This window comes from Erpetoichthys calabaricus, chromosome 14, assembly GCF_900747795.2.
Source record: "Erpetoichthys calabaricus chromosome 14, fErpCal1.3, whole genome shotgun sequence".
NCBI lineage: Eukaryota > Metazoa > Chordata > Cladistia > Polypteriformes > Polypteridae > Erpetoichthys > Erpetoichthys calabaricus.
Genome location: NC_041407.2, coordinates 1,555,943 through 1,827,604, shown reverse-complemented (window position 1 = coordinate 1,827,604; position 271,662 = coordinate 1,555,943). Strand labels below are relative to the sequence as shown.

General features: G+C 43.3%; 6 protein-coding genes across 9 annotated transcripts; 1 reads left to right on the top strand and 5 right to left on the bottom strand.

The window, feature by feature from the left end:
- Positions 1–3,124: 3,124 nt before the first annotated feature.
- On the bottom strand, positions 3,125–22,390 carry bsk146 (brain specific kinase 146). 2 transcript variants are annotated; one of them, XM_051918818.1, is made up of 4 exons: positions 22,285–22,390; positions 11,906–12,133; positions 9,421–9,623; positions 3,125–8,229 (listed from the first exon to the last, which is right to left on the bottom strand). In XM_051918818.1, exons 2-4 carry the CDS (start codon positions 12,075–12,077, stop codon positions 7,444–7,446), a joined length of 1,161 nt encoding a protein of 386 aa, XP_051774778.1. In that variant the 5' UTR covers positions 12,078–12,133; positions 22,285–22,390; the 3' UTR covers positions 3,125–7,443. The 2 variants fall into 2 exon arrangements, with proteins under 2 accessions (XP_051774778.1, XP_028675599.1); XM_028819766.2 differs by lacking the exon at positions 22,285–22,390 and adding an exon at positions 18,429–18,672.
- An 8,191-nt stretch (positions 22,391–30,581) lies between these two features.
- wu:fj29h11 (uncharacterized) lies at positions 30,582–101,333 on the bottom strand. Its single transcript, XM_051918781.1, has 31 exons — positions 101,112–101,333; positions 99,979–100,123; positions 99,008–99,158; positions 98,683–98,830; positions 97,506–97,683; positions 92,420–92,597; positions 91,844–91,970; positions 90,665–90,784; positions 89,523–89,673; positions 85,570–85,682; positions 84,523–84,676; positions 83,447–83,695; positions 82,561–82,755; positions 80,068–80,246; positions 76,417–76,603; positions 75,378–75,520; positions 70,046–70,230; positions 62,024–62,295; positions 58,761–58,980; positions 58,367–58,547; positions 55,404–55,530; positions 54,930–55,004; positions 53,497–53,685; positions 50,023–50,288; positions 44,423–44,568; positions 42,444–42,531; positions 40,344–40,455; positions 38,135–38,272; positions 36,954–37,139; positions 33,331–33,478; positions 30,582–31,767 (listed from the first exon to the last, which is right to left on the bottom strand). Exons 1-31 carry the CDS (start codon positions 101,205–101,207, stop codon positions 31,179–31,181), a joined length of 5,436 nt encoding a protein of 1,811 aa, XP_051774741.1. The 5' UTR covers positions 101,208–101,333; the 3' UTR covers positions 30,582–31,178.
- A 3,341-nt stretch (positions 101,334–104,674) lies between these two features.
- LOC114665152 (uncharacterized) lies at positions 104,675–149,649 on the bottom strand. 2 transcript variants are annotated; one of them, XM_028819565.2, is made up of 18 exons: positions 149,464–149,648; positions 145,617–145,664; positions 144,336–144,644; positions 143,561–143,884; positions 133,448–133,792; positions 132,441–132,689; positions 127,627–128,021; positions 125,879–126,007; positions 119,202–119,399; positions 116,748–116,894; positions 115,298–115,558; positions 114,269–114,434; positions 113,984–114,150; positions 112,700–112,828; positions 106,120–106,302; positions 105,645–105,853; positions 104,938–105,178; positions 104,675–104,768 (listed from the first exon to the last, which is right to left on the bottom strand). In XM_028819565.2, exons 1-16 carry the CDS (start codon positions 149,474–149,476, stop codon positions 105,830–105,832), a joined length of 3,087 nt encoding a protein of 1,028 aa, XP_028675398.2. In that variant the 5' UTR covers positions 149,477–149,648; the 3' UTR covers positions 104,675–104,768; positions 104,938–105,178; positions 105,645–105,829. The 2 variants fall into 2 exon arrangements, with proteins under 2 accessions (XP_028675398.2, XP_051774757.1); XM_051918797.1 differs by lacking the exon at positions 132,441–132,689 and having other exon boundaries at positions 149,464–149,649.
- Positions 149,650–155,504: 5,855 nt separating this feature from the next.
- On the bottom strand, positions 155,505–180,438 carry sult2st2 (sulfotransferase family 2, cytosolic sulfotransferase 2). Of its 2 annotated transcripts, none has more exons than XM_028819548.2 (6): positions 180,151–180,438; positions 167,863–168,074; positions 165,889–166,015; positions 160,225–160,313; positions 157,160–157,340; positions 155,505–155,855 (listed from the first exon to the last, which is right to left on the bottom strand). In XM_028819548.2, the coding sequence occupies exons 1-6, from the start codon at positions 180,287–180,289 to the stop codon at positions 155,740–155,742; spliced, it is 864 nt and encodes a 287-aa protein (XP_028675381.1). In that variant the 5' UTR covers positions 180,290–180,438; the 3' UTR covers positions 155,505–155,739. The 2 variants fall into 2 exon arrangements, with proteins under 2 accessions (XP_028675381.1, XP_028675382.1); XM_028819549.2 differs by lacking the exon at positions 180,151–180,438 and adding an exon at positions 174,657–174,901.
- Positions 180,439–182,386: 1,948 nt separating this feature from the next.
- On the top strand, positions 182,387–194,324 carry LOC114664812 (uncharacterized). Its single transcript, XM_028819091.2, has 6 exons — positions 182,387–182,546; positions 186,494–186,653; positions 190,353–190,524; positions 192,105–192,228; positions 192,539–192,685; positions 193,810–194,324. Exons 1-6 carry the CDS (start codon positions 182,515–182,517, stop codon positions 194,147–194,149), a joined length of 975 nt encoding a protein of 324 aa, XP_028674924.2. The 5' UTR covers positions 182,387–182,514; the 3' UTR covers positions 194,150–194,324.
- A 1,831-nt stretch (positions 194,325–196,155) lies between these two features.
- Positions 196,156–266,073, bottom strand: radil2a (Ras association and DIL domains 2a). Its single transcript, XM_028818430.2, has 16 exons — positions 265,572–266,073; positions 257,838–258,161; positions 256,362–256,597; positions 251,233–251,531; positions 243,289–243,993; positions 239,378–239,415; positions 238,109–238,305; positions 235,557–235,669; positions 226,551–226,770; positions 224,483–224,655; positions 211,245–211,389; positions 209,539–209,720; positions 208,748–209,081; positions 204,056–204,171; positions 201,127–201,266; positions 196,156–199,804 (listed from the first exon to the last, which is right to left on the bottom strand). The coding sequence occupies exons 1-16, from the start codon at positions 265,697–265,699 to the stop codon at positions 199,705–199,707; spliced, it is 3,450 nt and encodes a 1,149-aa protein (XP_028674263.1). The 5' UTR covers positions 265,700–266,073; the 3' UTR covers positions 196,156–199,704.
- Positions 266,074–271,662: the final 5,589 nt, after the last annotated feature.

The window sequence follows — 271,662 nt, the reverse complement described above, 5'->3', positions numbered from 1 at the left end:
TGGCACCCGAGCATCTGATTGTCATCTCATCACTTTGATCCAAACCAACTAAACTGAGCGTCTGGCTGGCTGGCTGGGTGCCCCCCTTGTGGGTCTCCTGTCCCATGTGGTCACCCTGCTCTGGGTAGGTGGGCTTAGAGACGGACAGATGGATTTAAAGTCCGGTGAAGGCTACACCTGCCTGTCCTCAAGTAGGGTGAGCGCAGATACCTGAAAGTGAGGGGGCCGAGGGGGCCGCAGTCTACCAGCAACGCCTGAGGGGGCCGCAGTGACCGCTAGCACCTTCTCCGTGGACGTTGGCAGCCTGCGCTCAAGTGGGCCCGTTTTTAATGCACGTTGTGTTCCTCGGAATTCCTGAATATTTGGAGATCTCGTCTGTTTAGCGTGTCTGGCGACTCCTGACTGGCCAATATGAGAAAAGCCCCCCATGTGGCGTCACGCTGGACTCGTCTTCATGTCAAGTTGTTTTGGGGTTCCCTGCTGTTTCCTGGCCCTCTAATTTTGGACTATAAGTGACGCCCTGCCCTCGGGGGTCTTCAGCAGGACTTGAAGTTAAGCAGGCCACGTCATCGGACCCCAGGATGAGATACCAGGGGTCACAGAACATCGAGCTCATGGGGATCGCTAATGGCGGCACTTGGAGGGTCTGTTTTGAGGTTGCAGATTGCGTTTTTGAGGTTTCATTTTTTTTTTCTTTTAGCGGTGGTCTGAGCCCCTTAAGAGCGTCTCCCTGAAGGTCAACCATGAGCCTGTGGGGTCTCGTTTTCTGCTGATTATGAAGATGTTTTGATTTTTGATCCTTTCCTAATACAAACCCCCACCACCCCCATGGACCTCCATCAGAGGGTGACAAACGACACATCACTAGGACAATGGAGAATACGGTCATATGAAAAAGTTTGGGACCCCCTCTGAATTCTTTGGATTTTTGTTTCTCATTGGCTGAACTTCCTTCTAATATCTGACCTGCCTTATGGACACAGTAGGATTTCAGCAGTGACATTAAGTTTATTGGATTAACAGAAAATACGTAATATGCATCATAATAAAATTAGACAGGTGCATAAATGTGGGCCCCCCAACAGAGAGATGACATCAATACTTAGTTGAGCCTCCTTTTGTCCTCTAGACGCTGTCCTCCTATAGCCTCTGATGAGTGTCTGATTCTGGATGGAGGTCTTGTTCACCATTCTTCATACCAAATCTCTCCAGTTCAGTTCAATTTGGTGGACAGCCTGCTTCAAATCATCCCATAGATTGTCAATGATATTCAAGTCAGGGGACTGTGACGGCCATTCCAGAACATTCTACTTCTCCTCTGCATGAATGCCTTTGTAGATTTCCAACTGTGTTTTGGGTCATTGTCTTGTTGGAATATCCAACCCCTGCGTAACTTCAACTTTGTGACTGATGCTTGAACATTATCCTGAAGAATTTGTTGATATTGGGTTGAATTCATCGGACCCTCGACTTTAACAAGGGCCCCAGTCCCTGAACTAGCCACACAGCCCCACAGCATGATGGAACCTCCACCAAATTTGACAGGAGGTAGCAGGTGTTTGTGTTGGAATGCGGTGTTCTTCTTCCACCATGCAAAGCGCTTTTTGTTCTGACCAAATAACTCCATTTGTGTCTCATCAGTCCAAAGCACTTTGTTCCAAAATGAATCTGGCTTGTCTAAATGAGCATTGGCATCCAACAAGAGACTCTGTTTGTGGCGTGAGTGCAGAAAGGGCTTCTCTCTCATCACCCTGCCATACAGATATTTGAATTGTAGAACGATGTACAGATACACCATCTGCAGCCAGATGTTCTTGCAGGTCTTTGGAGGCGATCTGTGGTTGTCTGTCACCATTCTCACAATCCTGCCCATATGCTGCTCCTGTATTTTTCTTGGCCTGCCAGACCTGCTGGTTTAACAGTAACTGTGCCTGTGGCCTTCCATTTCCTGATTCCATTCCTTACAGTTACAGAAACTGACAGTTTAAACCTCTAAGATGGCTTTTTGTAGCCTTCCCCTAAACCAGGAGACTCAACAATCTTTGTTTTCAGATCTTTGGAGAGTTGCTTTGAGGATCCCATGCTGTCACTCTTCAGAGGAGAGTCAAAGGGAAGGAAGCCTAGCTTGCAACTGACCACCTTAACCCTAACCCTTTATATCTCCTGATTACTATATGGTTATGAGACATGGACACTATCCAGTGACCTGAGACGAAGACTGGACTCCTTCATGTGTCTCTCCAGAAAATCCTTGGGTGCTGCTGGTTTGACTTTGTGTTGCTCATGGAGTTCCGATTGAGGCACATGGCCTTCACTGTGAGGGAGCGTCAGTTACAGCTCTGCTGCCATGTGGCGCGTTTCCCCATCGGTGATCCGGCTCATAAGATCTTCATTGTTGGGGACCCGAGTGTCTGGACCAGGCCAAGGGGTCACCCACATAACACCTGGCTGTGGCAGATAGAGGGTAGGACTGGACCGCGTGGTTGCCAACTGGGAGCCCGAGGTGTTTCGACGTGTGGTGGGTGCTGTACCAGTGCATGCTCCCCAATTGGACACACCGGTCTATGAAGCTCATCACACCAACCAATCAGCATTGAGCAGTGACAGGCATTCAGATCAGCACAATGACTTGGGGACCCACATTTGTGCACAGCCAGTTTTTCACGTTTGATTTCATTTCATACGACTAAATACGGCGTCACTAAAAGTCTTTGTTCTGAAAACAGATGACCGACATCCCGCTGTTATCTTTATTGTTGATGCAGGATGAGAGGGGGTCCCAAACTTTTTCACATGACGGTATTTAGACTTGAAAGGTTTCAGTTGAATTTCAGCTCTTCCACCTCACGAAGCCACCGCAGGGCTGTCCCGTTGGATTTGCTTAACAGGTGCTGCTAATTTGATGACATGTTCTTGTCACCTCCTCGTCCCCGTGACCCCCGCCTGCGTGTCTTGTACGTTGTGTGCTTCTCGTTAATCGGCGCACTAAACACACAAATGAGTCCGATGACAAATCGAGGAGTCGCACTTAAAGGACTCACTGATTCCGACTTTTCCTTCAAACCACACGTCAGAGTGCCCCCCCGTCGCCCCCTCTGGACACAATGAGACACAGCAGGGACGGTTTCCTTTTTTTTTTTTTTTTTTTAATTCTTTTTCTTTGAGATTTGAGGAATTACAGGAAGACAATCGTATTGCGATGACGGAATCAGACACGAGTTCTAGCGTTAAATACCCCACAGCTAAAACTCCACGTTGGGGCGTTTGGATACATCACTTCACAAAAAGACAAAGGGAGTCCAACACAACACTGGCCACACACTCGCCGTCCTCGTCTACGCTTTGCCAACGGGCCGCTCGTCCTCTCCGCTTCTCCTCCTTGACTTCTTTGATTTGATTTTTCTCCGGTCGGTGTTCACACACTTGTCAGTCGATGAAGGGTCCCCGTCCCGTTTTGTTCTCTTCTGCTTACGAGGAAAGAAAATGAGACGATGGCGCCTCGTGTGGCCGGGAGGGGCGCCCAGCTGATGACACAGAGTGGCAGACGACCCGCCGATGGCGCGCCAAGCAGAACGGGCATGAAGCCACCCGCACAAGTAAGGACCTTTTTCTTTTGTTTTTGTTTGTTTAAATCTCATTGAATTCTTCTATATTTTCAGAAGTATAATCTTAAATTCATGCAAATGTGCCTAGAAATAAAAAAAAAACAAACCACCACACAAATAGTCAACCGAAAACGTCGTCGAGTTGAAGAAGGCAAAGCGCGGAGCTGGAAATCCGGAGCCGTTCTGAAGTCCGCCGTGTGCGGCTTTTAGGGTTTTCCTTTTTGAGTCCCGTTCTTGCAGCACTTTAAAAGATACTGAGATTAGTCTTTAAGCCTCTTGGCCCTCCGTTATTACAAATAAATAAATAAAATAAATAAATAAATAAATAAAATACAATCAATCAAAAGAAAACAAAACCAACACAGGAGAGGAAAGAGAAGGCGGAGACACTGAGCCTCCAATCAGACGGGCCCATCTCCGCAGGGAGCTCCTCCCCCTGTTGATTAGTCTCACATGTACACAAATACAAACAGCTGAATATACAAACACAGCACAAAGGGGGGGGGAGAGAGAGAGAGAGGGGGGGGGGAATGAGAGAGAGAGGGAGAGAGAGGGGGGGGGGAATGAGAGAGAGAGAGTGTGAGAGAGAGAGAGAGGGAGAGAGAGAGAGAGAGAGTGTGTGTGAGAGAGAGAGGGAGAGAGAGAGAGAGAGAGTGTGTGTGAGAGAGAGAGAGAGCGAGAGTGTGTGTGAGAGAGAGAGAGAGAGAGAGTGTGTGAGAGAGAGTGAGAGAGAGAGAGAGTGTGTGTGAGAGAGAGAGAGAGAGAGGGAGAGAGAGAGAGAGGGAGAGAGAGAGAGAGAGAGAGAGAGTGTGAGAGAGAGAGAGAGTGAGAGTGAGAGAGAGAGAGAGAGAGAGAGAGAGAGAGAGAGAGAGAGAGAGTAGCCCTAGTTGAGTTGTAAAGTCTGTCAACGCTCAGTCGCACTAACAGCTTGTGCTACAGCAGAGTCCTCGACACTCGAACGTCGCCTTCTGCTTTGCTTCTTCAGATATGTGTAAGCCCCGCCCATCGAGCAGACCCACCCCAAAGCCGTCAGAATGAAGCGAGCAAATCAAATTCTAACAATGACCTCCTAACGGAGCAACAGCTGACGTCTGCCGGCCTGCGCAAAGCCGAACTCGAAGGACCTGCCGAGAAACGCAAACTCAAAATGATATAGCGCCTTTCACCAGGAGGGTCTACCGGTCACACGGCCCTGGACGGAGAGCTGAAAGCGGATTCTAAATCTTTCTTTGATTTTTTTTTTTCCCCTAAATGTTTTATTATTTTTTTTCATGAACGAGTGTTTTAAATTACTGAACGTGCACAGAGGACGCCAGACACGCAGACCCAGCCGGGGGACAGTAAAGTGGACCAATGGTAATGCTGAACCCTGATGTGCTCTCTCAACTGGGTACCCCCCAGGATCAAGACCTCCATCAGGGTCAGGGAGCCCTTCTTTGTACAAATGGACGAGGTGAGACTCTGAGCGTGAGTGGGATCAGTGAGGGGCCTGCTGGCGCCTGCCTTGTGTTCAGTACGGTCTGGCTGGACTCACGTGGGGGGCCTAAACTGGATTGAGGTTGGGGGGGGGGGGTCATCCCAAACTGGATTGAGGTGGTCTGAGCACATGCTTTTGTAACTTTTGTCGAGTTTCCTTTGTAAGGACATGTCCCATCTAGACGACCTTCCCAGCGGTTTTCAGTTGTAGCCCTCATTTACATCATCTTAGCAAGGTGGGGGCACTTGGGGACACGTAGTGTGACATGTCCATCAACTCGTCCCTGAGGCAGGATTGGTTTTGTCTTTAGTCAGAGGGCTGCCCTCCGTGTGTGTGTGTGACAGATGCCAAGCAGAAGTACAACTCCCTGACGACAGGGATGAGGACCCCTCAAACAAAAGAGAAGCCCCTCTGTTTGGTGCCTCGTGTTTTATGTACTGTGATGGAATGGGGGTGGGCGTAGAGAGAGAGCGCGGCCCCCGTGATTGCATCTGAACTCACTGTCAACGTGAACCCTTCGTACAACCCCGGCTCTGTCACACAGCTCGCCATTGGCTGTCAGAAAAACGAGAGAAAACAACTGTGCTGGAAAGTCGGCATGGTGGGCGATTGTCAGTTGTTTCAATCAAATCGGGCCGGTGATGAGATCAGCGATGGCAGTAGGCAAGTCACGTAACATGACATCGATTTACGATTTAGCGTGAAGTCTGCATACTAGTCATGTGACCAGGGCCTTCTGCCCATGGTTTCCCCCTCCCCCCGCTTACCATTATGGGTAGCAGGTGGTCTTCTGTACTCCTTTTACCACACTGCCCCTCATTTGCCAAGGCCAGGAGACACAGCCAGGCTCAAATGGCCTCCTGTCGTTGTAATGGGCAGAGATCAGCTCAGCAGCAACTTGTCACAGTCAAATAACCGAATAAAAAGGGTGACAGAAGGCCGCTGTGCCCCACTTGCACGCCATCTCACATGAGCTAACGACATGGAAGCCTGCAGGCACAGCTACCACTAAATTAAAAAAATGCTTCATGCGCCGCCCGAGAATCGAGTGCTGTGCAGATGTGTGTGACGGCGGCCTAAGTGCTTAGGAAATGAGAAGCTGAACACTTCAACACGTAAAAACGCGACAGCAGCAGAGCAGGCGAGTCGTGTTCCGTAAGCTCAAGAGCGCCCTCGCCGGTGGCACCAGTGACTGCAGCCTTCAGCACAATTGAACGAAGCAGAGTGGAGCGCCATTGATGCTTTGTGGAAAGCGGCAGGCATAGAAAAGTGAAAACCTTCTAGTCAATCTTAAAGAGACGTATCGGCCTCCCTGTGCACTTGGCTTGGCTCTCATGAAAATTCATTTCAAATCAGTGTCCCCTTGGGGGGCTAAAAATAAATAAAAGCAAACTGAGGCATTAGCCCCAAACAATGGAAATGGCGGTAGGCCGAAATTTGAAAATACAGATGAGAGAGACGAGTGACTTGACAAGACACAAAAAGCCACCAAGCCAAAATGCAGAGAGGCGTGGGGGGGGGTGAAAGGCGCTATATTATCGATGCAGCATCCTCCGTTTAAAAAGTGCTGCCGTCGTCATTTGAAATCCGACTTTGTCCGCAACGCCACAACGTGAACTTCCTGCCCGCTGGAGTTCTGATGCCAGGCTGACGTGAGCCCAGCAAAGAAAGAGGTGAATGAAAAAGTCCTGTGCATGGCCACCCCTGCCAGGCACAAACCCAAATATCAAAAAGCACAGCCAGTCCACAGCTTAGCAATACCTTACAAAATTAAATAGCAAAAATAGACTTTGAAGAATTGAAAATTCAATGAAAGAAATGAAAAGAATGAAATAAAAAAATGCTTGGCGTCGTCGTTGTCTTTTTTTTTTTTTTGCAGTATCTAAAACCTGTGAGCTTCATACGTACAAAAGTTCAAAGCCACACGCACTCGGTTCTGCCCACCGCCGCTCACGTCGCCCTTTTTTTTTTTTTGCTCTATTCCTGGTGCGTCCAAATCACGTTTTTTTTTTTTTTTGCAGGAAAATCTTTTTTTTAACGTATTGCTTTAAGAAATAAAGTTTTGGTCAACTGTAACAATTCAGACGCAGAGTCGCTGGAAAGATCACTGGAGCAGTGAGGGGGTCCTGAACGCCATTTCAGGTCCACATCGTCATAAGAGATCCACAACGTCAGAAATCTTCAGATTTGCCCTTTTAAAGAGAAAGAAAGTAAAAGTTTTGTTGTGTGCCGTTTACCGGTTTAGTCCTGGAGAGATGAATGCCACGTGAAGGCCAGACCCCCCAACTGGGGAGGGGGGGGGGTCACGGCGCTGGAGGTGATGTTTATGAGAATGCAGTTGGCGCCGAGCCCCCCCCCCCCCTACACGCAGATCTCAATGGGGGTGGCCACCAGGATGCGGCTGCCGGTGGTCTCGCGGGTCACGCGCTCGTAGCTGCTGGTGGACGACAGGGAGCTGGCGGTGGACACGGAGGAGAAGTGGGGCGACGTCTCCATGATGATGCTGCTCTTTGCGATGCCGCAGACCGGCGACAGGGTCTGCTGCTTCATGCGGTCAACCAGGTCTTCCTCCGAGGAAGAGGAGCTGATGTCGGTCAGGTGGCCCCCACTTTCGTTGTCCAGCATCCAGCAGTGGTTGAAGTAGCTGAAGACCTCCTTCACCGTGCAGCGCCTCTCGGGCTCCAGGAAGAGCAGCTTGCGGAACATGCGCAAGGCCTCGTCCGTGAAGCGGCGCCACTGCGAGGGCAGCGTGCCCGTGCGGCGCCTCTGCCACCGCACAAACTCCTCGTAGAAGGTGTCCGAGGGCAGGGCCTTTTCCCAGGGGAAGTTGCCAGTCAGCATGCAGAAGAGGAGCACCCCGAAGGCCCACACGTCTGTACTGTAATCCACACAGAAGCCGTCGTGCTTGGAGGCGTCGCAGAGTTCGGGGGCCGTGTACGGGATGGTGCCACTCACCCTTTTGACGGGCGAGCCCGCCCGCCGGGTCATGCCGAAATCGGACAGTTTTACTTTGCGGCACTCCTTGTCAAAGATGAGGATGTTTTCGGGCTTGATGTCGCGGTGCACCAGCTTCTTACAGTGCAGATAGTCCAGCGCGATGGCGACCTGGTGAACGCACCGCTTGGCCACCGTTTCTGGAAGACCCACCTACAGTTGAGAGAAGGGGCGTCATTTTCAATTCGGACTGGCAAACGGGTACACTGACTGCTGTGACCTGAAGGTTTCTAAATGACAAAAAATGGCAACCCATGGTAGAAATTCAAAAAAAAGAACTGGGCATGGAGCTGGCAGCCCTGGCACCTGCGCCTCAGGAGAGCTCATCAGGCCCAGCCAGCGCTTGGATGGGAGACCAGCTAGGAAAAGGGGGGGGGGGCACTTACCTCATGGTCTGTGTGAGGACCCCAATGCCCCCAGGGCAGTGATAGGGGCACAGTGCTGTAACAATGGTGCCACCTTTTGGATGAGACGTAACACCAAAGTCCTGACTCTCTGTGGGCATTAAAGACCCTTTTGTAAAGAGCTGGGTGGACCTCGATGTCCTGGCTAAACTGCCCACCACAGCCCAGTCCTTCCGGCCCCCCAGTCATCCCCTCGTCTCTAATTGGCTCCCTTCAAACCCCCCTAGCTAATGTGTGGCTAGTGTGCTGGCGCCGTCACAACATTCAGGTGGGCAGTTGAAGAGGCTCCCCACTCACTCTGTAAGGCGCTATATAAACGTCTAGAAGTGGTTTACTATTATTAGAGTATTGTTATCGTACTCCGCCAGTAAAAGGGGGCATCGTGCAGGACTTGGTAATATCTAACTAAGCAATGGTGACTTTTGATTGGTTTCAACTGGTTTGGTAGCTGGCAGCCATGGCACCCGCGCCTCAGAAGAGCTCAACCACCTGCCGCTGAGAGTGTTCAGGCCCGGCCAGCTCTTGGATGGGAGACCAGCTAGGAATGGCAGGTGGGGCTCAGGCCAGTGGGGGGTCTGAGTGTGGACCCCAATGCCAACAGGGCACTGACAGGGACAGAGTGCTGTAAAAATGGTGCCACCTTTTGGATGAGATGTAAAACTGAGGTCCTGACTCTCTGGCCCTTCATAACGTGCCAGCCTACATCGTCCACCTCAGCCTTTGTCATTCTGACCCCCTAATTGTCTCTCACCCCTTTACCTCCTCATAGCTAATGTGTGGGGAGCATACTGGCACAAAATGGCTGCCACCCGCATTGGGGTTCTGCCAGTGGTTGAAGTGCCCTCCCAACGTGAGGCCAGCGTGACACACTGTACATAAAGGTCACTTCTTCACCCCCTGCCACCCGCTTGACGCTTTGTAAGAGGAAACGCCAGCCCACCTGGGGGGGGATGATGTCAAACAGGTCGCCGGCCAGCGCGTACTCCTGGGCAAACACGTAGTACTCGTCGGTCTCGAAGGCGATGCCAAACATGTTGATGATGAAGGGGCAGGGCGACAGGTACAGCGAGATGCTGTATTCACGGAGGAAGCTCTTCAGCTTTGTGGTTTTCTTTCTCAGGAACTTGAGGGCCATTTTTGTGCCTGAAATAAAAAATAAAAGTCGACATTAGTTTACCTTCTCAAGAGGAGAAAAAAGACGTCTGCCATTCAACCGGAGTGGCACGGGGACCAGCGACAGACATTCTGTACACCCCGTTGGGGGGAGACGCGTCCCGCCATCCATACAAGGGGGGATTCACTGCACCGTAGACAGAAATGCCACCTCAACCACTGAGACTGGCGGCCTGGTCATCGATGGCAGCCTGTGACACAGAAAGGTAACTTCTGAAAGAAAAGCCCACCTTAGTGCTGTCAGCGTACTGGTAAAACAATGGGGGGGGGGGGTATGGGGGGGAATCAATCAATCAATCAATCAGTTTATCAAACACAACACAAGCAGTTCAGCTTCTCGCCTCACCACGGGGACCTGCTGGCACTGGCACGGGCACAACAGCAAACAGTGGTACCTGCCACCCTCATCACGTTGAACATGTGCATCCTGTGCCACTCTCTCAGTTCACGGCTGAAATCAAAGCCACGAGCAGCCGGGGGGCTCACAGGAAGTGGAAATACGTGGAGAGGCTGACAAACCTGACAGAGCGGAGAGCAGCGCCAACGATACGACAAACGCATGGCAGACGCCACAAGGACGGAGTTTCAGGGCTGGGCCTTTGGGACTGCGCGTGGGTGGGCCGCACTCATTCACACACCGCGGACCCCCGGCCTTCAGCTCCTACGGTACGTGTGTGACGCGCCGGGGGTGCCACTGACACTTTGGTTTTCCTCTCACACACTCGGGCACCATGTGAAGTCCTCACTCGGTCAGACCGTCCAACACACACATCATTGGGATGGTAAAGGGACACAAACAAGTGACTGTGACCAGGAGCCCCTGGAGATTGGGTTTGGTTTGATTTCTGTTGTGCCCTCCATGAAGCCCCTGTTGTTGCGAACCTCAGACCACCTGGCAGATTTGTGGGGCGCCCCAAATGGGACCGTGAGTGAGAGCGACGATGAGCGGGCACAGGACGGATGCCCAGCACCCAATAGTTTACTAGAGGACACCCAAATCAAACGGACAAGATGGGGGGGGCGGGAGGTTAAGCCAAGTTCATACCTCCGAGGGTGGGCACACAGCATGCAGGCAGCCATCCTCAATCGGTGGTCACTTCATCGCGGTGGTCCGTGTCCCCCACTCATTCACACGGGTTAAGGTGGTGGTCACCAATGACAACCCGACATTGACTTTGCCCAAAGCTTTTCAATTTCATTAAAGCCTGCAGACGGTTGACGTGCCACGAAGACGTGTCAGGTGCCCCCCTTAGTGACGTCGTGTTCAACAAACCCGTAAACGCTGAGCGATGTGAAGACGCCACCTCATAAAGGACCAGAACTGCGACGGCTCGAGATCAACGAGGCGGGCAGACGCCAACAGTGCCCACCACTGACCCAAGTTACTCCTGTGCATTTCAGCTGTCAAATGGGGTTTTTTAGATAGTTTTTCTTTTTAAACCCACTGGGCACCAAGTAGTAGAGCCAACATCGATGACAGGCCGTGTGCCAATGTGGCCTGGCATGGGTGCTGCAGCAGTTGGTTGAAGCAGGGAGCTCACGTGGCTGCCTTGTCTCCTAAGACGAGCACCAGTTTCACTGAATTGGAGCGAGGGTCTCACCCATCACCCCCTGCTTCCCTGACCCAACGCGTGCCAACAGAGACCCCCAAATGGTCCTTGCCTAGGGGTGATGTGGGCCAAGGTCCTCTGTTGGGGGTCCCTGCATCACACACAAAGGGGCCAGGACTGCGTTCAGCTCTCCTGTGACCTCGTGACTGGAAAACTGGAGGAAAGGAAGGACCGAGGAACGTCAAGCCACCCCAAGAACACACAACTGGCGCCCGACGCCACGGGACGCTGAACCAAAACATACGCCCGGGTGGTCTTCAGTGCACCTCAATGCGTCCATCATTAGTCCCTCCTGGCCAACCAGGCAGCACCGTCAGTGAGGCCACTCGGCTCGCTTGTCACCTGTTGGGGTCACCAAGAAACTACTGCTGCGTCTGTCTGTCAGAAACCTCAAAAGTCACTCTGCTTACTGGAATGAGGGGCACGAGCCCCCCGAGGTCTGACATCACCCCACCGATTTGCCAAGCGCACAAGTCGGCCCGTGCCAGCGTCAGAATCTTGTGTGGCGAGTTCAGCAGCGCGGTGACGTCACGCAGACACATTTGTGTACCCAACAGTCCGGTGCCATTTGTGATTGGCCTGCCTGAACTGAGACCCCCAGAGAGTCGCATACCCCGGACAGACAGACAGACAGGCCCGTACCTCTGATCTTGTGAATGACCAGGTCCACCTTGCCATAGGTGCCCTTGCCCAGCTCCCTCATCACCTCGTAGTACTTGCTGACCTCCACCTTCTCCAGATTTTGGGCCGCGATGAGCTGCAGCTCCTCCAGGATGTCGATGGGCGCGCGGGACACCAAAGGTGACGAGCTCATTTTGCTTCTCCAAGTGGAGTGACGTGTGACTGAAGATTATCCGCCTCGTCGTCTTCCTACAATTTAAAGTAAATAAATAAATAAACATTTTGATTTTGGTTTTTAATTTCATTTTTGACTCCAGAATGAATGGCGAAGCCTCTCCAGTGCCCCTGCGCTGCCTGGCACCCCCTTTATACACTCCGTTACAAGCCCACCATACCAGTTCTGCCACATTTCTTCTACTCGGCCGACACGAAACCCGCCATTCTGGGGTCCTCGGGGGGCCTGCGAGACGTCCTGCTGCTTCTTGGGGGTTGGTTGGCAGCAGTGGTAATGAGAGGCACGTTAGAGACACGCCAACACGCCAAGCTCTTGGTCTCGTTATGGCGCATCGAGGCAGCCTTTCTATAAATCGAGTAAAACAGAAGACAGGAACAAACCTGCAGCCTTCGGCACGTAATGGCACACCTTTCAAAAACACCCAAAGCCATCATACCTGCTGCTGCCAGTCTGTGGTGGGCATCTCCCTGTGACTTGAACTTAGCAAGTGTCTGAACTTGAATGGCGACGCCGCCCCGTGCCGTTATTGGAGCGCCTGACACTTTTTACTCTCGACGGACGGCAATCCGTGCTGCGCCACTCCACTCAGCACTGTGGGGCACAGTTGTCACCGCGGGCAGCATGTAGCGCCTCAGCCCTCAGTCCCTGGCGGACCCCTGCTGGTACCCAAACACGCCATCCGCTGGCTGACCGGCGCTTTTCTCCTTACGGCATCTTGACGTATGATTGGCTCCACTTCTTTTGTGGTGTGTCACCTTATTTGGGGCACAGGCAGGTGAAGTGGCCCCCAAGTGGTCACACTGAGCCTCAGGGTCTGAAGTCCAAAGCCCCCCCTTTTCTCTGCTACAACGTGAAGCCGCGTGGACTCGCATGTCAATTTGGTCCCACGACCTTCCCAATCACCCTCGGCTCGTTTGTCACCTTCTGGTGTCCCCACCGCTGCGTCGGTCAGAAAACCCCCCGAAATTCCTCAAGACGCCAGCTGCCACATGCATTGGTTACTGGAATTAGGAACACGAGCCCCTCGCAGCCCAACGTCACCACACATGCCCAGGCCACCAGCTGCTCATTGCTTCTGCCCAGTGCACTGGTGGCAGTGGACCCCCTGACGTCTGCAGAGTAAACCGGGAGCTCTGGTCCTGCTGCAGGTCCCACCTGCCCACTCAGCAGTGACAAACTGCGAAGGCCCAGAAGCTGCGGCGGTGGCCCACCTATCGTGTGTGGCTTTACACAGCGACCCACCGAGAGCGACGACTTGATCAGATGAGAGGACAGGCCACCCCGCCATGGGGGACACTTGTGTCCCCTGCACCTCTTCTGTCCATCCCTCCCTCCTAAAACCACCAAGACGCGGCTGCGTAAAGGGAGTGACACGGTGACAGCGAGCAGCTCCGCCTCACCCCTCTCTGGCGTGCCACATGTAGAGCTTTGGTGTTGAAGACAAAGGGACAACATCAGCCGTTTAGGGCAGGGGGTCAGTGAAACCCACCCTGGGGAGGAATTCACAGACAATGGGGAAGAGAAAGAAGTGGCCTAATGTGGAGAAGTAAGGAGGCGAGGACTAAAGAGAGAACAAGAGAAGGGAGACGGCCGGACCCCCATACTGGACTGCGGACCCCCATACTGGACTGCACCTGCTGAACAAGATAGCCAATATCGAACGAGTAGCGCTGATGACTGAGCCCCTCGCTAGCATTCTACATGAAGAGAGTAATCGGGGGGGGGGGGGGGGCCTGAACCACAGCACCGCACTCCATAAGACCCCCTAACACAGCACTGAGACCACTTGCTGTGGCACCCGCACTTCAGAAGAGCTCATCTACCTAACGCTAAGCACATTCAGGCCCGGCCAGCACTTGGATGGGAGACCCTCTAGCGACCCCCTAGGGTGGCTGTCAGAAAGGGTGCAGGTGATGCCAGTGGGGGGGGCTCACCCAGTGACCCATCTGTGGACCCCAATGCCCCGGTGCAGCGACAGGGACACCGTGCTTACCCCTCGGATAAGACAGAAAACTGAGCTTCATTAGACCCCTGGGCATCCTTGGTAAAAAGCAGGGCGTACCCCGAGGTCCTGGCCCCCCTAACTGGCCGCTGTCCCTAATTGGTTCTTTGTCTCTTACCTCATCACCACCTAACAGCTAATGTGTGCCGACTGTATGGGCACAAAATGGCTGCCCAGGTGGGTGCTGCACATTGGTGGTGGTTGATGTGACCCCCCCCACTACGTAAAGCGCTTCGAGTCATGAGAACGGCGTTCTAGAAATATGAATTATTATTAGAATTACTGGCCACCCCAACTGGCTGCAAACCAGTGAGTCATGTGACCTCAGCCACTGGTGGGATGCGCGTTGCTCCAGTTTATATTGGCAGTGGGTCTCGGTGGGATACACGCTGGGTCACTCTGACGATGGCACTCGTGGGTCACTTAAATGGCACCATAAAGGTCGAGAAACACCAACAACCCACCGCAAGGCACTTCACACCAACAGGTGAAGGGGCACGGGGACGAGCGCCAGGATGAGCACAGGGGGCTGACAGGATCTCCGAGGACTGAAGCTCCACTGCCCACTTGCAGAGGATTTGCCAATGCTGCCCACTCAATGCCAGCTCATCCAGTATGAGAGACCTGAGCGGGGGGGTTGGTGGTGGTGTCTCCCCAAGGGTCCTCAGTGGATACAAAATACAAAGCCCGGGCCTTTAAACTCTCCAGCAGGTGGCACTCCTCCAAAGATGGTTTGCCGTTTACAACTGAAGGTGGGCACCTGCTGTTATTGTACTGAAAATTCCAATTCAACGCCAACACTCCCAATGAACTCCACACATCAGCACAGGTCGTCACCGAGGGACCTGGGCACGTGGATATGAAAAGAGCCACCTGGAGGACTGTTGTCAAGGACGCCCCGGGATACGCGGCAGGGGACACCAGGGGACACCTGCGAGAGGTAGACGCGTCTCCTGGGAAGCCAATCTGGAGATGAAGAGAGAGACGCAAAGCAAAGCTGGGCACCGGATCAGCTGTTCATTCTGCAGTTCACCTAAACGTCACATCTATGTGCAGGCATAAGAGTGTGCCACACCTACGTGGGCAGGGGGTCAATGAGAGCCAACCCAGCAGACACGCTCCAGGGTACCCCCCACGTACAACAGGCCAGGTCTGAACCCGCCAGTGCCCGTGTTCTCCCAGTTCACCTAACTTTCTCCCCATTGACTGCTTTACTGGTGGACTGGCCCAGCGTGAGCAGGTCTGGCTACATTTACGAGTGGCACGGCAACCCAGCTCATGTCATGTGCCCAAAGACCTGGCATAAAGTTAATCTCTCCGAGACACTGAACTGGAATAAGAGGTGGATGAATGGGCAGGTGCAGCCCCCCCCATCGAGTGACGACGCCTGTCAAGGACTTCTGTGCTCCACGATGCTCTGATGCCCTCCAAAGTCAGACCACACACACTGGTGCCCCTCAGACCACACACATTGTTGCCCCAGGTGCCTCTCATTGCTGGCCTGTGTTTAACAAAGCTAAGCTGGCACCCACTGTGGGTTGATAGGGGGCCATCTTCACAGTGCACTCCACATCTTGGTCCTTCTTCTAGGGTATGAACAGGAGAAAATGAAGCGGGGGGCTCCACGGCTTGAAAGCCAACATGAAGACCAGAAAGGCCGCAGGGTCAACTCCTCACAGCTGCTGCCCCACGTGATGCACGTCCAGCACTTTACATACTGAAGGTGCCCGACTGGTAAGATTGGGACAAATGAAGTATAATTGAACCTAGAAGGGTACAAGACCCCCTCTCCAGTCACCACACTCAGTGTCCCCGAGCGACCCTTTCAGTCTTTGCACACGTTTTGATTTTCATCGACTTTTTTAAAGGCCGGTGGCCCCCCCTGTTCTTCTTCCTGGACCACCCTGTTGGTGGGTTGGCTTCCTGGTACCAAAAACCTACAAACAGCAGCAGACATGAATGTTGTGACTGGGCATCGAGACCCTCATAAAGAAAACGAAAGGTGCTGAATCAGGCGACTGGCACCAATTGCACCTTCCTGGCTCATTGATATGCAGGAGCCACAAACCCGCTGTGTTTCATCGTGCAGAACGGCACTCGGGTGGCACGGCCTCTTTCACAATAAAGCCGACGTCAAAGCGCCCACAAGTGAGGCCAGCACAGGTGGCAAGGCTACGGGAAGACAACTGGGCACATCTCCTGGCACACACATGGGCTCTCTTAGCGGCTTCCAGTGCGTGTGTCTGCTTCACCCGAGAACTGCTGCCAGTGTCATGCCAGTCTGTCTGCCCGCACGCGTGTCAGAGGCATCGCGTCACTTGTGTGTTATTTATTTACTTCCACAAGAGTGGCAGACGACAACACAGAACGTCAATGACCTGCACGCTTGTTACACCAGGATGAACAAAGCGCCCTCTTCATTCAGGTCAGGGTCCCAGCAGCTGGCGCAAGGCAGCGACCAACCAGAACCCAAACAGGGCACCGTTACCGGGGTGACAAGTTAGGCTCACTTAGCGACCCAACCTTTAAGGACCCTCAGAGTTCAGGCAACGGGACGGCCTGCCCAGTCTGTCTGGGTCTTCTCCGAGCTCTCTTGGGCTTCACTGACTGGCAGTGTGAGGGTGATGGAGTGCCAGCCATGGGGCCCGGAGCCCGTTACTGCCGAGGGCCTGCAGAGTTCAAAATGGAAGGACAAAAGGCCCTGGCGTGGACTGCAGTCCAAGAGTCAGACAACATGGACTGCACATCAGTCTGCACATCTGTCTGCGTGTCTGTCAATCCGCCCTGCCTGCCTGCACATCTGCCTGCACATCTGTCTGCCGGCCCCCCAACGTCACTCAGTGGTCTGCGTTACCAGGCCCTTGGTTTATCTTTTTTTTTTTCATACGTTTATCGATCAGGTAGTAGACAGATCGTGTCACACTTGTCCCAATTGCGTAACCCTGTCCTGTCACACTTGTCCCCAGGCAGCGCCCCCCACACTGATGCCAACCTCTTTTGGAAGCTGCTTTGGATAGAAGCCTCTGCTAAGCAAATAAATGCAAAACGCCATTGTGTGCTGCTGCTGCTGCTCTTTGGGTTTCTTCGTCTGCCTCCATGCACTTCACACTCTCACGTCTGTCTATTGTCGTGTGTGTGTGCCCGTGTGTGTGCCCGTGTGTGTGCCAGCCTGTTCCTCCATCGCCGTATCCCACCACACAAACACCAAGAATGAGCTCACAGTGAAGCAGGGCAACCAACCCGGGTGGCACCTCTCAGTGGCCCACTACCCGGCGTCTCCACCGTCTGTGCCACTTCACCCGTCACGTTTATGCGGTGACCTGCGGCTTAGTGCCCCCATGGCTCTGTCACATTGTCATTTGAATGCCACTTCACAATAATAAACGGGCCAGCAAACAATGCGATTTGTGTCTGCACACCCAAGGTGAGGCCTCCCCCCTCCGTCCCACCCCATTTCCTTCAGACCCTCCTCTGCCTCACATACCCCACCGGGCCACAGCGTTGCCACCAGATGACAATACAATACCAGCGTGTAAAGCAACCGCCACCCCCACCCCAGACAGTGGCGACCACACACCTGATGGTGTCGCAGGACCCACACGGCACACAGGATCTGCTGCGCCCCCCTCCCCGTGCCATCCTCCTGGGCAGGTAGCCCTCACAGTCTGCTCGCTGATCTCCCTAATCCACCGAACACAATGGCAGGATTAGAAACAGCAGGAGAAAGTGCCCTCCTGTCTGCTCCCCTCCTTTGTCTTGGAACGAGGGAGCGCAGGGCGAGCGCAGAGCCTTTAAAAATGGCCAACACGTCACGCGAGTCCACTCGTGCTGCCGTGCAGAGCGCGTGTCACGCACGAACACCCAGGGCGTGAAGCGCAAATCGCTGCCCATTCTAGCCAGCCAAGCGGCCGGGCACGCGACGTGCGTGTCACACACGAGCCCTGCACGGGATCGCCGGCGCGCTGCGAGTCAACGCGTTCTGTCCGCTCCGGCGGGCGCGGGTCGTGCGTGTCACGGTTTCGCGTACTCCTCTGCGCAACGCCGCCTGTCAAAACGCCATTCAAGACACCGTGAGCACCGGACACGAGAAACAAACAAATAAACAAGCAAACGGAAAAAAAACACACACGCCAGTTGCGTACCCGCGGCGAGCCTCGCCGCTCCAGCGAAAAGCACCAACACCAAAAGCACGGGGACAGCGGACTCCCGAAGCCGTCGGCTGCTGGCCAGGTCACGAAAAAAGGTGCGTACGGGCATCAGTCGCAATCGGCAAAGGCGACGTCTTGCACCCGCGGCGGGGAGCTTACCTTCGTGAATATGCATGCAGGGGCGCTGTCCCGGTGCGCGCACTCCCGATATCTGACTGCAGCCGAATGACGGTCCGTCGTCCAGCCGCCACTTTCGCCGCTCGGCTGTAACGCTGCTGCTGCCCTATTGTCTCCGCATCCCTCTCCGCCCGCCGAGGTGCCGCGCAAGCCCCGCCCCTCCGTGCACGAGCGACCCAATCGGCGCGGGCCTGCTGTCTCCGTACAGATTAGCCGCGCTCGGCTCCCGGAGCGAGCGGTCGGTCTGTCGGTTTTCTGCGCTGCACGCGCGCTCCTTCTTCTTTCCCTTTCCTGCTATTTGGAAACACGCACGGCACAGCTGAGCTGACACGCGTTATCTGCAGCCCGATCGCCCTGAAAGGGTTAAAAAAAATGCAGCACGCCCCGCCCGCCTCGCAATTCACGGCTGACTGAAATGATTGGTGAGTGACAGCGGGGCTCGCCCCGCCCCCTTGCTGGAGCCCCTGATTCATGGATTTGCGTCAAACGTCAACACAGAGAGCGCGCGTGCCGGGCATCGCACACTCGGGGCGGAGCCGCCGTCTGCTAGGCGATCAGGGCCGGAATGACATCAGAAGGACAACATCTGGACGGCGGAATGCGCCTGCCACCCGGGCAGAAGTCAGTGGATAGGACACAGCGGTGTCCAGGGGACAGCAGTGGCCTCAGTCACTATGGGACACTTTTATTATGTATGTAGAGAAGTACTGCACTGTACCTGTATGGCGGAGTGTAAAAATGAGGAGCATCTAGCATATCAATTGATGAGTTTGCCTTTGGTTGTAAATATTTAAAGAGAAGAAAGCTGTGTAACCAGTTGTGGCGTTGGCACATTTATGACCCTTCCAGATCAGGTGACATTTCTGTTGAGCCATCTGGGTGGGGAGGGGAGAGTTAACCAAATAATAATAATAATAATTAATGACATTTTTACCGCACTTTCTTCACTACTCCAAGCCACCACCAATGTGCAGCATCCACCTGGTGATGTGAAGCCAGCCATTCTTGGGGCAGGGCGCTCACCACACATGAGCTATTAGGTGGTGAAGGGGCAAGAGAGACCATCGATAACTGATTAGGGGGCCGGAATGCCTAGGCTGCGGTGGGCAATTTAGCCAGGACATCGGGGTACACCCCCTACTCTTTCTGAAGGATGCCCAGGGATCTTTTATGACCACAGAGATTCAGGACTTCGGTTTTATGCTCAGTGTCCCCGTCACTGCACTGGGGCATTAGGATCCACGTTCAGACCTTAGGGTAAGCACCCCCTGCGGGTCTCACCAGCACCTCTTCCAGCAGCATCCCAAGCTTTTCCTTAATGGTCTCCCATCCAAGTACTGGCTGGGTCCAAACATGCTTAGCTGCAGGTGGGTGAGGTGTTCTGAAGTGCGGGTGGCATGGCTGTTGGTATCAGCTTGCAAGCCCGCATGGCCCTTTGAAGAAAGCCTGGACTGGAGGACAAGTGTAGATCAAAGGAGTTGCCTCGCACCCTTTAGTCCAAGGTGTGGAGAAACAGGCCTGGATGAACCCACTGGTCCAGTGGCATACCAAGAACGTTGGACCAGCATAACGCCAAGCCCCCCCAAAGTCTGTCTGTCTTCTGTCTCCCTTCTCAGTGTCACCACCACTCCACGCAGAGGCTACGCCACATCTGGACTGAACTAAATAAAGACAGCCTGCCACCGGGTACCATGTCACCAAGTCATATTAATGTTATTTTGCTGACATTCACTTTAAGTCTGCTTTTTATTTTTGGGCATATTATCTAAAATACCGAAATTAACGTGTAGCGTAACCTTAACCTTACCCCCCCCCCCCCCCACTGCAGCCAATCACAGCTCCCACCTCCACCCCCATGGAATCCATTCATTGCAGCTGATCACGCCAACCAAACACCAACAACTACAATGGATCCCCCCACCGTCCCCATTCCCTGGAAACCATCTTCTTCAATTGATCGGCACCCCCAGCAAAATTCAGCCTCTGGTACCCCAACACATTAACTGGGGGCCCTAACGAGTTCTCACAGTTCAAAGCCCTTACCCCACCACTGTTCTGCACAACCCTTGAACCCTTGTCCCACTGCTGATCCCAATACTGTCCCTCACTGTAACTTGATCCGATTTGAATGAAGATCTTTGTAACCCAACTCGGCAGACGCCGTTTTTTAAACTGCTTCATTTGAAATGGTTATTTATATTATTTTATATTTCAATGGGCAACAAAAGTCAAACACGGCTGCCGTTAAGCCTCGCGTTTCAGCCCAGTCACTACTCTTGGAATCACTGCGATGCCCCATTGCCTTCCTCGGGCTTCACACCGCCATTACTGGGAGAGCCGTCAGTCTGCGCAGATCTGCCCTGCAGATGTTCACAGACTCGCCTGCCCGTTCAAAGATCACACCGACTCTGCGCCTTTACACAAATCGGTCGGTTTGACGGACATTTTTCACGTGAGGTATCTATCAGTGACAGAGCCCGTCCTCTCTAGTATGCACGGTACGATGTGCTGATTCCTGTAGACTGGGAGCCGAAGTGATCAAATTCTCCAGCACTCGGCCGCCCAGCACCTTGACAGTCTTTTGGTTCGCGGTCTTTGCTGCGCATGTCTGAATTTCTGGAACGCTTTGCCTGAAAAAGAACCCGAGCGTCTGCTTGTCCTGCCTTCTACACTCCGCTCCCGATGCGCAGAACTGCGCAGTCCGCTGACACTGAAGACGCACGCGCTGCTGAACGTTTCCTTTGCTTAGTAGACAGGGGTGGCAGGACCGACAGACTGCTCCAAAAATTATAAACGTAACCTGACAGCTTCTATGACGTCGTTTCTTAAAAGCTGCGACAACGACCCGCAGGACTAATAAGAGCACCTTCTGGTAAGACCCACTTCACTTCCACACACACCACACAGGAGGACACACGTCCTACAAAAACAAAAGGATGAGCCAACTGCTGCGAAGGGACACACATCTGTCGTGCTGCTGCCACAGGAACCACAACAGGAGTGACGAAGTTAAGAGGATTCAACGTTCTGTTTACTTAAAGTTGCCGTTTAAAAGACCTAATCAGTTACCCCCCGACCATCATCACCCACCCCCCCGGAAGTTTCATTAGCGCATTCGTCCTTAACTGTCCCCGAGTTATCTCGGGCACGCGCGCTGGCACTTTACTTGGCGCCCTCCTTTCACGTGCACGCGCGTTTGCCTTTTGACCAGTCTCCCCTTTTCCGTGCCCGCGCACTAACCTTTCCAACGTCCATCTTCTGGCACATGAGCACGCGCCTATGTCTTTTCTTTGCCACCGCCTCCTGTCGCGTGCACGCGCCTATGCACCAGCACATTCATATTTTTCGCCTCATCGCACGTGAAAAACCGGAGGAACTTACAAATCCTGGACAGAAGGTGCGCGCCGGTAAAGGTGCCACGAGTTGCTTAACTCACGTGCGTGTGTGTGTGCGTACGCGGAGAGGCACACATGGACTGTGCCAATCCGTTCAGCCGTTTTGAAATTTTTTTTAACAACGCCGCCCTCCACCCCCCACCACCCCGGCATCCAGAACGGAGTCGCCTGCATCTGCAACCTAGCCTGGCAGCGAGGGGCACATTGACGGGTACGAACCTGCTCCCCCGACGGGATGCCGCGCCGCATCACTTCTAGTTATTTACCAGCCCACGGAGCCCGAGCAATGCACAGTTAAAACTTCTGATCTTGTTCATCAGGTGCATTTTGGTGGGCGGCCTGCATGCACAAGAGTCGACCTCTTAACACCCCCGCCGCCATACACCAGAGAGGTGCGCAGCGCAGCATGCGGTGCCCACTGAACGTGGCGTCTGCTCGCTTACCGGTCACTTGGGTGACACCCTGCCTGTCATCGGCGCTGCCGGCTCCGGCTGATGCCACTTGATCCGATTTTCTTTTCTTTTCTTTTTCCACTTGCGATTTCTTATTAATCTCACCGACTGACTGGAGCTGCAGACGCAGGATTTGCGTCACCGGCCTGCTTTGGTATTCAGGTGGTGGCACGCGGGTTTCAGGCCAGATTAGGCTTTCGGCTTGGAGTGTGCAATGATAAAGAGAAATAGGAAATGTGCAGGGGGGGGGGGGGGGGGGGGGGCGCACTTCCAAGGAAGCACCTCGGTCCGGGGGTTATTGGGGTGCGTGGAGGAGGAGGTGGTTTGGCTGGTGGGCCAGCAGGGGCGGAATGTGCAGCGAGGGAGAGAGCCGAGCCGAGCCGAGCCAAGCCGTGCCGTCTGGGCCGCTCACCCCGGTTGAACCTGCGCGATTCTTCACCGCTGAAAGACGCACGTGTGCCATCTGCGCTCTAGAACTTTCTGTCACTGCCACTAAGGGAGCTCCGCTCATGGACTCGGCTTTCTCCCGTCACCTTTCCTGTCTTCGTTCGTTTCTTTTTATGTTACTGTATGAAGCGTTAAAACACGGCAGGACGGCAAGGACAATGGACTCCTGGATAAAGAGAGGAGCCGAGGGCGCCATGGCAGATTCATCTGAGCCAGCAGCTTTACAATTTAGAAGAAGAAGGAGACCCCCTTCCGTTACTCTCTGAAGACCACTGAGGCGCCTCTCTTTTCATATTAACCGTTGACACCTGTCATACACACCTATACACAGTATGTCCATCCATTTTCCAACCCGCTGAATCCGAACACAGGGTCACGGGGGTCTGCTGGAGCCAATCCCAGCCAACACAGGGCACAAGGCAGGAAACAATCCTGGGCAGGGTGCCAACCCACCGCAGGACTATACACAGTATGTCTGTCTGAATATTGCCTTCAGCATCTATTAGTCTGTAATGTCCATGTCTTATTATATAGTGCCTCAGTGTTTACTGTATATCTAGAAGTGCCTTTAATGTTTTTATAGCTCTATATGTATTATATATTACTTGTCTACTATATAGTGCCTTTCACATCTAATATGTATGCATTATATAGTGCCTTTCACATTTATTTTCTATCATATTGCACCTTTCATTTCAATGAAGTCTTTAATGTCTGAAGTATCTACGTACGCTTATCTACATATTAGACATTGCCTTTCATATTCATTAGTTTTTTAATATCTATCATATAGTGCTTTTCACATAAATATACACCCGTCCAGGGCCGGATTTTCCTATAGGCTAACTAGGCTTCAGTATAGGGCCTCAAGATCAAGAGGGGCCTACATTCAAATTGTTAGCAAAATCTTATTATCTCTCATGTAATTTACAAACTTAAAAATGGAAGGTGAAAGGGCCTCATAAGTGGAATAGCCTAGGACCTCTTTTCATATAAATCCGGCCCTGCACCCGTCTACATATTATATTGTGCCGTCCACATCTATTACGGTGTCTCTGTCATGTCCATGTTATCTATCACGTGCAGTGGTCTTTAGGCCTTTGTTAATGGCACCTTCCTCGTCTGTTATAGCGTCTTTCCTCACTTGTCACATTTCTTTCCAGTCGGTAATTTCAGGTGACAGCTGGTGTTCTCGGCGCCGTTAATGTCGCTCTCTTTTTACATTTTCTTTACATTAAATGCCACACTGGCTCAGGTGTTTCCAGGTGCCGATGGCCTTTTGGGGGGGGGGGGGGGGGACGCCATTCATCTTCAGTTACCACAGCTGACAGATCATTTGGAAAAACCTGCAGCCAAAAAGTGCAGCCGTGTCATTTGTAATTACCACGGAGCGGAAAGTCAAAGTGATCGAGCAGCGAAGACGACGGGCTGCGCCCAGAGATGTGGCCGTCGCGTCCTTTGCCTCGAGTTTAGCATTTCATGTTTTCTTCTTTCTAGGACAGATTTCGGTCAGATATTAAGAATTTCCACTCGTTTCACGACATGCACTGAAGTTGCTATCCCTATCGCTTTGATTGTGTAATATTTGGTAATTTATTAGAATATCAATGTCAAAATGAAAGAGCAGAAAATCAAAGTACATTTTAAAGGTCACTTTTATTAGCGACTTTGTCACACTTGACGTCTTGTGTGTGCTCCTCAGGTAATTCTTCGATAGGCCGATCGCGTGGGCACCGGTAGGTCACGCAGGTAGCACAGACTTTGAGGGCACGGATAACAATGATGCCAATCCTGGTAACTGGTGGCAGCCCTGGCTACAGCCCAATGCAAAAAAAGAAAGAAGACACAGCGGGCACAGCTAAAGCAGGCATGTGAAGTCTGGAAGGTGTGGAATTGGCAGGTGGACAACATCCTGGAATACGTGGGGGGACAGACAATGAGGGCACCTGAAGGTGGTGGGCCACCAGCAAGGTGAAGCTAAGAAAAGCTGAATTCCAAATGTCAGACATGGTAGAGCTCTGGGGGAGGACATGATGGAGCTAACTAAGAAGAAACAGGACTTCTGGTTCAGGTGCCCATGTGAAGCTCTTTGTCTACCTTTTTTAGATGGTCGTCATCACTGGTTGACATACCGTATGGCAGAGGGCCACAGTGGTGTAGAGCTGCCCCCAGACTGGTTGGGAGCCTCAGCCCAGTTACTTCTAAAGTGTGTGATCTAGTGATGGGGCCACAAGAGAAGACATTTAATAATTAATAATAATAATTCTTTGCATTTCTATAGCGCTTTTCTCACTACTCAAAGTGCTCAGCAATTGCAGGTCAAGGGTCCCAACAGAGCAGAGTCCCTACTGGCATTTTTGGGATTCGAAACCAGCAACCTTCCGACTTCCAGTGCAGACCGTCCGCATTTAAAGGGCAGGCCAGAGTTAAGTGACTCACTCGGGGTCACACCGTAAGGAAGGCTCAGCCTTCTCCCCCAGTTCAGTCCCACTTTCATTCCAGTGTCACAAGTAAAAGGCCCAGCCTTTCTTCTGATGTTCTAATGGTTTCGCTAGTTGTTCTCGTCTCTTAATTGGACTTCAGACCCGAGTGCCGACATGTATACACAACATTCAGAAATTGGCATTTGTTTTGCTGGATCATTAAATGTCCACTGCTGACTCCCCTCAGTGTGTTTTAAGAAGCTCTGTGTGGGTTCAAACTACCCATAAGACACCACGCCCGTGTGGTACGGTGCCAGCTTCTACCACGGAACAAGGGGGAGGAAACAGGAGCATTCAGACAGCACCATGTGACAGTGGCTGTGTCAATGCTGGCTCTCAATGGCGATGCCAACCACTGTACCTGCGTGTCGCTTGGTTTATTATCATCGTGCATTTGTATAATCAGCACAGCAATACTCCAGCTGAGATGCAGAGAAATAACAATCTGGGGACAATCAGAATGTCACCCAAAGGTACAATCTGTCTGAAGTGTGCGTTCATCATTACTATCTACTGCACACCTCCAGCACAGCAGCACAGGTCAGTTTATCAACGTCTTCTCTTCATCACAGTACAGGTTGCTGGGATTGTTCACCAGACACGCGTCGTCAAAGAGCGGATCCACCGAGTGATAAAACACGCACGCTTAACAGGCCTCCAGATGATTAAACCTTGGCGATCACACACACCCACGGTCAGTAGAAACCCGGGTTTCATTCATAGATTTCATGGCCTCAGCTGCCATACTTCCCTGGCTGGCTGCCTGCCTGCCTGCCATGCGGCTAAACACAAAGATGACAGACAGAATGGAGTTCATTAAGGTATTGGCAGTGCTGACTGTGCGCCGTAAATCTTTGTTATTCAGGAGGACCGAGTGAATTACAGGACTGCAGGACAGCCCGGAGCTGCCATTTTATAGAACATAAATACAGAGTGAGGCCACACACCATATATCCCTTTGTAACACATGCACACAGCCAAGCCCCCTACTCAGTTTCACTCCAGGGTCTTGTGCTGTCCTTTCTGTACTGCTCTGTCCATACAGATGAGCCCATGATGTTTCTCCATCGCCAGTCTCAACATCATGCTGGACACCTCCCTGCCAATTCTGTTAATGGGCCTCTTTATGCCATCCAAACAAAACTCAATTAACATTAAAAAAAGCATTGAGTGCAAGGCAGGGACCAGAAAACAGACCTGCAGAGGGCGCCAGTCCGTCACAGGCAACGCACACACTGATAGCGGGCCAATGCAGAATCACAATGGAGGACAAGAACATAACATCCTCTAACTTTGCTGTTTAAATGTATAATTACACTTACATTTGTGACATTTCTTTGATCTATCTATCTAATACCACCCTAACCCACTCTCACCTCGGAGTACTGCACCCTCCACCCATCCTTCTGCTGATACCAGCATAGGAAAGACATCCCCACCCATAATAACAGCGCAAGTGAGCAGAGAGCTGAGGAGACTTCGTGCCAGCAAAGCAGCGGGTCCAGATGGAGTATCGCCACGACTGCTGAAGGTTCTGTGCATCGGAGCTGGGGGGTCCTCTACAGCGCATCTTCAACCTGAGCCTGGAACAGGGGAGAGTCCCCAGGCTTTGGAAAACATCTTGCATCACCCCCAGTCCCAAAGGTATCACGACCTAGTGAGCTGAATGACTTCCGGCCTGTTGCTCTGACATCACATGTGATGAAGACCATGGAGAGGCTGCTGCTTCACCACCTGAGGCCACAGGTCCGTCACGCCCTCGACCCTCTGCAGTTTGCATATCAGGAGAAGGTGGGAGCGGAGGATGCCATCATCTACATGCTACCTCGATCCCTCTCCCACTTGGACAGAGGCAGTGGTGCTGTAAGAATTATGTTTCTAGACTTCTCTAGCACCTTCAACACCATCCAACCTCTACTCCTTAGGGACAAGCTGACAGAGATGGGAGTAGATTCATACCTGGTGGCATGGATCGTGGACTATCTTAAAGACAGACCTCAGTATGTGCGTCTTGGGAACTGCAGATCTGACATTGTGGTCAGCAACACAGGAGCGCCACAGGGGACTGGACTTTCTCCGGTCCTGTTCAGCCATCGGACTTCCAATACAACTCGGAGTCCTGCCACGTGCAAAAGTTCGCTGACGACACTGCTATGGTGGGCTGCATCAGGAATGGGCTGGAGGAGGAGTATAGGGACCTAATCAATGACTTTGTTAAATGGTGCGACTCAAACCACCTACACCTGAACACCAGCAAAACCAAGGAGCTGTTGGTGGATTTTAGGAGGCCCAGGCCCCTCATGGACCCCGTGATCATCAGAGGTGACTGTGTGCAGATGGTGCAGACCTATAAATACCTGGGAGTGCAGCTGGATGATAAAATGGACTGGACTACCAATACTGACGCTCTGTGTAAGAAAGGACAGAGCCGACTATACTTCATTAGAAGACTGGCATCCTTCAACATCTGCAATAAGATGCTGCAGATGTTCTATCAGACGGTTGTGGCGAGCGCCCTCTTCTACACGGTGGTGTGCTGGGGAGGCAGCATTAAGAAGAAAGACGCCTCACGCCTGGACAAACTGGTGAGGAAAGCAGGCTCTATTGTAGGCACGGAGCTGGACAGTTTGACATCTGTGGCAGAGCGACAGGCGCTGAGCAGACTCCTATCAATTATAGAGTATCCACGGCATCCACTGAACAGGATCATCTCCAGACAGAGGAGCAGCTTCAGCGACAGACTGCTGTCACCGTCCTGCTCCACTGACAGACTGAGGAGATCGTTCCTCCGCCACACTGTGTGATTCTTCAATTCCACCCGGGGGGGGGGGGGGGGGGTAAACGTTAACATTATACAAAGTTATTGTCTCTTATACCTGCATTGTTATCAATCTTTAATTTAATATTGTCTTTTGTATCAGTAAGGTGCTGGTGGAGTAAGTGAATTTCCCCTTGGGATTAATAAAGTATCTATCTATCTAATCCACATAATGGACATGGCACCAGTCCATCACAAGGACCACTCACCCATGTGCCCCTAGACAATCTGGCATCACCAATTAACACACGTCATCAGACACAGACAGAATGTGCAAACTTCATAAAGGTCGTGGCTGGACACAGGACTTGAACCCAGGAGCTACTGAAGGTGGCAGCAGTGCTAACAAAAACGCCACCATGTGGCCCAGGACTCTTAAACCCAACATTATGAAACACAGGATGCTTTTAATTGGAAAGTTTCATGGTAAAGTCGAACAGTTACAACTCTAAGGGTTCTCTAACTATGGCCCTTTACACCTTCTCTCCATATCCAAGCACGTCTACATCGGCCACTCCGGTGTCTTCCCACATCTCAAATCTGCACAAGTTACTGCACTGTCACATTACACAACTTCTACATTTACAGATTCTCAGCAAGTCATAGGCAGTTGTGATGTGCTTCTGTGACCCCCCCGTCGTGCAGACTGACATCCCCAGTGGCAGGTTTGATTTTGTCTTAAGTTGTAGGGGTGGGGCTTGTGTGTATGCAAGAGCTGACAACCAATGAGAGCTCAAGCACAAGTACAATGCAGAGAATGAGCTACCAAGAATAAGGAAACAAGGGGGTTTTGGACTTTGCAAAAGAGATGTCTGTTAGTATAGTAACATTATTTGTAATGCCATTTTGAGAGTCTGGTGTCAACCATTGCCCTGATAACTCTCCCATCATGCACTAGGAGTACGAGTTGATGACAATATCAAAATGTAACGGAACAAAGTTTGCTCCTCATCAGCCCCAAACTATCCAAGACTGGATACACTTACTGGCGATTACGTGTGATTCTCCCTGTGATTTTGGTATCTGATCCCTCCTTGAACAAGACACTTCATTTTGGTTTTGCATTATGGGTTTTGTCAATCGATTAACTTCCAATTTTGTTTTTTTTATAACCTTGTTCTCATGGTCACTCCTTTCAAGTATCCTGCTCTTTCCTTTGAGATGGTGCAATGAGAGGCTCATCTGTCTGATGTTGTGTTTTATGTTCCATGACAGAATGAAAAAAAGGGGCAGAGACTGCAGCTGAACTCGCTTTGGAGATTCTGAAACTGTGCTGGAAAGTTCTTACGGAATTGCCTAATTGTGACTCCTGGTTCTATAATCTGATATCCACAGATAACGAGATCAGAAACTGCAGCCATCAAGAGTGACATCTCCTCCCACCCGAAGCCGTGTAATGTGCCACTGGCTTTAGATTTACTTGGTAACTCTAAACTGGCTTAGCATTGCGTGAGTGTGCCCTATGCTGTACTAACATCCCAATTTTGCCAAAGTAGAAGGCAGCTCCAAAGACTTGTTAATGAGGTTCAAAAGCCGGAAAAGTGGACAAAAATATAAAAGTATAAAGATCTCTTTGGAGGTTATCAGTCCATACTATGAACCCAGTAATCCTGTACAGTGAGACTGAGGTGGCTAGAGTGGGCAGATATTAGGGACGAAAGGCTGAAAGCTATTAAAGCTTAAAAGTTGACCTGAAAGGTCTACAGTTTTATAACGTACATTGCTATCTTTATTCAAAGGCTCTAAAATTTTACTTTAGTTCACAAAAATCAAATCTGTATATTAATTTAATGGATTTTGTATCACCTGTGTTCACAGATTGTAAGAGCCGTTAAAACTAAACTAGCTGGATTAAATAAACGTGCTGCTGCTCAGTTCCACCATATTTATTTTCTGTCTTACACCAGCTACTATCACATGCGTGGCTTATCTCAAGCTGCTATATTGGGAAAATGAGTAACACTACCTGAAGCACTTATTGTGTGATAATTATATTAAAAAAGGCAAACAATACTAAGGCATTTAATACATTTGGATGATAATCACAATGATCAAAGTGCCTACTGATCTGGCTTTTTACTGCTACAGGGAAATGCTGGTGCCCATTAAGATCTTGTCTGATGTGCTTAAGCTCAGGCTCGGCTACTCAAACTTGGAATTTATCTACACCTGGTTGAATTATAAATCATTATTCAATAAAACTCATAGAAGGAAAAAAAATGAAAGAGATGAAAAGGAGAGCTGTGAGTGAAATTGAAAATTGATTTTAAGAAACAAATTGTAAAGAGGGGATTAGTGTTGATGAAAGGGAAGGAACCTCTGCTTTCCTTAACAGAACTGATTTTGCTCCTTGCCGGCTACAGCTGAATCCTCAGTTTGTTAACATTTCATTTAGTCTTCAATTTCCGTCTTCTTTTATACGCCATCTCATTCACTCACAAGCAATGTAATGAGTTCAATTCAACAATCAAATCACCGCGCCAGTAGAGGTGGCTCAGTGAAGACCGTCGACTCTGGTAAATGAGATGGAGTCACATGAGTTGTAAAGATGGCTGTGGCAGAGGCAAAAAGCCCATGCTCTCCAGCAGCCTTTAATTTGCAAAATGCCATCCAGTTAATACAAAAACGTATGCCCTTGAAACAAGAGTTTTCTTAAAAATTGTAAAAAGACAAGTGAGTGATCCATCATTGTGCTCAGTTGCTTTCAATAACAGTATAACATGATGTACCTTCCAAGCTAAGATCCAGCCTAAGGCCGACTCACAATAGCCCCTGCCAAATTAAGCTTTTATTATAATGGATAGATGGAAGGACCGTTGTGACATCACATTGTTAGAGCACATTTGTATAAAATGAGGCATGCAAACAAATGACAAAGGAAATATCCTCCGTGCTTATCATGTAATGTAAAAAAAAACATTTAATCTGTCCTACTCAGCTTTGTCTAGATATACACTAAAATTGAATTGCATAGAGACCTCTAGCCTGCATTTTTGTTACAAAATACATCCTACTGTCTGATTAAAATATGACACATAAAATTGTTCCTAAAAATGGTAAATTATTAAAACCAAAATGTACAAATATTTTCAAAAGCTTTTCCTGCATGTAACACAGGTTGCTGATGGCGGACTATTTTATACAAAGAGAAAGAGCTCCAGCTGTTTCGAATGTAGACACTGAGCAAGGTTCCTGATACGACAGAGTCTGACGTTGTGCGAGTCGCCAGCATTATATACTCTGTATATGTGGTAATTTTCCTTCTGTTTTAGTGCCAGATCCAATTCATTTGCTGAGATGTGTATAAAATGTTTCTCCGACTTCATTGTGGCCTTGACTTCAATAAAAACCTCAGTAAGACCTTGGCCGGATTTAGGGGTGAAAGTGACTTTGAAATCATAGGGTTGTCCACTTTCACTAGTCATGTTGTTCCACACAATCTCCAGTGGCTTGTAGTTAGTTCCATTTTCTTTCCAGTTTGTTAAGAAGGCGTAAACTAGTGTCTCACCCCATCGGCCAATAGCATGGCTACTTTCGGTATCCTCGGAAAAGATGGCTGCTTTTGGCAAACAGACACTAGAATCAATGGGAAGGTCTTCCAAAACAGCTTCAGGGGGCTGCCTTTGTGCCCAAATAGGTTTATCCAGAGGAATGGGTGGTCGCTGGATATCTGCCCCCCCTTGGAACAGACAGGGGTAAAGGTCTGACGAGGCAGGCTTGAAGTTGCTAAATAAAAGCAGAAGCAAAGATCTGTTAATGGAAATCTTGTAAACCTGGCAACATCATAACCAAGAAAGATGGCCATAGCTCCAAATTTGTCTGATGAATCTTCAAGTCTGAATCAAAGTTTTCAAGAAAATGATTTTGGTGTGATGGAGAGCCCACTTGAGACTGGACATGCAAATATTTTTAAAGGATGCAGGGCAGAAGTCAGGGGTTAGGTGCTCTAGTTGTTTATGCACCGGCTGTGGCAACGTTTGTGGCATTTCTGGAGATACTCCTCTGCTGCCAGGGTACTATGCATCAGAATAGTCAGATGAGTGATAGCAGGAAAACCCACTGTAATAGATATTGCTAAATGGTCCTTTAACTAGGAGACAGCAGGGACACGCTAGGCTTCCAGAGATGGGTGCTAATCCCAGAAATAAATCTGGAATGTGCTCAGACATTGGCTATCTCCTAAAAGTCACTAGACACCACAGATCATGGAGTTGGGTGGACTGGTCTTGGCAAGAAATAAACAGTCATGGTAGTTGGTTGTCAAGCTTGAGTGATTAGGCCACCTAATCCGTGGCAACCTTTTTCAGTTTATCCAGTGCAATTTCCAGACACTCGTAGTCAAGGTGAGAGATATAATCCCTCCACCATTTATTGGGAATTATCTGCTTGCCCCTGGTTTAACCCTGTAAGAGATGTCCAGAGACATCCTAATACATGCTTAACACACCTTGAGTGGTTCTTCTTAATCTGGAGAAGCTGCGGTTGTGCCACAATATTCACTCGTATTACTGAGCAAGATGAGGCATTAGGGCCAGAAACAATGCCAGTCAGTTCTATGTTTCAAAATGTCCTAATTTTGTAATGTTTTGTGAATATGGATTACTTATAAGGGCTTGTATAGCATGCTGGGTTTGTAGATAGAAGTAAACATTGTAAGAATTAATTACATTCATTGCAAATAAAAGTGAAATCCAAATTAACCTCACAAAAAGATGCTTTTTTCTGATTCTAATCTTATTTTCTTAGAAAGGGGGAACAAGCCCACCATTCCCAGCAGTTAGAACAAGAAACACAACCACTTACAGTACTGTACATGTTGATAAATAAAAATTCTAGGAAACAGGTTTGGACACAGTGCCTGTTTGGCAGCAAAGAGAGATTGGACAGTGCTGATAGGCACATGATAACTTTGCTCTGTTTGTACTGGGACAGTGTGTGCTAACAATGGGAATAATGAGTTTGTTTTGTTCTAAAATGCACAATGCAGAAGCATTCAGTGGAACATCATGTGGCCCAGATATGCCTATTAAAATGCAGCCTTTCCTGGAGACGGTCCAATCTTTTCGCACATACTCAGGCTTGGCATCTGGTGTAGATGGGATCCCAAATTAGAAAGGAGCTCATCAAGTAATATCCTGTAATCCTGCATCATGCAGCACACTGTCAGGTGTTTGGCAGATTTAGGCTTCTATAGCTCACCTGTACCATTAGTATTGTTTGCCTCATGTTGTAAAAAACACCAAGATGCATTAAAGCAGATATGCTTGTTTGTAGTTGTGGAATACTTACACTTTGGAAGCTTCTGATGTCAAGGTGATACTGTTATCTGGTAAGGTTTGTATATGCCTCTGACCTTCTGGGAGTGGATCAGTGGGATTATCCTTCAGATTGGGATTATCTGGCTTTGAAAGTGAAGACAGGCTGCCGGAGTTTTCGCCTAGATATAAAAGGATCAGATCTTTGTAAGAATGTACCTTAAACAAAAAAATAAAATTTAGAAACACAAACACAATTAATTAACCATATATAAATATATGAAACTTGAATTTCAAGAACAATGCTGGACTTTTCATTTCACATCTTTGCTTAATACCTTAAAATCACGGGGTACAAATAATGGACAATAAAAGGATATTGGGTTTGTGAAAAGAACAGAAAAATCATTATGAGAGAAAACAAAAGACAAAACAGAGCTTGTCATGGTCATTATTGTGCCTGCATTATAGTGTATAACCTCAGCTTGTACTTGAGAGGGAGTCTTTACTTCTTCTGCAGTTAATAATAAGGCAGCTTTTTAGAAGTTTAAAGTGTGATATTATTTGCATAATGTGACCTGATTACTGATTCTGATGTAAAAGATAGTTTCAAACGGTAAATATAGGACTCAAAAGGGGAACTGAACAATCGTTCAACTGCTGAGAAGAAGAGAAACTAGAGAGAATGACAGAGATAAAGAGATGGGGCGAGGGTTTGAGGGGGTGAGGAAGGAATGCTTAATTTTGTTAATCTGGTGAGAAGAGGCCCTGCCACCCCACGGATTACACAGGGGGATCAGTCTAGTGTCTGCGAGGGTGGACAGAAACATAAAATATGTCAAAGAAATCAACTACTTTAATGTGTCGTTCATTCCTTCTGTGTATAGCCTCCATTGGCTATTTTTGTAATCTTGACTGCCTGAAAGTATCACAAATAAAAAAAACGTTAATGTAAATTCCCAGAGCTCTGTGGGCAGGCTAGGTTGCTAAAAGCTCTCATTCTAGTATTAACAGTCTGGCACTGATGGTTAGAAAGGTGAAGACTGTATTCTTTTTCCATGAAGGCTGGTCAAATAGGCTCACCTGCTCAGGTTCGGGCCTGCATTCTTGATGTGGTGCCAGGATTTTTTTCCAATTCCAGCTATCACACGTACTGTAAGTCCACAGGTTAATAACAGTAGGTAAACCTAAAAACTACACACACTAATAGTGGTTGTTCAGGATCCTTTAAGGCAGGGGTTCTTAACCTTTTGATGACTCCAGACCCCCCAGTGGATTGTCCAATATGGTCCCATACCCCCTTTACTTGACTGTCGAAATAATCATCACTATTTCTTATATTAGTTGCCAGAATGAATGGCGGCACGCAGTCGCCACCTTTATATACAATGCAAAATGCGCTTCTAGAGTCTTCGAGATACGTACATTGCCAATAAATGAGTAAATACACACTTGTTCAGTAAATAAACATTTATTAAATTTAAATATTAAAATTAAAACATTAAATTTAAATTTAAAATTAAAGTTGTAGTAAATACACACGTGTAAAATTAAATACAAGAATTTGCAGGAAATGCTGAATGTTCTTGAAGATTCTATCACGTTCCATTCACGTACTACCCAAGTATAAATGAATACATTAAATAAAATAAATACCAGTACCCAGAGATCGAGTCCCATACCCCCAGCATTTGGTTCCCATACCGATACCCCCGGTTAAGAACCTCTGCTTTAAGGCAACACAAAAACACCACGTATCTGTTCCATTTATCAAGCTGTTTTAGTGGTATGAAACTGTCGTTACAAATGGGCAGTATGGGGCGGCACTAGAAGCTCTTTAATACACATCCTTCAAGTCTACTGTCTATAATATTCTGGTGTGTTTTGCAATTGTCCTAAAAGTGACATTACAAGAAAATTTCTGACTGGTTGCCTTGTCAAGTTTAGGTTTATGTCTTATGCCAGATGCTACCCTCCATGACCCTCAAATGGATAAAATGGTCTGAAAATGCTACGTTATTGTTTTCCATCCGATTATAAAAGGACTGGGATGTGTCTTTGTAGGGCACATGATATTAAAAGCACATCTGATTGTTCTGTCAGAGATGGAACAAGGCAAAGACCGAAAGAAACGTGGAGCAGAACAGCAATCCAAAAACCAGAGTTTTAGTATAAGCAGGGGTTGTTACCAAAATCTATAATATCAAAGGCGACAAGGCCAATACATTAATCAAAAGAACAGTCATGAACACCAAGCTAATGATTATATACAACCAAAAATTCACTTCTAACGCACAAGACAGTTTTATATTTATCCAGAATCCTGGACACTGAAAGGTCTACAACACCTCCAGGACCATCACCCTTTAGCAATGGATCAACCACATCATGGCAAAAAAAAACCTACAAAATGGCAGGACCCTAAGAAAAACAAAATGGCGTCAAGTCATGACAAATCCAAAATATGATTACTTACTTATGCTCAGAAACACTGGAATGGCACAAAAAACTAAGAACATTAGTTGAAAAACACTAGAGAAAAATATAAAATGCACAAAATCATAAAACTAAGGGCACGGTTTCATATTATAATTTTGCCTATTCAATCACAATCTTGGGTGGAGAATGAAAGGGCACCATTCATGGCAAGATCTTGTGCAGGATAGGAATCAACATTGGATGGGACAGCAGTCCATGCACATATTCACATTTATTCAAACATGGCCAATTTCGTCACCAATTAACCAAGCATAGAGATTTCTGGGATGCAGGAGAAAACCAGATCCTAGATAAAACCTATGGAGTTGGGAGATAACTAAAACTAGACACTGATGAGGCCAGGACTTGAACCCAAGACTCTAAAGTGGACGAGATTATTACCTAACCACTGTTGTTTGTGTACTGCCAGGCTCAAAAGAACTAGTATCTGCTTTTTTAAAGGACATGAAAAGGTCTGAAAGGCAGGGATAAAAAACTCGGGTGTTTAAGGACAAGCCAAAATAAGTTGTTCAGCAAACAGGGGTCTGTTACACGTAAATCACAAATCCTTTCACCAAACCCAAAGTGCTGTTCCACATTCCTAAGTCTAAAGATATGAACCACGCCATAACTCATTCAGTCAATCCAGTTTTTCTTTTTTACCACAGCCAAAATTTTTACCAGAATTCCTAACCAATCATCAAAAGGAGTTAATGCCAAATAAAACCTCTCTTATGCTTTTCTCTAAGTTATTTAAGCTCAACTCTATTTTACAGGTTGAAGACTCATTGTTCCAAAGTGCAGACACAACTTTGTGCACACTGTCATCTTTAGCTGTGTGCCAACATCACACAGAGTACTGTTACCAGCTGTCATGGCCAGCAACAGGTGCAGCTGATGTCAACAACACTGCAGTGCCAACAACAATTAAAAATGTATACCAACCAAAATAACAACGGTAACAGTTCCAAAAATAAACTAAAATAAATCTAGACATTCCTCAGTTCTTAAAATTAACAGGAGCCAAACTCGCATTAAACATGAAGAACAAAAAATCAGAACATCCCTTACCTCGATGATTCTATGTGGTAGTACCTTTGTACACCATACCTGCCATTTTATAACTTATATAAAGTACCCAAATATTACACCCATCTATCATTCTAAACATCTCTGTACCTGAATGCTGTCGAAGGAGAGGCAGTCCACTGTGAGTTGCAGCAAACAATGGGGGACTTGGTGGTCTTGTCTCATCAAAAGTAGTTCTGCTGCCTTCATGCGCGGGGTGGTGAAGTTTTGATACACTGACAGAAGAAGGTTCAGCAGGGGGAGGCCACATCTTCAACACAGAGTTGACCGATTCTCCTATAGGAAGACACCAATTACTGTGTGCTGGATCAGTAAGCATAGCGTATACTCCACACAATCCAGTTAAGTGAAAAAAACAAAGCATTTGAATTTGGATGCACAAAAAGGTCAGCAATTTAGTTTTATATGTGACTTGAAATGGGCTTTGCCCACAGATAGGTCATGGGAGATGCTCTACTCTAAACAAAGGAGTGTACTTAAAATAAAAAAAAGAAAAAGAAACGCTGACAACTGAAGAACCTCTCCAAGTACCAGGACAGGTAAATAGTTCTGAGCTCCGGGAGAAGTATGAATTATTTGTTTATAGTATATGGTTCTCGGGAGTTACTCTGTGAGGAGCAAGGTGAGATAAGAGATGTAGGAGAACGCCAGGAGAATCCCCTTGAACAGCCTGGCACCATGAATGGATTCCAATGGGAAACAAGTAGGACTTTATTAGCTGAGAGCCATCAACGGTTTTTAACTCTTTAAAGTGAAGTATAGGCTCGTGAGTGTCAGTACACCCATGGCTGTCAAATGAAGCTCTTGTGGGATACTCCAGGACATTTCAAAATGTTTCTAAACCCGGAAGTGACTGGGATTAAAGGATTATTATGGAGTGAGAATCAGGGTGAATGAATAGGAGGGCCAGGATATTAAGGGCCTGTGGGGTAGCTGGGCCTATCTTTTTATGTTGATTTTATATTTTGTATTCTCACTTCAGTCAATCATCCCTTATATCATTTTAGTTTATTAAAACATATTTTCTGGCCTCCCTTTTCTAGGCGACAGTGGTGCACATACAGATAAGTACACTTGTCCCAAAATTAAAAACAAATATGCATATTAAATTCTAGACGTGTCTGCTCGATTACAGTCAAATACAGATACACAATCATCATTTTGATCTAAACAGCAAAAATATTGTTAAGTCTTCACAATATGCAGGAAACTTGTAAAATATTCCTACCAAGATTATGACTGCTTCCCTACAGGTTCTTTATTTTCTTTACCTGATGCCACAGCACTTGGTACACCATGAAATGACGACTTGGGTGGCCAGGACGTGAGACCCTTCTCCCCTGCTTCAGTGTTATCCATCACATTCTCCGTAGCAAAACAGTGAAGCATTTGTTCATCATGGTGATGCACTTCAAAAAAATAAAAACAAAAAAGGCAATGCCTACGCGTAACAGAATAGCAGACTTCAAGCACAACTGTTAAAAATTAAAAGAAGAGAAACCTCTCTTCCGGGCATATAACTTTTAGGTAAAGGAAAAGGTAGAAAGAAAACAGGGAGGGCATCACATATGCTCCTGCTTATTACATTCAACCATTCTGAAACCCTTCAATTCAGAGTCATGGTGGTCTGAAGACTACCCAAGCACCATCTGATAGAAGAGAAGACCCAACCGTGAAATGAGTGCCCATTGACAGACACACACATATAGACAGACATGTCCACACTCACTCCTCCTGAGACAATCAGAATTGTGAAGCAGCTTAACATAACACAAATGTGATGGGAACACCAGAATACCTATAGAAGAACCCAAAAAGGAACATGTCAACATCACACAGACAGTGACCAGGCTAGTAATCAAACACAGGAACCTGGACTAATAAACAGAAGCATTAGCCACTGGGCCACTATGGAAACCCGATTGTAATGAATCTGAGATATTCTGTTTGTCTTAGTTTTGGACTTTTAAAAAGCTATTTTTTTGTTCTTCTGATCAGTGGCTGAAATGGAACAAAAAGAACTGATGGTACTCCCTGTTGTTTCAGCTTCTTCATCCTCCTTCTACATATTTAATGTTATAGACACAGTGCCGATTTCTTCAAACACCTTCCTCCTTGGAGGTTCAAAAGTGCACTGAAGTACAGAAACTATTTCTGAGAGCAGGCTGAGGTGGGGTGGTCTCTTTTCCCTTGGAAGGATGAACACTCATTTAAAGAACAGATTTTATTATTTTTTTTTACAGGTTTTTAGTGCTGTGCATTATTTGCCAGTACTCCTAACTGCAGGACAGGGAAGTGAATACCAGCTGACTTCAAGCACTGATTCAGATGATGCCATTTCGCTTCTTGTTTTGGTACAGTATCCGCCGTTTTGTGTTGAACTTTGCACTGCGGCTGTCGTGTTGTTTCATTAAACAATGTAAAATGACAATAACTTCAAATTCCAGGGATTTTTATTATAAGCTAACTGCTAATTGGATGGAAAATGACTGGGAACTGGATCAAACCCCAGGAGACCAATCTGTGAGATAGTACCCATAGCCAGAGTGCTGCCATGCTGCCAACCCATACCCAATCTTCTATAATTTAAGATCATTATATTTACGATATTAATTTACACTTTTTATTTCTCATATGATCAGCAGATAAGACAAACATCTGATGCAGCTTTGTTGACTAGTATAATTCTTATTTTGTTTCTTAAAACGTTCCTCTTAAGGTTAACATCAAAAGCCTTTTCACTTTCTTTTAATCCACCAAAAGAAAAGAAAATAACAATGTTAGCATAATGATCTTCCATTCTGCTTTTACAAACAAAGCCTGCTTTCTGCCAGTAATGAATTTGCTTGGCTCTCATCTGGGCTGCAGCTCAGCCTTCTTTCATGTTAAAATGTAGCTTTACTAATAAAGCAGCATTAGCATGCAGCACTTCCCTTGGGTGCATATGAGCTGCAAATTCACTAATTAGGAGGAAAAGAGAGGAAACAGTGACTCTGCTTAACAGGAATAAGGGGCACTCAAAACTTAAGAGTGAACAGTTTTAATATTTACCAATACTACCTTACCTAAAGGAATAAATAATGATTATAAACTATGGAAAATAAACCGGTACACACAATCTGAAAATCCAAGTTAAATAAACAAAGCAGAACCCCGATCATCTAACTTAAAGAAGACTGAAGAACAGAAATGTGGGAGGAAGCTGAGATACCCAGGGGAAACCCACACAAATACAGGTAGAACATGTCAACTCTTTATGGACACTGATTCCAACCCATGATCCTTGTGTTGTGAGGATAATAAGTCAGTGATACTACACCATTGTGAGTTCACTTTACGACATTCCACAACACGGTTTTCGTTAAAGACAACATGCGCTAAGAAAGTCTTGATGATACCTCCAAGAATAAGGGCATAGCTGTTTCATAATGGAACTGTACTCATTTAATCTCTGAAAGCAAACCAAGATTAGAGGCCTACCTTTGGGCTCAGGCATCATCTCTTTGGGCTCTGGCACCTCCCATTTTTCTACAGTCTCTGGAAGCTCCTTAATGTCCTCTTTGCACAAAAAACGCTTCAAAGCAGCTTGGTCCTGAAAAAGGAAATTCCAGTTTGAAACACACAAAGAACAATAATAATAATAATATATTTTATTCATAGAGCACCTTTCCCATGCAACATAGAGTGTATATTCACAGAAAGATTCACAAAAAGAAAACACATAAACCTACGAGAAAAAAATAGAGCAAGTCGATCTAATCTGACAAACTGGAGACCTGAAGCCACCTAAACGTAGACCACCTTAATCCAGTTACACTCTGTGGTCACTTTACTAGGTTCACATACTAGTAAGAGGTACAACATCCTTCTGATTACTGGACAGCATGAATTTTTTCCCTTCAATACATTCAGAGAACATTCCTTGCTTTTTGGTTCATGCTGACTCCATAGCAGCACTCAATTCCTGTAGATTTTTTTTGGCCGTGAACCTCCCATTTCTCCTCATCATAGGAAAGGCACTCAGACTGCTGGGTCTCTGGAACTGTGCAGGCCACCGAAGTGACATCATTATCATGCATGTGGAACCTGCTTGATGTGAACAGTGCTTTGTAACATGATGCATTATTCGTTTAAAAAAAGGGCAGACGGGAGGCCATGAAGGGTTGGATTACTCTGGTCAGCAACAATGGTTAGGTATGTTGTTGCATTTAAATGAAATTTAAGTAGTATTAAGAAGCTTAATGTGAGCCACGAAAACACTTCTTACATCATTTAAACACCAGAAGCAGCAGTTTATACACTTGACACACCATTTGAATGTTGCAACAGAAATCAAAATTTGTATTCAGAGATGCCCTTCTTTACACCACCTTTTCAAAAAGCTGTTACTGGTGTATTTATGGCTGGCCTATTTGCTCAAATAGCTGCTCTCCTCTGATCTTTTCACTAACAAAACTGCTGCTCACCAGAAGCTTTTTGCTCATCCCCACCACCATTTTTTGTAAAGACTTGAGATTATAATGCCTGAAAATCTCAGGAGGGCAGCATGATCCTCCAAGTCTGGCACATACAACTACACCAAAGACAAATGTACTTACTGTAAATCATGCACCTTGGTCATTAGAATGTTTAGTCAAACAACAAATAAACCTCCTAACCCGTCAGCATGCTATAAAGTTATGGCCACATGACTGGCTGTTTGAAGGAGCAGTGGTCACTGAATGTATAGGCATCTTTTTAATTATAGTCTCCGATATTATACACTAAGTGCAGCTTTTCTTGAGAAAGCCTTCATTTTGCAGACTGATCTGTTTCTAATGTGAAGCCTGATATGTAATTGCATCTGTAATGAAAGGTCAATCAGCGCTTAACTTCCTCATAGCCAGTGCCTAGAACCCTACCTCACTGTTAATGATCACCATGCAAATATTTTCCTGCCAGCGAACTGGGTAGTGAAGATTTGGCAAATGGACCAGGAGATGAACATTGTCAAAGACAGAACCAAGACAAAAACTGGGAAGTACTAAATATTTAGTCAAGGCCAAAATGCTAAACAAGACTCGTTGTCAAGGGGGAATGCTACTAATTTCAGAAGCTCTTAGTTTTTTCCAAACCTTGGATAAAAATCTGCCACCCTGATATTTCAAGTGTAGTACCAATGACATCAAGCACCATTACCATTACCTCTGAAAATGTGCCCCTGGCAACCAGCAGTTGTGTCTTGATGTAAGGATGCCCGAACTATGGGTGCCCACAAACAAAACAACATTATGTTGCGGTAGCACTAAATAATAATGATAATAACTAAAATATATACTTAATTCCAGACACAATAAATGACCAAAACAGCCAGTTCCCAATGTTAAACAGCCTTTACAGAAGTGAAGAACCTTCTGACTAGTGATGATGAACTGCTAACCACTGCGATGGCAAATGCAAACTTTTGACACAGCACTGGCAAGAAATACACATGGTGTAAAGTCATCTCCTTCCTGCAGCAGTAATAAACTCCACACTGCTTTTATCTTGTGCATGGGCCATCTGGGTTTTTATGAAAGACACAATCAAATTATAACTCACATCCAGGTAAGACATCAGCATCTGTAGGAATGATTCCAGCTCCTTTTCACAATCTTTATCTTCTGAGCTAAACATCTTCACCAGTTCCCTGGAATAACAAGAGAAAGAATTTATAAAAATGAAAACCATGAAATCGGCATGGTGGCAGTCAGAACTATCAAGTTGTTCTGTGTCCTTGAGTAGTTCAGAGATTGGGCCAAGGATTGGGGTGAGAATGTGGCTCTAGGATAAATGGAGAGTTCAACGAAGTCCTAAGATTATGCTATGCTCACCATCATTTAGCAAGTGTAAAGGGAAGCAGGATTGCAGTGGGAGCTGCGAGATGGTATTCATTCTAGACAAGATGCAGCCACATAGCCGAGATGCCAAATTAATTGATCCTTGGCAGGAGAATGTAATGTAAAAGTCCAATAAACCTCCATGCTGCTAATTAGTAGCAGTCCTCTGTTGCAGTGGGCCAGGCAGCCACTAAGATTAGATGGGATGGAAATCATTGAGTTGTGCAAGATAGTTTAGAGTGCTAGCAACGTTGTTCATGAAACAGTGGGATAGGGAAGCAACTTCAGCTTAAAGTAAGTAAATCTTCACTCTTATTATAATACATACAAATGGCTTTGAAAGTGATCTCATTATATCTTCTCTCTCAGACTTTGCCAGGGCAAGAATTCACTCAGCTTATTCTGTGTAAGGTGCACATGAAAAAACAAGGAGAAAAACACTCCTGGAGAGTGACATAACATCCCGCATCTACACCAATGGATTGCAATGACTGTGTGTATTTTGAACAGTTACCAGCATACTTCATTTTTTTAATTATTTTTTTCGACTACATTTAATGGCAGTGCAAATGATATAATTGTGTTGAAGTCAACACGCGCTACTTAGAAGAGTGCATTAATGAAGAGGATAAGTACATATTTTATGAATAAAAAATCATTTAAAAAAAGAAAATAATACTCATATAAATAAACTTAAGGCATGTATGTCTATTTAGATATTCATGGTATGGACATATAGACACTATTGATTAGCAATACCATTACTAAAACCCTAAGAGGACATTACTTTCCTATTGAATTTTAAATTCATTAGTGCATGTGTGCAGAGCACAGTGAAATTCCGACTTGCATGTACCAATCAACATGCAACTTGCCGCAACTCCCTGGCACCAGGATCAGTGACTATTACTAAGTTAACTTAAAACTTCTGTCTTTCGTGTAACTCCATCCATCCATCCATTGTCCAACCCGCTGAATCCGAACACAGGGTCACGGGGGTCTGCTGGAGCCAATCCCAGCCAACACAGGGCACAAGGCAGGAACCAATCCCGGGCAGGGTGCCAACTCTGTATGGGTAAAAGCAGGTTCCAAAAATAAAACAAATATACCAGTCTCTGCTGAAACTTTCTAGCTGTGTAAGTTAACTTGGCATGCTAGCAATGTTGTTCATAAAACAGGGTGACAGAGGTCCCAGTAGGGACTTCATTTATTTAGGGTTTCCCATAATGCAGGGCAGAATTTTGGCTGTAAAACGCTGTAGTGAACTGTGCACAATGCCACAGTGACTGGACCACCATTCTCCAGTATAATGGATGGAGCCCCAGAGATACTTACTGAGGTGCTGCTAGAGTAAGTTCTTAATGAAAGAATGGCCTCAGGAGTTTGCAAAAGCATTTCTGACCCAAGAGATGATGTTTAGGGTTCTCCTAGTTAGTGTTTTTGTTAAGACCAGGAGGCCCTTTCTGGTCCTATGGCCAATGCAATGGCTCAAGGTGTGGGTCTCCAATTCCCCTAACTCTTTGGAGTTTACCATTTTGGTATAAATAATGCTTTTTCAAAAATAGTTTGGCTTTCTTTTGGGTTGAAGGGTCAGCTTGAAAGAATTCCCTACAGGCCACAGCAGTAATGTCAAATAGCGTGTTCCCCCAGAAGAGCTGTCAGAGAATGTGGGATTATTATGAATTAATGACTGTTATTTACCTGCAGATCTGTAAGCGTGCATTAAGATGATCTTTCTGAATATACAGCTCCTTGTTATCTTTCAAAAGGCAGATCACATCTTCCTTCTCAATCAAAGGTTCCATATTGGATAGCCTCAGCTCATACAAGATGTAAAGTTTGCCAACCTGAAAGAACAAATTTGAGGAGAAATTAGTCGTGGCCTCGAAGCTTTTGTAATTCTTTTTTCAGACCACACTTTTTTTGTTTTTACCGAATTCCTGTGATAGTCATACATAAGCATACTAATTTAATTAATTATATGTGTGTATATTGTAGTATCCTTCACAAAAGTTTGGTTCCGAGCATTAAAATAATGTAAGTGTAAACTTTAATAACCCTGTATTGGACTAAGTGAATTACAAAACAGATAGATGAACTGGTAAATTAACACAGTCCTAGGGGAGGCTAAAGGACACTTTTTAGACGCTGAACTTCATACTGAAACACCTGTTCACACAGGCCATGCATATTCCTTGATCTCAGTCCAAGGAGTAAAAATCCATGAGATGCAAATGGCAAAAACCAACTTACAGGAATATTGAAATGAAGAAACCTGTTAGCGCCAATGTTATTCCTTTTACAAATTTATTAGCTTTTGATTTAATGATCGACCTGCCACTATTCGAAAGATCTCATTACACTCACAATTTCAATCATGGCTGATTAAAAAGATTTAAAACATTGAATATATCTTTTCAGCTGCTGGTGGCTTTGTTTGTATTTCACTGGACATCATCCTGATTGTTTGTCACTAATTGTTTCTCATTTTCTCTCTGCTGGTACTTGCCCTCACTGCCATTGCCATCAAGTCTTTACTACAGATATCAATTAAACAAAAAAAAAAAAATAAACAAAAGAATGTAAACCTTTTTATAATTAATAGAAAAAATGCTAATGCACCCTCAATGCAACACCACCACCCCCTTCCAGTCCACCAACAGCCCTGCGACATTCAAAGTTCAAGACATGTTACAACTTACAAAGTAACGCCCAAAGCGACTGAAGAGAGGACAGCAGCACCCGACTCTACCCAATGAGAAGAAACATTTGAGTGATTTTAAAGTAAAGTTTAAAAATGTGGCGACTGGCAATAGGCAACAGAGCCCAGACCAGCTGTATCATTTGTGTACACTTGTCAACATATGGGCCACATGATCCTCACCATGGAAAGCCCTAGAAGGGACACCCTGAAAAACGAAGGACTTCCAAACAGGAATAAAACCAGAACTTTCCTAGTGAGAGGCTACAGCAAATTGAGAAGTGACTATCCCTAACACAAAAAATTTCTGCTGGAAAATAGAAAGATAAAAGGATCTTAAGTTTTTAACCACTCTTGACCTCAGAGTCAATTTAGCTCATGTGAAATTCCAAAAATGTGTCCTCAGGAGCACTTTAAGAATGTTAAAGACTGCCATTGCTGTTTAATACTAACAACAAACAACAAACTCTTTTTGGGTTTATGAAAATTGCTCCCAGCCTTGTGATAAACCCCGTCGGTACCAGCAGCTGTTCACTTGCTTTTTTCCGGCTGCTTTTGTATCTCATGGCTCAAGCTTTAGTTTGTTTAAAGCTCTGGCTAATTTATGTGTGCCTCCTGCTTTTCACAGCAAAGCACTCCTCTTTTTTAATACGTTTTCAAGTCAATTGGGACCGAGTGGATTTAGACAACAGGTCACAGCTTCCTTTGCAAATCTGATTTGTTCAGCTCTAACATTGTCTGGGATGCTCAGTGCGGATCTTATAAAATGATATTTCTCTCATGGTTAAATAAATCAAAATAAACATGCTCAAACCAATGTCAATCCATTAAATGTGCTGAAACATACGATGTGGAGCTGAATTCTGTGTTTATTAGTGTGTCATAAAATGAACTTATGACTAAGCTCTGAGCCTCAGTAACACTGGACATGCTGGATGGATGAAACAGGGTCACAGTTTACTCAGCCTGCTTCAGCTAGAGTTGTAGATGACATTCGACTTGAAGAGGGGCCACCAGAGGTCTAGGAACCAATCAAGAAGAGCAAGGAAGTCTAGTGAACCCTTTACTATTATTATTAATCAAAGACTTACAGAAAGCTTCACTCAGCGTTACTTATCATCTTACAAATCCAGGGCCCACTTAACACGATTCACAATAAAACAGTACCATGTCAAGTATGCTTGCTCCCCACGATTTAGAAAAAATCAATCCCAACATCACATTTCAAAGGCAGTAAATTATACATTACAAACACCAGAAAATGGCCACAAACGACAGAAACACAAATTAACAACAAATAAATGACAAATGCTTCTGTGTTTTTGACAGTTTCTTATGGAAAATGATATCTTGGTTGGCATAACTGTCAAAGTAAACGCAACACAGTACTGATACTGGGAAAACAGCACTGTTACATAAAAAATACAGACCAGTATTCCCTACCTAGCTTAATAGCTACAAGACTAAGATAACATACGCTGTGGCTGCACATCCCACCTTTTTCTAAGTGAGTCTTAAGCTACCTGCGCTCTTCAATAAACCTGAGTTCAACTATCTTTATTAATCCTATGAGAAATACGTCTTTTAATTACCATGACAGATCAAACATCCAGCGTTCAATCCTCATCTTTCTGTTACACCAAGTAACCCACCTCTTCTTAGTAATCCCACTGGCTTTTAAACTATGACGGGTCATCTCTGTACCACAGAGTCCTCACTAGTACAAAAAGCCACAAACAACCTACATCTCATAGCTGCTCTTTTATTACTCATCCATTACAATTACTCAAATGTATTGCTATATTTAAATCACACAATGAAAATAAGCAGAAGTAAAACGTACAACAGAAAATGGCACAGCCCTTGGAGACTCGAGCCTTCTGGTTAAATGTCCAATAGGCCTTACTCCGAGAGCAGAGTAAATATCGATGTACAACAGCGGAAAGAAAGCCTGTTAGAATCTTTGAGGAAGAGTACAGAATGCTTTGATTGTGCCATAAATATACTATACATGTCATATACCATAACCTTTGATTTTAGACTACTGTTTTTTAGGACTCCTTAGTTTTCAATGAAGTTATACGTCAGTTTGTTAAGTTCCTGAATCTAATTCAGAGAGCAAATCCAAGCAGATGTCGATGAACAACAGAAACCAAAGCACACTGAGATGTCAGTTTACCACGACACCATCACATACACACCCTTGCTCATTCACGCATGACCAATTTAGAGTCACCAGCAAAGTTTACTTGTTTGACTTTAAAATATGGAAAAAAAATCTGTAGTACTGGAGTGTGAGAAAGACCCAGACAGACAGAGAAGCAAACTGCACACAGGCAATGATTGGGCTGAGAGTCAAACCCTGGAGCAGAGAGGCGACAGCTAAGTGTTGTGTCACACTGCTGCCAGATATATAAAACTACAAAAGGAAAACAAAGGAATTCATCCATTAACAAATAGAAGTGCACTTGCTCATTCTCCAAACATCCCAAGGGTGTGAATAATCATAATGCACTTGATAATAGAGTAACAGGCAAATACTCAATAAGGTCAGTTAGAGCAGGCCAGGCCTGAAATGAATAGCCAGTCACCTCCATTTTGGCTCAGCATTTTTAACAGCTATCTGTGTTTAAATAATCAATCTGTCTAACTTAGCTGCAGTACCATCTTAAATTCAATATTGTTGGCTTCCAGCTATCAGCCAAATGTTATTGAGTGAAGTATCCCTGTGGAATTTTAAACAATCTTATTTAAAGCATCAATAACTAACAAACATCTGAGAACACAACTCTTGGGCAGCGTGCCAGGGTGTGTTTCATGAAGAGTTTCTTTTTAAAATCAAAGCTTAATTAAAACAGTGGAATTTTTTGGGGCTTTTTTTTTTTTTTGCAAATCAGAAACCTACAGGCAACAAACAATCTCCAAACTAAATGCTACAAACAGACATCTGGTGGTCCACAAAAGGTCAGGATGCAGCATTTCTGCCCGTTGGCACACAATGAATACAATGTAACTGAAGCCTCTCCAAACTCCAACTCTACAGGATATTTAACTATTAGCAGACTTTAACAAATTAGGAATAGAATCATTAGATTAACACCAGGACACAGAAAACAGAGAGTATTTAGTGCATCACAGGCGGGTGACTCGCTGTACAGCACTTTCTTTCAGTTTTTATCACAGTGCTTGTACAAGGGTGACCCAGAAAGATTTTATATTGCAGTTTTTTGCTGTCAATAATTCATTATAAAATCATACTAGAATACTCATATTAAAACTTAATAGATCTGCTATACTCCTCAAATCATAGTTAATTTCCATTCGTAACTAAGCTAGTTTCTATCAACTCTAACAGCCTTACAGCAGCGACAAACAGCAGCACGTATCCTCTTCTTACAGCAGTCTGACTTCAGTCGCTTTGTTTTCATTCTTCAACATTTTCCTACAGATGGCAGCCCTCAAAGAGAATTGGGCTGTGGGGAGGACGGGAAGAAAAGTTCACCTGAGTTTTGGGACCGATTCCTGTGTTTTCAGACTTGTGTGCGGTTGTGTGCTATTGCAATAAATGAGACTTTCAGCCATATTGATGTAAGGTAGAACTCTTCTTAAATGCTTCTGTAATTAGAGCTTGAATGTACAGATATGACTTAAAAGTTACATAATGACTACAGAAATCACTCCCTCTGCACGCCAAAAACAGTGGCTATGACATTTCTCAGGAGGATTAATCTTAAACAACTTCATCCTGAGGATGTGCGATTCCATTGACTATCTTTTGGTTCTCCTGTTCAAACTACTGGATGCAGACTTTATCCCAGTGACAATCTGTGAAAATAAATTTTGGCTCTCATCCTCAGCCTGAACACACTAATACCAACACAAGATGAAAGATTTACTTTGTGGAATCCAAAGTATAAACTGTTCAATAAAATAAGGCATCCATGATGTAGCTTCCAGTTTCTCCTTCGGATGCTGACAGCTCATGCCGTTCATTAGCACAATAAAGAAACACTGGAGGGACTGCTGTTGTTGGCTGGACAGTGCGAGATGTGTCAATGGCTTCCACTTGGTGTTTCTCACAGCTTGCAATTTGTGAAGCCCAATGACTAACAGCGCTTTAATCAGTTGCACTGCCTGAGTATACTGAGCAAACCACTGAATCTGCCTGCCTCCAACTGCAAAAGACACACGTGATTAGTTGTAATGCACCGATATTGTTTGACAGCATGGATTAGTATTATATAAAGATAACAGTAATGAGAGACAGAGACAGAAATTCAGACAAATCAGTATGAAATTACAATCCATCTCCACTATGTTTCACTGGTGGTAAAGGCAGGTGGTGTTAAGTGGATAGAAGAAACCACAATAATGGAAATCTGGACCATTTAATAACAAAACAGAACTCAGAATCGCTCTGCCAGTAAGGTATTATCAGAAGAACTGAATCATTTTACTAGTTAGTAGGAAGCTTATCAAGTTGTGTGCAGACTCAGGTAAAATGACAAACTGAAGACAAAATCCCAGCTAAAACAGAGCAAAGGAACTGACAGGAAGAAACATGTGTCCACATTTTTAGGGGGCAGAAGCACTTTCATACCTGTCCAAAAGAAAGTGACTTGATGGCTTCTGAGATGTTTCTCTCTTCTAATTCTTGGTAGACAGCTGCATGATTGTATAAAAATTTTTGGATGTATGGAACAAGTTGGCGGACAAGGTGTTGCATCGCAGGGCACGGCCTGTAGTTTTCTGTCTGGGCTTGCATTATGATGCATTGGGAAAGCTTTTTCACGTCACAAATGTCCAAGAAAAGGGCTCTGTCCTTCTCCTCAAAAGTGAATTGATTTTCCTTCAACACCTGCTTCCCTGTAGAATGAAATGGGTGGAAAATGTTGAACTTGTCCAAAAAAAATAGACTGTTATAAATAGTTTTGTTTAAGATTATAATACATTTCACATACAAGAGGAGAGTATCCTGACTTTCAAATTTATTTAGTTGGCTAATATCTAAGTTGTTCCAATAGCTCACACTGTCTATATCTGAAAGCTGTCTGGGTCTCCGCATCAACTACATGCCCCAGTGGTTTAAGATTACCTTTCCCACTGTGCTTCATGGTTTAAATTCTTAATGGAATTCTCCTTAGCTTCCACTAAGTGGTGTCCCACATTTACATAACCTTCTCAAACCCAATTAATTAAATTATGGATTATGGGGGGCAGTGGCAAATGGGACCAAAGCTTATCCTGCCAGAAGTTGGAGGAAGACAGGAAACAGACTTGGAATACGTGCTAATTCATCACAGTCCCTACTCAAGCACCAAATCACATGGAAGCAATTTAAAATCAATCTCTAGTCAATCGAACACACATAGCTTTGCAGTCTCACTTGCTTTTTGTGACAAGAGATTGTCGTATGAGAAAAATGACAAAAGTGTAGAGCAGCAATCAGTGGCATAAAGTGTTACAGAGCAACAAGTCCAAATGTACAATATTTGATTCAAAGTCATCAGGATGATAAAAGAATTGGGAAGAAGTACATGGATGCCTGGCTGCAGCGCTTTGTGAAGCACAGTGGTGGATCAGGGATGGTCTGGGATGCATTTCAGAGACCAGTGTAGGTAATCTGAGCAAAATCAGTGGAATGGCCAATCTTTAGAAATGTAAACAGATTTTGAGTTACCATGTTGTAATTATGGCTAAAAAAGACTTAACAGTAAGCACGATAACAACCCCAAACTATCCCTGAGCATATTTGATAAGGATTGGATGAATGTACTAAAAAGCAAGCTTCCCAACTCTCTAGCAATTTTTTGATTCCATTTTTAAATCATGTTTTAAGATTTATATGTACAAACTTGATTTTAGTACTACTTTTATTTAATGTTTATTTTAAGCATTGTTTCATTGATTTTAAATATGCTTTATCTGCTGCTGTGACTTTTCTTAATTGTGAAGTTCTTTGTGAATCCCTCTTAAAACATGCTACATAAAAAAAGTTTATTATTAGCATTATTATCAAATGTGCTTTTGTAATTAGAATGCGAATGTACAACAAACAGCTGACACGTAACTAATGCATGAAATTAAAAAGCTGGAAAAGATAATAATTTAGTTTAAATTATAAAATGTGTACTCTTTCTAACACACCAAAAAAACAATCTGGGTGTGATGGCCTTCATCCCATATGTTTTACTCGCTCTGACTTACAGCTCTCTTCAATCATGCTGAGGAGCGCTACAAAATAAGGTGAATGTGGACTGAAAAAAATAGAAATATCCATCAATCAGCTGAGAGTGGGTGCATGCTGATGGCATAAAGGTGGGCAGAGGAACAAACAAACAAACAAGAGCACAACACATGCACTTTAAAGCTGATGGACACAGACGTGGAAATCCTGAGATATCCATGCAACATGGCGCTCTTTTCACAATAATACAATAAGTGTTTGAAATTAACACACTGCCTTTTACCAGAAAGCAGCAGAATTTTAAATGGCACATTGACAAATTAAAATGGACTTTCAGACAAAACAAAGAAGATAAATATTGCAAGGAAGTAAGAAAAAGATAAAGCTGCTGACAGACTTAAGTTATTTTTTTCTACTAAATTATGCTACTAATGCTGTTGAAAGCTTGTGGAATTAAGAATATTATGACATCAAAAGGGATCTGGGACATTGTGCATGGTCCTCAACTCATACATTAATGCATTGTCTCTGTCAGCACCCAACCTCCATACTTGTGCACGTGTTGAGTTCTTACTGATATTATGTATCTAATGTACCTTTCTCTAATTTTTGATTGGTTTAAATGTGATTTTAATACCATTCTGCCTCATCAACTTGAGAAAAAGTTCAAGGTTTGAATCTTGATGCTCCTGCAGTCTCCTGGATAACGGACTACCTGACTAACAGACAGCGATCTGTGAGGCTGAGGGACTTTGTGTCAGCAAGACAAAAGAAATGGTGATGGACTTCTGACATACAAAGAAGCCTTTGAGACCGGTCACCATTCAGGGGGAGGACGTGAAAGTGGTGCAGAGCTGCCTGGGGGTTCAAATAAACAAGAAACTGGACTGGTCTGATAACACGGTGGCACTGTATAAGAAAGGCAAGAGCAGACTGTACTTGCTAAGGAGACTCAGGTACTTTACATGTGTGCAGCAAGCTGCTCGAAATGTTCTAGCTGTCCAAAGTAGCCAGTGTGGTGTTTGACACTGCAGTCACCTGGGGGAGCAACTGGAACAAATAAAAAGTCCAATGCCTGAACAAACTTATCAAGAAAGCCTGCACCATCATGGCGCCAATCCTGGACACACCAGAAGCTGTTGTGGAAAAGAGAATAATGGCAAAACTGGATGTCATCATGAAAAATCCCCTCCATCCCATCCAAGAGGCGCTCTCTTGGAGCAGTTTTGGACCCAGGCTCATTCTACCACAGTGTGCTAAGAAGCGTCTCCGGAGGTCTTTTCTCCCCACTGCTATCAATCAATTCAATGCTTCTACCTGATGTACTCATTAAGTTTAGTTTTAATTTATTTATGTATTGATTGATTGGATTAATTATCTGTCCTGTGGGTCGGTATTCTTGTTTTTTTATGTTTCTACAGCTGTATGCATTTGAATTATCCCATGTGATTAATAAAGTTTATCCAATCTAATTGATCAATGAAATGGAAATGTTGAGCCCAATATTAAAAATATTTTAATATGCATGAGAAACTAACTTGCATACAGGAAGCCTAATTGAAAAAAAGCTTTCAGATTAACAGTGCAGCTTACTAAATTTAAACTGTACATTGGGGATTAAAAGACAAAGAAGTGCAGTTTTCAAACACACACAGAGATGCAATGTTAAAAGGCTGGTGTAATAAGAAAGTGTCCTATTTAACACAAAGTTATTGAGTATGTGAGAGTAAACACTGTAGCTAACACACTTCTGATGAGCTACTCCTGATGTTTCAACAAATATTGCAATTCAAAGTTATTCATAAAACTGATCTTTATTACTTAAAATTGCCTCAAGTCTTCATCAAGTACAAATCAAGCAGACTGCCAGGCAGTTCTATTTTGTACCTTGTTTCAAGGCGCTCTTGGCTTTGACGGAATACTTCAAATCAGCGGGTGGCAGATTAAGCAGGCACACTTGGCCGCTCTGTTTAAAAATCCATTCCAGGTCCTTCTTGTCAGGAATCAAAGGCTGTCGTGCTAGTGAAACCCAGCAATTTCCTTTGGTGGGGAAAACATTCTTATCTTTCAGCATTTCTGAATAGCAGAATAAAAGAAAGGCAAAAAATCATAAAGGCAAATGTAAAAGAGCAAAAAATTAGAATTAGATTAATGAAGACAAAGTAGGTACAGTAGTAGGTTTAAAAAAAAAATCCAAAATGGGGGAGACTCGAGACACTACTCATAAATGGCTACTGTGGCTAGTGGGCTTAACTCCAAACAATTTCTTAATTCCTTCCATTGACTGATCTTTATCTCTAATTAGCTGGCATGTTTCGCCCCTCTGCACACTGAATATTTCCACAGATATGGGGCTTTTGTTTTTATACATTTCAGACATTCATTTTTTCCATTATGGCACAGAAGTCCATTTCATGTACACTTTTTTGGTAATTCATAGTTTAACTACTTGTTAAAATTAATTAAATTCTTCTTTTTACCCATCAGCCAATTAACAATGAAGTAAAGATATGTAAATAAGCAACAGTGGAGCAGCAAATAAATAAATATTACTTATGTGTCAACAATTTAATAAAGTAATGGTTTTATTGATGTATTTTGAAGGATGTCAGAGATAAAAATAAACCTGGGTGGGCACAGTAGAGTTAGTTGGATTAGTGTAGGAGACTAATGTGATATTTTCTGTTGCAAATTATCACTGATAAATAAATTTTTACAGGTATCAAGATCTATGCTGCAGTACTAAGGCATGTGGTGCAACATCTGTTGAAATGTAAAAGTAAAGCATTTTATTGGTACTAGCATAGTAGAATGTAAGCCAGTTTCAAGAGATGCCACACCGTAAACACTGGCACTGCTGCTAAGATTCCTATACCAAGTGCTCAGTTAAAATTTAAGTCAAGCACCTGGATTAATTTTGATGCTTAACATGAAACATGTAATTCTGAAACATTGTCAATAAAATCAAGTGCTTTGGCCCACTACACACTAAAGCTATCTCTCCATCTCAAGGTGATGGGCGCAGTTGAAAGCTGACCTATTGTGGAATTAAAAAATTCAGTGAAACATATTTTTTATAATTTATATCAAAACAAATCTTTTATTATACTGTATCTATGACTGTTCAAAGTGAATATCAAGGTGCTAGAAAACTATAGGCAGGTGACATGACTTGTTCAGGGTCACACAGTAAGCTAGAGAAAGGGACTGAATCAGTAATCTTGTGGTTTACAGTTAAATAATTAAGAAGCTGCTAGATTTACTGGAGATAGCAGACTCTTAAAATTAATGAATAAGCAAAAGAAAAAAAAAAGACCAACCTCTTAGAGACTGACGATAGTTTACGTCAACCTGAGTCTCACCATCATTATCAACATGGATTTTGCACTTTTTGGCTGGAAATATAAAGTAAACATAGTTCCTATTAAACTTTGAACTTTTCTTAATCAATCAAAATCAAATGTAATTATATCTTCTTTTGCACTTTTCTAACCACAACTGCAATTTGTCTGACACAGGCAAGCCTGCTGAGCTGGCAGACATATGCATGTGTACAGCACAACCAATCAACACCAGCTTTGGTGGAAAAGCCAAGTTACGGGACACTGCATGCACACATACTGTACAAACATACTAAATGCATTACTCCATAAGCAAAATGCTTCTACGCTATAAGATAAAGTACTGAAATACTTGAGATTTTATAGTAATATTCACATTGTGAAATCCTTTTGCATTTGTATCAATTCTGTGCTCAAACACGTAGATGAAACCTCTGATGCACCTAAACTCACCCAAAATTGCGTAGATGGCGGAAACATCCTGAAGGAGTTCTTTGGGGGGCAAAGGCCATTCAGCACAAATGACTTCAAGGAGATCAACATATTGCTTCATAGAAGGGATTTTATCAATATTTAGTGCCTGAACAAAATAAAAATTTGATCTTAATGTTAGAGAAATCACTGAACAAACTGTTCCATTTCTAGTAATTCAAGCACACAACAATTTACAAAATTTAACACAATAAACTCCTTACTTTTTAAAGGAAACATGAGCTAATTTTATTAATGACCAAGCACTTAATACATTTTTAAAAGATCAGGCAAACTAAATGCATTATTTCTCAAAACATTTTCGTTAATTCACCTCTCAATCAACATATCCATCTTATTTATATTTTGGATTTGTACCTCCATTTTAAAGATATATGTGTTGAAAGTCAAAAGTTAAGACTTTGAGAACAATAGATGAACTAATGGATCCCAACTTTATATATTTGGCTAGTGACTGTCTCAAGAATGGAAAGTAATTTAAGTACTTTGATCACAATAATTGACTACAATTGCATTTGAAACAAGGAACAACTATTCACCTGCACCTCCAAATTCATGTGAAAAGTAGGGAATCAATGACCAGTCCTGCCCTTAACCCTGGCTTGAGTACAGAGTGACGTGTGAGGAAATGCAATCCTTTTGCGAAAAGTACAAAGGTTAGAGATAAATGATTACTAGATAGCCAGCCAGCTACCCTGATAGAAAGCGCATCCTCCAACAACATTCTCCCTTTTGCTTTGTAACTTTTAGAATATTAACGATTGCTAATTTCAGCTGTTCATATTGCGGTTTATATATTTACTTTAAATGTCAGGACACTCTGTAGCATTTGAAGCACTGTTTCTTTTTAATTTTCACTTAACTTTAAAAAAAAAAAAAATGAATGAAGAATAAATATTTTTTCCTGAAACTCCAGTATTTGCATCCTATGCTTACTAACACAGAAACACAATTACAAAAGTCAATTTACACCATGGCACTCGCCCACCATCTGCACTCGCCCTCCTTACTCTGTGGCAATCCCATGCCAGTCTTCTTGAGACTTCTACCCCAATCCAGAAACAGAAGCATTATTTCTACAAATAAAAATTCACTTCTCATTTTTATGGGTAATCCAAGTATAGCCAAGTGAACAGAGTATAAAGAGAGCTGAGTCTATATAATGATTTTGAGAACGTGTCAGCCGATTGCCAGGAAGAGAGTGTGTGTGTTGTGTTGCTTGCCCATTTTAGGTGAGTCAAGCAGGGTGATTACATTATGAGAATCTATATGTAATGCTGATGTGAGAAAAGTATTAAACATTCTTAAAAAAAAAATACACTGGTGGTATATACTTCGTATCTACTGAGTGTCAGCACTATTAGATAAGTGCTGTAGATATCAAAGGTGCACAAGAATGGTAACTATTTACTCTAGCAAATAGTATATACAGATGCTATTAAAGGCATCAATAACAATTTCTTATGTGAACTGAATTCATAATTGTTACAACTGCAAGGTTATCTCTGCAACCCTAACTTGGAAACGCGGGTTTGAAAATGGATAGATGATTATAATCAATATACAGTAATTTATGTACTTATGTATGCCAAGCGGGAGCTGGGCTGTCTCATGGCCTTGGAACCCCTGCAGATTTTGTTTGGAGTTTTTTTTTGTTTTTTTCTGTCCTCCCTGGCCATCAGACTTTATTCTTTGTAAATTAGTATTCCCTAATTTTTATATTTTTTCTTTCTTCATTTTGTAAAGCACTTTAAGCTACACCATTTGTATGAAAATGAGTGTTATACAAATAAATGATGTTGTTACTTGCATACAGACACATATGAAATTAGTACGTATGCTTTTTGAAAGAAAAATTACCTTCGACATGTGGTGACAAAATCTTCCATAGTCAGGAACACAAGAAGAGTCTAAGGTTTCCAGAAATACTGGAAATACTGGCAATGTCTTAATACTAGGTGTTAAGCAGCAGGTGTACACAACTCAGACTACAATGCGGAGTGAAGAACAGTGCAAGAATCTCAAACAGGCATACAAAAGAATGAGTGTTCATCTTTACGTAATGTAAACAAGACATACATCTGAAAACTAATTCAAACTGAGAAATGGTGAATAATGCAACTTGCAGAGGCTCTGCACAAGGCTGTATTGGTGGAATTAAGACAGCATGTGGCACCCTGTATGAGAAATTTTCACAATCGGTAAATTAAATTTACTTCTACTATAACCTACAGAAATAGTAATTAACAAACCCAGTGAGAATACAATATAAAGTATTTAATACACATATAATTCACCAGTGGTTTGCAGTTTCTAGAGGTACTGATAACAGATGCCATGAGGTGACACAAAGTTGTTTTAATTTATTGCAGTAACTGCCCAATATGTCAGAGATTTTCATATTTAATGTTGGGGAAAATATGAGAAATAAAGGCTCCAGCAGTTTTAAGTAAGATCTACATTTGACTAGTAATACTTACTGATCATGCTGTCCATGAGTGGAGACATTATGCAAGTTGGCGAGACCAGAAAGTAAAAATTTTACTGAACTTAATACAGCTGACAGTATACTCGAACAACTCTACCTCTGCTTGTAAAATAAATGAATGTGGGAAGTTTTCTGATTGTTTTGTTCATATGTGCCATGGGCATTGCGTGAACTCCTAAAAATCTTCTATAGCTGACCACAAATTCTGTACTTCAGATAATATTAAAATGATCTTCACTGTGCATTATTATTTTGCTTTGTTTTGTGACAGTATACTCAAATTGTTGCTATCAAAAGAAGACAATTAATGAAACTTGTCATCTTTACTAAAGAATATCTTCCAGTCTTCTGACTGTCTTCCTTTTTTGTGTCCAAGTGATCTTCATACGCTTGTTTTTCTTTACCCATGCGACTGGGATAAAGGATAAAAACGTACCTTAAGAAATAAATCTTTTAAATCACTGTTCTGATTATAAAATGGAGCCAAAACACGCGGCTCTTGCACTGCTCCTTCAGATCCTCTGATCAGATCTCTGTATTTCTGAAACATTCCTGTCGGATCAGACCAGCACACTTCCTTCATATAGTAAAATTTTCCAGAGCAGGAGTCTTCTCTCCTGTGAGGAAGGAAAAAATATATTTGAGATTACTGTGAGGCACTAGTAAATAAAGTCAAATTATTATGTGTCTTTTTCTCAAAAATGTTAAAGGGTTAAAGCAATTACCTTACCTGTCGTTTCATTTACGGATTTGGCAAACTGAATAAAATAAATGTATGTAGGTCCACAACATTAAAAACAAACTGTGATAAGGAATAGTTGATTGATTACCTTTCATATTCAACAAACACTGCTGGAGTTTGATGAAAAAGCTCTTTCAGTTGAAAGTGGTTACAGTTCTGATAAAGATACTTGTAGATGAAATGAATGTGCTCAGTGGTAGTAGTGAAATACCCGCCTTCTGACTCCCGGGAGCTGGCTGCCACTGAACTGGTGCACCATGACTTAAAAAGTATGAGCATTTCTTCAACAGTAACATTAATCTTGATACCTGAGAGAAGGAAATAAATGACAGAAAAATCACATGCAAGATGTTGAAAAAGTCAAGAATTAGAGTAAATCAAGCATTGCACAAGCATCCTAGGTCAACTGTGGTCACTAAACTGAGTCAAAGTGTGAACACAAGACAGCACAATTGCTTTACACCCGATAATGCCAGGTGAGCGTATCCCCTGACCCTAAAACTGATCAAGCAAGTTTGATAAGGGATGGTTGGATACTCAGTCTCTTAATACATTACACTTTAGAGTTACTACTTATTAATCGACTTTCAATAATCAATATTTTTTATATAATGTACTGTAGTCTTGTGTTTGTTAATCTCTTATATTGCACATTGGAAAATAAACAATTTAACTTGAATTGCTGCCATGAACTGTTTACAATTATTATTTTTTTGCCAAGCTCACCCTTTTCCTAAATACCCTCTTGTGAGTGCAAGCTTTGCATCAGACAGTGATATCCTTGTTGTTCTCAGCTGTAGAGAGGAAAATGGCAGTACAGAAACTGTATGAAGACTTCACTTGACAAGAATGCTATCACTTTATCTCTCTCATATGCTCTGAATATTTAGTTCTTTTTATTGACTGTGTGAAAAATATGTGCGTCCTCTGTGTTTATTAAACCAAATACTTTTTTAAAACTTACACGTGAGTATATTGTGGCTGTCAATGGATTATCAGTTTTGATTTTCAAAGGGAAGAATATTTTTCTCGCTACAACACTGGATCACAGAAAGGAAAGCTTGGAGTTTAACATTTAATAAAAATGTATTTTTGAGACTATGAGCCACAATTTTTGTTTTGGTATATGTAAATGAAAGATGATCAACTTGTTTGATTAGCTAATTTATGTATTTTTGTAAAGTTATGTGTGTTCCCTTTTATATATACAGTATAGAAAGACTGTATATATACATATACCTATATACGTTTGTGTGTACATATATATATGTGTATATATACTAGACATTAAGCCCGTTACAATAACGGGCGCTAGAACAGTAGTCCATAAACATTAGTAGGAACAGTCTATATTGAATGGCAAGGGACCTTTTACCTCATTAATTTTTTTCCGTAAAATGCCTGCAATTTTCTCTGACAGTAATACTGGCTTTGCCGTCCGTAATATGCGTTTAATTTTCTGTCACAAATGGGCAATCAGCAGATTCTCCCCAGCAACTGATGTAATGTGTGCGAAAATAAATCTACTTTTAAAAGTCATCGTATTGTAATATCATGAAAATTCGTATATTTAGGAAAAACCCTTCAATGACTGACACTTTACAGGGCCAAGCTTCTTAATTGCAAATCTGACATCCTCAGAGTGAACACTTGCATAACAATGGGGAAGCTGGTCTCCGCGTCTCAGTACCGATTGGATTTTTCGTGTTTTCTGCTTTAGGTCTTACCTCATTTACTGAAATCTGGTTGGATCAGCCGCGCGATATTTTATAGGTCCCGCCCTCTCTGTCTTGTGTGACGCGTCAGGCGGCCTTTAAAGCATCTGCTTTGAAAGCATTGCACCTTGCCCCGCGCATGCGCACCTCACCAGGAGACACACACACGGACACTGGACGCACACAGGGGTTTTATTAAAGAGGATATATATATATATATATATATATATATATGTTTTCAACATATTTAAATGTTTAAGACATTCCTGATTTACAATGTTATGCATATATGACCCAGTTATTAACATCAGTCTGAAAATACACAGGAAAACCCGTTTCTTATACTGCTCTATATGTTAAAAAATAAATAAATAACTAAATAAAGCCACAAGTACAGCATTAGGAAAATACGCAATCACTTAATCAGAACCCATTCATATTTAAAGAGGCATTTAACACTCCTCATCAAGAATATGGAAAGAGCTGCTGAGCATTTGTTATTCACATTGGAGTCAAGCTGCAATAAACCACTGCATTCATAATGATTTTAAATGTATGGCACTTTCTCATGTTCTGCTGTTCGAGTGTAATATTTTCTGTTGTTCTGCCTTAATTCTTGACTTGCATTTTTTAACTCAGTCAAGAATCTGCCTTCACATTAACAAAAACAAATTAAAAAAAAAAAAAAAAAACACACACACATGCACACAGATAATATGAAGGCAGTGGGAGGACACCCAGCAACAGTGAAGCCTACAAAGATGGATGCCCAAAGACATTAGGATGCTTTCCAGACTTATTCTAAATTGACATGAAGACATCTGTAAGTGAGATACTGACACATTTATGTATCTGTGTCCTCTATCATGCACTCAAAACCCTGACATCATGAAGGATTTGAAACATTTGACATTTCAGAATCCCTCTGCTATACGAGTCTCTTTCAGTAGCACTATAACATGACACTGAAGCCAAAAGTCATTGCAGCCATCCATCCTCTTCCGCTTATCCGAGGTCGGGTCGTGGGGGCAGCAGCTTGAGCAGAGATGCCCAGACTTCCCTCTCCCCGGCCACTTCTTCTAGCTCTTCCGGGAGAATCCCAAGGCGTTCCCAGGCCAGCCGAGAGACATAGTCCCTCCAGCATGTCCTGGGTCTTCACCGGGGGCTTCTCCCAGTTAGACGTGCCCGGAACACCTCACCAGGGAGGCGTCCAGGAGGCATCCTGATCAGATGCCCAAGCCACCTCATCTGACTCCTCTCGATGCGGAGGAGCAGCGGCTCATTGCAGCCAGAAAAATGAAATGCATCCAAATTTTGTGGCTCATTGCTGATCAGCTAGGTGGTCAGTGTTCAGCAATGTTCAGATCTTTTCATCTTTCAGCCATTTTATTTTCTGGCCCAATGGGATGTACAGGGTGGTCCTGATCTAACTATGCAATTACTGCATTGCATTGCATTAAAAGTTGCATAGTTAGATCTGGACCACCCTGATAGAAGGAGGCAGAATAGTTCTTTATCCTTTTTAGTTTAGCACCAGATGTTACATGATTTGTTGCATTTGTTGAAATCAATAAAAATGTAATGACAAAAAAGAAATTGTGACAAAAAAACACATAAGTAGTTGTAATTTCCATACCTATAGAAACCGCAAAGTCACTTGGATTCAGGTAAATAGGAATGTATTTAACATGTGCTCCCAAAAGTTTATAAAGCTCTTCCGATTGCAAGTACACTTTATTAGGATTCAAAAACTCCACTTTGTCTGCATGTGAACTGCCATGAGCTGTGGTACGAACTGGAATCCATGGCATTGTCATCAAGTGAAAAACAAATGATGATCTGGTCTCATTTATCTTCTGTCCTTGGGAATCCAACACATGGGCTTTAAGGTACTGGGAAAACCTGGCCCTTAAAGTAAAAAAGACACAAAATTCAGAAAATGATGAAGAAAAAAAAATGTGCACAGTAGTTAGCAGTTGACATGAATACGTACCACAAAGAATCAGCTTTTGAAACATGATGTCAATATTATTGAGAATGGTTCTCATACATCAAGGCATGATGTATTGCTGTCGTTTGTATATTTTTTACAGCACTGTCTAATTTATTTATGAAGATCCTGTTCTCTGATTTTTACTGCTGATTTTACCTTGTACAGTTTGACACTTAAAAGGCTTTCTGCCCTGAGAACAGCCCTGCTGCACTCTACATAATGGGTACATTGATTAGAATGGCTCGTAATGTGCTGCCTATCTGCTATGCACAGGGTGTGCAGACATCCATATGCTAGCCTCAATTTAGAAGTCTTGGCAGAGGAATTTGTTCAGGGTGATGCCCCTCTCTCAACCACTTTCCCTCCGGAGATGGCAGTAGTAGGACTTGAACTTGGCACTTCTGGATTACAGAACAACCCTTTCAGCCAATGGAACTAAATAAGGACCCCTTGTCCCAAGAGCCAATCGTACTTCTGTTTGTAAATGTGCCACACTCTGCTCACCACTTACTGCTACACTCCAGACATAATTTTCCAAACTCTTTATCTCATATTGTATGGATAATAATATTTCAAATTCCTTATTGCAGACATTAAATTACCATATTTATGCAGCTCCTTGCTATCAGTAGATTAGTATGCTACTTTAAATTCCCAATTAAATCTATTCTATTAAAAAAAACAGGATCTGACCAATTACATGTCTTGTGACTGTGCCTACTGTATGTCTGTATGATGTCAATGGCTGTGCAGGCCAATTTTGTATCTCTGTTGGGTTAACGTATGTGCAAATTGTGTTAAAGTGTGTAGGAAATGCTGGCATTGTAGCAGAGAACTGAAACATATGAACACCGTGCAATTACACATATAAGTGGTTACCATTTTTTCACTCATTCAGTGTAATCATCTTTTAGGATAAAAGGGCAAAAGTTTTGTTTATGTTGATTTTCAGCCTTGTGGCTTTTTGGGTGATTGATTGATTGATTGATTGATAGATTGATAGATTGATAGATAGATAGATAGATAGATAGATAGATAGATAGATAGATAGATACTTTATTAATCCCAATGGGAAATTCACAAAAGCAGGAGGCAACAGTTAAGAAAGGGATACATGACTAATGGCAGCCAAGGTTTTACAGAGACAGCACCTTTGGAGTGGCTGCTCTCATTACTGTGAAACTCAGTTCATAAAACACTGGATTCGTCACCCACCGGTAGGCAATATGAACTGGGATAATCATGGCACCAGATACATTATACACTGAAGATGTGTTTTTTCGTATTACAAGTTCTGTTGAATATTAGTGGAACTAAAGATTCGTAACAAAAACCCAACTTAGCACCACTTCTTTATTTCCCCAAACCCTTTTCCATCCCATATTAGGACCAGCAGAACCAGGTTGCCTTAATAATGCAGCAGGAAAAATCATCATATGAGGAAAAATAATCTTTTATATTCTGTTCAAATGTCAGTTTTTTCCCTTAGAAGAAACTCTAAAAATAACATTTCCAAACGTGTTTTTTTGAGTCTCCTCAGAACCACTCTTTAAGGTCATGTAGCCATTATCAAGTCAGAGGTCGTTTCTTATTTATCAATTCATTGTGTTGTGTAATTTTACTGTCTGTATCTAAAATTTACTTTTTTAAAATCACATACTGTAGTCTTAAATTCTCCGTAAATGCTTGTAATAAAGCCTACAAAATAAAAAAAATGATGGAGGTGCAGTGGTTTTTGCAGCCAACTCAAAGATCAGGTATCCTAGGTTTGAATCTCATGTCTATGTGAAATCTGCACTTTCTCCCCACATTGCATTGCTTTTCCTTCAGCATCACTAAAGACACGCTGGTTAGGTTGACTTGAGATTCCAAACAGACTCTGTGTGATTGCTAATGTGGGTGTGTGCACAGGGCCGGATTAAGACGAAATTGGGCCTGATGCTGCAGCACAAAAAACGCCTATTTTTTCTCGGCATGGGTGCATGTGCATTCGAGACTCACCGTACATCCGCACTCAATCTGACCAAGAAGCCTTAATAATAATGACGTAGTATCGTAATAACTCGAGATTAACATCAAACTATGTAACATCAACATTCAATAGCAATTGTCTGAAAAGTGCACTTAATGCAGAAAACTTAACAATGAAATACACAAAATTTCGCAATTCTTTTACGAAACAGAGTAAGAAAAAATGAATTTGCAGAGACATTGGGTCAAAGTGACTAAAATGTAAAAATGTGTCCATGATTTAAATTTCATAATAGACCAGAATCCTGTCGAAGATTATAAAAATTCTAAACATCCATGCCGGGCCTGCGGGCCAGCTTTTAGTTTTACCTTTACAGATAACCATTTAAATAGCCATCGATTTTTACTGTAGAACTAATTTTCAAGGTGAAAAATTTACTACGTGGCACATACCAAACAATAATAAAGTGGCAAGAATCCCCAAGATATTGCAAAAAAACGCAGCTAAATTACTAAGTAAACTGTTTAACATAAAATTGATAGCATTAACTTGAAATCTTTGGTTAACAATAAACACGACGACGTTATACAGTAGTTACGTCACAGCGCAAAGAACAATAGTAATTGTATAATAAGTAACGCTGTGTCTAGGCATCCAAAAGTCTGACTCCAAATTTCATTCTAAGAATTATTTTGAGGTTAATACAGCAAAGGGAAACTGTTCAGCTTCCGGAAAATTCTTGTCTGTTTTCATCTGGGCCTATTTCAGTAATGGGCCTAATGCTGCAGCATCAATAGCACCCACCTTAATCCGGCCATGTGTGTGCATGTGGACACCCTGCCTAGAACTGCCATGTGGGAAACAATGTCAGGACAAGCTCCTGCTCTCCACAAGCCTGAACTGGGTTAACCAAGTTTGAGATGTTAATTGATTGAATGTCCTTTAAATGACTAAAGTCTGCAAATACCTGCTGAGACTGCTACAGTGTATTCTGATAGAAAGCTTCTATTGCAGAATTTTGAGAATAAAAAAAAAAACATCTCTTGACCCAGACTCTCTGTGCTTAAGATTTAGATTCCTAAACTTTATTAACATGTTTCACTACTGGGTTCCATGATACATTATACACAGCTGATCATGGAAATAAACTCTTAATTGCACCGGATACCAAAAGGCTCAATGCTTAGAGGTTAAAGTGTTATGTTTCATACCATTTTTTGTAAGTTGTTATGATTAAGATGCAAAGCCAGCTTGGTGTCTGTGGTTGGTCATAAAAGAAAACGTGGACAGTAAAATCATGTGGAATGCAATGCTGACACTGTCTTACACAAGGGAAAGATCACTGCTACTACCGTGTTTCCACGAAAATAAGACAGGGTCTTATATTAATTTTTGCTCCAAAAGATGAACCATGGGTTATTTCCAGGGATGTCTTATACAGTGCATCTGGAAAGTATTCAGAGTGCATCACTTCTTACACATTTTGTTATGTTACAGCCTTATTCCAAAATGGATTAAATTCATTTTTTTCCTCAGATTTCTACACACAACACCCCATAATGACAACGCGAAAAAAGTTTACTTGAGGTTTTTGTAAATTTATTAAAAATAAAAAAAACTGAAAAATCCCATGTACATAAGTATTCACAGCCTTTGCTCAATACTTTGTCGATGCCCCTTTGGCAGCAATTCCAGCCTCAAGTCTTCTTGAATATGATGCCACAAGCTTGGCACACCTATCCTTGGCCAGTTTCGCCCATTCCTCTTTGCAGCGCCTCTCAAGCTCCATCAGGTTGGATGGGAAGCGTCGGTGCACAGCCATTTTAAGATCTCTCCAGAGATGTTCAATCAGATTCAAGTCTGGGCTCTGGCTGGGCCACTCAAGGACATTCACAGAGTTGTCCTGAAGCCACTCCTTTGGTATCTTGTATGTGTGCTTAGGGTCGTTGTCCTGCTGAAAGATGAACCGTCGCCCCAGTCTGAGGTCAAGAGCGCTCTGGAGCAGGTTTTCATCCAGGATGTCTCTGTACATTGCTGCTGTCATCTTTCCCTTTATCCTGACTAGTCTCCCATCCCCACAGCATGATGCTGTCACCACGATGCTTCACTGTAGGGATGGTATTGGCCTGGTGATGAGCGGTGCCTGGTTTCCTCCAAACGTGACGCCTGACATTCACACCAAAGAGTTCAATCTTTGTCTCATCAGACCAGAGAATTTTCTTTCTCATGGTCTGAGAGTCCTTCAGGTGCCTTTTGGCAAACTCCAGGCGGGCTGCCATGTGCCTTTTACTAAGGAGTGGCTTCCGTCTGGCCACTCTACCATACAGGCCTGATTGGTGGATTGCTGCAGAGATGGTTGTCCTTCTGGAAGGTTCTCCTCTCTCCACAGAGGACCTCTGGAGCTCTGACAGAGTGACCATTGGGTTCTTGGTCACCTTCCTGACTAAGGCCCTTCTCCCCCGATCGCTCAGTTTAGATGGCCGGCCAGCTCTAGGAAGAGTCCTGGTGGTTTCGAACTTCTTCCACTTACGGATGATGGAGGCCACTGTGCTCATTGGGACCTTCAAAGCAGCAGAAATATTTCTGTAACCTTCCCCAGATTTGTGCCTCGAGACAATCCTGTCTCAGAGGTCTACAGACAATTCCTTTGACTTCATGCTTGGTTTGTGCTCTAACATGAACTGTCAACTGTGGGACCTTCTATAGACAGGTGTGTGCCTTTCCAAATCATGTCCAGTCAACTGAATTGACCACAGGTGGACTCCAATGAAGCTGCAGAAACATCCCAAGGATGATCAGGGGAAACAGGAGGCACCTGAGCTCAATTTTGAGCTTCATGACAAAGGCTGTGAATACTTATGTACATGTGCTTTCTCAATTTTTTTATTTTGAATAAATTTGCAAAAACCTCAAGTAAACTTTTTTCACGTTGTCATTATGGGGTGTTGTGTGTAGAATTCTGAGGAAAAAAATGAATTTAATCCATTTTGGAATAAGGCTGTAACATAACAAAATGTGGAAAAAGTGATGCGCTGTGAATACTTTCCGGATGCACTGTATTTATTCATGTACAACAATATACATTTATCCAAATACAGTCATGTCATCTTCTTCTGGAATATCGTCACAACTCTCCACATTCAAACCCTGAATTTCTTGCTATTCCAGCCGCTTTTAGGATCCTCCAGTATTGTTGTGCGTTTGATGAATGGTTCGATGTGGTGAAGCAAAATGCAGACATACAAATGCATTTCGTGGTGCTTTTATATTCAAGGGTCGCATATTCCCCAAAGTAATGACACAAGATATTTTAAAAGTCTCACATTACCATCTTCTTTTTTTTTTTTTTTTTGCACCTTTACAATACCATCAGAATGTATGGTGGCGTATTTGAGCCACAGAGAAAAAAAATAAGGACATAATGAAAATGTCTATTTTGTGATCAAAGTAAACATTTCGGCTTTAACCTCGAAATGTCCTCTTTTACCTCGTAGTTTACTTTATCATTAAAGCAGACTGTCGTAAACGTCATCTTAAAATCGACCCAGTTGTTAAATCGCTACGCGCTTCTGGGGCATACTCCTGAACTGACAGCAGCAATCGCCCCACAGAACACATTACATTTATGATATTCCAGCTCTCTAAACATTTTAGAATTCTTAGATTTATACTTGATATCACTTTCATGATGAAATGCATTAAAATATGTATGCTACGTTTTATGGATAAATTGTTAACTTTGTTTAAATAATGAATACTGTTACTAGTTACACATATGGGGTGGCACGGTTGCAGAGCGGTAGCACTGCTGTCTCACAGGGAGTCACGTCCCATGTGTTCCCTGTCTGGAGTTTGCATGTTTTTCCTGGTGGGTTTCCACAGTGGGCTCAGTTTTCCATCCAAAGACATGAAGGTTTGGGGATTTGGTGAAGCTATGACGCCAGTGCATGTGTGTATGCTTGTGTTTACCTTGTGATGAGCTGATGCCCCGTCTAGAGTTTTTGTTTCTGTCTTACGCCGATGCTGCTGGTATCGGCGCATTCCTGTATTGATGGATGTCATCATTAAACATCCTTGTCAGAGATATTGTGGCAAGGTGTCCCCGGAATTTAATGGATGTTTTGGGCACACACGTCACATCGCGTGAAATATAAACCTGGCCTTAGGCGCGTTACTTTTCAGCTGACGATCTTGACTAGGGCTTATTTTTGGGGTACGGCTTATATTACAGAGCACCCTGAAAATCATGCTAGGGCTTATTTTCGGAGTAGGTCTTATTTTCGGGGAAACACGTTAGTGCAGATGTGTATATAATAAAGTTTATGTAATAAAGTTCCATTTAAAGACTTTCCTGCAGTATTATTGTTTTCTTCAGCTACAAGACACAACAAAACATGCAGACAGCTTTATGACTAAATTTCATTAATTCTACTAGGCTAAATTCTACAAAATGCTTAATTTAACTGAAGTTACTGAAAAATCAATGTCACAGCCTGCTGTAAATCACCCAAAAGTAATACAAAAAGGTGTCAATTTAGCAGGCAATTTACACAATATTTCTTTATTGGTATGGCCCTATTACAATTACAGAAGCATTGCAGATGCAGATCCTGGTGTATTTCAGCATATTCTGCTCTGTAAGCTATATTCAAAAGGATAGGAGGCTGATCCTGTATCCTTAAATGGAGCAACATAACAAGAAGGAACTTGTGACCCTTATGAATCACAACTGATATGCGGTCAATCTAATTTAACACAGCTCTAGTGGCTACATGTCACAAGACTTGATTCCAGCACATCATGACAAGTCCCCTAGGGGTAAATGCTTCATGAGATCTGATTTCACTAAATATCTGTTCAGAGTTAATTCCTTTTGCCTGCATTTTGCCCCTAGTTCCTCGTGTCAGTATCTTTTGCTATGCCACATTAATCAAGCTGCAGTCATGTGATGGGAGGTGCACTGGCAATACCAGTGGGAGTCCTGACTAGACATCTCTGGAGCAGTATTAGTGCTCTAAGTTTTACGATTTAACTTTTTTTTCCCCTACATTTTCTTTATTTCTTAATTTCATATTTTAAAAAGATCACCTTCCTTCTTTCTTGATTACGGAGTGGTGGCTCTGAGGCTAGGGATCTGCACAGGCAATCGGAAGGTTGCCGGTTCCAATCCTGTAAATGCCAACAGGCATTTATGCTCTGTTGGGCCTTTGACCTGCAATTGCTGAGCGCTTTGAGTAGTGAGAAAAGCGCTATATAAATGCACAGAATTATTACTGTTTGTGGCTTGCAGACTTATACAATAAACCAGCACTTATTTGTCATTTCATCACTCCTGTCTTATAGCTTGATTACCCTGGTCTTGATTCCAGTCTCGTGAATGCAGCAACTTTACAGGACAACACGTTGTTGTATCGCCAGGCAGCTCAGCCTTTCTCCAGTACTTGGAAACAGAGCTACAGGGGCTGCCACATCTCTGACCTCTAATTTGGTGAAGCCTCATATGTTAGCAAAAGACAGAAAATATGTATGAACTTAGTGTATTCTGAATGAAAAGACAACCTTAATAAAAATACAACACAATTGAACACAGTTTGCTTAATATCTCGGATGCCTGCAGAGAACAAACTTTTAACCTAAATGGTTTGAATTCTTACAACAGTGGAGTTGCTTTAGCCTTCAGCACATTGCCTTACCCTGTGTTCCAGTTATCATTGAGCAATCTCAAAAGTTCACATCTCTGGTCAAACTTCACTTCCTCTGAGAGATGGTCAACTGTCATGAGGGTTTTAAATTCAACACATTCATAATCTTCAACAGTGTAGGTACCTTCAAGTGTTGCTGACCAAAGTTTATGTTCGGAGGCCCATGAGCTAGATTCCTATAAAAATGTAAAAAAAAAATTGATTAGACCTGTAAAACTGTAATATCAATGAGACTTCTCCTGGAACATTTGCTCAATATATTAAAATGGTTTCTTTGACCACAGCTGGCATTACTTCCTTGAACAAGGGGCATCGATAGTCACAAACTGAGACATTGCAACAAGAGGTAGGTGCAAAAGTGTATTGTTCAAAGTGATTTTATTCCAGTAAAATAAAGTGTGGTGCAGAGATCTTTAAATAAATAAACAAATAATCCACAATAAAAAGAATATTCCAGAAAACAGGAGTGAAGCACAGGAGAAAGAGCAGAGTCAAGCAAAGTGAGGGTCAAAACCGAAAGTCAATAGAAGAGAACGTCACAGCCAAATTGTAAACAAAAAATCAATTTCTTACAATGACAGATAATCAAAAAAAATCAAGTAAAGTGAGTCACTAAGTTTGGTCCAATTTCAGATAGAAGTGATGGTTTTAGGGGAATCCCAGCGCATCATGGGAGAATTCCCATGGAAATAGATGACAGAAATGGCACAAAATGATGGTGCCTATTCTCAAACCAAAATGGTGTAGGAACAAAACAGTAACAAGTAATCAACTTCAAAATGGAAGTTCTAAATCATATTCTGAATGCAGATTTGGATTCCATAAATTTTAAAACTCCCAAAACAAAACCAAAATGAATTTTCAAGCCTCAAGAAATCTTTATAACATACTCAAATGATAACAGAAATTGGCTGATCACGTTTCCTCATTAGCACTCTGGGGGTGGTAATGAAGGCAACCTACACCCACTAAATGGTAAAAGTCGGCCAGAGTGAGGAGGCAGGAAAAGAAGGAAAAAACATTCAAGAAGGTGTAAGGAGCAGAGATTGGGTGGAGGACAGGAGGCATGGTGGTCAAGAGTTGACCCCACATGCAGCCAACAGATGGAGTTCCTGCTGAGTGTCCTAGAATTAGAAGTGACCAAGGAGCTCAAAAGATCATCCATCCATCAGATACCTTAGAGAGAAGGTTGTTGGGATGGCGGAGCTGTGCTTGAAACAACCCAATGGTGACCAGCTGAAGTGACCTGGGTACAAGCTGTTCTAAAAGGCTATGCGCTAATGCCTGTGTATCAGCTCCTGGCTGAGCTGGGGCTGAGAGGATGAAGATAGGCACGGAGGCTCACAAGGAAAAAGGAGGACCTGATTTTAACTTCCTAATTTGAACCTGTGTGAAAAATATTTATTCATCTATTTATTTATGGTTTTGACTCTCACTCAGCAGAGCACTGTTTTTTTTATTGAGGAACATTTATTACTGGAAAACTGCACTCACAATTTACACTGATTGAATGGAACAAAAAGCACAAGTCACTTTGCACCTACTCCTGTTGTTCTGTGCCCTGATTGCCAAGTTTATTCTTGATCTATGACTAACAATGACCTCAGTACAAAGAGGTTATGCTAGCTGAGGACAACCTGGGCGTCACATTTATACTCAGGTGGAAGAGGTCTGAGTACAGACAAGAACTGTAATCTCTGAACAGGAGGGGATGAATGATTGTCCGAACTATCATATCTGGGCAAAAATAGAAATAGTAGCCAGGGGAGGTGTATTTTGAAATTGTAATTCCTACCCAAAGATGCACCAATTATTTCTTTTTGCAAATAGTCTTTCTATTAGCTTTTAAGTAAAGTTTCAACAAGGCATTAGGGTAACCCTTTGTTCCTAAATAACAGAATTCCAGACACATCATTAACTGAGGCATATGCAGCAACACCACACGAACAAGAAAGCGTCTGTAAGCACAAAGTGAGATGCAATGCAATTTGATCATTATTAAGGTAACAAAAAAAAAAGAACAAAAACAAAAATAAATTTAAAAAAAAATCAGAAAAAGTAAAAATACTAAATAATTCAAGAAAACAATACAACATTACTAGAAATGAAATCATGATACTGGAGAGTTAGGAAAAATGTTTAAGACCACAAAGGGTGTTTTCAGTGTGAACTGAACAGCAATCTTTCTAGAAGAGAAAGACATGAACACACACACAACCCTAGCTCGGTGAAGGTCAACATGCACTGAGGCATTAAGCTATCTCTGTACCAATCTGTCTATCTATAGAGCTTGTTTACTTCAAATTAAATATTACTGATTTTGCTCAGTTGATTCAATTTCATGCTCATTTGACACTACATTCCTTTGTGTACATAATAAATATTATATAAGTTAATGGACCCAATTCTCTATTATTTTACGGTATAATCGGTTGTACACAATGGAAAATGGCAGGCCAAGGCTGCGGCTGAACTCCTCATTCATATGCACTCTGGCACTGTCAGGCAACACATTAATTGGCTGTCAAAATCTGGCATGCTGGCGACACTTTGGAAATTTGAAACTGAGCTTAAAAAGTCACTAGTGAGTCATGAAATCTTTCATCCCCCTGCAATTCCTCATCTATTTCTCTTGTAATCTGATTCTCAAGGCAATGAGATCCAGCAGCTGTAATCATTATGGAAGACTTTTCCAAAGATTGTCAGTCTTTATTCACATAATCTTAACATGTTGGAGACAGCTAGCAGCGCACTCCTGTGAAGACCAGTCATCCAGTCTGACATACCCAGCGACGCACTCCAATAGTTCATAACTTACCTTGAGAAAATCAAACCAGAAACAAACACTATTGAAGCACATCTGTATGATGTCTCATGTTTTACATACCACGACAAATTGGAAAAAAAGAAAAAGGGCGAAGATTGTGGCCAAACTCAACATAACTGTTATCCCCTTCATACAGCATGGTGCAGTCAGGCAGAATGCTATTGGCTGTCAGAAAAAGGAACACACATGACTGACTATTCTGGAAAATAGTCATATAGAGTCGCTACATTTGACATGCCCAGCTATTTTCAGCCATATAAACTGATATGGTCCGGCAACGAGATCAGCAAGTCTGACATACACAACAACTAGATGTAGGATAATAATAATAATAAAATAAATATGCCACTGGAAAATTTTCAGTAAAAAATAAAATTTAGTTGGTTTTAAAAAGGGCAGGCCAGAATGGTGCATTTTTGCATACTAATCTCATTCCTGCTCTGTGTATTTCATCATTGTTGGTTGGCACCGAGCATGAAAGCTGTGCCATGAACTGCAGTTGGGATTATCAGACTCCATGCTGAGAGAGAAATTAAAGGCACTTTTTATCTTGTCCTGATCATTCATTGATTCAGTGCTGAAAGGCACTGGCATCCATTTTTGGCAAGCTAATTCACATTATCATTTGCCATTGGGGGTGGGGGGTTATGTTAAGACGAAAATCTACTTTTATTTTGAGGGAAACAACAGCAACCTACAAAATAACAATTTGTGACTCTGTGTTGCTACCATTACCAGATAACTGGCTCGCTGCAGCACATCTCTCAATTTGTCATTTCTAAATGCAAAAAAAAAAAAAAAAAGGAAGAAGAAACGTACCGAGATAAAATCTCTTTGATCCAGAATCTAAAGGCTTGCCGCTCTGATTAAATCAAAAACCTGAGGCAGGCAAATTTCAACAAAGAGAATAAGAACTTCATTGCAAGCCTCCTTACGCAGCTTGAAAGGTGCAAAAGCTTGCATAAATCACTCTGAACGTGTACGCTTTAAAAGCGAACAAGAGGGCAACCAATCCAAATATTCATTTTTTGCATGTGCCAACAGAAATTACAGGACTCCACAGAACACAAAACAACTTCAAAACTTCTCACAAAATCTTTTTATTCAGGATGGAGGCAAGGAAAGGTTCCCTCACATTAATTGATAACAAGATGTCAGAAAAGAAATAAATAATCCATCGAGCGATGCAGCCTCATTAGTTTTTTTTTGCCTCCAGTGTTGATGTTGTTATAACACTGCAATGCATCACTCACTGCTTGACCAGCAGGCCATAAGGAAAAAGACAGAATAAACGGCCGTCTCTTAATGGATTTTCAACGGAGTTCATTGAGTAGCAAATCAGCCAGACAACCGAGCTTCATTATTTGTACTAACCACAGTGGCGACCAGAGACTGAACACCAAGGCAGTCTTTCTCGCTAAGAAACGTGTGACTTCCAAAATAATATAAAATTAGAAGCTGCATTGTGTCTCATTAACTTCAGCTCCACGCCACTTGTTGATTACATTTGTTAAAATAATATAAATTAAATCATGGAAACAAACGTACATTTAAGCCTTGTGCTACTATAAGTTATGGTTAAGCCAGGGTTGCTGCCCTGGCTTATGTTTAATTTCTTTGTATTTAATAATTTTGCTGCCACTTAAGTTTCCTTGTCTTTTTGTTTCTGTTTTTTGTTTTCCGTCATGTAAGATGTTTTGATCTTGATTTCTTCAAATAATTGATTTATAAATATTATGTTTCTATGTGTAAACTGATGTTCTCCTGTTTGAGGATGGGACACCCAGATGTCACCACTCCTAAGCTTACCCTACCACTGTTTCCGATAGGGAATAGGAGAGCTCCGCAGCGGCACATTGAAGTTCTTCTAGAGTACGATCTTTACACAGGTTTTCCTCAACCTTCGCGACTGTCTCTTCGGAAATTGACGGTCTCCCGCTCCTTTGTTCGTCGTAAATTTCAGTATGACCGGCTGTAAACTCTCTGCACCACTTGCGAATGTTTTTGACATCCATGCACGACTGTCCATACACTTCTGTCAATTGCCGATGAATTTCAACCGGTTTAACGCCTTTTGCGTCCAAAAATCGAATAACTGTGCAAACTTCGCACTTGGCGGTAGCGTTCAACGGGCGCTCCATTTTCAAGGGCTGCCAAGCCAATATTGAGCATCCCAGCGAAACCGCGTATGCTTGTTTGAGAGTGGAGGAAGCACCAATCACAACAGTGTGGCCAACAGCCGTACGAACAGTTTCTCTACGTCCCCACCGCTTTGGAGACCTTACTTTTGGGATTGCCCTCGTATTATGCCTCTTATTTATTTACCTTCATTCAGCAAACAATATGGCAATGCACAAACTGGCAGTGCTCCCTGTTCATCTTGCATTCTCAGTTATAATTTTAGGCAGAAGAATAAATAGAGGTGTCTACATAATCAATCAAACTGCTTTTAATGCAGACCTTCTGTCAAGTACAAATTGACACAGAGAAACTTACCAGTTCCTTTTTGCTGAAACACTGCTTCACCTTCCTGAAGATAAATAGGTCCTGTACCCCCAATGCATTAAAAAAGTCTCTCCAGCTTTGAACATCTGAGTCAGTCTCCAAATAGCAAGAGTGTAACAGCACCCATTCTACTCCTGGAGAAAAATGACAAACGCAGATAAAACAACCTTTTAAAAAAAGGTTGCTTTTCAAGATTACCTAAATAATTTGTTGGGATTGTTTTAGTTTGATTAGCCACTGCCTACTGAAGAAAAATGAAGATTCACAAGCTCCATTGCTTGATGTTTATCTACAGTTCTTGTTTTTGTGTCCCCTCTCTGAAATCAGTGCGACTTAATGGATAAGGACTAAACCACAAGGGTGCTGGTTTAGTTCCCAGAGGTCACTAACCTCACAAAGTCACTTTTTAAGCCTGTACTTCAACTGCAAGAATATATGCAAACCATTTTACTGAACAGCAACTTGAGATGGTGTTCATTAGATAAAAGCACCATATAGTCAATACATATTTTTTTTTATATAGTACCTTTCAGCATAGTGGTGGCACTGACCAGAAAGCAGGAGACACACCTGGAGGTGGCAGAGTTAAAGATGCTAAGATTTGCATTGGGTGTGACGAGGATGGACAGGATTAGAAACGAGGACATTAGAGGGTCAGCTCAGGTTGGACGGTTGGGAAACAAAGTCAGAGAGGTGAGATGGCATTGGCTTGGACATGTGCAGAGGAGAGATGAGGGGTATATTGGGAGAAGGGTGCTAAGGATAGAGCTGACAGGGAAGAGGAGAAGAGGAAGGCCTAAGAGAAGGTTTATGGATGTGGTGAGAGAGGACATGCAAGTGATGGGTGTGACAGAGCAAGATGACGAGGACAGAAAGATATGGAAGAAGATGATCCGCTGTGGCAACCCCTAACAGGAGCAAGCCGAAAGAAGAAGACCACCTTTCAGCAAAGCATGCCATACTCAAGCCCATATAACTTCATTCATGGTAGTGAGGATTACTAAATAACACATTTAAAAAATAAAAATACCTGGGAGCTTTGATGGTAAATCAAAATTTCCATATTCTTGTGAAAACTGAACATTCGTCTCATATGGACGTACAAAGCCTTTGTTGGTATTGACTGGTATATATGCCTTCCATTTTACCAGGTCCTGGATGTCAGCATGCTCCTTTATAAAACGTACATAACTGATTACAGTGTCTTCAGGTTTCATCTACAAAAAGCCAAAGTGCAGTACAATGATCAGGTTGCAGTTGAATAGCCATCATTAAAAGAAATAAAGCTGCTAGCTTTAAATGAAGTGAAACACATACTCGAGCAATGATATTGGGATGAGGTGTTAATAATCACAACTGGAAAAGCAAATGATCAATTAAAAATCTGAAATGTTTCAGCGGTGAAAAACACCAGGAAATGGAAGGAACAAAAACGAAAAAAAAATTAAATGAAAAATATTGGGACTGTCAGAAGTCAGTATGGGGTCAGAAACCCAAACAACCATCAAGCAAAGTCAAAAAACCAGAACCTAAGCCAGAAAAGCCGCAGTGAAAAAGGTCCTCTGCATCACATGACCATAGCAACGAGAACAACATGTGTCCTCTGAAACTGCACCACAAAATGGCTGAGCTCACACAAGGAAATACTGAGAAGATGACAAGAGTGCAGACATCAACATCATGATGGTAAAAAGAAACAGTAAGAATAATATGTATAGGATTTCCAGAAATTATGGTTAATTCATGACATGAGGAGGAGGAAGAGGAGAGAAGACCTCTGTTTTCTGTCAGAATAAAATACAATCGATCTACCAATGCCCTAGTTTTTGAATTATCCCTTAATGGTGAAAACAGGACAATGAATTATTTGAGATATAATATACAACACTAAAAAAATTCAAGCAAGTTTGACTAAGGACCATGAAGTTCCAATAACCTCTGAAGCAAGGATGCACGTCAAACCATAATACATTAAAGAAAATGTCATGCCATTTGCAAATAAAAAAAAAGTAATTTGTTTTGAAGAATTGCTGCCAATGATCTGTCAAATGCTAGTTAAGACTCTGATCTACTTGTGTGCTGCACTAAAAAACAACTTGGACAAATAAAGCAACAGGATCATGAAGACCAATACATTTTAACGTTTAATCAGATCGTGTAGAGTTGAAGGCTCCCTTTGTCTACATATACTAGAGCAGAAGATTTAATTCTTTATCACTGTGATCTTAAACCAAACTGTAAAACTTTATATCTAAAACCCTCCAGAAAATAATCTGATTTGCAATTGTCTATGAAAGTCAAGCATCAAAGCTTTCTAGATAGTTAAGACTGTATTTCTTTTTGGAATAGCAATATAAATATAATAATTTTGAGGTATGATCCACACAAAACCATCCAAAAAAGAGACCAGCCAGATTTAAATGTAAAAAAAAAAATCAAACTATAAAACTATACTTATAAGAAAATGATGGATTCCCAGATATCAACTGATATGTACTTTGTTGAGAGATCATCACTTTCAGTAAGGTGATTGAAATATGACCAGAAATAAAAATATGCAAATGATTTAAAGCACTACACAAAATTGCATTTGTTTTCTGAAACAATGCTTTGTTAATGTTTGGCTGTTGTGTTACTTTGCTATTCATTTGCAAAGTCTAGCATTATGATAATTGTATATTATGACGTCATTTAAGGAATTAATTGATGACTTGAAGGAAGAAGCGCCTTCTGATAGTAAGCTATTATAATTGTCTCTCCTCAGAGTTTTGGAAACTTGATCATTGATAAGAAGAGCACCATCTGTGAAGAGAGATGGGGTTCTGGTGGATTGATCAGAGAGGTACAGTGTTTTATGATTTAATTACCTATAAACCCTTTCTTTCTTGTCTTTCTGAAACTACGTTTGTGCTTTCTTTGAAACTGGAGAAAACGCTGACAGCAACAAAGCACAGGATATTCTGAGTCAGGCACTACAGAGCCACAGTAGGAGGGAGCTGGCATACAGCAGGCTCAGCCATTGCTTACTCTGTCCAGAGGCCACGCAGGAGCAAAGACCAAGCCAGACCAGAACACAAAATAGTCAGCCACTAGTAGCAAGCACCTACTTAGACTGGAATGGTATTTTGTTGCACTCATTTTACTTTGCTTATTGTTTTGGGCATATTATTTATTATACATGAAGAAGTTTTTTAGTGCTCTCTATCTTATTGCCTGAGGCCACAGATCTAAAAAGGTAATGTAACATATGAGGGCTATTTGGGCCATTTTGTTCAGGTGTATGTAATAAAGAGTATTAAGGCAGGGGCACAGGGTTATCCTAGGACCCTACCATGATAAAACACATAGTAAAGTACACTATCATGTAATCAGCTTACCTTTCTATGCCTACATACAGTATACTAATAAAAACCATGAAGAGTCATGTCATTCATACATTTTTTGAGTTAGTTCTTGACAAATTCAACTCAATCCAATTCAATTTATTTTAAAGTTCTCATTCAATTTTCAGCCCAATTCATCATACAGCATTTACAAATACAATGTGTAAAAAATAAGATATGACATTAAACACAAAAGATAACATTGAAACATAAAAAGAGAGGTTCTGTTAAATATATACTGTAGAAAAAACAATAATATGTTACGGAGCTTTCTCCTTCTTTTGTATTGTTTACCAACAGACTAGGAATTCAGAAGTTGTATAGATTTATACAACAGATAATTAAGTAATATTTTCCACATTTTGCTTTCTTAAAAATTTATTTTATCATATTATTCTTTTCATTCTTTTCAGCTCGTTGTAGATGACATCATTTTGTTTTCACCTCACTTTTTGTATCCGTGACCATTTAGCTATCGGGGTGTGGTCACTGCACATTTCTCAATTAATAACATTTAAAAGCAAAGTGATTTAAGAACAAAGTGTTGTTGGAACTAGGTCATCTGTACTTTACAGAAATATAAAGAAAAGACTTAATCAAACTAAAAATATTTTAATAAAAATATATACATTTTGTTATAAATTCTTTGCTTTTTTGATTACAATTTTTGGTTTTGCCCAATATAAAAAGGTTTTTCCAACTGACCAATCAACCCTTAAATGTCCTAGAATTTCAATTTCAGTTTCTTATGTTCTTATTTTTTCCACCTACAGTGCATCCGGAAAGTATTCCGAGCGCTTCATCACTTTTTCCACATTTTGTTATGTTACAGCCTTATTCCAAAATGGATTAAATACTTATGTACATGGGATTTCTCAGTTTTTTTATTTTTAATAAATTTGCAAAAACCTCAAGTAAACTTTTTTCACGTTGTCATTATGGGGTGTTGTGTGTAGAATTCTGAGGAAAAAATGAATTGAATCCATTTTGGAATAATAAGGCTGTAACATAACAAAATGTGGAAAAAGTGATGAAGCGCTGGGAATACTTTCTGGATGCACTGTATGAAATAAAACGTGTAAAACCACAAGCAATAGACCCTTTTTTCATGGAAGGATGTTTTTAACAGTCATCATGTAGACAACGGTGGGGGGGCAGGGGAGAATTTATTACAGATAAAAGCTATTCACAAGTAAACTGTGTCTTTCTGTACAGCACTCATAACATAAACACCAGAATAAGCAACTTGTCTAGTTTTTAAATCACACAAATCTAATTAAGCAAAATGTCCAACCCACCTTCCAAAGTCCAGTCTTTAAATTAGGAATAATGTGTTCTAGAAGGACCTTGTCTGGTTCCAGGTCATGAACTTCTAACCTCTTCAGAAGCTCCTTCACCTGGGAGTTACTCAGAGAGTCAAGACATGTAAGAAGTTTAGGATTGACAATATTAAGGTCTTTGAAAAGTCCTTTCAGGCCTATAATGAGAAGGAAAAACAAAAAAACGGGAAAAGCAAGATACAAGTTTTTAACTATTCTCCAAAATACTTCTTAAATAACTTCCACTAAAATATGTTTTGAACTCAATGTGATTTAGGCAGGACAACAGGAATATGATGCACATAAAAGGAGCAGTAAAAAGGGGAAGCTCCTCTGTGTCACTTTGGGACACCATTAAGACGTTTAAATAAACAAGCTTGTCTTGATAAATTATGTAAACTCTCCCCTCACTAGGCTAAAAATACAATGCAGTATATGTTATCATTTATTTTTTATATGTCTGCCACTTAAAAATCAAAGTTAAATGTTTTTTATGGCTGCTAAAATCTTGAAAGTGCTCACTTTTTACAATCCATCGAGCTATATATTCCCCACTGCTAAAAAGGCATATCAGTTCCAAAAATGAATAAATATTTGACAATGACATTAAGGTCAGGAACAAAATGCTACAGATTAAAAAAAAACAACCTCACAAACGTTCAAAGTTTTAATGGAAATATTGAGAGAAAAGTAAAAAGCCATATGCAAAGATGTAGCACATTGTGAAAGCATACAGAACCTGAGAGCAGAAAAATAATCCTTGTGTGAATCCCTCTATGAATGCTCATTTTTAAGATAGGTCAGAAATACAACAAAGCACTGCAGCAAAAGCCTAATTTGCATGCTTCAGCGCACATAATCCCATAAAGAATATTTTAACACAATGGAAAATCCTAAGAAGTTTCTCATTTTATTACTGTTTACTGGAGCTACTCCATGCTGACAACATGATTAACCATTTGTGTGACACAATGTTATAAAGGAACTGCAGTCTTTACACAAATGTTCAGACTGGAAACTGAAGAAGACCAAAGGAAAATCAGGGCTCAGAGTTTGCAATCAAATTTGTTTACACTGATGGTTATATTAAGAAGGATTCTTCCCACAATTGTGGTTACTTTCTTTGTTATCTTCAAAGAAGGTAGGAAATAAAATTAAAACATTAAACCAAAAATTACTTTCTTATTTACAAAAAACAATCTTACTGACTACACTAGTGTGTGTGTGTTCTGCAAAAGACCAGCAGCCCCTCAGTTTAATGCCTGCTTGTAATCAGTGCTGTGAGAATAAGCACCAAATGCCTGTGACCATGAATCAGATTAACTTCCATAACATAACATCCATCCATTTAGCCATTAATTGTCTAATCTATTTATTAGAATAATCATCTATAAACCTTTCTTGGCACATTCAGGGACAAAAAGGAAAGGCACCAATCCTGCATGAGATCCCAGTTCACTGCGTGGCACTGCCACGTTGGCCAATTTAGAAGCACCAATCAACATTACCTACCACCTTTTAAAACATGAAGTAAATTGGAGTATCCAACAAACTCTGCATGGACACAGGCAGAGCATGGACACTCCACAGTGATATTTATTGGGTCAGGATTCAAGGTCATGAGGCAGCAACAATAACTACTATATCACAGGCTGGAACAGATTTCATCAAGAACAGTTACAATCTGACCTACCAATCACACTGTATGTATATATGATTCCCGCATTATTTAACTGGAAAATGTTAAGTTACTGTTGATCCTGGTGGTGGAGAGGGAGCCCTTAGTGTAGAAGTTCAAGTATCTCTGGATCTTGTTTATGACTGATGGAAAAAGAGAACATGAGATCTACAAGTGGATTGGAGCAGTGGCTGCTGTTCTAAGGGCCCTATACCAGTCTGTGGTGATGAAGCTGGAGCTGAGTCTAAAGACAAAATTATCGTGGTGGTGAAGAAACACTTCATGACACGGTGAGAAGCTCAGTGATTCGGCTTAGCCTCAGAGTAGTGTTCTTGAACATACTGTAAGGATGTAATAGGTGCAGCTCACTCTAGAGCTGCTCTAGGTAAGTCACACTGGACAGAGAGGCTTGGGCAGACCCAGGACACCCTAGAAGATTATATCACTTGTTAATGCCTGAGAATTCCCAAGAAAGAGGTGGAACCTGCATCTCAGGACAGAAAGTCCTGGGTGATCCTCAGCAGGGAAAGTGCGTTCCGAAAATGAAATGGGATGAAATATATATCAACAGTATATATGTTTACATATACAAACACATATGTATTGTTTATTTATAATTCAAAGTTATATATTTTTTGCATTTCCTTTTTACTTCAATACTTAGAACTACTGTATAGTGTGTTGGGCTCTGAAGTGGAAATATACTTTATAGGAATAAATTTAAAAAGGAAAAACTTTCAAAAATATGGTCAAGTACAATTTAGCCAAGAACTGCAGAACAAAAAGTACCGTACCTGTATGCTCCTTCTGTGAATTTCCAAGAGGAAAGAACACTCCCTGCTCATTTAGTGCCACCATGCACCCATTCACTAGAGGGATCATGGGAATAGACCGTAACTCTTGAAGTATGCCATCTGCTGCACTATAATCATGCTCCAGTGTGCGGAAGTTACAGACCATCAGTTTAGCAATTTTTACCAAACACTCCTCTAAAGTGAAAAATTGCAACAAAAAAAAAAAAAAAAAAAAGACTGATGAACAACCTTCCATGAGTGTAACTTTAACCAAATAACTCAGAACAGGCCAAGTCTACTCTATTGAGATAATATAGTGTTAAATAAACATAAATTCCTATTTACACCTGATAAACTGATAGAATTTTTAATAGTATTCTGAATATCTGTAAAATACCTCACAGCATTTCCATTGGTAATACCGAGTTCTCCTGGTTTATTTAAACATTTAATTGAAGAGTAGTTGTTAAAATCAGAAAACACAGACAATGATTCCTGTATCACACTTTATAATGAAGCAGAAGTGCTGTGACAGTTTAAAAGATTAACTGTCTGAAGGGAGGCCTGAACTCTTCCCTCATTCATTAAGGACTAAGTGTCAAAGACTCACAATTGAGTAGCCCATTAAAAACTTTTAGTAGTTTCCTGGAATCTGTATTCTATACATGTATATCTTTAATCTTTTATTTCTCTGGAAATCTGAAGAAAAACATATTAGCTGCCCATTTGTACCTTAATATACTGTATAAGACAATGTCTTCTGCCACATTAGATTTGCTGCCATGTCTCAATAGTAAGTAACTTAAATCGATTAAAACATGCAAGTATGAATTTCACTGTACTCTGTACATGTGACACTACCGACACTCTAAATCTATGAACTTACCACTGTACTTGTCACCATCTTTGATTAACTCCTTGGATACAGCAGCCGTGACAGCAGCAATATCAGAACCTGTAAGTCTGTGCACTCCAAGTACTGACATGAGAGCTGCAGGTAAGCTCGCCTGTACAGCAGGATTCAGATATGAAAGATTAAGGTGTTTGTGAAGAATCTCTGAGCTAATAACTTCCTGAATTAGAAAGTCTGACGACACAGCAATTTGGGAGGGCAATTTGTATTCAATTTGGCCATCTAAAAGACACAGACAGAGAGACAATCAAATCCATATTTCAACTTTCTAATAAACAAGTTCAACTGGAATATATGAACAGAATACATAAGTGGGATTAATAATTATGTGCAAAGGAAACTGGGAAGAAAAATCAAAAAGTCTATGCTAAATAATCTGACTGTTAGGTAAAAGCATCTGAACTTGAAAGAATGTGGTCCATGTTACACCAAGCATATTTGTTTATTCACCAAGTTATTTTATTCCAAAGCCAGAGCAATCCTGGAAGTATCAGGCACAAGTACGAGACTAGCTCCGGATGAAATACCTGAGGCTCTGAGGCTAGAGATCTGCACTGGCAATCAGAAGGTTGCCGGTTCGAATCCCGTAAATGCCAATAGGGACTCTGCTCTGTTGGGCCCTTGAGCAAGGCCCTTAACCTGCAATTGCTTAGCGCTTTGAGTAGTGAGAAAAGCGCTATATAAATGCAAATAATTAATAATTATTATTATTATCACTTACACTTTGGGGCCAATCTAGCATCACTTAATCAACCAACCTTGTAAGTCTCTGAGATGTGGTAGGACACTGAAAAACCCAGGTAAAACCAATATGAACCCCAACCCCTAATTTTAAAACTCTGTACTGTACATACTATACTTTGCCTGGGATTATTTTTACATCATTAAAGAGGTTTATTTTCACATTGAGGCTCTGATGTCCCTTGGAAGAAGAATATGGGATTGAAGTACATCATGAATTTAAAAACAAATAATCCAAATATCCCAATCTAAACAATATGTTTTGAACTCTAGCAATTCACTTGTGTCAGAAATGCAATCTTACTGACCATCATCTTCTTTTGTGGGTAAAAAGGGTTTTCCTTTGAGAAGTTGAATGATTTGACCTGCAACTGGCTTGAAGAAATCAAAAATTTCATCAGGAAGTGGAATAAATTTCAAAAATTCACAAAGTCCTTGGAGGTCTTTGAATGCTGGATGGTTCTACAAATAAAAGTCAACATTTTAGAAAAATCTTAGCCTTCTCACTGAGGGCTTTGTTAAATGAACAGCAATTTAATCGCCCTGTTGCATGCTATATTTATTACAGCTTAGCACAGTTAGATCAGTGCCATGATAATCATTCTTATATTTCTTAAATGGGAATTTTAAACTAACAATTGAAAGAATCCTGTGAAAAGTTTAAAGCATTAATTGTTACAGGTTTAGACAGACAGACATAAAGAAGGAACCAATTCTCAAGCACTGACAAGTTAAAGTAGGGGCCAACTTCAAAAACACAAAAAAGAAAATACTTATTTTCGTTTCCTAGCCTGTATAACCTAAAGCCAAAATGTCAGAATGAATTCATAACCACTTTTTCAAGTTAGAAAATCTAACCTTTCAGGATATACATTCAAATTTCAAAAACAATTCCCTACAAAACATCTTGTTCTTTGGTTTTCTATTAATATTGTTATTAATGTGACATATTGATAGAAATGAAAGGAACTTAAAGGAATACTCCACCCAAAAATGTTTTATAGGTTATTTAAGATATGTGTTTTGTAGTGATGACCAACAAAAATGTTTTTATCATGTTTTTAAAGAAAAATGGAGATTAAAAAAAAAAGTTTATGAAATAACACACAAGCCAATGCTGTACAAAACAATGTGAATTCTGGAAAAGTCAATGCATTTCATAAGCAAGAAATGAAATTCACATCAGAGTGAATAAATATTCATCCCTGCCTGTCTTGTGTCTGAGTGTGTATGTAAGTGTTCTCCCTCCAGCGCTATCTCCTGTCTAGCATGATGCTGATGGGATACGCTCCCACACACTGGATCATGTGAGGTGATTATGTAATACAACTGCAGAAATATCACATATTACTTACTACAAAGACATCCATTGCATGAAGAAATAGCTGTGGTATTTCAGAGCGGAGCCACTGGTTCCAGGAGCTGTCACGATCAACATCTTCACGAGATGATGGAATGTCAAAATCACCTGAATTATCAAAGGCAAAAGATCATCTTGTAGAAAGGTTAAATTAGGATGACAAATTTGTGAATTACTCATTTGACAAGCATACACATCTGGGGACCACCTTCTTGGCTCTGGTTGAGGTAAGCAGTTCCACGTCAGGACGAGAGGGTGCGCTGATGCTAACATTATCTTCTTCCTCTTCCACATCCAAGAAAAATGGCTGACACCACCTCACCTCCCAGAGAAAGCTCCATCCCCTGGTCTCAGCCCTATAAAGCTGGCCTGTTCCACAGAAGGTGGCGTCACATACCCAACTGACAGCCATGAGTGACAGAGTTCCTCAACGCTTGTCTTTGTGAAATTAAGCCTGGCACTGTTTTTATTTTTGTCAGTGGCCTTTTATGTTTATATTAAAAGGGGTTTCCAGGGTGGTACTCTAAACTTTCCTTGGCATCTGATACATTCTGATTTCCTGGCTACCATTACACACCGTTAAGCAGAAGCAGAGTGTACTGATGTGCAAAGCAACCAGAAACTCACTTCAAAAATGTTAGGTAATGCACTATATAAATAAAATTTAGTATTTTTATCATTAATATCATTACTCTTCTATTAATATTTCAGCAGAATCGAGCACAGCTGTACCATTCTTTTACCAACCTCGTATGCCATGCTCCTTATTCATGGTGAAATTTACCAATCCTTTATCTAACATGACTACAAAATAAAGATAAAGCAGTTTTGACAGGCAATTTTAATATGTACAAACATGCAGAGACAGGCATCTTTACCAAATGTTTTTTGTACCTGCTAAACTCAGCTAGGCTTGCCCAAACTGTAAAACATCTCACACAATCCCATAATAACTATTACAATAACTACCACTTAGCTCTGCTCTAAATGAAAGTGTCTCAGATCACCACTTAATTACGTTTGATCTGCTCCTGCCCTTGCCATTTTAAAAACCAAACAGTGTGTCATCCAGATTACAACACTCCATGGAATTTTCCTATCATACGGATTTAGTTAAAATGTGAAAGAGGGGCAAAATTGATCAATTAGTCTTCGTTTTTGTTTGTGGGGGTGTTAAATTACTGAAGTAATTTTCAATGATCACCAAAGTCTAAAGACTAAACCAAAGTCAAAATTGGAAAAAAAAACAAAAATCAACAGAATTCTTTATGTAATTATGTTTTTATTTTCTTGAATGCTAATCTTTCCTTCATGTGCATCACTACGTTTTACATTATGACTGCCATAATGTCACTGGATGCATGACAAGTGCATCATCTCTTGAGAAGACATACAGCATCATAGCAACCCAAAGCCCAGAGATGGGGGCCCCAATTAAAAAAGACATCAGAAAATGATAAAAATATAAACAATTGAAAATACAAATTAAACAACCAAAAATAAAAAGAATAGCTAAAACCAAAAGGAGAAGTTATAAACAAATTAAACAACTTATTTCTAACAATAAAGAACAAATTTAGGGCCCATCTAAAATGCACATCTTTTATGTGTGACAGGAAACCGGCAAATGCACGGAGAATGTAGAGCAGGTGGCAGCGTTAACCAATATGCAGCTTTTTAGTTAATCCATTTTGAGTTCAATAAACAGCAACACTTCCACCTCCGTTCTTGGTGTGATCCACTATTTCAGGGGTCCTCAATCACAGTCCTGGAGGGCCGCAGGTTTTTGCTCCAACCCAATTGCTTAATAAGAAGCACTTATTGCTCAAGTAACACTTCTGCTTCACTTTAGTGGTCTCGCTCATTAAGATTTTGAACCCTTATTGCTTATTTTAGTCTTAAACAGAAGTATTCTTGGTTTTTAATTGCTCCTAATTAGCAATAACATGCAAATGACAAAAGAGACCAGCAGTTCTCCATTTAGCTTGTTACCATTTACACCTGTGTGTATTTATCATGCACTATTGAGTTTAATTAAATACTTGGAAGGAAAGTGAAGGACTGAGAATTACTCCTCCATTTTAGCCTTCAAATCATTTGGATGATATCCTTAGAAAAGGGAAGAAAATCTAGGATATGAGAATTACCTGACATAGCAGAGTTAAAGCACCAACAAGCCGTGAAATTAAAATATTGGCAAGAATTGCTTTCTAATTAAGCAACCGGGTTGGAACAAAAACCTGCAGCCAATGCGGCCCTCCAGGACTGTGATTGAGGACCCCTGCACTATTTCATAATTTCAAATTTAGAAAAAAGCCTCACATAAACCATTGCTTCTAAGGAAAAACTGCATTCATTGGTAAAAAACGTTAATAAATTTTAAAAATTATGCAATATCACATCACAAAGTGACGACAAAAATGTTTGTTGTTTAAAAAATAAAAACTTTCAACAGATTAGTGAACCCATGTTGCCTGTTTTTTTTTGTTTTTTTTTATTTACCAGTACAGTAACAGATATAATTAAAGAGCCTGGTGCTGGATTTTTAAGCTGTCCTCTTTAATTACTTCCATTATTGTACTAACCACACACACTTAGCTAAATGCCCCACAGCTCAAAAACTCCCTATAAATGATTGTTTTGCCTCCTGAATAGGGAAACTTTTCCAAGTTGTACCTGGAGAACCACAAAGTTGCAACTTTAGCCAGAAGAAGAAAAACTCCTAAAAGTTTGCAGTGTCACTGATGTTTTTATGTAAAGAAAGTGTAGAACTGCCCCAAAATTATCAAGTAACCATTTGTTTCTAATTTTATTTGTGTTACAGATATATTATTTTAATTTGTAAATAACATATGGAAACTGACAAAAAAAGACAGTGTCAACACAATAAATCAGCGTTTTGTGTTCTTTTGTGTCATGGCCACTGTAGTTTGCACGGAGGTTGTTTTAAAAACAGGCTATTAAGACTCTAGGCAGAGAGACCTGAGACATAAGGCAATGTAAGAGCAGGCCCTACTTGTTTGTCAGAGGTTCTGACTGCAGCAGATCTTGCCTTTGCCATTCTGAAAATGACCTTTCCCTCCATGGATTACGACACAAGGAGGCTGAAGCCAGACAAAAAACAGACAATGAGACTGTTCCTTCAGGAAGAACCAGATACCCACCTGTTGTTAGACTGATCTCCCCAGTGAGAGAAATGGTAAACGTTTCTCTCTCTCTCTCTGTCAGTCACTTTATGATGTTTATGATTAGGTGCATGAAATTTTATTATCTTCAGTTAGCTGATTCTGCATTATTTACTCAGAATAATTTTTGTTATTCATTTGGGGGCACTTTTCGATACAGACCAGGTAGGGGACTGAGTATTTCAACCATCGCTGAAATAAGTTATCGGGTGTAGTATCATACATCTGTGTTTTCTATAAGAGTTAGGCAAGGGTGTCCAAAAGTAATAATCAAAGTAGGCACCTATTTTCAGAAGTATACATTTACTAGAAATGTTTCTTGATTATAAGATCTAAAATGAAAAAATTGGAAGAAACTGAAAAAAGCTCAACTCTGTCTATTGAAAACTTGGTGTTTTCATAAAATTGAAAATAAAAATAAATTAAAAAACTCAAAGCAGGGTGTGTAATCTAAAGAGGCTATTAGGGGCAGTGCTGAATATCCTCTCAACCATTAGTTTTCTAAAACCACTTAATCCAAATTCAGCGTGACAGGCCGCAGCATTCAAGTCAGTCACTCCTACTCTCTTGACCAATGTAGAGATGCCTGTTAACCTAACATGCTCATCTTTGGGATGGGAGAGGACACCAGAGTACTCTAAAATGAGCCAAGAATATTACAAAGAACTACCCTATGCATAAGCGTGAATAAGAATATGTTGAAATTATTCCATCTAAAGGAAAAACCCATTATTTTAGTGTCAAAAAGATAACAAATTCTCACCTTGAATAATGAAGCGGAAGCCAAAGTTTCTCAGAGGTAGAAAAGCAAATACTGGTTGTTTCTCTGGCTGTACCCTCAGCCCATAAGCTTCATCTGTGTTGTTCATTTTAAAGGCAAGAGCAACTTCTGTACAATCCACGTTGCTTTTTATCTGGAGGGGAAAAAGGAAACAATACAGATAACATAACATAAGAGATGTAAGGAAATATTTTCAGAGTAACAGGTGTGCTGGTCTTGAACAACAAAATCCCAGATTGTCGCAATGATTCAGAGGCAGACTTTCAACATGATTGGCCATAATGAATTATAATTGAAAGCCAAGGCCTCTATAACAGAAGACTATACTGCAGACGATTCCTTAAAGCTAACCTTCTCAGACATTTCCTGCATCATATAATTGGACTTTGCAGCATAGTAAATTAGAACAAAATTGGATGTTTCTTATGGAGTCATTTAAACAGTCATCCACAGCCAAGTGTATGTGTGTACATATTTCATGTTCCCACAATATATTTTGTGCTTATATTTCATTTGCTATTTTATTTTAGATCTGTAGTTACTGTACGCAGTGCTGGACTCAAGTAGAAATAAATATACTTACTCAAGGAAAATTGAAAAGGAGAAAAGGAAGAGGGGATCATGCCTACTTTTCAGCAATTATTATTTTCATATGAAATTGACCATCAGTTAAGGTGTATATGCACATAGAATTGACAAAGCCCAGCTAATTTGAACCTTCACAAGTTTGAGATTTTATTTCCCCTGAGCTTTTAGCTATGCTCTACTGAAGAACGGGCACTCAAGGAAAACACTAACCAAAATCTCTACTCAGCCACATATAAAGTCACTACTACCTGAGCTAAAGTGGGAGAGAAACAAAGCTAAGGGCTAATGTTGGGATACTGCCTCATAGACCCAGGTGTCTGGGATTCTGACGTCTTTCCCCATTTGGGACCTTAAACTGGCCTGGTCTGAATGACTGTGAACATGTCAGTAAGTGTGCTCTGCACCTGACTGATGTCCAGCGCTGCCAGGATAAGCTCTGTGTCACCATGATCTTTACACTGGAATAAACATGTTCAGTAAATATAAGATGGGATTAATGGAAAAGAGAAGAAAAATGTGAAAAGGTTCAAACTTGCCTTATTTGCAGACAGCATTCTTTTCACTACCAGCCAACGTTCATAGCCATCACTGTGCTGAATCTCAAGCACGTTGTGGTCCAAATCCTTCCGTGTGATTGACATAATTCGATTCTCAATCTAAAACAGTTTGTAAAACTTTTGATTATCTTGTAATTGAAGAAGGTTATCTGCATCACAAGACTGACACTGGACTAACTGGAGACTATCATATACAAGAGGCCATCTTTTCCAGACTGTTTTGTTCTGGAGCACCTCTAGTTATCAACTCATTCTACTTCAATGGTCACCTAGTGACCCCATTGAGTTTGAATATTCAATATTTAATTTCTCCATGAAAAATGAACATTAAAATTTTTTTCTCAGCCACCACTAAAAATACTCAGGGTAACATTACAAATATATATCATATTTGGGGGTAGTACTCCTTTTATTTTGAAAATTAAACCCTAAAGATCAACAGGGAGAACTTATAATCCAAATACCAAAGAAAAATCCTACCTGGCTGCATGGGACTAGCTACCCCAGGTTTTAAACACTTGTCCCTCAGGTGGGATGACATTCACACTTGTCTACCTCTCTAGGAGCACCAAACCCGTCTCTGTTCTCATCTTGTCTCTCTGTCACTTTCCCTTTGGCATCTTTATCCTACCACTTAGTCCCTCTTCCCACCACTCTCCTCCCAAGATCAGATTCTATTCAGCTTCTTGCATGAGGCTGTTTTAAATTACCTGCAAAAGTCACATCTGATCAAGCCCTGAGAGTCACTTTATGGGGTCAGGGTACATCCCTGGGTTTGCTTTAGTGACACCATATATGAATTCTATAAGCAGTATCTGGTGTTCCTACACTCCTGGGTAAGCAGGTGTCCTTAAAAAGTGGGGTTTGTTCGGCCATGTGTCTATTGTATATTCTCAATTAAAATAAAAATAGTTTAATGTCTCTATGCAGTGGATCACATGCTGCACTTTAGCAGCTAGGTAGGAGAGTTATGCTTCCCTGATCCTGCCAGTATTCTGTGACCTTGCCATTGTTGCTAGCAAACACTTCATACAATATGCAAGCTGTAACTTCCTGTTGTTTTTGTCTTTTATTTACATTTTGTGTGATGCTTTTTATTAAAATGTTATTTTATGTTTTAAATACTGATGTTTCCAAGCTCCTTGTGCTATGTCTTACCTGATTGACAATTGAAAGAGAGCGCAAACGATGTAGAAACAGAAGCAAGGATGGGTGAACATCATGAAACAAATTCTGCATATTCTGGTTTTCCAAGCGCAGTGGCAGAACTATTTTTGTCGTCCAGCTGTTACGTGAAAACACAAAGTGAAACTGGTCTTAGGAAGAATGTGGTAAACTGAAGCCTACAAGACACTCAAATAGGAACAGTGCAAACCATACCAAGGAAGCAAAGAAGGAGTAAGTGCTATGTAGTGTTACTGATGCTATACACAGCTAAAGAAGTCGAGAAGTTTTATTTTTCATATTTGTTTGCAACATTTTTTTCTATAGGAGATTTATTATACATAGGATGTAGCTCAAAGTGATTTACAAGATGTCAAAGAAACAGTTACAAGAAAAACAAATTGGATAAGAATAATAATGAAAAAATTCCATTCCATTTTCCAAAATGACATACAAAAAACAAATCAATACACACTTAGATAAAATAGATATATAATCAGAAGAAACGTAGAGTCCTTGTATCGTTTTTAATGGAGTGTATCTAATTTTCTTTCATACTATAATGCATACCTGTTCAACTGTAGCTCAGGTATCTCCATTGTAAGGGATTTGTCATTCACAAGCCAGTGGGGCAGAATATAACCCATTGGACCACTTGTCTTGTCGAAGCAGATGTGGAAACCATTAGAGTGAATTTCAGGGCAGTCAGTCACTTTAAAAACAGACTTAAAGCCAATTCCTTTCTGACCTTCAGGAAAAGAACAAAAGCAATTCAAAATAACAGATAAATGTAGCAGAATGCAGTTACACTGAAAAAAACAAAACAAAAACAAATACCCCCCCCCCCCTGTAAATTGCTGATTAAAGAGAAACAAAGGAAGGCATCCTTAAGATCTGGGGAGTTACATGAAATCACATACTATGACTGAGGAAAGTGAGATCCAGCTGGTGGCCTTGATGTAGCAAGGAGGTTTAACATCACTAACACAAACTTTGAGACTAACACTCAGCAGTGTAAATGAGTCCCCCAAAGCCTCGTGGGTAAAGTCTTAAATTAGGAATAGCTTTGGAGAAGGAAAACTTTGAATTTAAATCACCTGCTGCCTTATGGATTAAGTGTTTATCAGGTTAAGGCTAAGTGTAGGCTCTTTGAAGAAAAAACCACCTGCTATCTTGTAAGTTCTGTCTTCTTGGGCAAAGCCCGCTGTTTAAAAATGTGGTTAGTGGCAGAAAAGAGTGTGTTGAGTATATGCAATAGTGACCCTATCTTGCTATCCCCACTCGAACCTCACGAAATGTGAGCAAAGCACTACCAGTGACACTGAACGTTGCAAATCTGATGGAAAGCAACTAAGAAAAAGAAGACTTGGAGAGATCAGATGTTGGAAACTAAAAGAGCAGAGAATCAGAATAGAAACTTGGAGAGATATAGAAGATAGTTTAGCAAAAGGAAGGAAAAGAAGCCTGATGGAGGAATCAAAAGACAGAAAAAGCTGTAAAATAAATAAGATATATTTGAGGAGATCTGAGGAAATATTACATAAGGACAAATATAAACAGGCAGGGACAACTGCAGAAAAAGTGGTAGTAAGACAAATGTAAAAGCATGAAGAACTACATGTTAAAGAGAGAATGAAAAAGATCGGCAGAATTGCAGCAAAAAGATGACAGAAGATAAAAGATATTGAAAATTGAAGATAAACATGGAATAGTTCAAAGAAAGAAAGAAAAGATATATTAAAGATGGGCTGAGAATTTTAAAAATTACTGAATGAGAAAAATACCAAAATCTTGACACAAGAGTGCAGGGCCATAAAAGGTCTTGTAGCACAAGTCACATCTAAAGAAGTCACAGCCATACAAAGCATGAAAAATAAGAAAAGTAACTGGAGAAGATGAAGTACCAGTGGAAAGGTGGATGTTGTAGGGCAACAGAGAGATACAGGTGCCAACTAGGATGCCAAATGTCATTTTGAAAATGGAGAAGATGGTCACAGAATGGAAAAACACCTACATAATACCAGCTTAAAAGAAAATGGGATATCTGACACTGGCTGACATAAATTTAATTTATCTAAAGAGAGCAAACAGTATACAGTATTCAAAAGAAAATCAACTCCATGCGTTAATGCTTGGAAAGGAGGATGTTTCACAGTGTACCAGAATACAGATACCATAGGACTTGAGCACTATGGACACTATATAGTATTTGTATAACAGTTTTTTGATGAAGATACAGTATGTGATGAATTTGGTACCAATGTATATTGTTGAGGTGAGATTCTGATATCAGTAAATGGGTCTATGTATCGAAAATATACTGTAGGTATTAATAATTGTATTAGTGTTTTCCTGTTTTAATCTAACCATATTACCTAGACCTTCTGAAATATTACAGATGTTACACTTCTCTCTTAGTGTTAAGTTTTTTTTCTGAGTATGTGTATATTTTAATACTTCTGAAGGTTATAGTGACTATAGTGGATTGTTTTTTATCACAGTGGTAGAGATGGGAGCTTGTAGTCCCAAAAGCCAGAGTTCCCATCCCACCTCTGCCCTGTCACGAACAACAATTTAAGACAGACTGGCAGTGTCATCCTAAGTGATTCCTTGTTTGTGTTAAGCACCTATAGCAAAGACGGTAAAAAATGGAAAACTGAAGCAGAGTGCATATGAGTTAGAAGAGGAGTCCTTTGAGGATATGCGATCAATGATTCAAAAGACAGATAAAGGAACTCATTAGAAGCGAAATCGGAGTAGGATGGAAAAACTGGAGAAAGTGTAATGGAATAATCTGTAACTAAAGGATAACTGCCATAATAAAAAGTAAAATATATGTAAAGTTACTGAGACTCGCAATGTTGTAGAGTGCAGAAAGCTGGGGAACAACTGGAAAGGAGACTAAAAGAATGGAATATCAAGTGATTAAACGGTGTGAAGCGCACAAAATGTATCAAGTACAAAACATCTGCATTAGTGAATGTTAAAAGTGAAAGGAATACACAGTGAGAGATGACAGACAGAGGGACTTTCAGATTGGAGACCAGAGGAAAAGAGTGAGAGACATCAAAACAAGACGGAAAGATGTGGTAGTTAAGGACGTGCAGGAGGACTGATAAACACTATCAACTCAGAGAGGGAGAGGCAAGTTCAATATACCACGTGAACGTGACTGAAGAATAAAACTGAATTAAAAAAACAAACTTTTACAAGTAGCGAAAATTTACACCAGATGTTTCAGACTCAAATCAAATGTATGTTTTTATTATATAATAGTAATAATAATAGCAGTTCACTATTCAAAACGGTAACTGTGGGGCGGACCCGGGATCGAACCTGCAATCTTGTGATCATGAGGTAGCAGTTCTTACCTCTGCACCAGCCAGGCAGAAATGTCTACTTTGTGTTGATTTATAGTTCGGCTTCGGTTTTTACACATTGACAGCTAAATGTAAGTTGAATAATTCCTTTTTCTTCAGGTATATTCTTGAGTAAAAGCACACTTGTTTTGTTATAGCTTTTAAGAAAATGTTTATTTGATATTTGGACATTAGTCTTCACACATTACACACTTCACGTCAGAATTTTGTCATATATTACCATAACATGAAAAGAGTTTCTGTTTTAGTTGTGTTCAACATTTCTTGCCTCACATTTTCTGTCATCCAACATTTACCCATATCGTTGTAGACACAGAACACACATGAAATGCATGTATTCCAGATAACGATATATTATTTACCCTATACAATTCCAGACACCTCACTCCCAGATAAAGAGACTTCAGCTCTGAGATTTTTGCATCTGACTTGACTTCAGCTGCCTCGGTCTTGGATGGGATATCAGGCTCCTTGCTGCTTGTGCTGATTGACACATTCGCAAAACAAAAACGCTGATGAGGAGGTGCGAGGGAATTTAAGGTGACCTGGCAATACGGGATTCTAGCATTAACTCTTTTAGGGCGGATGTCGACTTTTGTCAACAGGAGGGGTTGAAGGCGAATGTCGACAGAAGTCGACATCCAGGGATAGGGGGCGACAATCAGCTGTTAATGGCGACAAATCTCACTGTCACGTCACAGGCATTCCCTCTGTGCTTGGAGGAATGCTAGACTCGTTGACTCGGCAACTAAACCTTGCGTGTGCGTGAGTTGCGAAATGTAAACAATGGCAAGATGGCATGGACATGTGAAAAGGGAGCGAAGCAAGTGCAGAAAAGAAAACACTCGGCAGACGATGTTTTGCGCATTATCGCGGAGTCAGACTCTTGATTTTTCAGAATTGGACTTTATTGGCAGTGATCAGGAGATCGAGCAAGAGAGTGAGAAGCCGGCATCAGCTGATCAGACACCAGCCGATGCCGCGCCAGCGGATCTGCTGCCAGTTGAGTGCCTTCACGCAGCCGATGCATCTACGCCAAGGTTCACATGGGATAAATACACAGACATTGATCCGCTGAGAGCCGATCTGGCTACCGGAGTTTACAAGACGGCATGGCTTGCTGTTGGACACGACAGATCACCAGCTGCTGTACTTCAGGCTGCTCTCTCCTGATGCTGCTTTTCAGCTACTGTCAGACGAAACAAACAGGTAGGCAGAGATTTTTTTTGAATCGCGGGCTGCGTTTGCATTGCATTCTTGTTTTTCAAAGTGTAAACCCACAACGAAAGACGAGATGAAGCGCGTTGTGGCATTACAAATAGAGATGGGACAGAACTGGTGATATAACTTCAGGGAGCATTGGTCCAAACGTGTTTTGTTCCCTGGTGGCTTAGGTACGTGCTGCTGCAAAGTTTTATTCACTTCTGTAATAAACAGAAGCAAATCCCATGGGGTGAGCCAGGCTATAATGCCATACATAAAGTTCATAAAGTTTCAGAAGATGAAAAGAGGTGACAATACGGTTTTCATGCAGGCAGAAAACTTGGTGGCAGTGGCATGGCACGATGGCAAATGGTTGACTTGTCTCTCTACAGTACACACTAACAATATATGTGAGAAAGTGCAGCAACAGACAATTGAAAAAATAGGCACCAAAGCAACACGTATTGTAAGGAGTGCAATGTGGCAATGACTGAAATTGGCTGCTTTGAGCGAGATCAGACTTTGCTGTGTAAAATGTATATGATATGTATGTGAAATCAAAGAGTATGCAGGCTCATACAACATGCAAGACAGTAACATTTGTCAAAAGTAAATATTTTTTGTTGATTTGATATGTTAAACAATTGCTTTGTGTTCTTTTTTAAATAATGTTAGTTTTTGGAAAAATATTCAGCCCTGGGAGAAAAGAAACAAAAAAAAATTAGCCCTAAAAGAGTTAAAGTGAATTGTTGATTGAATTGTGTTAGGCAGAAACACAAAAAGAAAACATTAACATTTTAGATCACCAAATATTGTATAAGAAATCCAAATGGAGTTGACCGAAAGTTTTTGCCTTTTCTATTCAGCACAGTTGCATTCTGCTATCTTGATGCTGTAGTTCTACATTATTAAGGAAGTAACGCACAGTGAAATTTCAAACATGGAAAGACTGACCCAGAAACCTTGAGTGTAATTCTAGTAGAGTTCACTGAGAATACTGTTGAAAGATTTGATGGTTTGTTTAACACAGTGTTAATAAGAAGTAGCATCTTAACAGTTTGTCAGGTTCTTACCTATGTAGCCATATTTGTGCTTTCCCTTGGTACTTCGTCCAACATCACAGATAGCACGGATGTTATTCTCTTCAAACCCACACTCATTGTTCAAAACAGAGATACAGCCTTTTTCAACCACAAACAGCAAACTTGGATGCACACTGCTGTCCTCAGGGTACATATTGTCATCAGCATTCTAAAAAAAGACAGAATATCACCATACTTCAATGGACACAAATGCTTCAAGATAAGAGAGACAATCCAGAAAAAAAAATAAATCTAAAGATGTCCTATATGAGGATCAAGGCCTGCTAAGCAATTCACAGAAGGGTGAACTTTGGCTGGTCTGCAGGAAGCTAAACACACGCTGCTCCTACAACTGAGAAATGCTCATTACTCATGCACTGTGGTGTCCAGTTCTGTAAAGGGCGTTACACATTAGATGTAGCAATCTGCAATGCAACACTGTCCATTACAATATGATTTATTTCATTCAAATAAACAGGGTTACGTTCTGGTTTCCCATAACCCTTAAACTGGAGTAGTTTGCCCCGACGATGGACAGACGCACATACAGGTGTTTGATCTGTTTATTTAACAAAATTAAAGCATGTGTTAAAAATGTACATTTTGAAATTTGCAAAGGATATAATTGTCAAAGTTTCTTAATTCAAATTAGGGTTGCATTGATCTGGAGCCTATCAAGAGTAGCTTCAGACACAATGCAGTAACCTGCCATCAGATAATCACAGGGCTCACTCACACATACGCCCCTGCTCACACTCATACAGGGGCCAATTAAGAACCACCAGTAAAGCGCAGGAAAACACATGCAGGCACAGGGAGAGTATATAAACCATACACCAGGATTAAGACATAAGACCCTACACAACCATATCGCCCTTGATATCTTTGGTTTTATGAATCTAAAATCTTAAGTCTTACAAATCCAACAATGCAGGTTTTCTCTGGAATGTAACTGATTAAGTGATGGTGTTACGCTTAGGAAAAAAAAGAAAAATGGAGCTCAGAAAAGATCAACACAAGCTGTAACTTCACTATAATAAAATCTACGACAGTAATTAGTAAGAGGCGATAATAAATGCAGGAGAGAAAATGATAAAGACATAAAAAACAAAAGTTCACTGTCAGCATAAAGGCTCTGTGAAACTTAATTTGGCTTAAATTAACCCACCTGAATAAGCTCCAACACAAAGTGGGTGTCCTTGCTATACAGCTCCTTTGACAACCTCTCCAGACTTCGGCCAAGTCGATTTTGACTCACTTCCATCAGCTTTTTACCTTCATCATTCAATTCAACTCCTATACCAAACTCATTTTTTCTGGAAGGGACAAAAACTGTTTTTTAATATCCAGTCTTCCTTGTGATCGATTTAAAAATAATTTATACACAAAGTGCGATACTATGCAAAAGCCAGAAAACAACACAAAGGACATACAGGAGGTCAGGCTGCTAGCTGAATAGTTTTATTCATGGTTCAACCTAAACTGAAACCAACCTGATGTCAGCAATGACTGCTCTGCATGCCATCTCTTTTTCATCAGCAAGACACTTTTTGGCATCACTGCTGTCCAGGTGAGATCCATCATCTTCGTTAGAGGAAGTTTCTTTATCTATTTCATCTACCAATGTGAATTTTATCTCTTCATCTACAAGAAAAGGCAAAAGAAATGACAAAGTGATGAAAAATGATAGCTTTTGTTGCAGTCAGGATTTATTTTGAAAGCACATCTGATAATTACTTTACTACTGCTTTCCATTTATCTGAACCAGTTTCTTCCAGTATACTGTTGTGGAAGATGAAGCCTAAAGGTGCTATATAAATAAAATGCATTATTATTATTAATCAAGCATCATTTGATATAAGATGGTATTCAGTTCCATCATGGAGGTACACACATGTACATCAGCTTACAGGTGCTGGTTATAAAATTAGAATATCATGACAAAGTTGATTTATTTCAGTAATTCCATTCAAAAAGTGAAACTTGTATATTAGATTCATTCATTACACACAGACTGATGTATTTCAAATGTTTATTTCTTTTAATGTTGATGATTATAACTGACAACTAATGAAAGTCCCAAATTCAGTATCTCGGAAAATTAGAATATCAATTAAGACCAATGCAAAAAAAGGATTTTTTTTATGACCAGCACCTGTACCTTCGACCAACTTTGAGAATCCAGTCAACTGGCTCCAAAACAGTAGTTCTAAACACTGTGTTACTGTCGATGCACTCTTAACAACCACAAATAATTTTAAATTATATTTATTTACAGTACTTACCACAGTCCTGAATTAGACAGGTCTGAGCACATCCAGTACTATCTTAGTTGGATCACATGCTGCTATATCAGACTAATTCAGATCAGTACTACTTTGCGATATTTAGTATTTCATCTGGATTGAATTTGTAGCAAAAAGGGTTAATTAAAGTTAGCACCATCACGTGTTAAATTCATTACCTGAGCTTTCATCAGAAGATACATTCTCCGATTCTGACTCAAAGTCTGCTTCCCCGAATTCTTCAGAGTCGGGTTCATCTTCATCTTCCTCTAGGTCACCAGTGTAAGACAAACTGCTCACGGAAGCAGTGTCATTGACTTTGGGCTGAAGAGAAAACAAAGACACGATAATCAAATATCAGTCAATTAAAAATCGTGTAGTGGCACAAATCACTAAAGAGGTTGAACATACATGAGACAACAATGGAACGTAAAAAATCTGCACAGGAACGACTAGTTATTTGGTTTTTTTTCTGCTGAACTGTCTCTCATTTTCATCTTTAAACTGAAACGCAAGCTGCTTTCTAATTCAGCAAAGATTGGAGGTTTCTGCCATACATCCTTAATATTAATGGAGGGCCCTAAAACATAATTTTGCAGTGAAGTTCACCCATTTATTCATGTTCAAACCTACTTGGAAAGTCTGGGTTATGAAGGGTTAGAGCTCATCACCACAGCATGAGGTGTACAAGAATCTATTTTGTTATTATTCTGGAGTTCCTATACAACAATAATACATTGTCTGTAGCTTATACATCTGATAATAAACGAATCAGGTGCTAGTCTACTAAGTCATTTTGCAATGAATTTTATTATTTGTTCTTAGACGTAGCCAGCATGTCATCTCTCATCATTCTCCTTCCTGCTCCAAGCTCAATCAGCATTGGCAGGAGGCTGTCATTTACATCAGAGCTCCACAGCTGGTGTGCCATGAAGTGGTTGATATTATGCTGCAAAGCTGCATGAAAATAAATAAAAATTGGCAATTAAAAAAACTCTTCCATTGATGCTGTGCAAGTGACATCTTTGCTTCTATTAATAAGATGTGATGAATAGATGAATAAAGATTCAAACTGGCATGGACCATGAATCAGTTCTGCTTAGAATAAGTAAATTGAAAAAGAAAATGCAGAATAAGCTTGTTTTTCTTTTGTTTTTGCCAGTGGTTTCGAAATGGGGAATATGAACAAACTGATCCACTGGAGTCAAACAAACTGGTTTTTATAAAAAGACACTGAAAGTAAAACAATATTAATTTCAAATAACTTGTTGCAACATTAAGAAATCAATAACAATGCCAATGCAGAGCAGACCTTCAATATCTGGAAATTCATAAATGGAGCCTTTGGTGGGCTCAGCTTCATGTTGAAATCCTTCACCCAGTCAGTTATGCCCATCAGAATCCCCATTTGGTGAAGTCGGTTTTGAAAGTGAAAGCGTGACTTGGCAGCCTGCAGGAGAACAGCCTTGGAATTTGTTTGCCCAGCTACTCTGGAAAAAGGGTCAAGGAACACCTGAAAAGCAGGAAATGAATAGGTAGCACATGTCTTGACAAGAACAATTAAAACACCTCACCTGAATGAGAACAGATAGTGTTTTCTAAAAGTGAAAGCTATACTGTATGTATATGCCTCACTGTTTTAATATTTAAAAAAGAATAGACGGAATGATGAAAAACAAAAGAGATAAGCATTGCACTGCATTAAAAACCTGGGGTTACACAAATAAAACCATGGCCTATATTTTAAATAAGGAAAAGACATATTAGAGGCAGCAACTGCCCCACTTTATTTAACATATGAGCTAGGAAGGTTAAAGATTAACCGATGCTCACTTTGCTGATGGAAATAGTTTACACGGAATCATGTTATTGTTTATATGTTTTCATTTTAATCTGCACCGGGAAATTTTGATTTCCTGCAGCATGTTTACATCCGGAAACAGAGCACCCGGTGACAATGAAGCAAATTAAACACTTTATTTTGAGCAAAATTGTGAAGCTACTGCAAACTGTACTAGTTTCTATAAACTGAGTAATACTGTGATGAAATCCTAAAACAGAACATCTACAATGTTGTACTCCATACAAAATGAGCATGCCCCCTTGGTAGCTGGACTGCAGCACCTCTCATATCAGTAGGACTAGCAGGAAACAACGTAAGACTGGCAGTCAGAGGAGATCATACAGAGGCTGTGTATACTAAGAGATACATTGCCAATCAATGTAGTTAATTAACGGCAACGGCTTTTGGCAGCTAACAAGTTAGATTGTGCTACCCCAGATCAAAATATCTACAGACATTTTCATCACCTGCACAAAAACATTTACCAATAAGTCACCGGAGCTGAAAACCCAGCAGGCCACAGCCAATAAGCTTGCTCATTCGATGATAGCAGACAATGCTAATAACCAAAAAGTAACGTGCCACTACATAAATGCTGAACACTGATGAAATTTAGTGGTACTACAGACATAAAATTTCCTAGTCAGACACATATTTGACAACCTTGATGAGAAGCTAACTCCTGCTCTTTAAATATAAGGACAAGCAAGCAAAGTTTGCACATGTTCATGATAACACACAAAAAAACTTAGGTCACTAATTTATCAATCCCCAAGAATCAGACAGCAGTAGCATGTTACACTCATGAAGCTGCACACAGCCCAGTAATAAATGTAACTTCTGTTTTAATTGTGGAGAGAGATTGCATAACCCAGAAGAGCAGTGCTACCAAGAGCAGCTGTTCTCAGCTTCCGACCTGACAGTTAACAGGCTGGCACACTACTGACTTCTAATCGTATTGATGTGCTCCTGTTCTTAAACAAAAATTAATAAAACACATTTCAGTACTGTAAACAGACAATTTGTAACATACATACATTTAATAATTTAAATAAATTCTTACAAGTTTAATGCATAAATGAATTTAAGCCCAGTTCTTAAATCCTTATACTGGCTCCCAGTTAAGTTTAGGGCAGTTTTCAAAATCCTCCTTTTAACATATAAAGCATTAAATGGCCAAGGTCTGGCTTACTTGTCTGAACTTATCATGACTTACAAACCTGAGCACACATTAAAATCTCAAGATGCTGGTCTGCTTATGGTCCAAGGATTAATAAAATAACAGTGGGAGGTCGAGCTTTTAGTTACAGGGCCCCTAAACTGTGGAATGGTCTGCCTGCTACTATAAGGGATGCCCCTTCGGTCTCAGCTTTTAAATCCCGGCTGAAGACTCACTACTTCAGTTTAGCACACCCTGACTAGAGCTGCTGATTAACTGTGCAGACGACATCTCTGTTGTTAGTCATTAGCACTAAAACATAAGTAACATGATAGTTAGAATTTGTTACTAACCCTCACCTACTCTGTTTCTCTTCTCGGTACTCAAATGTGGCACTTTGTGCCATGGCCCACCTGCCAAGTTGTTTTGCCTGCCTAAGGTAAAGTCAACCCTGATGGAGGATCGCAGGAATCGTGGGAAAGAGGGGTTCTTTCATTGGATTGGCTGGCCCAGCACTGTTTCAGCCGTTGGAATGGCCAAATGGGGGGAGGCAGCTTGATGGATGAGGTCTCCAGGACTCTAAAAATATCCAAATCTTATTATGTGATATCATTTACTGTTAAATTCTACTCCGTACTTCTAAAATTTGTATTTTTTTTTTTTACTTCTAAATTTTTTTTTATTTTATACTATATTGAGGATTTGTTCTGTTCTGTGTATTGTATGGTATTGACCTCCTTCTTTTTGACACCCACTACACACCCAACCTACCAGGAAGGGGGTCTCTTTTTGAACTGCCTTTCCCAGGTTTCTTCCATTTTTTCCCTACAAGGGTTTTTTTTGGGAGTTTTCCTTGTCTTCTTAGAGAGTCAAGGCTGGGGGGCTGTCAAGAGGCAGGGCCTGTTAAAGCCCATTGTGGCACTTCCTGTGTGATTTTGGGCTATACAAAAATAAACTGTATTGTATTATAAACCTTTTCCAGGAAACTTACCCATGTGGTATTTCTATGTGACTAAGCAGGGTGTCTCTTTTTTAATAATTAATGATTTTTAATTGATCAAGCAGCATCAGCTAACAATTACGAAATGTAAGCAAAATTTGCATCCCTAATGAGAACACTTTGGTTATGATTTAAAACATTCAGCTTCTGATATGCCTTTTGGGATACAAGAAATGTTTCCATTGTAACACTCACGGTGTTAACTGATTTGGTTCAAGAAGTATTTCTTTTGAACATCAATGTCTATCTTAAAATTGTTTCTGTCATATTCTTATCCACCAGCCATTTTAGAACATCTTCTGATAGTAAGCTGACACACAGAACACTTGAATGTACTTCACCTGAAGTCTGAATTGTTTTTAAAACATGTGCATATAAATTTCAAGAGCCTAACTACAAGGGAGACTACATAAGGTGAAAGCAAAAAATCAACTGCATTAGTAGCCAAACATAAAATGTTAAAATAGTGTACAACTAACACTAAGAGTGAACTGTGCATCTTAAGGTATGCAGTATTTCTAACTCCCAGTAACATGAAATTAAACAAAAAAAGTAAGAGATTGATGCCAGTGTTTGAACACCAGTCCAGTAGCAGGTCTATCTCCCTTGATTTAACTGCTTATATGACAAATTTAAATTTCCCTGTCACTTGTTATTGTGGAGGTCTGCAACCCCTTTAATGAAATAAGATGTCAAGTGTCAGCCACTGTTCCAAGTGTCCTCTGCGCAAGACTTCAAGGCAGCTGATTCGGGTTAAAACCCACCTTCTAACAGCTGATAGTCCAAACTATATTCAGTAATCTGGCCTTTCCATTGTTTGAAGACAGACTGTTAGGATTTCCTTACAAATTGTAAAGAAGGTGCATACCTTGCTGTATGAGAAATCTGCACAGTCTTGCTGGTATTCTAATGAGGCAATCCAGTATAAAACTTCCTAACAAGGTGTCTTGGTCTTCGATTTGAAACTCTGTGAGCAGAAAACCATTAACAAGGAATCAAAGATACATTGTACCTTCTTTTCAAAAGTACAGGTTTAAAATGTTATATTGTTATATTAACAGCAATGTGCTATTGTTCTGAGTTGAATATCTACCCACAAGTGCCAGCTGGAGTGAACTGAAGAAAAACATCCCTACCTCTTTGACTACCTCTATTTGCTGCTGACAGTGACGCTTCCATATGGTTACCCCAGGAGGGCTAAGGGTGCATTGGCAATGCCATATGTAATTACAATAGAAACCAAATGTCCTGCTGCACTGACTGGATCTAGGGCCATCACAGCTTCAGCAAAGAGATCAATGCTAGTATTAGCACAAACTCTGAGCAACACACCAGGCCGTACTTCCAGAGCGACAAGATCAGCAATGATAGCATCACCTTTGGAAAGAAAAATAAGATTTGAATTTTTATAAATGTAAAAAAAAAAAAAAATAATAAAAAACAAAACAATGAACACTGCTTTGAATTCCATTTTGCATGGTGATAAAATTACATTTATTACCACTGGGGGAATATGAGGTGGCTGTAATATATGTAAGCAGATACTTCCTAACACTTAATCATACTTATAAAATTTGTTGAATTGTTCCATTAGTAAGCAATGGCTTTAATGCATTATGTACATATTCTTATACCAATAAGCTGTAATTACACACAATGGCCAGTGTTGCCTTGGTTTTTGAAGATTTTTTGTTTACACCAAAAATCTCAGAATGAGTTACAACTGCTACTATCAGTCTTCGCTTTTCCTTACTGTACCAAAGAAACACAGTTACAACCCCCAATCATTTGTTTCTTGTCCTCCACAAAGCTAAAAGGCCAGCACACTCAACCTCACTCTTACCTCTGTCACCAAGGCTTGTCACTTTCTTTCCAAAGTTCCGCTCTATGAAGTCCTTCAGATTTCCGTGCTGGGGTTCAAACACCAGCTCCCATTGGCTCCACTCAGACAGATCTTCCAAGAGGGGGGCATTTAGCAAACATGCCATGGCTGCATCTTTGCTCATATCTCCAAGAAGCCCCACTGAATCAGTGCTTCCAATTAAACTTTGCCTGAATAGGTGCAAAATAGTCATATACAATGGACACCTATGATCAGATATTGTTTGTTATCCCTGTGTGCACTCATCATAACTGTCTTTCATGACTACAAACGCATATAGCTGCATGCAACTGATATGGGAAAAAAAAGCCATTTAAGGCAGGCCACTTTTAACTCTCATTATGACATCCAAAGAAAGAAAGAAAGAAGAAAGAAAGAAGAAGAAAGAAAGAAAGAAAGAAGAAGAAAGAAAGAAAGAAAGAAAGAAGCCTCTCACCGAGAATCTTTGACAAATAGTGCTGCTTCGTAATGAACTAAATTTTTTTCTATTGCCATGATCTTCGTAGTAAGTTTTCTGTTTCTGGACAATGTTGAATAACTGAGCTACTGTTCCATATCCCAGTTCCCTGGTGTCCTTTACCTTGAAATGACTCTTTATTGCTGCTTCAATATCAGGAATCTATTGGAAGAACAGCATTAAAAAAACATTATGAGAAAAATTTAAATATACAGCATAATTAGTAATCTGTGTTATTACAAAATTCAGGCTCTGTGGACAATGCAACATAACCATAAGCTAATCTGTTAGATCATCCTATTAAGTTATTTAATACGGAAAATAAATTTTCCATATGTGTACGTGGCATTACACAATATAATGCAATTGTATAATGTTTTAAATACTGTTGATTGAGATGGAAGCATACGTGATGCGTTGTAAACATTTTAGCAGCTGTTTCATTTCACTGTAGTTAAGTCTCTTCTGTTCCATTTCTTTCATTGGTATGCTGCACCGGCACATTGTATCCTGCAGTTTTGATCAAATGGTGTCTTCTGGTCTTAAAGTGAATGTCTCACCGTCAATGGCTTTTTAATCAGGCCTGTATCTTAAAAATCAGAGTAGATGTACTGGAGCATACACGCTGTAGAGGGTCTTAGAAATTTACAAGTTTATAAGTCAAACGCAGGATTTTAAGACCAGCCATCCATCCATTCTCTTCCGCTTATCCGAGGTCGGGTCGCGGGGGGCAGCAGCTTGAGCAGAGATGCCCAGACTTCCTCTCCCCGGCCACTTCTTCTAGCTCTTCCGGGAGAATCCCGAGGCGTTCCCAGGCCAGCCGGGAGACATAGTCCCCTCCAGCGTGTCCTGGGTCTTCCCCGGGGCCTCCTCCCGGTTGGACGTGCCCGGAACACCTCCCCAGGGAGGTGTCCAGGAGGCATCCTGATCAGATGCCCGAGCCACCTCATCTGACTCCTCTCGATGCGGAGGAGCAGCGGCTCTACTCTGAGCCCCTCGCCGGATGACTGAGCTTCTCACCCTATCTTAAGGGAGAGCCCAGACACCCTGCGGAGGAAACTCATTTTCAGCCGCTTGTATTCGCGATCTCGTTCTTTCGGTCACTACCCATAGCTCATGACCATAGGTGAGGGTAGGAACATAGATCGACCGGTAAATTGACAGCTTTGCCTTATGGCTCAGCTCCTTTTTCACCACGACAGACCGATGCAGAGCCCGCATCACTGCGGACGCCGCACCGATCCGCCTGTCGCTCTCACGCTCCATTCTTCCCTCACTCGTGAACAAGACCCCGAGATACTTGAACTCCTCCACTTGGGGCAGGATCTCGCTCCCAACCCTGAGAGGGCACTCCACCCTTCTCCGGCTGAGGACCATGGTCTCGGATTTGGAGGTGCTGATTCCCATCCCAGCCGCTTCACACTCAGCTGCGAACCGATCCAGAGAGAGCTGAAGATCACGGCCTGATGAAGCAAACAGGACAACATCATCTGCAAAAAGCAGTGACCAATCCTGAGTCCACCAAACCGGACCCCCTCAACACCCTGGCTGCGCCTAGAAATTCTGTCCATAAAAGTTCTGAACAGAATCGGTGACAAAGGGGCAGCCCTGGCGGAGTCCAACTCTCACTGGAAACGGGTTCGACTTACTGCCGGCAATGCGGACCAAGCTCTGACACCGGTTTGTACAGGGACCGAACCGCCCTTATCAGGGGGTCCGGTACTCCATACTCCGGAGCACCCCCCACAGGATCCCCCGAGGGACACGGGCTCGGACTCTGCTAAGGGTGTAGAGCTGGTCCACTGTTCCGCGACCAGGACGAAAACCACACTGTTCCTCCTGAATCCGAGGTTCGACTATCCGACGGACCCTCCTCTCCAGAACCCCCGAATAGACTTTTTCCAGGGAGGCTGAGGAGTGTGATCCCTCTGTAGTTGGAACACAACCCTCCGGTCCCCCTTCTTAAAGAGGGGGACCACCACCCCGGTCTGCCAATCCAGAGGCACTGTCCCTGATGTCCATGCGATGTTGTAGAGACGTGTCAACCAAGACAGTCCTACAACATCCAGAGCCTTGAGGAACTCCGGGCGTATCTCATCCACCCCCGGGGCCCTGCCACCAAGGAGTTTTTTGACCACCTCGTGACCTCAGTCCCAGAGATGGGGAAGCCCACCTCCGAGTCCCCAGGCTCTGCTTCCTCATTGGAAGGCATGTTATTGGGATTGAGGAGGTCTTCGAGTACTCCCCCCACCGACCCACAACGTCCTGAGTCGAGGTCAGCAGCGCACCATCACCACCATATACAGTGTTGACACTGCACTGCTTTCCCCCTCCTGAGACGCCGGACCATGAATCTCCTCGAAGCCGTCCGAAAAGTCGTTCTCCATGGCCTCCCCAAACTCCTCCCATGCCCGAGTTTTTGCCTCAGCAACCACCGAAGCTGCATTCCGCTTGGCCTGCCGGTACCTATTAGCTGCCTCCAGAGTTCCACAGGACAAAAGGGACCGGTAGGACTCCTTCTTCAGCTTGACGGCATCCCTCACCGCCGGTGTCCACCAACGGGTTCGGGATTGCCGCCACGACAGGCATCCGACCACCTTACGGCCACAGCTCCGGTCAGCCGCCTCAACAATAGAGGCACGGAACATGGCCCATTTGGACTCAATGTCCCCCACCTCCCTCCGGGACATGGTCGAAGTTCTGCCGGAGGTGGGAGTTGAAGCTACTTCTGACAGGGGGCTCTGCCAGACGTTCCCAGCAGACCCTCACAACACGTTTGGGCCTACCAGGCCTGACCGGCATCCTCCCCCACCATTGAAGCCAACTCACCACCAGGTGGTGATCGGTTGATAGCTCCGCCCCTCTCTTCACCCGAGTGTCCAAGACATGTGGCCGCAAGTCCGACGACACGACCACAAAGTCGATCATTGAACTGAGGCCTAGGGTGTCCTGGTGCCAAGTGCACATATGAACACCCCTATGCTTGAACTTGGTGTTTGTTATGGACAGTCCGTGACGAGCACAGAAGTCCAATAACAAAACACCACTCGGGTTTCTGATCGGGGGGGGGCCATTCCTCCCAATCACGCCCTTCCAGGTCTCACTGTCATTGCCCACGTGAGCATTGAAGTCCCCCAGCAGTACGAGGGAGTCCCCAGAAGGTATGCCCTCTAGCACACCCTCTAGGGACTCCAAAAAGGGTGGGTACTCTGAACTGTTGTTCGGTGCATACGCACAAACAACAGTTAGGACCCGTCCCCCCACCCGAAGGCGGAGGGAGGCTACCCTCTCGTCTACCGGGGGTAAAACCCCAATGTACAGGCTCCAAGTCGGGGGGGCAATAAGTATACCCACACCCGCTCGGCACCTCTCACCGGGGGCAACTCCAGAGTGGTAGAGAGTCCAGCCCCTCTCAAGGAATTGGTTCCAGAGTCCAAGCTGTGCGTCAAGGTGAGCCCGACTATATCTAGCCGGAACCTCTCAACCTCATGCACAAGCTCAGGCTCCTTCCCCTTCAGACAGGTGACATTCCACGTCCCAAGAGCCAGCTTCTGTAGCCGAGGATCGGACCGCCAAGGTCCCCGCCTTCGGCCACCACCCAACTCACACTGCACCCGACCTCCTTGGCCCCTCCCATAGGTGGTGAGCCCATGGGAAGGTTTTTTTTTTTTTTTTTTTAAGGCAAGCTCAGAACTTAAATCAGTACAGCATCTCTCTATTAAGAAGTACAGTTGTGCTTCTCAGATCCTGTTATGACCCTTACTTCAGTGCTTAAAATTCACTGTGCAACAATTAGCAAACAATGTAAAAAGCCTAGAAATAAAGCATTACATTGTGAATTCTTCTTGATAGAAACAAATCAAATAGCTTTTCAAGGTTCTCCATGTAAGAGACTAACTTTAATATTCCCTTCATTTAAAGAAAGAATTTGCAATCTACTTTCAAATCTCATCCAAGACTGAGAACGTGGCAAAAGATGACAGGTTAATCCATTGGAAGATATCTGAAATGCAAATAACAACTAAAAATGTTAATGAAGAGGCCCCTTTATCATGGGTCAGACTACAAATGCTTCCGTTTGACAAATGAGACTATTGACAAGCTATTCATGTTTGAAATTATTACCCCATATACTTAACATAATAACTGGAGTTCAAACTGTCTAGACAGCAAGCAGTAGCTACATATGCAAGAAAAATCAAAATAATCAGAGGAAAAACCATTATTGGATCAAACAATAACACACATTTTTTTGAATTGTCTCCTAATATGATAACATTTTTTCTGAGGTGACTGTGTCATTGATATTCCACTAATATGACATTGTTTTTTAAAATAAAAAACAGTGTGCCTCAGGTAAGTGTGTGCAGGTGCATGCTGCTGTGAAACCATGTGGCCACGGGGTGATCAATGAAGAGGCGAGCCAATTGCTTGTTAACGTGATGATGCCATCGGCACAGTTGCCCTCATCAGCGCTCTGCATGTTAAGGCAAAGTACCTGCAACAATAAGAGTATATAGGGAATCTGAATAGGTTTGAGAGGGGATTCAAAAAAGAATGATGTTCTCAAAACCTGGCAGGATCTAATCAATATTATTTTAGAATAAGAGAAATAACTATTACCACATTTAATTCCCTTCTCTATTTCTTATTTACCTATATATATTTCTCCCTTTCTTTTGTTTATTGTTGCCTCATTAAAAAGCCCTAAGCAATTCTCCTTTGGCTAAGCTCTCCTTCTCAGGGGTGGGGTTTGATTTGTCTTCAATTTTGTTTGGTTATAAATTGATCTATTTGTATGGAATGATTACAATAAAAATTAATAAATAAAGCAAAAAAAAAAAACAGAATGATGTTCAAGAAAGGACCAAAAAAAAAAAACCAAAGTAAAAAGGGAGTAAATCAAGGATGAAAGTTATAATTAGAAGAGAGAGTACAATCGGGTGAGAAAGCTTGTGCAAGGAACAGAAGGCTTAGCAGTCAAACATTGGTTCTTTCAGTGAGTAAGAAGGATGGCACTGCTCATGCCGAATATCTAGGGAGGAGGAGCAACCAAAGGGTTTCGAAAGATCGTCCAACAGACACCTAAGAGAGATGGCTGAAGGATGACAGAGCTTGGGCTGGGGGGTGGGGGGAGGCGGTCCCATCAGTGAGTGGCTATTGTGACAGAAGTCAGTTTTAAAGATTAATGGCACATGCTGACGGCTCTGCCCCACTGCGGTGACCTAAACAGTTAGTGGGACAAAGACAGAAAAAGAAAGGGACTGAGGAGGCTTAGGGCTCATTTATACTTCACGCTCAGAACGCGTACGCGCCTGCATCATGGCTGCCACACGTTCCCAGCGTTCATTTGATGCGTCCTCTGAGCAGGTCCTCAGAAATTAACGAGACGCGTGCGCGAGTTGCAGTACCAGCAAAAAGTCGGGGGGTCTCTGGTTACTATCTACATGTGACAGAAAGCCGCCTTGAGGATCCTATGAGATCGGTGTGCGCGCTTCGATGTTTGATGAATGGTTCGAAGTGGTGAAGCAAAATGCCGACATACAAATGCAGTCGTGGTGCTTTTATATTCAAGCGTTGCATATTCCCGATCGTGATGACACGATACATTTTAAAAGTCTCACATACCGTCTTCTGTGCCGTCTTTTTTTCTACAGCTTCCTCTGGTACTGACAGCAGTGGTAAACAGCAATAGATCGCCACACTGAGCACATTAAATGTATGATATTCCAACTCTCTGCACATTTAGAATCCTTAGATTTATACTTGATATCACTTTCCTGATGAAATGCATTGAAGTACAGTATGTATGTTACATTTTACAGATAAATCATTAATTTTGTTTAAATAATGAATACTGTTAATAATTACACACAAGGGTGTGACACAGTGGCGGAGCGTTAGCGCTGCTGTCTTGCAGGGAGTCATGTTGCCGATATTACCTGCCTAGAGTTTACATGTTTTCCTGCTGGGTTTCCACAGTGTGCGCCGGTTTCCATCCAAAGATATGCAGATTTGGTAATACTAAAATGATGCCAGCGTGTATGTGTGTGCTTGTATTCACCTTGCGATGAGCTGATGCCTCATCCAGGGATTGGTTCAGCCTCGTGCCCAATGCTAGCTGAAATGGACAAATCCCTGGACTGATGGATTTAATCATTAAACATCCTTTTCGGAGATATCGCGGTAAGGTGTCATCAGAGTTTAATGGGTGTTCCAGGCAATTCACAACACCGAAGCCGAACCTGTTCTCCCCGTGATAATATCTCGCACTGCCACCTGGTGGATTCCTCCAGATTTACAGTACATAAAGTACGTGCGCAAGTATAAACAGTACAACGCTTGCGTAGCAGGAGCGTCCGCTGCAGCATGCATCGCATGAAGTACAAATCCGGCCTTAGAGAACTGACCGAAGCACCCAAGTTTATTTGTCCGATTTTATTCCTGTTTAAACATTTATTTGGATTACTTTAGTTGATTTTACTCCCACTACCGGCACTTGTTTTTATTGTGGAATATTTATGTATTTATTGCAGAAATTTGAAAGACACGGACTTACTTTTGTTTGGTCAGTCACACCACATTGCCTGATTAGCTCATACACATCTTGCTGACTGGGTCTTAAGCTGCAGTTCTTAACATCTTGGTTGCTGATCATTAAGGCACCGCCACCTGCTTCTTGCAAAATCTAAAAAAAAAAAAAAAAAAAAAAAAAAAAAAAAAAATCACAAAACAAATCATTTTTCAAATGTAAACACAGAAGACAAATAATATTTAATTGACTTTCTTAGTAGAAACCATTCCTCATGACTACGTGCACGACAACAACAGAAGCCAATACAACTGTAATACAACTACAATACAACTGGTAGTGTGCACGCTACAGTGCCTTAGCATTGACATTCTCACAGGAAAAAAGTCTACTGAATTGCACCACAGCACACCAGTCTGTAAAGTGAAACTGTCAGCCCAAACTTAGGTTGGGGTGTAGACTTGAACAAGCAAGCAAAATGGAAAGCAGCTGAAATGCTGTTATGATATGTCCAACATCAAAACACAGGCCATAACTGTGCAGACAGAAGCCACATTCTGATGAGATGCTATTCAGGCTTCTCTGTCTTTGTTATTTAGTTGGTTTTAATAAGCGAAGGCTGAACTGAAAAAGTGACAAAACTGAATGAGGTCCCAGACCAATGATGCATGCATCACATTACGAAAAAGGTGAAATTACATGGCAATGCTGTAACCTAAGCTCTACCAGTGTCCAACATTGCCTCATATTCCAAATGGACAAAAAGAAAATTAAGCGGCACAAAGAAGGGTACTATAACACCTGGGACTGTAAGTAAAGCCTGTCAAAAACACTCTCCATTTGTCAGAGTAAATTATGTAAATTGAATGGTTCATTAAATAATTTCAAACAAAATGCATATTTTCCATCCCATTCCTGTTCTGAATCTTAGGCAGACAGACTATAATCCTGGCTATATCAGACAGATCCAGGAAGAAGGCAAACACCAAACAAGTAGCTAGGGCTACACAGCAGCAAACATGTAGCCCACTCTAATGTGTACAGAGTCCACTCAAGAGTTTACAGTCAACCTTTTATGGCACGACCTAAGAGTATCCTTAGAAAGCCCACTTAGTCATGGAAAGAAAGTGTAAACTCTCCAGAGACAGTAACTGGAGTGAGCTTTGAACTCAGGACTCTGGAGCTGCAAAGCTTTGCGCCATATCCAAGACTGTTTTTTGCACGTCAAATAAAAATGTTGGGTGCAGGAATTCTCAACCATGCAAGTAAAAAATACTGCTTAATAACGAATTTGGATATTACGTATCCTACCTGAGAATGTTTCACAAGAAACTGAAGGAATGTCCCATGTTCCATGCTAGAAAAGTCTTTAAATTTAAAATGCTCCACCATCTTCTTCTCAATTTTTGATAGATAAGCTAAATTGAGCTGGCCATTGAAGCTGGAAATATGAGTGTGCAAAACCTGCTTTAGCTCAGCTAAAATCAAGGCAAAAACATCAGAGAGGTTAGCAAAATATGGAGAGAAGTAATTTATTGAAATTCACCAGGTGGGGGCCAGCTGCTTCCATTAACTAAAGTTACAAGTGCAACTTACCATCACAGGGTGGCAGGACTGTCTTATTTTCCTCCATCGGCTTGGTGGGTTTTGTTTTTTCAATTAAATTTACTGGTGCTTCCAGTGATCCAGAGCAGATAGCCATTTGGAACATTGCAGCTGCTAATCGGTCCCCAGAAATGTATGACAAGAATCCTTCCACATGCTTGAAGGTTGAAAAACAGAATTTAAATATTTATATCTACAATTAACACAATGAAAATGACAAAAAAAAACAATAAACGGCAGAATAAACTGATAAAATTTATTATCATACAACACGTTATCTTTTTTGAGTTGTGCAAATAAAACTTCAGTGCCCAGAAAATAACTCAAGCAGGCAAACTTCACAGAGATGTTCAACAGACCAGGATTTGAACCTAGTCTTCCAATGAGCCTAACCCTTGGCAACAAGCTGCTGCTATCTGAATAGCACTATTATGAATTCTTTGTTGCACAACTCAGTTTAGAAATAACGTAGGACACAAGTCTTTCAGGATGCGAGAGGAAAAACAGATGTACTTGGAGGAAAGTCTACAAGACAAGGGGAGAAAGTGAGCACAGCACAGAGGCAATGACTAGATTTGGGGTTCAGATCAGGATGCTGAATTTGTAAGACCAGTGGGCCATAACAATTCAAGCAATATCCATCCACTCATCGTTAGGACAATTTTTTCCATTATACGTTCATATGTTCATGGAGCAATCAAAACTTATACTTGCAGCATTTTCAGGAATAAACCCTGCAGAGAATGTATGTGTAATAAATCAAAAAATAGCTAATCTAAAACATGCTTAACCACCTAAAATAGTCATTAAAATAACTGACAATAGAAAGCAATAAACACCATTAAAAAAGATATGTATTATAAGTAAAAGGAACCCATGGTTTGTCCAAAGTTTGTGCTCTATGCTGGCCACCACCCTTTACTGGTTCGGTTAATGAATGGACGGTTTATTATACCGTTTGGATTTTCTACAAAAAGTTCAATTCAGTTACATGGCAAAAAACTGTGAGTACTTCAGTACCTTGGCCATTTTCTTGCTGAATATGTCCTGTGCCTTGATAAACACCTCCATCACTGCATCAGAAGCACTCATGTGGGCATATTTCAACCGCATTTCGCTGGAACCACTAGAGGAGTAAAGAGGCGCTCCAGATGCAGGTTCCATCAGGCTTTTTTTGACCTTTCTCAGTTTGGCCTCAATCTCTTCCTCAATTTCTTTCTGAATAACTTTCTTGGTCTTGTCCATTGAATCATATTCACAGTTCACTGCTTTCCGCAATGTCTGTTAAGAAAAAAACAACAGGAAATACTCAAATTACCTTTTCTTTGGCACCTAAATCGCTCATCTGCAGTAACAATTAGTTTAGAATGAAAGATGTCTAAATGTAGAGATGATATAAATCCCTCGAGTCATTTAAAATGTTTAATGTGAATAACAAATTTCAGTTGTACTTCAATAACATGGAAGAATAATAATCATCATCATCATAATAATACATTTTATTTATATTGCACCTTTCATAGGGCATATTCATGCACATGCCCATGCACACGCTCATTATCGGTGGAACAATTTAGAGTTACCAATTAGTCTACCCTCCATATTGTTGGGATGATGGCCAATAGAGACAAATTCTGCGCACAGATTGACAGGGCTAGAATTTGAATGTAGTCTCTTAGAGATGTGACTCTGCAGCGCTAACCTTTGTGCCACCTTGCTACACTTACATCCAGTATATTTAACAAAATACAACATTCTCAAACCCAACTAACCAAAGTCATGGGGAGTAGCTGAGCCTATCACAGAGTAGTACTGATCGCGAGGCAGAAGCTAGCCCTAGACAGGGTGCCAGTCTACTGTGGGGCCCACTCACAAAGGGTCAGTCTGGAATCAAGAGTTACTGTATATTAAGAGACATATTTTGGAGGATGTGGTATGAGAAGCCATGTAGACACAGGTAGAAGAGGACAAACTCCGCACACGATGGGGCAAGTCTGATACCCTAGAAACTGGATCAATGTTAACTTCTGTGCCACTATATTCTCACAGAGCATAAAAATTAAAAACAAAAATGGTAAGTTAAAAAGTAAGTCCATTTCAGCCTCTTGACTTTGATTATTTCAGGAGGCACCACAATTGAAATAATATAGCAGACAGACCTATTTTCAGACATCTCCCAACTAAATCGAAATCTTGTCTTTTGAGTTAGGATGGTTGGAATTCAGATTTCAAACCACACTGTATATGTTTATATGTATATTTTTATGTATATTGCAATGTTTCTTTATTTTTAAGCTACATTATTTGTAATTATCATAGCGTACACTGAAATCATAAGGGAAAAAAGTGTGCTTAATAGGAATAAACTGAATTTAACCAAACTGAGATATCAGTCACAGACATAATAAGAAATGTAAAATAAGTTGGAACAGCACACACTGTATATGTCATAATTAAACTGATACTGTACCGAAATTGAGAGAGCAATGCTCTGAATTCTGATCCCCAAATCATATGGAGAATCGCATTTGTACTGATCAGATATAAACTTCATGAACTCTGGAAGATCCACTTTGCATTTGTAGCCTTTTTGCTTCCTCATAAATGCACGCAGATTCTGAAACACCCAAAAGAGAACAGTGGTAAAACAATGTCCTCAAATTACACTTTACTGCAAAGATAAAGTTATTCAAGCAAGGAAAACCCTATTAGTTATATTAAAATAACAAAGAAAGAAAGGCACAATTTCATAGAAATCTCTCCATCAACTTACAACAACAAAAATATTATTATAGCTTTAATATAAAAATGCACCAAGTATAGATGTTCATTCTTATATGCTGGCATATACAAAAGACAGGAATGCTGATGTGACTGTCCTAAACACATACTGTTATGAATAAAACTGTCAGATGTGGCCAGGTTTTCAAATGCAATGCAAAAGAAATGTTTTTTGTTGAACAAGTACCTACATTGTTGAAAGTTTATTTGGTCTTTAATGCAAGTTACTTTGATCTCACTGCAACACATTTTAAACCAAACAGGGAAAACCTGCATATAACAATTACTTCTTGTGTCCTGCACAATAATGAGAATGAGGGAATTTCTTTTGTATGAGTAAATGGAACCAGCTTAACAAAAAGCAACCTTCACACGTGCATTATAACATTTTTTGCAAAACACACAGCAGAAGAGCTTACACCTCCAATACTACACAATTCAAATCCAGTTCCAAACTTGGCACACAACACTACAAATCAATTCAAACAATCAGTTTTGCAAATTGTGATGAGGCCTTCTGTCCTAACACATGTAAAATAAGTGCCAGTTCTGCGACTGAAAAGCACTGCCATAACATGATACCATCACCATACTTTATAACAGAGATGACCGCGACGCTGCTGCTGTGCAGTGTTTCATTTGATCCACACCTACCATTCATCATTCTTTGTTAAACCAGATCTTAAGGTTTGTCCCTTTCCCCACACTTGTGCATCACTACACAGACAATTGATTTACTTAGAGTGCTCTTTTGTCTTTACTTTGAAATGCTCTTGTGAAAGTTTCTACTTTATGCAGAAAATGAGATTAATCCACAAAACATTACATAAAGCAGGTGATCCACACGTCACAGATTATATGTAGGAAAATGTAGATGTGCTGCTTCAAAGTAACTAAATACTGTTTCACCTTGATGATTTCCATTTTAATTTTGTAAAACTGTTTCTGACATTTTTTTTTTCCCCAGAGGATATGCAAATATTTGTATATCACAAAGGTGATAAATCCATCCATCCATTTTCCAACCCGTTGAATCCAAACACAGGGTCACGGGGGTCTGCTGGAGCCAATCCCAGCCAACACAGGGCACAAGGCAGGAACAAATCCTGGGCAGGGTGCCAACCCACCGCAGGACACACACAAACACACCCACACACCAAGCACACACTAGGGCCAATTTAGAATCGCCAATCCACCTAACCATCTTTTATTCAATCTTCCTGAGATTCAAAATGTGACAAAGTAAGCATCCGGTCAAATATTCAAGGTCCCCAAAGTACTATTTTCTATCACACTACCTGGTTATTTATGCCTTGTGTCTATAATAAGTGAATTTATGCAGAATTTTATTTACCAGTTTCAGTTACCAGAAATCTTTACCAGTTTCATTTTCTGGCCCCGTGTTGCTAGTAAAGAACTCATTTTAGAGCAACAGCTTTAATCCACTGTACTAATTGCCTTGCCAATTGTGAACATTCCTGCCATGCATGATCTAAGTTTTCTTTTGCATAAACTGTAATGAACCAACTACTTCAGTGTTTGCTCACAGATTATATCCTGCAGTCTAGTCTAGTTGCTCTTCCTTAAGACTTTCTCTAGCGTAATTATATCTTTTTTTTTTTTTTGGCAACACAAAAAACAAAGCTACACATACTGTTAACAAAATGTGGAAAAAGTGATGCGCTGTGAATACTTTCCGGATGCACTGTAATATTCTAGACGAGGCCTCACTAGTACATTATGTAGCTTATGAATAACCTCTCCTGATTTGCACTTGACACACATCACATATGCGTTCTTAACACCGGTCACATGCGGTCATCATATAACTCCTACGTCCTTCCCATAAAGCGTACTTTCAAGTTTCACATCCCCATTGTGTATTCAAGTCTGACATTTGTATGTACTTCAGGCAATACTTCACATTTATTTACATTAAGTGTTATCTGTCACATATCGGTCCAAATCCAAATTCTGCCCAGAACCATCTGTAATATGTGTTATCAGTAAAAGTAACCAGACCTGGCGGGTAGAGTTCCCACAAGCTCACTCCTGCAGACAGTAAAGATTGTAACTGCAAAAGGCCTCTGGACACCACCCTGCATTAATGCATAAGCTTTTTAAAGCATAAAAGTCACATTACCTTGATGATGTCCACTGTCTCTATTTCAACAATATCCTCATCCTTCAAGGTACTGGGTACTTTGAACATTTTGTGTATTAATGGAATCTTGCACAGTGGGCCCACATTCAGCTCTTTGAAGTGTTTCTTGGCTTTTAGGGCTGCTATGCATTCACCCACTTCATACAAAGTGCACACTGTGCGAACTGCTTCTATAGACTGAAAATAAAAAAAAAAAGAATTATTTAAAGTAAGTCACCTTAAATAAAATACTGGGCTCCCTTTCCTAAAGCATTGCAAATTTCCTTAACCCAAATGGCTAAAATCTTTTTTTAATAGTTGTTTTGTGCCAGTTGAAGAATTCAAGAACTTGGGGTCTTAAATTCAACATCTAGTAGCATCACTTGACTAGCACTGTTTGCATGTAATTGTCATGGGATGTACTCTCTCTTGGAAGAGAGTAGTGGTTTGTTATCTGCATGTAAGTGCGAGCAGGAGTATTAAGTGGAGAAGTTCAAGTAGCTGAGGAACTAAGGGAATTATTGTGTACATGTAATAAATGACACTGACCAATGAATCAATATAGCAGCCACTGCCTGTAGATATTTATCTGGACAGTAAATCCTTAAATTAACTATAGCATAAAGTAATTGTGTTTGCATTTAGAGATGAACAAACATGTCAAGAGGAAGACTACTATGTGCAATGGTGTGCATATTCTAGGCTTCAGCACTACCACAGGCTATCTCACTGTCTGGCACAGCGTGAGCAGCAAGAAAGTGAGTGAAGGTGGTGATGACAGGGTGCAAACTCTTTGAAGTGAGCAGACAACAAGTACAAGTTATGAACATTTCTATTTGTATTTACATAAATTCAATATACAGTGGGACAAAAACGTATTTAGTCAGCCACCAATTGTGCAAGTTCTCCCACTTAGAGATGAGAGAGGCCTGTAATTTTCATCATAGGTATACCTCAACTATGAGAGACAAAATGAGAAAAAAAATCCAGAAAATCACATTGTCTGATTTTTAAAGAATTTATTTGCAAATTATGGTGGAAAAATAAGTATTTGGTCACCTACAAACAAGCATGATTTCTGGCTCTCACAGACCTGTAACTTCTTCTGTAAGAGGCTCCTCTGTCCTCCACTCGTTACCTGTATTAATGGCACCTGTTTGAACTCGTTATCAATATAAAAGACACCTGTCCACAACCTCAAACAGTCACACTCCAAACTCCACTATGGCCAAGACCAAAGAGCTGTCAAAGGACACCAGAAACAAAATTGTAGACCTGTACCAGGCTGGGAAGACTGAATCTGCAATAGGTAAGCAGCTTGGTGTGAAAAAATCAACTGTGGGAGCAATTATTAGAAAATGGAAGACATACAAGACCACTGATAATCTCCCTCGATCTGGGGCTCCACGCAAGATCTCACCCCGTGGGGTCAAAATGATCACAAGAACGGTGAGCAAAAATCCCAGAACCACACGGGGGGGACCTAGTGAATGACCTGCAGAGAGCTGGGACCAAAGTAACAAAGGCTACCATCAGTAACACACTACGCTGCCAGGGACTCAAATCCTGCAGTGCCAGACGTGTCCCCCTGCTTAAGCCAGTACGTGTGCAGGCCCGTCTGAAGTTTGCTAGAGAGCATTTGGATGATCCAGAAGAGGATTGGGAGAATGTCATATGGTCAGATGAAAAAAACTACTCGTCGTGTTTGGAAGAGAAAGAATGCTGAGTTGCATCCAAAGAACACCATACCTACTGTAAAGCATGGGGGTGGAAACATCATGCTTTGGGGCTGTTTTTCTGCAAAGGGACCAGGTCAACTGATCCATGTAAAGGAAAGAATGAATAGGGCCATGTATCGTCAGATTTTGAGTGAAAACCTCCTTCCATCAGCAAGGGCATTGAAGATGAAACGTGGCTGGGTCTTTCCGCATGACAATGATCCCAAACACACCGCCCGGGTAACGAAGGAGTAGCTTCGGAAGAAGCATTTCAAGGTCCTGGAGTGGCCTAGCCAGTCTCCAGATCTCAACCCCATAGAAAATCTTTGGAGGGAGTTGAAAGTCCGTGCTGCCCAGCGACAAACCCAAAACATCACTGCTCTAGAGGAGATCTGCATGGAGGATTGGGGCAAAATACCAGCAACAGTGTGTGAAAACCTTGTGAAGACTTACAGAAAACGTTTGACCTCGGTCATTGCCAACAAAGGGTATATAACAAAGCATTGAGATAAACTTTTGTTATTGACCAAATATTTTTTTCCACCATAATTTGCAAATAAATTCTTCAAAAATCAGATAATGTGATTTTCTAGATTTTTTTTTCTCATTTTGTCTCTCATAGTTGAGGTATACCTATGATGAAAAGTACAGGCCTCTCTCATCTTTTTAAGTGGGAGAACTTGCACAATTGGTGGCTGACTAAATACTTTTTTGCCCCACTATAAAGTGTGGGGAAAAAAATAAGAGTTGGCATTATTTAATAATGCCTGACAGATGTCAAGGCGCAGTGCATTATACGTTTGTTTATACGCCACTTGCTTAAGCATTTTTGAAGTTCATGATGGAGATATAAGAGTAGACATCCTGGTTCCTCTTTTCCTAAGTGCAGATTATTACCGAATTATATAATGTAAGAGAAGTAAATGTTTAAGAATTTGCTATGATGTAAGGTCTTATTTTACCTTTTTTTATAAGCATAGCAAACAGGTACAGTAATTGCTGTATTTAGATGTTTTTCTGTGTAGAGCTAGAGGTGCTCACTGTCTGTGAAGTCTGCCTCTCTTCAACTCTGAGATGTTGCTCTGTTTTGAACAAAGCTGTCATGCAGGTCAATACAAACCCAGTTCCAGTTATTTGCTTCCACAACAGGTTATACAATATGCAAATATAAAACAAACAAATATGAAAGTAAAATTAAAAAGTTCAAACTGAAAGTAGAAACACCTCTCCTGAAAAATATCTTTGTGAAAATTTATCAAAAATCTTCATCATTGGTTTATTTAACTGAGGAATAGAAGACTGCTTCTTCTTAAGCTTAACTCTGTATAAAAGGCAGAAAAATAACTATGAAGGTGGGAAACAATGGTTACAATATACTGCACAGCATTCAAAACTGAACCTCAGGGAGTGCCAAAGTAACTACCTGTAAAATGTTATTCAGATACACTGTGGCCTATGTCTCCAAAACCAAAACAAACAAGTTTAAGTCCATCTAATCTCTGGGAAAAAAATATATTCTTCAGCATATTTGGAATTGGTAGCCAGGACATGGCTAGTACAACATGCAGTACAAACAGGACTATCCTCAAGGTAGAAAGGCTTAGATGGCTGGGCATCTTAAGAGGAAAGGAAGGGGAAAAGGAACATACTGGAGGGTCAATTACAAGAAAGAAGTAGTCGAAAAAGGTCAAAGACTAAGAGATGTGATGAATTTGACATTGGTGTGGGAAGACTGGAAGAAACAAGGTGCTTGTAACAATGGAGAGGCCATAGACTTGGATCTAGCCACTAGAAGGAAATATTGCCTTGCAGCAGCACTACCTGAGAAGGACTTCAATTCCCAGCATGCTGTGGGGTCACTGCACCACTAGACTGCCTCGGCCTACTGCATAGGGGCTGCTGGGAGGAAGCCTGTTACGGCGCAATCTTTAAAAGGACTGCAGTCTTGAATAGTGGATATTACTGCTGCAACAGACCGTTTTCTCTCACTTTTATGGATTACAATTTCATCAGTATACTAAAGATTACAATTACAATTGGATTTGTCTGTTTGGAGTCAATCTCACATGGTGCATGGTCCTTTCACCACAGATTTACAGCGAACATTCAAGGAATATGGTAGGTCATGGTTACCATTTTTCCAAAGTGCTGTTTACTTGGGCATTTTTCCACATCTTGCCATTAACTTCATCTATTAAACTGGACTTTGTTTTAGGCTGTGTTTGTGTTGATTAGTAAATTGTTGTTGTGTTGTGGTTGTGAGTTATTGGGAAGGCTTTATTTAAATAGTGGTTTATTTGTTATATTTACAGTATTTGTGTTGTAAATAGTCTTCCTAATACAGTTCTTTGGGCTATTTTACTTCAATGTATGGTGCCTCTGTGGGAGTTGCATGTGAGTTGGACCAGGCCAGGTGAAATCCTGGCTTCCCTATAAAATAAATAAATACCTAAATCACTATAATTTAGTGTACATTCTAGTGCCGCTATATTGGCACTATAATATTTTATGTATTCCATGACACAATGAGTGCATTTACATGTGCTCTAACAACTTGGTTATTCACAGAAACCCGGTTCAAAAATGTCATGTACACCCTCATTCTGGTTAGAGAAACTGAGTTAAAACACATAGATTTCTTCACAAGTAACCTGATTATGTGGCCATGTAAAAGTTTCAACAGGTTGCAATTAAGGATTTTGCAATCTGCGCGTGTCCATTGCAATGTTAGTCTGCATGTGTTTTTGCTTCAAACACACATCAGTAGAAAATGGTGGAAGTATCCTCAAAGATAAATTTCCTGAGGTTAATGTTTGGGCAATCCCATTATTCCTTCTTGTGGCTGAAACAATCCGTCTTAATATGTCTGAAATCGCTAAATTTATGTGGCTGAGCTAAAGATACAATTCTAAATTCAGCAGCATAATATTCAGAGATACAGTACAAGCTTGTTTTGTAATTCACTAGCAGATACTGATAATGTTTAAACTTTTGTTTAGCAACTTTTTATGACAACAGAGTGTTTCACCTAAGGAGATCTCCATAAGTGGAACTGCACATGTAAATGGTTGTTTTTAAGAAACCAGTTTTCTGCCTTAACCGGGTTACACACCTTGTCCCAGTTTTCTGTGTGCATGTGAATTTGCTAATAAAAATCTGATGTATTCCGCATGACTGTCTGTACACACTGTAAAATATTAGCTACAATGTTTTACTACTAAATCATAGCTATGTATAATGAAATAGTTATGGCACCCCATGTTCAAATCCCAGTCCAGACACTGTCTACGCAGGGCACGTCCCATGAATTTTTGCTGGGTGGTAACATTTCCTCCCACATCCCAGATGTCCTAATTAGGTTAAATATAGCCAACTGAAGACAATTAGAATTTACACTTAAAATCGCTTATCTATATCTACCATATATTTCTATTTTAATATTTCAGCATATCTTGCATGATATTTCTCCGTTTACGTTTTGTCATTACATTTTGTGTTGCAGTTCACTTTTCAAAATTAAATCTGATTTTTGTAGAATAAACTGGGCTCAAAGGTGAAAGTGTGCTTAATAAGAATAAACTGAAAATTGCACTAAATTGAGGTTAACTGGTGATGCTTGACTGAGGCATGTAACGGAGTTTTCCTGTAGTGTTGCCTGGATATGCTCTAGTTATATGTTTTGGAATGGACGGTTATTTTTTTTAAAGGAGGTGAATGATCTATACGTCTATACTAGGGTTGTTTTGCCAATGGTAAAACGACCATAGACATGTAAGGTAGTGACAAGTAATGTTGTAATACTCTGCCTGAAACCCAAACATAAAGTTGTTAATTTAATACTTGCCTGATATATTGTGTCTAAACTGACCTTGTGCGAGTCATGCAATGGAATGCTGCAGTCCACAGTTGGTTTCTGCCTTTTGCCAGCGTGTATGGGATTACCTTTAGTTCTCCATGAAAATTAATTGGTTTAACTTAGCTTGAGAATGTTACTTCTTATTCTATAAGGTCATTTTAAATATGTAATGTATGTGTAGCAATATTTATATAAACAAAACATACAATCATGTTTGCTGATGACACCATTTTTGTGGGTAACTCCATATATACCAATGTGAAAACAGTGCTGGTCAAAAGGTGCAGTCAAAACACCTGGAATTTACTGTCAAAATTATGGGTGGTAAATTTTAACTAAGAGAATTCCAATCTTCTGGCCAGGTCACAAAAGAATTGAAAAATGTCACGTTCCTAAAAAGCACCACTTTCAGTTCTCTAACAAATCTGTTCTAGTTAGGAAATCTCACAAGACCCTGTTCTTTCTGAGGCAGTTAAAGAAATTAGAAGTGTCACAGGAAGCAAAGCTCATTATCTATTGGTCCAATATTGAAAGTGTTTTAATAATATAACGATGATAATAATGCATTTTATTTATAGAGTGCCATTCCCATGCTCAAGGCGCTTTTGACCTTCACCATCACAGTTTGGTAACTAGAGGGAGTGCTATGCACTGCTTCTGAAGTTACTTGTTCTCTCATCTCAATTGAAGATCCATTGTGGATTTTAGTGGCTTTACAATTCACTCTTAAATGGTTTCCTAACCTGCCACACCCTAACCATACTCTTTGCGTAAATCGAGATAAGGACTACCTGACAAATTTAATCATACATTTGACATCTTGTGATTATGTACTATTAGCTTCAAATCTTGGACCTTAAGTACTTTCTATAATAATGTGAAGAATTTGTCAAGTGTGTTTTTGTAAAATTGATTGCTTGAGGGATGTTGGAGAATGATGATTACTGTTGGCCCCGTGTATGCTTGCATTGAGGTACAGTATTACTTGTGTGAGCTTCACCCAACTTCACATATCTAATCTTATTATGTCAATATTTACTTGCAGTGCAGTACAGAGTATTGAGCATATATACCTTTGATGAATAAATTAAATGAAAGAATACCTCAATGAAAATATTGATTTCCCTGAGGGTCCGGCAGAGCTCCTTAATTGCTGGAATATCACGGTGAGCGTCTATTTTAACACTCTGAAGTGCTGGGACTCTTAAATGTCTACAGAGCCGCAATATAACCTGAAATACACAAAAAACAAAATACATGAGTGGACTTCTGCTAAGTAGAAAGATATGTTTGCTTCAAACAAAATCTCCCGATAGCAAGATGTCAAGAGGTGATTTAAAGGATCTCTCCTTGAACTATAAAGAACTGTTAACCCCAACTCCAAAAGACCACATCCTGTTTATAAGAAAACCCAGTCAGTCTGTCACATTTAATATAAGCTCCCAGACCTTGATGTACAATTGTCTTAACCTGGAAGCTATATTTCAAGCTAAACATCTGGCTGTCCTGTGCCAACCTTATGATGCACTTTTGATTATCAAGATTTCACCAGCTGAGCACCTCTTCACAATAACCATATAGTTAAACTTACAAAAAATGTATTATGAACTCTGTTCTGCTTTGGCACACCTGTAAATGGACCCACTATCTTCACACCAAGTGAAAATATATGCGGATTCCCTGTTCTGTTCTGTGTGATTAGCTTTCCACAACAGTTGAGGCTACCTTATGTCCACTAACATTCAACTGCCTCTTGAAAGCACACTACTTTACAAAGCAAATAAGGACTGCTTAAGTGTTATAATCCTTTCTGTTGTGACCATATCCACTTTTAACTAACTGTGCATTTCTTATGCAACTTGAATAACCATTTAAATATTTGAATGCATATGGATCTTTAAGTTGCCTTAGGTGTACTAATAAAAAGGTGGCATGCTAGCATAAGGACTAGCATTGCTATGCAGCGCCTTCAGGGACTGAGTGTTTGAATCCTGGATCAGTCACTCTGAATGTAGACTTTATATGATCTTCAACCGTCTGAACAGATTTTTCTAGTTTTACTTTGAAATCTCAAACATCTGTGCATTCGGTTAGTTGATGAGCCTCTAATTTGGGCTGTTATATATGAGGGAGTAAGTGAATGATACAGATGATAGACAATGACTATATGTACAGTAGCTGGCTGTGATCCTAAAAAATGAAAACAGTTCAGTAATTAAAGGAATGGAAAATAATGAAAACAACAATAATAAAAATAAGGGTAGTGCTGAGTTTAGTGCTGCTGCTTTACAAATCCAGAATCTTTGGCTTGAACTCAACACCTTGCCCTTGGCTTTGTGTAGTTTGTCTATTTTTCTGGTTTCTTTGTCGATGGAGGTTTCTCTAGAAACTCCAGTTTCCCTTTTACATCATGAAGGATATGAAGGTTAAGATAACTGGCAGCACTAAATTGTCCATAGCATGGATGAGTGTGTGCTTTCCTCCAGGTTCAACAATTTTTTTCAAACATTTTTAAAGATAGATTAGTTTAACTGGCAATTCCAAATTGACCCTGTGTAATGTTGGTGTGCATATATGAAGGCCATACAATGGATGGCCACTCTATACCAGCATATCAGGCGGTGTACCTGATATTGCCAGGATAAGCTCAAGCTCTGTATAATCCCTAACAGAAATAAGTGGGTTTAAAAACATATGCATGTATGTATACATAACAAAAATAATTTTAAGAGTTTTGGTTCAAAGAAACAACTTTACTGAACATCTCATCCATAATATTTATAATTTTAAATCTAAATTCTTAATGTTACTTTTGGGTCTTGGAAGTAAAACCCATCATTTATTTACCAACCTTCTCTACTGTAACATGCTCTCCCTCTGATGAAATGGCTCTGATAAACTCCTCTGCCAAGTTGTTAACATCCTGCACTGAAATTTTCCTCCTTGCTCCATACATCAGATCGTCCTGCTCGAGGACCTGCTGGGCTTGCATAGTAGAATTATGCACTTCTCTGATCTGAGAATGATAAGCATCTACTCTAGTAGCATCCTCCCTCAGTTTCTTCTGCTGCATTTTGGACAGATTTCCTCCTAGAGCAGGGAATTCTTCTGGTGTGGCCATGAAAGAAAAACCAAAGGAGGGAATATATGGAGAAATTGGTATTTTAGGCATGGTGACGGGCGGAGTAGATTTGGTAGGTGTTAACAGGTTTGAGCCAACATTCTGCTTCTGTTGTGGAATCAACCCTAAAAATAAAAGGAATGCAACAAAGGGTGAGACAACCATGTTAATTATGCACGCAAGATCCACAGATTTCTTTTTTTTTTTTTATTTATGCAGCCATGAAATGATGTCATCCTTACACAGGCCAAAAATTTTAAAGAAAATTATTTTAATATAAAATCTAGAAATGTACATGCATCTTTGATGGAGGACCAATCTCTGTGATTAAACATCACAGTACATCACACAAGGGTGCTAAGCACAAAATATATAAGGAATGAAAACAACAAAGAGGCAAGAAAGAAAAGTGCTGTAATCCTTACAACCATAATTTGACACCCCTGTCCCCACACAGCCAATAAAACTGCAATTAACTTTCAATGCAGCTGTACTGGTTTGCTCTTTAAAATGTCTTCCCCTGTTGAGCATACAAAAAGAATATAGTAATAATAATAATAATAAATTTTATTTATATGGCACCTTTCCCGTGCTCAAGGAAATGAAACATGCTTTTAAAACAGGGATGCAAATTTTGATCAAACAGTATTTCATATTCAGATGTCAACTGTAATTTATTCAATTAGTAATTAAAGAGAGACACCCTGCTTAAAAATCATCCTGAACAGGTATGATTTGAAGGATAACACTTGTTAACCCATTACACTCAGGTAACACACAATTGTTTGTAAATCGCCTACAAATTGCCATTTTCAAAGCGTGTGCTTTCCATGGGATTAGAATCAGAAGGTGCCTGGTCTGGACTGTGGGCTGTGTGATCAAAAGCAATTCATGTCATTTTTTTACAGCAGGTTAATAGTGTGAGGGCACACGCTATCATGCAACAAAAGTACACCATTTGCCAGGGAAACAGCTGTCTCCATGATGTTCTTTGGTGCAAACTGATACATATGCCCTCATGGCTCAGTAGCAACATGCACACTGACATCAAGATCAAAGTAGAGCCACAATGGTGTAAAGTCTTAGCAAGCTACCTCACAGAAAACAGCTTGGAAACAAAAATGTGCAGAAACATTATTAACAACCCTTGCATATTACTGGAAAAGCATAGCCTGCAATAGCCACTGATTTAGTTATTTATCCACAATGTACCTGTGATCTTGTTTGGGAATATGGGGGCTGCAAAAACGAATGGATGAAACAATCGATCATTACAGTTTTTTTTAGGTGTGTTTGCATATAAAGTGAGATATTGCAATAGCCATGTCTGTCTCTCTGTCTGTCTGTCCATCAACATGAAACAACTTGGACCCTGTCCAGACCAATTTTGTTGACATATGACATGCTTATTCTTCAAAGAAATTTGTGAAAACACTTCAGTTTTTATTAAGATGCCTCAAACAGACTGCACTGTTTTACCTCGATGGTTGTTACATCTACTTGTATATTTTGTATATTTCTGTCTTTTACTCATTTGGCAGACACCATATCTTTCTCCTGCTGCTTTAGGTACATTAAGCATAAAACTACACAAAAAAGCAGCTTGTCCTGAAATGAACAAAAGAGGAGAAAGAAATTATGTAAGCATATATAAGGCTGAATGGACTGAACTAATATTATCTGCACCTTATCATTGTAAAGAACTGATGTTATCAACCCGCAGCTAAATGCTGTTTGAACTCATTAATGACTTGAGAAAGGTATAGCTCCCTAAGTGATATAAACTCAGCATGGCTTTGGACAAGGAACTGCAATTGATATGTTGGCTGAAGATCGACATGCAACCAGGGCTGTGCAGTGCGCTATAGTATCTAAAGCAAAGGGAGAGGCTGATTCCACCCCAAATACCAAGGACCGGGCACAACTACATTTAACACATGCTGAAAGCGTTATTAGCAGTATAATGTTCAACAGACTAAGCATGGACTATGATTTATCTTTTGATTCCTTATGTCTTCAGGCTGGAATTAGTATCTTTAAGATGATTGTCACCTTTGGTATTTCCTGTTATAAAATAATTTAGCTCCTTTCCAAGTATTTAGTTATTCATAACATTTTAGGAATTGCTGGGTTTTAACTTGTATTAACAGCTAGACTGGTAACTTACTGTATTTCACTTGCTCTTCTCCTTTCATACAATAGTATTTACAGCGATTTTTAGTCACAGACCATCCACTACTAACACACATCAATCATTGCCATTTTTATATCACTTAAATTGGATTCTCCTGTGTATGAAAGTTCCTGAGCCACAATAAGCCTGTTTAGGCTTCATGTTTAACTACATGACATTGTAAAGTGCTTTAAAAAGCATGTATTAATGTAGTCTGCTAACACATGTAACTGCATTCTGTTATCACCGTTATTTTTGAATATAACTCATTGTTACAAAATACTTCATTAACAAAAATATAACTGACTCTTAGATGAAGCAACTAAAGAAATGTGAAATGCTCCAATTTTCATATCAGTCCCCAAACACACATGACTGTTATGCCATGCGTGCATTTTCTAATTTGTTTAGGAACATTTCCTTTAGCAAAGATGTGACTTGCTCATTTTTTACTGACAGAAAGCTGGCAAGAAAATAAGAAGCTTTATGTGCTTTTAATCCATTGTATTTATGCCTATAATAAATTTAAGATGTCAGGATCTTATTGTATTTTGTTTGTTTTGTGCAGCTATTGAGAAATTAATTTTAGTTTTATACAACTGTATGTCAATTACATGACTAAGTCCAGGGCTGGCACAGTTGGTGCTAGACCAGGATGCACTGTAATCTTCTACAATGACAGGGGCATCATGAAGTTCTTGTCCAAACTTTAAACAAGCAACTTAAGTTATGCATTTTAAAACATTCTTGTTGGTCGTACCACCATAGAGTGGTCATGTGATGCATGTTGGTTGGACATGCAAGTAAGAATTACACTGTACTTTATACCAATGCCAATACTACTACTTCTACAACTTGCACCATTATACTACTACAGAACATTCTAGAGCTCTAACTTCTAAGACTTTCAGGTTGTGTAACTTCATGACTTAATCAATGTGGAACCTATATCTCTGGCACACAAACTTCGTAATAGTGTTTTTAAATATCTTTGACATTTATGGGTAAATATTTCTAACAAACTACAAGTTGTGTCCGTTTTTGCTACCCTGAATAAACTGAACCCACCTGACTATTCCATCAGTGACACTTAGCTTCTGTCAAGGAGGCGGCCCTCCTGAAAATGTCTAATATTTAGTTGCAAGGCATATGTGTATTAAGCACTATCGGTCTTCTATGAGATTAAACTGTAATTCTGTAATTACAGTACATGATAAATAACACTATCCAGTTCCATTACAAGACTGCTACGTGTCAGAATAGCACCCTGTTGGCAAAACTGACTTGGATGAAGGCAGCAGAATCTTGTGCAGATACAGGAAACTCACCAAAGAGACATATGTTGTGAAATGGTAAATCACATTATTTATTTAAGAAAGACCAATTCAAAATGCAGAGGAGAGGTCTTAGACAAGGCGGCACGGTGGCGCAGTGGTAGCGCTGCTGCCTCGCAGTTAGGAGACCCGGGTTCACTTCCTGGGTCCTCCCTGCGTGGAGTTTGCATGTTCTCCCCGTGTCTGCGTGGGTTTCCTCCGGGCGCTCCGGTTTCCTCCCACCGTCCAAAGACATGCAGATTAGGTGGATTGGCGATTCTAAATTGGCCCTAGTGTGTGCTTGGTGCGTGGGTGTGTTTGTGTGTGTCCTGCGGTGGGTTGGCACACTGCCTGGGATTGGTTCCTGCCTTGTGCCCGGTGTTGGCTGGGATTGGCTCCAGCGGACCCCCGTGACCCTGTGTTCAGATTCAGCGGGTTGGAAAATGGATGGATGGAGGTCTTAGACAAAACTGCAATAGAATATAAGGGACACATCTAAATTGGGCAAAATTAAACAAAGTGAAGAAAATGGGCAAAAACTTCAAAAATATGAAATCCAAACAAGAATATAAATTCTAAATACTAGAAAACGATACTAAAATCTGCTAAGCAGTAGTTGCAGAAGTAAATAAATAAATAAAATATTCAAGTAAGTTGCCATCCAAGCTTCCCCGACTTTTATATCCTGATCCTCCAACATGTGACTGCCACTCCATAATTGTTGGAGGCAGCAGAGGCTGAAGAAAGGCTACAACATGGACTGGAAAAGAGCAACAGCTCATTTGTGACACTTGGCAGATTTGGCTATCTGATTATAGAAGCTAAAGGAATGATGAAAAGAACTTGAAATCTAACTTTTTTATATGTGCATTTTTTTTCTTAAAAGACCACGTAATATCTAAATAACTGATCTCACTACAAAGCATGAATTCTGAAATATTCTCTTTAAACAAGTTTAACAAGTGTTTGGATGGACTACAATGGCTGTGCAACATAAATGAACAAGCAATGGGGGAAGGAAAGGATGGAAGGAGGTTATACAGCAAGCATATCCTTACCTGCTGGTTGCTCTGAAATAGGTTTAGAGGTGCCCCCACTACCAGCAGCAGCTAAAGCCCCATTTGGACATGCAAGATGGTCATAAAGAGAAATATATTCCTGTATAGGCAATGGGGTTTTGTAACAGAGAAAATAACTGGCCTGCAGCTCCAACATAGAGAAGGCAGCAGTTGGATTGGCCTTCAGGACCTTTGAAATATTCTCGAACAGCTGCTCTTTGGTGATTTTACTTGCTGATAATTCAGAAGCTGAAAAGTTAAAGGAGATCATTGAGACTAAACCGGCAAAGGGCATTGCGGAACAACTTTCACCCAGTAGCTCACTCACAGATGATACAGAACAGAATGGCTGCAGCTAAATATTGAGTGAAGATGACATTTTAGGAGCCGAAATGTTCAATGATTCTCAGGGTGAGTGTTGGGGAGTGTGAGAGTGGGCTCTGAGACAGACAGGTGTTCTTTCAAGGGAGGATGTCTGCCTTGCACTCAGTACCGCCATAATAGACTCTGGGTCCTAGCAACCCTAAAGTGTACGAAGGGGGCAGACAGTGTTATGTTACAAAGAAGTATTTCAAACTAAAGTATTAAATAGTCTTATAATCTCACTTAAATAAATGTATTTGGCTTAAATGTACCTATATACCATGTCTCAAATTTACATAGGATGAAAAAAAAAAACATGATCTAAAATAACAGAAAAGATAAAGGTTCAGTTTAACAGAACAAAGAAAAACTATTCAGTTTCATCTGTCAACGGACAAGTGTGCTCCAAACATGCAACAAAGGACAACGAAACACAAAACTACAAAAGTCATCTTTCACATAGCAACTCTATACGACAGATCAGTTATGTCCTTTTTATTCACCGACACACAACGAGCAGACAGACAGACTGAAAGAAAGCAAGTCCTGAATAAGCATGCATCCATGAAATTAAAAGGTAGTAAAGATTAAGCTTCTCTCCTTTTTATATATGGAATCAAGATGTAGGTGGGAATCTTCCTTACCTGTTCTGACAGATGCATTTGGAACAACAGTTTGTGATTCTACTGGAGGAGCAGCCCTGGGAGGCTCAGGGGTGCTTGTAGCTGGAAGATGTTGTTGTTTCACTGGTTCAGAAGCATTTTCTTGGTGCTCACCGTCCATTTTAAGCAGTGCAAGATCCCCCTGGATCTGAAGACCTTCAACTGACTGTACAAAACTGCGGATGGATCGGAAACCAAATGCAGCAAGCGTCAGGTTCCGCTTGTATTTTTTGTTGTAGAACTCTGCAATTTTCTGCAAGGGAATGCCTTCTGGGTACACTTCAAATAGATCACGAATTTCTTGTTGAACACGGTCCATACATTTAGCTGTGGAAGGAAAAGCATTACGAAAACAGCCATAAGAAGACACTGTCGATCAGACAAGTCATGCAGAGAACTTTAGCAAAATACTCTAGCTAATAATCACCACTGCCCTACTGTATATTTTAAAATTTTAATTTGACTTTATTTAATGCTTAGGAAGTCACTCAAAAGTTTTAAGACTGGCTTACTGAAATATAAAAGTACACTGGATGATGCTACAGCTTGATTGGGGACAGAATAATTAAAACAAATATTTCCACCAGACATTGTACATTTAATAATTAGTGAATTTACTATTAGAAAAGGACCAAAAATAAAGTATAGCTTTCATTCAGTGGGGGCCAGCATAAAGCACATTTTTCTAGAAATTAAATTTCAGCACAGTTTAGAATTTGAACATAGTGTCTGAACATCTACATGAAACATAAAACTTCAGAAATCAGAGACTTTGAATGCACAAGACTAAAGTACAGTATTTTATGTTTGGCAACTTTTTTTGTCTCCTCATTGTAAAAATTACAATTTTGTTTTCTCAACCAGTTATTCATCTCCTGGTTCTTTTGCTCTTACAGGAAAAACCATGCAGAGTGTAGCTCCTTGGATGACAGGGATACACTTTTTGTGCCATATAGATGACATGGCATTTAAGAATTTGGTTGCTAGGGCACTACATGCCACCATCATCATGGTTGTATGAATGTATTCAAGCGTGTGAAGTCATGGGTGAAGGTCACATGCTTTGGACAGCTATCTTATTGAAGTCAAATTCATTATTCATTGTCTGAGCTTTCTTTACAAAGAAAAAAAAAAATTGTAGCACTAGGAAAAATGACTTCTCTGGCAATTTCTTTTCAGGTTTTTTGACTTTTAGTTTTGACCCATTTTTATGTTTAGTCCTTCTGTTTTTGGACATTTGACCCCAACTCTACCTCAATTGCTTCCAAAATAAGACCTCCACCTCTGTCATGCTAATATCCTGACCTCTTTAGCAATAGACCGAACTGACCACAACAGACTTAACATGCAACTACCTGCTTCACCTTTGAGGATTGTAGCTATTTTAAAAAAACAGGAACACGTTTCCTTCGTAGACTTTACTTTGAGTAAATCATCACAAAGCTAAAATATGCAGTGTACAGAGGTGCGTTAAACATGAACACATCTTCATTTTCTGAATGTGCTAAACTGGCCTGACGTTTCTCTGTGGTGTACTAGGGGGACTATGAAAACTGTGTCCAATGCAGCAAATGCACATTCATGACAAATCTAATGTCACCAAAAGACCTGCTATTATGTTCCATTTACAAACGTCTGGGAATTAAATAACTGAAGACAAATCTGGGGATGTCTGGGCATGGGTTACCTGGAAGATGGTTGACTGACAGGCTTGTTCAGTCTGTCTGTGTTATATTTGAAATTCATGAACAGAAACCAGTTTTGACAAATTACATCCTAGGACAAATCCCAAATTTATTATTTTATCACCTGGTCTGTTTGCTTAAAGTGGAGACTATTGTTGAAGTGCATGTATCATTTAACTATATTGTATACCTCCGATTTCAATTTAGCACAAAAACAAATGAGGGGTAGCCAGATATGTTTTTAACTAAAAAGCAAAAATATGATTATTTAATTTTAACTGCACTCTCTTTGATTTTTTTTAGCCTGCATGTTCTTCATGCTCTAGTAGTCCGGAAAGAAAACTAATCAATGGGCTGAAGAACTAGCATAAGCAAATACAATAAACCTGAACAGATGCATTCACACGTTGCAGTGCAGGTGATATATTTTCAAGTGAGTGTAAGAAACCGTGAAAATCTTTAATACTGCAATGTTTAGTAACCAAAGTAACAGGAAAAAAAAAAACCACACGACATTTTAGTAAGAAGTAAATACAGCAACACCTATTGACAAGTAGTGGGACTACAAAAGGTCTAATTACATGTCATGGCATCATAACTGTCACATGTACTGTACAGATATAACCTCTGCATACTGTATACAAAATAAAAACCAATGCCTTCTTCAACTGATGGCCTAAAATTTCTTTTCTTATTCTATCATTTTTGAGCCTCCATATCATTTTATCGCAACAGTTAGAATATAAAGACCGCATAAGAATAAACAGTGTGTGACTGAAATCAATACAGGCTATGTCTATAATTTATGACATCAAAACATTCCCAAACCAAACACTGCTAAGGATCAAAACTCGCACAACTCACAAACTTTGCAGCCTACTATAGATAAACAAGAGTGAGACTGACAGTGAAACTTATGATAATATAATCACTGACACAACATATTTAAAATGAGGAGAACTAAAGTGAGTTGGAGCAGAGCCAGCCCCCTCACTATCAGACGAATCAGCTGTGCTACTGCATAAGGCGACAACAAAAAAAAAAAAACAAAAACAAACAAACCTACCGGGATTTGTGTTTTCTTTCAGGCTGATCTGTTGTGTTTTTGTCTTTTCACAGGATGAGATAATTAATCCCCAACTACTTGATTTGCTTAGTGGCAGTCAAGATGGAGATGAATGCCTGTTCACGCTCCTGCCCTCAATAATCCTTACTTATCTGTCCTGGCATATAAAAAGGGAGCAACCTATGACAAGTCAGTGATGAACAGAAACAGAAACTATGGAGCTTTAAAAGAAAAAAAAAAAAAAGCAGACTCTGTTCTTGATCCTTCCGGTATGTGTTAATCACTGATGTAACTTAAATAACAAATTTACAAGGAACTGGACTTCAAAAAAAAAAGTCTTGGAAATTTTCTTTAATACAGTACATGTGAAAATGAATGTAAGTTCTGTGGGGATAGAAAAAGAAACATTTAACTTGCACTGCTCAAATGTGTCAAGCTGATATATCATGATTTGAAGCACCTAAGGAATGAATCTGTGTGTGACTAGAGGTAATGAATCAATGGATGTTCCTATTGCTCAAATTGCAAGCAATGTGGTACGTGCACCAGAGTCCTTTGATTGAAACCCTGCAGTCCTCACTATCTATGCAGAGTTTACAATGGTCTCCCTGTGTTCTCATGGGCTTGTTAATGTTAGGTTCACTGAAAAACAAAACTGGCTCCATGATTATGAATGTGTGGGCCCTGCAGTGGACTTGGATCCCGTCTTAAGATGGTTCCTATCTTGCATTCAGTGGTGCTGGGACAGACACCAAGTCTTAAACTGATAAAGTAGATTTAATATTGTTATGATATGTAAACTTCCTTGCTTGATTATCTTGAGCTTTATTAATTTTTGTAAGTTGATCATTTCTTTCATTATTTTCTCTCAAATATATTTTTATTTTAAACTCTGAGAAACTGTTAAAGCATTGGGTACTGTAATCACACTCGACTGAAAATAAACACTTAACCACAAGCCTTTGCCCTAATAACCTCACCTTGATTTAAAACCTTAAAAACAACTATGGTATTCTGCCTCTCCTGTATTCATCAATAAACAATATCACACAAAGTCAACCAAAAATACATCAGAGAAAAACAAATTAAGAGTAATCTGAAAATTTGTAATACTACGTAAAATGGTTTGGCATGACATGAGGTCCCATAATGAACAACATTTTCCTTAGATTTTGAGGTGTCCCTTTCTTTATGGGGCATTTTTTAAGATTTTATATATTGTAATTTAGATCACTTTTGGTCCTAGGTATTTGAGAAAGTAATTATATTATACATATCCATGAGATACTTTTCTAAGCCAGCTTGCACTTTAGGGTCTGGTAAGCAAGTCTCTCTCTCTCTCTAGGTGCCATGTCTAGTGTGGTCAGTCTTTTTTCCTTGCCATTCTAAAAATCTCATTGCAACTCATGTTGTTCCCATACCATCTGACAGTATTTCCACAGATCGTGTTTCTCTACCTTCTTGCTCTTTCCATTGATTTTACCCAGCAATATGATACGTCCAAGATATTTTAGCTGTCTGCTCTTAACCTCACTTAGTAACTGTCTTTTCACTTGTGCTCTCTTTAATACTCCTTCCTTCTGTTACTTTATCTGTTCACAGAAACACTGGCATTTTTTAAAAAGGCACATATCTCAGCTCTCTAGTCTTTTACTGTTTTGATCACAGTCCATGTTTTACAACTGTACATTATGATAGAACTTAATACCTTAGAATGTTCATCTTTGTTTTCATTGTGATGTGTTAGAACACATACTTATAAACTAACTGCATAAATGCCATTTTTGCTATAGCAATATAATAATAATAATAATAATACATTTATACAAGGCGCCTTTCAGAGAACTCAAGAACACCGAACAGACAATAAATAAATAAATAAAGACACAATTATAAACAACTTAAAACATCAGAAAATCTAAAAATTAAAACCAAACAAAACCACTATAATCAGGAGGAAAAAGAAAAGCCATTTTAAACAGATGTGTTTTAAGTTTCATTTGAAGGATGAATATGATTTGATATTTCGGAGATCCGCAGGTAATGAATTCAAGAGTTTGGGAGCAGAACGGCTGAAAGCTCTGCTCCCCATGGTGGTTAGACGGGCGGGAGGGACGGTCAGATGGGTGGAGGAAGAGGATCTAAGGTTACGGGATTGAATATGTCTCTTAATTTCCAAATCACTTCTTCCATCTTGTTAACAACAGTGATCCACTTGCTTGCTTGGCATTTAAAGATTTTACCTTTAACAGGCATTTTGACACTACTTTGTCTTTGGTAAACAACATGCTAACTTTCTTCTTGTAATTCAATGTTAGTCCCTTCTCCTCACTGTCTTCTACTCCAACATTCAATGTTACCTGTAGTTCTTCAGCAACAAATACAGCATCTTCAGCAAATTGATAAGCAAGCAGTGAAACTGTGATGATGAGAAGAAAAAAATGCTCATTTCTGCCCATGTAAAGTTTTACTTTCTCTGTCAGTTTGTGGAAAATATGTAATTTTATTTTTTCTTCGGAATTATGTAGACTTTACTTGCTTTCTATTAAAAGTACAACACACTCTAAGACATGTTAGTGCAGTTTTCTAGTGTAATAAAGTAAGATCACTTGCTCTGACATTAGCCACATTTACTGAACACATTTTTTTCTGGGGTGTTTGGATCTGCTGCCTCATGTATTTTATGTCCCGAAGAAAATCCCTTTCCCAGGCAGCAAGAGTAAAGAGATTGTATGTTCTCTCTAAGTGAAAGTGGGTTTACAGGTACCCGAATTTTCCTACCAAGTCCCAAAAGTATATATGTTACATCTGTTTACTCCTAATAGATAGATAGAACTTCATCCCCCGCCCCCCTTTGTGATGACCGAGTATGGGAGTGTATGTGGTCCATGGACTGAGTCCTGCCTATTGTTCAGTGCTGCATGGATAGGCAAAATCTCCCTGTTACCCTGAAGCAGTGAAGAAAATTGATGCACAGATGAATAACTAAACAAAGCCAAGTATTACATTACAATAAGCTGATTTTAATAATGCTTATATTTTTAAAGATCATGGTGCAACTGTTTTGCTATTTATACCAATGATTCAGAGAGTTGCAATGCAGGGTGTGGAGCTCGGGTTTAGTATTAAAGCTTATGGCGGTTCCGCAGGTAGAAGTGCAAAACCTGAAGATGCAATTTTGAAATACTTCCGTGTTATCAAGTTACAAAATTAGACAACTTACTAATAACTTCAAAGAAACTTGAAATGAGAAGATTGACTAACGTCTGTGAATGTTTTAATACGATTTATACAGTGCACTTTTCCATTATTATAAATGAAATTGTCTACCGTCTACTGCACTTTGAACGACTTTCTGCTGATAAATACGTGTATCAGTGTCTGTATTCCTACAATGTTTAATGAAATGACAAAACGACTGCCATTGGGCGCCCTAAAGCATTTAAACGTTTCGTTTTCCTCTAGCCGGTCTGCGACTACTGCTGCGCGAGTTTCATTTCCAAGAAAGTCCTTCTGATGCGTCGAAAGTGCGACGAGCAATAACACGAGAAGGGTCCAACTGCAGACCTCCGAAGCCCCCGTCTCCTTCTTCATATAAGATCCTGAGACCGAAGGGACCAAAGTCTGCATGTGCAGCGAGTTAGAACGTAAACGAGATTGAGGACGCGACTGATGTGACGTCACAAGATTGGGAAGCGAAGGCTGTCAGTCCCGTCTATCTAACCAACGCGCTGGTATCAAATCACTCGAGCCCGTTACGACAAATGTATTGTTGTCTACTATGACCTCGATTCAGTTTATCTATCCAAATACTTTGTTTGCTCATTGCAGTAGCATCCGCTGGACACACTAACGCGGAGCCGGCTAGATTTACGCATCCCAGTTCGTTTTTGATGCATGCGCGCTACTATGATACATAGAGAAAAAAAAAACAGCGCCCAAGGGAGCTAAATGTTGATCCCCGGGGCTGCAGCTGTGCGCACTTTGCTCGTCTGAAATTGCCACGCGACCCGAACACTTGACCGGCAAATATCAACACTGGAAGGCAGCCAGTATCGTTGACCGTGAAGACCCGTGCACTTCACTGGAAACGAAACTGCAACAAGCCTCGTCATTCCCGCGTGTCATGTGCATGGCCACTCTTCATCCTGACTCCTTCGCTGACCTCTAGGAAATATCGACTAACTGGGCTGAGCTGTTCAAAAGCTGTGTGGTTAAGTGTCTAGTCCCGGGTTTAAACAAGACATGCAGGTTGGACTGATGCACCCCAGTCGTGTCCTGTGAAAGACTGGCGTCCCAGCCAGACTTGGCTTTCACCTTGCATGTCATTCTGCCGGGATGAGCTCCTCATCCGTGCAGAACAGAAGCTGGTCAAGTCCGTTTGAGAAAAATATATTAGTGGAGGAGTTTTCAACTCAAACCTGGGATGCAACTGTGGCTACAAGTTTTTGTTCCCACTAAGGTCACAATCAGTGATAATAACTGATCTCACTTAATTAGCTGGTCTGTTTTTTCCTTCTCTTATTTTGTGCCCAGAAATGCACATCAGAATAATTTGTACATTTCTAAAACATTTAAAAATATTTCTGTTTTTGCTATAGCTTTAAATTCTTATTCTTTTATTCTTTTCCTGTTATTTTGCTTGTTTTATGTGTAGTTTGCGTCCTTCATTGTAACCCAATAATGACAAAAACCCAGCAGAGCAGACTCCTAAGTAAACAACGCTGAATGATTTAAGGCAGCAGCTACTTCAGCGTTGGACCTTCTAACAAGCAAACCATGGACTAAAAAACCAGAACACCTGGAAAATTAGAATGAAAGTCAGGATGAAAATACAGTTTAAAAAAAAAAAAAAAAAAAAATCCCCATATAACTTCTTAGTATATTTTAATTAAAATAATTACTAAACTTAATTTTGTAATTTCTACATTGACCCCAAGGCATAGAAATTAGTACATAAAATCTCACTTAACTATGCTAAGAGTCCAATTAAAAACCGAAGTCGGCTGGAACAAAGGCCTGAATCCATAGGGTGTCCACAGAACTGAGTTTAGGAAACACTGTATTAGAGCAAGGGCTCCCAAGTTTATTCCTGGGACACCACTGTGGCTGCGGGTTTTCATTCCAACCAGTTTCATGGATGGATGGATGGATGGATGGATAGATAGATGGATAGATAGATACTTTATTAATCCCAGGGGGAAATTCACATACTCCAGCAGCAAAAAATATTAAATAGTAATATTAAATTAAAGAGTAATGTATTTTCTTCTCTATTTTTTTGCATTCAGAAATATGTGCTAGTATATTTACATGTCAATAAAAATAAAATTCAGAAATGTACATTTTCACCATATCTTTAAAATGTCAACTTTCTTTTACCACATTATTTTCAATTCACTTTTTCCTGTGGAGATAACTCCTTTAAATTGTATCCAAATAATGGCGATTAGTGATAAGCAGTGCAGACACAGGTGCAATTTATGTTTGTTACCAGCCACAGTGGACCCTCATGACTGAACTTCAAAACTCCTGTATTAAAGAGTATTTTATCATGGAGAAAAACATTCCATATCCATCACTTTGTCTGTCTTTGTCATCCCAAAGGATGGCACATCACAAACATTTGTAGGAATAAAATGCATTGCACTTGTCTTTTCAACAGATAACACATCACAAACATCAACACTGCTTTTACACATCTCATACCAAACGGCATATAAGAGAGATATATGTATTGCATGATACACCGTAAATGTTTATGCTGAGGTCTATGCTTATTACTTATATTTCAACCTGTCTTGGACGGGTAGCACAGCTAGTTCATTTTATAAATCAACATATGGTGCTTTTTGAAACATCACCAATACCATCCTGTATCACAATCAAGAAACACCAGCTTCAAAGAATTCTCAAGGAAATTCCAAACAGAATACGTATAAATAAGGACAGCCACCATGCTGCGCTTATTTATTTTAACATAATGTGTAAGGAGAAATTACTGGACTTTGTTAAAAATGTCACTACATATACACCAGGTACGTTTATCTAGTGTATTCTGAAAGGACATATTTGACTTCTGCTTAGAAAAATGAATGTATTATGCTCTTTTCTACATTGATACCTTGTCTCCAAACTGTATTTAAACATGTAATATGGTTGTAGAGTGTGTGTATTTTATATATATACACACACACACACACACACACACTGTATACAGATAGATGAATATAAAATGCCTACAAACACTGTATATACTGCAAGGCTGCACATAATGTATACTTTCTTTTTAATTAAAATAATTTTGCTTTGTATTATTCTGAACTGCTCTGATGTGACATGAATACACACTTGCATACTGCGTTGTACAATATACACAATATAATAAAACTTGAATAACTTCTGTCGTACATGGCTGGGGGTCAGACCCGGCCAGGACACCTGGAGGGGCCGAGAAGTGGCATATTTGTCCTCTGGGCCACGAGGGGGCAACCGCCCTGGAGCAGAAGAGGGCCACGGAAGGGGAGCAGGGAGGCTCAAGTCCGTGGAAGCCTGTATGCACCGCCAGGGGGCACCCCGAGCCTCATGGAGCCCAGGACTTATTTACTTCCGCTACACCCATGGGGGACGATCCTTCCAGGGTCACCCAGAGTGCTTCCGGGTGCTCTCCTGACGCTTCCGCCACACCAGGACGTGACGTCAGGTAGAGCACCTGGAGCTCATCCGGGTGAGGATAAGAGGGGCCGCCTCCCTCCAATCACCGAGCTGGAGTCGGGAGCAGGAGCAGGACGAAGCTCCTGGAGAGAGAGAGGACAGGTGGCCCAGGGACGAGGAGAGAGAAGGCCCAGGAGAAGGGTGACTGGGGCTAGAGGCACTGTGTTGTTGTGCGGGACTGTGAGTTGTGTTGTGGAGAAGAAAATAAAGAAGAGATTTGTATAAAGATGTAGTCTCTGACTGGTGGTGTCCGGGCAAATATGACACTTCATACTAATTATTGTTCCAACTTTCACTAAGATGACAAACTCATTTTTCAATTATCATACCAACAACCTTGAATCCTGACACAGACTCACATATAACAATATCACTTTGAAAGTAGCCAAATTGTGATCAGACATGCCCTAAAGTTTGAAAATCCATTGATAACTCAGTAGTCACAATTTTCACCCTGCGAAAATTAAACAATCTCACCTCTACAGTATATTTATGAAAAGTAAAAGGAAAAATCATGCTCCCAGCACAAGAGTTTGCCCTAAATGATGCTGTGATTTTTGAAATTTTCACCCTATCACAACATTTTCTCTGTGTACTTATGGTATCGGTAAGGAAAATAAAAAAACATACCTGAATGTAACTTGCCAGATGCAAAAATACTTTCTGGTAGATTTGCAGATGCAGTAAAAGGCTTCCTACACATTTCTTGGTTCTCTCCAAAGTCCTCCTTGGTCACAATTTTAATAATATTTTTCTGGTCTCGACGTTCAATGCTCACAGTGTTTCCAAGAAGGACACATAGCTCCTGCATTGTTTCAATACCAGATTTGGCTAAAATCAGCTTCTTCCGGTACATCTCTTTGTAGCTTGTTCTAAGTTGGCACAGGTCAATGCCATCAGGGAAACATCTGAGTAAGGCAAGAATTTCCTGGCAAAGTCGTACTTGTGGCATGCCTGAACAATAAAACAAAATGTCAGATTACTGAAAAAGAAAAATAACGATACTATTAAATATATCTGTTTCATTGCAATTGGGGAAACATTGAGGCCCGACAAGCATATACCAGTAGCAGTATTATCACAGGTACATTGAAATTCTTATTCGCATGTCTAACCAACATGTAATACATCGACAGTCTGCAGCACCATAATACACAAAAATATATATTTTTTTGTGCCTGAGAACATACCATATTGGATGCCAGGCACATGGTGGGAGAAAATTCAAAGTAATTTGTAAAATAGGAACATGCACTATCCATGTTTAGCATTTACTAAATTTGTTAGTTTCCAGCACCCCCTCCAACAATGGAATGTGTTTGATATTCTTACCACTGCTGGCACTGTAACTCAACAGAAGCATACTCCCACAAACCTTTGAGATCACAAGTATACCTCACATTACCTTTGAATTTGGGCAGTGGAAACAGTGCTGTTGTTTGTCCAGTATGGTGTAAAGGAGAAGCAGAAGGGCCATCTATTTGTCCAGAAGCACTGCTCGTCTTTTCTTTGACAACAAAGCCATTCTGATCTGACACAATATCCAACACATCGTCCACTGATTCCAGGAAAGATATGACTGAGGTAAAGCCACATTTCTTCACATTAAGACATTTATGGTATGTTTGCAAGTAAATTGCGCTGATACAGCTCAATGGGATACCATCTGGATTTTGCCTGCACAGATCAGTTATCTGTTTTTGTAGTCTCTTTGCTGAAGGAAAAAATAGTATTCATTATTGAAAAATAAATTATTGGTAAGCTTTAATTTAGTTAATCCACTCTCTGCAACAATTTTTGTATAAATACCCTGAATGTTATCAACACCATGTTGGTTTGTCTCAGGCAATCATAAGCACAAGTAGAACTGCACTGAAATATTGTTTTGACAATTTTCACTGTCGGTTATTTCTTAGGTCATACAATCTATGTGAATGAATGTGCCAGTACAGTGCCATGTTGTGCACCACTCACAACTATGAAGACAGTGTGGCCCTGTGGCTAAGGTACTGACTGTAAAAATAAGGCTGCTGTTTAACTGCACATCACAGACACAGTTTGTGACCCTGACTGTGTCACTTAGTCTGCCAATGTTGCCATAATACAAATATGTATGAAATTTTAAAAATGTAATTTGTAAATGTCCTTGCATCAACTTGTAAAAAAAAAGTTGCACACAATGGCCAAAGCTACATGCTTTCTACCCACATGCCAAATTAACATGGACAAAGGAGTAAAGGAGTAAATTACAACAACTATAGACAAGGTGCTACTGTAGTCTTTTAAAGGAAAACATCAGTACACACACCACCTGCAGTCACTCATACTGTAACAACTTAGAAATCCAGCTAAGCTAAAGAGCATGTCTTTAGGGTTGAAGACATGGGGATAATGTACACACTCCGCACTGTCAATGGCACCTATAAAGTAATAAGCATCAGTTCAAACTACTATGTTAATGTGTGATCCCTGTAAAGCAAATGATTATGTTTGTTATCGAGCAATCCATTAAATGAATATCTACAGTAAACTCTGACGATCAGTGGACTGAACTAGTGCATTGGTTTATAAAACTGTCAGCTTATCACTTTAATAATTCAATCAATGCTGCTTTGAGGATATTGTTTCATCCAAATAGCCTCATACTTTTTGGCTGAATATGAAAGTAAATAAAATAAGAGAATACCTTTATTTTCCTGCTTCTTTTGTATCTTTAGCTTCTCTGGGGAATGTCCTAATTCAAGAAGAAAAAAAGGAATATTATTTTAAAGGAGCATGTAAACACACAAGTTTATTAAGCATGACATGACAAGCTGGATGAAACTGCTGTCTCCCGATATAAACTGCCCAAAAGTGCTGTGTGTTTTAAGAGCCCACTGTTGGCATGACACTCACAACACTATTCAGGCCCAGAAATAATATGTACACACCTTCCCATGGATCATTGAATATTTTATTTGATAATCCAAATCTTGCTAACAGACAGTAGCAGTGACCAAGATTTCTTACCTGCACATATATGTGGCACGCACTGGGGAAGTGATGGGGCTACAGAGTGAAAGTCTCACTTCTGCTCTTCTACTTCAGTTTTGGAGATCATGAACTATAATATACATATAGATATCATGTCTATTTTGTTAGAGTGGAGTAAGTTTGTGACAGAAGTAACAAGTGGATTGTTCTTCATCTGTTTACTAACTTTCCTACACAATACATTATTAGCACATGCTCATTTATTCTCTTGTAAGTACAAGTTAGTACTGTACATTGAAAGTGAAAGCAGCAAATCGCCTTGAGTTAAAAGTCTGACTGCAATGAAAATTTGGAGCCACTATATACTAAAACTCCCATCTCCCATTCAACATTTAGGAAAATACATTGAGTTGCGCCCTGCCCACAGTTTTGTTTCTGCCTTGTGCCCTATGCTAGAAACCCCCCCCCCAAACCCTGTTCAGGATTAAATGGGTTAGAAAATGACTGACACAACATTCCCAAAATGCACTTAATCCATAAACAGATCTGCAGGGGGCCCCCCACCCGAGTCTATTCCAACAGCCACCAGGCTCACACTCACAGAGGTCCAATTTGGAATCGGCAATTAAAATCACACTTCTTTGGAGGGTGTGGAGACACAAGGACAACAGCTTTGTGGAGTCAACACAATGATCAGGTGTGGGATCTTTGAGGGGACAGCACTAATCACTGCACCACCATGCCGCCCAAAACTTAAGGTGTAAGATGAATTTATAATTTGTAGTTTGTTAAAACATAATTAAGGAAAACCATTGAGAAGAAGCTTATAGCAATCCAGATAAGAGATTACACAGGTCAGCTATGTTTCACAGCCAGTTTCACTTGACCCAATTCCAGTTATGTCAGACTGGAAATATTCATGATCTCCAATATTTTTTTCTGATGTATGAATATTAAAAGGCATATGGAATCTAATTCTACCCCATACTCATACATGTGACTAATCTGTGGGCTGAGATTGGACTGCTGAACCCAAACTACTCTTCCTCCATTACACTCTGTGTGTGGAAAAGCAGAAGTGAGTGATAGTTACCTAAGTTACAAAGAAGCAATGTGTTTAATTATACTTTGAGTGAGATAGGCAAAACAGGAAGGATGTTAGAAAAATTAATTTGCTAAGATGACCAAAAATTGCACCAATTTCCTAGCCATCCCTATTCTTCATTAACTACATTAATGTAGTTAATGTACACAAACAGTCAGACAAAATATCATCATCCAAACAGAAAAATCAGAATGGTATTTTACAGCCATCAATGTAGATGTAGCAAAAAAAGCGCCTCAACACTGCAACAGTTTGTTGTTTTAAATGTCAAACATAAATATTTTATACTAATGACAATAACATTGGTTTATAATTTAAACCTGTATTACTTCATAAATTGTTTGGTTTGGACATGTGCAGAGGAGAGATGCTGGGTATACTGGGAAAAGAATGTTAAGGATAGAGCTGCCAGGGAAGAGGAAAAGAGGAAGGCCTAAAAGAAGGTTTATGGATGTGCTGAGAGAGGACAAGCAGGTGATGGGGGTGACAGAACAAGATGGAGAGGACAGAAAGATATGGAAGATGATGATGCACTGTGGCAACTACTAACGGGAGCAGCTGAAAGAAGAAGAACAATTACTTTTTAAATTGTATAACTGGCAGATCTTGGACCATATTTAGTTATTTAGTCTTTATACTCTATTTTCTCAATCACTGCAAATCACAGTAGCTTGATATCAAAATGGAACTTTAAGACAACTGTCCTCAACAAAGAAAGGTTTTATATGACTTCATTAGCCCCATAAAAACAAACTTCTTTTAACAGTCTTGTCTGACACCTTAAATAGGTATGAGCTTGTGTCAATGCTATCTTCATGTGGTATTTGAAGAATTTACTTACAAAAACATGATACAAACCATATTCAAATTTTTAGAACTGCTGCTGCAGAAATATAATTGATTTAGAATCCTATGCCAAGCTGAAATTATTTTTAAAAAATGATGCATATTTAGATGTATGCTTTCATTTCAGAATGTGATAAACATCACTTCCCTTTTATTACAAACTGCTAATTAGGCCTTTAGCCAGAATGTGCCTTCAAAATATCCGACATGACTGAGTGACATTTTTACAGTTGGCAGCATTCATTGACTGCTTCTTTCACTTTTATTTATTTACTGTTAATCAACAGCCCGCACAAAAACCCCTTGAGTTGTCATCTTTTATTAAGTGCTGCTTCAGTCATCATTTTTAGCAGTACACACACACACAAACGCTTACATTATTGAGTGAAACATGCTATATTTTGAAACATATACACTGCATACACATACTTTTAATAGTGAACTTTTGATGAATTACATGGTGCTGCCAATTAAGTAACAGCTGAAAAATTAAGGATGTTAGAAATTTATGTATTGTGCTGTTGTTTTGTGTGTGTTTTTTTTTTTTTTAAATCTTAGTCACCAGGGTGCAAACTGTTATTGACACTACTTCTGTCCAAAATGATGCCTCATAAGCTTTTTCCTGATCTTTTTTTAAGACCTGTTTGAAGTGATCTTGGTGGAGTTTTTGTCATTACATTTGGTCACAACAAAAAACGGCATTTTTGTCAATTTCACTAAAATGAGCATTCTAGTATGAAACTTTGCCTTTTTTGTCAGTTTCGCTAAAATGAATATATAGTATTGTCGCATGAAACCTTACCTGCATTTCCTAGAGGTGCATGACGTTTCAGTGCCGGCTTTTCATTAACTTGTATTACAGGCCTTAACACACTTCCTTGTGAGTATTTGTTTATTTCATTTATTTATTTTTCATTAAATTTTACAGAAACAAATGTTCATTTGACTAGAATAACAAATCCACATTTGGACATTGACTGGTGATTAATCGGTTAACTTCTAATGTGTAGAAGAAGTGTTTATAAAGTTAAGTAGTTAAGGATTTGGTGAAGAGATGTGAGAGGCTGCAGGATGGGTTAGTTTCGCTTTGTCACGTGATAAGCAGCTGGCGAGATCTTTTCCATACCGTCTTGTTACTCATAAATCGGATTCCATTCACTTTAGAAGAGAACGCTTTACATACACAAAATGTAAGTTAATATTACACACGTTCATTCTATTTGGTTTATACAATTAATTAAATGACCGGAAAGGTTTCCTCGTTTGAAGGAAAAAACAAAAACTTCGTCTTCTCTCTAAAACCGTATGACAACCCCGCGTTCGCTGACAGAATCCTTCATAATAAACTGTGTGGTATTCGCAGCTTTAACAAGTCAAGCACACGGAGACGTTAGTCATCCTCTTTCTTGATCACAGATACACAACTCGCCTTCGCACGACACCGGTGCTTTTAATGTGGCGATGCCGACTGTATTGCTGGGTGCCAAACACCTTGGCAGGCACACACATGTGGTTTTACAGAACACCATACTCAAGTACTTTATTTAAAGCAATGTCCCTTCAAAACAATGAAGGTGTGCAAAAGACGCACCACACACAATCCACTCACCGGTCGCCTCCATCACAACTGGTGGATTGTTTCCATCATAAAGAAACTCGGCGCCGCAGTGGCCGATGGGACGCACAGCACGCTAAACCCCGCCCACCACCTTCGCGGCGCATTGCTGGGACCGCCCCAGAAGTGTCCGATTGGACGAATTCACTGCCATTTAGATATGTTGAGCCTTTAAGTCGAAGAAATGCAAAAATGATAAACACGCCCGCCCCTTACGGGTTTCGCATATCCAGTCTTTGGATGTTTAAAAGCGACTTTTACTGAGAAGAACGGATTACTTCAATAACACGTATAAGGGTTCATATACGTACTTTAAGAAATTACAAACATGAATATTTTAAAGCTTTAAATTATCTTAAACTGAAACTGATTTAACATGCTTTTTGGCTTTATTTTCAGAAAGAGTATAGTAAAGGTTTCTCATTGATAACTTAGAGTTTAAAATGTGAATTTTGCCAGAATCATGAGGTTAACGAAATCTTTTTACTCATCTAATTTTGTAGAAACCAAAGATAGTAGAAAACCCTCAACATCGTTTACAAATCAGGAAACACCTTTCCAAAAGGCCTTGAGCGTGAGTGCAGGTCCAAGACATCATAGAGAAACCCCTCTTCATATTGATAAGTCTCCATCTAGCTCAAACAAACACTTTAGAATTTATTAAATTCTAAGCAGTGGTAGTGCTGTTGCCTTGCAGCAAGGTGACCGGGGTTCACCTCCCTGTGTGGAGTCTATATGGTCTCCCTGTGGGTTTCTTCCAGGTGCTCAGATTTCCTCCCACTGCCCAAAAACATGGTGGATTGGTGACGCTAAATTGGCTTGTGTGTGTGTGTGTTCAAGCTGTTATGGACTGGCACCAAGTCCGTCCAGGGATTGTTCCTGTCTTGTGCCCAGTGATGGCTGAGATAGGCTCCAGCAACCCTGCCTTGGATAAGGGAGTTTAGAAAATGGGTGAATAATAATGGCTACATTTTATATACATAAGATAAAGTTTTCCAAAAGGTCACCTCATATTTATCTATCAAGTATTAAATTACACAACTACACTGGCTAGTCTACAATCTCAACAAAACAAAAGCTTAAATAAGCTTTTTGTTCCATTGAGATTTTCAAGCTTATTGAATTGCGATTATTGGTGTCATATTTATCTTTGATTTATTAAATTACACAACTACATATAGACCGATATGTACAGTAAGTACTTCAAAAACATTACAAAAATAAAAAAAAAGTTAAAGTTTTACAGTTATTAGAAAACTGAAATCTGGTAAACTAATTTTCTAAGTTTCTGATGGATAACATTGAAATGAATAAATGGGAACTTTTGCCTGAATTATTAGATTCATTAATTTTTTTTATCTTAAACTTGTAGAAACTAATCAGAAGTTCATTGAAGGTAATAGAAAAATCCTCACAAATCCCTTCTTTTTCAAATCAGGAAACATGAGTGGGTGTGCAGGTTCAAGAACTGGGAGAGAAATCCCTCGTGAAAGTTACACTTTATTCCAAATTTAGCCCAAATACATACTTTACAATTAATTAAACCATAATAATAGTTACATTTTATATACATAAGATAAAGATTTCTGGAAATATATTCATTTTTAATGTATTAAATTATGCATCCACATTGACTAGCCTACAATATAATCCAAAAAAACAAAAACTTAAGTAAATGTATTGTTCCATTAAGACTTTTCAGGTTTATTTCATTTAATTATTTTTGGTATTTAAGGCTTTTGTTTACTTTACTACCTTCTATAGTTAAGAATTTCACTGTTCTCTGGACATGCGACAATACCACTACTACCATCACCACCGCCTATCCAACTTAAAATAAGTATCTGAATTTCTGTCGGTGTCTCCCTTATTCCAACAGATGGTGCATCACAAACGTGTTGTAATAAAATGCGTTGCATTTGTCATTCTAACAGATCACAAACATTAACACTGCTTTTAGAGACATATGCATGGCATGGCGCACTGCAAATATTAATGCTGTGCTCTACATTGATTACTCAGATTTCAACCCAGCTTAGACGACTAGCACAGCTAGTTCACTTGTAAATGAGCAAGAACTTCAAGTCAAGTCCAGCCGGGGCGCTTTCTCTGGTACAGCACATTGCCGCACTCACCACACGACAAAACAGCTAGGGATCCTGGTTGGCAGCCCTCAAGGCAGACACGCGGTCCAGTCCCACCCTCCAGAAATGACCCTCTATCTGCCGCAGCCAGGTGTTGCAGCCAGGTGTTACGTAGGTGTCCCCTTGGCCTGGTCCAGCCACTCGGGTCCCCAACAATGAGAATCGTATGAGCTGGATCACCGTTGGGGACTCGCACCACACGGCAGCAGTGCCGTAACTGACGCTCCCTCACAATGCAGGTCACGTGCCTCATGCGGGACTCCGTGAGCAACACAAAGTCAAACCAGTGGCACCCAAGGATTTTCCGGAGAGACACACATGAAGGAGTCCAGTATTTGTCAAGAACTTCCAGACTAGTAAAATATACAGTACAGTATTGTAATTAAATTGGTGAGTGGTCCTCGACACAGATTAAATAAATGCAAAATTAAACCTTAAATTCAGAGGAGAAAAATCAATTACCCACCATTATCAAATTCATTTAACACTACGTAACAACTTTTAAAATATGTCAGCTCCTTTAAATGCATTGGGAATTGACGGAGACACCAAAAACAAAACTTCATTTACCTGTTCCTAGGCTCAGCTTCAGTCTGGGCGCCGATAAATCAGATGGGGCAGCAGTGCTGCATATCCCGGCAGGATCAGGAGCAGAGCAGGACTCTGACTCGCTGTAACGGGGTCACTCCAGTGTTGTGGTGCTCCTCAGACTCCGACTCCTTTGGATATTCAACGTATATAAGGAGCATGCCCCTTCTGTACTATTATCGGGACTCAGGACTCGGTTTGGTTCTCGTTTTATTTACGTTTTGTTTCGGCGGGAATCAACCGTGAAACGTTCTCCCTCTAGAACTTCCCTGCGCCCGATTGCACCCGCGCTAAAACAGGAACGAGGTAACGGTGACGTTTTGGTCGCTGATTGGTTTAGCGCTTGTGTCGTCAAAACGCTGACACCACTCAAGAGGCGTCTCTTTCGCAGCCCGCCATGTTTAAACGTTTGCTTCCGGCCCGTATTTCTTGAACTAAGTTTTCGTGGACAGCAAAAACTGAGAGGAGCTCCGTGAGCCGTCAGTTGTAATGACTGGAATCAGTTGTAGCTACTGCTAAAAAAGCGCATTCGGCACTCAGCGAAGAGCCTGACTTTGATGCAAGCACCAAGCAGTACTGATAGCTTCTCCCATCGCACTGACTCGAGCTCAGCGAAACCAGAAAGCAGAGTTTTCGCTGCCGGAAAAGCGGAGTGTTTGTTGCATTTCTTTCTGTGTATCAAGTTGTGCACATTAACTACACAGAACGTATTTATATTATTGTGATTATTATTCCTTTCTCGTATACAAAGTATTGTAACCGTCCAAATATTCGATGTCGAGATTTTGATGAATCTTGACGTTTTAGACCTCTCAGAGACCGAAAAAAACATTTTTGGAATGGTGCCTGTGTAAACACGATAACGTGAGTACGCTTTCACTTAGGTCAAACAAATTTTGCATACAAATATTAGGTAAAAAATCGTAGATTTCTATTAGAGATGGGGAAAATGATATCGAAGCTTGTCAGTCAAACTGAAGCGTAGTGGGTTGAATGACCGTGTCGGAGCTTGTGGCAAAAACACCACTGGCACGTGACCCGTGACGTTTGAAGCTTCGAATAATACTTGCGCTTTATTGGTTAGACAGCTTTGGTGCTAAACTAACAGGTAGACAATAATAAAATACATCATTCTCATTCAACAATGTTGGGTTGTGAGGAGAGAAACGGAAAACGGCGTTCAAAAGTTAAATAGTATAAATGGATAAGGACCTTGGCAGAATAAAATGAACAGACTTTTCTGACCTTTTACTGGTGTCATGAGGCTGAAACAGTGAGCGCTGCTTCCAGCTTGAGAGCCTGACTTGACCTCGGGTAACCACCAGATGTCGCTGTTCATACTGGGGCTGAGGCTTCGAATCTTTTTCGGCACAAATGGAAAGAAAGCCTCAAAGCTACACGAGGCTTCATTTTCCCTTCACTAATTTCAATCAACTTTTGAGCTATTTCTTCTAAACGGAAGTAGTGCTTTACCCTTTATCCTTGCAGCTTCAGAGTCCGATTTATTCAACTTTAAAAATAAATAGTTCAATATATTATTAATTTCGATTTGTTGTTGATGGTTATTTAATGGTCATAATAAAAAAAAATCTAATTATTGTCTTGCTCCTCAAATATCCATCCCCATATCTGAGTATAAGAGAAAGTCGAGGGGAGACCACTCCCAATTTTTATTTATTCTTTAAACCAATGTAAGTGAACAACTCAGGTGATTTTTTTTCTTTTTCTTTTTACCATGGTCTGATTTTTAAGAAGCCATTGTGCTGACCTGAAAGCATAAATTCTTACATTTCTCTCGAACAAAAAGAAAACAAAAATTGACATTGTGCAGTTCTTCAAAGATACAGATTTGAGTACGCAGTTGTGTTACTTTGCACACATTCTGTACTTCAACATTTGACCAAGTTAACATTCAACAGGTAGAACTGAATAGAACGCATAAATAAGAAATAAAAACTTTGGACACAAAGCTTTGAAACAACTTCTTTGATAACTTCAAACCTTAACTGACCCAATGAATGAGGCAGAAAGACAGAAATAAAAAAATACAGTTCTAACCAAGTAAAACTTAAAATGATTAATCATTTACAAAATTTTAATTAAATCTCAGGACTATTTTCCTAAAAGTTGGGACGAGAACGTTTTCCGTGAGTTCTGGATCCATTCAGTCCAATTTAATAAGTAAAGAATGATTTTTCTGCGAAAGAAGAATATACTGTGTTGAATGCTCGTTCCTTGGCCTGTTCAAAAATGTAGACTAGTTTAAATCGTGATACATTTCAGGTAAAAAATGTATAGTGAATGTGGACTTTCAGGTGAAAAAGCTTTTTGGATCCTACCCCACTTTGCTTCTGCATTCTTATGTCATGTCATGTAATTTTCCATCCCGCTTATGTCAGACGAGAGGCGTGGGGGGTGCTGGATCCTATGCCAGCTAGCATAGGGCACAAGGCAGGAACAAACAGGCTAAATTTTGTTATGCCACCAACAATAAGGCCGTCTTTAACAAACTTTACACCAAATACTGATGACTTGTGTAATTCAACACAAACACAATCCTTCTTTTTAAAACATCATTCTGCAGATTGAAACATTTTCATGTCAAGTTCTGCAATCCCAAATCATTTAAGAAATAATGATTTAGAATTTTAGATTGGTTTTGTTTAGTGTATTTCTTACCTTTTTATACAGAATTAAGTAACACGTCGAAAACTGCATTAGCTAGTTATGGCCCAGCACAGTTTAATCCCTTGAAGTGGTACTTCAGCACTGTGGTTTTTTTGGGAGTTTCGGGGGTCTACCAGTGCCCCCAGCAAATCTAAACTCAAGTAATTGGCATTCCCTGATTGGCTAATTGTGTGTGAGTGAGTGAGCTCTGTAATAGGCTGGCATCCCATCCAGTGCTGATACATGCCTTGCCCCTGATGCTGCCAGGGTAGGCAACACGCCCATCACAACTCAGTATTGGATTAAACCAATCTGAGAATATTTTTTATGTATAAGAATAATAATGTTTTATTTACTGTATATGGCAAAGAAGTCACCTATTAGACCTTTTTTTGTTCTTTATTTCACCTTATACAATTTCTTGTATTAGGAATTTGTTAGTTTTCACATACCTCCTTGGTATGTACAGCACCCCTGGAGCAAGTACAGGTTAAGGGCCCAGCAGAGTAGGATCTCTTTTGGCAGTAACAGGGATTCAAACCAACAACCTTTCCCATACCAGTGCACATCCTTAGCCTCAGAGCCACCACTCCGCCTTAACATCCTCCCCATTATCAATGAAACGACAGTAAAAAATGCGATACTGAAATTTATTTAGACATTTGAATTCCAGATTTCATCTCTGTGGAGGGAAGAACATTTACAAAAAAAAAAAAAACCCTCTGGGTTTATCAAGAGTATAAAACTGACAACATCTTTGAAATAACAACGCTCCGGAGAATTCTGACAAAAGGGAGCACATGCAGAGCGCGCTCTTTCAGGTTTGTCTCCTTTGATTTCATTTTTTTCTTCTATCCCTGGTGTTTTTGGTTTAGTTTTCATCCCAGTAAAACTTGTACTCAATCCCTTTCATTTTTTCCTTGTAGACCGAGTCAAACAGTTCAGCCTGTGCAACAGTGACTAAATTCTTCCAGTCCCCAGAGATCCCTGAAAAGAGAAGGAGATTTTACCAAACCTGTGCTTCTTTTTATATGTTTCCTTTTTCATTATTACTATTTATTTACCACAACCTAAAAGTCACACATAATTCTACATAGTATAATTGTGTCTATATTTCTACCATGGATACAATGACAGATGAAGTGATAGCATATTGAATATGTTGTAAGCCTTGTGATTTTATGGAGAGCCTTTCACTTTGAAATCATTCAGTAGGCACTATATTGCAATATTAATATAACACACACTATTTTAGAGTTGCCAATTAATACTTTAAAATCTGGGAGTAGTCAGAGGAAGGCCCATGCAGATATGGGTGAAAAAAATATGTAAAACCCACACAGGCACTGACCAGGCAGGAATGTGAACCAGGACTCTAGAACTGTTACCAGTGTGCCACCATGTTATCCCTTGTATGCATGGCCGGATTAAGGTGGGTGCTACTGATGCTGCAGCATTAGGCCCATTCCTGAAATAGGCCCAAATGAAAACAGACGAGAATTTTCCGGAAGCTGAACAGTTTTCCTTTGCTATAGTATCCTCAAAATAATTCTTAGAATGAAATTCTAGACACAGCGTTACTTATTATACAGTTACTATTGTTCTTTGCGCTGTGACATAACTATAACATTGTTGTATTTATTGTTAACCGGCAGAAAAGGCTAAGCATGCTGGTGCTTATGAGCATTGAGCTGCTGCGCAGCCTTGACTTCACTGACATGATCGAAGAATTTGCGCTTGCTAAGGCTTGAAAAACAGCAATAATAAGTAAGCAGCACTAGCACAGTAGTTAGGGTGACAATATGCCTAAGATAAGTTTAAGTTTAGCATTTTCTGCATTAAGTGCACTTTTCAGACAATTGCTATTGAATGTCGATGTTACATAGTTTGATGTTAATCTCGAGTTGTTACGATACTACGTCATTATTATTCATGTTCAATAAAGGCTGGCTGGCTGCGTCGTAAGCAATTAAGGCTCCTTGGTTGGTCTGAGTGCGCATGTACGGCGAGTGTCGAATGCACATGCAGCAATGCCAAGACAAAATAGGCTTTTTTTTGCACTGCAGCATCAGGCCCAATTTCGTCTTAATCCGGCCCTGCTTGTATGTACTGTATTATAGAATAATAGCAGGAAAAAATAGTTAAAAAATAAAGTGAAAATCACGTTTTGGAAATTCAGATCACATTATAATGAAACTATCATAAAGCTTTCCTCAAAATGTTTTTGTCTAAGGAGATTTGGATGTGCGACATTCTTGTCAGCATCATTCGTTATGACCCACTGACTTTACCTTTTCTCAGGAAATTTGATTTTGTTTGATCCATAAACTCCTTTGGGACCAACGAATAGTTGGACATTTTGTTTTGCTTCATGTTTTTAAATGTACAGTGATCTGCTATCTTCTCCATGACTTCTTCGCTTAGGGGCTTGTCCAGGAAAGTGCAGACTTTTGAAACTGAGCCCTTAAGATCCTGCAGGAGGTATAAATGAAGACAATGACTACAAGACAGACCCAAGTAAAAAAAAATATATTTTTTTAAGTTGTTACACGTGAAAGTGAATTGAAATAAGTGAATCACAGGGTAAATTAGGAGTGCAGAATAAACTGCTTGTTCCAGTGGACCAGATGAAATGATTCCAAGGTATTCCAGTTGTGGCTCACTAGAAGTGTAATGATGGGAAGCCAATTTTTGAATTGTAGACTGGCTTCCTGTCGTTTAGATTTATATTATATTAATAATATACTATATAATAATAAATAAAGGCGGAGTGGCGGCTCTGAGGCTAGGGACCTGCACTGGCAATCAGAAGGTTGCCGGTTCGAATCCCACAAGATGCCAAAAGGGACTCTGCTCTGTTGGGCCCTTGAGCAAGGCCGTTAACCTGCAATTGCTGAGCGCTTTGAGTAGTGACAAAAAGCGCTATATACATGCAAAGAATTATTATTATTATTATTATATTATTCAACAGTGAGCCATATCTGGAATACCTCGAGATTATTCGGCGGGAGTCTAAATGGGCGAATTGACCTTCTGCTTATTGAAGTCTTTGGATGTGGACAAGTACCAGGAGTATTCTCTTCATGCTAATGTCTTTTTTTAACTTTTAATCTTTAGCTTTACAAATCTGTTAGTGTTATATTTTTGTTGCTATCATGTGAAGTACAAATATTAGCCAATGAATATGCTATTACTGGGCTGAATTCCCAATCATGGATGAAGCAAGGAACCGGGACTTCAATTCAGCTACTTGGGTGCATCTTAGTGCATTTTATTTTCATTCACAATAGCATTTCCCAGAAGTTGTTCAGTTAACAATATTTTATTAAAAAATTACAATTGTTCAACTCAAAATTATATAACGAGCACATCTGTCTCGCTTAAAACTGTCCAAAATGTTTCCAGGGCAAGATCCAACCTGTGAACGCTGCAATCAACTTCCAGCCTCACTGGGTCACATGTTTTGGGCCTGCACCAAATTAACATCATTCTGGAAAAAAACTTTTAAGTGCCTTTCAGACAGCCTGGGTGTCCCAATCCCTCCTAATCCACTAACAGCTGTGTTTGGTGTACTTCCAGATGGGCTTAAAGTCGAGAAGGACAAACAAACTGTGATGGCCTTCAGTACACTATTGGCACGCAGACTTATTTTGCTAAACTGGAAGAATCCTAACTCTCCTCTTTTAAGTCAGTGGGTACCTGATGTTTTATATTATTTGAAATTGGAAAAAATCAAATTCACACTTAGAGGATCTGTGCAGAACTTTGTCAAAACCTGGCAGGATCTAATCAATAATATTTTAGAATAAGCTCTTAAAGCACCGAGGAAGCAGATTCTCTACCCATTTCTTTTTCTTCTCCATTTATCTTTATCCGCCTATTAAACTCGTCAATTTATTTATTTTTTCTAGCTTTAAGTTTTACTCCATTGGCCATGCTCTCTTTCTCAGGGGTGGGGGTTGATTTGTTTTCAATCCTATTTTTTGTAAAAATGTATCTGTTTGTATGGAATGATTACAATAAATAGGCGGAGTGGTGGCTCTGGGGCTAGGGATCTGCACTGGTAATCGGAAGGTTGCCGATACGAATCCCGTAAATGCCAAAAAGGGACTCTGCTCTGTTTGGCCCTTGAGCCATTGCTGAGCGCTTTGAGTAGTGAGAAAAGCGCTATATAAATGCAAAGAGTTATAAAATCAATTAAATAAAAAAAAAAATGACATTTTGAGTGTATGACTGGACAATGTTACGTGTGGATTATACTATGAGAGTAACATGAGTTTTTTTTTCCCCAGACATTTTAATAATATTTATTGTTGACCAGTGTTGGTCGCCATACAGCCCTATTAGATAGATAGACAGATAGAATTTGGTATAGTAGGGATAGATAGATAGATAGATAGATAGATAGATAGATAGATAGATAGATAGATAGATAGATAGATAGATAGATAGAGATACTTTATTAATCCTAAGGGGAAATTCACATACTCAGCAGCAGCATAATGATAAAAAAAACAATATTAAAGAGTGATAAAAATGCAGGTATAACAGACAATAACTTTGTATAATGTTAACGTTTACCCCCCTGGGTGGAATTGAATTATATAATATTTATCTGTATGAAAACATGAGATTACATTTTTTTTTCTTGGCCATCACTTCAAACTGCATAAGGTAAGTAATAAAGTGTAATTTGTATTAATTTAAAAGACTCAAAGCAGAAATTAGGAATGAATTAAATTCTACATTTTTAGGTGTGTCACTCACTCACCCCTATAATAAGTGCTATATTAGTTAGTAGACTTCATTTTTTCTTAAGGTTGGGTGCAGTTTTACAGATAGGTGTTAGACTGCACCAGTACTTGTGGCTGTTCTTTTAATGCATAAGAATATTCTGCTGAGATGGACACAGATTCGTCCAAAGTTCCATACCTAACGTTTGATGCTCCCAGGAAATCTCAGGCCCACCACAACCCTGTTTTAGAACGTGCAGCTTTTTCAAGATGAACTAAGAGATATGAAAATAATAAAGTGAAAATTTGTACAACACCTCAATATTAATTATTTGACAGCAGACCAAATCAAAGTGAGTACAACCTCAATGGGTTTTTTTGATTGCTTGCAGCTGAAAATTGAAGTCATTTGGCAGGCAGCATGCTAGGCTCTGGCAGTGTCATTTGCCACTGAAAATTACAACTTTAATTCAAATGTGTGTTAGTTGTTTTGGACTAAAGAAAAGTGAAAGTGAAATCACAGTGCAAAGCTGGAGATGACTAAAGCATACATTAGAAGCAGTTAATGCAAAATTAGGACCAACATAACAGGTTAAAAATGATGCTGTCAGAGCCATACGTACAGCTATCATCTCTTCATAGGAGATGTAAAGGACTTGTTCCTTGGCACTGAGCCACCCCTTCACATGGTCAAACCAAGAGCCAAACATCACTGCAAAGACAGAAAGGAATGATTATTTTGTGCCACTGAAGATCCTGAATGGTCTTTGTTTTTTTGTGCAATGTCCTATGGTGACCCTAGGTTTCCTCTTTACATTCTTTAATTTATTGACTTTACCAAAATGCCTCAAATTCCATACACTTAACCACTCTGTGATAAGGTACTATACTTTAGCACTTCCTCCCCACAACCATTCTTTATCTATAACCTCAGACAGTTAGATAGAAGAATAAGAAGGAGTAGGAGCTACACATTTAATTGTGTATTTTAGATAAAATGGGCAAACTAAAATAAGTGTGACAAAAATCCTATTACATCCTAAGTAGCAGTGCATCTTGCATCCATAGGCAGAGCTCTCTGCTTATTTTCAGTCTAAGTTGGTCTTTGTAACCACATGGCCTTTAAAAGAAGTATTGAAACAGACTGTCTCAATATGGCTGCTGAGATAGAGTTGTCTTCATCATTGAGAAATGACAAGAAGTAGAGAGAGGTGGTCTTCTCTTGTAGGACAAATGGTGAGAGAGGGGAAAGCTAAGTGGCGAGCTTGTATCATTCCTATAACACATCCTTAACCAAAGGGTGCAGACAATTGAGGACTGATCATTTATGTTAGGTAGAATGCCTAGAGGGGGCTGGCCGGTCTCATGGCCTGGAACCCCTGCAGATTTTATTTTTTCTCCGGCCGTCTGGAGTTTTTTTTCTGTCCTCCCTGGCCATCGGACCTTACTTTTATTCTATGTTAATTAGTGTTCTCTTACTTTAATTCTTACTTTGTCTTTTTTCTCTTTCTTCATCATTTAAAGCACTTTGAGCTACATTATTTCTATGAAAATGTGCTATATAAATAAATGTTGATGTTGTTGTTTATCCAATCCTGTCTGGGATGATTAGACCAATGGAGCATTTTGGAACAGAAAGGTTCATTGTAAACAGTGACATTTTAGTCTTCCAGACCAGCTTCATATCAGCTAGGCAGTGTATGGCCTTCCTTTATGGGATGGCTTATAGACTGTCCTCCACAGAGTTGTTTCAAACAATTACGCCCTAATCCCTGTCCCAGATGGTGCTCTCCTCATCTTGAAACTCTGGGGGTAGAAAAATGGTTTGTTCAGCTTCCTGACTCTTTGACATTACAAATAAAGACAAAATATTTATTTTAACATTTTAAAACGTGTATAATCCAATTCAGGGTTCTCAGCATTATCAGGAACAAGATCAGAACTAAACCTGAATTGGGTGCCAATAACTTGCAGAACTTGCTTATGAAAACACTTTTCTGAAATCACCAGTCAACTTGACAGGCATGTCTGTGAAGATGTGGTAGGAAGATTTGTGCAGACATGGGTTGAACGTGCAGACTCCATACAGACAGTGACAGTGCTTGAGATTCTAACTTTAGACACTAAATTCAGAAGACAAAAGTGCTCATTACTGTGCAACCGTGCCTCCCATCTTCTATAAATACCAGAATATAATTGTGATGTGCACATTGGATAAAGAGTTTGTGTTTCACCATCGTCACCATTCTTACAATTATTTTGCCAGCGAGTGATTTTAGCAGAGGCAGTTCACAGGTACTTTGGCTGGTCTTTTATTTTCTACCATACAGTATGTAACTTTAATTGAGACTGGCTGCATACTAACAGTTCTTCTTTCAGCTATTTTAGTCGTTTGGGAAAAATGTTCTTTTCTCCATTTCTTCACAGATTGTGTGTGGTATTGAAACATTAAATACGCAATTTCACAAGATCAGTTAAAAAGAGGTCATCCAGAATTTCAGTTAACTTTTGTCACTCATCTCTTTTAACAGACGTTCTGCCTTATACAAACATTACCTAAGTTGTAAGGAAAACGTGTTTATACATTCAAGTGGCCAGTATGAACGTGAATTGGATCAGATGGGTTACAGAATGTTATGTCATGACCTGGGAGGAAACAAGTTGCACAACAAACACAAAGTTGTGGTTTTGTGCCACTAATTTAATGAACTTCAACAAGGTAAAAGATTAGGATATTCAAGGTTTTTGTTCATTGATTTAGGCAGGCCCCTCAATAACCAACTCAATGTTCACTTCTAGTGCATCACAGAGAATACATTTCAATAAAAGGCACATGCAGTAAAATACAAAAGATAATTCTTCATACGAATTTCTGTTCTGCAAGTGATTCCCTCAGTATTGCAGCTTTAGGGCTTGAATTAGTTAGTATGTGTATTTTTTATAACACCTTTTAAAAGTGAATTTCATACTTATGCATGTTGTGTAGGTGACTCATCCATTAATTTTAATATCCTATATTATCTTTTTACAGGGCTGCCGGAGCCTATCTCAGAACCATGGAGAGGAAGGCAGAAACTAGTCATGGATAGAGAACTGACCGGGAATTAATTTGTTTTTCATATTTGTGCAAGTCATTTGCTCAGGGCCACACACTGAATTAGTGACACTGACTGAATCAGTCATTTGTTTTTGGCACCCGTCTATAGTAAGGTCCATCACGAGACATATTAGGGCTGTATTTCAACATTCACATACTTGTATAATGTGAGTCCTGATGGGACCCTCTGGTCCTGTGTCACAGAGTGGTAGGAATTGAATTAGTTGCCATACAATTGTATATGACATCTGAGAAAGCAGAAAAAACATTATTAACTGTAATGATTATAAGTATCCGTCTATCCATCCATTATCCAACCTGCTATATCCTAACTACAGGGTCACGGGGGTCTGCTGGAGCCAGTCCCAGCCAACACAGGGCACAAGGCAGGAAGCAGACCCTGGGCAGGGCGCCAGCCCACCGCAGATGATTATAAGTGTTTAACTCACAAAATACCAGTGACTGTATTTTGTATTAATCATGCTGCAGAGAACTATATGATTTTATACTTCTATATGATTTGATCTGCATTTAGGTAGGAAAGGAATTATGTTTGTGCACAGAATATGAGACTGATTTAATTCTTCTATGTGAAAGTGCTAACCTCTTGATATTAACAGAACACCCTGTGATACTATAAATCAATGTGATCGTTTTCTTCACTTTTGCTTAAAAATATAAGACAAAAATGTAATTTATGAATTAATAAATAAGGATTATTAATCTAATCAAACAAATATAATCTAATGAAGATATTTAAGTTATAAGAATGTAATCTCTTTATAACTAATGCAATGAACTTTAAGAAAACTGCTTAAAATGAGTTTGTGTGTGTGTACTGAGAACGGCACAGTCTTTAGAAAATGTAAGTGCCTGGTACTGCTTTGTTTTTCTGTACTCCTGTATGTCATAAATTAAGATGTAACCCTAATCTATGTATGACCTCAGAATGAACAAGCTAGGTGATAAAAGACAGAACAGTTTTTCTTTTCTCTAGTCTGCCCGAGGGGCGGCACGGTGGCGCAGTGGGTAGCGCTGCTGCCTCGCAGTTGGGAGACCTGGGGACCTGGGTTCGCTTCCCGGGTCCTCCCTGCGTGGAGTTTGCATGTTCTCCCCCGTGTCTGCGTGGATTTCCTCCGGCGCTCCGGTTTCCTCCCACAGTCCAAAGACATGCAGGTTAGGTGGATTGGCGATTCTAAATTGGCCCTAGTGTGTGGGCGTGTTTGTGTGTGTCCTGCGGTGGGTTGGCACCCTGCCCGGGATTGGTTCCCTGCCTTGTGCCCTGTGTTGGCTGGGATTGGCTCCAGCAGACCCCCGTGACCCTGTGTTCGGATTCAGCGGGTTGGAAAATGGATGGATAGTCTGCCCGAACTCAAATCAGTTGGCTGAGCTGGGCTCATGGGGGGGGGTGGTAGTCTCTCTAACTCACCAAGAATAAATATTAAAGAAATTGCTTTTAATTTTAAATTGGTGTTTATCTCGTTGTTTTTCGACTTCAGTGCTCACACATCTCTCCATATCCGTACGTGTTATAGATGATTCATCTATCCGTTGATTTTTTCCTATCCCACTTAATCCATTTACTGTGTCACAGGAGGCCAGTGACTATCCAAGCAGCATCTGGTGTAAGACAGAACCCGACTTCAAATTAACACAGCAGACTTGTAATTGAGTTATTATCATATCTGTATAAGGTGAAGCCTGGCTGTTCAGTGACAGTAACTGGCACATTCACCTTAAGTTGGTTTTTCATATATGACAAGTGCAATCCAGAACATATTGCAGGTATACACGGTTTCCATATTTATACAATGCAAGTTCTGGCAGTTTAAGTGAATTGCACAAGAAGCTAATGATAGGGATTGAAAAGTTAACCTTTTGCTTTACAGTTTAGTGCCCTGGTCATTACAGTGCCATAATAATACCGCAAACTAAAAGTAAATAATTTTCAAAGCAGTGAGCAAAAAAAAACAACTGCAAAGACTAACTTGTAGAGGCAAATTAGAACTCGCTGCATGCATTTCTGAAATCAGAAATACCTTAAAATGTGTAAAGAATTGCAAAGAATTTGACAGTCGAAACAGGAAAACAATAAACCCTTAATCTCTCCATTGTTGTTCCTGCTAATTACCATTCCTAAGTCTATGCTGGTGGCATCAGGTGGAAGGCAGGTACCCGCTATGAACAGAGTGCCAGTTCTTGATGAGGTACACTGACACACACATGGACACAATAACAGTGTTACTGTGTGTAAGACATGTGCATCCTTGAGAGTTTAGAGAACACTGGAGTAGCAGGAGAATAACCCGAGCAGGCACGAGGACAATGTGACAACGTCTCATAGACAGTGAGACAGAAGGATTTAAACCGAGCACCCCCAGAGCTTGGGGGCTGTAGCACGGACTACTTAGTTTTATACAGCAACGTTCTTTAGCAAACACCTTCACAATATACTTTGCATCTGCAGTCTGAATGTTTATTTATATATTGCCAGGTGAAGAGGTACATAGGGAGTCAGTGATGGGGATTGAACCAGCAAACTGGTGCCTTACAGTCCAGCACCTTATCCAGAAAGAGAGCTATATTGTGCTAAAAATGAAAGAAAATCTATTTTATTTAGATATGTAACAGAGTCCATAGTCAGGAACAGATGGTAATAGTTTTGTCAAATACCACTGGGTTCACGATTTTTAAAAGAACTCTTGTTTCAAACAATAACTCAGACTAAGTTCAGGTTTTCTTGACCTGTCAGTATCCTCCAACTTACTATTTGCTAAATATTTGTTTGCCCCACATAATGGAAACCTTTTCAGAGCCCAAAGAGCTAATTTGTTATGCAAAGAATGTGTCATAAAATGAAATGTTTCTTTGTCATGCAGTGGTTCCAGTAAAAGAATTATTACTTTTCAGAGTATAGGGGTCACATGACCGTTTAAGGTAAAGGGATATACTGCCATTTTTGAAACTCAAAGCAAAATTAGCAGTTTTATTTACAAAGTTACCGAGGGGGACAAAAACATTAATTACTTAATGTCCACATAAGGCCCTCTATGAAACTAAGCTGAATGGCATTGGCATAAAGAACTGAGTTTTCATTGCTCAGCTATGGAAGGCAAGGTACTATGGTACTATGACTGTCTAAAAATGTATTATTTAACAAAAAAAACCATAAACAAAAATAGAGGTTTACCTTTTCCATCCAGAAATTTCATGAGGAATTCATCTGGAGTTCCAGGGTCCACTAGATAAGTTGCCATTTGATAATAATAGTAGGAGGAGGTATAGACATCTTTGGGATTACGCAAGACATAGATGACCTACATTTGAAGAAAAACAAATAAAGATAAAGGAGAGGGAAATGAAATTGTTTTTGGAGGAACACACACTCATGGATTCACACTTAGATGATTGTTGACAGTCCTGCATCTTAACTTGACTCTTAGAATGAAGTGTGAAGGAAAACTGTCCAAAGTTATCATAAAACAGAGACATTTGTGAATCCATCATCCAACCCGCTATATCCTAACTACAGGGTCACGGGGGGTCTGCTGCAGCCAATCCCAGCCAACACAGGGTGCAGGGCAGGAAACAAATCCCGGGCAGGGCGCCAGCCCACCGCAGCATTTGTGAATGAAAACATTTAAAAGTAAATAACAGAGTGAAAGGCCACAGAGGTGTACATTTGCAGCAGATGGGCAACATGGCGGAATGGGCCTGGCCGAGAATGTAAGTGGCAGTATGAGCAGGCAGTACAGGAGACCCAACAAGGGAAGCCAAAGTCATAGAAACATACAGAACATAAAGCAAGCATTTTAATGGAATACTCCTTCATTTAAGAGCACATATGCGTTACTCTGTGTTAACATTTGTAACATTTAACTTGTGTGAAGAATACTCTTAATAAATAACAACTACATTTTTATTTTTCATTGTACACAAAAAAGGAAAATACATTTTAAAATGGAATTTGTATTTAAGATACAAATGTCAAATGTATCAAATATTTATGAAATAAAATGGTTTCATATGAATAAATTACATGAAAGTTTAATTCTTTTGGTTTCAGCTGTAATTTGTTTTTATTAGAATTTTTTTAAAGTATGAAGATCAACATTTTATTTTTTTTTTTGCCTCAGTAAGAAAGTTGGATATGACTGGATCCATCACACTCGGCCTTGTCTACTGACTGGCACTGCCTGCTTCACCTTGCTGGTGGTAAGAGTTAGATTAAAATACAGCAGTCTCCCCCAGTATCGTGATACTTCTGGACGCTGCGCCATATGACAGTCTTTACAGAAGCGCTCTCCCTTTTTTTTAGTTTTTTACACCTTATTGGAGGAGTAGCTCATGCGGGGACGGAAGGGGCAAAGATCCAGAGTGGGGATAAAAGCAAAGTGAAAAGGTTTCAGAACTATAGCCTGTCTCCATATGAGGAATGTCTGACTGCTTTAAAATGAATTGGATGAACTGACACTTCCAATAAAAAACTTCCCACAACAGATAGTGCACACTGCAGAAAAGATTATTGGGACCTCTCTGCCATCAATTAAGGAAATCTTTATAAAGAGTTGCATCTGCAAATCCTATAGCATTGTGAAGGACCACTCTCATCCCTCCCATGGTCTCTCTGGCACACTTCATCCAAACCAGTTCTCCCTGGTTCTGCTACAGCTTCTACCCCTTTGTGTTCCCGAGCCCTCAGATCTGCTCTAGTAGCTTATTTATATGCAGTACATTTGTTACTACTGTTGTTTTTTATTATTATTTATTACTATCTTCACTTACCTATGTATATTTATAGTATAGTATAGTTCTTTATCAGCCCTGATGAACGTTATTTATATGAGCCTGGAACAGGGGAGAGTCCCGAGGCTTTGGAAGACATCTTGAATCACCCCAGTCCCAAAGGTATCACGTCCTAGTGAGCTGAATGACTTCCGGCCTGTCGCTCTGACATCACATGTGATGAAGACCATGGAGCAGCTGCTTCTTCACCACCTGAGACCACAGGTCCGTCACACCCTCGACCCTCTGCAGTTCGCATACCAGGAGAAGGTGGGAGCGGAGGATGCCATCATCTACATGCTACACCGATCCCTCTCCCACTTGGACAGAGGCAGTGGTGCTCTAAGAAATATGTTTCTGGACTTCTCTAGCGCCTTACCTTTGCTTTGGAATTGTAGAATGATTTGGGCATCATGTGGTAATGCAAATGTGTGGAGAGGGTTCGGGGAGAAGGCCTTTCATTCATTTGTAGTTCTTTTGTTCTGTGCTCCTCCAACCATGGCACTCTGTCCCAGTTGGGCAGGGTCAGCACCGGAGTGAAATCGCCGCCACTCATAATGAGAGTCAAAATCTCCTGCATCCAAGTTGTCCCTTCGAGAATAAAAGTGCACAAGTCAGCATAGCTAAAAACACTTAAAAAAATGGAGATTTTCAGCAGGGAATTGTGGGATACTTGACACAACATTTTAACCATTGTCGATGCTAGAGGCGCTGTTGCCCTGCTAAACCCACCAGACAGACGTCCAAGACACACTTGTCAAAGCACCAAGAAGAATTCTTTAATTATTTCTTCCAATAAAGTGCACAAAGCACCACACACTCCACAATTATCCAATACTCAATAATAATAATCAATAATCGCAATCCTCCTCTCCACCCAGCAGCTCCATCACTCTACCACCCAACTCCGGCTCTCCTTGCTGGGTCTTCACCAGTCCTTTAAATAGTCCATGACCCGGAAGTGTTTCTCCCGGGTTCAACGCCACGTCATCCATTCTCAAGTAGCCCGGAAATACTGCGGGCTTCCGTCCTCATGACTCCAAAGTACTTCCGGGTTGTCGTAACAATAGGAGTCCCCAGGTTCTTTGTGAGTTCCCCCTAGCGGCACCCACGGCACCCAACAGGGCTGAGGAAACGGACTCCATGTCCCAGGATGCCCTGAGTGAATCCGGGGGACCATTGCTGTCCAGAGGAGCTGCCACCTAGCGTCCTGGGGGATGCAGTGCCCTGAAAAGGCTGCCTTCCTCCATTCTTCTTTTCCAGGGACGTCCCGGCCGAACTGAACCACCGGCCGTCCTTCACACCATACAGAAAATGAGAAAAGGACAAACAGGTACAGCTTGACAGGACACTAATCCACAGTTAGTCAAAAAGGCTATGACTAAGGTAACCGTTTGTTGTAAGCTAACTACACTTTACTGTGGTCTCCAGTTCAGCCGTGTTGTGAGGTGATGTAGCTGTCAATGTAAAGCTCTTTCTGTGCAGTGACGAAGGCAAACACCAGACTGACATTTCTCATAAATATCCATCCATCCATTGTCCAACCTGCTGAATCCGAACACAGGGTCACGGGGGTCTGCTGGAGCCAATCCCAGCCAACACAGGGCACAAGGCAGGAACCAATCCCAGGCAGGGTGCCAACCCACCGCAGCTCTCATCAATATTGCATTTTTAAAATAAGATTGAATTTATATGAAATTCTCTCCTATAATGCTAACATTGTTCTGGGAAAACATTGTTATGTTTAATTAGTGCACTGTTTCGATGGACAATCCACACTTATTGAAGCACTACAGATATATAAATATTCCCATATAGGCCCCAGTTTTGTTAAGAAGCTCATATATTAATTACAGCAGATTTCTTTTTTTTCCCCATTTGTATGTCAGAGAAATTCTGTATTAGTAAAGTTAATATAGTAATGTCAAAATATCGTGTTGTCTGGTGTATTCAGTTTGTAGTGAATGGAAAGAAGAAAAATGTGTATTATACTGTATACTGTAATTTTGAGTGTTTTATAATAAGAATTTCGCTGAACTCTGAACATGGAACAACAATAGTGACCCTATGAACCTGTGAGCTTTTTCAGGTACGTTTTGAGGTAAGATTGTTATTCTCACTAATCATGATGCCAGACAGTACCAGCTGTAAAGTCTGCTTAAACCAGTGTAGGGTCTCCGGAGGCTGTGGCCGATCCTGGCAGCACTGGGCATGTGGCAGGAAACAGCCTTAGATAGCACTTAGAATAAAGACTCCTTGGTGACATTTTACTGGGCTGTGTGGTTAATCATAGAAACCCTGTTTGGAAAAAGAAACATTTAAATCTGGAAAAGGTTCTCTGCATATGACATTGACACTTTGGGCTTTTGAAAAGGTTCCTAATATGTGGACAAAACAGACATATTTAATGTATAGTAGCAGCATACTAACAGATCAAAAAACTGAACTGTGCCTGTTATTGTATGCAGGGAATGGGAATTCAAAGCACAAACCCTTTGGTATTCACAAATCTGTTATCTTTGTGTGGCTATTTATGTTAACTGGTCTAAATAAATGAAGAGTCCTTCTGGCACCTTCAGTTAGTTAGATCTTTTGGGGAACAAAAATGGTTCCGCTAAGGCATCGGTTTGAAGAACCACATTGGCACCAATCCGTCACAGGGTGATTTGCACATTTTTAGCAAGTAAAAATTGACCCCATGGACCTGTGAGACTTTTCAGGGAAGGAAGACATAAATTTCAAGGCAAGATTTTTATGGTCGCTAATCTGGGAATGCTGGCAGTAAAGCCTTCTCAGTCCAATTCAGGGTCTTGGGGGGGCTACAGCCTATTCTGGCAGCGCTACGCATGTGGCAGGAAACATTTTTAGACAAGGTGCCAGTCCATCACAGCGTGTTGCATGCTGATTAATATATCCATCCATCCATTATCCAACCCACTATATCCTATCAACAGGGTCACGGGAGTCTGCTGGAGCCAATCCCAGCCAACACAGGGCGCAAGGCAGGAAACAAATATTTTTTTTATCTTCAAAATATGCTACATACCGTTTACGGATACATTACAGTCACACTGAAAATATCTGTTAATTTTACAGTGTAAAACAGTTAAATGGCGAAGGTAAAGTGTAAATTGTAAACTGTAAAACAGTAACGCGCTCTTTCAGTAACACCGAAGTCAGGATTGCGTATAAGGACACCCCCCTTAGCATACATTTGAACAACTGGGAAAAAAAACTTCAAGTTAGCAGACGTGTTTTTTCCCCGCGTGCTGAAGGTTTTTTGAGGTTATGGAAGCTGATTTACGGGCAGCACGGTGGCGCAGTGAGTAGCGCTGCTGCCTCGCAGTTACGAGACCCGGGTTCGCTTTCCGGGTCCTCCCTGCGTGGAGTTTGTATGTTCTCCCCGTGTCTGCGTGGGTTTCCTCCCACAGTCCAAAGACATGCAGGTTAGGTGGATTGGCGATTCTAAATTGGCCCTAGTGTGTGCTTGGTGTTTGTGTGTGTCCTGCAGTGGGTTGGCACCCTGCCCAGGATTGGTTCCTGCCTTGTGCCCTGTGTTGGCTGGGATTGGCTCCAGCAGACCCCCGTGACCCTGTGTTTGGATTCAGCAGGTTGGAAAATGGATGGATGGAAGCTGATTTATGGTGGGTTGTACTCGATAAGTATTAGTATATAACTAAAGGATACGTGTTTGCTATTAGTTGGTGTTACTCTACTGATGCAAACTGTGTACTGGTGTCATCTCTCATGTGATCCTGACAGTGTTTTCTAACGGTTTATTGATTGGTATACTTATTTCAGTGCGTGGATATCAGGTTATGACTAAACATTTACTTCTGTTGGAATGTGTTGTAAAGAAAAAAAAGTTATTTACTACAAAGTTATACTGTGGACCTAAAAATAGTCACCTTGTTTTTTTACAGGGGCGGCACGGTGGCGCAGTGGTAGTGCTGCTGCCTCGCAGTTAGGAGACCCATGTTCTCCTCGTGTCCGCGTGGGTTTCCTCCCACAGTCCAAAGACATGCAGGTTAGGTGGATTGGTGGTCCTAAATTGTCCTTGGTGTGTGTGTGTGTGTTTGTGTGTGCCCTGCGGTGGGCTGGTACCCTGCCCGGAGTTTGTTCCTGCCTTGCGCCCTCTGTTGGCTCCAGCAGTACCCCGTGACCCTGTGTTAGGATATAGCGGGCTGGATAATGGATGGATTCACAAATGTCTCTCTTTAAGTTAACTTTGGACGGTTTTCCTTCACACTTCATTCTAAAAGTCAAGTTAAGATGCAGGACTGTCAACAATCATCTAACTGTGAATCCATGAGTGTGCGTTCCTCCACAGACAATTTCATTTTCCCTCTCCTTTACCTTTATTTTTTTTTTTTTTTCTTCAAATGACTGACTGACTGTTTTTTACGGTAAAATTCTGGCAACCACAGCTGCCAGTTTTTTACCGTAAATATATATATATATATATATTTTAAAAGCGAACAGTAAACCTAAAAATATTGTCACCTTCTTTTTTACAGTAAAGTTCTGGCAACCACAGCTGCCAGTATTTTACTGTAAATTTAATAGTTTTTTTTTACAATGTATATATTCATTAAAAATTTCAGCGTCCGTTAAAATATTGTGAACAAATGTAACCCCAATTTAGTAATTCCTGCTATTACAAAGGCCGGGGGCACATGTGAGGATCTTGCCTGTGGACGTTAGCTCTTCTTTCAATACAGTTAACACAGAACTCCAAGATAAGAAAGTCGCCCAGTTCAACCTGCCATTGGACTACAGACTTTCGTAAGGATAGGAAATGTTACGTGCGGTTGGGCAAACATACAGTAAGTCTGCCCCTCTAACCCTTAGCACTGGTGCTGCGCTGGCCTGTGTCCTTTCTCCTAGAAATGAGAAGGCAGGAGGCAAACAGAGGTGTGCCACCATCATCAGAACAAGAAGTTCAGTTCATTAGGCAGTGGGCCGCAGAAGCTCCGGCACAACTCCTTCTACCTGGCAAGGGCTGGAAGATGAGAGTCGATCTCCGCCGACAACTCCAGTTACCCCGGGAGATCATCACATCATGTCTGCAACCAGAGACAGTGGTATGGTCAACCTTTGCCAAAACAGTGATCCTGACAGAGCTGGCCACCCCATGAGAGGAAGAAGACCAAGTACTCTGAGCTGGCTGCAGTGTACATAGTGACCAGGATTCATCAATATGTTCATGTGACAACTGCTCTAAGACATGGGGGTTACTGGAATTAAGTGAGAGAGCAGGAAGAGAACTGGCGCAAGAGGCAGAGAAGGGTAGCTCTTGGTTGTGGCTCAGGAAGAAAAACCGGTGCCGCAGTGCTAATATGAGACCCAAAGGCCAGCTTCAGGGGGAGACTGGGAGACATCCATGCCATTGTTCTGCTTCCAGGATATTTACCAGGGTAAGGAACAAAACGCCGACGAACAGCTGATGACCGTGTAGTTGGCCAAAGCACACTGTTGGAAGTGCACCAGGCAGAGATGCCAAGCAGGTCGTGACATCTACCTGTAAGTGATGTTCAGTATATACAAATAACAGACAAATCACTAGAGGTGCAGTCAAGTTTTGTAAATTTGCAGATGACTTCAAACTAACAGGCCTCATTTAAAGCAGTCATGAATTCATAAACAGACGAGAGGCAGAAAACCTGTCAGTTTGGTGTAGCCTTAATAATTGGGACATTAACGTTCAAAAAATTCGGGAGATGATTATGGATTTTCAGAAACGGCCTCTGGCTCACCTGTAGTCTGCTCTAAACGGCTCAGCAGTTAGGATGACAGAGTCGTTTAAGTTTCTGGACACTGTGCTGAAAAGGGCATTAAATAAACTGGCGAATATTCAAAGTTTTTATAGGTGTATTGATTTGGGTCATTATTGTAATCCATCCATCCATTTTCTAACCCGCTGAATCTGAACACAGGGTCACGGGGGTCTGCTGGAGCCAATCCCAGCCAACACAGGGCACAAGGCAGGAACCAATCCTGGGCAGGGTGCCAACCCACTGCAGGACACACACAAACACCAAGCACACACTAGGGCCAATTTAGAATCGCCAATCCACCTAACCAGCATGTCTTTGGACTGTGGGAGGAAACCCACGCAGACACGGGGAGAACATGCAAACTCCACGCAGGGAGGACCCTGCGAGGCAGCAGCGCTACTCACTGCGCCACCGTGCCGCCCGTAAATCAGCTTCCATAACCTCAAAAAACCTTCAGCACGCGGGGAAAAAACACGTCTGCTAACTTGAAGTTTTTTTTCCCAGTTGTTCAAATGTATGCTAAGGGCCGTGTCCTTATACGCAATCCTGACTTCGGTGTTACTGAAAGAGCGCGTTACTGTTTTACAGTTTACAATTTACACTTTACCTTCGCCATTTAACTGTTTTACACTGTAAAATTAACAGATATTTTCAGTGTGACTGTAATGTATCCGTAAACGGTATGTAGCATATTTTGAAGATAAAAAAAATATTGATTTTACAGAACATGCGGTGGGTTGGCACCCTGCCCGGGATTGGTTCCTGCCTTGTGCCCTGTGTTGGCTGGGATTGGCTCCAGCGGACCCCCGTGACCCTGTGTTCGGATTCAGCGGGCTGGAAAATGGATGGATGGATGGATTTTACAGAACTGTAAAAAAATAATGAAATGTATTGTTTTAAGATATACAGGTAATTTTCAGTAGAGCATAAGGTAACTTTACTTGTTTTAGAAAAGGTATTTTACTTTCACCATTTACAATATTTTTACCGTTAAACTTACTGACATTTTTTACAGTGATAACAGTTCAAGGTAAATCAAGTCCCTAAGATCATACAAAACCAAAGGTATCTGCATTTATCATAAAAACTCTCCAAACATTTCAGTCTTACACTGAAGGGGTTCAGAGAGAGAGAGAGAGAGAGAGTGTATTCTGTATACTTGCACCCGTGTCAATGCCCCGTGGTGTCAGGATTACAGGCGCCATGAAACCACGCAAGCTGCCGTTTATCATAAAGCCACCCCGATGTTTTCTGCTCAGAGCCCAAGGGGTCAAGTTCAGTGCGCTAAATGCGAGCGTTTCTGATGGAACTGCCTGGCACTGAATGGACTTCGTGTGATGGGACGAATGAGGACCTACCTGATGTTCTCTAAACTCGCGTCCCGATTTCAGCTTACCGGACTTGGGGTAGGTCGAGACGAAGACGTCTCCTTCGCGCACGTTAAACTCTTCTGCGTACTGCAGGCTCTCGGGGGTGTGCACGGCTTTAGGGACGACCACCCCCCTGTAGACCATGTAGAGGTCCTCTTCGCTCATTGTACTGCAAACCACGTGAACACTGCCGTCCGTGAAAGGCGCTGTATAAGTCTACAGATCACTCGGTATAACTTAAAGCAGGGCTCGCGACTCCCGATCTGATCCTCGTCCAAGGTAGAATTTGACCGCCTGCCAAGTTCAGTACACGATTAACAACCTCCGTGAACTTCCGGAAGCGCTTCATTCTAGAAGTGGATTAGTAGAACTGGACTCACAGGTTTTATGACTTTCTTGACTTGCCTTGTACCCTTTAAATAATTTTCACTCTGGATTTTGTCTTGCCAGTTGCTCTGTGTCCAGACTGGTGTTTGTGGTATGAAACGGAGATGAGAAAGTGGTTCAGTGGATCACTCCGCTCCCTCACACCTCCCGAATTCAGCGTTCGAGTCCGCGCCCACATGGAATTTGTATGTTCCCTCTGTCATTCGGAGTGTTTTGTGTGTTCTGGCTGCCTCTCATGACCAAGGACATTCTGACCCAGTACTATGGACTTGTCAGATGTTCTAAAATGGCCAGGAGCGTGTGAGTGGGGCCGGAGAAGAACTGCCCGATCCCACTTGGGTTCCAGCGTATCCATCACCACCGTGAAGAAAAGATAGATAGATAGATAGATAGATAGATAGATAGATAGATAGATAGATAGATAGATAGATAGATAGATAGATACTTTATTAATCCCAAGGGGAAATTCACAAGAGTCCCGTTCCGAAAATTAATCAAGAAGCGTTAACATGTGGCGCATGTAGAAATTTTTCGTAATAGCAGAAACGCAAATTACACTGCCAGTCAAAAGTCTGGAATCACCCAGAAATGTTCCTGTTTTGCAACATAAATCGAACAGACCTCCTCATATTTCTCACTTCCCTTCCTGAAAGTGCAATCGAGATCCCTCGCTCAATCGACATTATGATATACCCTGGATGGACATCTTGTTAATTGTTTTAATCAATTACTGGCATTTGTTATAATTAACTAAGTGATTCCTCCTTTTCCTACAAATTAAGAGTATTACTCGGTGATTACTATGTCACCTTGAACAAGCTGGAGTTAATGCATTGATTAGAAGTAATTATTAAACCACAGAAGTGAAGAAAAATACTTTTTATTTATCTAAATGAAAGTCCTGAAACCAGGTAGAAAATGAACTGTGCAAAAAGGAATAGCGTCTTCTTCTTAATCTTCTTCTTTCGAATATTATTCTTGAATTTGTATGTTCTCCCGGGTTTCCTCCCGCACAGTCCAAAGACACTCCGGTTGGGTGCAGGATTGGTAAAGTGGCCCGTGTGTGTGTGTGTGCGCGTGCGCGTGCGTGTGTGTGTGTGTGTGTGTGTGTGTGTGTGTGTGTGTGTGTGTGTGTGTGTGTGTGTGTGTGTGCGCGCGTGCGCGTGTTCACCCTGTCCAGGGACTGCTCCTGCCTTGAACACAATGTTTGCTGGGATATACTCCAGCTTCCTTATAACCCTTTCACTAATAACTGAGTCAGTAAATGAATGAAAATATATTATTATTTATTATTATAAATGCATACTGGCTTGAATTCCTGGTGAATGACACAAGTGTACATTCAGTTTTAGAGCATGAAAGAAGAAATTCTGCTATTGTACCGAAATTCTTTAATACAAAGTTCTAACTGAAGTACAAATGTCCACTTGTGGTGATGGATAGCGTTATGCATAACGGATACTAAACAGACGGACCCTTTTCTATTATCGTGACGCCAGTGCCGGATTAACCAATAGGCACATGTAGCATATGCTACGGGCCCCGCAATTTCGGGGGCCCCCAAATGGTGGACCCAATATTTAATGAAAAAGTGTAGCATTGAAAAACTGGTCTTTAAAAATATTATCTTTACATTTTTAAACTGTAAATTTCTTACACAACAAAGGGGCCCAACACATAAAATTCACATAAATATTATAAGATTCTTATTATAATCGAGAGTAAAATAATTATTTAGTCCGGTTTGAACTGTTCAGAATCTAAACTTCAGATGATGCAGACCAAAAGGGCCACCAAATTTGAAATGTGCTACGGGCCCCCAAAGCTCTTAATCCGGCCCTGGGTGACGCAAATCAGATTTTCGTTTTTAGGCACCCAAACGGGACATTAACATTAGGGACCTATAGACAACTATACTCCACCCCCACTAACTTTAAGGTTAGTACACAAGTGCCACATAACGTCAGTCAGTCATTTTCTAACCTGCTTCGTCCTGAACAGGGTCTCGGCGGAGGGGGTGCTGGAGTCGATCCCAGATATCACAAGGCCATCACAGGGATTAGGGTGCCAGAAAAGCCCATCAAACGTTAGGTTTGTAAAAGACATTTTTTTTTTTTTTTTACTAAAAAGGCAGCACTTCAGTACCTTGTCCTAAACGTATTTACACCGACAAGAACAGGAAAAGTCTTTTTAAATCACCCATAAAATACAAGATAAAATGTAACTTTATGTAAAGCCCAATTGGTACACTGAAATGCCTGACACTTGTTTGTAATAACTGGATGTTTTACATGCACTCGTAATCGCACTGGAATGATCGTCTGCCCCGACCCCTATCTTCTCAAATGTCTGCCGCAGCACACGATGGTCGCCTTTTGACCCCTCGCCGCTCTTATTCTTTCTCCAAAGCACGACAGGAACCAAACCTGAACGGGACGCCAGTCCCAAAGCACAAGTGTGCCTGTATGCGTGGGGTGTAGGAGGAAATCGGAGAAGGCAGTTTGGAGAAATACATGGGATTAATAAAGTATCTATCTATCTATCCTGCTAATCCTGCCTACTACGCCAAACTCACTCACTCTCTCACTCTATCTATCTATCTACATGGGACAACTGTGCGTGGGTATAAAATAACACTTGAGTGGACTGCGTGGCTCCTCGTAGAACCCTTGCTTGGAATCGTATCATTCTGGGAGGAGTTCTCATGCATAAAAATGTTTTTTTGGGGGTTTTTGAAAAGGTCACTAACATGTGGACAAAACAGACATCTTTAATGTTCAGTAGGGTAACAGGATACCACAGGTCAAGAACTTAGAAGAAAGAAGAAATTCTGCTATTGTACCGAAATTCTTTAATACAAAGTTCTAACTGAAGTACAAATGTCCACTAGTTGTGATGGATAGCGTTATGCATAACGGATACTAAACGGACGGACCCTTTTCTATTATCGTGACGCAAATCGGATTTTGGTTATATACAGTCCGCGAGTCTTTTAAAATCAGGGACCCACTGGGTATTACAAATCTATTATGATATTCGTTTAAATTTCTTGTAAATAAGGGTTCTGTCTGGAACCTTCCAGCTCTGAAGATCCACCCTGGCACCTTTATTGTTAAAGAGTGTAGTTTTAACCTCCTGCAAGGTGTGCACTATTGGAACGCAAACGACTTCTCCACTCCCCCGGGGTGGCGGATATCCCGTGTCACCAGTTTCTAAATCTGGAGCGTCGGATACTTTCACAGAAGCTTTAAGCTCCGCCCAAATCATCTCCCTGCCAACCTGCTGACTAAGAAAGAGCGTCCGCAGCCCAATAGCACCTAGCCATGCCAGCCAAGACGCTGAAAGTGACCTGAAACCATGCAGGCACAATGGTATTTATCATAAAGCTGCTCATGTCAGTCCTGTTGTAAACTGAACGGGTCCGCAGGGAGCCTCTCCATGACACCACGGACATTGTTCTTATCCTACAGATTGACTGAGCCTACGGTGATAACTGCAACAGAGCAAAGTCCGGCACTCGCCATGTCGTCTGACACGGAATGGACTCTGAACGTGTGTTTAGAGGGGAATGCTGAGAATAAGCAAACGTGGGGATCGACTGTTGCATAAGTCACGTCCCGCACCAGGGTCTGCGCCAGAACAAATTTAGCAGGAGGGCATTGGATTTGCGCAGGGCAGGGGCGACGCGTGACAACAGTAGAAATAAAGCGCCCGATATTTAAGGTTCGCAGCAAATATGCCGGAGAGGGCACTGACAGCAGACATGAGACGAGCCCATAGAACTTCAACTTAACGCCAATGGTATGCAGTGCGCATGCGCATTTGCTGTGGCAGGTGTATCGGTCAAACGCGTGCTCATTTTAGAGAAACCCAACACGCAGCACCGACTGCGCAACTGCAGATCATAAAATGAAAAAGAAATAAAAAACATTAAAAAAAAATTAGTACTAACTTGCGTACTGTGATTAAGTTTAACGTACACTCTTAAAAATAAAGTTTCTAAAATGGGGTTGTGGTTCTTCACAGGCCCAGCGCTAGATAAAGAATAGCTTCATTGTATGTAGTTTGTTCTGTGGGCTTTGTAAAGGTTCTTAATGTGTGGAAAAATACAAAATCATCAAAGTATAGTAGGACAACTGGCGGCATACTGCAGAACAAGAAAACGTGAACTAAATGAGGGTGGCGCACGTAGCTCTCCTGCCTCGCAGTTAGGAGACCTGGGTGTTCGTTTCCCGGGTCCTCCCTGCGTGGAGTTTACATGTTCTCCCCGTGTCTGCGTAGGTTTGCGCCCTGTGTTGGCTGGGATTGGCTCCAGCAGACCCCCGTGCCCCTGTACTTAGGATATAGCGGGTTGGATAATGGATGGATGGATCTAAATGAACAAAAGATCTTTCTGGAACCTTCATGGCTCTTTAGGTTTGCTTCCCCTGTGGCATCGCCCTGAAGAACCGTTGTGACACTTTTTAAGTGTGTGCAGTGGTTTGTGCTACATAATGGCAGGCATTTGAGCCCTTTAAGAGCTCCAGCATAAAACTATGTTTGGGTGACATCTGTGTGACACTTCGCACTTGGGGGTGTCTTTGAATATCAGGAGAACGCGCTGGTGGCGGAGCTGTTGCGACATGTCGCCGGATGATTTTGCGTTAAGGTCACATTTGCATATACAGCTGGAGTGGGATTTAAAAATCTTTGACAGTTTGAGCGCAGGAGGCGCGTCATTCACAGGAAACGAAACGTAAGCTAATCCCCCGTTAACGTGCAGCCGAACAAGTTCTTGCATTTTTGTTAAGTAGCCCACTAAATTAAATTCCTACACTTTTTTTTTGGTCTAAAATGGAAAAACTCACAAGCTGCGCCGCTGCCACCACAGTTTCCAGGCGTCTGTGAAACGCGAATTGTGAACACCTGACGGAAAAGTCGGGGCGATGACAAATCTCAGTCAAGTGTTGCCCAAAAATCCAGCGCATTTGACACTTTTCACCGAGCAGTCATTTGTATTCATTGTTCTGTAAAACACACGCATGAACACATGTAAACACTTATTTTAAAAATTCGTTTAAGGGGTTTAATCGTGTGCAATCCCCCCAACCCCCTCCCCCCAGTAGCACCGACCTTGTCCCGCACTCAGCTCACCAGATTTGGGGTAAGTCACAACGAAAATGTCTCCTTCCCGCACGAGGAACTCCTCCGCGTACTGCAGGCTGTCGGATGGGTGCAAGACGTTAGGGACGAAGACCCCCTTGTAGACCGTGTAGAGCTCCTCTTCGCTCATTGTCTTACAATCCAGCAGCTTGCCTTCTATTAGTCCGTTTGCGGTGAAAGGCACTATATAAACTAGAAGTACAACGTGAAGTAGCAGGCGCTAATCGCGGCGCTCTGACGGCACACGACGTGTGATCGGCCTGAGACAAACTGAACTTTGACTGAACTCGGCGACGTCGTGCGACCCTGGAATTCCTCCAGATGATGGCAGCTCTTGGCACGCGGGTCTTGTTAGAGGAGGATGAGAACTTCTGCGAGCGTTTAGCATTCCTGCTTGATAGTTTAGCTATTCATTTGATCGCCTCAGACAATATGAACAATTATTTAAGTATACCATTTTTATAGAAAAGATGAATGAGAGAGCGCACTCTTAAAAATGGTCCTTAAATGGCTCATTACTGGGTCGTGTGGTTCAGGATGTTACTGTCATTCTGTGAAGGGATCTTTGCTTATGAAATTATTAATTTGGACTTTATGTTCCTAATATGTGGACAAAATAGAATTCTTTAAAGTCAGGGCACAGCAGATCAATAAAACCTGAACTGACCCTGCGTTACTGTTGGCAGCAAGAGACTTTTTAAAAACAGGAGCGTACGGGCATTTTATAAATCTGTTATTATTATCAGTGCATGACTTGTTACCTTTTTCATCCATCCATCTTGCTTATCCCAGCAAGCATCTGGCGCAAGATAGGAACGATCCTCAGACAGGACACCATCATCACAGGGTGAACACACACACCAGCGCCAACTTAGCATTGCCAGCCTATCTAACCTGACTGGGGATGAAACCCACACAGACACGGGGAGCTTATGCAAACTCCAGAATAATAATAATAATAATTCTTTGCATTTATATAGCGCTTTTCTCACTATTCAGAGCGCTCAGCAATTGTTCAAGGGCCCAACAGAGCAGAGTCCCTATTGGCATTTACGGGATTCGAACCAGCAACCTAACCATTGCAGCAGATCTCTAGCCTCAGAGCCACCACTCCGCCTAGATCCATGCAAACCCCTGATCTCTATGTTGTGAGGCAATGGCACTACCGCTGTGCCACTGTGCCACCCTTTACCTGTTACAGATCGAAATAAATCAAGATTCTTTCCTGAACGTTCATATAGATGGTCCTCAATGTTCGGAGTTCAGGATCCCCTGAGACTGCAGGTTTTTATTCCAACCAGTTTCTCAATTAGTCAGTCATTGTTACCTTTAATTGATCTCATTGTTTAATTACATGATCCGTTTTCTTCCTTTAATTGCTACTAATTGTGCAAAATAGGGCACAAACGCCAGAGAAAAGGTAATGTAAACTACTAAAGACAGATACAGTACATGAAAGGCACTATATAACAGATAGATATGTGAAAGGCACTATATGATAGATAGACAGAAAGAAAGAAAAAAGAGGTATAGTAGGCAGGATTAGATAGATAGATAGATAGATAGATAGATAGATAGATAGATAGATAGATAGATAGATAGTGGCCCAGTGCACAAAGCCAAGTCCTTGAAGTCAAGGAGGACCACACAAAGAGCCCTGACCTCCCCATGGAATACTTTTAGGATGAATTGGAAGTCCAGGCCCCACACGTCTGAATGAGTACCTGACTTCACAAATGCTCGCTTGGCATAATGGACACAGATGGGCCCTTTTTAAAAAAAACACCAATCCACCTAACCTGCGTGTCTTAGGGTTGCCTAAGAAAACCCATACGGACACGAAGAGAACACGCAGACTCCACAAAGGGAACTCCCGGGACGCAACGAAAAGCCACCGGTCATTTTTGCGAGACACTTTAAGACATCCATCCATCCATTTTCCAACCAGCTGAATCCGAACACAGGGTCACGGGGGTCTGCTGGAGCCAATCCCAGCCAACACTGGGCACAAAGCAGGAACCAATCCCGGGCAGGGTGCCAACCCACCGCAGGACACACACCCACCACACGCTAGAGCCAATTTAGATTCGCCAATCCACCTGGACCCGGGAAGCGAACCCCACTGCGCTACCCCACTTTAAGACATCTGGAATTCAAACGTTAATTCGCCTTCACAGAATAAACAGCGGACGTGAGTGGTGGCTTCAAGGGGTTGCCATGGCAGCAGAGTTTGTGTACCTCTGGCGCGTAGCGAGCCCTACTGCGCAGTCGCACTCGTGCACCATTGATGCTGACCTAGGAACCCTCGTGTGAAGAACAAGATCGGGATAATTCGACAGAAACTGGCCAAGAAAGATGCCCAAGAAAATCAAAAAAGTTAAGAAACGGTAAGTAAATCGTTTAAAACGAGGAATGCGCTGCTGGCGTTTGCGACGGGTTGCCTGGTCGCCCCTTGAATCGAATCCAGACTATCGGCGTCGCTGGTTTTATTAAGGGCTTAGCCCCCACTCTTGTATGGTCGATGAATGGATGTCTTAAGGGGGTGTCCCTCGTGGATCAGGGGCTACAGCTCCTGAAGCGCAACCCCCCCTCCCCGGATACACTCATTCAGACCAAATCAGCTGCACGCCAAACCCAGCGGCTCAGATCAGGCAGGTGGAGTCGCGCACAGACGTCTCAGTAAATCGATTGAAAGCATTGCGGTGTTCTTCATGTTTCCTATTCTCGTTATGACGAATTTACTTCATGTCAACGCGACAGAAATCTGCCAAAATACTCCGGAAAGTTTTGTGCGAACGCCTCAAGGTGCAGATCGACAGTCCGTGCGGGTTTTAAGTTACTCAGGCGTCATTTTCTTGGGGGCATCAGTGGTCTACTGATTTAAAGCCAAGGGTGTCACCGGTCAATAATTCGTACATTTTATATAGCGCCTCCCTAATGGGTGTGTACACAGTTCATAACTAGCAGTCATCTTTAAATATCTGAGACCTCCTCTAGTATCAGTCTGGCGCCCCCTTCAGTCAGTGGTCTCCTCCTGCTTATAAATGAATTGATCTCTTGAGTCATCGCTTCATGTAATTCAGCTTTAAGAGCGCATGACCGCGACACTTGCACCATTTTCAAAGTCTAATTTGCGCCAGCTTGTTTTGTTTTATAAAATACTTGGGGGCTTTTATCAGTCTGATATGTTTAAGAATTGGCGAGTACTTCTAAGTAAAAATAAATGTAAACGTGTAAGGCGCAGACGCCGGTCACAGCCTCATTGTCACAGAGTCGTTAACAAGTGCGCGCCTGAGCAGCCCCCGGGGGCAGGTAGGAGTCGACAGGAAACGGCGTCAAAGAAACCTTCGGAAATATTACAGGAGATTGTTTACTGTCACATACCAAAAATAAATCAATAAAAACGGAGCAGATTTAAAGATAGCCGAGCAGAAAAAGCTGCAACCGTAGTGCTGCTGGAGTCTCAAACCTGCTCACCTCCGACTGAAAGCCATTCGTTAATTTGGTAAATCACTTCAAATATGGCAGGTCTGAACGCCGTTAGAGACAGAAACCCAACCGAGTTCCTATTAGCTGTCAAGCAAAAGTTCCATAAAAATCTGCATATCTGGCGAAAATAGCAGTGCGGCTAAATGAGCGGACGCCTCTTGAATCGAAATCACCTGTTAAGGGTTACGGCAGACGTGATGGCGACTCTCCGCTTCAAGTAATTAAAGAAAAACACACAAACAAACACAAGTCAGTCAACTGATCGAATAACCCGAAATGTTTTCACAGTCCACTCGGAGACCGGGGGTGTGGGACGCGCTCAGAAACTGCGGCCTCCTGTGTCGCCTAGCGGACTGACCGTCTCTCAGTCCAGCCTTACGCTTTCGAAACCTGAACTCTTTGACGTTGACAATTAATGCAGAATAAAGATTACACCTTTTGTGAGTTTTTCATAAGTACACCCTACAACGACCTTTTTCTTCTGAAAATGAATCCAGAAAGCAAGTTCTTTTACGTACAACAAAGTTCAGAAGTGCACCGCAATCTAGGAAAGTTTGATCGCTCTTCCGCCAGCAGGGGGCAGCAGAGGACGCGTCTTGGATTGTGATAAAAGTAACGAGACGCACTGAAACTTGACAAGCGCTTAGGAAGTCCATTCACCGTTTATTGAAGCTGCTTAATGCAGGCTCGGCAGTCCGAGAGCGTCAATGTCGGATTCACTCTGAGCCTTTGTATTAGCAGTTTGTTTTAATCTGTTTCCACTTTATGTCATTTCACGTAATCCATTCATCTTCCCAACCTGCTTATAATGCATTTATTTTAATAGCGCCTCTTTCACCCAGGTCAGGATCACAGGGCATCTTGAGACAAGAACAACACCTGGACATGGTGCCAGTCCATCACGGGGGAAGACGTTCACACACATCACACTCATGACAAACACATTAGAGCTAAATGAGCAACGGCAGTTCACCTAACCTGCACGTCTGTGGGCCTTGGAAGGAGGAAACGCAGCAGACATGGGGAGAACATGCAAACGGCACGTAGGGAAGACTTTGACTTTTATGTCTTCCTTGCAAGATACTAAAACTGTGCAGAATTACATGCTGACTCCAGTGCACTGTACAATGCGTCTGTCCTGTCTGATTTATATGACACCCTCCATATCTATCTATCTATCTATCTATCTATCTATCTATCTATCTATCTATCTATCTATCTATCTATTATATAGCACCTTTCACATCTGTCTATCCAGTGCATTTCACATTATCTATCTATAATGCCTACTATACCAAATTCTATCTATCTCTCAATCTATTAATTATATAGTACCTTTCATATCTATCATTTATTATATAGTGCCTTTCATATCTATCTATCTATCTATCTATCTATCTATCTATCTATCTATCTATCTATCTATCTATCTATCTATCTATCTATCTATCTGTTATATAGCACGTTTCACATCTGTCTATCCAATACGTTTCACATTATCTATCTATAATGCCTACTATACCAAATTCTGTCTCTCTATCTATTGATCTGTCTATTGATCTATCTATGTATATACAATATATATATATAATATATGCTACTGGAGTATGTGAATTTCCCCTTGGGATTAATAAAGTATCTATCTATCTATCTATCTATCTATCTATCTATCTATCTATCTATCTATCTATCTATCTATCTATCTATCTATCTATCTATCTATCTATCGCGCCTTTCACTTCTGTCTATCTAGTTTTGTGTCAGCTGTAAATATAATTTTTTTAGTTACACCTATTCATTTTTTGACCCTGAGCTCTATCTGCAGCATACATTTTTGTCTGATTCATACATTTATTTATGTTAAGAGAAAGCCCCCCAGCAGTGGTCCCAGTAGGTTTCATCTCTGAACACTGAAGCCCCCCGTCTTGTAACGTGACGACTTATTAGTTCTCATTAATTAAAGAGTTGTTGAAATGTCGAGCTATGTTAGTTTCTACTTTATCAAATAGCTTTGGATGTTTCCTCAGAAGCCCCCATGTTTGTGAAGCCCGACCCCTTCATCTCCACCCCAGTAAATCACTTCTCGCCCTTAGCACCGGAGTGCTTGTTCCCTTCTATGATGGCCTCCATTCTCAGGCGTCTCCCTCCATGTCTGTGGCTTCTTCCCGGCTTCAGATTCCATGACTTTATTTTTATGCCTTTTATGCCTTTGGCATTTTGCCGTTTTCTTTTAGACCACCAGGCTGTGGCGTGGCACCTCAATCCTGTGTGATTTAGAAGATCAGACTTCTTGATATGAACATTCATTTGATGCACTGCTGCCCTGAACACACTGTTTCAATTTGAAAACTCTGGAACTCTCGTAATAAAAAGCAGCCCTGCACCTGCCACAGACTGGGAAGCCAGCAGTCACATGTGATTTCCTGCGTCTGGACGGCTTGAAATTCTGGCTTTGCTCATCTGTGTCTGTGAAACAATCGAGTGCAAATGATCACATGATCTTTGGCCCCACCACTTGGGGGGGGGGGGGGGGGGCACCCACAAAACACACAGCACATAGCCACTCCTCCCTGGGCATTTGATAGATCTGTGCCCGGCTGGCTAATGCTTTGAGAAATGAGTTGGAAAAAATGGAGAAGGAGGAGAAAAAACAAGAGGGCCTTGACAGCGTCTGGATATTGTCAGACATCTTCCCTCAAGACTTTGATTAATCACTTTTGGAAAACTCTGAGCCCATCCCAGCCCAAATGTAGGACTTGGGAGGTGTGAGGGTGCAGCGCTGCTCACTGTGCCATCCTTCCTTTATGTGCAGCATTTTGAAATCTCCTTTTTTGTTCGTACTTAGCGTCTCCTCTGACGTTCAGCAGTCCAGTGGTGTAGAAGATGCACCGTCAAATCTGGAGAGCAGCGGGGATCCACCACTGGCAGAGCCAAGTGACCAAGGAATAACGAAAAAGAGGAAGACAAAGAAGAAGGTCAAGTTGTCAAAAGAAGAGAAGAAACTGGTATGAGGGAGCCTTCTGTGTCCTCTGGCATCCTGGGGCTTGAGCCCTCGGAAGACACACTTAATGTGGAAGGGGTGATACAAAATTAGGATAGCTAGATATAGTAGGCAGGATAGAGAGATAGATTGATAGATGAAAGGCACTTAATAATCTATCTATCCTGCCTACTATGCCAAATTATCTATCTATCTATCTATCTATCTATCTATCTATCTATCTATCTATCTATCTATCTATCTATCTATCTATCTATCTATCTATCCTGCCTACTATGCCAAATTCTATCTATCTATCTCTCTCTCTTTCTCTCTATCTATCGTGCCTACTATACCAAATTCTCTATCTATCTATCTATCTATCTATCTATCTATCTATCTATCTATCTATCTATCTATCTATCTATCTATCTATCCTGCCTACTATACTAAATCCTAGCTATCTCTCTAGCCAGCCGTACCAAATTCTATTTCTCTAACTCACTATCTATCCCCCTCTCTCTCTGTCTGTCTGTCTACAGAGCAGAGTCCTCACAGTGCGACCAGCTTTGTCCAGCCTTGTGGAGCAGATGGATCGTTGCATCCTCCACTCCAGTCTTTGTCCGATAGGGACACTGCGTTGGGTCCAGGGGGGCTACCACAAGAGGACTCCTGCAGTCCAGGGCCAGCTCCTCAGGCAGGTGTGGGACATGTGCAGGTGCTTTTTGTTTTTCACCCTCATAGTTTCGTACCAAAGAGGTTGGCGGTGATACAGAAGGTCAGGGGCAGGGTGGCAGGAAATGAGATGTTTGCTTTTTATCAATTTCCTAAGCTGCCATGGGAAGGCTTATGGCCGCCAACTGTCTGCACACGCATGTGTGTTGCTGTGTTTGCTTAGACAGTCAGCTGTGAACTGAAATGCCTTGCTGATGTTGCTGTCTAGAAGGCTGGTGGTGAGCGCTGCTGCCTCACAGGTGTGGAGTCCTCACTTCGACTGTGTGGAGTTTGCTGTTGTGTCCTCCCACACTTTTGAAGATGAACATGTTTGGTTGAGTGGCCAGGATTAATTGCCCCCATATTGAGGAGAATGGGCCCTGTTTTTCTATGTGGTTACATGAGGATGAAGAGGGTACGCTCAGTGGCTGACCGACACAACACAAGTGACACGTCCTGACTGGTGGAACTAACGACCTGCTAACGTGTTCTTTGAAGTTAATCTCCTTGTGCCACGAGTCACGTGGACTTAAAAGTGGTGAAGTAAAACTGCTGCTTATGCCACGGGCTTCCAGGGCCTCAGGGTTTCTGAATGCTTGACTGGTTCATTAATGCAGAACGAAGTGCCAAAGGGCAAGAGACCTGGGTGGTCGAGTGCCTGGAATCTTGTAGGCATCATGTCAGAACTTTCTGGAAAGGCAAAACCTCCCCAACCTTTAAAAATGCATCCCTGGCCATGAAAAATAATTAACCTCATGTCAAGCTGTACGCCTGCTGCAGGCCATAGCATGGGGCCGGGGTGGGGGAGCAACATTCGACCACTGAGACAGTCAGGTAAGGTGTGTGTTTGGTGTTCTTCAAGTGGGCTCCCCATTCAAATCCATTGCATTAGGAATCTTGTGGTCTCCGTTTCCCATGAAAATGTGATATTTATAAAGTTTATGTTGTCCATCTCTACAAACAATGTGGGGTAAGCAATGGACACAAAAATGATCATTCCTGGCAGAGCATTCCTTTCACCCCCTGTCTGGTGCCATCCTGCAGTGCCATGTCTGTTGTCCCAAACATTCCGTGCCAGTTGGACTGGATTCCTGCATTCATTGTAATGGTTTCAGGGCCAGTCCATCTTAAAAAAAAAAAAAAAGGAAATGCATCTGTGTGTCATTTCCATCCAGTTGCTGTGTCTCTATCATTCCAACATATGGCGTATCACAGTCAGTAACACTGCATTTTATGAATCCCATACCAAATGGCATATAACAGAGACATATGCATTACATTTAACATTCCAGCAGATGGGGCATAACAAACATTTTGTACAAATGCATTTTATTACTACAAATGTTTGTGCTGTGCCATCTGTGGGAACAAAAATGTAATGCATTTTATTGCTACATGTATTACAAAAATGCATTCCAATAGAAGGTGCACTGCAAACTTTAACACTGAATATGCTGAGCTCTATGTGGGCGGCTTAGATTGTAACCCATCTTAGGCGTGCAGCACAGCTAGTGGCATATAATAGAGACACAGCAACAGACACACTGCACTGCAAACGTTAACGCTGAATACGTCCAACAGAGAGTATCTGACAGATGGGCAGAAATCGGATTCTCCACCTTAATAGAAGGACAAGTGTTTGCATGTCTGTGTCTGTCTGGTTGCAGTGTCTCTGTTATATGCCAACTTTTATGGGATTCATAAAAGAAGTGCTAATGTTTGTGATGTGCCATCTGTTGGAATGACAAATGCAGTGCATTGTATTGCTACAAATGTTTGTGACACGCCATCTGTTGGAATGAAAAATGCAATGCATTGTATTGCTCCAAATGTTTGTGATGCGCCATCTGTTGGAATGACAAATGCAATGCATTGTATTGCTGCAAATGTTTGTGACACGCCATCTGTTGGAATGACAAATGCAATGCATTGTATTGCCCAGTTATCCCAGGCAGCTTATTTAAACTGGCACATCTTTGTAAGTGCTGATGAGCTGATTCTTTGGATGTGCCATTATAACAATGCTGAATTGTACCAAAGGGCAGCTCTGCAGCATGGTGTCTTCCATATATTTCGGCCTAACAGTACCTCATCCATGATGGCATGCACTGCAACATACAGGCTGACTACAGATAAACAATCATCTACTAATAAAACATTAGTGTTTGTGTGTGCCTGGTCCCTCCAAGCAATCTGATTGGTCAGTTTGACTTTGGTGTCATTGGTCAGTTTGGAGATCAAAAGAAGAAGTGCGAGGTGTGAGACACACGAGGAGGTGTGAAGGCGTAGGAGGCACACAGAGAGTCGTCTTCAAGGACAGGAGGCGAGAAAGACGCTTTAAATTGACAAAGTCTGAGAAGCTGGCTTTGTGGGAACGTGCTTGAGGGTGGGATTCGGGGGTGGCATGCCGGCCAGGAGAGGTTCAGACACACAAGGATACCAAGGAGAGGCACTGCAGGTACACGCAGGGCAAGGGATGAGCACAGGGACAAATGTGAAACAAGCACTTAAAGGGTCCCTTAGCCAGCAGAGCCCCTCCATTTGTCATCCCCCATTCTTGTTCTGTGTGAACCCAGGAATCTTCACTTCTTTCTTCTTATCCACTCTTGGCCTGACTGGAGGTTCAAGGTTTTGATCTGCTCGACATCAATGCATTGTATTACTACAAATGTTTGTGATGCACCAACTGTTAGAATGAACTCGTTCTGTATGTGACATGTGAGTGGGTGAAGGGGTCCTCAAACGTCTTAGTGGGTGGGTGGCTTGTTCAGCAGGCAGACTTTCCTGGTAAAGTCATTGAGGGCAGAAAAGTGAAACCAACGGAATGCCCTCGGCTCGAAGTTCAGGCGATTGAGAAGAAGGCAAAACAATCAGCCGCTGAGAGTGATGGAGTAGAGCGTGGGACCCTCGGGGGCAGACAGACAGACAGGCGTGTGTAGAACTGCCTTATTTTATTTAATTTGTTTTTCTTTCTTTCTTTCTTTTTTGTTGTTCTTGTTGTTTCTGAAAGGCAAAACTGGAAAAGGCCAGCCAAGAATTTCAGTCCAATAAAGAGGAGTTTGGACAGTTCCTGGACCGGATAGACTTGTGGCTTAAAACTCGTCACCAGCAGGTGATGAATCTCTTTGGGAACTACGACCAGAACGGCACTGGAATTCTGAGCTGTGAGGAATTCAAACTCGGTAAGACGTTTACCTCATGAGGCGTGCGGGTCACGCGCACTTTGTGTCCTTGTCACCACACTGCTGATGGCTTACTGTCACTTCACCCAAACTTCCCAGTAATGCTGCTTTCCTTTAACCTTGGAAGTTGGATGTTGGAGTTTGACACGAGTTTGACCACATTCCAGTAAAATGTTCGGAAAACCAATATGGACGCCTTCAGGAAAACCTGCTGTGCTTACTCTTTTGGAAGACAGACGACCAGTGAGCCAGCGATGCAAAGACCAAAGCGACGCGTCCACGGGCAGCACTGTGTGAACGGCTAATAAGGGGGGCTAATAAACAGCCTCATACTACAAACTACACGTCTGTCAATGAGCGGTGCGGCCATCTTAGACTCGGAGGTCGGGGATGGGGGTGAGTAGGAAGTTTGACTTTTGGGGGCCACTGCTGACTTGGAAGTTGAAAATTCTGACTTGCCAGTCCAAATGGAGTGATGATGAGATATTCAGGCAGAGAATAGAAACGTGTCATACGTTACACACCAAAAGACAGGAGGGGAAACTCCAGGTGGGGTCAGGCCATCAGTGGACTCGCTCTTGGGGGTCCTCCGTTACTTTGTCTGATTTATAGTCCTCAACTGTGGTGTAGTTAGTGAAACTCACAGGCAGCACTGAAATTTGAGGAACGGCCGACACTGAGGAGGCGGCAAAAAACAAATCGCACAGACTCTTGGAAAATGGAGTTCAGTGGAGCTCTGAATACAAGATGGGAGGCACAAGACTTCTGAAAATGGACGAGGGGTTTTGGTGACCCAGCATTTCCATCGTCAAAGGAATGTTGGGTTCAGACTGTTAAATAGAAATGACACGGCGTTATGTTCAGACTGCAGAGCTCACCAGGGAGGCCACATGGGCAGGTCTGGTCACCGCGCTACAAGAAAGACATAACAGCACTTGAAGCTGTGCCCAGGGGGACAGCCAGATGCATCATGGAACTTAAGGACACGTCCTGCTGTGACAGACGCAGAGCGCCGAGCCTGTGTCGTCAGAGCAGAGGGGAGACCACTTCTGGACTTTGTCCTGATCTCCAGTATCCTCAGAGGCATCAACAAAGCGGATCCAGCAGAATTCTCTCCTCATAGTGGTGAGGTTAAGGCGCACGCGTCTTTAGGCCTGAAGCCAGGAGGCTCTTCTTTACGTGCACAATGATGTGAGAATCTGGAAGGTCATCAAGTTGAAGCAGAGACCTGGACGACCTTCACCAAGGACCAGGATGAGATTTTGGGACAGCTAAACGGACGAGTGACAACTTGGACTGAAGGCTCTCCTCTCATTTGTCAAATGTCTTACATGTCCAAGATGTGGGATTTGTGGACAGCACGTTTGTGGTGTAAATTTGTAATAAAATCAATTCTAGACTTTCAACTACAATTCTTTATTTAACGTTTTGGGCTTTGACAGCTTGGCATTTGTGGGGGGGGGGGGGGGTCTTTGGTGTTCTCATTTCCCATTCCCAGTCCATGATGGTAGGATATTTTGGTGTCAGCAGTGGGATTTCGCTTGGTGTTAAGTAACACTTTGTGTCTTTGTCTGTTTGAGGCCTGAGAGACCTGAACATTCCCTGCACTGAGGCCCAGCTCTACACCCTGACTCGGCTCCTCGATCAGAATCAGGACTCCAGCGTTGACTACATCGAGCTGGCTGCCAGTCTGCAGAGAGCCAGGTATGCGTTCCAACTCTGGGCTTTCTTCTGTTAAGTGAGAAACGCCAGTAATTTTGAAGAAGAAGAAAACATTTCTGATTTCTTCTTTGATTTTTGTCTCACCATTTGGCCCTGTGACATGCGTATCCAATTTACAGTCACAGGCAGCCAGCGTCTGACGGAGCAGGATGGCACCCAAGTGACACCATGCCATCTGTGTGTGCCACATTATGAGCGCTCCTGAACATTTTAAGCATTTCAGAGCAGCTCACGCCTGACCAGCTAGTGCTGTATGTGCCACGTCACAAACCCTGATGCGTCACTTTGTCAGATTTGCAGATCAGACGGCAGACGAATACAAAGAGGATGGCCTGGAGGAAGAGGACAACGACCAAGCTGAAGACACTTTGGCTGAGATGGACTGCAAAGTGGCCGAGTGTGGCCGGGAGTCCCTGAAGCTTCTGCCAGGTCCACCAAGGTACGCTTGTGGGGTTGAGATCTCCAGCCCTTGGAGCACTCGGGTGTCTGTCTGTCGAACATTTCATTGTTCTAAGTGGTCCTCTGCATCGACACAGCACTACTCCGTCCCCTTAGTGATTGCAGGACGTCCCACTCCCGTGTTGTCACTTTAACTCTAAATGTAACTTTCTGATTGTTCCGAGTCTTGAAACAAATCATTTGTCCACCCATCTGCTTTCTAAACTGCTTGTCTAGTTTAATGTCATGAAATCAGCCAGCGCCAATCCCAGCATGCTGCATATCAGGGCCGTCTTCACGTGTGGGCACAGTGGACACTGGCCAGCGGAGCTTTCTAATGCCCAAGTGTGGTTCTGTTTTGCTATTAAAATGGGGCGCACTACTCTGCCCCGGGGGCAGTTTCTATGATGCTGGTAAGACGGCCCTGCTGCACGTGTGCACCACAGCTGTACCTGTGTCACTGTCACCTTTCTGTCACCTCCGACCACTCTGGCCATTCTCTCATTGTCCACAGAGCTCACTGGACGGTTTTTGGGTTTCTCTGAGTGAACTCTTGGGAGAGTTGGGTGAAAATCTCAGAAGATCAGCAGCTACAGAAATCCTTAAAGCAGCCCGTGTGGCACCAACAGTGACCCATGACCATCGTCCCAATCACTGACCTCTCATTTGTTCCCCATGCTGATGTGAACATAAACTGAAGCTCCTGACCTGGCTCTGCAGGATTTGTGTTGCTGCCACGCGATTGGCTGATTAGATAATTGCGTGGATAAGCAGGTGGACACGTGTCCCTAATCATTTGCCCAGTGTGACCCCCCAAATGCAATGAGGGGCCTGAGGGCTCCATGCTGGAAGCCCCGTGGTTTGGTTTGGTGGAAATTTCTAAACGTGTTGTAATTCCTCCTTTTATTAAAAGATACTCGGCTGCTTTAGCAGTTAACGAGCCACCAAACCCAGGCAAGGTGCCAGTCCAGCGCAGGGCACATTCACGCCCGCATTCACCTACCGGGCCAACTAAGAGTCAGCAGTTAACCTGACAGGCACATCGTCGGAATGTAAAAAAGGGAAACCGGAGCTCTGGGCGAAACAAAAAGAGAAAACGTGTCTTGTGTGTCTTTTATTTTGTAGGTTTCTCCTCCTGAGGCTCCGGCTTCTCACTTTCGACAATGCCCACTCTCATCCCGGCCACTTTGAGGTAGTGGTCCGCTCGGACACCCAGGTGTACGGCCTTCTCTGCAGGATCCGAGAGAAAGTTGGCATCGAGAGCACTCAGCTGAGCATATTCAGGGACAAATCATTTTCCGAGGAGTCTTTTCTTCCACCTGACCAGGAACTGGAAGAATGCGGCTTTAGCGGGGGACCCCGGCATTGCCCTCCTCCGGTGACGCTTTACTACGACTTTAGAACGGAATTCCGGGGCTGTCCAGTTGTGAACTGCGACTACTATTTCAATACTCGCCGACGGTAAGGAGCTATAGAGGTGGGGATGGCTCCTCGGGGGTCTGTCAGTCCAGAGGTGGGCACAGACGCCACGGGTATTTGTGATTAAGAATACGCCTTTGTCGTTTCTTTCTTTGTAAGCAAACACCGTGGGTACGGCCGTCATCATGCATGCTGGTTCAGCGGACAGGGCGCTTCATATTTGATTCAGTTCATGACCGCACCGGGTATAAGTGGGTGTAATGGGGGGGTAACATAACCGCGTCACAGTTTAACATGCAGGGAAGCCCACTAACCCTTTGGGATCGGAGTGGCCAGCTGGCCTGGGGGAGTACAGGTGGGCTGAGATGGCTGGGGTTGGAATGGGCCTGGAAAGAAGTAGGGGGTCCGCCTATCGCACCGGGCTGGGAGGTACAGTACATCATGGAGGTCCGGCGGACATTAAGACGGGGTAACAAGGAAACTCCAGCTCTCAACGACATCCTGGAGCAAAGACCAAGCTGGACCAGAAACGAATAAGACAGCAGCAAGCATCTGCCCAGCCATTTGTGTCACACGTGTTTTTACTTTGCTTATATTTGGGCACAGTTGGAAAATTGAATTTAATTTATATATGAATAAGTGTCATAACTGCCTTGGGTTCTAGAATGTTAATAAAAGAGGAAAGCAAGAGACACGAGGAAGAGTTGGGCCATTCTGTTACGGTCACCATAATAAAAGACAGAGTACAAAGGGGAAAATAGGGTCACCCTGGGACTTGGCATAGTCAGCGGGAGGATTTCTGGAGTACCCAAGCTGCACATCCCGTCCACGGGTTTCTATGTAACTGTCTTCAAATTGTCTTGGAAGGAGAAGAGACGGCAGCACCAGGACATAAGACGACGTCAAAAGTACACAGGAGGATCGTGACCAGGAAATCAAGGTACGTACCCCCAGAGGAACCAAAATCAAAAGGGCCAAAAAGGTGCAAGACCCCTAAATACCTCGGGATGTGTCGCGATAGGCGTGGACACCTTAGACGCATGAAGACCTTGAGGAAAATCCTAGCTGTGGCAAGGTTTTCATTCTCAAAGATGGGTGGTCCCATGTAAAGAACGGCCTCCTGGTTTACCGACTGGGGAACCATAGCCGTCCTGCATTAGTGCCCAGGAGACACGTCATCAATGGAGTGGATGAAGTCCAGGAAAACGTTCTTCTGGGTTGTAGTTGACAACTTCTCCAAGTGGGTGGAAAAGTGTGCCCTATGAAGTGCCAAGGCGGAAAAGGATCTTCGATTGGGTGGGGGGGGGACTTAGAAGTGGCAAATGTTGTGTCAACTTGAACCCCGAAGTCCTCCTCAGAGGTATCTTCCTGTAGCTCAGGGTCTCCCCATCTTGTATTTATAATTGACGCTCCTGTTGCCCACCTTTTCGACGTTAAACTTCACGTGCTCGCCCAGTCCTTTCCAAATTGTTTTTGCTGCCATTTGTCAAAGTCCAGTGTCACGTGGGTCACCCAGTTCCTCTCCAGGTGAGCCGCATCTAAACCCAACTTCGGTGTCAGATGGCTGAGGTGGGACCTTCCCAGGACGATCCACGTGAATCACGTCATCTGCACCCCTCTGATCCCCGTAGCTTTCCGTCATTTTAGTAAAACACGAACTCTGCTCGCCAATATGGCAGTCCTTGCCGTGTGACGCTCCATCTTCTCCTCAATCGTTTCTTCCAGTAGTTTCTCCATCAAACACACGTTGAGCCCACTGGTCTGTGGCTACGTGGGTCGGCACGGGACCCTCCTCACCTTTGTGACAGACGTGACGCGCCCGCCTCTTGTCCAATCACACCCTTCCTAGGGGTGGGGGGGTGGTGGCCATCGGCGGGGGATGGGGTTAGGTGTCTTCCTCTTTTCTTTTTATTCACAATGGCTAACAATTGTTAATTGTCTTTTTCCTTTAACATTTAATCGATTAAAAGGTCAATCAGGAAAAGAGCAAGCATCACAATAAAGTTTAACAAAAATCCGTGAAGCAGGAATTTAAACAAAAGTAAAAGTCCATTTTAGACACCACTGTGTGTTTATTTTAGTGGAGATGGTGGCCCCTTTGTCCAGTTTTCTCGTTTTTACTCCATTCGGGTAGAAACCCAAAAATCACAATGAAAAATATATTTTATCTTTATATATAACAAAATATTTGTTCATATAAATGTTACAAATTCAAATAAAATGTACATACAGTATATGAATAGTTACGTACAATAACACTGTCAGAGCCAACAACGTCGACGTTGGGCCGAAATTCACCCGACCGCCGACTCAACAAAATGGCCGAACCTCCAAAGTAAAGCGCAATTCTGAAAAATAAGACAAGTGTTTCTCATCTTATGACAGTGGGGGGCACTCAAATCACCAAGTGGGGGGGCACTCAGATGATCGCACACGGTGGGCTGCCTAAGCGATCACACAGATGTCCACTCCGCTCGCCGCTCTTGACGATTGTCTTTGATTCATGAAAGGGGGACGACGCCGACGTGGGGGGGAAAAGTGGGTCAGGACACCAAAAAGGGGGTCAAGAGCAGGCTGGCAGGGCCCGTCGTAACGAGTTTGGGACACCCCCTGGAGCGGGTGGTCCTGTGGAGGCTGTGGGGTCAGGGTGTTAGAATTTTTTGTTTTCCTCGCATTTTCGTGAGGCTAAAAAGTTCATCCTGGTGACATTTTGGTTTTTTTTGTAATACCCAGGAATCTGATTCTGCAGTCAGAATATCACGTAGCACTTCCGTTACAAAGTCTCGTGACGCCAACCCTAACTCTGGACATTCTCCCATAATGCACCAGGGTGCCACCAGTTGTGACACAATCAATGTGCCGGTATAAAGATTCCACAAAAGCAGTCACTTGTACCCGAGGTTGGTCCAAACCCAGCGTCTCCTTTTCCTCGATATTCTGATTACTCGCCGACGAAACGTTTTCCAGCAGGGTCACCTGGGACTTGAAGCCCTCACTGGACAAAGCCTGCTGGGACCGTTTGGAGGACCTCCGGTGGGGCAGCGGACTTGTTTTTTAGTAGGTGCCTGGCTGACCCGGGTGAGCTCCTCAGGTTTGCCAGAGGGTCTGGGCCTACCTGGCATGTTTGAGGGGAAGTTGGGCAGCCGAGTTGGTTTAATGGCTAATTTGATGAACCAATTGGTCACGAGATTTGAAAAAGTGACAGCACTTCGCTCAGAGTTTGAAGAGTTTCATTGCTTGAACGATGACTTGCCTGCAGAACGGTGGTCCGAGTACGCACTGAAGTTCTGTTTGCCTGAGTTTTGTTCCCAACTACTGTGAGGTCCATCGTTAACCTCCTCGGCGTTAATCCCGAGCGCCACTCGGACTTGAAATTTTACGGTTAACCACGCGTCAGACTTGGGGTGACGTGTCACGACCCGCTTTACGCGTTTAAACCCGAATAACACTCAGGGCAGAATTCTGCTGCCTGCCATCTAGTGGACACATTAACACCATGCAACTAAAACCATGAATGTTTCTATATGTTTTGCCATTCTAAGTCAACTCATCAATATTCATGAGTGGGGCGGAGCCTCCAACAAAAACCAACGGCAAACGACAAGGCGTAAAGGCAGCTTTACAACGAACTGAAACTGAAGCGTTGCTCGAATCGAGTGATGGCGATGACGATGTGAATTTGTCAGGAACGGTGAAAGGGACACACGAACAGGCGCCGTACGACCGAACCAACACGATAGGCCCTGGCGAGCTGGGTCACGTGAAACTTCAGCGCGTTACGACAGTAGCTGTGTGACAAAAAGGCAAACAAAAAATTGTGATTGAGAGTAAGGACCAGGAAGACGGTGGCCCCCTAAGCACATGGACCGTGTCGGGGAAATGGTGGCCTACGATAACACAAGAGGCGCGTCCATCGGGCAGGTCAATCGCTGACCTTCTACACGGCCACGTGCGCAAAGAAACGAGCCTACGGTCCTGATTGCGACATCGAGCGACTTTCTCGAAGTGTATCACGTGAAGGACGAGTACTAAATCTTCATCCGCACAGCAGTGGACATTAGACGGACCCCTTCTACCGTATTTGATGTTTACGTGCTTCTCAAACTTTTTTCCTTGTTGAAAAAAAATTCAATATTCTTGGCTTGTTTTTCCGGGGGGTAAACATAACGGCAAGAAGGTTAAACTTTAACCAAGCCGCACAGAGCGTATTGTTTGACGTTAAACGCTAGATGGCAGCAGAGACCACGAGATGAGCCGAGTCGCACGCACTTCAGGCCTTCTTTCTCCTAACCGTTTACCATGAAATCCCAGCCATGGCTGTGGTGGGGAGCCTGCGCCGATTAGAGCACCCACCACACGACGAGCCCCCCGGATGGCTGTCATCGAAAGAAATCCAACATGAAAGAAGAGTTGCAGGTCATCAACAACTCGGAGAGTCGCCAGGAGGAAGTGACGCTGAGAGTGCCGTGCTACTGGGTGTCCCATTTCCTTCTCCCTCTCGAGGGCTTTGGGTCCTTCACTGCGTTGAAATCCTCCGCCTCGGCCACATCTCACACCGCAAAGGACGTTGCTCTTGGTCAACGAAGTGGCGCTCGGAATACCCAACCAGCTCCAGAAATTTGTTGGCAACACTTTTCATCACCATTAGGTGTTGCAGCCGAAGCCAAAGGGGATTCGAGGTACCAGGGAACCCCCTCTTTTGGTGCCCGTCAGCGCGTTTTGGCCCAGTTGGCCTCTTACAGCCTTCGTGTCTTCTGTAAATCCTTGTGGTCTTCCTCACTACACTCCACCGCTTTGAAGTTCTGGGTCAGGGTCTACTCATGAGCGCCCCCCCTTGGGTTAAACACAAAATGCCTCTTAAAAACGTGAGCCCTGACTCTTTTTATTTCTATTACGTTGCTCACCACTTTTGGACTGACCCCATCTAGAGACGCCAAGGAGGCCATGTTCTCGTCAAAAACCAGCACAGGGTTGCTGGTGAGAGGCAGGAGGACAAAGCGGTAGGAGTATCGGAGCGCCTGGGCGGCCCCTGCATGGCATGGACAACTTAACTAGCAGATCATGGGGGCGCTGGGAGGATTGGCGTCTGCCCGCTGCTGTTTGTGGTGGGCCGGTCCAGATAATTGTCCAGAGTTACCCTTTGATTCCAGTCCATCCCTGACATTCAACCACCCCGCCCTTCCATTTCCAGGACCAAATGGTTGCTGGTTCTCCAGCCTGCCCTCACTCATTGGCAAAGGGGCACCTCCCTGCCTGGAAATGCCCTTCATGTCCAGAACCCGGTGTCAAAACCGACCATCATGTTGGTCTCACCACAGACCCGTTAGCGAGTTTCCAGATATATAAATAACATTGTAGTTCTCAGTCAATGGCCGTCGCCCAAAAGCTGAAGTCGAGCAGAGCTGCTGCACCACCAGGGGGCGATGCTGGCGATTCTCCTTCACCTTTCCATTGAACTTGCTGGCGTGGAGTGAACTGCTCTGACCTCTGAACCCCCTTCAATAACGTCGATGTAGGCGGCAGGCCATTACGGGCAGAAGCTCCTTCAACCGTTCAGAACGTCGAGTGCACCTGGTGGTCCCATCTCGTCTCTCGGCTGATCTAACATCTGGTGGCCGTGATCTTTGACGACACCCAGGACTCTGACTTGGCGATCAGCAGCCTTAGCGTGTCCCCCGAGGCCCGAATCAGCTCCCTGCCACTGGAAGAATCAGAAAGGGGCATTAGTGGTGGGCTGACCACCGAACATCTCAAGACCTCTCACTGCAATAAAAGTGACAGACGACACAATCCGGCAAGATCACGTGGACAACAAAACTGCGTAAGCATTCACGTCTGACTCCAAAATGGAGAAAGGAGAGACCCTCGCTGGGGACCGCCAAGTTGGAAGAGCAGTGGCGTTTGCGCATCAAGGGCCGGCGGGCACAACAAATGACATGTTGTGCAAAATACGCGACAAGCTGCTGTTAAGTGACGTTAAACTTACACCAAATTATTCCAATGTCTCGGACCCCCATCAGCTTGCTCCCGGACAATTTGTGCTCCTCTAGAAATGCCTTGCTGTTTGTAGTCGGTGATGTCTTTGTGTTGGGCGCTGCCAGCCTGTTCCCAGGGCAATTGGCCCTGCAGTGTCCTCTGCACCCTTGGCTGTGTGTATGCGCACGTCCAGCCCAAACTGCCCAGCTGATGAGGTCCCCTACTAAAACGACGCCCACCTATAATCGTGTGTTCACAGTTCCAGTTCGGGCTTTGCCCGTTTGAGGCCGTGGGGCACACACCAGCGAAGAGGCGCAGAACGTCCAGAAAGTTAAAGAGAGGGAGAGCAAGGAGCTCAATAGGAGGTTCACCGACGTGGACGTGGCACCCCATCTCGATGCTCACCCACCGCCGAGGAGGGCTGCGCTCCACCGCACTTTGCTGTTGCCGTTCCCAAGAAGCACGGCGTCCGTTTTGAAGGAGCGGGTCTGGACGTCTCTTTTATGCCAACTATTTGCTGGTCTCTTCCTCTGTCAGTTTTGTTAAATTGTCAACGTTGTCCATTGGTTTCTGTCGTAATAAACACACAGAAAGACCCTAAAGAGTTAAAAGGCCGGTGAGGGGGGCTCAGGAGACCGGAACCCAGAAGTGATGCCACCTGTCATCCTGTCACCGATCATCAGATCTGCACGAGAGATGAGAGGTACAAAGTGACAGCGCCAACCCTCAACTCGGGCGGAATTACCATTAGACGAGCCCTGGCATTGTCTCCCGAGCCCACGCGTGTGACGCCGTTAATATCGTTCTGTCGATTTATCGTTGGCCTAGCTGTGCATTGTCGATTAATTCGGCTTCTTAGTGGTGGCTCTCCTTGTCCCACTCCTCGTCACACATTCCCTCCAGACAGTAAGATGGCAGTCACGCTTATTGTGTGCTCCGTCACCTCACTTCACCAGCTATGCACGTCATGCCAGAGGTGGCAGCGCGTGGCACGGTGTGTTGTGCCCCCGCCAGGGGAGGCGCTCTGCGGGACCACAGCATACTTACATGTTATAGTCCAGTCCCACCAGACTTGTTCCATTCACGGCGAGAATGCGGTCCCCCTGACGCAATTTGTTGCATTTGGCAGCTGGAGAGTCCGGCACCAGAGATTTGATGTAAATCCCACTTATGTTCAGCTGGGTCTTCTGGAAAAGAAACGAAACCAAACACGGGGCAGTCAATGGACAGTGGAGTGTGCCAGGGGGCCGAGGACGGAGGGGCCGCGTGTGACGACAACGTGATCTCGTGTGTGTGCGGCGATGGGGCGAGCGCCTGACCGTGCGCTTCATGACTTCATCACAGGGGCTCATGTAAGTGTCTCTGTGACCCTCTTTGGGGGGTCCACCTTGGTAAATTGAAGACGACTGTCAGAGCGAGGGGAGCCCCCTTGGTGAGCGCGTCACACAGCAATGCTGATCGCTTAGACATTTCACGACCCCCCCACCCTTATAACAAATAGGAGCCTGTGACCCACATTAGGCTGACTGGCCGCTGACGGGGTGGGTGTGGTGGACTCGTCAGTGGGGGGCGCTAGACAAAAGTACCCCGAACTTGCCCAAAGCTGCCTGACCAGGCTCTGCCCCCCTAACTCTGAGAACGCGATGTGAGAATACATGCGTGTTTTGTAATAAGCGCTTTATAAAGCCATTAGCAATAAAAGAGGGGGAATAATCATCCTATAAACCCACTATATAGCGCCTTTCATAGCTGGGGAGTGGAGATGCGCCACATGTTGGATAGCAAAGTGTTTTTCAACCATTTTGGTGTCGTGACCCCCCTCTTTCCCATGCAAGTGTCTTTGTGATCCCCCAGTTTGGGGGGCGGGGGTCTGCCTTGGTGATTCAAGCGTGATCGTTAAACTTGGGGTGGGGGGTTGGTATCTACAGGGTGGTCCAGATCTAATCATGCAATTATGCAATTTTCATTATGCTATAACTTAAGTTTATCCATCCATCCATCCATTTTCCAACCCGCTGAATCCAAACACAGGGTCACAGGGGTCTGCTGGAGCCAATCCCAGCCAACACAGGGCACAAGGCAGGAACCAATCCCGGGCAGGGTGCCAACCCACCGCAGTAACTTAAGTTTATTAATAGAGAATTCACAAAAAAATTCTTTTTGTTGCTGATAGATGGCAGCACCTGCCCTGCATTCGTTTATTACAAGATATTTCAAACAATTCTTTTGTCTTACGTTGTTTTCCTGCATTGCATTAAAAGTTGCATAATTAGATCTGGACCATGCTATAGAATGACTGCGTGACCTACCACACACACACACACACACACACACACACACACACACACACACACACACAAAGAGCAACACGGGATCAGCACATGCCGGGCTTTGTATATATGACCCTAAAACTTACTATATAGCGCCTTTCATGGCTGGATAGCAGAGATGTGCCACATGTTTGAATCGTGAAGTGTTCTTCAACTTTTAGGGTGCTGTGACCCCCTTTTTTTCCATGTAAGTGTCTTTGTGACCCACCAGATAGGAGGGAGTCCACCTCGGTGAATAGAGAGCGACCAGGGTGGGAGTGGAGGGGGGCTTGTCTAGCACAATCGCCAGAATGGTGACCCACTTCCATTATAAACTGGCGCCCCACCAGCGGTGGCCCACTAGTGTTGACACAAACTGGATCAGCACATGCAAGTACGAATGTCACTGGGTTCTGTATATATGACCCTAATATAGCGCCTTTCACAGCTATGTCTAATTGTGGGGCTGGAGAGTGGTGATGCCCGATCTTCACTGGACTCGGTCCTCGTGACCTGTAAGTGTCTTTGGAGATGACTGGCAGAGGATGTCATGTGACTGTCCACCTGTGAGCAGACCATGGACAGGCGCGCCCAACATGTCCGCCATGGAGGAGCAGGACCACACGTGCGCACTACACAGGAGCTGGAGCAGCGAGCGCAGATGTCGCAGGTGGACTGGCGGGCTTCATCTCAGCGGCACATGCCACACGTTCTTTTCCCAAATCCGTCATAAAAGCCCTCGGTGCTGGGAAAGAAGTGGAGGCCTGTACCCTTGGGGGCTTACTGTCCTCTGCTGACGTGAGGGCTGAGCTCTGTGTCTGCCATCCCTGCACTCGACTCTCCAGCTTAAAGTGAAATTGAGCCGAGAGAAACGAAAACGCGAAATTGCTGCAGCTGGGCAAGTCAGTGACATGTGGGGTTAAGCGAGGAGCTCAAATGAAGCAAATATGCCAGGAAGAGCCACTAGGGGGCAGCAGAGATTAAAGCACAGGACTGAAGACACAGCAAGAGATTTCATTTTTCAAAGTTAAGCGATGTCATGTGACATGGCGGCCAGCTGCTCAACCCAAAAATGAGATTTTTTTACACGTGTGTTTCGTACCCCGTGTTGTTTGCACTTAAAGAGAGATCAAGTTCGGACAACAATGGCCGTCAATGAAAACCAACGGCAAACAAACAGCAAAGAATCTTCAGAAGCCTTTCCATTCACTCGGGACGCATAACCCACATGGCAGCCGTGCGCTCACAACGTCCCAAACACGCACCTAAATACAGCACTTCCGGAAAAGTCCCTCAAGAAGAAGGAGAAGACCCGCCCTCGTCCCCATTCATTGGTCAGGAGTCCTGCTCATTCATTGGCTGCCATGTCATATCAACTTTGCAGGGAGGTGAACGATTGGGGAAAGAAACGCAAGTGAAGATGGACGGTCCGCCTCGTCCAGGGGCTTCAACATGCAGGAGGTCAGTTGAAGAGTGCGGGGTCACAAGCTGCCATTGAAGTTAATACACACAATCGAAGTGAGGGGGGACAAAGAATGACAGACCCAAAGATCAGGGGCTTACCACGGTGGTCCTTGCAAGTTTCCAAAAAGAAATATCAGGGCCGGGTAAGCGTAGATCAGGAGCTTAAACCTCCATAGCCCCCCACCACCACTGCCTGTACTCACCAATCCATCCACTAAGGCGAGGCCGAGTCCGTGGGGTCCTCTCTCCAACTCCACTGTAAACACCTCCTCGTCTTCCTCGTCTCCCTGCACCTTTCCTTCTGAATTTACCTGGGATACTGAATGGAGAAAACAAGAGGGGTCACCTCGAGAATGAGGGGCTTGAGGCCCACCACAGAACATACAAGCTCATCAGAGGCAATGGATATAAATGTCTTAATGTGCACCACTAGGTGGCGCTTCGGAGTCATGCAGTGATGCCAAAAATGTGGCCCAAATGATGTGGAGTTGGGTACCTGAGATAGAAATATGAAATCGACATTTTATACACACATTTGTAGATACAAATGACACCCGCACTAACTGCTGCCCTGGTCACATATCCTCCTCTTTTACTCCTAATAGGCTGTGCAAATGCACATGGCACTGTTATACTCCATTTGCTTTGCGATTCATAAAAGAAGTGCTAATGTTTGCGATGCACCATCTGTTGGAATGAAAAAGATAATGCATTACTAAAAATGTTTGTGATGTGCCATCTTGTGGAATAAAAAAGGAACGCATTTTATTACTGAAAATGTTTGTGATGCGCCATGTGTTGGAATGAAAAAGATAATGCATTATATTACTAAAAATGTTTGTGATGCGCCATCTTGTGGAATGAAAAAGGAACACATTTCATTACTGAAAATGTTTGTGATGCGCCATCTGTTGGAATGAAAAAGGAACGCATTTTATTACTGAAAACGTTTGTGATGCGCCATCTGTTGGAATAAAAAAGGAACGCATTTTATTACTGAAAATGTTTGTGATGCGCCATCTGTTGGAATGACAAACGCTACACATTACTAAAAATTGGCAGGCAGTGTTGTGTAGTGGTTAAGGCTTTGGACCTCAAACCCTGAGGTTGTGGGGTTCAAATCCTGCTGCTGTCACCACTGTGTTTTCCTGAGCAAGACCTGCCTCTGCTCTAATTGGAAAACCAAATGAAATGGAACCAACTGTATCATAAATGTTGTAAGTTGCCTTGGACAAAGGCATCAGCCAAATAAGTAAATGTAAAAATGTTTGTGGTGTGCCATCTGTTGGAATGAAAAATGCAATGCATTACTATAACAAGAGGCAGGCAGTGTGGTGTAGTGGTTAAGACTTTGGATCGCAAACCCCAAGGATTTGTGGGTTAAAATCCTGCTGCTGACACCATTGTGTTTTCCTGAGCAAGTCACCTGACCTGCCTCTGCTCCAACTGGAACACCAAATGAAATGGAACCAATTGTATCATAGATGTTGTAAGTCACCTTGAATGAAGGCGCCAGCCAAATAAGTTAATGTAGAAATATTTGTGATGCGCCGCCTGTTGGAATGACAGAGACACTTCTCTTTTAATTAAGGTGGATTCACTTTAGGATTATTGAAGCCAGCATTTCCCACCATGTGGGTCCCCCCACGGGGAGACCCTCAACTCTGGAGGTTGCGCTCAATTCACCAAGGGGTTCACAAAGAGACTTAAATGGGAAAAAGTGAGTTGCAACACAATAAAGCAGTCCAAGATTGCAGAGTGTTGTAAGGCGCTATAAACACAGTGCCCAACACTTTATTCTTACTGACACTGGCACTGCACTTCATTCACGTCTGACTGTGAGGAGCTCCATGTGGCATAAAAGTCGGCTGTAAGTAAAGTTTGTGACGGTGCTGCCAATGAAAGGCGCTATAAAGACGGGCTGCATGCTCACTTACTTACTTACTTAACTTCCTCTTCTCCCACTATACCTTATGGTGTTGGGGTCTTCAGCCATTGACTATCAGTGTACTTGTTGCTCAACTGGTCTGTTCTGACTGCACTAGAACTTCCACCCGCCCACCCACTTATTCAGATGAGGGCCACGGGGAGGCTGGAGCCTGTCTGGCAGGCAGTGGGCACGAGGCAGGACCGATCCCTGGATGGGGCGCCATATTTCACTGTTTTATTGCACTTGACACTTTATTAAGTGGCTTTTAAAGGCCCCCCCCACCATAGTCTGCTGTATTTCTGGATCTTTCCCAGTTTTCTCTCTGCGGTCTTACAAACGGCACTCCCGTCATTAATATTTGACCACATTATTAAATTGCGTGCCCGCCGGGCGAGTCCTCAACGCGCCGCTTCTCAGGCTACTCGCTCAAAAGCTGTGAAAACAAAACTGTTGCTGCAATTAAGATTCCGCGCGGCAAGTCAACTGCAAATTCCCATCATGCAAACCCAAAGGAGCGTCGGCAGCGCCGTGGCTTTGTAGTGCTGGCCCGAGATTATGGGATTAGCTGTGCCATCCAAAGCGCCTGGCGTGTAAACTACGAATGTGGAAACAGAGCATTGCCAGCGCAGGAGCGTTAAGGAATTCATGTGCAGGCACCGAGGACCGGGACAGCGTGTGGCCTGCCTGGGCATCTCGGTGACATCCTTACCGGCCACCACTATGGGTGTCTGCCGTCAAATCGCAGGGAATCAAACCTGGAGGTCCGTGTCAAGCTGACTCTGTCAAGAAGAGCTCTTCTTGTGAGGGGCTTATTCTGTCACCTACACCTGCACATAAGGCCACCTCACACCAAATGACACCTCGGTCAAGAAGGACCTGCTAGCAAGATTGACACCAGCCTGACGAGAGCTGCCATCAGAACTAAAGTGACCTACAAACGCACCCTCTGTGACAAAAGGCCCAACACTGCGGCCCTGTGGGCAACAAGGATGTGGGTTTGATGCTCAAAAGTGCCTCCCAGTGGACTGCAATGGCGGCGCAACTTGGGGCAGCATTCATATGTGAAAGCAATGGCAAGGTCACGGGTTCAAAGCCTCACTGACTGGGCACAAGTGTGAAATGACCTGGACCAGTGTTCTCAAAGTCAAGGTGCCATATGAACCCCAAAGTCACGGGTTCAAGGCCTCGCTGACTCTCTGTGTCCGCCAATCACAGTGCCCATATCTGGACACAAGTGCCGTGTAAGTGACACAAGCCACTCTGCAGGTCCACTCTTTATAATGTGACACCTGGCAGGTGAAGCGAGTCCCTCGGGGTCAGTGGAAAGTTGGACAAGACCTGCAATTCAACATGTCAGCCACAAGGGGGCACGTTACAATGTGAAATCCCAAATCAATGGCACTGCCATCTTAGATTTAAGGCAGGGGCCCTCTGTCACCGTCCTGGTGGGCTGCAGTGGGTGCAGGTTTCCATTCCAACCGGGACGACGGTCCTCACTGATGTTACTGCATGGCTTGTAAGCACTTTGATTTATCGGAGGACGCTGGAGACTGGCATGGGACCTTGGACCTCAATGTAGGCGACGCTCCAAACTGGAACAAAACCAGTACAAATACATGGGGACAACAAAACTAGGCAAGAAATACGTGACCTCTGGTAACCACACTCGGCATCTCCCCCTCTGTGTGTCAATGGGGGGTCACCTGTGGAGAGAAAACTGAAATCAGCGGTGACCTGAAACAGAAAATATGACAAATGAGCAGTCACGGTGCGGGCTCAGCGCAGTGCCGGATGAGTGCCAGCTGCTCTGCCCCTTTAAGTAAACGTTAACCTGGTGATTGGCGTCAGTGAACGAGGGCTGCCATGACGGGAGTGATGAGGCCTGCCGCTCAGACGTCAAGGCGCCGACAACCCACCCGGAAAGTGAAGATGTGACAACCGTTGACAATGTAACCAGATTCTGGTGCACTTCACGTGAAAGACGCTATATAATAGATAAATAGGAATGGCACTTTATACAACAATCAGAAAAAAAATTAAAATGTACACCATAATGGATGGTGAAAGGCGCTATATAATAGAGGCAGCAGACAGAGAGTGACAGGCACCATAGGACAGGTGGACAGACGACACGTGCTATTAATGAACGGCAGATATGAATGAGAGGTAAACAGACAGACAGACAGAAGTGAAGGACACTGGACATTGGATACACAAGAAGGCATATAAGAGATGAGCTGATAATGAACGGTGCTGCATGACAGATATTGAAAACACAACAGAATGGATAAATGTGAAAGGCGCTATATAATTCATGATCTAGATACAAAGTGAAAGGCCTGCTCTAAAATGAATACAATATGTAACAGATGTGAAAGGCACTATATAAGATATTTAGACAGAGACATGAAAGGCACTATACAGAATAGTAAAGTATGTGCTGTAATATACAGCTAGACAAGCATGACTGGCACCGTACTGGCTTGATGGATGTGAAAGGCACTACGTGATATAAACAGACGTGAAATGCACTCTACGACTGATAGATAGGTAGATGTGAAAGACACTATATACAGTAAGATACAGATATGAATTGCACTGCACAACAGATATAAAGTGAAAGGCATCCAACGACATGAGCAGTATATGTAGAGGTGAAAGGCGTTATATCCAGGGTCATATGTATGATAGACACTATATAATAGACAGATAGATATGAAAGGCACTATATGACATATATTTAGATGGAGACATGAAAGACACTATATTAAATAGATGGATATGTACTGTAAGACACTTTGTAATATGTATTCAGGCATGAAAGGCGCTATATTAGACAGACAGCTGTGAAAGGCACTGTAATATATAGACTGACAGGCACCATATTGGATAGACAGCTAGAGAGATGTGAAAGGCACTATATAACCCGTCCAGTCCCAGTCCCTCCTCCTTAGATTTTGCCCACCTGTGTTGTCTGCAGTGCCCTCCTTCGTGGCGAGCTCCTTGAGTGGCCCATCTGGGTGCTCCAACTCCCCGTCTGTGGGCTCCTGCGGGGTGTTTGGTGGGGTGAGGAGGCAGGAGGAGTCGAGCGCCAGCCTCTTGTAGGATGGCAGGTCCGCTTGTCCCGGCAGGTGGCACTGCAGCTCCAGGTTCTTCAGCTTCTGCGTCAGCACAGCCCCACAGGCGCGGAGATCATTGGGGCTGGTGGTGGGTGTCCGTCCTTGGGGCACAGGGCTCTTCTGTCTGCTCACCGGGCGTTGGGAGGGCAGCCTTTCCAAAGTGGCGGAGAGCTTCTCCTCCTGGAATTAAGAGAAACACGAGAGTGTCAGGGGCACCGAAAAGGGGCTCAAGATGAGGCACAAATTAAAAATGGGAGCAAAGTCCATCTGTGCCAACAAGTCAGCCAGTTTGGTTTGGAAATATGAGGGGAGTTGCGTTTGACTCTGGCACCCTGCAGATGACTCCTGGGAAAAGGACTGCCACACTCATCGAGTGGTATGATTTGATGGAAGATTGGCATTGAGTGTGTGTGTGCTCAGGTGTGTGTGTTCACCTGTGATGGGCTGGTGTTTACGTGCCCCCTGGGGGGGTGCAACCTTGTCAAAGAAATGGCCAGGCTCTAGCCAAGCTAAACATAAACCACATCAGCAGCCAAGAAGGCTCCACGGGTGGGTCTGAAACAGCAGTGCACTGGCAATGGGAGTCAATCACGGAATAGACCACCTGAACTGCTACTGCAGACCCCCAAACTCATACCTGTGTGGTCTGCAGCACCGTCGTCACCGATGGGCTCCGACTCCACCGGGCCAACCGCTCCTCCAGCTCATTGATCTGCTCCTGCAGTCGGGTCTCGCTGGCAGCTTTACCCAGTTCAGTGTGGAAGTTTGAACATGGCAGTATGATTGGCGGGTGGTCGTCAAAACTCTCCAGAATGTCAGCTGAGGACAAAGAATAGACACGAGATTAAAAGAGAAGAAGGAACACAAAACACATCATAATAATATGTAAAATCCGCATGAAAAGGGGCAGTGCAGACCCCTATGTGGGCAGTGGCATCTCCTGCAACTCGCTGATACCCAGAACGGTGTGCTGGGCCAATGGGGACCCCCGAATCAACAAACTGATTACAAAGGCAGTCACTTATGGGACGTCTTCTGGACCCACCAGAGGTAGCAGTGGAGCAGACCACTGACAGCCATTATGAACAATGCTGCCCACTTGCATCTATTTACCTATGTATTATATAGTGCCTTTCATATCAATCTATCATTCTATACCAAATTCTATCTATGTATCTATCGAAGTAATCCTGCCTACTATACTAAATTCTTTCTATCTATCTATCTATCTATCTAATCCTGCCTACTATACCAAATTCTATCCATCTATCTAATCCTGCCTACTATACCAAATTCTATTTATCTATCATATAGTGCCTTTCATATCTATCTAATCCTGCCTACTATACCAAATTCTATCTATCTAATCCTGCCTGCCATATCAAATTCTATCTATCTATCATATAGTGCCTTTCATATCTATCTAATCCTGCCTACTATACCAAATTCTATCCATCTATCTAATCCTGCCTACTATACCAAATTCTATCTATGTATCTAAGTAATCCTGCCTACTATACTAAATTCTTTCCATCTATCTATCTCTCTATCTATCTTAGTGTCCTTCATCTCTCTAGCTATTTGTCTATCAAAGAGCCATGTAAAGAGCAGTGAGTTCACCCATTGTGGTTCTCAGCACCGACGTTACAATTCATTTGTTATATAGCGCCTTTATGATGCCTCACTCTGAATGCTCTCTTATCTTTATTTAAATTTCCCCTTGGGAGAAGTACAGTACTGACTGACTATCTGTTATATGCCGTGTTTAATAGATGGATGGATGGAGGAGATGCCCTGGAGAAAAGCAGGAGGGCAGTGGGGGTCTGGCTGGGTGCAGGTGTTGTTCCATTGGGCCCCCAAGGTGAGGCTCAAGGCTTGGAGGCCTTCTACTCTGGTAAGCTGTTATCATCATGTGGGTTAGGGTTTGATTGAAAGTTCATTGTTGTTGGGATGAGTGCTCACCTGGGGTTGCTATGGATACAAAGGAGGAGTCCAGGGACTGAGTGAGATGGGGGCTTTGTGTGATTTTGCCCCCTACTTGTACAGTCCAGCGGGTTGGCCTACGTCTTCATTTTGAACTTTTGAGTTCCATGGTGGGGTGGCATGGCGCCCAGCACAGCTAACCCACAATGGCAACAAACTGGCTGGCTCCACATGTTCAGAGTTATCAACTCTGCAAGGTCTCACTGCAGCCGTGTGGGCTTTCTGTGAAGATCGTCCAGGCATTTGTGACCATAGACTGGCACCATATGAGACAGCGTGGACTCGAGTTACTGGAACTCCAGTTAACCCAACACTCAGATCGGCGACACGATTGCATTGTGGTGAACTTTGCCGTGTCACCTGTTCTTGTAGCAGCGTCAGCATCATCAGGCGTTGGGCTCCAGCTTGCCGGGCACGGTCTACCAGGATTGTACTCCCTCAGCATGTGGTGCAACTGGGCAGCGTTGAGGTTTGCAAACTCACTCCGGAGGGAACGCCAGCCAGCCTGAAAGATCAAGAGGAGAGGAAGAAGAGGTCAGCAGTCGTCAGATTAAAGGGCAGACCGTATGAATAAAACAAAGCTAGGCCTTCTCTACGCAGACTCGCCCGCTGGAGGGGTCACAATGCTGCAGGACTCGCGCAACTCAAAAACAAGGCCGAGCTTCTGAAATCAAGAATCAGCCCGGCCCCCCCAAAACTCAAGATGAAGCCAGGACTGAAATACTCACCAGAAGTTCACAAAGGGAGAGGAGAACCCTGAAAACCCCCAGCTCACCATAACAAACATGACGTTCTTTTATATTTAAAGATTTCTTTCACAGAAATTGAAAAAAAAGAAGAAGATTCAAAAGCTTACAAGCTGATGGGACGAATCCAGTAATCGTACCCCATAAGCAACAGCCAAGAAGATCAAAAAGAGCAACTGCAAGAGAAAGAAAACCCAAAACTCCAGAGAGGGGCAAACCGAGAGACAAAACTTGCTGAGCTCTCCCACTGTCCTCTGGGTGATGATGTCACATGGGTGTGGCCTCCGTGGGTGTGGCCAGGTGGCAGACATGTGATGTACGGCAGACCTGTGACATCGTGAAGCGCCCTCTCATTTCCTTCTGCTGTTTTGGGACCCTGTGAAAGAAGCCCCCGGTCAGATGGGTGCCACTGGAGGGCACACTGCCTATGCTACGACGCCCGCCCCTTTTCCAGAACACTCTTCATGAGGTTAATGGAGGGGTCCTGTAGGACTCAGGTGAGGAGGCATTTTTGGTCAAGGTGGGCCTTTAGGATTTCAAAGCCTACGCCAAACACGACACGCCGTCGCTCATCACAAGTGTCACTGCGGGTGTAAACCAGAGGAGCTGAGGCGACTCAGTCAGGTGGCCACTAGAGGGCACACTGCCCACGCTACGACGCCCGCCCCTTTTCCAGAACACTCTCCATGTCTGCGACTGCACTTTAAAGCTTCAATTCCAAGCCACTGATCCGAGTCGCCTTCACTGGGTGCAGCGCCATTCCAGTTCCAAGTGAAACAAAAGTTAATTTAAAGGGGCAGGATAATAAAAGTGACGGCTCACGTAATGTGGGTAACTCACACACAAAGGGACAGGCCACCCCACAGAGACGTAAATGAAAAAGACAAAGAAACGCCAGGCTGCCAGCTGTGACACACCAAATGCCCCCTACCACGGAGGATAGCGGTCACCAGCGTCCAGTCGGGAAAAACCTTTTTAATGTGAAGAAGATGAGCTCACCGGGTACAAAGCCGCGCTTGGACAAACATTACTCAACGCTGAGCCACGTCCTCCGAGCACAAAGCGGCGACTAAGCCCATCTGCCAGGGGGTGTTAATGGAGAATCACAACAAATTACTGCTGATGCAGACGTCACTCACGGGGGACCATCGCTGAATGAGCAGCCGCGTGACGGGCAGGACAGGAAAACAGAATCGACAGAGCGGCACCGACCTGACAAGAGGGCTCCGGACTGCCAGTCAGGGTACTGGACCACCCACATTCTGCTCACATGACTGGCACCTCCGGTTGGCAGCTCCAAGGCCTGGAAATCCGAGTTCTTGAGGGGCCGAGTGGAGTGATGGCACACAATCGAGCGGAGTTTACCAGAGACTCACTCACAGGGCCTGTGTTGGTGGGCACAGGAGTGGTGGCACATTACACCTCTGGGCAGGCAGACTTGATGCCACTCACTGTCTGTCTGAAGACATGCAACACCCTGAGGTGCTCTTTGTGAGATGTTGCGTTACCAGCTGCAGACACCAGGGGTCAGCACAGGCAATCTGCTCAGCGGCCTGCTGACGTCCATTCACTGAGTCCTGCCACTGCCACTGCCATTGCCTCTGCCAGTCTTGCTTTTAATGCGAATATCTAACACTTCATATGACAAACTTAATTCTGAAACAGCCAAAATGTAAAAAGTGGGCTGATTTTTAAATAACAACCACAACCAACATGTAGAAAATGCTAAGAGATGTGCGCCTGTGAACCCCTGGGCCTTAAACCCTGACCTTGGTCTTAACTGACCGCTCATGACGTGATATGCGTAACACGACCCACGGTTACGTCAGCCATGTAATTGGGCTTGAGATCCTCCTCATGGCAGGTGGTGACGCGTGAATGTCTGACCAGATTAAAAAAAAACAAAACAGGGGCATCAAGACTCCTGGTACAAGAACATCGGCGGCATCTGCTGAGAGTGAGGCACATGGCAGACAGCAATCAGCTGCATGTCACCATGGCACGACAAAACAACACAATCTAAGCAGGAGCCGCTTCACTGCTGGCCAACAAGAAATGGTGAGATGGTGGGACGCTGCTGCACATACCAAACCGAGAGATCATCTTGAGTGGAGAGACCCCTCGAGAGCCCCCGAGCCATGGCACAGACTTCAGAACAAGAAGAGTGGCAGCACCGTCTGCTCAGCATCACATGCGACTCACACAATGCAAGTGTTGATGATGAATGGCAAACGACACGTTAGAGCATCCTCAGGACGTGCAGGACATGCGTGCCACCAACAGCAGCGAGGACACGGAATGCACGGGCGAGAGTAACACAGAGATCTACATTGGTCCACGAAAGACAGCCAAGGGGCGGGCTACCTCTGCCACGTAACGGGGTCACCAAAGCATTCATGATATGCGTCTTAGGGGTCTACAGAAAGTCCAGTGGTCAAAGGGCCTAAAGTGTGGCACAGGCCTAATAAGGAAAAAGCCAGCAGGAAACTTGCACTGGGGTTGGCACACAAATGGCTGCCAATTGTCGGCCAGCCCCACCCTGCCAACACCTTCAGGGATTTCCTAATGGCTCCGCACTTTTCCTGTTTTCTGGTTTCATCTGGCAGCTTCTGGGTGAAACAGCAGCCAGAGGCTCACCAGGAGGTGAATAATTAACCCAAAACTCGCCACTGTGCTCGTGACCCCGGTTTTACTGTGGCACCAAAGTGTTAAAAAGACCTCTGAGCCTTGGGATATTCAGCCCACTCCTCACTGTCCCTAAAGTACTCAGCCATCTGTCATAGACACCTGCCAGTTTTGGTGAAGTCGCTAATGTAGACCACCGGGGTCACCAACCCTCCCTGGGAGGCTGCCCCTCTGTGTCACCAGGGTGGCACACCTTAACTGGACAAAGGCAGATGCCCTGAGGCTCACTCAACACTCACTAGACTACCTTAAAGCCTCGGCCTTTCTGTGGCCTGGGAGGGAAAATTGGATGGTGGATGGTATGGTGCCAGCTGAATGTGTGCCAGTGACACTGCCACTCTCCTCCCATTTCATTTCAATGGACTCCAAATTGTTCGACTCGGGCCTGGACAGCACCTGCCTGGTATAAAATGTTCTGCGCCACCCCCCACCCACTGTCTGCTGTGCCATCCCACTAAACTGAAAATCTGCAGAAGTGGTCCTCATGTCAGACTGGCAAGCAAAGGGGAGAAAACACGGAAGAGGAAAAGTCTGGGAGGGCAGAGAGGGCAGCCATGGAATGGCAGAAATGGCTGACAGACCCAAGAGAGAAGATGAAAGGACTCAAATAAAAAGGAAAGGAAACAACACACGGAGTGGACAGCAATCAGAAAACTGCCAGATATGGGGGGGGGGGGGGGCAAAGGAATAAAATACAACAATAACTGAAAATGTTGTGGGGCAGGGAATGGGTGGTCCAGACAATTAAAAAAAAAAAAAAAAAAAGTTTCAAAATGGGACCAGCAGCCTATCCAGGGTGGGCCACCTGTCTTGTGATCTGTGCTGCTGGCTTGGGGCTTCCAATGACCTTGAACTGGATTGGGTGTGAATAATATAATATAATATAATATAATATAATATAATATAATATAATATAATATAATGAATTATTATTATTATTATAATATAATATAATATAATATAATATAATATAATATAATATAATGAATTATTATTATTATTATAATATAATATAATATAATATAATATAATGAATTATTATTATTATTATAATATAATATAATATAATGAATTATTATTATTATTATAATATAATATAATATAATATAATATAATATAATATAATATAATATAATATAATGAATTATTATTATTATTATAATATAATATAATATAATATAATATAATATAATATAATGAATTATTATTATTATTATAATATAATATAATATAATATAATATAATATAATATAATATAATGAATTATTATTATTATTATAATATAATATAATATAATGAATTATTATTATTATTATATTATATTATATTATATTATAATAATAATAATATAATATAATGAATTATTATTATTATTATAATATAATATAATATAATATAATATAATATAATATAATGAATTATTATTATTATTATAATATAATATAATATAATATAATATAATATAATATAATGAATTATTATTATTATTATAATATAATATAATATAATAAATTATTATTATTATTATAATATAATATAATATAATATAATAATATAATATAATGAATTATTATTATTATTATAATATAATATAATATAATATAATATAATGAATTATTATTATAATATAATATAATATAATATAATATAATATAATGAATTATTATTATTATTATAATATAATATAATATAATATAATATAATATAATATAATGAATTATTATTATTATTATAATATAATATAATATAATATAATGAATTATTATTATTATTATAATATAATATAATATAATATAATATAATATAATATAATATAATATAATGAATTATTATTATTATAATATAATATAATATAATATAATATAATATAATATAATATAATATAATATAATATAATATAAGAGCAGCAATGGATTGGCATCATGAACTGTTTGTTTCCTTCGTTGAATCCTGTGCTACCAGGATGGGCTGTAGCATCTAGCAATTCTGCATGAATGTGTATTGGGATTATATAGGCACTGTATGATAGATAGATAGATAGATAGATAGATAGATAGATAGATAGATAGATAGATAGATAGATAGATAGAGTAGTTGGCAGGATTAGATAGATAGATAGATAGAGTAGTAGGCAGGATTAGATAGATAGATAGATAGATAGATAGATAGATAGATAGATAGATAGATAGATAGATAGATAGATAGATAGATAGATAGATAGAGTAGTTGGCAGGATTAGATAGATAGATAGATAGAGTAGTAGGCAGGATTAGATAGATAGATAGATAGATAGATAGATAGATAGATAGATAGATAGATAGATAGATAGATAGATAGAGTAGTAGGCAGGATTAGATAGATAGATAGATAGATAGATAGATAGATAGATAGATAGATAGATAGATAGATAGATAGATAGATAGATAGAGAAGGCACTATATTATAATAAAATAGACAGATTGATCAATCGAGTGATCAATATCACCAGTTTAATGCCCTGATAGTTCCAAATCTAACTCTTGAGTGGCCCTTCTGGTCGTGTTTTTTACGTTTTACGTTATTCGCTATTCCCTGATGAATCTCGCGCTCTTTTCCAAAGCCACACATGGAGACACTCCACACGCCCAAGTTTGCCCCCCACGTGCCCTCGGCTGTAATTCAAGGCTAACAAATGACCTCAGCGTTTGCGTGATGTCCGTGTTGCTCCAGCAGGGCTCGGCGGACACCATGGGCTTCAGTAAAGCCGATGCAGCAGGGGGGCCCCCCCGAGGGCTGATGCAGTTAATCAAAGGCTACGTAACAAACCACAGGTGTCCCCCCATCTGCTCCACTGGCAGGTCAGGTGCTTCACTCGGGTCACGCCAGAGAGGACCAGCAAACGTGCACTTTATATCTAGACAGCTGCACCACACTTTATATAGCGCCTTTTGATACTGAATGCCACACTGCGGTGTTTCCATTGTGTGCCCTGGCAGGTGACGTGACCAACACAGGGTCTCCAGTGATGGAAGTGAACCAGCTTGGACTTTCCAGTTCAGTTTTCACAATGGCCAGTTTTAAACCGCCATGGCAGGGTGGTCCCCTCTGTCTGAGCCCATGGAACATTAGCGGCCTGAGGTTGACCCCCTTGAACAAGCCAAATGAAGGAATGCTGCCAGCTTTGGAGCGGAGCTGAAGGGACCCTTTCATTCTTTTGGAATTCGTTTTTACACATAAGCATGCATGCGCCGCAGGTGCAAACAAAGGGGATTTCAAACAGCGAATGTGTGGGATCTTAGCAGAAATATTTTAATGGAGCCATCGTGATCAGGGAAAGTCCCCGTGGTATGCGCAGATAAGCGGGAGGCCTGGCACCTCATTGATCGCGGCCTCCATGCCGCTCCGTTAAGCTGTTAATATTTACAAAGTAAGAAACCCTGAGCCGCATGCTTTAGTTTAATCCTCTCCGGGGAAAAGCCTCGAAACGCAGGTCAGCGAGTCGCGTCCCAGCTTCCCGCTCTCAGTATGAAAGGAGGTCTGAGGCGACCCTCGGGAAGTGCGGCCAGAGGGGGGACGAGAATGAGAAACGGGTGCGTGGGAAATGGCAGCCGGGGACAAGCCCCGTGTGTGTCTGTCAGGCACTGGCGGAAAGCGAACGCTTCTTCTAGTTAGGGCCGAACGTACAGTGGGGGGACACAAGTCCTCGGCACGTCAACGTTTGACTCAGTGCACCCATTGGGATCGACACAAGGTAAAGAAATCGACCAAACCACGAAACAGGTCTGTGCAATAAAGTGGAGGGACAGAGAGAAAAAGCTCCTCTGACATGGACGCCTGCGGGGCTGCATGGGATGTGTAGTCCCGTTAGGTTCTCCAGGTGCCGCCCCAGAGGGGGCGCCGCTGAGGATGTGGACTCCCTTGTTTAATGGTGGTTCCTCTTGACCCAGAAGTGCCACGTTCTGACACCAGAAATACTCCCAGGTCCAGCATAAGAGCAGCTGCTCCATAGCACTCGGGCGAGTTGGAGTCTGGAGCTCAGGGGGACGCTGAAGAAAAGGAGGAAAGGAAAGGAAAGAAGGAAAGAGAGAAGCTTGTGAGGAAGTGAAGAAAAAACCCGAAAGAAGAATAAATAGAAAACTCTTCATTTGAACCCAGGACTGTCTTTGCTCCAGTCGGGTCTGGAGTCTTGAGACCCCCTACTGGCCACACCAAATTTAACAGGAAAAGTGTGATACCCTGGAGAAATGCTGCCGGCTGAGACAAGTGTGCCATCTGTGAGAGACGCAGGACGTCACCCGCGGCTTTCACACAATCCTGTAATGCGTTACGACGCCTCCTCGGCCATTTTATGTGAATATGGGTGGCACAGCCAGCTTGGCAGGCCTGACCTCCGGGTACCATGAGGAGCACGAGGTCAACTGGAGCAGGACTGGCTACCGAGGAGCAGACGGAGACGATGTTAAGAAGCTCCCTGACAAACATGGAGCGCCAGAGCGTGGAAAGGGAACAAATTACTGGATTCATGTCAGAAATGGCAGCTCTGTGCACCAACGCAGTAATTTAGCAGGACGTGTGATTTGCCAAATAACAGAGTCGGGCCGACTTCATCTCACCCATTTGCAGAGCGGAGTCTCTTCAGGGAAGCACGCAACACCTTCTCCTGCAAGTCTGGCATGGCGGTACTCACACACTCACACGCACACACACTCACACACTCACTCACACACACACCCGCACATTCATACACTTGCGCCCTTGCACACTCATACACTTGCACACTCGCACATTCATACACTTGCGCCCTTGCACACTCGCACACTTGCACACTCGCACCACACACTTGCACACTCATAAACTCATACACTCGCACACGTATACACTTGCACACGTATACACTTGCACACTTATACACTTGCACACTTGTGCCCTTGCACACTCGCACACTTATACACTTGTGCATTCGCACCACACACTTGCACACATACACTTGCACACTTAAACTCATACACTCACACTTGCACATTCATACATGTATACACTTGCACCCTTGCACACTCATACACTTCTACACTTGCACATTCAACCACACACTCGTACACTCATACACTTGCGCCCTTGCGCACTCGCACAGTTATACACTCGCGCACTTGCACACTTGCACACTTATACACTCACACTTATACACTTGTGCATTCACACCACACACTTGCACACTCATACACTTGCACACTTGCACCCTTGCACACTCGCACACTTATACACTCGCACACTTATACACTTATACACTTGCGCACTCAAACTCATACCCTTGCACCCTTGCACTTATACACTCATGCACTTGCACACTCACACAATTATACACTTGCGCCCTTGCACACTCATACACTTGCACACTTGCACCCTTGCACACTCATACACTTACATACTTGCACCCTTGCACTCACACACTTGCGCCCTTGCACACTCAAACTCATACACTTGCGCCCTTGCACACTCGCACACTTATACACTCACACACTCACACTTCTACACTTGCACACTCAACCACACACTCGCACACTCAAACTCATACACATACACTTGCACACTCGACCACACACTCACACTCATACATTTATACACTTGCACACTTGCGCCCTTGCACACTCATACACTTGCACACTTGCACCCTTGCACACTCACACACTTATACACTCTCGCACTTGCACTCATACACTTGCACACTTGCGCCCTTGCACACTCAAACTCATACACTTGCGCCCTTGCACACTCGCACACTTATACACTCGCGCACTCACACTTCTACACTTGCACACTCAACCACACACTCGCACACTCAAACTCATACATTTATACACTTGCACACTTGCGCCCTTGCACACTCATACACTTGCACACTTGCGCCCTTGCACACTCATACACTTGCACACTCATACACTTGCACACTTGCACCCTTGCACACTCGCACACTTATACACTCGCGCACTCACACTTCTACACTTGCACACTCAACCACACACTCGCACACTCAAACTCATACACATACACTTGCACACTCGACCACACACTCACACCCATACATTTATACACTTGCACACTTGTGTCCTTGCACACTCGCACAATTATTCACTTGCACACTTATACACTCGTACACTCGCGCCCTTGCACACTCAAACTCATACACTCGCACACTTGCGTCTTTGCACACTCGCACAATTATTCACTCACGCACTCGCACACTTATACACGTACACTCGCTCACACTTGCACACTTATACACTTGCGCACTCGCACACTTATACACTTGCACACTTATACACTCGCACACTCACACACACAAACATTGGCTGCCTTCTGTAATGAGTGCCGTCCCTGTACCGTTAGACGCGTGTGTTTTTGTTCATTTTGGGTTTTGACAAATGAGGACTCCAATTCTGCCGTGTATTTCACGATTGGAAAGTTTGTCATGTTTCTCTTGGCTTATGTGGCACCTTGAAGAATTTGTCACGTGATCTCCTACCGTGATGTCACATTAGCGGTGATATAAATATGGTAGCAGTCGCACTGGGTGTCATGTGATCCTCCACATTATTTTTCAAGAAGTTCCAATCGACTTCTCGTTGGTTTTTGTCTTTCGTTTTCCCTTTGACTCCTGATCTTCGCCTGGCCCTCTGATTCTGGGGGTCTCGCCGTTTTGATCTCTCGGTGTTGACCCTTTGCTTTATGTTCTGATTCATCTCCTGCTCGTTCTACACCCACAACAACCGAGGGATCAGAATGAGCCAAGGCCTCTCGTCTGCCCAAAGACTGGAAGAGGCTCGGGAGATGAAGCAAAGTTGAATAGAGAAACGAGTCGACACGGAAGAACGGAAGTTCATTACCAAAGCCAAGTCACACCTCAGAAACCGAAAGCCAAAAGCAAATCCATTCCATTTCAAAGACAGAAAGACGAAAGAAATGCACACGGAGCTCAGATCTGAACGGCCCATCACGCCGGATATTTAAGTTGTCACGCCGATGACATCATGTGTGGCGACGTCCGTAAACACACCCCCCGGCAAGCGGGAGCATCGTCCTGACAACAGGAGCTGATAACACGACTGCACCCAAAAGAGAAACAAAGATGGCATCGTGGGGGGCACAAAACGATAATATAAATAAATAATAACGATGTTCTGGAAGCAATACCAGGAATATTCCCGGTGTGAGGAGTTCCGTATTTGTTGTATTTTTTAAATTCTAGGGATCTCTATTTTTATTTTCTGGGGTTTTTGGGGGTGTTCTAGCCCACGGTTTCAGGCAGTTACTCCTGTTCTTCGCCTGTTCGTTTAGTTCTGGCTGTGTTTCCATCACCATTTTGTTTATGTATCAGTGGCGCCATTTTGAGCCCCTGTTGTTAGGGCAGTGTCTGCGTTGCTAGGGGCGTGTCCTCTGAGGTCGTGAACCATCCATCATGGAAGGGCACCGCGAAGTCTTTCAGTATCCGAGTACACGGATTGCTGTCTTGTCGATGTTTAGACGAACGACTCTTTTGAATTTTCCAGTTTTCGGACGTCTTTTGACCTTTTCCTGACTATTCATTTGTTTGTCACATTTGGTTTTGCTCGCTAGTTTTTCTGATCTCCTGTGTCGTTTCTGTCTTTGCCTTTTCTCCTGGCTGCCGATTAAAACCTTATGGCTCGTTTTGTTCAAGCACGACTCCTGGTAAACGGAGACTCATAACTCCATTTATTTTCTTGCACAGAAAGGTTTGTTTAACTTGCTTTTTTTAAGCTCATAACGATAATTTTGAATTTCTTTTAATTGAAATACTCCATTCTTGTTAAAGTATTCATGTGTTTTATTCTTAATCAGTTCTAGGGGCTTTTTTTGTGCTTAAAAGAGGTTTGACGATTTTAGCGTCCCCATTAGGCTCAGATCACAACAACTTGTTGGTTAGCGGCCTTTAACCTCATTAAGAAAAAACGTCACAACCAACCGACATGTGAACGTAAAAAATCTGAGTATGAAGACGTACAAAACGCGCAATTGGGAGCTGGCAAGGAGGCGGAAAAAGGAAACGGTGCAGCGTGGCATTTAAACCCTGGCAGCCTCTATCAGCAGCACGATAAAGTGGCTCATTGTGAAGGCCTTAGGGACACAGCACTAATGGTGAGCGCCTGCCTGCAGTAAACGAGCCTCAAAAGAGCAAACAAATGTCAGAAACTGACTGGAACAACAGAGAGACACACCCTGACAAAGATGATACAAAATAGCGAGCATATGGGGACAAGATGGCAGCAAAGTGAATGTCAGTGTCCTGCCAGGCCAGGCGCTTCGAGGTCAAACACAAAAGTCAGTTCGCTAAAACCCCAAAGTACAAACCGCTAACCAAAAATCAAACATTCAAATTGTCAAAACCCGGAATCAAAAGGAAAGCCAATCAAACCCAAATCTCTTTTTAGAATAAATCCATGAACTCAGACATGCAGGCTACTGAGCTGCCATCTTATATAGGGACGCAGCAATGACATCATGTGCTGAACGGCTGACAGCGATGTGACCAGACATCATTGCCAAGACCTCCAGAAACGCAGGAAACCTCACAATGGCAGAGTCTGCAATCCAAAACAGCGGCCATGGTGAGGTCACAAAATGACGACGAAGAGACACCAGCGTGAAGAAAAGGCAAACAAGTGAAATGAAGACGGGGGTCCAAAGTTAAGATCCGCAACAGTCAGGATCAGGAAATTTAAAACAAAGAACGGATGACTTTAGAACGCTCCCTTTACAGGAGAGAGGAACGTCTACCACGACGCATCTGTCTTGGACCCCAAAAGATAAGAGGACAAGAACAAAGAACAAAACTAAAAAAAACAGCCTGAAAGTGCCCACCAATGGCTGTCACACCTCAAGAAGTTACAATTACGATACGTTACGATAACTACGCGGACCTAATTCATGGTCACCGTCGCGTATTTTGTCTTGGGGGAAAGCGTAAAGAATTTTAAGTGGTAACCAGAAGAAAAGGCCTGAGAAAAATAGAGAGACGTGTTGAATACTGGGAGATCGGGGACGGCCACCACCAAAGCCGAACTGCGAGACGAGAAACGAGAATCAAAATCACCGAAAGCAAACGTTTTTTGACTCGCAAGACCAGCACCAACAGTAACAGCCATGAAAGACTGTGAGCTTGGATATGAATACGACCGTGGGGTGAACCTTCATCCCATCGTGCTGTGATGGGACAGCTCATGACCTCACAGGACACACCCCCAACAATGGAAGCTTCAAAATGGCGGCCAAAAAATACGTTCAAAAAATTCCAAACAACAAAAGGTGAAAAAATCCATGGGGACGAACCCCCCCCCCGAAAATCGAGTGCAAATTCCCGAAAGAGCCAGAGAAGATAAAACAGACACAGAGAAGTGGGACGTCGTTCTGAAGGAACACGTCCATCAAATGTGGGCTTTGAACCCACAACTCTGAATAAGGAAGCAATCCAAGAGACGGCAACGAGGGCAATGGGCACTGCTGAAAGGCTGTGGGGTGGCACTGAACATTCAGCCTATTGAGAGGAAGGCTTTAAGAGACAGGGGAGGAAAAAGACCAGGAGACGATCCAACAAAACAACTCAAACGTAGAGGGGACGAGCTGAGGAGTCAAACTGCCATCAAAAAGGGCAAAAGGAAACCCGACGCCAAGGCCGACTTCAACATAAAGCTAACGGCAACGTGGAATCTCATGACGTCGTGTAACCACTGAGGGATAACACACAACGAAGCCACCGCCATATTTATAGTGTCACTTCTGTGACATAATCAATGTGGTGGTCACAGTCACGTGACGCGTCCAAAGCATGTTGCATAAACAAAGGAAACCAAAACAGGAACGAAATAAAACTCACAAAAAAATACAAACTCGCCATCTGCACGTATAACACGCATTCTGTGTCACCTCGGGAAGGGGAAGTCCCAGGATTCGGATTTCAGGCCAGTTATGCCCAAGGCTTCCCAGTACAACCCACTGGTGATCCGCTGCCACAGGTTCAGAAGCTTCAGTACATGGAGGACTCTGATGGGCTTCCAGGAGGAGCTCAGAGAAGAGGAGGAGGAGGAGAAAGATCAAGAAGAAGAATAAGAGGATCAAGAATAAGAAGAAGAACAACAAGAAGAAGATCAAGAAGAAGAATTGAAAGATCAACCTTACCTGAAGTAAATTCTCCTTTGGTGTCGCAAGCAGGTTGACGGCAGCCGAGAGTTTCTGGAAGAAGTCAAGTGCCAGATCACCCAGGCCAATTCCCTGAATCCAGTCGAGCAGCAAATCGAGATTGGCACGGATCTGCACCCCCCTCGACCACTGATAAAAGCCCCCTCCAGATCCTGTTAAGACACAACCAGCTCACCTCAGTAAGGGTCAGCAACCCAGTTGTCATAACTGAGCCTTTTTGTTCCTTCCTATTCGTTTTCTTTGAGCTTCTTGGCCGATGTTTACATTTGTTTGGATATTTTCCATATTGGAGAATTCATATTTGATGCTTCATGGACAGCCTGCTCTAGTAGATCTCCAGCTCTGCCACACTCTTCCCATTTCCTCATGACTGCTGTAACTGGATATTCAGTCACTTGGAGATCTGGTGTGCCCACCCAACCCTGACTTGTACTCTTCATGGAGTTGCTTGCTCCGCTCTTTGGTCTTCATTGTGAAGGTCAGGCCACCATACTGACCCACCGCAAGTGGGACCTTCAGCTACAATCAATGGAAACCCCAGACAGGTGACCTCCCTGGAGCTAATGAGGGGACTTCTGAAGCCAATGGGCTGCACCAGGGGTGTCCTATTAAAGGGGGTGAACACTTGTGAGGTCAATGATGAAAGTGTGCAGACGTTTAAAGCTGAAACAGAGACCTGAGACTCAAGGGTGTCATGGCTGACATCTACCAACCCTGACTTGAATACTCGTGAGATTTTTATATTTGTAATTAATTTAATTACAATTACAATTTAATTAATTTTGTTTTTCATAGATCTGCTCTCACTTTCTGTTGATCAACATCAAGAAAGCCAAATGAAATCCACTGGGGTTCAGCCTTGAAGATCCTGGAGGTCCGCAGTGGGTGTAGGTGTTGGTTTAGCACCAGCAGATCTCATGGTTTCTTAGTGGTTGAACTTGGCCAGTTAATCAAATATTTGGAAGGAAGCTGAGGAGAAAGACGTGAAGGATGGAGAAGTTCTCATCCAAATGATTTGAAGCCTAAAGTGGATGAGAGCTTCTCCGTCATTCATGACTTTCTCTTCAGCTTCCTTCCAAATATTTGATTAAACTGGGATAGACACACACCCAGAAGGCCAGTTAGATGCTCTCCTCTGTCATTTGCATCTTATCGCTAACAAGGGGCCAATAAAACAGGGAAGGCAGCTCCTTACGACTAAATTAAGCCAACTGAACAAGCGAGACCACGAAAATGAAGCCTCCAAAATGTCGCAAGAATTGACGTCCAGTTAAGCAAATGGTTTGGAACGAAAACCTGCAGCCCCCCACCGGGCCTCCAGGAGCGACACCGCTCTCAATAAAATGTGAAGACCCTTCATGGACACAAGCATTACGTGGGCAGTGCGCCAGTCCCATCACCTGGTTGTGTAATGAACTTATCTGATTGTCTTTGAGGTCCTACAAAGACAAATGAACATTGGCTCGAATTACACCAAGAAAGACCTGGGAAGAACATCCAAGACTCGCCAGCTATGGAAGTTATCAGCAAATTGAGCACATGATGTCATCCTAGAAATGAACGATCTCTTGATTTCACGTACATAATCTTGTTTTTTTTCATGAATCAGCAACGCCTGTCATTTAAATTACGTGATCGTAATCTGATGTTTTCATTGGTAGGCGGTCTTTCCTCATTGGTCAGTGGAGTTCCTAAGGTATGTAAAATGCGGTGTACAAATGAGCTTCTTCCATTGTGCTATAACCAGAATGAAGACATATTTGGCCATCACCACTACGTTATAACATCAGGAAAGACCAAGTAAGTCCAAAAACTAAAACAAAAACTCAATTTGGAAATAAAATGGCAGTCACGAGGTTTATCCATTGCAGCATCTAGACTGGAATTTGAACCCAAATCTCGTAGAGAAAAGCCGAGTCCAGCAAAGAGGCCAAGCAACTTCATAAAGAAACCAACAAAGGCCCAGCAGTGCTGCATTAAGTAGCTACCTGAACATTTCTCCTTCCTCGTTCAAGAGAGCGGCCGCCCACCGCCTGCCACTTCTTACCTCGTTCCATCAAAGCGTTGAAGAGCGAGGCGTTGGTGAAGAAGAACAGGTAGGCGAAGAGCTGGGAGGCGATCTCCGTGTGGACCTGGTACGTGTTGAGCAGCTGCAGGGTCTCCTTCAGGATGAGCAGAATCTTGTTGACCCCTTCCGGTATGCGCAGTTGTCCCGATTCCGAGAAGGGGTTGCTGTCCAAGAGTCCCGGGAGAGCCGTGTACAGGGTCTGTGGGCACACAAGGGGAGGGTCAGTCTAGGGCTGCATGCCAATGTCCTAAGTCAGTGGTTCTTAAAAGACCCCGAATGCCCCCAATGGGAGAATCACTGGTGACACTCGTTCCTTGATGGGGGCTTCCTTCCCCCTTGGAGAATCACCGAAGTGTGTTTAGCGGCGCAGTGCTGTTTGCTTAAACTACCCGCAGCACAAATTGCGTAACCCGAAATTAGACGTCACGTGACGTAACGTTTATAGCGTCCTCAGTAATCGGGCTCAGAAAATGGAAAACGAAAAGCTGCTGTGATATGGACGCCGTATAGCGACTGACACCAGAGGCACGTGTACAAACACTAAGACCCCGAGAACCCCCCAGCCACAGCACAGTCCAAAACCACAGTACAGCCACCAAGCACCTTCTTCTCTCACCACCACTCCTCCTCCTCAGCAAGCTTCGTCCTCCACCTCCTGACTCTGGCCGCCGAGTGGTGGTCGCTGGCTCCCTTTTGTCAGGCACCCGGAAGGTGAAACCAGTGCCCAAAAGGGGCCAGCCGCTCCTGTTGCAGCACCCCCTGGCAGCGCCTGCAGAACCCCACAGAGGTGCCCAGAACTTCAACTCCCATGAAGCCCTGGGGGAGTCCGAGGCACCGCTGCAACCCAGGGGTGCTGCCATCTAGTGTCCAGGGGAAGATACTGGGCTTCCCACCCTTGTCCCCCTGGCAGATGTGGTGAAGGGGCGTCCCGGCCATCTGTCACACTGCACGTGTCCCCCATTGTCACTCTGCTATGATTTTGTGTTGTTAAATTATAACGCTCTTCATTTTAGGAGTTTTGGTCTCATTTTTCCCATAGAGTGGAATTTGGTTCTGTCGTTTATTTTTACTTTTGGTTGTGGAAATACTTGCACATCGTCTTGTTGTCGTTGCACGGTTTGTTCTCGGCCTTCAACGTGACCATTGACTGGTCATTCTCACGTCACCAAGGCGCTATATAAAAACGAGGCGCGTAAAAAAGCGTCTCCGCTTCTTTAGGGTCCTTTTTGATCGAGGCTTAGGCTCTCCAGACATGAAGCATGCTGGGTGATTTATCAGGTTCTTGTGTTTCTTTTTGGTTTAACTTGAATTGTCACATTCTAGACGTTGATTGTAATTGTGTTCGCATTGTTCTGTGTGTTTATTATTTTGTAGCTCCATGTGTTTTGTGGGTGGAGCCCCGAGAGGCGGGGCCACCCTGATGTCACCAAGCCTTGATCTTCTGACGCCGAGAGCCACTCGCTCCTTCAGTGGCTCGCCGACATCTGCAGTGCGAGTTTGGATTTTTCTCACTTCGATGATTTTGCTTTTGTAATTTTGTTTTTCTACGATTTTCTTGTTTCATGGATTTGGTCTTTTTCACCTCGGATTGCCTTTTAGTCAAATCCTTTCATCTTATTTTCGTCTTTTTCTGGCCACTTTTGTTTTTCTTTTGTTTATATTAATACATTTATATTTTATAAAGACTCTTTCTTGACTTGATTCTCAAGTTTTATGGTTTCCTTTCCCCTGAAAGGCATTTTGTTTGATTTTTGGGACATAAGCCTGCTCCCCACTTTTTGAGGCCTGGACAGAACTGAAGCCTGCTTGTAGAGTTGGCAGGTCAGGCTGCCTTTGGTGAGCTTCTTCTGGGCAGACTAGTGAGGGCCTTGGCCTGTTTTATGGCTCGTTTGCTCCGAGTTTCACACGAATTTAACAACACCAGGTGACTAAGCAAAGGAGACGGGCAAACGTCTGGAATCTCACAATTTACACAAATTACCGCAAGGTTTCCACAATTAGCATGATGTCCCCTAAATTCTAACTTTAATAAATTGTGCGTTTGGAATCGGAGGTCACACAAAATGTGAAATGTGTATAAGTATTTCCCCCCACTCTGTCATATAAATGTAAACCACGTTCTAAATTTAAAAACTATGCCTCCTGCCCAGCGTGCCCACTTCAGATGGCGCACTTGAACACCCGCTTACCAAAATGACTCCGGCAAGGAGAGCCGAGCCGCTTCTCACTGCCAAGTCCTATCTGTCACTTGAGTCCCGTGACACCGATGGCCGTGAGGTTCAGCGTCTGCCGAGTGGCACATTTGAGCTGCCACCCAGAGTGATGGGCGCCTTCAGCCCTGCGCCTCTGAGGGGTGGGGGGGGAGACAGGGACAGGGAGTGGATTATGGGTGCTAATCGGCGATTTGGATGCGGCTGAAGAGACGGACAGAAATCTTTTTATAGAAGGTCAGCAGTGCAGATAATTAGTGGGTGGAGCGTCCTTTCTGTAAAAAACAAAGCAGCTGCCAAACCCCAGCGACCTCAGCATTTAAGGGTAATTTGCTCAAAACAGAAACGAAAGAAAATATGCTGGGCCTCCTGAGAGAATTACACGGTCTCACTTGAAGCTGAAGAGCCGGCGACAGAATTATAGCTCATTCATCAACCCGCGGCGACGGACAGCCTTCTATCGGACTCTGTGTTTCAGACCGGAGTGATCCCTCAGAGTGCCCTGCACATGTTTGGTTTTCCTCAAAGCCCTCATGAGCGCTTATAAAGATGGCATTGTGCAGCCGGTGCTACGCCATCCGACCCACAGCGCGTCTGGTGTGTGCGAGCCTCACGTGAGTCCCACTGCGGCGGACCCCTGTAAACACAACATGCAGGCCGACTTCTCGTTAGTTTATTTTGATAGGCAGGCAGGCATACAGATGTGAAAGGAGCCCGTGCCGCTCCCAGAGGCTTTGTGACAGGGCGGGTAGTGCCTCTTGGGTTCGGCAATGTGGCTGGCACCTTTCAGAACTTCACAGATTGATAAAAGGCACTACATAATGATAGATAGATAGATAGATAGATAGATAGATAGATAGATAGATAGATAGATAGATAGATAGATAGATAGATAGATAGATAGATAGCGTAGTTGGCAGGATTAGGTAGCTAGATACATAGACAATTTGGAATAGAAGGCAGGATTACATAGATATATATGAAAGGCACTATATGATAGATAGATAGATAGATAGATAGATAGATAGATAGATAGATAGATAGATAGATAGATAGATAGATAGATAGATAGATAGATAGATAGATAGATAGATAGATAGATAGATAGATAGCGTAGTTGGCAGGATTAGGTAGCTAGATACATAGACAATTTGGAATAGTAGGCAGGATTACATAGATATATATGAAAGGCACTATATGATAGATAGATAGATAGATAGATAGATAGATAGATAGATAGATAGATAGATAGATAGATAGATAGATAGAGCACTATATTATAATAAAATAGACAGATTGATCAATCGAGTGATCAATATCACCAGTCTAATGCCCTGATAGTTCCAAATCTAACTCTTGAGTGGCCCTTCTCGTCCGTGCGCATGTTTTTTACGTTTTACGTTATTCGCTATTCCCTGATGAATCTCGTGCTTTTTTCCAAAGCCACACATGGAGACACTCCACACGCCCGAGTTTGCCCCCCACGTGCCCTCGGCTGTAATTCAAGGCTAACAAATGACCTCAGCGGTTGCGTGATGTCCGTGTTGCTCCAGCAGGGCTCGGCGGACACGATGGGCCTCAATAAAGCCGATACAGCAGGGGGCCCCCCCCGAGGGCTGATGCAGTTAATCAAAGGCTATGTAACAAACCACAGGTGTCCCCCCATCTGCTCCACTGGCAGGTCAGGTGCTTCACTCGGGTCACGCCAGAGAGGCCCTGCAAACGTGCACTCGTTCATAATGGCCATCAGTTTTGTCCTCAGTCTCTCCTCCATTGCCGTCACCAGCAGGTCCACAAGGCGTCCCATAACTGAGGCTGCCCTCTTAAACAGCTTTCCAATTTGGGGGCTTCTCTTGAAGTGAGGTTACCGGCCCTGTCACACCACCCTGGCTATCAGATCTAAATGATGTCACTATCAGCGTTGGGTGGCTGCCAGCCATAGCCTGTGACATTTGAACCTGAAGCCACTTTCCACACAGACCCAGGACAGACGTGCACACCCTCGTGTACCCCACTAGTGGCATGGGTGTCACACAAATAGAAGAAGCCACGTACATGAGACAGCAGCTGTGCACACTCAAACATGTGAAACACACGCACTTCCAGTGACGCAGCCATGAACAGGCCTGTGCAGTCTTATTAGGTGGTCCGCAAGCGTGGTGGTTTGTGGGGGTCAGCTAGGAGGTGGACGCGCTGCTCCCCCGATTACAACTCCACTTCCCTCCCTTTCCTCTCGAGGAAGCCAGCTGGCCGCTGCTCAGCCCGACGTGGCCTTCTCTCACTGCAGCTGCTTCCTGATTGGCTCCGCTTTGCTCGAGTACAACACAAAGTGTTCTTTCCTGTCCCAATGTGTCACTTCCTGCTCCCCTTTTGGTCACACGCTGTCCTTTCTGGAATCCTCCTTTAAACTCGGTATTATCTCTCCTTAGCCCAATGACCCTCTTCTTCCAGCGCAATGGATTGACTTCCCTTTTACTGAAGCCGCTGGCCTTTCAGACACACAGGACGGTGGACAAAGACAGTGCTGCCCCCTGCTGGCCTCTACTAGCCTCGAGTAGCTCTGACTAATCACCTCACATGAACGACAGACCACTTGGGCCGTAACGTTGGCCATGTCCCGTATATCAGGCCTATTTAACTTTGAGAAGATGTGAACAATTCTGACGAGAGCAGGTCACTGGGCCCAAACTCACGAGCATAAAGGAGCGCTTTACTGGCTTCTGTTGTGTTATTATGGGGAAGGATTTGAGTGCGACACCACCAGAAAGATCTGTTCCTTCTGTTTTCCTAGAATGGAAGACCACCGAGGTCACTCATGGATGCCACCCTGCCAGCCCCACCAGCATTTAACTGACGTATCCAGCGGAAGTTGGAGTTCGTTTTTGAGCCGTCAGAGAGATCTGGGGGTCCGTGTCACTTCTGAAGCTCTTGTGTTTCTTACTGTTTTGTCAGATATCAATATCATTGATCCATCTTGCATATGTTTGTGTGACATCATTTAATTATTAACTAACATTATTAATTAACATCACGCTGACAGTTGAAGGTCCCCACAATGCTGCTGTCCACTGATTTCACGTATCTGCGCCTCTCCGTACGACGTAAAGCATTTGTCCTTAGCAAGTCTCCAGAGGCTGCGGTCCACTAAATCCTCTAAGTCTCCAGTTCAACTCCAGGCAGGCCCACTGTGTCCTCTGGAGGGCACTGCCAAATGGGCGAGGGTCACGGATCCACACAAGGCAGCAGGGAGATGCCTTGGTATTATGACAGCTAATGGAAGAAAAGGAAACAGGGGCCACCAAGCGTGTGCAGAGAAACCCCTAACTGCACCCGCCACCTTCTCCGGAGGTTGGCTGCCCACACCAGCAGTGCCCGCTGACCTTAGAGAAGATGGGTGACTGAGGGCAGTGGATCACTGGCCACAAGAAGTGGGGCAGATCAGGTCAGGTGGCCGTTACTCTTAAGGACCACCACCTTTGTAACGTTTGTAACTTGGGGTGAAGCCGTGGCCTTCCAGGAGTCCGTTTAGGGTTTGGGTGACGTCCATTAACAACGCAGGGAGCAAACCTCCTTGGCACTACTCTGACATTCACTTCTTGGCACTTTGTCTGTCAGCTGAGCATTCCAAAAATCCTGCCCGGACGTTAGCGGCTGCGTCTGCCAGCTCCGTTCACATGGCAGCAACATCTCAAAGTGCTTTAGGGAATCCCGATGCGGATTTGTGAAAAAAATAATTAGGTGCCTAAATAAAGTTCGGCAGGCGTGAGAATAAACGTGCCTTTCTTCAGTCATATGGGAACAGGCCGCTACTGTCTGCCGTGCAGTGGGCGCCGTCACGCTGCCGCTACCCCGGCCTTTCAGCGCGAGGCCTGGTCCCACAATGTCCCTGTTGTGTGCAGGCTGAGCCCCTCTTCATTCACACAAAGGAAGCGGCCCTTGATCCTGCCTGCCTGGCTGGTTTGGGTGGTGCTGGGCAGCCCCTCATCTCATAATGCCCATGTAATCCAACACAAAGGCCGTTCGCTTTGCCTGAAGTGCTGATTCTTACCACGAAACAACATGGCTGGCAAGGATCTTCGACTCCGACTTACAGACATCCACTCATTTCGACCCGCTTCAGTATTCCTGGTTTTGTACCCAGGAACTAAATGTGTGGCATAAAAATGTGCCCTACCTGGGTCCACCGAATGTCACTGTTCACCAATGACATTACTAGGATGTGTAGGGGGCAAGTAAATGCCACTATGAGCTAAACCCTTATTTTACAGATTTATCACTTGGATGGTCACACAACCCTATGACCTGTGCCCACCCTGCAGGGGCTGCCACTTTCACATTTAGAGTCAACGTCTCCTGGCATTCTGGCCCAAAACTCAAATGACAGGCTTTCTGGCCTGCAGAGGCTCAAAACGGAGCTCAGGTTTTTAAAGTACAAAAACCTCAACAAAACAAAACATGAAAATCTTCAGGGGAGAGGAGGACCGTAAACCCCTGGCCTTTCAGACAAAAATGGAACGAGGCTCTTTAATTTCAATAATTTATTACATAAAAAAAAAAAAAAAACGAAGAGCAAAAACTGGCAAAGCAGTCAGTCAATCGGTCAGTCGGTCGGTCAGTCAGTGTCCAACCCACTATATCCTAACACAGGGTCACGGGGGGTCTGCTGTAGCCAATCCCAGCCAGCACAGGGTGCAAGGCAGGGCGCCAGCCCACCACAGGGCACACACACACACACCAAGCACACACTCTTGGGACAATTCAGGATCGCCAATTCACCTGACCTGCATATCTTTGGACTGTGGGAGGAAACCCACGCAGACACAGGGAGAACATACAAACTCCACGCAGGGAGGACACAGGGAGCCAACCCAGGTCTCCTAACTGCGAGACAGCAGCGCTACAACTGCGCCACCGTGACGCCACTGGCAAAGTTGAAAACACAAAAGAACCCGAAAGGGTTTGCTTAAATACGCCACCCAAAGCAGACAAGCGCAGGCCGTTTTGTTCAGCACAGGAGTTGCGATTTTGCACTGGTTTGTTTACTGGTTTGTTTACTGGTTTGTTTACTGGTTGCTAGTGGCTTCATTAGAGGTCACTTATAAAGTGACATTGGGGGTCACAGACTATAAAGTTCATTTCCTGGGGTCACTTAATTGTCCCAAGTTGGCGGATTTTTCACAAAAACAAAAATCTAACGATGTTCATTTGTTTGTAATTCTGATCTGTTTTTTTGCTTTGGATATTTTCTACTATGGAAAATAAGAAATGTATTAGCAAAGAGATCTACGATCTTTTCTAAGCATTAACACGAATCGGGTATGCCAAATAAAATAGTTAAATAAGAGCACATGCCATATGTCTTTTTAAATTGCGCTCAGAGAAAAAACACCAATATGTGATAACCCAAAAGGACGGAGAAGGGGGAGAATGGTGAGTGGAGACCACCCGAGGAGCACCTGCCGGTTGAGGGCCAGCTAGGAAGTAAAGGACGTGAGGAATGATGACGAGGGACGAGGGACTTTCTGAGAAGGCCTGGAAGGGGCCAGCTGGAGTGGGGAGCAGCGAAGTGATTATAGAAAGTGTAACGTTTGGCTTGTTAGGGGCTCAATTGGGTTGAGACCACCTATAAACTAATTACTCTGTTTGCCTGTCCCTCGACTCCTAGAGCCTTCTTTCAAGGTGAGAATCTTCTGCACTACGAGTTACGATTACATCTTAGGTCGTGTCAGCAAGTTCTCTCGTCTTTCTGGTTACGACTCCCATTGTTCTCCTGTTTCACCCTCTCACAGCATAAGAACCAAAAGCCAACCATCTCAGTCCGTAATCCGAGATCAGAATCCAAAAGCAAAGCAAAAAATAATCAGAAACTAGAAATGCGCGCAGGACTTGCAATAAAGAGCCTCACTGCACAACACCAAGTGGCTCTCTGCAGGAGCCGAATAATTAGGCCGGGGGCGGGCCTTCAGCAGTGACATCACAGATGGGCCCACCTCTTAGGGTTCCACCCACACAATACACAAGCAGCGCCCAAGAGGCGTTCAGGATTCACGCGACACAAGATGCCAAGCGCGGGGAAGAATTTGAATGCGACACCGCGGCTAACCCGTTTGCCATTGAATGGAGGAGGGAGAACCAACCAGAGGACCGAGGGGGTCACATCGCCAGCCTCTTTCGGTTCTGCTGAGGTATCGCCGTTAACAGCAGGAGGTCGCCAGTCATGACCGCATCTCCTTACTCTGCTTGCACTGGGAAGAACTCCGCAAACTTTTCTTTTTCCAACTTACAAGCCAAGAGACATGAAACGGGGTTACCCACCGGTACCCCAACTCTACTTTTTGTTTCGGTTTGTCTATTTTACAAAAGATACGACAGAGCCTTTGCACAAAACAATACTAAATCCAAAAGTTACACGTAAGCGCCAAGACGATGCTCAAACTTGGAAGTGAAAGTACGAAGGCGAAACTCTGGGAGGATCATAACTGAGCCTCGAGGGACGAGAGCGGTGGGCCGACACGTCTACCCTCAACCGCCTCTCCCACCAATGGTGGCCAGCACCCCACCAGTTTGCCTCCACACCACTTCATTCACATGGATTCGGTGTAGGGCTTGGCGGGTGGCAAAACCTAGTTTTGCTCTTCTGGAACTTTCTGGAACCGACGGATGCTGAACCCGCGGATATGGAGGGGCGACTGTTTATGATCAAGTGCGCCCCACCTAGGAATTTGGCTTTACATCTCCTCAGACCCCATAATTGGTGAAAGCAGAAGGGGCTTACCTTGGTGAGGTAGTAGACGGACTGTTGGAAGGTAAACATGATGACCTCTTTAAGGACGGTCATGGCCTCTTCACTCGCTGACCGGGTGCTGGACAGCTGCGAGCCCAAAGCATCTGAAGGAGAGAAAAGGCAGAGCGGCTGTTAACTCGACTGTCCGTCTCAGTTCCGGCTGCTCTCTCGTTAACCCAGAACTGGTTTGTGCCGCTTCAGGAGAAGGATGGATGGGGGCTGACGGACTTTTCTTCTTCTACTTACTGAACCGGCAGTGGAGCTGCTGGTGTGTAACTGCAGGCCCAGACTGAGTGGTTTGGTGGTCGTCTCTAACCTTCACGCTACCTGATTGGACCTCTGGTGAGCCCATTTAACCTCCGGTTTACATGATTGGACTTACTGGTAGACTTTGCCGGACCTCATTTTTAGCATTAGATCCACTTGAGTGAACTGACGGACCCGCCAGTTGACCTCATTTGCATGTTTTGACCAGCGGTGGTGTCTGTGACCCCCCACCCCCCCCCTTCTTGTTTCTTTCGTTTGGCTCGTAGTTTGTGTTATTTGATAGCCTGGTTGTCACCGACTTTCTTTACTTCAGTGACAACACACACACACCATGAAATGAAAACTGTCACTTTCACCTGTCAAAGATGAGAGGGTGACGAGTACCGGGTTTTGTAAATCTTCGTCCATCAAGTGCCACATTAGCTGCTTCACCACCACAGGGACTTTGCTCTCAGGAACCAATCAGTTCCTGTTCTGATGGAGGACCTGGGCCACTTTTGTGGGCTGCGTTCCCATTGCACAGCAGGAACCGTAACCTGTATGTGTGATCACACAAAATGTGTGACGTGAAAAGAAGTTGTGATGCGGTGCCAAGTGCTGCAAGGACCCCCCTCAAATTATTGTCATCATGTGGTGCACAGCATGGTGCACCAGGAATGCAGTGTGAAGTGTGCCACTCCATCTTCACCGACGACTCGCCAAAGTCCAAACTACTAACAGATTTGTAAGATGGCGCCAGTGATTGTGGTCAACCAATCAGCACCATTCACCACCCGAACCTCATCCATGATAGTTAAACCCTCTAGGAGGGGCTAAAAAAAAAAAGTCCCTCGTTCCTGAAAAAAGGGAAAGTGCCCCCTGACAGCAGACACTTCAGACGCAGACCCCCGACAGGATGCTGAATTTGGAGCTTCTCAAATCAAAGTGGCTGCTTCACAGAGGAATTCTGCGCAAAGTTTTCTTGCCCTCATGTAAGGCAAAAAAAAAAAAAAATTAACTCAATATTTAGTTAGACCCCCCCCCCCCCCACACACCCTTTTACGGATTGGTTCCCCAATTTCTGGAGGTCTTCGCCTGCCTCTTGTTCACTAATCCCAGTATCATTTAGTGGGCTTACATGAACTTTAATAACTCGGTTTATCACAGAAACCCAGCTTCTAAAATGCCACGTAACCCCTTATTCCAGTTAGAGAAACGGCGTTATTGGTTATAATGGCATATAACAGGGAGACGTAGCAACCGGGTGGACACACTGCACTGGAAACGATAACGGCAACCACGTCCAACAGGGAGGAACTGCCGGACAGACAGAAATCAGCCTATCCACGGTAATAAAAAGGCAAGTGTCTCAGTGTCTGTCTGGTTGCTATGCCTGTCATTCCAACAAATGGTGCATCACCAACATTTGTAGTAATAAAATACATTGCATTTGTGATTCCAACAGACAGCGCATCACAAACATTTGCAGTAATAAAATGCATTGCATTTGCCATTCCAACAGACGGCGCATCACAAACATTTTGCAGTAATAAAATGCATTGCATTTTCCATTCCAACAGATGGCGCATCACAAACATTTGCAGTAATAAAATGCATTGCATTTGCCATTCCAACAGACGGCGCATCACAAACATTTGCAGTAATAAAATGCATTGCATTTGCCATTCCAACAGACGGCGCATCACAAACATTTTGCAGTAATAAAATGCATTGCATTTTCCATTCCAACAGATGGCGCATCACAAACATTTTGCAGTAATAAAATGCATTGCATTTGCCATTCCAACAGATGGAGCATCACAAACATTTGTAGTACTAAAGTGCATTGCATTTGTCATTCCAAACATTTGTAGCAATACATTTTATTATTTTAAATTAATTTCTTTAAACCCCACCCTGGGTCAAGTTTTAAAAGGAACCCACTGCTTTGCTCAGAGAGTCCAGCTCGGGAGAGGAGAAGGGCAACACGTGAATGGGAGGAGTGGAGAAGAAAGCAAAGCAAGTCTTGTGTGTAGAGGTGTGCAGACTGAGGCCTGTTGTGTTATTGAACCTGGGACTGTCTGTGTGTAGCTGTGTCTGGGGTTTGGGGCTCAGTGACGCCCCCTACAGGCCACACTCCACACAACAGAATGAATGTCTCGCCATGACTGTGTGAACCCTGCTTATTTGCAATTTCCACCAACCGTAACCCATGAGGGGCTCCTAAACGGGGTTACCCTCTGTGACACTTTGCTTCACATGTCCATCTTTTCCGTCACACTATATAAACTCCATACCTTCTCTCTCATCATCATCTTCATCCTCCTCCTCCTCCTCTTCTTCCATTTCCCAGAGGAGCAGCCTGGGAACTTCCTGCTGGATAAAATGCAGCAGCTCAATTGAGTTGGACATCCAGAAGACCAGGGGCTGCAGGCCGGGGATGAGCTCCTGGATGGTCAGAAGATTCAGGTCATCAGGATCAGCCGGGGCTTTGCTATCAAAAAAAACAAAATGCCGTTAAAGAGAAAGCGAGCTGTGCCAGGTGGTGATTTTTTGCACTTTTAGGGTTGTTAATCCAGTAAAAAAGCGCAAATGAAGGCCTGGTAGACTTCACTTGGTCTGCCAGGGGGTCTCAGTCACCCATGCCAGCTGGAGGCACTGAGGGAGGCAGTCCTTCACAATCACTTGTGTCTCACACCCCCACTTGGCATCCTAACATTAAAAAATGCTCCAAGATGGGAGTAGAGGGGGTGGGTATTATGTGGCAGGGTGGCTGTGTGGGCACATGCTGCTGTGCAAAAGGCACTGGCATTCTGGGCGTTGAACCTTTCAGTTTTAAGTTATTCTTAAACGGCGCACTTCTCTTTCATTGCCAAATATTTATATATAAACATTCACCAGCTTGGGTTGCAGTGGCTGGAGCTTATCAGGCACAAGGTGGCAACCAACTCTGGATGGGGCACCAGGGGTGTGAATTAAAATTGCTATTTAACATAATGCTTGCATTTTGCAATTTGGGAATGCCACCCAAGTGCCACCAAGACAAGGGACAATGAATCAGGGACTCTGCCAATGTCAGGCAGGTGGGTGGCAACTCCTAATTGACGCTCGGTGAGTGTGGGCACTACAATGGACTGGCGCCCTCTGTCCAGGGCCGCTTCCTGCCTTGTACCCACTGTTGCTGGGATCGGCTTCAACCCCCTGAGGATGTTAAAAATGGACCCTTCATGAACTTTTATACCAACTGCAGGGTCCTACGTGTGGTGGTCTCCTTCAGTGAAGAGTTTTATATAAAAATAAGACAATGAATCACACAAGCGAGCGGACCAGAGGGGGCCGGGGGGCTGTCCTCCACAATCTCCCTCTCACAGTCGGCTCTCCGGCTTGTCGTTTTTATTCAGCATGTGTGACCTTGAGGGCGGCCGACCGCGCAGATAACCCGACACACCAGCGCCTCTGCTGTGGAATCAGCGGAGCAATCGAGCCAAAAGGCGGCCCGTGAGAAATGGAGGCCTGGAGCCGAGGGGCACATGCAAGATAACACTTCTTACAAACATTGTTCTCACATTTCTGGATGCAGTCCCGCCAGCTCCTTTGTCTTCTCCTGTGTTAAGAGGAAAAGGGGAAAAAAAAAAGGAAATTGTAAATAAACTGAGAGAAAAACGTTCAGAAATAATAAAAAATACTATTGAAATGCTACAGAGAGGAGCAGCAGCTGGGAAAACAGTAAAGATCACAACACGCTGATGACAACCAAAGTCGAGACGTCGAAGGGAGGATCACGTCCACAATCGCGTGTTTTAGAGATCACGTGTTATGGAGGAGCGGGTCAGTAGGCAAAGACGGCAAAGAGAGGAAGAAGAAGCTCAACTGAAAAATGTGCGACGGTGACAAGTCCACACAGCCGATGACAAAAAGGTGGGGAGCGGAGCAGAGCCAACGGAAATAAACGTTAAACAAGGGCGGGCCAAACGGAAACGGGACTGCAAACGGAGGAGTCTAAGGAGCCAGGAAGGAGCGACAGAAATGAAGGGAAAGCAGTGAAGTGACACTCGGGGTCACAAAGACAAAGGAGCAAGGAAGAGGAGCAGAAGAAATGGCAGAAACGAGGAAGAACGAGTGAGCGGGGCAAACGTGGGAACAAAATGAGCTTGTGAAGGTCAGGGAGCAGTGAGGAGGCCACAGGAGTGGATAAGGTGCAACACAAGGGCCAACAAAGATGGCACAGGAGTGGACCTGGTGAACACTAGAGTCGAACCAATACAAACGTCAACGAGAATGGGCCGACAGAGAGACCTGGGAATATTAGGAGAAGAATAAATCAGATGTGGAGATGAACCAAGACACATGAGAGTAATGGAGAAGATACAAGAGAAGAACTCGTGATCAGTGGAAAATATGAACGAGATGGGCTCATGAAAACAAAGGAGCAGTGAGGAGGCCACGAGAGTGGAGAAGATGAAGGAGGCGACCCAAAAAAGATGACAAAGGAGGACACCTGGTGAACACTGAAGTCGAGCCAATACAAACATCAAGGAGAATGGGATGTCACAGGAAACATTATAGGAGCAGAATAAATCAGATGTGGAAATGAACCAAGACACATGAGAGTAACGGAGAAGATACAAGAGAAGAACTCATGATTGGTGGAAAATATGAACGAGATGGGCTCATGAAAACAAAGGAGCAGTGAGGAGGCCACGAGAGTGGAGAAGGTGAGGTGTGGAGATGAAGCAACACAAATGTCAAGGGGGCGACCCAAAGAAGATGATAAAGGAGGACACCTGGTGAACACTGAAGTTGAGTTAATACAAACATCAATGAGAATAAGATGTCACAGGAAACATTATAGGAGCAGAATAAGTCAGATGTGGAAATGAGTGAAGACTCTTGAGAATAACGGGGGGGATATAAGAGAAGAACTTGTGATTGGTGGAAAATATGAACAAGATGGGCTCATGAAGACAAAGGAACAGTGAGGAGGCCACGAGAGTGGAGAAGGTGAGGCGAGGAGATGAAGCAACGCAAATATCAGGAGGGCTGAGCCAACAAAGATGACACAGGAGTGGACTTGGTGAACCATGGAGTCAAACCAATACAAATATCAACGAGAATGGACCGACAGAGAGACCTGGGAATTTTAGGAGAAGAATAAATCAGATGTGGAGATGAACCAAGACACATGAGAGTAACAGAGAAGATACAAGAGAAGAACTCTTGATCGGTGGAAAATATGAACGAAATGGGCTCGTGAAAACAAAGCAGCAGTGAGGAGGCCACGAGAGTGGAGAAGGTGAGGCGAGGAGATGAAGCAACGCAAATATCAGGAGGGCTGAGCTAACAAAGATGACACAGGAGTGGAGTAGGTGAACCATGGAGTCAAACCAATACAAATATCAACAAGAATGGGCCGACAGAGACACCTGGGAATTATTGGAGCAGAATAAATCAGATGTGGAGATGAACCAAGACACATGAGAATAATGGGGAGGATACTGTATAAGAGAAGGTGAATACTGGAGACAAATGTGGACCGGAGAATCCATAATGTCCAGCTGGGGGTCCAACCTCTGCATATTTATCTCAGGCAGCGGGTTTGGCCCTCCAGATCAACATTGAATGGTGTAGTGCAGGTGTCTCCACAGCTGATCTTCTGATTCTTTGCTCAGTTTTTGAATTTGGTCTGCGGACAGCATTTGTTTGCTTCAGGTAGCATTTTAGTCTATCAATCTGCACTCATGGGGGGGATCATGAGGTTGCTGGAGGGGGTGTGTGGTGGTCCTGATATCTGCAAGAGGAAGAAGGTCCAAGTCTTCAGAGTCCTGGTGCTCCCTGTTTGTAAGACATGGATGCTATCCAGTGACCTGAGATGAAGACTGGACTCCTTCATGTGAGTCTCTTTGGATGGTCCTTGGGTCCCGCCGGTGTGACTTTGTGTTACTCATGGAGTCCCGAATAAGGCACATGACCTGCATTGTCAGGGAGCGTCAGTTACGGCACAATTACCCGAGGGTGATCCGGCTCGCAGGATCCTCACTGCTGAGGTCCCCAGTGTCTGGACCAGGCCAAGGGGAGTGTCATTTCCGGGGGGTGGGACTGGGCCGCGTGTCTGCCTGGTGGGGGGGGGGGGGGGGGGTTTGCCAAACAGGATCCCGAGCGGTTTTGTCATGGATGGGGACAGCAATGCGCTATACCAGTGCACACCCCCTGACCTGACCATGTTAAAAGAGAAATGTTTTGATAATAAACTGTTATATTTTTAAAAAGCCAGAGTTTTCACGGTTTTCCTCTCTCTCTTTATTCAGATTATTAAGGATTGTTTATGCCTGTGTAGGCCAAAGCCTACTTACACTTTTAGGTAAACGGCCATTTGGGATTCTAGTCCACAGTTTAGCTTGGGGCAAGATGTTGGGGCAAAGACTCGGTTTTGGTATTTTGGTGGAAAGAAATTGTTAGATTTCATTCTTTATTTTTGATTTTGTTTATGTATGTAGGCTGGCATGTTCCGTGTTTCGTGTGTGGTTCCCCAAGATTCTAGGAGGTCCTTTATGTGTCGAGCCAGGGTTTTTGATGTGATTTTCCCCTCTACTGGGCACTTTTGGAAGTGATTTTGGAATTAACGTGCTTTGGGACTTCGAGCCATAACAGAAATCGCCAGAGACAAAGGGGATATCAAGACAGAGAAACATAACTGATGTTAGGCAACTCATTAGAAAGTCGAAGGGAGGAAGGAGACAGTGAAGCAGAGACAAACCTACTCAAACCATGTAGACAAGCGACCAAAGAAGAAACTGTAAATGTGGAGAAGGACATCACCAGTGTCAATGATTAATGAAGACAGAGGAGGAGGACTAATGAACGGTGACGTCAAACCAATGAAAATGTGACAGACATGGCCTCTTAAAGGGTCAGTGAACACCTCGTGATCATGAATGGAAGGGTGGAACTGAACTCATGAAAATATCAAACTGGGGGGACATGAAGGCAAAGCCGAGACAAGAGAACCAGAAGACAGAGGTGCTCTGAGAAATGAGACGCCGATGAAACTCGATCGAGTGAGCTGGGAAGGCGAAGCACCCATCAAGACCACCCGTCTGTAGTGCACCCACCCCCAAGTCATGCCAGATGCTTTTCTCCTTGGTGGTATTAATTCCTCAATCGACATGCACGCTGGGTCTCTACTTGTAGAACGCCCAATATCTTGCTTGGCTGACCGTCTATCCCTGCATCGCTGACCACCCTTCATCTGCCCTGTGGGTTTTCCTCACCCCCACGTGTATGACGAGTGACATATATGAGAAGCCCCTTCTGCAGAAGGTCTCCCCAGCCAGCAATGAAAGCGCAGAAGAGGTTCCTGAAGTGGCCCAAGTTAATCGTCTAATATTTTTGTCATTTCCTGCCACCAGTGTGTCCAGCTGAAGCTCCCCATGGGTCCCCCCCCACACCACCCCCCCACCAGGCACTCAAAGATACTCACCCACATAACAGTCTGGACGTGGCTGGCAATCCGCAGCAGAAGCCTCCTGAAGTTGAAAATTTCAAAGGAGGTGGCCGAGTGCTGCATGCAGAGGCAGAGCAGGTAGGCCGGGGTGAGCTTGGGCGCGTCACCGTTAGGGTCACTCATGTTGATTATCTCCTTGAGGACTTCTTCCTCCCGGGTGGAATCGTAGACAAACAGGAGGTCCTTCCCCTCGCAATCCTGCAGTCGCTGTGCCGACTTCCGGTGAGCCGCTCTCCTCTTCCAAGCCGGCTCGTCCCTGAAGGCCGTGCCACACATCTTGCAGATGATGGCTTTGTCGAGGTTACAGCAGGCAGCCTTCAGCCACACGGGTCTCTGCTTGGTCCGTGACACCGTAGGGTCCTTGAACATGAAAAGGTAATAATCGCCCAGGCCAAGGAGGTCCCCGGGCAGAAGCTCAGTCTCCTCCTTCAAAGGGACTCCATTGTGCATGACACGGCCACCGTGGAGGGGCTTCACAAGGTTCAAGGCCTGCTTGCCCCCACGTTTGCCTTCACAGCAGACTTCAGATTCCAAGCGCTGGACGCAGCAGTGCTGTGGCAGGATACTGGGATCGTGCAGCACGGAGTCCACCTTTAGATGTTCCTCGTCCTCTCCCGACGTCGGCTCGCGGCAATGGCCAAAAATGTGGATCAACCCCGTCATTGGGTACACGATGAAGTCCTGAAATGGGAAAAGACAAAACACGTCACACTCCTGAATGGCCACCCGGTTTTCGTCATGGTGGGATCCTAGGGGGACCCTGTTCTCCTTTTTGGACTCTTTATTACGTAACAAAAGGTCCCAAGTCCCACTGGTGGCCTGACCCCAGGAAATAAGGAGGGGGACCAGAAGAGGCAGGAGACAAAGTCACACTTTGGATTCGAAGATCCACTTGAGGCTTCTCATTGGGCCCAAAACAGAAGCGGAGTAAAACGAGTGCAAAGAGGACACCAATACCAGTTTGCCGATCACCCAGACGGCTCCAGTGAAGATGCCACATCATCTCTTCCTCATCAGGACAAGAGAGACACTTACAGTGTGCTGGAATGCTTGGGGACAACACTTGCAATGGGACCCTGAACTGCCAGCTAGAGAGACCCCCAGACAGTGTGCGTCAGAAACGCCACATCCAGTACCCACAACGCTGAGCACTGGTGCCCCGCAGGGCTGTGTGCTCAGCCCACTTCTGTTGACTCCCGACTGCTCTAAAGCCATCATTAAGTTTGGTGACGACACAACAGTGCCCCCAGTAGGTGGCAGTCCTCTCTCTGCAGACACTTTACAGGCCATGTGGGCACAAGTTCAGTGGGGCATTAGAGTTTCCTTCTGCATTCTGCCACACTCCACACTCATCCTGACGCTGCATGCCTGCCCCATGCCAGCTCCCATTTGTGCCCTTTTCCCATTCACATTGGCACTTTGAGCCTCAGACCCAGCACTGTGAACTCCGCTCCTCGTCTCCACAGGTGAAACTCGACCCACTTCTTCCTATAGTCGCCCGAAGGCGGCAGGCTACGTGTGGCAACATGCACCGGTCGGCTTGGCCCGCAGTGTCATTGTCACAGGGAAGCCACCACGTGAACGGCTCTTGCGAGGACGAGAGGATCAGCCAGGAGACAAACGGGAGTCAAAACAAAGCAATGGTGGCAACCAAAAAGACAAGAGAGCCAGCCGACAAAACACAACACGTAATCTAAGCTCATCGTCCAAAACCCGATCAGAAAACCCGAAATACACAAACTTTATGAGATATCCACAGACTTGGACAATTAGGTGACACCCCAGGAAATGAACTTTATACTCTGTGACCCCCTGACCTCTGACAAAGACACGAGGAACGGCGTAGCCATCATTAAAGAAAACCGCAGCAAATCACGACTCCCGTGTAAAACAAAACGGCATCATGGGAGAACACAAATAAAAGATCAATACAGCCGTCTATGTGCCACACAACATCCGTTCAGCAAGGCCGGATTAAGACCCTCACGGGACCCCTGGTGACCCCTTCGCTCCTTGATAGAGCCTGGAAACGCATAGAGCTAAATAAAACCCCATGAATAAAATAATGGAACAGTGACGAAAAATAAACGGGGGCGACTCGTAGGACATGGGACAACGGCGATGTCACAAAAGGAAAGATAAAAATGTCAACATAAAGAAAGACCCCATCAGAAAAAAGAAATGCAACTGGGCGGCCAGGAGCCCAGACTGGTGACACTGGCCCTTTGGTTTTGACTGAAGACCCCCTTGTGGGTAGGCCTGTACCCGATGCCCAACTGCCCCCCCCCTTCTCTTTTCTTTTCTGTCCACATTTTCCACCACAGTTGGTTTTCTTTGGGTTTTGGGGGGTTTCGTGGTTTTGGCTTTCCCTTTATGGGGGATATCACAACATGCTTGTTTTGTGGTGACAGACTGGCGTCCCTGTCCCAGTGTGACCCCCTCCCCCCCATTCCCTTTGTATTATCCCGGTTTTATTCTTAATGGTCCATTTTTGGCACCCTGGGACAGTTGCTGAAGGAGGCTGTGGCTCTAGAGACCCCCATCAGCACCCTGCCCACTGCTGGCATTTCTTCTCATTTCTGTGTTGCTCTTCCACAAATAGCACATTTTTGTCTGACCACAGCGCTTCACCAGCTCCATTTTTTCGTCAAATTCCCAGAGCTGTGGCTTGTGGTCATTTTCTGTAGCCGACTCCCAGACTCCAGTTCTCTCCTTCACCCTGAAGGGAGGTCCTCTTTTGGAAGTCACTTTGGATAAAAGCAGACAAATGCAGATGGAAATTGCATTGACATGCAGTTCCACCACATGCCAGTAGGGGGCACTCCTCTCTCTGCAGACACTTTACAGGCCAAGTGGGCACAAGTTCAGCAGGGCATTAGGGTTTCCTTCTGCATTCTGCCACACTCCACAGAGGTGCGTGATGCACTCATCCTGACGCTACACGCCTGCCACATGCCAGCTCTCGCTTGTGCCCTTTCCCATTCACATTGGCACACTTTGAGCATCAGACCCAGCACTGTGAATTCTGCTCCTCGTCTCTGCAGGTGAGACTCGACACACTTCCTCCTATAGTCGCCCGAGGGCAGCGGGGTACGTGTGGCGGCATGCACCGGTCGGCTTGGCCCGCAGCGTCATCGTCACAGTGAAGCCGTCACTTGAATCGCTCCAGGCCAGCAGGCAAAGTGACTCCCTGAGGCCGACATGACAAATGGAGCCATTCAGCCTGAACGCAATACACAAAGACGGCCGAAAAGACTTCCGAGTCCATCTGTCCTTGAGAGGATGACACGTGAAGTGCCAGCTGGGCACTTGGGCACGTGGGCACCGCTGCCCCCTGCTGGTTGCTCTCTGTACTACAGTGCAATGCGTTCATTCATATAAAGCACTCAGGCTGTGGTGGGAATATTTCAGTAAGACGTTCTTTCAAAGTGCTCCTCGTGAAAGGTGCTATATGGAAGAGTGGCGATTGGCTGATTACCTCCCTTGACTGTGCTCTTATATGCATGGCACCGTATCGGACGCCACTCACCCCTCACACCGGTTGCTTGTTTGATCTCCAGAAAGAAATCTGCAGGCTCAGAGCTTCTACAGGGTGCAGACGGAGAGTGAATGAGCTGAAGAGGTCCACCATTGAACTGAGTGCCAACACACCTTTATGTACTCTAATGGGCTCACAGGGAAAGGCGCTATATCAAACCAGCCTGGCAGGGCTGCTCTCCCCATAGAATTTGATACTTGGCTCAATTCCGTTTTACCTTCGGATGGCGCACTGACAGGCTGGCTCCGAGTGCAGTACAGATTCTTAAATGTCACAAAATGGACTTAAACACAATTATTAAGACGTGACATTGTTAAACCTGCTCAGTCCAGTTCGAGGTTGGGAGGAGACAGGAGTTCATCTTGGCAGCACTGGGCACAAGGAAGGAAACAGTAACTGGTATGGGATGCCAGTCCAGATGTGCCCCCACATGTACACGGCCAACTAGGAGCTGCCAGTTACCTGCCTTGGCACGTTCAGAGTCTCGGGTTCAAGTCACCCGCATGGGGTCTGCATGGCCGCTCTGTGTCTTGGTGGGCACTTTAGCCATCCTCCCACATCCCAACCATTTGTTTGTGGCTCAAAGTGCCCCTGCGGTGGACGGGCATCAGTTTAAGAGCTACAAAGGCAAATGGAGCACATGCAGATGCCACACAGATACGGACCGGGCACTCAACCCAAGATGGTGGATGTGTGAGGGCGCAGTGTGAACCTCTGCACTCGTCAAGAAACAAATTCATAATGCAGAATTCAAAACTCTGCAACGTATCTACAGAGCTTTTAATTCCTTACAGTAATGCAACGTATGTTGTGCTGACTGCACTTTGGGTGAAAAAGCTGTGAAAAAAACGCAAAATTAGATAAAAGTCATGCAGTCACATTATAAGTCAGGTCTTCTTTTTATTTTGGTTCAGCTATGTAGATATCTTACATTTATCTGTGGCCAGTTTAAATTTTTAAAGGCTCATTTTAATTAATTTAATTTATTTCCAAAGGCCGCTTGTCTAGATGGTCTTCTCACTTGTCAATCAAGACGAAGATCAGGCTGAGCCTCCCCTGATTGGTTAATCCCTGCCTGTAGGCGGGACGCCGTCAAAGGGCTTTAGTGTTTCTCGCCTTCCAAGTGGCAGAGGCCTGGAGGAAGTTAACAGGCGGGCGAGTTCTGCCAACGCAATCAGAGGAGACAAACAGAGTGGAAAGAAACCTCAAAAATGACACCTCAAGTGAACATTTATTTATTTATTTATATGAAGCAACTTGTGTAAAGTACTTTGAGCTGCATTCAGTGTATGAAATATTCAAAATAAATATAACTATTATTAATACAAAAAACTTTAATTTTATATTCTTATTGATTGTAATTAAACCTCTCCAATAGGAGTCTAAGTCTAAGGAGAAGCTGAATATTTTTATTAATTTGCTTTGCTGTAATCCGCCTATCAATCGTCCTGTTCTGTTATTTACTAACCGGTTTAGTCCAGTGCAGGGCCGCCTTGGGGGGTGGGTGGAGCCTATCCCAGCCGCCATGAGGCACAAGGCAGGAACATCACCACAGGGCAGACACACACACACACACACGGTGACACAGGTACACACAAACAGGCACACACGCACACACACACGCACACACACACGCACACACACACGCACACACGTGCACATGCTGACACAGGTACATACAGACAGGCACACACACACTCGCGCACAAACACAAACAGGCACATACAAACACACACACACGCGCGCGCACACATGCACACACTGACACAGGTACGCACAAACATGCACATACACACACACGCGTGCACACATGCACACACACACACATACACATGCGCACACACGCGCACACACATGCACACACACTGACACAGGTCATAAAAACACACACACGCGCACACATGCGTACACACATGCACATACACACACACGCGCGCACACACACAAACAGGCACACATGCATGCACGCACACACACCCACATGCACAAACTGGCACACACATGTACACACACTCACACACACACATATGCACAAACACGCACACGCATGCACACACACACACACACACGCACACCTGAACATGCACACACACACACACAGGGGGCTAATCGACCGTCACCTAATCAGCGTGTCTTTGGACTGTGGGAGGAAAGTCACACCGACACGGGGAGAACATGCCAACTCCATGCAGAGAGGACCAGGGCCACAAACCCAGAAGTGCTACCACTGTGCAAACCATGCTGCCCAGTATGAAATGTGCTCATAATTATTATTATTATTCTTATTCTTACTTATTTCTATTATGATGATATTGGCAGCCCCTGACCCCTGTAGGTCCCAGCCTCAACCTTCCCCTGATGCCAATGGCAGCTTCTCTGCCGCGAGGTGGCACATGTGTGCCGTGACAATGCCATGTTGCCGGGGGGCACCCAGTTGGCTCTGTGCAGACGGGCGTCTCCTCCATTTTCATTTTCGGTAGCCCACTACACAAACGTTGCGGATACAGTGGGGTTAAGGCCAGGAAGCGTCGGGACGCGAAGCAGGAACTGACAAAAAGCTCTGGTATTGGCAGGCAGCGCCATCTTGCATACCAGCTCCTCATATTTCAGGGACGCAAAGGAGAAGTCATTCAGTAGGAGGAGAAAAAAAATCATAAATACAGAAAAGGCAGAATCCTGGGAAACTGCTGATAATGGAAAGGGACAGTGGGTAATTTCAGGATTACGTGGCAGGATGACAGCTCTGTCACCGCAGCTGGCCACCGGCGTCCCAGTGGAGGTGACAGAGGAGCTCAGCAGCCTCTTTTTTTTTTTCTTTTCCTTGAGACGGGAAGGCAGGAAAAGGCGATCAGATAAAGTCCAGGTCTGAGGGCGGACAATGCCAGAGGAAGTCTCCCAATCCGCTGCAAAGGAAACGCGCTCGCTTATCTGTGAAACACGTTCACACTGGGTGGGGTGGGTGGGGGGGGGCGTCCTGCAAAACCGAGGGTCCCGCACACGGCTGTAAGCGTCCACGGGGCTCTGAAGTGCTGAACGACTGTGTGTGCACAAAATGGAAAGATGGGAGGACCACCTGGCACTCACTTCCACACAACTGTCGGGCTGGGAAACATACGGAGGGGGATAAAGGGTCACATTCACACAGCCGAGGGTCTTACTCATCCGCTATTTCTGTCCTACCAACAGAGGCCAGGCCAGAGGGTCACATTTTTACAAAGCTGTCTGTCATCTTGAGGGCCAAGTGTATCGGCACACATAGCTGACGGAGGGTCCACCACTGCGTGACGGGACAAATGGCAGGACAGACAGGCCTGCTAAAGGCGCCATATAATGAACTGGCTAACTAAAAACGAGAGAAGGACACCTCAATCCGCTCGTAACATGGCATTCTGTAACAACAACAACAACAAGAACCACCAGGGTTGATCGCAGGGTTGATCACATTTGAAATACGTCGCCCCACCTGGGCACAGACTGGCAGAGGGCTGCATGTTGTGTGCCTACGAACCCCCTGCATGTTCTGCCAGAGCCCCCCTGGATTTCCTCCCACAGTCCAAAAAGCACGCAGATTGGCGACACTAAATTGGTCCATTTGTGGGTTTGCCCTTCGATGGACTGGCACCCATCCTGCCAAGTGCTGCCTCCCCACAATCCTACCCTGCATAAGCGGGTTTAGAAAATGGATGAATACCAAACATGATTCACAAACTCAATCCAAACATTCTCATTCTAATGGAGGATCTTATGCCTGCCACGTTATATCGGGCACACCTCACACCCTTCAAATACAGACCACCGTTTATAGCGCCTGACACCGGAGACCGTTAAAGGGGGGGTAGCACTGTGAATGTGCAGTACAACAGCAAGGCGTTCAACAACAACTGCGGCTCGGTGTTCCGGTGCCACGTGGCACAGGTAGTGACCAACGATTCAAAATAACATCAAATAGAGATTTTTAAAAACGATATGCAATAACACCGTCCACCAGCTCATTTTTATTACGCAAAGTGACTTGACCCTGGCAGAGCCGCCATTTATGTACTCACGGTGGCCGAGTGTGGAATTTCACTGCCAAACCCCGGAAGATGAAAAATGGAATAAAAAGATGGAAATGCCCGGATGGCACAAGTGACATCACAACTTAGAAACTGGAGAAGTACAGACCGGCCAAGATGACATTTGAAATGCGTCGCCCCACCTGGGCACAGACTGGCAGAGGGCTGCATGTTGTGTGCCTAGGGACGCCCTTCAGTTGCAGTGTTCAGTCTACCAGATGACTGCACAGACACAAGCTGATGATTTTGAGCCAGGTGCCTCCTCCGGGTCCATGCCACACTGCAGCGTCAAGCAGCTGGCCGGTCACCACCCACCCAAGGGCTTACCTGTCGGACACTGTAGCCCTGCAGCAGGAGGAAATACGGGAACTCGGAGGGCGGATGAATGGAGTAGTGGGCGCTGTTGTCCTCGCTGCTCTCCGTCTCCTCCTTCTCGACGCTCAGGCACGCCACTTCCTGCTCTCCCCGGCCCGTGCCGTCCTTCTGCAGGTCCTTGGACTTGACTGACAAGTTCATTTCACTCACGCTCCTCCAAAGTGTGAAGTTGCTGTTGACATCTTCAGCGATGAACACGGAGGCGCCCCGCGAGCGCACCTTCTGCAGTTTCCGAGCCTGGGCGTTGATACCTGCAAGGAGAAGAAACCAAAAAAAAAAAAACGGGTGAGGCTCACGAGAGGAGGCCTGAAGACAGAGGAGCAGCCAACCAGTCAGGCTGCCTGCTTACCCTGCGTCTTCACACACCGAGGGTCCGGACGGAGAGCAGGCCGCCGACAAAGGGAGCCACCCTGCTGAGCCACTGAACTGATAACTGACTGCTAAATTGAAATGGAAGTCAGGGGTTTGAGCGAAGTCAGGGGAATGCAAGATGAAGTCAGAATCGGCGAGAGAAAATTAAACAACGAAACACGAATCGTAGTCGGAGAACCGAGTGAGGCGATCAGAAGCCACTTCAGGTGACCGAGCCAAATATATTCAAGATAAAGTCGAGGGTCCCACACACTGCTGTAAGTGCAACATCATAGAACGTCAGTGACCCCCAGGACACATCCCCCCAATGACTGACCAAACAAGTGGTGGCGCTCACAAGAAAAATCGTAACGGCACTGTGGAACAACACAATTTACTTTTTACAGATACAAATACACCCAATTAAAACTCAAACACCCAGAATGAAGATGAAGATATTTTTGATACCAACAATAAGCTTAAAAACAAAAACACCAGATGACAACAGGGCAAAAGCAAAGGCCGATACCCGGCATGTACCGGGGCTACAAAGCGAGGCTGAGTTCTTGTGAATCTGCGGTTATGTCTGAGACACGTCTACCCAGAATGCACCGCTGCACTTCAGTCGGGAAAACGGCTTCGACTTCTGGTGATGGAGATACACCGGACCCACCAGCACTAACATGTAGCATCATTTTACACAACTTCAGTGTCTACTGCGCTCACTGCGGCCAGGTGGACGTGACGGAAGGATTCAGAGCGAACTCGTGAGGATCAACGAGAAAAAAAAACGACGACCGCCTCTGTAATTTGTATCCCTCTGCTCGGGTGTACGGACGCCCAAACAGCACAGCATCTTCAGACTGGCCGGTCTTCTGTTCAGCACGCGCCATGTAATGTGTACGCCTCTCCAACACGCAGATCACACCTACTACGCCATTAGACAAGTTCACGTGGATCTCAACTGTGGCCTTATTTTTTATTTATTTTTCCTTCTAAGTATTTTTTAAGGTTCCTCTCCCTTGCAGTGTATTTTTAATATTTTTGCATATTTTGGGACATGTATCTAATTTTGTATTTTTAAAAGCCTATTCTCCAATTTTCAGGCCAAGTTAGGCTGAAGCCTGCTTGTGGAGTTGGGAGGTCAGGCTGCCTTGGGGCGAGCCCCTTCTGGTCCTGTCCTGATTTTGTGACTTATTCTCGAGGCCTCAGCCACTTTTTACTAAGTCGGTGACTCTTAATCATAACACTATGCTGAATGATGGACACCCATCCCATTTGAGACGGCTTATCACCCCGTGGCATCCGAGTGTGTCCCATGGTGGGCCTTACTTTGCTGGTTCCTACTTGGCTTTTCTATGCAGGCCCAGTAAATGCATGGAAGGACGGCTATAAAAGCAGTGCATACCAGATCATGCCGACTACGCCACTGAGCAAGTGCAGCTGTGCCCAATCTGTTCTCTCAGCTGGGTGGTTCGGTGAGGGTGCCATTAGCGTTATGCTAGAAGTTGGGGGTTTACCCTGGCTTGAGTTTCTTTTCTTTTCGTCATTCTTTATATTCTCTTTATGTTTTGATGAATATTATTTTGTTAATTGATTTTGTTATTGTTTTGAGACCGAGAAGGTGACAGAGAATTCTTAAATAAAGAACCAGAAGAAGAAACAAGTGACAGAAAAACAAAGAATTCATAACCGAGACGTCAACAAAGTACACTCGTCAAGCCCAAATCAAAAACCCCAAATTGTCATCACCAAGATCGCCAACTAACATCGACTCAGGTACAAAATGGCCATCAAGGTGAAGTTTGATGCTTTCGCCAATTGAGCCCTCAAGGTCATGACCCTCTAAAGTCACAAACGTGGCAATCAGGACCTGCGTCAGGATGAGGGGATTCACAAAATGGTGGCGGCAAAAAAACAAAATGGCGTCACCGGAAAAACACTAAAACTTCAAATTCAAAATCGATGAAAATCTCAGAAAGGAAAAGTAAAATCACCAGGATGAGTTGAGGATGAGGTGCAAAATAAGAGGAAAATGGAAGTCATCACCGTTATATTTCTGAGTTATGTTTATCGAGTTTTAATGCATTATGGGCCCTGTGGGTGGGACCGCGGGCACCCTGACGTCACAGCCAAGGCTCCCCTCAGCCCGAGGTTGGAGCCCCTCGTGGGAAGGCTGCTTGTGTTCCCTCCGGCTTTGGCGGTCTCCTGGAATTGCGGAATTTTTTTTTCGATAATCATAATCAAAGCGTTTGCCGTTTTTAATTACTCCTGGTTATGGATGTTAGGCTTTTGTGTAAAGGATTACAATTATGGGATTACAGATGTGAGTTTTTATTGGCGCAGCTTTGCCTTGTAGGCATAACCTGTTCTGACTCACCTTTTGCTTCAGTTATTGTTAACTTTTGTTCAATAAATTTTTGATGCTTTCAGATTTGTTTTTTGAGTCTGTAAAGGCCGAAGCCTGTTTCTGAGTTTGTGGGACGGCTGATTTTAGCTTCTCAGTAGATCCTCAGGGTGGATTTTGGAGGTGACGTCTTATTTTGGGTTGACGTCCAGGCAGGATCTCCATCGATTAGACCGTCACATCCTCAAACCTGCTACCTCGAATTTAGGGTTGTGTGGGCCGAGAACAAGGGTGCAAGACAACAAGCAGCACTGGATGGGCCCAAATGGGCTCCACATCCTCTAGTTGTCCATCCAGCAGCCGGCATCCTCCCGTACTCGGTGGCGACCATTCGATGGGTAGCCAAACTCCAGTGCCAGGTGGTCCAGAATCACAATGACCTGAACGGCAACTCGTGGTGACTGTGCCACAGAATGGACGGCCGTCGCATTCCAGGAAAGGCCTGGATGCTGTCAGAAGAAAACCTCTGATGGTTGGCCATCAGAAAACCAGAAAACCTTTGATGGTTGGCCATCAGAAAACCAGAAAACCTCTGATGGTTGGCCAGGATAAAGAATGTAAAACCGCAGGGATGAGTTAGTCACTTGTGGTCTGCAGCTTAAGTGACCTTTTGAACTGAAGAGGATACCAAATTACCCCAAACAGAAGGCTAAAGGGCCTTAAAAAGCAAAAATACAACAAAACAAATTGAACACGTCTGCCCGACATTTGGGTAGCAAACAGGCTGGAGGACTGACCGAGTCAGGGAGGCCATCTTTGAAGACAGAAGAGATGGGCAGAGTCTCGGTGGCACTGCTGCGGGATCGGAAGACCCGTCGTTTTCTCAATTACTCGCCCTTCTGTACACTCAGAAGAGATTTTGGTTTTCATGTCTCTTTCATTCAATCTCCTTCTATTGTATTTTGTTTTGTGTTGAAATAAATAAGACAAAGCTTTAACGTTTAACATGGACTGCATTCGGACATTCGTCTGGTCTCAGAGGTTCAGGGAGGATGGTCTCAAGCAGGGTCAGAGATGATGGGGTCTTCTGGCCTGCACTCGCTGAAGCCCCTTCAATATTCCAAGCGTTCTGGGCCTTCAAACCTTGCCTACACTAACGGTGTGTGTCTCCACATGTGAGGTTATTATCGCCAAGCGCCCCCTCATGACCACCGCAGACACGTCAAGTCTAAACAGGCTGCCCACCGACTCCAAATCAAAGGAGACGCAACTTTCATTCCTGTATTAGTTAGTCAAGAGCACAGGCCTTAAACCAGAGGGGGCCAATGCGTCGTAACTAACAAACCAACAACAAAGATAGAAAGGAAATCAAAACATTAACTAGAGAGAACTGGCCAGAGATTTTCGAAAAATAACAGGAGAAAAGATGGCATCAAAAGCCAAAAAGGGTCGAAAACTGGGAAGCCAAATCAAGAGACAAAAACGCCAGCACGGGTCAAGGGCAGAGATTCGAGTTGAACAAAAGGACAACTGGGAGAAACGGTTTTGGAATCCGTCAAATGGGACAGGAAGTGAACCTCTGGATGACATTTTAAACCCGTCACTTACGACTGCCAAGGACACGCCCCTAGCAACACCGAGAACTTCCTAACGACGGCAGCACAAATGGCGATGATCATAAAAGAAGAAAAACGGCGGTGAAGAGAGCAGAAAGCAAGCTGCTAATCTACAAATTAACGGTAAAATTTGATTCAAGGTCATAAAAAAAAATAGGTGGAGGATTTCACGTTAAAAAATTAAAGAAAACCAAAAATGATAAGAAACTTAAAGAACACAAAAATATTTGCCCCATTGCAGACGATTATCTAATGTGTCAGCGTTCAGCGCAGCTGTTCCTCCAAAAGGGAAAAGCAAAGGAAAAGGCCGGGAGAAGGTTTAATGAAGGTCCAAAGACAAAATCAGGGACGAAAAGTAACATCCAGGGGTCAAAGAATTGGGGGGAATCCAAGAAGAACGGAAAGTCCCAAGGCCAATATGTGAAACAAAAGTCGAAATATCACACAAAGGTCCTAACCCTAAACTAATGAAACACATAAAAAAATCCAACTAAAATAAAATAAGTAAAATAAAACCGAAGAATCAGAACAGCAACATTTCATGGAGCTGAACCTGTGAAATTAAAGCCCTCCTTTATGTTTGGCATAATCGGACCCCCAATTCCATCATGCAGTAAAGATTTATCCAAGTATAATGCGACGTGAACAGACAGATGCGTCAGCGGCCGTTCAATGGTGACATCATACAGGTCACAACAGCCTATGACACTTCCATAAGGTGTCCCCCATAACCTAACCACCCCCTTACAGACCCCTGGTCTCAGTACCTGCGGTCACCGTGTCTTTCTCCTTAGCCACCTTTTCCTCAACGCTCGACTTCTTCTGGATCTCAAAACGCCGGGCAAATCCCTCCTTGGGTTTCCATAGGGACTGCAAGATGAGCGGCTTTTCGTTGTCCCCCACGACTCGGAAGCACTCGGTTTTCCACTGGTGGTCTTCACCCGTGCGGCCAATCACGTCACAAAGGACATAAGAATCTGCGTCTGATTTGTCGAGAGAATACCTGAAGGGTTGGGTAAGGAAGGACATGTGATTAGGAAACTCTGAACTCTGAACAGATACAAAAAAAAAGAGTCAAACCAGCTGGACTGGTGACCTAAGCAAATAAAAGATGGGCACTCGGTCAGTGGATGGGTGGGCTCAGGAGCAAATCCACCATATTGGAAACAATGGAATATTTTATCAGGCAAGCAGAAAGTTTTGGAGAAATCGAGTCCACAGGTCTTGATCTCGTCAAAAGCGTTCTGACATTCTGGAGTGTGCCCATCAGATTCCCTTTGTCACATTATTACAGGTGTGGCCACTAGGGGGTGTTGTGATCCCCCCAAACTCCAGGCAGAAGTACTCAGACTTATAATGATGTCCTTATTTAATGAAAATACCTCCCACAGGTTTGTTTTCCTCAATATCCAGTGAGATCCATCTCCTCCCGACTCCGACTCCATGGGGTGCCCAATCTCTTTAGACTACACCCGGGAGTTCTTGAGGTGCCTCCAAGTAGAACTCCCCAGTCAGGTGGAACCACTCCAAGACAGGGCACTCGCCTCCCAACAGCTCCCCATGGTGGCACCTGCAGAACCCAACAGGGCAGCCCTACAGAATCACAACTCCCATGGTGCCCTGTGGGTATCCAAATGGGTACTCACCAGAAGGGATGCTGCCCCCTAGCGACATGAGCACAGGAGGTAGCCTCCCAGGCTTCTTCACTCACCATGACCTCCCATCTTGGACAGGGAACACTAATGCCCTCACAGTGTCCATCTGCTACACTGGCCTCCCAGCTGGGATGCCAGTTCTGTGGAGTCTTTGGTCACACTGACTGAGGGCTAGTCATTATGTTGCCCTCCCATTCAGGTATTGGGAACTTATATCTGGATGTCCATCCATGTACAACACAGAACAGGTGGTCCACCAGGACATGAGCAACAGGTGGGCTATCCAAGATCTTCCATGAGCCTGAAGCACAAAACAGGCCAACCTCATTAGACAGCTAGCAGCTAATGGTAGAAGGAGAAACCTGGGGGCACACCTCTCGTTCCTTGTGCATTATTAGGACCACATTCTGGTATAAGGAAGCTAAGCAACCACTTGGGGCCCCACGGCTAGTTGGGGGGCCACCTACCTTTACAGAAAAATAAAGTGGAGGTCTCAAAATAGTATATGCCACCTGGCACCCAAAGAGGGCCACAAACTGCCCTCATTCCACAGTCCCTGGCATGGCAAACCTGCACACTGGCACTCACCTCTCCAGGGCCTCCTTGACCAGTTCCTGTGCGCTGGAGTGAGGCGTCGCCAGGACGCTTTTGTAGTTAGCCCCTTGGCAAATGTCGCTGCCGAACACCTTGAGGACCCCGGGAGCAGAGACCTCCTGCGTGGAGAGCTCTGCCGGATCATCGCCGGGGTGGACGGCCGTCGGCTCCACGACACTCTGCCGGCTGTCTTTTAAGTTGGGGCTGCGGTTGAAGACGGTCGAGAGGCGGTTGTTGTGCTTTCGGATGCGGTTTTTGGCCGGCTGGCGCACCCCGCTGCTCTCAGTCGATTTTGTTGTGGCATCGGAGGAGCTTGACCTAGGAGAAAACAGAGAGAGCTGCCATCAAGTGGCCTCTGCCCATCTGTATGTCCATGAAAACTGGAACACTCGGGTCTATGGTGGCTCCCTGGCCACGTTAGTATAAGCAAGACGCCGCTAACCAAGCGGGAACAGAACACGTGATTGGTCGAGCAGAAACTGTAAATCAACTGGCACCCCCAGTGGCCCATCACCTCGACAGCCTCGGCCCTCCTGCAGAGAAAAATACGATGCGAGTTTAAAAGCCCCTGCCTTGGACCAAATCACACCCGAGAATCGCAGGGTGGTGATGGCGTTGATTGGCACCTCACCCTTGGGTTCAACAACCGCCACCAAGAGTGAAAGAAGGCTGCCAAGGAAAGGAAACACACCCGACTGTAGACAAAAGCTGAGGCATCACCTCGCTGGATTTTCATCCTTCTGAATCGCAGAAGCCGTAGGGGAGACACGAGAAGAACCGGAGGGATTCCGCCAAGTCCGGTCACGCAGCTAACACATCATCACACTACGGACAATCACAGAGCACAGCCTGGAGTTCCAGAAGCCACTCCTCATAGAGAAAGTGTTTGGGGCATCGCATGGCTGTGTGACGTCCCTGTGTGGCTCTTACAGTTGCTGCCTCAAGATGGAAGATGGAAATGCAGACTTCCTCCCCATTAACACCCACCGGTGCACACATTAGGGCTGCATTCACGACGGACTTTACCATAAAGAAGGTGATGACACAATCCAGCTTGGGCATTGACTCATGAACCTGGACTTCACTGATGACACCGAGTTACCAGCAGGGACCAAGAAAAACCAGCAGGACATGACAACCAGACTGGAGCCGAGGGGGCCAAGAAAATCGGGATAACAACCGGCACCAAAAATCCAAAACCACGGGGAGTCAATCACAAGATGAAGATACAGAGCAGAACTGGGCAGCAAATCAGAGGACGTCCAGGAAGTGACCTACAGTACCTCGGCGGGGTGTGACGGCGGCACGGAGGAGGACGTGAACTGCACAGTCAGCCTTACAGCAACTTCACCCGATTTGGTCCTCCCCATCCATCAGCACAGCCGGAAAGATCTTCATCCTGACAGGCATCTATGCCAGCGAAACGTGGAAGATCACCAGACGGGGCGTCGAGAAACTGAACGTCTCCCTCCATGCCGCTCCACACTCACTTGGACCAATGAGGGCATCCTGCAACCGGGAGGCTTAAGGAAGTTACCAGATCTCATGGCACATTCTGCGCCCCTCCGCAAACACAAACTGCAACGTCCCATTGGCAGGCAGAAAGCAGACAAGGACGTGCGACGCTCCGAGAAGACCTCCAACCTGGTGACGTCAAACAGAAAGACACGGCGCAGGATCGAATTCGACGGAATGCTTGAGCCGCCCAAAGCACAAGTCAGCAGTACGTCTGGATCTCATCCCTGTTTGAAGACCACACTTGCACAGCTCCCATGTGTCCTTGAAACCCGGGAAAAAACTTTCAAACGAAGTGAAGGGATTTCACACTTGAGGAAGACCTCTGGGATTACAATGTACTCGGGTTACATGAAACCCAAAAAGAAGTCTTCACCTTCACCACCATGAGGAGGCCCAGAAACAGAGCCAGCCTGGTCCTAAACCCAAGAAGCAGACTTCCAGGCCTACACGCCACAAAGGACCCAAGCTGACAAATCTCAACAGGGAGAGGGGAAAACCGTATAAAACCCTGGCCCACAATGACAAAACCAGACATATATACATATAAATAAATATTTAATAATCATAAAAAGGGCAACAAATGAAAAGTACGACTCCAAGACCAACCAAGGAGCAAACAAAAGCCGTCTCGTGACCCAGAATTCCAGTCCAGAAGGAAGGTCAAAGTTCAGCAAACCTAAAAAAAATAACTAAAGCAAAGGAGCACAACGATGACATCGAGGCCATGAGAAGAACGTGCAGCTTGTAAGACGCTGATATGGTCCGCTGCTGACCACCGCTGACCGACTTCACAAGAAAAGCTGAAAGCAAGTTAGAAAAAAAAAAGAAGCCAATCAGAGAACGGAGGCCTGGCGTGGCGCTCGAGCGTGTTAACCACATTGAAAGGCGGGCAGCAGCGGGGCTGGAGTCGACGGTGTTTTAGCAAATCCCACCTTCTACACGAGCGAACCTGAAGACAAATCAGCCTGGACATCCTTTAAACTCGGCAGGCCTCACGGACACCACGGAATGTTGGCATCATGTGCCAGCCTGTCATGGTCGTTACTCGCCTCACATTGGCATTCGCTCTAAAAAGGGGCAGATGTAATGAGAAGTGAAGACCCTCGCCTTTCAGTGTTTAGTAGAAGCCCCTTGGCGGCCCTCTGATAGGAACGGCCATTTGCTTGGTATTAAAATGCACAGCTGCTTGTGCCCGGCGTTGATCATCCACACGTCAAGTGACAAGTGCCATTTGTCACTTACAGTCCACAAGTGGAGGAATGCATGGAATTCCAGTCATCGCACTTCACAAGTCACCGCATGGCTGCACCGGGAGCTGCGCTGAAGAGACGGAGTCGGCGGGTGCCTCTCTTGAGCCAAAGGGCACAACCTACCATGGCACCAAACAGAGAGGCCTTGTTCAGAATGTTAACAAAGCAAGTCCTGCAAACACATTCAGGAAGGGACCCCTAAAGAACTTTAAACACTTCTGACCCCATTGCTGGCACCCTCCGCTGTTGGGACAGGCCGGAGAAGATTCAGGAGACAAACGGGTGAGTGGCTGGCTGGCGTGATTCACTGAAACCACAGACGGCTTCATACTGATGACTGGCAACACAAGAGACCCCCATCGCCCAAGAAACCAGAAGACCTGGTAACGCTGAGCTCAGCTCCTCGGGGTCTGCTTAGTCCGCTGTAATCAGCACAGGCCCACCGTGGGGTAAAATGACAGAAAAAAGGTCAACGGTCAGAAGATTCACAGAAGAGAAGGCCCAGCTCGGGCACCACATGAGCACTCAGAATGGTGCCAGTGCCCCCTCTTCAGTGCCAATGCAGAGTTATGCTCATTTATTTAGCTGTCAAAACCTGGCGGGGACAAAATCAGCTGCCATGTGCTTCACTGTGCCACACGGGCCCTTCATCTGCCTCACACACACACATACACATGGCACAGGGGTGAGGTTTAAAAGGTAAAAACAAGGCCACGAGGACAAGTGACAGGAGACAACGGCGGACGTCCCAGATGTCCAAGACCGGATTGAGATAAGTTGAAGGGCTTTGTGGCCTTAAGCAGGGGGCACCGCTTTAAAGGCAGGCGTGGCAGTGACACAGACATGGCCAGAAAGGACAGCGCAGACACTCATGTGAAAAACAAAACACTCAAAAGACATTCCAGAGACCACCGAGCCACCACCGGCTCTTTAAAGGACCCCCAAAGAGTCCACAGTGGGTTAGGAAATCAGTGAGGGACTCTAAGGGGCAGCAAAGTCACTCGAGTATTAGTCTCCTCATACTTGGATATCGATGAGCCCCTTCGTATCCATCTATTATAAGGCGCCTTACACACCTGTCTATTGTGCACACTTATCGTGGATGGTGACCTTCCGATTTATTTTACTCTCTCCTGCCTGTTGCTGTTTTCTGGGTTTAATTAGAGTGCCTGTTATGTTTGACTTGATTGTGTGGAATGTGATATGCTTTTAATAAATTCAGTAAAAGATCAAAAATGAAATATTTATAGTGCCTTTCATATTGATCTGTCTTTTTAGTGCCTTTAATAGGTGTCTTTGACATGGCGCCTTTCATATCTGTGTGCCACTTACTGTATATAGTGCCTTTCATATCCGTGTGCCACTTATATAGTGCCTGTCATATCTGTGTGCCACTTATATAGCGCCTGTCATATCTGTGTGCCACTTACTGTATATAGCGCCTTTCACATCTCCCTACATATTGTAGCACCTCACATATCTCTATACTGCTTGTACTTCTTTTCTTATCCAGCTGTCTTATGCTGTATAGCTCCTTTCATACCCGTCCATTGTATTGCCAACTTTCCTACTTACAGTATTTAGCCCTATATTTCCATTTCTTAAATGCAACCTTTCATATTGTTCTGGCATCGTTCATACTGTAGTTGTCTTTGGTGGAGTGCTTTTCATTTCTACGTATATCCTGTCATTTTATATAGTGCCTTTCATATTTCTCTTATGTAATAAAGCACCTTACATATCTACAGTATGTCCAGCTCTCCTCTATAGCACCTTTCATAGCCATCTGTATATTTATTAGATATGGTGCCTTTTCTATTTATTTAACTCTCTGTTGCCCGTTTCTGTTTTTCTATTGCTTTTTAATATTAGTGTCTGTCATATCTTTATGGCTATAACCACCTTACACGTTTATCTACTTTTTACGTCCTTTCCTATTGAACTATCTTTTAAACAGAGCTGTGTAAATCTGGCCCCTTAACTATCAAATATAGCGCCTTTCATATCTCTGTTCATTTATTGCACGCAGTTGCTCTTCTGCTTATGCAGCGCAAAACCTTCCGGGTCTCATTTCGTATTTATACAGTAAATATCAGGCCATATGTGGGATGCATTGCCTTTTATCTTTCTAATCTAATTGAGCAACTCTGGGTCTCGTACAGTAGACGTTGTCTTATATAGTGCCTTTTGTATCTGCCATATAGCGCCTTATCTGCCTGCTTTTCTAATTTCAAAGCCATCAAACATTGACTAAAGTGTTAGTTCTTTGATTAGTGGCAGTCAGTCGACTTAAATTCACGCAACACTTCAGCCCTGAAAGACCCAAAGGTAAAGAAACCAAAAGTCCGAAGCCACAAATGGAGCGACAGGCGCCGAGCCAGAGAGGAACAAATCGGCTAAAATGAAAAAAAGGAACTTAAAAAGTGAGAGTGGACAGCAAAGGACTCGAGTGGACATTGGAGAGTGTGAGGAATACGGCAGACTACCGGGGGTCGGCTTATTTGGGGGGGGGGGGGGGGGGGAGCAGCCACAGAGTGCGGTGGGAAGGAGCGCAAAATATCTGCGCTGGAATTCACGTTCAATGAGCTCGTGAAGGCGATCGCCGGAGCAGGATGCGTGCAAAATGCAATTGTTTTAACAATAACAGGGGCGTATTTATAGATCGGGAAACACAAGAGCGCAAAAACAAAAAGGGCGACACCCAACTCGGAGAGTCACAGTTAACCCTCCAGTAGCCGGACTGCGTCGACACACCCAAAGGACCCGCGGCCGTCTCCTCCTCCGCCTGCCTCAGAGCTGGGGGGCGGCAGGGATGAGCACAGGAAGTGTCGTGGATGTGGACACCCTGCACAGCTCAGGGCTCTGTAAATAGCGACGAGGAGCACCGCATCATCTCTCTGCCATACAGAGACGGGAAAGGCGCTATTATAAGATCAGACAGATAGATGATGTCCATCCATCCATTATCCAACCCGCTATATCCTAACTACAGGGTCATGGGGGTCTGCTGGAGCCAATCCCAGCCAACACAGGGCACAAGGCAGGAAACAAACCCCGGGCAGGGCGCCAGCCCACCACAAGATAGATGATGTGAAAGGCAATAAATAAAAGTAGAAAGACAGGAAAGGCGATAGATAGATAGATAGATAGATATGAAAGGCGCTATATAATAATAGTCAGTCAAAGTCACAATAAAAAAGAAAAGCTACTGTGCGTGGACAGGTGCATGAATGAATGGATGGACAGTTCAAGTAAACACCAACAGATGTGAAAGGCACCATATAAAATAAAATACGTAGATGTGAAAGGCACTATATAAAAGAAAAGGAAGTGTGAGTGGGTAGATGCGGCTAAATGAATGAAAGGACAATAGTTGAACAAAATCGCTGTATAGTTGCAGATTAAGAGATGTGAAAGGCACTATATAATAAAGATATGTATAGATGTGAATGGTGCTATATAATCATAGAATATAGATGTAAAAAGTGGTGTACATTAGATACATATGAAAGGTGCTATACAAATTAGTGAAATACATTATATAAAAGAGCTAGTTTCAGTGCACAGATACAAGATCTAATGAATGAATGAATAAGCAGCTGAATAAAATTTACTATAAAACTACACATTAACACATGTTAAAGGTTATATAAAATAGAAAGACATGTAGATGTGCATGGCACGTATACAACAGACAGATGTATAAACAGTGAAAGGCGCTATATAGCAAGAAAAGGTAGTCTGGGTGGTGGAATAAATGAATGAATGAATAGGTAATTTAACAAAAATCACTCAATAGTTATTGATTAGTATATATGAATGGTACTATATAATGGCCATGTAGATGTAAAAGGCACCACATAATAAAAACTGTAGATATGAAAGGCACTACCTACAATAGTGGGTGGATGCATGGCTTAATGAATGAAAGGATAAGTATATATAAACAAAAGAGATGAGAAATGCACTATATAATAAAAATGTTTGTAGATGTGAAAGGCGCTATATAATATAAAGGTTTGCGTATATGAAAGATAACATATAATAGATACATGTGAAAGGCGCTATACACAATAGGCAGTGAAAGGCATCATGGGTGGGTGCTGCTTGAATGGACGAAAGGCGCTGTCTGTTTGAAGGTTATTAGATGTGTCAGAGACAGACAGACACTTGATGTACACCATGCTGTATCAACCATCGATCGAACTGACACGTCCATCCCACCAGGTATCCATCCTTCCACACCCGCACACAGTCGGTCTCCTCTCCGCAGGCCGGCTGCCCCCCCATTGCTTTAATTGCGTTTCTTTCCTCGCCGAACCCCATTGCGCTGATGACTTTATGTGAGTTTTAAGCAATTCGATTGAATGTCCGGCCGTCACCAAACAGGAAAGCTGCGGACTTGGGGGGGTGGAGGGGGCGCAGAGATGGGTGTTGGTTCGCCACTCTACTCTAAATCTCTCCCCAGAGACACAATAACACAACTCCCCTCAACCGACCCCCGATTTAAAATACTACAAAAAGCTGAACGTTTTCCACGGTCTCCGACTCCCGAGCTGTGATTTCTGTTTTGCTCGTGCCTGTGTGGAGGACATGGCGTGAGACTGACAGGACGGCAAGGGAACGCGAGATGACCGCCACGCGGGTCTCTACCCAAAGGCGCAGGCAGGGCAAGCCCGGTGTCACCTCGTTTTCAACGTAGGGCTTCCTCCCCGCACACAAACACAATCAAGTGCTCGCCCGGCGCTGCTGCGGCTCGACTGCCGTCACCGTTCGGTTCAAAGTCTGCTTGGCTATCTCAGGTGCGCATAGCGGAAAGTGGGCGCTAAGCTCTGTCTGCTCCCTGGACGCCTGCCACCGCGTTCTGACCACCGGCATTACGATCTCTACAACGCGGCTGAAGGGTCCTTCAAGAAAGTCAGTGCGAAACAAGTGACGGGCAGGGCGACCGCTAACTTACTGTACGGAGCCGTTGCTAGGTTTCCTACCCAGCTTGGCCAGCCTCCTCTTGGGCGAACTGATGAGCAAGCCCACTGGAAAATTCAGCGCCTGCTTGGCGATGCTGCTGCTCCGCTGATCGGAAAACATCTTCCCCTTCTCTCCCGCTCGTCCTCTGGCGTCTGGTTCAAACCCTCGCGCCCGTCACTCCCATTTGCCAAGGGCACAGCGGAGTGACAGCGATGAGCTCTCACAGTCCGGGGCTCGCGATCTTCCCGTCCGACTTCACTTTTGTAAATCCGTGTAATCCAAAGGAGCCGAGGCAGCAGGCGCGAGACTCGGCGCTCCTCTTCGCCTCCAAGCGTCAAGCACCTTGCCAGTCGCCAGCGCGGAAAGTAAACGGGGAATGTCTGCCATCCACGAGCTGCCTGCGCTACTTCGGCCGTTTCATTGCTACGGGGAGGGGTGGGGGGGAGCGCGTCTTCCACTGCCCGGTCCTCGCAGCACCTGACCCGCTCGCGGCTAACTGAGACTGGAGCCACAGTCGAGTCGCGCGCTCCGAGTTGTTTCACGCTCCACTGTGACGTCACCGCCAGCCGCAGGACTGGCCAACTTCCTCTGTTCTCGGAGCGGAGGGAGGGGGTGCGCTGATTGGAGGAGCGTCTCGCCTGCTGATTGGCTCCTTCGGGGCGGGTTTGTTGGCATAATAAGAAGTGTCTGAGCTCGAGAACGCGCCAGCTCAAGTGGACTTTGGGCTTCAGCCATTCGTAGGTCAAACATGAGAGCGGGCACGTCGAACGGACCTGCCACTGACCAGTCACCAGCGCGACGAAAAGACCTCGTTCGGTGAGCACAAACTGATCGGGACATTCACTCATTCGTTCAAATATTCAAACTCGATTCGTTCAATAAGGTAAGAACCAAACCTGGACGGGTCGCCAGTTCATCACAGAGATCTCTCACGTACTGTACTACACACCGAACCAGCAGAAAGTCGCCAATCAAAGCAACTTGAACGTTTATGGGCAGTGGAAAAAAAAAACCCGAAAACAAATTCCACGATTTTAAGTTCAAGTTCACAGAGTACACGCCTGTCCAAGGTGCAAATTGTCGCTCCTCTCGGGCACCAGGACATGGCCGCCAGCTGCCACAACTGAAACGTACGGCTCACATGGAAACAAGCACCTCCGGCATTTTACAACGAAAACCGAGAGCCACCAGCAGGGGGCGACATGTGAACCCGACACTGATCCTGCCATTCTAGGGGTAACGGTGGCAGCTCGGACACACGGAGCACACGTCTGTGCAGTGGAAGTGACTGCAAAGGTGACATAAAATAAAAGAGACGATGGCACTGATAGCCCTGAACGCTGACCACACCAACGTGGACACCAAGGTGTAAACCCATCGCGTCGAGGCTCGGCTTTCATCTCAGCATCTCCAGATGGCAGCCTGAAAGCAATCAGGTGGTCTGCTAGTCTGAGACCACTGGGCCGGCATGTCCACCAAAGGCTTAAACTTTTATTAAGGTGCTTAGAAACGGAATTAATAAGAACAATAATAATAATAATAATAATAATAATAGAGCAGTGGTGGAGCTGCTGGCTCTCAACAAGAAGATCAGAGTTCACATCCCAAGGGCTTCCACTCTGGGGTTTGGATGTTCTCCCCGTGTCTGGCTTGGCTTCCTCCTGCAAACCAAAGGTATGGTGGATTGGTGTTGCTGTGCTTTCACCTTGCAATAGGCTGGCGTCCCGTCCTGGGACTGTCCCTGCCTTGTGCCCGAGGCCTGCTGGGATACACAGAGGTGGCGCGCTGGCAGTGCTGCTGCTGCTTTGCAGTAAGGAGATTGTGGGTTCACTTCCCAGGTCCTCCCTGTGTGGAGAGCGCTTAGAGTAGTGAGAAAAGCACTAAATAAATATATTATTATTATACATGAGCCTGTCGCATTTACATACTCATTGGCATTGGATATTAAGATGATGACACTGACAGTGTACATATGTTCCATCCATTATTATGATAACAATAATCACTATTGTTACTGTGCTGTCAAATAGCAATGACAGTGTAAAGGTGTTAAAATAATAATTATTATTATCATAGTGATAATCTACTATGCGGTGGGCTGGCACCCTGCCCGGGGTTTTTTTCCTGTCTTGCGCCCTGTGTTGGCTGGGATTGGCTCCAGCAGACCCCCGTGATCCTGTAGTTAGGATATAGCGGGTTGGATAATGGATGGATGGATGGATAATCATACTAATACTAATAATAATGTTAAATATGTGTATTGTTGTTACTAGGTGATATAATGGTGATGATTCTAATAATAATAATAATAGTGATATATTGCTCCTTAACAACAGTAATAAAGAAAAATAATAATAAGTAATGGTTATAACCTATTTACTCTTTCATTGCTCTTTTTTTATATAAGAATAATAATAGCTGCTATTCAAAGACCCAAGAGGACATTGGGAAGAAGATCTCTTAATCAATATATCAGAAAAGGAGTGGAAGGTAGCAAAGCAGAGAATTCACTCGAGTTCTATATGCGCAAAGCATAGAATTATTCAACTAAAAATTATATATCGAGCTCATCTGTCTCGCTTAAAACTGTCCAAAATGTTTCCAGGCCAGGATCCAACCTGCGAGCACTGCAACCAAGCTCCTGCCTCACTGGGTCACATGTTCTGGGCCTGCACCAAACTAACATCATTTTGGACAAAAATTTTTAAGTGCCTCTCAGACAGCCTTAGTATCACAATCCCTCCTAACCCACTAACAGCTGTGTTTGGTGTCCTTCCAGATGGACTTGAATTGGAGAAGGACAAACAAACGGTGATTGCATTCACTACACTCTTGGCACGCAGACTTATTTTGTTAAATTGGAAGAATCCTAATTCTCCTCTTATAAGTCAGTGGGAAACCAATGTTTTATATTATTTGAAATTGGAAAAAATCAAATTTTCAGTTAGAGGATCTGTACAAAATTTTTTCAAAACTTGGCAGGATTTAATCAATATTATTTTAGAATAAGAGAATTAACTATTATTGTATTTAACTCCCTTCTCCATCTCTTATTTATATAGATATTTACTTCTCCCCTTCTTTTGTCTAATGTTGCCTTATTAAAAAGCTTAAAGAAATTTTCCTTTAGCTAAGCTCTCCTTCTCAGGGGTGGGGTTTGATTTGTTTTCAAATTTGTTGGGTTATAAATTGATCTGTTTGTATGGAATGATTACAATGAAAATTAATAAAATAGAAATATTAAATAATAGCTGCTATTGTTATATCAAATAAGAGTGAAAATGTAAATATGTTATTACAATAATAATAATAATACTAATAATAATGGTAAATAGTTGTGCTTTTACTACCTGGTTATATAATAATGATGATGATGATACTAATAATATTGACATATTACACTTTCATTCACATATGATCTAGCAACAATAATTTAACTATTGTTATTATTATGTTGTTGTTTTTATGATTTTTAGGTTAAATATTTGTATTTTTTTGCCAGCTGATATAATGATGATGGTATTTATAATAACAGCTACATATAGCACTTTCATTGTTAGATTTTATAACATTAATGATGAGTACATTAATAATTACATTATAATTATTATTATTACAAGTGGAATATCTGCACTTTTAATCCTGAGCGATGGTATAATAATAATAATAATAAGTTACTTTTTTAAAAAGTTTCAGATGAATTGTACCAAACCCATGAATAACATCACTAGCGTTATTTAAATAAATAAATGCATCGTGAAATTTGGCAATAAATACCTAAGCACGTGGGCATAAATAATTACGTGTCGTGAAATATTTTTTGTTGCCGTTTTTTTCTTTCAGTGACACCTGTCATTTTCACCTGCCAAAGTTTGGAGGGCGGGCTCTAGCCGGTGTCGTTTTTTGATTGGTGCCTTGTCAGCGGCGGTGACGCCCTCATTCTCAAATGCGCGCGTGTCGTTGAGCCCCAGGCACTCAAAGCGCCTGCTCAAAGTTCTCACTGCGCAAGTCAGTAGAAGACACGAGTGCGAGAAAAGGTGGTCCTGAATTAGGGCGTGAAGCGGCTGCTTTCATCATCCACTCAGGTGTCAATGCCTGACGTGCGGTGTCCGTCTATAAATGAAACGCTTGATGGCCAAAGAGTTTTGCGGGCTCTACCGAAGATTTACCAATCAGAACACAGCACTCGCTAGAGCCCGCCTTCTCAATTTTGACGGGTGGAAGTGACAGTTTTCATTTTATGTCGCGCGTGTCACTGAAATAAAAAACGAACAATTATTTAATGAATACATCTAGAAATAAAAACACAAACATTTTGTACGATACATTTAAGTATATCATTGCGTGGTTATTTATTTATGGTCACATTTCACTGTAAATGTATTTATTTTTGCATCCGTTTTATTTAAACTCTACCCCTTTTGCCGCTTTTTTTGTTTTAACGCAACCCCACCGTGCTGCCTGGTGTCCGCTCCTTCCAACTTACACTCATTGTCACTTGTAAGTCTTGCCCAGTGACTGTCTGAGGACTTTCTTCCAAAGGCTTGAACTCTGAGCTGGCACACGTCCTGGCAGTTTATTTTCGCATGTACTTCTCAGTTTCCTCTTGGGACAAATAATGCTGTAGTATATTTAAGTATATATGACAATTGCTCACTCGGACAATTTGTTTTGGGGGCCCCCAAGAAGGCGGGGGCCCCAAGCTATAGCTTGTGTAGCTTATACGTAAATCCTGCACTGGCAGTCTTCATTTCTATAGCTGGGCATCCAACTTTTTCAGTTAGCACTGAGAACACAAAACCCAACTTGGGCTGACAAGGCTAAGCGCAGTGCCATCTGGTGGAGTTCTGTGGGACTGCAGGTACAATCACTGCATTAGATAGATAGATAGATAGATAGATAGATAGATAGATAGATAGATAGATAGATAGATAGATAGATAGATAGATAGATAGATACTTTATTAATCCCATGGGGAAATTCACAAGAGCTGCTGGAAAGGCTGGCACTCGTGGTGGCGCCCGAGTCATCTCACCCGTGCAATTTCCGACCCGCTGAAGTCAATTCAAACGTGCATCTCCTTCTTCTTGTGTAATATTTCTGCAGTTGCAACTACAAGTCTGTTAGCGTCCACCGTAACGTAACATTTCCAGTTGTGGCTGCTGTTGGTTTTCTTTCTGTAGTGACACCCTGTGGACGTCTTTTTTTATGCAGGTGACAGATCTTCTGCAGGGGTCTCTCACCTCGCTGACCTCCACAGTCGCGTGTATCTCTCTGTTATGGGTGGGCATTCTCACTTGTATAAAGATCCCTGATCATCCAAGACAGATGGCTGCAAGGGCAGACGAGCCGTTCACAGATTGACCAGAAACAATCCAGGACGGGACACAAGCCCACTCACTCCATCTTTATTATTATATAGCGCCGTCCACTTGATGCACGCTCAGATAGTGCTTTACAACACTGTAAGGTGACCCAAGAGCGCGGAGCTGCTCCACAGTAAGCCTGGGATTAGCAGGACTGGACTTCCTTCATGTCGGCGCTCGGTTGCCGGCTATTTCGAGGCAGTAAGCGGTGGCGCGAGGGGCTTTAAGACGCTGAGTCACGCGAAGGGGAAGATCTTCTGAATATACTGAGGGGGGGTCGATAAGGAGGAACAGTAGGTGACACCTTAAGGCCTCCTCAAACTTTGCCTCCATGCTTAAATGTAGGCGGGGATCACATCGCTGAGCTCAGACTGCGGCCCTAACTTTTTATAAAACTTAAAATCTCAAATCAGGAGATTTGGAGGCGGGGCCAGAACTGAGCGACGGCCAATGACGAGCGTCTCCCTTGATTGGTGTTTCAGCCAAGATTAAATTCCTTTTTTCTCTTTTTTGTTCATGTTTTACCCCTTAAATATCATATTTTATGTTTATAATATTATCAATAATTATTATTTGTATAATGGTGTATTTTTGTCAGTTTTGATGATCATTTTACTTAATTATTATTGCATAGCCCACCATCTCAGTCGCAAAGCCTTGAAAGTCCCAGTAAGTTCCAAAAGCACTTCACAAAATGCCCACTAGAGGGGGTAAACC

Excerpts from the sequence above, each read along its gene's own strand:
- bsk146 (XM_051918818.1), bottom strand. The coding sequence starts at position 12,077 with ATGAGCTCGTCACCTTTGGTGTCCCGCGCGCCCATCGACATCCTGGAG. Across the intron at positions 9,624-11,905 it reads GGTCATTCACAAGATCAGAG|GCACAAAAATGGCCCTCAAG; the intron begins GTACGGGCCTGT and ends TTTTTATTTCAG. Across the intron at positions 8,230-9,420 it reads TTGACATCATCCCCCCCCAG|GTGGGTCTTCCAGAAACGGT; the intron begins GTGGGCTGGCGT and ends TCTCAACTGTAG.
- wu:fj29h11 (XM_051918781.1), bottom strand. The coding sequence starts at position 101,207 with ATGGGGATTCTGATGGGCATAACTGACTGGGTGAAGGATTTCAACATG. Across the intron at positions 92,598-97,505 it reads GCACAAATATGGCTACATAG|GTCAGAAAGGAATTGGCTTT; the intron begins GTAAGAACCTGA and ends CTTTTCCTGAAG. Across the intron at positions 90,785-91,843 it reads CTCTTTCAATTGTCAATCAG|ATTGAGAATCGAATTATGTC; the intron begins GTAAGACATAGC and ends AAACTGTTTTAG.
- LOC114665152 (XM_028819565.2), bottom strand. Across the intron at positions 114,151-114,268 it reads AGTCCTGCCACCCTGTGATG|CTGAGCTAAAGCAGGTTTTG; the intron begins GTAAGTTGCACT and ends CCTTGATTTTAG. Across the intron at positions 106,303-112,699 it reads GTGTGACTGACCAAACAAAA|ATTCCTGATATTGAAGCAGC; the intron begins GTAAGTCCGTGT and ends TTCTTCCAATAG.
- sult2st2 (XM_028819548.2), bottom strand. The coding sequence starts at position 180,289 with ATGAGCGAAGAGGAGCTCTACACGGTCTACAAGGGGGTCTTCGTCCCT. Across the intron at positions 168,075-180,150 it reads TGTGACTTACCCCAAATCTG|GGACAACTTGGATGCAGGAG; the intron begins GTGAGCTGAGTG and ends TTATTCTCGAAG. Across the intron at positions 160,314-165,888 it reads GAAATTTCTGGATGGAAAAG|TGATGTTTGGCTCTTGGTTT; the intron begins GTAAACCTCTAT and ends CTGTCTTTGCAG.
- LOC114664812 (XM_028819091.2), top strand. The coding sequence starts at position 182,515 with ATGCCCAAGAAAATCAAAAAAGTTAAGAAACG. Across the intron at positions 182,547-186,493 it reads ATCAAAAAAGTTAAGAAACG|CGTCTCCTCTGACGTTCAGC; the intron begins GTAAGTAAATCG and ends GTTCGTACTTAG. Across the intron at positions 186,654-190,352 it reads CAAAAGAAGAGAAGAAACTG|GCAAAACTGGAAAAGGCCAG; the intron begins GTATGAGGGAGC and ends TGTTTCTGAAAG.
- radil2a (XM_028818430.2), bottom strand. The coding sequence starts at position 265,699 with ATGTTTTCCGATCAGCGGAGCAGCAGCATCGCCAAGCAGGCGCTGAAT. Across the intron at positions 243,994-251,232 it reads AGGGCTACAGTGTCCGACAG|GACTTCATCGTGTACCCAAT; the intron begins GTAAGCCCTTGG and ends TTCCCATTTCAG. Across the intron at positions 204,172-208,747 it reads GGGCACTGCAGACAACACAG|TATCCCAGGTAAATTCAGAA; the intron begins GTGGGCAAAATC and ends TTCTCCATTCAG.